Here is a 288,358-nt window from a genome sequence, read left to right as displayed (position 1 = left end):
TGAAATTAAAAAGTCAATTTTTGACACCCGATGTAGCAAGGAAGAGGATTATCAGTTTGAATTTGTGTATATGAGTGTATGTCTGTGGTGCCGTAGCTCCTAAACGGGTGAACCGATTTTGATAGGATATTTGTTTTTGTTCGAAAGATGACTTAATGGAAAGTTTCTTTAGCTTAGGTGCGTCCTTGTGGAACTTAAATTACTGGACAAATCAAATAAAAACCAAATTAGCATATTCGAAGTTGTGGTAATGAAAACTTACTTGTACATTTGAAATGTTCACACAAATCAAAAGAACCAATATTTCCGAGCATATTGAAATTTGCGTAGGACTTCCAAAGTATGTACAATTGGAGTCATAACCTTTTTTAGGTTATTTTCAATGCAATTCTAAGAATTTAATCATGTGATTGAAAACGATTTCATTGTTGGAAGATAAGAAGATAAAACTCAAGAATTTAAAATTTTGATCTACTGTCTGTTCCTATTTCTATTTGCTAACAATTAAAATACTGACAAAATATTTTAACAAGCAAGGCTTTTAAAAGAATTTTCTTTTGGAATTCTCTCTTGCTTGCTAAAAGAAGTTACTAAACACAAACTAATTGTTAAAGCGACGTAACAATGAAGATATACAAAACATTTCACAAATGCGTTACAGCGTAATTTTTCCAATGAGATAATGAAAATACTTTACTTACAGTGCTGGCCAAATTATCAGACAGAAGAGTTTTTTTTTTTTTTTTGTTTTGTTTTTTGTACACTATTTGTACTAAAATACTATTTATTTTACTGTTAAAGTACAGTACATGCTGTACACTGATTATTACGTTATTTTAGCATAACTTAATGTTTGCAGGTAACAGCACTGTCTGCTTTGTTTATTTTTTATCTTTATCTACCTACTTGGAACATAACTTCAATCAGCTTAAACAGTTCACTAGTTCTTTTTATTAGTGTGTTCTGTTATATTTAAAGTTAGTTTTAGAAAATTAGTGAGTATGTATATGTGAGTACATATAATAGTGAGTATAAGCAATTTTTAACCTCCTTTTCTAAAGAGTTGAGAAATGGTGTAAACCTTGTGAAAAGTATGCCAAAAAGACTTAAAATGCTTATCAAGAACACGGAAATGCATACTAAATATTAGATAATTAGTTCACTGTTCGTTAATGTGTCTATAGTTATGTAATCAATAAAGAATTTGCTTTTAAAACAGTCTTAGTCTAATAATTTGGCCAGCACTGTAGTCACTGTGGCCATAGCGACTTGAAAGTGCGTCCTCATAACTTGGCCGTGATTTGCTGTACTATCAGGGTGGTTTATTTATAATGAAATCACAAATTTTCGAATCTGCATATGGAAAGCTAGTTAATAAAGTTAAAAAAATCTAATCCCCACGGGTTTTTTTAAGTCGAACTCGCTAATCATTAAGTAAACTAGGTCTTTTATCTTAATTCGTAACCTTAGGATTAAGAAAAAGGAATGAAAATTAAACGTGTAGTTGGTTAAATTATGTGATAGCATGCAGTTTACTAATGTTGTTGTGATTTTCCGCTAAAAATTATTAATTTTACGAAAATTAGTTTTCGAGGGGCTGAGGGGGTTTCTTTGGAATGAGCAATTTAAAAAATATATTTTTGATGACTTCTTTGACATACCAAATGCTTAGGAAGAACCATTAATTAAATAAAAGTCAGACGGTGAATAAAAATCTCGAATATCTTTCCCCTGAAAGAGCTTTTACAGTGAGGGGCGAACAGTGTTCTCTAAATATAAAGAGCATTGTAGGAGATACACTGTAAAAAAAATCCGAAACGTTACTGGGTATTTCTATCTTACGTTTCGGGAATTTAATGGTTTTTATCCACTTCCTATAAAAATCAAGTATCATTGTCAAAAAGTTTCCTGAATTGCTACAAGTTGCACGAATGCAGTCTTTTCACTGTTGTGAAAAATATTTTTAGTTCCCAGTTTAAATATTGACTGAGCGTATTCATAAAGTGAGTCGTCTCCAGTTCGCTTATGCTCCGTCCGTGCTAAATAAGTTCCCTAAGGGTACAAATAAGTATGGACTACGTAGCTTGGCAAGAATTGCAGATCAGTAAAATGTACCTTACTTATTTGAAATTCTGACTTAACTTTGGCCATTTTTGCAGTAATGCTCTTGGAACTTCCTTGATAAACCGGGAACATGCCAATCTATTATATTATACTTTCCTAAGGTTACTCTAATTTTCCAAACACGCGACTGGCTATTAACGGGACGATTTCTGAATTTTTCAAGAAGATTCCTGGATAATATCAGGAAGGTTACTGAATTTTAGCGGAAAACGTTCCTGGACTTTGCAAGGCATTTTACTGGCAGAAATTGGGCACATTAGCTGCCCATTATTTTCCGGGAATGTTTCTGAATCGTTTTTACAGTGTACAACTAACTCACACAAATATCTTTAACAACTAAAGAGTTTGTAAACAGCTTGTACTTAAGATCGATGTAAGATATATGCTTATATGAACTAATACTTTACCTGATAAATCTCTGTTAGAAAGAACGCGATCCAAAATTGAAACTGGAAAAGAATTTTTTCCTACTTAAAGAGATTATTGGATAATGAGTAAAAAGTAAGTCTGATATTTAAGACATAGAACAAATTTTCGAAGATCTCATTAAGATTACATTTTGGCAACAGAAATATAATGCAATGTTGTTTTCTTATGCTGTCAAAAAGTATTCGTCGCTACTTTCATGTAAAACAACATCAGAAAGTCAAGTTCTGATCGTCTTGTCACGAAATATTTTTACCAATAAGGAATAAATGGCAACAGTACACTGTAAAAACGATTCAGAAACGCTCTTGGAAAATAATAGGCAGCTGATGTGCCCAATTTCTGCCGGTAACATATCTCGCAAAAGCCAGGAACATTTTCTTCTAAAATTCAGTAATCTTCCTGAAAATTCCAGAAATCTTTCCGTTTAAAGCCAGTCGTGGCTCTGGAACTTAAGAGTAATACTAGGTAGGGATAAAATAATAGCTAGGCACCTTCCTGATTTATCAAGATAGTTCCAAAAGCAGTATTGCGACAATGGCCATAGCTAAGCCAGAATTGCAAGTAAGTATCAAACATCTCACTTGATTGCAATTATTGCAAAACTACGTAGTCCAATGACTTATTCGCTCCCATTGGGAGCTTAATCAGCATGGACGAGCCGTAATCGAACTGAAGTCAGTACACCTTATATGTAAATCTCTCAGTTAATACTTAAGCTGGGAGCTAAAAATATTTTTTGCAGAGAGAAGTCTGCAGTTGGAAAACTTGTAGCAATTCAGGAAATGTTTTGACAATGATACTTGATCTTTCCAGAAAGTGGATGAAAACCATTGAAATCCCGGAACGTTACACGGAAACACTCAGGAACGTTTCGGAATTTTTTTACAGTGTGTACAAATTTTCTATAGGGTAAACGACTAGTTATGTGCAACGAACCAGCAACGGGCAGGTTTGTCTTGTATTGTCAATACCAAGTTTGAAATCGATATTCTGGGAACAGCATCAGGGGATTCTCGAAAGATCATCTTTCCAAAGCTCCCGTACCACAATTTTTACGATTTACTACGTTAATGTTTCTTAATCAGCAATAGTGATTTTTTTTTCGTTTAAGTTTTTGAAGGGTTTCATTCTTAAGGACATAAAAAGAAGCAAATTAACCAGCTAAATAAACATATCGAGTCATATATAAACTCTAAAAGCTTCATGAAAGAGCGACGTACTGAACGTAAACACACGTTCACACTTTTGTGAACGTAATTTTCCAATTTTCTCCTAGGTAAACAAAAAAAAAAAAAGTTGCTAAGCCAAATGACGTATCTATAATGGGAAAGTGCCTTAACATCTAGCGAAAATATTTTCAACTTCATTTCAATCACAGAATAATAATCAGTTCGATTACATTAGGCATAGCAGAAATAATTTAAACTATTACAATGACAACGATTTTTTTTTTTTTTTGTGAATCGGCAATTAATGTCATAGAATGGGTTGTAAAGTTGCTTGAATTTGTTAGGTTGTATCTATTTCAATTCGAGCTGGGGTTTATCTTGATAGCCTTTGGGTCTCATATAATTTTTATTGCTTGAAAAGATTCGAAGTGACCACTCCCTTTTGTTATTTCATCACACTGGAATTGTCATCAACGCGTCATGGTTTACCGGAGAAATATGCATTTTATTCGTTATTAAAGAGTTGCTCTCTTGATGTCAATTTTTTTCATAAAGTGCATGCTTGGTTGTCTCGACAGGAAATGTTCTGACTAATAACGAGTAAGTGGCAACAGTACCAATGAGACCTAAAAACAGTCCTCGTTTAATTGGAATGATGCCTCCTACAGTGAGTGACAGCCCAGCTTGAGCTTCCACAGTGAACACTGCCATTTCTGGGGAATAGCCAATGAATTCTCCAACGTCACGTAACGCATCGCACACATCAGAATTGGCATCTGGAATTTCTGCAGCAAATGACAGCATCAGATGCAAAGTGACAGCCATGAACAGAGATAGCATAAGCGGGGACATAGAAATGTTTGTCGCGACAGAACTATCGTAGTCGAAATTAAAGAGCGATACATATACAAGAACTGAAACAAATAACACTGAAGCAAATGTCAATAAACGCACTTTTTTATCTGAAGTGATGATTAGTTTCTTTAACATATTGTAGTAATGATGATGACTCGAAAGTAGAAAAGGTTTAGACTTCAAGTGTTGTGCAAGCTGTTTGAGTTCTTCTTTCAAGCGCCAAGAAAATAGACAGTAAAATATTCCATACACGAAGAACGGTAAAATTAAATATACCGAAAAAATAAAGGTGTTAATTGAGCTAAAAAATGTTATAACCAATGATAAATATTCTTCTGAAATATCGATATTCAACAATAAGGGATAATACTTTCTTATAAAACTTCGTTTCATGTTGTCGTCCATAACTAGTTGACCAACCAAAACGCTTAATGGAGAAAGTGCTGACATAACTGTCATAAAATAAATAAGTAATTTTGCTTTTTTATATTTTAACAGACAATCTCTTGGCGAAGAGAGTGAACAGACTCCGTTAAGTACTTCTGAAATTTTGTTACTTTTGCATATCAAAAGGAAATGCATATTTATACCTGTAAGCATAACAACGGATGGTGCAATAGAGCTTAGCGAAGCTTCATAATAGAAAGCACTTGTTGAGAGCAAGAACATAGGTATTGAAAGCACTAAGGCAATTCTAGAAAAGGTCACAAATATGAGCTTGAATAATCTCCCAACGGAGTTTAAGTTTAAAAAAGTGTTAATGCCACAACAAAGCAGCAGTATTTGCACAGGCTTATAAATGGAACGTACACATGATGAATCATTCATTTTCCTTTTTAATTTCTTTTCAATCATTCGATAGGAATAAGATCATGTCATGTTCGGTTCCAACAGTCGAAATTTTTTAACGTCAAGAAATACGTAGCAAACGTCTTTTTCTTATCTCACTCATCTCGCTTTTGGAAACTTATTCCTGTGCTACTCATTTTCAGAGAGCTGATGATAAAATTATCTTTTTCGTCATTCTTGTTAAGAACCATCCAATTATTACCAGCTTTAAGGGAAGAAATTTTCACTCTGAACAATGAAGGAAACTGGACATTTTCCTGCGAACAGGCATTGTTTAAGCAGCACCTTTCATTTGTTCATTCAATGAAATTTCTGTTAATTTCTATAAACTTCTCGAAAATACATTATCGGTTGTTTTATTGAACTTTTCTTGAAGAAAACTAGAATAACATTTCTAATATTTCTTATCTGTTTGTCCATTACTCTCTTAAATTAAAAAAATGATTTTACTAATTTCCAGTTAAATTGTTTTAATTCGGTATATTATAAAACTTTCATTTATTTTGTCAACAAAAATCAATTTATTTGAAGAATTGCAATCATGACTGTTTACTCTGTGTTCTCGAGGTGTCTTTACATTATAATTTATTTTGGATTAATGGTCTTACAGTTTATTATCTTTTGTATTGTACTGTTTATACTCAAACAATTTCAAGATGATTACTTTCATGACTTGTAAACGGGGGTACATTTCGTCAAAAGACCGTTTTCTACAATCTCCGGGTTTTGCGAAGATCCGAAAAAAAAGAAAGATCCGAAACGTTACTGATTATTTTAGTGTAATGTTTCAGGATTTAAATGGTTTTCATCCACTTCCTGGGAAAATCAAGTATCATTGTCAAAAGGTTTCCTTAATTGTTTCATGTTGCATGAATGTAGACTTCTAACTGTTGTGAAAAATAATTTTAGCTCCTAGTTTGAAGATTAACTGCGCGTATATGTATTAAGTGTATCGCTATCAATTCGATTATGGCCGACTATAGCAGACAACACTGTAAAAACGATTCAGAAACATTCCTGGAAAATAATAGGCAGCTGATGTGCCCAATTTCTTCCAGGAACATATCTTGGAAAAACCAGGAACGTTTTCCCCTGGATGTCAGTAACCTTTCTGAAATTAACCTTGAAACTTTCTGCAGAAGTGCGGAATCTCCCCGGTTAAAGCTATTCATGACTGTAGAACCTTCTAGAAAAATTAAGTAGGTTTAATGTTCTTGACTAGAACCTTCCTGATTTACCACGAAGACTCCATGAAAACCAGAGCGACCACGGCCAAAGCTATGCAAGAGGGAACCAAGCATATCTCTTGCCTGCAATTCCAGTCTTACAAAGCTGTAGCTGTCCATTGACGTTTTCGCTCTCATTGAGTGCTTAGTCAATCTGAACAGGCCGTAAGCAATCTTAGGCCGATACACTTAATAAATACGTTCATTCAATCTTCAAACTGGTGGCTAAAAATATTTTCCACAACAGTGAAAAGTCTGCACGCGTGCAACTTGCAGCGATTCAGGAAACTTTTTTGTGAAGATACTTGTTTTTACGTGGAAATAGGTGAAAACGTGTGAAATCCCGAGACGTTCCACGGAAATAACCAGTAAGGTTTCGGAATTTTTTTACAGTGTAATTAAGCTTCCAAAGGGAGCGAGTAAGTCTCTGGGTTCCGCAGCTTTGCAAAAATTGTAAACAAGAGAGGTGCGTGCAATTCTATCTTAGCTTCAGCCATGTTTGCAATACTGCTCTTGAAACTTCCTTGAAAAGTCAAGAAGGTGCGAAGCTACTATATTATACATCCATAAGAAGTCTCTTAAGTCCCAGAGACACGACTGGCTTTAACCGAGGAGAGTACTGAATTCCTCAGAAAGATTACAGAATAATTTCAGGAATGTTACTGACATTTAGAGGAAAACATTCCTGTTTTTTGCAAGGTATGTTACTGGTAGAAATTTTGCACATCAGCTGTCCATAATTTTCCAGGAACGTTTCTGAATCGTTTTTACAGTGCAGGACCTGCCCGAACGAACCGCCACAAACAAATTTAGACTAATATCTCGCAATAGATGTACACTTGACAAACAATAAATAACATTCATCAGGTAATAAAATAAATAAGACGAGAACAATCCTAAATTACTGAGTCATTAATAATTCAGGGTTTCTGAATCAAAAACATGTACTTGCAATATTTATCAGGATTTGTTTTTTTTTAGATTCTGTGTCATTTACTTTTTGTTTTTGTAAATATTTCAAGATTTTTTTTTCTAGATAGCAAATTTTGATACTTTAGTGCTTTTGCTTATGAGAAATCTAAGCGATCGGTCATCTTGATAACCAATGCTAAAACAGACCGAAAAAATGGATTACATATGGCTTAGATTGGGTTCTATTCAAATATAGAAAAATATTAGTGTACATAAAAATTTATAGCATATTACTTGTGTTCTAGTAATAAAGTCCTAACATTTTTGAAAAAGAAAACCTTTTTCTTATTTATTTTTTATGCATTTTTTCTGGTTGTAAGAAATGAAGAATTCATAATATAATTTCAAATAGCGAGATATCCGTATTCGTAACCAAGGCTACCCAAAGGAAAATAAAGATTTGTAACCTTATCCGTATGCGTTCGACGGGTCTTGAACCGATTTTTTAAAATCTTGAATTTGAAATCCTATAAACGAGTAGTGATAAATGCAATTAAATTCCATTTGAATAAGATTTTATTTCCTACTAGTTGCACCCGCACGGATTTTCCCATAGTAGAAAATTAAAAAGTCTTTTGGTTCGCCTGTATATTTACAAATTATGTATGATGAATTTCTCGCCAATTGGCTTGCCCATGTTACGGTTAAACGTTATGATAACTTTGTAATTTACTCATCCATCTTATGATAATTTTGCTCTAGAAAATATTCTTAAAATTGGAATAGAAAAAGAACAAAATCGAATTTTGGAAAAATCTCTTCGAGGTGCGCACTTCCATGCTACAAACTAATTCTGTGCCAAATTTCATGAAAATCGGAAAAACGGTCTAGGAGCTAAGCGCGTCACAGAGATCCTGTCAGACAGACTTTCAGCTTTATTATTAGTAATATAATAATAAAGATAAAAATTATAAGGGTACATAAATAAAATCAGCAGTTAAATATTGAATTTTTTTTATTAGGTGTTTGCGTTATTTCTCATTTTAACTTTTCAGAGTATTCTTCTAAGGGGAAAAAAATTATCTGTTTATCGTTTGTAAAATTGTTTCCAATTAAGTAATTTTTTCGGTAGAAACGAGTTAGGAGAAATGGGTCAGCGCTGCATTTATGCCGAACTAAAATTCGAAAACTTATTTCTAGCTTGCGCAGTACATAAACTTTCTTTGATTTTTTTTCTGTTGCCATTTTACATTTCTGCTAATAAATGGCATTTTAACACTTGTTTCAGTTAGAGTCGCTATATAGGGGCCTTAGTTTCAGTGGGAGAGACGTAATCAAAACAAGCAACCGGGTTCCGGGTTATAGATAGGCCAACACATCATCTTAAGTTTAGCCATTTTGGATCGGATTTTTCATTGTTGCACGACTGCTAGGGTTACCACAGCAAAGTTAAGGATTTTGCCAAATTTGCCGAAAATACTATTTTAAGTAATAAACAATTCACGTGCTGCTAATAATTGCTCACAGTGAGCAATCACCAAACACGATAACTCGCCAGAAAAAAAAAAAAAAACACTCAAACACGTGCTCCGATCCAAAATGGCTAATCTTAAGCTGATGCGTCAACTAGTATATATAGGGGCCTTAAATCGGGTTAATCGGGTGCCCTATTTGGACATAACCTTTATTTATCGTCTGCCTTTTTTTTTAATTTTTTACAGCCAACATTCTTAACTCTTTTCAGTACATGAAAAATATTTCTTTAATTATATTTATTTGTTGTAGTGTACGTTTATCATTACCAGCCTCGTAGTTCGGTAAGTTTAAGATGCGCGACTAATTATGTTTATTTTGTTGAACTTTTCCCTTCACATGGGTGAGTTTTCCTTCCTATTCAGTTAAAAGAACACGTTAAATTATGATTGTTTTGATTTCTTTAATGGAAACAGAGTTCAACAAAGAAATTACTTTTATTGATTTTAACTAAAGCTTGATTGGAATCTGATGATTTGGTATTAAAATAATGCTTATGGCATTTATTAAGTCATAATGCTTTAGTTTCACGTGATCAATGTTAACGCGTTTGAAACTGGTGTCAGAGTACTACAAAAACATCAACTACTAGACATCTCTTTCATTTTTTAGGTAGCCCGGGCGAAGGCGGGCACGCATCTAGTTAATACGTATTTTTCGTGCGTTATTTTCCTGTAAGCTATTCAATTGCTTTAGAGATATGTTTGGATTTTAAGTTTTTATAATTATAATGCTGATTTATAGTCAGATTCATACAAATCCTAAACCCATCATCAGCCTGCAGCCTCAGGCATAGGCGAATTTAGTGCATTTTTATTCGTTGTAAAAGCTTTTTTAATACTTGTGTAACAGGTATTTAGGGAGGATGTCAGTGAAAAATAATTCTTCTAAAACGTATCCTAAAAACTACCAAAATGTTTGTCAAAAAATGTTCAGTAAAAATGTTTAAAAACGTTTCTTTAACGCTATCCTATGAATGTTTTAAAGGGAGGGAAATAGTGCTAAACTAAACATAGGTTCCAAACGAAGGCTTTAGAATTGTTTTGAAAACTGTTCCAAAAAGTGTTCTAAATCAGGGACAAAAGTCCGGGTTCAAAATCGTTTCGAAAATTACTCTCACAAGGGTTCTAATAACTTCTCCAAAGACAGTGTTCTCAAAAAGGGGACAAGTGTCCGTGTGCAAAAAGTGTTTGTGATTATTTGCAGTGCATTTATTGATTCTTGATTCAACAAAGAACATTGATTCGAAAAGAATCAATTTTTTATTGCATTGAAATAAAATCCTTTTCAGACATCAGCAAAATAATTTTTTTTTAATCAGAAAGTAATGTGGAAGATCAGAAATTACAATAATTGTTTTCACTATTTTATAAGAAGAGTTTTTTCAATAAAAAAAGTCGATCAGGTAATCTATTTAAGTTTATGAAACAAATAGAAATTTCATCGTGATGACAAAGAAATGGTGCTGCGTAAACGATGTACCTTTTGGAAGACAACTTGCAGTTTGTCATACCATTATTCAGAACTAAAACATCTTCCTTTGAGCTAAGAAAAAAATGCATTAGCGAACCAGAACGACGAACGAGGTATTTTCAGTACTAACTCGATTTTCAAATTTATCATTGGAATGAGATTCTGAAAGCGTGCAACTAAATTTAGAAAAAGATGTGATTTGTCTAGTTCGGGATGTTAAAGCATTTGAGCTGTTTCGATTCAAAATACAGTCTAACCCCGGTTTAACGATTGTCAAGACTGTAAAAAGTTATCGTTAAATGAAGGAAATCGTTAAATCGTCAACTCCGGACAAATGAAATGTTTCATTAGATTGAGGAAATCGTTAAATCGGGTATCGTCAAAATGAAATTATACTGTAATATTATTTCAGTTCCACCGAATGATATAGAGAAAGAAAAAAACTAAAATGAAGGAAGTTTCTTGCATACGCTCCATTTATAAGCCGGTGCAAGTACTGTTGTTTTTTTGTGGTATTAATACTTTTTCAAATTTAAATTCCATCGGAAAATTAATGAAATTCATATGCGTCAGTTTTTGTAAAATTGCTTTTGTATTCGAAATATCTATGCTCTTGCTCTCAACAAGTGCTTTTTACAACAAAGCTTCGCTGAACACTATTGCACCATCAGTTGTTATGCTCACAGCTATATACATACATTTACTTTTAATTATGAACAGTAATAACATTTCTGAAATACTTATTGGAGTCAATTCACTTTCTTTACTGAGAACAAATAAGAGAATATGTAAAAAAACAAAATTATTAATTTATTTCTTGACTATCCTATTACTGCTATTTCCTATAAACCTTTTAGTTGGTCAGCTAGATATAAATGATTGCATGCAGGAAGCTTTTATAAAAAAGTATTATCCTGTGCTGTTCAGTATTGATAGCTCAGGAAAATATAGATCATTAATTATCACACTTTTCACATCAATTCACAACGGTATATTTTCGGTATATTTAATATTTCCGTACTTTGTATATGAAACGTTTTTCTGCCTATTTTCTTGGCATTTGAAAGAAGAACTCAAAATGTTTACTCAATATTTGAAATCGAAACCCCTTCAACTTTCGAGTCACCATGGGTACTATAACAGTTTAAAGAAACTAATCATTACTGCTGACAAAAAATTACGTTCACTGACTTTTGCTTCAGTGATATTTGTTTCAATTCTAATGTATGTATCGCTTTTTAATTTCGTCTCTGATGGTTCGACAGAGATAAATCTATCTGCGTCACCTCTTATACTATCATTGTTTTTGGCTCTCAGTCTGTATCTAATGCTGTCATTTGCTGCAGAAATTCCAGATGCCAATTCAGATGTGTGCGATGCGTTACGTGACGTTGGAGAATTTATCGGCTATTCCACAGAAATGGCAGTGTTCACCATGGAAGCTCAAGCTGAGCTATCGCTCACTGTAGGAGGCATCATTCCAATTAAACGAGGACTGTTTTTAGGTCTCATTGGTACTGTTGCCACTTACTCGTTATTAGTCAGAACATTTCCTGTCCAGATAATACGAAATTGATATTATGTTTTCATTGCACATCCAGGAACTAATATTTTTTGAGTACAAATAAAATTGAAATATTTTCTGTCGTCAAATCAGCATTGTCAAAATCAGTCGTCGACGACAATCATCATCTGATGAAACAGCAAAGGGGAGTTGGCACTTCGAATGTTTTCACACATAAAATAGTTTGTACAGGATCGTCATTTAAATTTCTCACGGGGGGGGGGAGTAATAACCACATCCACGTGCGTGTACATTATAATTAATTTTTTAAGGCATGGTTGGCGCAAACGGACCTCAGTTGACCCCCTGAATTGACGTGTTCGATTATGAAACTATAGTTTTATAATTCTTGAGAAACTATTATAAGATCTAACTGTCTAACTCATGTTTCAGTACTTTCTCAAATTTTTCAATGCATTACAAAATATGTAGTTTTCTTTCCTCTTTCAAATCATTACTGGTCCAGGAAACGCCAAGAAAAATAATAAGTTAATATGCTTTAACTGAAAGTCACAACAACCTGAGTGAATTGCATACCAATTGCATTTGCCAACTCCCAACATACATAGATAACAGGTTTGGGTCACTTCAACTCAGAAAAAAAGTGTTCTAGTTGTCTACATAAGTACAAAAGTGTGTTCCAAATATTACTGTTATTATTGTTATTGTTGTTATTCTTGCAAATATTATCATTATTATTATTATTATTTTCACTTTTTTTGAAACGTTCTTTAATCATCCGACATTGATCCATATATTAAACAGTTGCAATGAAAGATGATTTCGTTTTCTTCGTTTTGCGTCTGAAGTAAACATCATAAAATAGTGCAGCTACCTTATGGAGCACTTTTGGCAAAACACATTTTGGACTGGTCACGTATGGTTGAACATTCAATAACGAAGCGCATGTGAAAATGTAGAAAATGAATACAGAAAACTACAGAAATTGAACTGAAGGAAATACAAGAGATTACTCTACAATGGTATCGTTTCCGAAACTTTAAATGTTCTTTTTTTTTTTTCAGAAAGAGCATGCTTAAAAACATAGGATCTGACAATTTTTTAAATAATTTGACTAAGTTTAATGTTTAAAAAAAATTACTTATTCAGTGCGCTTTCAATGTTTATGCTTCAGCCGATGACATCACAAATGATGAACTGCCATGCACTATAATGCCATTTGCAGAGTGCAATATTTAATTCTCTTCTTTAATTACATGTGTAGGCAACGATATGGGTGAAAGCAAGCATAGAGCGCAATATTTAATTCGCTTCTTGATTATAATAGCGTGGAAACGCGGTAGACAGATGCGCCACAGTACATCATTTATGACGTCATAAGGACCACGCCTTTTTTTTTTCAAAATCAAATCGAACATTAAAAAAAAATAATTAAAAATTAAACGTGAGGAAGATGACAGTTTTTCTCGCTCCTTGTTACTTGCTTTGCTTATTCTATCAATTTCAGTGACTAAAAGTAGTTCTTTTGACTGAAGGAAAATTACCCACTATAACAGTGATAAAACCGTCTAGTCTCGTGTATACATGAGATAAAATATACACGAGATCCATACACTGTACAAACAAATCGGAAACGTTCCTGAAAAATAATGCGCCGCTGATGTGCCCAATTTCTGCCAGTAACATATCTTGTAAAAATTAAGAACGTTTTCCGCAAAATGTCAACAATCTTTCTGAAATGATCCTTGACTTTCTGGAGAATTTGGAAATCTTCCATGTTAAAGCCAGTAATTTCTCTGGAACCAGCAGGAAAATTTACATAGGTTTAATTGGATTGATTAGAACTTTAATGATTTACCAAAAAACACAAGAAGCATTAATGCAGCCGTGGTCAAAGCTAGAACAGAATTACAAGTACGCAATTTTTTTATAGGTATGCAAAATTTTTTATTTCATTTTCAAAAAAGGAATTTCCCGCGCCCCGCTTTCAGCATCCGTATCATTATTCGGAACTAAAATATCGTCTTTTGAAATTGATAATTAATGGATATGCATAAACCGAAAAGATAAACAAGATACTACTTGTTTTTATTTCTTGCCAATTTTAGTTCCCTGCAATTGACAATCATGGGGATGAGCCATGAGATTCAAAAAGCGTGCTACTAGGTTTTAAAAAAAGGCTTGCCTCGCCTCTTTCTAAAGGTTGATAATTCTCAACCACTAAAATTCTTTACAAGGTAACGTTTATTCCTCGCAAACGATTGTAAAGAGAAAAAAAATTTCGAAACGGATGTATTTTCGCGCACGTCTTTTTTTTTTTTTGGTGGTGTTATTACATTTTGTAAAACAACTTCTATCGGGAAAATAATGAAATTATCCAGTCAGATTTTCTAGAATTGCCTTACTACTCGAAATGCCGTTGTTCTTACTTTCAATAAGTAAATTTATTACGAAGCTTCGCTAAGCACTGTTGCACCATCAGTTGTTAGGTTCACAGCGCTGTGCATACACACTGTAAAAACAATTCAGAAATGTTCCTGGGAAATAATGGGCAGCTGATATGCTCAATTTCTACCAGTAACATATCTTACAAAAATCAGGAACGTCTTCCGATAAAAGTGAGTAACCTTCCTGAAGTACTGAGAAGTCTCTCCTGTTAAAGCAGGTAATAAACCTTTTTCAAAAATTGAACAGGTTAATGTATTTGATTAGAACCTTCCTGATTTACCAAGAAAGCTCCAGAAGCATTAGTTCAACCATGACCAAAGCTACGCGAATAATTGCAAGCAAGAACCAAACATATTCCTTGCCGGCCATTCCTGCGTCGCAAAGCTGCAGCTATCCAGTGACTTATTTGTTCCCATTGGGAGTTTCGTCAATCTGAACGGGCTACAACCAAACTGAAGCCGATACACTTAATAAACACGCTCAGTCAACCTTTAAACTGGTAGCAAAAAACATTTTTCACACCAGTGAAAAGTCTGCATTCGAGCATCTTTTAGCAATTCAGGAAACTTTATTGCGAAGATACTTGATTTTTCGGGAAAATAGGTGAAAACCTCTGCCGCGGTGAAACGCTCCACGGAAATGACTAGTAACGTTTCGGAATTTTTTTTACAGTGCAGCTTATTTCGATCTAACAGTAACATTATTTCAAAAATACTTAATGAAATCTATTGAATATGTTTAACAAAACGGGAGACAAATTTTTGTTTTGTTCAAACTGTAATGTATGTTTTATTCAATTCCCTTTATTGAGGGTAATTGATAATGGGCTTTGAAGGACAGCTGTCGTCATTCTGATGGGGAAATTTTATGCTGCACTGAATAATCTTGCATATTAGGTTAAAAGGTGTGTGCATTTTAGTCAAAAAAAAGGGGGATTTTTTTAAGGATATTTTTATTAACTTAAGGGACTTCGTTGCGCAGACATCCGCCTGCGGATACAACAAGTTTCTTATGAAACAGAAGTTTGATAAAGAAGGCATTATAGGCACCTATTCAATAAACAATTGCAATGAATAATCTTCTTTTTTTTAAAAAAGTTTCTTTTAAACGCAAAAACACTCCGGTGGATGAATTGTTGAAAGTAGTGCAAGAGGAAATTGCAGCAACCTCAATGAAAATTTTACCAAATGGAAATCAAGCTGCAGAAAGAAAGGTAAAGCTCCAAATACTTCTGTCTTTTTTCTTCTTAAGTATTTAATAAATGGATACAAAAAACCTTCTAAACATTTTTCAACACCTTTCATCTTCTACTGTAGATGACTTTTCAATATTCCAATATATGCCTTTCCAGTTCAGGCAGGAATTATTAGCCTGAAGTTGAACTAAAACGACTTTTAAATATACGACCATTTCTTTGCATTAACTGAACTTCAAACTAACAAAAATGTATCTTTAACTGAGCGTCAAATAGCTTTGCTGCTATAAATTTGTGTAAAGAAATTTGTTTCACTTTGAAATGCAGTAGCAGTAATGCCTTTCAGAAGGCTAATTGTTACATTATCAAGCTCTAACAGAGAAATTTCAAATAAGCGAAGGTATTGAATAATAGGTTTTAACAATTTTGAGTTTTTTTAACTAAGAATATTTTTTGAGGTATGCTTTTATTTCGACCAAAAGCATTTATAAGAAAAAAAAAAAAAAACTCGTGGTAGAATAAGCCCCGGAACTTTTAATGTCATTTTGAGACATAGAGACTCAGAGCAACATCATTTTTTTATGTTGCAGAGAACAGACATTCGTAAGTTACTGCTACCTGTGTAGTGTGACGTTGAGGAACCGTCACGTGACAGAGAACTTAGTGTGACTTTTACTTCAGTTGTCTCGTTCTTGACACTGCAAAGTTAGGGACGTAAACAATGCGTGTCGGCGTAGGTAATTAGAAATTTTGAAAAAATTAAACATTGATTTTTTGCTTTATTCAACACACATTCAATAACTATTCTAATGAACACAATTTGAAAGAAAATAAATCAATCCATTTCACTTAGTTAAATTTGGATCAATATTGTGAGACAAAGGGGAAAATGAAACGAGAATTTTAAAAAATATTTACGTTCATTATGGATTGCATGATTTCAACAAAAATATTTGGCAGGATACTTACATGATTAATTTATTTTCTTAGGTTAACTCCTTGCGCACTATTTTTGAACCATCTAGAAATGAAATGATGATGAATAATGTTTCTAATAAATAAATTTAATGACAAAGTCTTTGATTTTGGTAATGTCGCTTCAATCATTCTTTTGACAGTATCCCCATGAAACCACTTAGTAAATGAGAAAAATAACTTGTTGGTTGTTATTACTCGTTCTGCATTGTCAATCGATACTTACCGAAGGCACTATCGAAAATGCAGTATCTACAAGATTAGGGATAAATTACGAATTTGAAGGAACATTTTGGAAGAAACTGTTAAGCTATGGAGTCTCTTGTAACCGAGAAGTAGCCTCCTTGTCGTGCATTTAAGTGCATTTTAGAGATAGAAATGAAGTTGCAAAACCGGGTAAGAAAATGATTGAAAATATGTGGTGCGTTCTAAAATTGACGTTTCTCAGCTCTGTTTCAAATAAAAAATAAATACTAATTCAAATTTAGTAATTCTAAATTACATCATTTGGCAAAGAACGTTGAATTTTCAATTTCGAAGATAAATATCAGTAACAAGAAATTAATGATTAGTAAAGATGAGTACGGATGATATCCATGGATGAGTAAATTCCAATATCCATGCTTTGTTTTAAATAATTATCAACCAGAATACAGAATATTAGAGTAGATCTCTAATGTGTATCTTATGCTTGGTAGATCAAGACGCGGTGTACTTAACAACATGTCAAAGTTCTACATTTAACTGTCTGATGCTAATACGTGAAACAGACGGGAAGCACAGATTAAGATTTCAGGCATGCACTATGTCCGCTACATGTGGTGAATGATGCAGACATGCAAAGCCAAAATCAGACAGCAACTCAGCTTTTCAATTCCTAATCAATACATGAATCATAAAACTACATCTCATACTTAAATAGTGTTTTTAATTTTGAAAAACTGGATGTAGAGAACCAATTGCTCGTCGCATATGTCAGTGGTATTTAATGAATATTGTGCATGATGTGAAGTAAAACGAAAAGTTCAGTTTTTTGATTATGTACTAGATTATAATCTTGTGATAGATGACAGTGTGAAATAGTAATGAAAATGTAAACATTTCACAATTATAAATCGTGAAAAGCAGGCATAATTTATGATTTCAAAAATAAAAAGTGCTGCACTAAATTACCTTTCGAACGTTTATGCTACAATAATTATATGTTAACCTGTAGTTCGTAAAGAACTAAATATTGCTCTGCAGTTATGTTTTGTAATTATTTAACAGACTCAAAACTAGAGACAATTTTGTTTTCTAAGCGCACGTTAGTTGAAAACTGCCTTCAAATACATAATTTTTTCTTGCAATGGAAATTGTTCTTGATTTCACATTTTATAAAACAATGGCAGATTCTAAGGTTTTATTTATAGATGAAAAATAATTTATTGAAACTAAATACGGCCTCCGTTCTGGAAGCAAACATGAAAAAAGAAAAGTATAATTTTTCTGACATCCGTTCCTTTTATAAACCGATACAAATACTGCTCTTTTGCAGTGGTATTGATACCTTTGAAAATCTAACCCCAGTTGCGAAAGTTTTTCGCTTCGTCTTTTACATTTTTTGGAAAATTTCATTGCTTCATACAATATTTGTATTATTAGTTACAATAAGTTTCATCAAGCAAGGGGTGACTCAAAAGAATCTAGGACAAACCAGTTACGCGCTCATTGCAATTTATGTAAATATTCTTTTAAGCTACAAACGAAAGGATATTGTTGAAGTGCTTCATACTGTTTCTTCTTTACCCTTACACATAGAGAGTGGGTTGAGACATAAAAAGGTAAAAAGTAATATTCGTCTCATTTTTCTTTTCGCAACCATATTATGCTTCAGTTTGTTCTCAGTTCAGTTAATATCCATTAATGCGAAAGCTAAGAAACAGTATGATTCTTTGCTATCTCACCTTGTCAAGTCAGAAGAGAACAGAATTTTGATCATTGGAATTTTTGTATCAATAACTTCTTTCGTCTTATCGATTTATTTTCTCATACCTTTTAATGCTTATGGGGCATTCTATTGTATAATGTCCTGGCACATAAAAAGTGTTCTCAAAGACTTTTCACAGCGTTTAAAAGCACAACCATTGCAGTACTTTAAACATCATCAGTATTACGATACCTTAACGAAAGTGGTACTTGAGGTAGATAAAAAGTTGCATTCACTGACTCTTGCCTCAGTGATTTATGCCTCGATTTTTGTGTACATGTCAATGTTTAGTTTCGTTGATAGTAAATCGCTTTATACTTTTGCTCGGTTCGCTCCAGTAATATCGGCAGTGTACAATGCCTGTCTCTTGTATGGAATGCTTGCGTTTGCAGCCGAAATTTCAGTTGCGAATTCCGAGGTTTACAATGAGTTACTTGACAATGGAGATTGTTTAGGTCATTCCTTAGAAATGCTTGTATTCATGACAAAAGTTCAATCTGGATTGGCACTAACTATAGGAGGATTCATTCCAATAAGAAAAGGACTGTTTTTGTGCCTCGTAGGTACTGTTGCTACGTACTCGCTGCTGGTTAGAACTTTTCCTGCTGAATAATAATCAATAAGCCTGCCCAAATTGCTTTTATTTAACACCCTGAAATTTCTCGAATCACTACTCTTGTATTTCCATTTCTAGTAGTACCCAAAAATTATCATTCTCTCGATACCTGATGCTTGAACCATGCTCGCCATTGAAACTTAGTTTTTTAACTCTGAAGTCCCTAAAATCAAACCACTTACCATTTTGACCCCTATAGAGTTCAATGCCAAACTTCAATGAATATCAAGGCCAAACAAAATGTTTGACCTTGATTTTTCAAGACTAATTATTCGGTGAGTAGCAGTTAATAGCCAAATAGTTCACATTACCAAAATTTGAATGCTATTTAGCAAGCCTAAACTAGGAAGAGTTGTTTGCAAACAGTTTGTACTAGACTAGGTAACTAGAACAATTCATAAACAAAGAATTGGCCTTTTTAGGTTTCTCAATAAATATTCGGTGACTTTCTAAAGAAGCAAATTAAATGAAGGGTGCATAGACTCCCCAATGCTGGCAGGTTCGGTTTTAAATATATATAAGTGCTCTGAGGAGAAGGAGAAAAAAGTATTATTGTACAGTCCTGATTTAACGAGAACCCGGATTTAATGTGAAAACAGAATGCTTGGTTCGTGCAGTGTTACGTCTATGAGAGCATACTCGCTTTCAAAGAAAAAACTCGTTCATAGCGAGCAATATCTTTGCGATTCATAGAATTGCTGCTCATTCCCACGTTTCTAGTTCAGTTAATCTTTTCTTTGAAGATCTCCATTCACATCCCGAAGTCAACAAGTTAATGATGAGTCATAAATCCTGGCAACAAGTGAAGACGGCCTTAACTTTACTTTGTAAAGTGGGCAAACCTTTGAATGTTATACATCCGAATCCATACTCCTAAGGATACTTACTGTAGCTGAAATTCTAGCTAGATCAGATGAAAAAAGTGATGATAACGACGATGATTACGACGAATGTAAAGAATTTTTAAGTTGAACCACCCACAGCATAATCAATGGTTTTTCCGGGCGCAGATTTTTTTTTTCGATAACAGACCACAGGTACAAATGATGTTTTTAAAGCCATGTGTAGTCATTGAAAATCAATAACGCGAAAATAGAAGAAGACAATTAAAAAAAAAGTATACGTACATATATTCATTCATACAGGTGAAGCAAATAAAGGCATGTTTAAAAGGTCGCTTTATTTCAAATTAATCTGAACTCTATGTGGAAAAAAAAACAAATAAAGTAATAATTTAGGGATTTTTGTGGTTTTTTCTTGAACCCTTTTGTAATGAATACTGAGATATAATAAGAAAATATAGTGGTCCTTTTGCGCTCGTTATAAACGAGATCGACAGTAACACTTTAATTCAAGTCTAATTTTTTCGCCATTGAGAGTGTTGCAGATATTGGACAACTTCCTTTGAATCTGTCTCTGTGAAGTTAACAATAAAACATCCGGGTGATCTATTTTTCGCGTTTTAATGTCCCTCAAAATATAGCAGAGCTCAGAGGCGCTTCCTAGGAAACCGAGAATGTAGCATTTGAAAACTCATTATTTTATTGATTGTTGCATTTCGCCCGATTTGGAATACATTATATTGATCGACAGAGCAATCGTTGCAGCATTAGTGCTGTACTTAAGAGTGACTTTGAAAGAACTGCTCGGATGGAACTGTCCGATTACGAAAATCCTGTCCCTAAATGCAGTCTTGCAATTGACAATCTATGTTGCATTTCAAAGCTATATGCTGATTAAAAAAATTACGCTCATTTTGTGTACTACTTTTCTCAGTTATGTAATGCTACAAAAATTTAATGTAGAGAACTCTACTACACAGCTGACCAAATGGCGGGTTAGAGATTTGAGTAACATTTCTAAGAAACGTTAGTAAACTTTTAAGTAATCTAAATATGAATGAAAGTCTGTAATACAGTTATATTACAAATATGTTTAATGCTATGTAACTCACTGTGCTGGGTATGTAGAACACTGAATTACTTTTAGCAGCAACATATTGGAAAAAGAAAATTAATAGTTGGTAGAATATGAATCGTAAGTTACATCACTCACGTTGAACAAGATCAAGGAAGAACACGGACAACATTACATCACGCAGCTGTATGTTCTATTTAAGAGACATGACTGTCTACAGTGCAGTGGAATACATATCACTGTTTAACATGGAATTTTGAAAAAATAACGTGCAATCGAGATTTAAATCACAAGATGCCTTTGATATTTGTTTGCTATATGAAGACCACTCCACCTTTCGGCATTTTGCAAAAGCTTTCCGCATTTTAACCATATGTTTCACCTTTTCGCATGTAAAATGAAATCTTCTATTCTTTCCTCTCCCACTTTATAACCAACGTGTTACCTAAGCACAGCAGTATACTTTCATCATCCAGCGGTATTGGAGAAAAGATTGTGCAAGATCAAGACTTATTCAGTACAAGCGTCCTTCGTATAACACAATACTTCTCCAACTTGGTTTCGATATTACACGGTACCAAATTTGCGATTATTGTAACACGGTTTCGATATTACACGGTACGAAACTTAAATTTAATACTTCGTGGTTTCGATATAGCTCGAATCTTATATTTTAAAAAGATGTTATTCAATTTTTGTTTAATACATTTTGTTAATAGGCCAGTGCCAGTAGCTTTGAAAATAGCAAAAAGTCGAAAAAAATTTAGAGCGGGATAAAACCAGTTAGAAAAATAAGAAAATCTAATAAAATTAATGGGAAAAATAAATTACGGGCGAGCTGAGTTCGGGAAGGGGGGTGTAAGGAGGTTAAAGGAGGGGGGACGGTTTATCATGATTTCAAGAAAAACTAAGGGTCCTATCCAAAAAAACTAAATTACAAAGTTGTTGTTAAGAAAAAGATCTACAACTTTTGTATTTTCACTTTTTTCTATAACCTCAAAATATATGCGAAAAATTCAAAAAACCGACTTTTTAGTTTTTTATTTTTATCTCCCACAAAAAAAAAAATTTTTTTTTCACTAAATTTAATGAAAAGTTACCTTATTGTGTCCCAAATACACTGTAATTTTTTGGATTTAAAATATTAATTTTTTCTCCTTATTTTGATTCAGTAGTAAAAAAGCATCAGAATTTTCAATCAAAAAATCTCACGTCAAAATATCTGAATTTTTTTAAAAAATTGGAGCAAGTTTTTTTCGTTGAAATCTCTACTTTTTGATGGTAAGATTGTAACTCAAGGGACTTCGTTGCGCAGACATCCCCGTGCAGAGAACAAGTTTCTTATGAAACAGAAGTTTGATAAAGAAGGCATTAGGCACCTTTTCAATAAACAATGTCAAGGAATTCTCAAAATGAAAGCTTCGCTTCCGAGGTATTTTGCCAGTGGTTTTTTTTTTTTTTTTTTTTCAGAAAGTTTCTTTTAAACGGAAAAACACTCCGGTAGATGAATTGTTGAAAGTAGTGCAAGAGGAAATTACATCAACGTCAATGAAAATTTTACCAAATGGAAATCAAGCTGCAGAAAGAAATGTAAAGCTCCGAACATTACTGTCTTATTTCTTCTTAAGTATTTATTAAATGGATACAAAAAAGCATTCTAAACATTTGTCAATACATTTCATCCTCTACTGTAGATGTCTTTTCAATATTCCAATATATGTCTTTCCAGTTCAGGCAGGAATTATTAGCCTGAAGTTGAACTAAAACGACTTTTAAATATACGACCATTTCTTTGCATTAACTGAACTTCAAACTAACAAAAATGTATCTTTAACTGAGCGTCAAATAGCATTGCTGCAATAAATTTGTGTATAGAAATTTGCTTCACTTTGAAATGCAGTAGCAGTAATGCCTTTCAGAAGGCTAATTGTTACATTATCAAGCTCTAACAGAGAAATTTCAAATAAACGAAGGTATTGAATAATAGGTTTTAACAATTTTGAGTTTTTTTAACTAAGAATATTTTTTGAGGTATGCTTTTATTTCGATCTAAAACATTTATAAGAAAAAATAAAAAAACTCGTGGTAGAATAAGCCCCGGAACTTTTAATGTCATTTTGAGACATAGAGACTCAGAGCAACATCATTTTGTTATGTTGCAGAGAACAGACATTCGTAAGTTACTACTACCTGTGTAGTGTGACGTTGAGAAACCGTCACGTGACAGGGAGCTTAGTGTGACTTTTACTTCAGTTTTCCCGTTCTTGACACTGCGCATTTAGGGACGCAAACAATGCGTGTCGGCATAGGTAATTAGAAATTTTTAAAAAATTAAACATTGATTTTTCGCTTTATTCAATACACATTCAATAACTGTTCTAATGAACACAATTTGAAAGAAAATGCTCAATCCCTTTCACTTAGTTAAATTTGGATCAATATTATAAGAAAAAGGGGAAATTGAAAGAGAATTTTGAAGAGTATTTACGTTCATTATGGATTGCATGACTTCAACAAAAATATTTAACAGTACACTAACATGATTAATATATTTTCCTAGGTTATTTCCTTGCGCCTTTTTTTTGAAGAATCTCGAAATGAAATAATGATGAATAATGTTTCTAATAAATGAATTTAATCACAAAGTCTTTGATTTTGGTAACGTCGCTTCAATCATTCTTTTGACAGTGTCCCCATGAAACCACTTAGTAAATGAATAAAATAACTTGTTGGTTGTTATTACTCGTTCTGCATTGTCAATTATACTTATCGAAGGCACTATCGAAAATGCAGTATCTACAAGATTAGTGATAAATTACGAATTCGAAGGAACATTTTGGAAGAGACTGTTAAGCTATGGAGTCTCCTGTAACCGAGAAGTAGCTTCCTTGTCGTGCATTTAAGTGCATTTTAGAGATAGAAATGAAGTTGCGAAACCGGGTAAGAAAATCATTGAAAATATGTGGTGCGTTCTAAAATTGACATTTCTCAGCTCTGCTTCAAAGAAAAATTGGATACTAATTTAAATTTAAGAATTTCAAATTACATCATTTGGCAAAAGACGTTGAATTTTCAATTTCGAAGATAAATATCAGTAAGAAGAAATTAATGATTAGTAAAAATGAGTACGGATGATATCCATGGATGGGTAAATTCCAATATCCATGCTTTGTTTTAAATAATTATCAACCAGAATACAGAACATCAGAGTGGATCTCTAGTGCGTATCTTATGCTTGGTACACCAAGACGCGGGGTACTGAACAACATGTCAAAGTTCTACATTTTATTTCCTGATGCTAATACGTGAAAGAAACGGGAAGCAAAGATTAATATTTCAGACATGCACTATGTCCACTACATTTTGTGAATGATGCAGACATGCAAAGCCAAAATCAGACTGCAACTCAGCTTTTCAATTCCTGATCAATACATGAAACATAAAACTACACCTCATACTTAAGTAGTGTTTTTAATTTTGAAAAACTGGACGTAGAGCACCAATTGCGCGTCGCATATGTCAGTGGTATTTAATGAATATTATGCATGATGTGAACGTAAAACGAAAAATTCAGTTTTGTGATTATGTACTAGATTATAATCTTGTGATAGTCGACAATGTGAAATAGTAATGACAGTGTAAACATGTCACAGTTATAAATCGTGAAAAGCAGGCATAATTTATGATTTCAAAAGTACAAAGTTTAGCACAAAATTTTTTTCGAACGTTTATGCTACAATAATTAAATGTTAACCTGTAGATCATAAAGCACTAAATATTGCTCTGCAGTTATGTTTTGTAATTATTTAACAGACTCAAAGTTGAAGACAATTTTGTTTTGTTAACGCTCGTTAATTGCAAACTGCCTTCAAATATATAATTTTTTCTTGCAATGGAAATCGTTCTTGATTTCACATTTTATGAAGCAATGGCAGATTACAAGTTTTTTTTTAACAGATAAAAAATAATTTATTGAAACTAAATACAGACTCCGTTCTGGAAGCAAACATGAAAAAAGAAATGTATAATTTTTCAGATATCCGTTCCTTTTATAAATCGATACAAATACTGCTCTTTTGCAGTGGTATTAATACCTTTGAAAATCTAACCCCAGTTGCGAAAGTTTTTCGATTCGTCCTTTACATTTTTTGGAAAATCGCATTGTTTCATACAATAGGTGTATTATTTGTTACAAGAAATTTCATCAAGCACGGGGTGACTCAAAAGAATCTAGGACAAACCAGTTACACGTTCATTGCAATTTATATAAATATTCTTTTAAGCTACAAACGAAAGGATATTGTTGAAGTGCTTCATACTGTTTCTTCTTTACCCTTACACATAGAGAGTGGGTTGAGATATAAAAAGGTAAAGAGTAATATTCGTCTCATTTTTCTTTTCGCAACCATCTTATGCTTCAGTTTGTTCTCAATTCAGTTAATATCCATTAATGCGTATGCTAAGAAACAGTATGATTCTTTGCTATCTCACCTTGTCAAGTCAGAAGAGAACAGAATTTGGATCATTGGAATTTTTGTATCAATAACTTCTTTCGTCTTATCGATTTATTTTCTCATACCTTTTACTGCTTATGGAGCATTCTATTGTATAATGTCCTGGCACATAAAAAGTGTTCTCAAAGACTTTTCACAGCGTTTAAAAGCACAACCATTGCAGTTCTTTAAACATCATCAGTATTACGATACCTTGACGAAAGTGGTACTTGAGGTAGATAAAAAGTTGCATTCTCTGACTCTTGCCTCAGTGATTTATGCCTCGATTTCTGTGTATATGTCAATGTTTAGTTTCTTTGATAGTAAATCGCTTGATATTTTTGTTCGGTTCGGTCCAGTAATATCGGCAGTGTACAATGCCTGTCTCTTGTATGGAATGCTAGCGTTTGCAACCGAAATTTCAGTTGCGAATTCCGAGGTTTACAATGAGTTACGTGACGCTGGAAGTTGTGTGGGACATTACTTAGAAGTGCTTGTATTCATGACAAAAGTTCAATCTGGATTGTCACTAACTATAGGAGGATTCATTCCAATAAGAAAAGGACTGTTTTTGTGCCTCGTAGGTACTGTTGCTACGTACTCGCTGTTGGTTAGAACCTTTCCTGTTGAATAATAATCAATAAGCCTGCCCAAATTGCTTTTATTTAACACCCTGAAATTTCTTGAATCACTACTCTTGTATTTCCCTTTCTAGTAGTACCCAAAAATTATCATTCTCTCGAAACCTGATACTTGAACCATGCCCGCCATTCAAACTTAGTTTTTTGACTCGGAAGCCCCTAAAATCAAACCACTAACCATTTTAACCCCTATATAGTTCAATGCCAAACTGAAATGAATATCAAGGCCAAACAAAATATTTTGCTTTGATTTTTCAAGACTAATAATTCGGTGAGTAGCAGTTAATAGCCAAATAGTTCACATTACCAAAATTTGAATGCTATTTAGCAAGCCTAAACTAGGAAGAGTTGTTTGCAAACAGTTCATACTAGACTAGGTACGTAGAACAGTTCATAAACCAAGAATTGACCTTTTACGTTTCGCAATAAATATTCGGTGACTTTCTAAAGAAGCAAATTAAATAAAGGGTGCATAGACTCCCCAATTCTGGCAGGTTCGGTTTTAAATATATATAAGTGCTATGAGTAGAAGGAGAAAAATTCTTATTGTACAGTCCTGATTTAACGAGAACCCGGATTTAATGAGCAAATCAGAATGCTTGATTCGTGCAATGTTATGTCTTTGGGAGCATACTCGCTTTCAAAGAGAAATCCCATTCATAGCGAGCAATATCTTTGCGATTCATAGAATTTCTGTTCATTCCCACCTTTCTAGTTCAGTTAATCTTTTCTTTGAAGATCTCCATTGACATCCCGAAGTCAACAAGTTAAGGATGAGTCATAAATCCTGGCAACAAGTGAAGACTGCTTAACTTTACTTTGTGAAGTGGACAAACCTTTGATATACATATGAATCCATACTCCTAAGGATACTGTAGCTGAAATTCTAGCTAGATCAGATGAAAAAAGTGATGATAACGACGATGATTACGACGAATGTAAAGAATGTTTTAGTTGAACCACCCACAGCATACTCAATGGTTTTTCCGAGCGCAGATTTTTTTTTTCGATAACAGACCACAGGTGCAAATGATGTTTTTAAAGCCATGCGTAGTCATTGAAAAGCAATAACGCGAAAATAGAAGAAGACAGTATACGTACATGTATTCATTCATGAAGCTAATAAAGGCATGTTTAAAAGGTCGATTTATTTCAAATTCATCTGAACTCTATGTGGAAAAAAAACAAATAAAGCATTAATGTGGGGATTTTTGTGGTTTTCTCTTGAACCCTTTTGTAATGAATACTGAGATATAACGAGAAAATATAGTGGTCCTTCTGCGCTCGTTATAAACGAGATCGACAGTAACACTTTAATTCAAGTCTAAGTTTTTCGCCATTGAGAGTGTTGCAGATATTGGACAACTTCCTTTGAATCTGTCTCCGTGAAGTTAGCAATAAAACATCCGGATGATGGATTTTTCGCGTTTTAATGTCCCTCAAAATATAGCAGAGCTCAGAGGCGCTTCCTAGGAAACCGAGAATGTAGCATTTGAAAACTCATTATTTTATTGATTGTTGCAATTCGCCCGATTTGGAATACACTATATTGATCGACAGGGCAATCGTTGCAGCATTAGTGCTACACTTAAGAGTGACTTTAAAAGAACTGCTCGGATGGAACTGTCCGATTAAGAAAATCCTGTCCCTAAACTGCAGTCTTGCAATTACGAATCTATGTTGCATTTCAAAGCTATATGCTGGTTAAAAAAATTACACTCATTTTGTGTACTACTTTCCTCAGTTATGTAATGCTACAAATGAAGAAATCCAAAAAAAAATTTAATGTAGAGTACTCTACTACACAGCTGACCAAATGGCGGGTTAGAGATTTGAGTCACATTTCTAAGAAACGTTAATAAACTTTAAGTAATCTAAATATGAATGCAAGTGTGTACTACAGTTAGGTAACAAATATGTTGACTACTATGTCCGTCACTGTGCTGGGTATGTAGAACACCGAATTACTTTTAGCAGCAACATATTGGAAAAAGAAAATTGATAGTTGGTAGAATATGAATCGTAAGTTACATCACTCAGTCAAGTATTGCTTTAGATAAAAATTTAAAGGATGTACGTTGAACAAGATCAACGATGAACAAGGACTACATTACATCACGCAGCTGTATGTTCTATTTAAGAGACATGACGGTCTACAGTGCAGTGGAATACATATCACTGTTTAATATGGAATTTTGAAAAAATAATGTGCAATCGAGATTTAAATCACAAGATGCCTTTTATATTTGTATACTATATAAAGACTAGTCCACCTTTCGGCATTTTGCAAAAGCTTTCCGCATTTTAACCATATGTTCCACCTTTCCGCATGTAAAATGAAATCTTCTATTCTTTCCTCTCCCACTTTATAACCTACGTGTTACCTAAGCGCAGCAGTATACTTTCATCATCCAGCGGTACTGGAGAAAAGATTGTGTAAGATCAAGACTTATTGAGTACAGGCGTCCTTCGTATAACACGGTACTTCTCCAACTCGGTTTCGATAGTACACGGAGTAACACGGTTTCGGTATTACACGGTACGAAACTTAAATTTAATACTTCATGGTTTCGATATAACTCGAATCTTATATTTTAAAAAGATGTAATTTCATTTTTGTTTAATACATTCTGTTAACGGTTGATAACTCTAAGAATATTTTACTTTGTTTTTATGAGACTTGGTTTCGATTTAAAACGGTACACGGTTTCGATACAACACGGTACATCTTATATATAACCTGCTTTTTCTCATGCACATACATAATTAGTATTAAAAATAAGTAAAAATGTTATTTTTAAAAAAAGTCTCGTATAACACGGAATCGATACTACACGGAACGAATTAACCGTGTTATACGAGGGACACCTGTATTAAAGTTGCGTTTTTAAGATGGTGTTACGTTATGAAGAGCACTTTTAATTTAATTTTTATTTATTTAATTTTGTTATTAAAAATAATTTCACTTAAAATATTCGACATGTCGATCAATTTCTTCTGCATTTTTTTCTGCAAACCTACTGCATTTTTGACGACAGAGGTTGGTAGTTTCACATATAATGCTGGTATTTCAAAAAATCTTGGTAAAGGAAGAAATGCAACACTAAAACGGCAGCGTTTGAAATGTATTATAATAAGATACTAGTCGACCCGTGCGGAACTCCGCACTGTACTTCGAATCGTCTCATAAGGCATTTCGCTCTTTAAAAATTTCAAAGAAAGAGTATTATGAAGAAAAACCGAAAAAAGTAAGCGCAAAAGAGAAGGCATGTAATTTGAAGACATCAGTAACAAAACCTAGTTAAATACAACGTTGTGATAATTTGATCATCGCTCCCCTTTTGGTTGTACGTATTTTCAATGCAAATATAAATATCATTAAAAGTGTGGCTGAGTGACACGTGAAAAATCAGTAATTTTGCATGTGAAAAAACAGGTTGTGGCAAATACAGTCCTGCCCATGTGAGCATCTGACGGAAATAAAAGAAACATTAAAGAGATATTTAGTAGCACGGATTCGAACTGGCGCCATTCTGATGAACAGTACGACGCTCCAACAAACCTAGCAACTGTGCCTTCCTTTTCGAATGCTATTCATTGAAGTAATGCGTAATAAAACACAGTAAAAAAGTTTTTCGCCGAAAAAAATAATAAGATTATGCGTCTATGTTTTGTCATTAGCCAGCATGATACGATTTAAAATTATTCCTAAAACATGGAATTTGATTAAAGTATGAAGATCTCACGTAGCGATTGAAAAAAACATTCTAGAGAAGTAATAATTTCGGTTGAAAAAATAAGTGTTTTTATTTTTGAATATTCAACATTCTCCCATAGCAGGTTTCTTTTACCTGTACGGCTTAAAAGCCGGCACTTGTTTTTCTTTTAATCGAACACTTAAAATTCAAAACCAAAACCAGTTGAACTGAGTCCGTTTTTTAAGTGTAATTTTTCGAACGTAGACAAAATGTTTTTTTTTTTTTTCAGCCGAAAGCAGAGGAGTAGAAAATGATGTCTTACTAATGAAGTTGATAATAATTTTAATGTTTTATATCGTATTAGAATAAATAATTAAAGATTTACTGGTTGAAACTCGTAGTTTTAATTTGGCATAGTACTTTTTCATTTGTACAAAAGTTCGAACACTGCTATTAGAAAAATCTACATTTCAGCATACAATGAAAATGTTTTTCTGCACAAAAAGGATTCCCTTGAGGTATATCTAATTCTTTTTTTATGCTTACATTATGCTCAGTGGTCTGGACGGAGTCAAAGCTTAAAGAAATAAAGGGAAGAACACCCTTCGATTAGCAGTCAACTTATCTGAATGATAACTGTAGCCTGCATAAAGGAGTCGAAACACCAAAAAGCATTCCCATATTGCAATTTATTTTATTACATGTGTTATCTGTTGTATGTTATGAGTACATGTTATGCGTAATATTACTGTAAATCTGCTATTATGTCGGACAGTCCGAACTGGTCCGAAGCTCATACAGTTTATAGCCGAACGCTCTACCGAAAAAAAAAAAATAACCACAGGTAATTTTAAATTTTTTTCCTTAGCGAAAAGTGTTTTTATTTATTTTTTTTTTTTTACAATTTGTTATCGCAGGCTGTTTGAACCGTTATGACTTAGATGGCAGCACGTGTTCATCATTTAACAGCACGGTTAAAATACAAAATAATTTGAACTAAGTTCTTTTTTAAGCGTAGCTTTTCAAATGTAGTAAAAATGTGATACGCTATTTGATTTTTTTTTTTTTTTTGCAAAAAGAAGAAAAATATATATATTACCCTTGAAATTGAGGTAGTATTTTTTTTATTTGTACAAAGAGTCAAAAACTCATTAGAAGAATCTATATTTCAACAATTTATTATATTTTACTGAACAAAAAACAATTCCAATGTAGTCTGAAATCTTAAACCTGATACTTATATTTTCTCTTACATTATGCTTTAATTTCCTTCCCGGAGCCGAAGCTTAAAAAAAAAAAAAAAAAAAAAAACCTCACAATTGAGTATTAATTTAGCTACGTGTGGCATCAAGTTTTCATAACAGCTAGGAGCGTTTCTACCTCATGTGTTCCCTCATATTTATTATTCATGTAATGCGCGATATTTTTCTAATTTTTTGATGCAGATTGTCCGGACGTGGGCCCGAACACGCATTCTCCTGGTTACGAAGAGAACGCTCTGCCGATCAAGCTATTCAGCTCTGTCGGTCATAGCGCAAATTAAAGTTATAAGTTTAACTGAAAACCTCATTCTGGTTCTTTAAAACAGGTTTTTCGGCTGAAAAACACAATTTTTAGACCGTGGGTCTATTTTTCGTCAGTAGTCAGCACCATAAGCTTTAAAATAAGGCGTAAATCAAAGAAATCGATCAAGAATTGAGGAAAATCTGGCGTAGAAACCAAAAACAGACTACAGAAATAATATATAAGGATATACGATTTATTATTTTTTTTCTGATTAAAAAACAATTCTATTGTAGTCTGAAATCTTAAACCTGTTACTTATATGTTCGCTTACATTATGCTTTAATTTTCTTTCCAGAGTCAAAGCTTCAAAAAAAAAAAAAAAAAAACACGTGCAATTTCGAAGTAATTTAGCACAGAATCACTTAATGTTTTCATATCAGCAAGGAGCATTTCCTTCTCATTTATTCTATTCCCTCATAGTTGTTATTCATTTAATTCAGTGTTCATGTAATGCGCGATATTTCTCTAATTTTTTTGTTGCAGATTGTCCGGGCGTGGGCCCGAACACGTAATCTCCTGGTTACGAAGAGAACGCTCTGCCGATCAAACTACTCAGCTCTGTCGGTCATAGCGCAAATTAAAGTTATAAGTTTGACCGAAAACCTTATTCTGGTTCTTTAAAACAGGTTTTTCGGCTAAAAAAACAATTTTTAGACCTTGGGTCTATTTTTCGTCAGTAGCCAGCACCATAAGCTATAAAATTAGCCGTAAATCAAAGAAATCGATCAAGAATTGAGGGAAATTTGGCGTAGAAACCAAAAACAGGCTACAGAAATAATATATAAGGATACAATAAAACCTGTGAAGTGGACCATTCTTGTAAGTTGACCACCTGTCTAAGTTGTCCGCTTTTTTCAAGCACGGAATTAGCCCTTATCATATAAATCAACCTTTGTAAGTTGACCTCTTCTTTAAGTCGATCACTAAGACCACCGCAAGTGGTCAACTTACACAGGTTTCACTGTAATAGCTTTAAATTACATCTTAGTGTGATAATTAACTTTTGGTAAGCATCACTAATGATAACTTACAGCAATAAGTTTCATTTCGTAGATAAAAATTCTGTGATTACAAGATAAGATGATGGAGGAGAACTGCAGCACTAAATTACATATTCTCCTTCTCATTCCCACTCCCTCGGTCTCTCTCTCTCTGATTACATGTACTCTTCATGTAGTATTTTGGAAAAATATGAGAACAAATGAGAAAACTCAGCACTAAATTATATCTCGCACATTTATCTTATAATAATTAAGCACGAAAATTACTCATAAGAACCTTGCAAATTCTTGTGGCAAAGTTGATAAATACTGTTTAAAAAAGTTGATAAAATGATGACGGCAAGGATTGTCTTTAAAAAATCACATTAAAAGCAAAAGAACTCATAAAAAATGAAATGAAGTCATCATTATGAAAGAAAATGTGCAAAGAAAAAAAAAACAAATAAATAAATGATGAATAATTTTCCAGGTATCCGCTGTTCTTATAAACCAATACAAATATTGCTTTTTTGCAGTGGTATTGATACCTTCAAAAACCTGACTTTTATTTTTAAAATTATTAAGGTCATACATACCATTTTTTGGAGAATCGTATCGCTTATTATATTTGCTGCATTTGCATTTACCACAAGTTTTGTCCAGCAAGGGGTGACTCAAAAAAATCTTGGACAAACCAGTTTCACCTTTTTTGTAATTTATCTGGATGTTCTCATGAGCTATCAAAGAAAAGAAGTAGCTGAAGTGCTTCATACTGTTTCTTCTTTACCCATAAAGAGCGGGGTGAGATATAAAAAGGTAAAAGTAAATTATCGTCATATTATTATTTTCTCTACCTTATTACGCTTTAGTTTGTTCTCAGTTCAATTAATATCCATTTATGAGAAGGCTCAGCAACAGTATTGCCCTTTGCCATTTCACTGTCAGGTCAGAAAAATACATCAGAGTTTCATCAAGCACGGGGTGACTCAAAAGAATCTAGGACAAACCAGTTACGCGTTCATTGCAATTTATATAAATATTCTTTTAAGCTACAAACAAAAGGATATTGTTGAAGTGCTTCATACTGTTTCTTCTTTACCCTTACACATAGAGAGTGGGTTGAGATATAAAAAGGTAAAAAGTAATATTCGTCTCATTTTTCTTTTCGCAACCAACTTATAATTCAGTTTGTTCTCAGTTCAGTTAATATCCATTAATGCGAATGCTAAGAAACAGTATCATTCTTTGCTATCTCACCTTGTCAGGTCAGAGGAGAACAGAATTTGGATCATTGGAATTTTTGCATCAATAACTTCGTTCTTCGTATCAATTTATTTTTTCATACTTTTTAATGTTTACGGAGCATTCTATTGTATAATTTCCTGGAATTTGAAAGGTGTTCTTAAAGATTTTTCACACCGTTTAAAATTACTACCATTGCAGCACTTTAACTGACTCTTGCTTCAGAAATGTATGCAACGGTTTTTGTGTACATGTTTAGTTTTTTTTTTTTTTTTTTTTTTGACTTCAAAGCCTTTCGTATTTTTGTTCATTTTGTCCCAGTAATATCGGTTGCGTATAATGCCTGTCTCTTTTATGTAGACTTGCCAGATTTCTGAAATGTTCAACCGGGAAACCAGACTACCCCCCCCCCCCCCGTCGCGAGTATTCAAAAGAGTACCAGTGGTGATAGTAAACTCAAGTAAAATTTATGAAAACAGTGTATAATTTTCAAAAACTACACAGAACTCGACTCCCCCCCCCCCCGTAAAACATTTTGCAATATGAAAATAAAAATGATTGAAAAGAAACATTTTAAAAGTTTCTTTAAAACATTTTTTCAGCTTTATAATGTGTTGTCAGCCCAAAATATTTGGAAATTTCAAATAACAAAACCCCTGAAGGTAACACACCCCTGGCTGGTTTTTAGCGTGTTTTAGATGGTAGTTCATTCTCAATGCTATGAATAAATACTAATTATGAGCGTAAACCAGGGGTAATAATAAATGACAGAAGCAGATAAATTTAAACACTTTATTTCTTACATATTAATATTTATTAGCTACTTTAGTAAGAAGAAATACTTTAAATGAGGAATAAAAACTTGAACAATATTTACATGTTCAGTAAGTTACCGCCTCTCTTGGAAAATCTCTTAAGGAAACCACATCCAGCTCAGTCACTTATATGCCGGGCTGATGAGTGCTAATAAGCACGAAACTGCAGTCCTCGGCTCGAATTGACTGAGCAGGCGGTGTATTTCATGTATTTCTGCTTTAGCCCGGGCTATAGGGTGGTAAGTTACTGAATATACCTGCCTTGCCTTCAATATTTGAGTTTTATCGAACCATTGCTTCCGTCACTTGTCTGATCAGTGCTAATTCTGTATTAGCTACCAGTTTGTTTGGCACTCTTGGCTTCCTTAAGAGGTTTTCCACCTCCAGCACAGTCACTCCTATGCCGGGCTGATGAGTGCTAATAAGCATGAAACTGCAGTTCTCGACTGGAATCGACTGAGCTGGCGGTGTATTTTAAATATTTACATGTATTTTTCATTCGCTAGAACTTTTTTTAGAAAGTCCTTTTTGGTTTAAATGTTGTTGTAAAAATCCTCACTAGCTGATTTGAAATTAACTTTGCAAGTCTATGTTTCAAATGACAAAGTAATTATCCAGAATAATCCTTCACAAATAATTATTTTTCGACTTTTTTGGTCATCTAATCAAATTTATCTTTTTCCGGGACCTGAAGTAAACCGGCCGGGACACCGGGATTTTGCTTGAAAACCGGGACGTCTGGCAAGCCTACTTTTGTGGTATGCTTCCGTTTGCGGCCGAAATTCCAGATGCGAATAACGAAGTGTACAATGTGCAACGTGATGTTGGAAATTGTGTGGGTCATTCCTTAGAAATGGTTGTGTTCATGACAAAAGTTCAAACAAGATTGTCACTAACTATAGGAGGATTCGTTCCTACAAAAAGAGGACTGTTTCTAGATCTCGTAGGTACCATTGCTACGTACTCTCTGTTGGTCAAAACATTTCCTGCTGAATAATCAACTATACGAATATATTTAGAAGAAAAATAAAATCAAAACTGAGTTATTCAAAAAAAAAAGAAAGTATATTAAAAACTAAAGTTCAAGATGACCTATCCTTTATAACAAAAAGAATGGTTCCTAAATTACAGATATTTTACAGGCTTAGAGTTAACTTTTAAATTATACTGGCTAATCAACTTCATTTACAGATTTTGTACAATAAGGTCTTTTTGTAAATTTACTGTTTTGGTAACCATTTGTAAAGTTCTATGAACTACATTCTCTCGCCAGAACATTATTTGGCAGTTTTCATTGATATTTGTTGTGGTTTTTCTCGTGAAATACTAAAGATCATTACATGTCAAGTTATCCAAAATCTGAGCAATTTTGTCCCTCACATTTTTGTATTTCTTTGAAATTTGGCTCATCAATTGCACCTTTCGAGGTAATCAAATGTCCAAATTTTTATATTGTTATTTCTTTTATTTTTTTTATTAGTGAGACTTTGATAGAAGAAACTAGAAAAACTCTCTTTTTTTTCATGGATGCTTGGACATGAAATGGACCATAACTCAGAACCAAATATAGATATAAAATTGGTAAAAAGTATTTTATAGTATAATAGTTGGTGTTTAAGATGACATACATCATGACTAATTTTATAAAAATTTTCGTTTTTTAAAAGGGAAATTTAAATTTAAAACTTAGGTTTTTCGGAAAACATATAATGAATTTTTTTCGAAAAGTTCTCAAAAATTTTAGTGTATTTTGTCTTCGCTTGTACAAAATTTCAAGTTTGGCTTACCGATCTACAAGTTCATGTCTGCTCATTTCACGCATAGTCATATGTACTCTCTTCTTTCCAGACCATCACCAGGAGGAAATCTTCATATTTAAATAAATGCACTGCTCGATAGTGAAAATGTAACACCAAGAAGAAGTGGTCAGAAAGTGATGAAATGTGGAAAAAAGACAGATACAGCAAGGAGTAATAAGTGATCTTAATTTCAAAATGATAGACGGAATATAGAGCGAGAACGGCGTCGGCTCAGTAGGATGTAGGACCACCGCGGACAGCGATACACGAAGAAACACGTCTAGCCATAGAGTCAAAAAGGGTGCGGATGGTGTCCAGAGGGATGGCTCTCCATTCCCTTTCAACCATTTGCCACACTTCGTCTTCTGAACGAGGCAGGGACAGACTCTGCATACGGCGTCCAAACACATCCCACACATGTTCGATTGGTGACAGGTCAGGAGAGTATGGTGGCCAGGGAAATATCTGTGTACCTTGGAGAGCATGTTAGCAGTGCGAGCACTGTGTGGTCGGGCGTTATCCTGCTGAAAACTGCATGAGGTAGCCCTTGAAGGTATGGGATCGCCACCGGCCTCAGCTCATTAACCAAGTATCGATGGCCGGCATAGTGAACTGAATACGAACTAAGGGTGATATGGAATCGTACGCATTTGCGCCCCAAACCATTATGCCACGTTGTCGTGCGGTGGGACGTTCCACAGTTCCTGCCGGATTAGATTTGTCTCCACGTCGACGCCACACATGTATGCGGCAACTATCACTGGATAAACAGAAGCGGGATTCATCTGAGAACACGACATTTCGCCATTCTGTTATCCACGTCGCTCTAGTCCAGCACCATACTAAACGTTGCTGTCCATGCTGTGGGGTCAATGGCAGTCTTCTTAGCGGATGCCGTGATTGCAGACCACGTGCGACCAAACGACGGGAAAGGATTCTGGTTGACACGGGAACATTCAGGGTATCTTGCACCTGCTGCAGAATCGAGGAACAAGTGACTTGTGGGTCTGCTACAGCTTGTCTGTGGATGCGTCGATCCACGCGTTCTGACGTCACTCTGGCTGCCCCTGCACCCCTCAATCTTCCCACATTTCGTTGTTCCAACCATCTTCGGCACAGCCGATGCACCGTGCTCGCTTCCATGTAGGTAGCAGCTGCGATTTGACGTACGGACCAACCTCCCCTTCTCAGTCCGATCACCATACCCCTCGTAAAATCGTCTATCTGCTGGAAGCGCCTTCGTTGACGGAGGTCTGACATTCTCTCGTGTTACACGTATCCTCCAAGACAAAAACAAAATTTCTTCGATAATTCTCCAGTCAGAAATAACGACACGATTATTGCCCATTCTGCAAGTTCCTTCCCTTATATCTTACTTCATGTGCGTCGGAGAGCTGCGCATTTCACATCATTTACACAACTCAGTGATGTACGTCTACTCTAAAATTTGCATACATTTCTGAACACTCCTTCTTGGTGTTTTCCTAAGTCAAATTTTATTCCAAAATTCATAAAAATATGATTCTATTGAGATCCCAACTTGAAATGTTTCAAAAATAAAGGTAAAATACACTCAAATGTTTGAGAATTTTTTGAAAAAAAATTTATTATATGTTTTCCAAAAAAATTAAACTTTAAATTGCAATTTAAATTTTAGAAAATGAAATTTTTTATAAAATTAGTTATGTTGTATATCATATTAAAGAGCAACTAATGTACTTTAAAATGCTTTTCACCAAATTTTCGCATCTCTAGTTGGTGCTGACTTATGGTCCATTTTATGTTCAAGCATCCATGACAAAAAGAAGGTTGTTCTAAAAATCAAAGTCTCATAAGTAAAAAAATGAAAGAGATAAAAATCTTAAAATGTGGACTTTTAATTACCTCGAAGGGTACAATTCATGAGCCAAATTTCAAAAAAATACAAAAATGTGAGGGAAAAAACTTAGGATCATTTGACTTGGAATGACCCAGTGCTTATTTGACATTTTGTTTTACATTGAAATAAATTTGTTTGTGCAATAAAAGTGCTGATTTCTGCTAAATAACAAATAGTCTTTATGAAGTTTTGCGCTGATAAAGAAAATAGACTTTTAAAAAAATACATAAAATTTGCACATAATTATGAATCTTCATTTTGATCTTTATCGCATAAAGTTTTTTCTCCTAGGTACAGTAGTACCAGTCACTTTGGTAAACAAAGTGATATTGGTAAGTCTAATAACAGAAACTACAAATGGAGTCCATGGAAGTAAAAAATTGGGCGTTCTATTACTTGTGGTAGTTTGTCGAAAAGAAAGTGTTTTCACTCAATCCCCCTGTATTGACTAGTGGTCGGAAAAACTACTTTTTTGTAGCAAACTACAACTACTTTATTACAAATGTAGTTACTACAACTACGACTACTTTTTGGGTTACTACTTGGGGAACTTCTCAAAATTCCCCAAACAAACTACTGCCGATTCAGTTTATCAACAAATCTTTCATGAGAGCAAAAGCAAATATTCTGGTTATAAAGACATTTTCACTGACGGATCAAAAGCAAACGATCACGTCCGCTTTACCACAATAATTAATAGTCAGGTTACTGCAGAAAACCTAAACCCATCTTGTTCAGTATTTTCCTCTGAAATAAAAGCTATATTTACATCTCTTCAATCACTGTAAAAACGATTCAGAAACGTTCCTGGAAAATAATAGGCAGCTGATGTGCCCAATCTATGCCAGTAACATGCCTTGCAAAACCCAGGAACGTTTTCCGTTAAAACTCAGTAACTTTCCTGAAAAATCCAGAAATCTTCCCGTTTAAAGCCAGTCGTACCATTGGAACTTCAGAGTCATCTTAAGTAGGGATAATATAAAAGCTTGGAACCTTCTTGATTTATCAAGACATGGCCAAAGCTAAGCCAGAATTGCTTATAAGAATCAAGCATCTCACCTGATGGCAATTCTTGCAAAGCAACGTAGTCCATACTTATTAGCTCCCTTTGGGAGTTTAGTCAGCATGGACGAGCCGTATTCGGACAGAAGCCGGGACACCTTATAAATACTCTCAGTGATTCTTTAAACTGGGAGCTTAAAATATTTTTTACAACAGAGAAAAGTCTGCATTCGGACAATTTGTAGCAATTCAGAAAACTTTTTGACAATGATACTCGATATTTCCAGGAAGTGGGTAAAAACCGTTGAAATCCCGAAACGTTACATGGAAATAGTCAGTAACGTCTCGGAATTTTTTTACAGTGATCAATAGCTCAATCCAACCAAAAAATGGGTGATATACACTGACTCAAAAAGTTCAGTGGAAACCTACACTCGCTGCAATAATAATAGCCATCCTTTAGTCATTCAGTCATATCATTTGTACAAAAATCTCATGCAGAATAATTTTCATGTTCTCTTTTGCTGGATCCCTGGTCATGTGGGCATAACAGGCAATGAAGCAGCCGATTCAAGCATCATGGTTGATGACTGTTCCTTTTGATGACATCAAAAACGCAATTTCTGAATGTCTTAACACACATTGGCAGCGAACCTGGGATCTTGAAACACTAAATAAATTGCATTCGATCCAACCGTCGGCTAAAGGTTTCAAATCCTTACAACTTACCAGGAGAGAACAAGTTTTATTAACTCGTCTTCGCATCGGTCATAGCAAGGGTCACCCATAAATACCTCTTATGCTGCGAACTAGCTCCAACTTGTATTAAATGTAACGTCAACCAGACAGTGTTGCATATTTTATGCAACGGTTTAAATTTTAATTAAATACGTTTTAAATATTTTAATGATTTTAATCCGTCTTTAAAAGACTTGCTGGGGGACCCACCCCATCGCAATTTGTATCCCTTCCTCCAGGAGATTGGATTCTCCTTCTTAATTAGTGTTTTTCTCACCATTATGTGATTTCGTCCTTTCCTTATTTTTCTAGATATTGTTTCATCCATTTTTTCCTTATATGTTTTAAATGCTCTCCTTTTTTTTAATACCAGTACTTCTAGGTTTATGCTTTTTATTTCATAATATACTTGTTTTTACTTTTTTGACCTTATTCTGAAATGAAAAGTAAACAGTATATAATAAAAAACCGTTTGGCGCAGTATAGCCCTCAAGGGCTCTTGCGCCATAGAAATCAAAGAAACCAAACCAACTTTTTCAAAATGTAACAACTGCAAACTACTTTTGAAATGTAGTCGCTACTTTGATACTTTTTAAAAAAATAAATAATTAAAAAGCATACACATACACACCGTTTGAGGATCGAACAAAAAAACTCATAAAGGGGTTTAGATTAATAAATTGGCTCATTTGAACATGGAATATTACTAATAATTATTTATTCTTTTTTCCTTTACTAAGCCAATTAGTCATTCGAAACCCATTTTTTTAACGATTTTTACGAATATCCGCTGCAAGAAAGAATTTATAAGTTCAAAGAATTCAGACCTCAAATTTTTAATTCTTTCCTGAGAGAGAATATTTCATTTAAGAAGCGCAGCTCGGCTACTTGAAAATGTAAATAAATAATCATAATTTGATTTAAATTTCACATACACATACATAAAACTGATTTAGATGATGAAAAACGTCTTCTAAACTAAAGAGAAAAAGTTTAATTTTCCTCATAGGAGTTAATTTTATAGGAACTTATATTTTGCACGAACTAATTAATTGATTTCGAGCTTCAAGCTAGAGGTCCGGACCAGGACCTCATCTCCATTCTTACGACACTGATAAAATTTTTAAAAAAAGTTTTTCGATTTTACCGAATAACCTTAAAAACTTAAAATATTTAATAATTGAGTTTTATTATGTTAATATATCAACATTCAATCCGTAAAAAAAGAAAAACATAAAGAAATTGGGAAAATATTCCAAACAGTACGAGTATTTATAATCAAACATTAATAAATATCCGAAATATGAAACAGTCAATCGTCATAACTACACTGTAAAAAATTTCAGACACGTTACTGAGTATTTCCGTGTAACATTTCGGGAATTTAATGGTTTTCATCCACTTCCTGGAAATATCAAGTATCACTGTCAAAAAGTTTCCTGAATGGCTACAAGTTGCAGGAATGCAGACTTCTCTCTGTTGTAAAAAATATTTATAGCTTCCAGTTTAAAGATTAACTGAGAGTATTTATAAGGTGTATCGACTTTAATTCAGTTGCGGCTGCTCGTCCTGACTGATTAAGCTCCCTGAGGGAGCGAATAAGTCTTTGGACTACTGAGCTTTGCAAGAAGTGCAATCATGACTTGCAATTCTTGCTTAATACTGCTTCTGGAGCTGTAATTTATTCCTATCTCAAATTCCTTTTAATTCTAGAGGTACAACTGGCTCTAAACGTGAAGGTTTCAGGATAATTTTAAGAAGGTTACTGAGTTTAAGGAGAAAACTTTCCTGGTTTTTGCGAGATGTGTTACTGTCTGAAAATGGGCACATCAGCTGCCTATTATTTTCCAGGAACGTTTCTGAATCGTTTTTACAGTGTAAGAATGCTTGCTTTACTTCAATGCGCAATTTTAATCTACAGTGCACACGCGCTACAACGCGAAATGGCATATAGCGAGGTTTGCCCGAGTAACGAATTTTGGAGCTAACGCGAATTCCTCACCCGCAGGAGGAGAGAGATTTTTACATTAATTTATGGTCAAATTAACGTTACTTTATCATTTACTGGTCTTCAAACACAAAATAATATGTAACCTGAAGGATAATGTCACTAAAAATACAGAGGTTCATTACAAAAGAGTTCAATTTGCATGAAAGCTCAACTCCAGCACTTCTCTTCAGTTTTGAGTAAACTTTTACGTTTTTGCCGTAATTCAAGCTATTTACACGTGAAAATAAGTTCTGAAGGCAAAACTGCCGAGCTAAGCGCGAAAGTCGTGTCTGCATCTAAGTTCAAAGTGAGACATTGTCGTTTAAAGTTGTGTGCCTCCATACAGATGCTACTTTTTCAGATTTTTTTTTAAAGTCTTTCCCATTCACAAATGACCATTGAAGATTGTATTTAGGCAAAATATGTAACAAAGAATCACTTGGTGACCGCAACTCAATTTTGATAAAAAGTGCAGATACGACTTCTGTGCTTAGAAAAGCAGCATACGGCTCCTGCATTTCTCTTCAAATAAATTAAGTTCTGAATTATAACTTTAAAAAGTAAAGTAATTAATTTAAAAAGCTCAAAAGGAGAAATCTTCAAATTAACTGCTTGCTAGAAAGCCCCCCCCCCCCTTAATTTATTTTAACTTGATTTCTTCAACTATAATGTAACTGTTTTCAGTTTTACTTTTATTAATATGCATCTAAATTTCCAAGAAATAACTATTAGTAAAATTGTCTCGAAACCCATCAACTTTCATGTGCCAAAATAAAATTGAAAATAATTACATAATCGTGAAATATTTTTTAACTACTTAAGTTCAAAAGAAATATATTATATGGATTTCAATTCCATTTAAATGTTGAATGTTTTCGAGAAATTAAGCGACAGTGAATTTTTTCAAGAATTTTGCTTAAAAGGTGATTTTAACCTTTCAAGCAAATGGATTTTAACGGATTAATGCATTGGTGCAAAAGTTCGAGATTGGTTTTGTATGAAACAAAATTTTGACCTTGATTTTTCAAGGTCAATTATTCGATGAGTAGCAGTTAATAGCCAAATAGTTCACATTGCCAAAATTTGAATGCTATTTAGAAGGCTTAAAATAGAAAGAAGAGTTTGCGAGCAGCTCATATCAGACTAGGTAAATAAAACCTTTCTTAAACCAAGGATTGACCTTTTTATGATTTTCAACAAATATTCTGTGAATGTTTCTAAAGAATGCAAATTAAATAAAAGGACTCAACGAATTATACTGAGTTGAATTGTGATCAATATCATAAAATAAAAAACGAGATGATGTGTGTGCATCACATGACTTCCTATAACGCTAATTTAATTATAATAGTGCCTTGGACTTGGAGTAAAGCAAAGAAACACTTTACATATTTTCACCCCAAGTTTGTTGCGAACCGAAGCAAAAAAAAAAGATTCATTCAGATTAATTTTTCTAATATTGGCAATTTTAATGTGATTTAATAGTTAACTCTCTAAATATCACCAATAGTGAAGAATTGAAACCAGATTTAAAAAAAAAAAACACAAAATTTGTCGCCAAGTTGGCGACAAAACATGGCGACCAAAAGCTTGCCAATATATCGCCAAGTGTTTGCTAAATTATAACACCATTTGAGTTTGCATTGAAATCAACAATGATTTCCCTCCAAAAAGGTGTAAAAGACCCCCCCCCCCCCTTTGGAACATTCGAATGAAACCAAAAAGGGAGGTGCACAACTAGATTCCACAAGGAGTCTACGTACCGAATTTCAACTTTCTAGGACATACCGTTCTTGAGTTATGCGACATACATACGCACATACGTACATACAGACGTCACGAGAAAACTCATTGTGATTAACTCGCGAATCGTCAAAATGGATATTTCGCGTGTCTATACGTTCTTAGGCACTTATCCAAGTGTGGTCGAGTCGAAAAAAAAACCTCAACATTCATTCGGGGGTGAGCAAGATGGAAATTAAGGCCGATTTTTGAGTGAAAATTTTTTCGCAAATACAATACTTCCTTTTTTGTAAAAGGAAGTAAAAATCGGCATTTCACTGTAAAAACGATTCAGAAACGATCCTGGAAAATAATGGGCAGCTGATGTGCTCAATTTCTGCCAGGAACACACCTTGCAAAATCCAGGAACGTTTTCCGCTAAAATTCAGTAACCTTCCTGAAAGTGTCCCGGAAGCCTCCTGAAAAATTGAGAAATATTCCCGCTTGTCACCTTCCTGATTTATGAAGAAAGTTTCATAAGTAGTATTGCAAACATGGCCAAAACAATACCAGAATTGCAAGTAAGTGACGAGAATTTTACTCACCTGCAATTCTTGCAAAGCAACGTAGTCCAAACTTATTCGCTCCTTTTGGGAGCTTAACCAGCACGGACGAACCGTGATCGAATTGAAGTCGATACACTTTAGAAATAAGTTCAGTCAATCTTTAAACTGAGAGTTAAAAATACTTTTCGTAACAGTGAGAAGTCTGCATTCGTGTAACTTGTAGCAATTCCGGAAACTTTTTGACAATGATATTTGATTTTTCCAGGAAGTGGATCAAAAACCATTAAAATCCCTTAATGTTACACTGAAATACTCAGTAACGTTTCGGAATATTTTTACAGTTTTTGACGGGAAAAAATATTTGTTTTCATTATAACGGCGGGATGTTAACAAAAAACAATAAATCAATATCGAATGAAACTTCATAAAATTGATGTATTTTTTAAGATTAATATCTTTTTCAGTATTGAAACATCCGGCTTAAAAGTCGATGAACAAGTTTCACAAAAGTAATTCAATCCAAACACAAAGCTTTTGTCATTTACAATGTCACGGAATATTTAAGTTTTTTATATGTCACCATGAAACCACTCAGCAAATTAGAAAAATCTCCTATTTATTGCTTTAAATCATCTAGCGTTGTTGATTGATACTTATGGGCAATCCAGTATTTGCAAGTTTACTACAGCGCTTTAGAAGAAGATGGACTGGAAATACTGGGAAGAAAATGGCGAATTTCGGAACTCTTTATCATCGAGCGTTAAGTTATTCTCATATCTATGTACGGGGTTTTAGAAAATAGAACAAGAAAATCAATGAAAACTAATAACTTTTTTCCAGTTATGAACTGCTTTGAACCAAAACATTAACACTAATTTGAAAGTAAACTGCCGAACTACGTCTCTAACAGTGGCGGCTCGTGCCTTAATTTAGTGGGAGGGCCAGCAGTTATGTTTATGAGTCATTCTTCAAAAAGGAACTTTTCTGTCACAGGGCTTTTACAGTAAAAACTTTAGGGAACAATTCATTTAACAATGGTTTTTAATTTCATCAAAAATATATCTATTTAAATCTGCTAACAATTTTTTAATAATATTTTTTATTTTAGAAAATTTTTGGTTCACAACATGTGAATTCTCACCTCCATGGCATGTCACACAACTTGTGTGACTGTTTTTGTTGCTTAATAACGTGTTTAATTAAAAGTATATACTTATTTATTTATTGTTCCTTTCACAAGTTTCTCAAATACTGATTGTTTAAGTATATTTAATTTTTTAATATTGATTTTTAGTTCGTTTTAGTAGGACAAGGGGTCATAGTAAATTCTCACCTCTGTTACTTAAACACAAAATGCCATCCCTCATTAACACGTGGAAGTAATGAAATCAAATTTTATTTTCCATGATACAAGGGAGTCCCCTTGTTTATTTTCAGCCATAGTTGAAGTTGTGAGATTTTTGTCGAAAAACAAAAAGATAGATTTTGCTTCAAAAACTTGGTATGTTTATTGTGACTTCTCACCTCCGTGAACTTGAATTTCAGGGATGTAAATTTATGTAAAAAAAGAAGTGAACTTGTTTTCATATGCTTAACATGGGCAGATTGTAGCAACGAAGAAAAAATAATTTCCCATGAAAAATGTATCAATTAGGTTTATATTAATGGAAAGATCCCCACCTCCGTGACAGACCATATCAATGTCATTATTTCTGAGGTGAAAATAACTGATGGGGGGGGGGGAATACATCAATAATAGGCATTCTACCAAAATTATAAATTGCCAGTATATCCTCAAATCTACTAAATACTGTTTTTTAACATACATTTGAAACTACTAATTAAGCCGTACTTTAATTAAGAGAGCTTAATATTATATTCCCACTAATCATTAAAACAGCTGATTATTTGCACAACTAACAAAATTATTACTTTGATATTAAATTGACCTCAATTTTTTAATATTAAAAGTTTTTTCTTTTTTATTTCCTTGAACAAGGCATTTTTTATTTTTTTTTTATTTATGAGTAAAATAATTGAAACTTAGCTGGGCCATTGTTTCTGGTTACTTCTAGAAGATAACACTTTCATGTAAGAATGAAAAAAAAAAAAAGAAAACAAAAGGCTTCGAAATTGAAAAATATTTGCGTTCCTTACCACTAAAAACACCCCCGCAAAAAACGGAATTGCTAGGTGAATTAAATTATTTTCAGGACAGGCATAAAAAGGTATGCAACAATATTTACAAAAATACTTTAATTACAATATAAGCATCTGGACTTAACAATTCAAGCAACCTTAAAACTAAAACATGGATAACTGACAAATCGCGTCTAAACTGTCTGAACAACAACAAAAATAATATAAAAGAAATGAACAGAATATTTCTATTGCTGCATTTTTTACTTATCAACTTTCAAATTTAACTTTTGTTTTATCATCATCATTAAATAGTTTTGAGTAAGAGTGGCTGAAAAATTAATTACGGTCACACATGTACCCTTAACAAAATATTTAATCGACTAGTTATGGACACAATAACTTGAAAGGATCTTAAATATTTTAACTAATGGCAAAATTATACCTATATGATAGAAAAAAAGTTAAGGTACACGTACCAATAGAACTGCGATCAGCTGAAAAACAGCAATATTATTTCTACAGCGTCTCTCGATTTTTTTTTTTTTTTTTTTTGGACATTCGGACCTGCAAAAGCTTTAAAAAAAGAAAAAAAATTCACGCGGACCTGTGCTGTTTTTTTTTTTTTTAACTTGTAAAAAAAAAAAATGTTCGCGAACCGTTAAAAACTAGTAAAAAAATTTACGAACGGCTGAAGTCCCCCCCCCCCCTCCTTTTTAAAAAGTAATAATAATAATAAATGAATAAGTAAATACAGAAATAAAACTCTATTAAATAACTGTTATACAAATATTTAAATGTTACGACAAGAAGTAACTATGGTAAAAAAAAATGGACATAAGTAAAAAAAAAGTTGCTGAGAAATCATAGAAAATTATGAAAATTAATCTCAAAACTGACGTAAAAGATTTAGTGTTCGATAATATTATCATTAGGTATTATAAAGTTTTCTTTTTTTTCTTTTTCTTTTTTTTTTTTTTTTTTTTTTGCGTGGGCGACCACCAAAAAATCTGAGGACCAGTCATTTTTTTTTTTTTTTTGGCCGGTGCGGTCAGACTACCGGACTGCTCTACTATTCGAAAGTCCTTACACAGAAATTGAGAATAAGCATCTCCAACCCCAAAAACAAACAAATAGTTATGTATGCGTTGTAACACAAATGCACTGAATCTCGTGAAACCGGCAATTTCCATGCTATATATAGTAATAGCTGTTGAAGAGGAAAAAAATTAAGACTAAAAAAAAAAAAAAACAGAAGCGGAACGGTATGATAAAAGGTTTTCCCTGAAACATGGGCAGGGGGCAGCTGATTCTCTGCCCTTTTACATGTTACTCTATTGAGCGAAGTTGCTACTCTTCCTCGCTGACCTCTACTCTTCCCTCCAAACCACTACGATTTCGTTCGGGCTCGGCGAATTTTGCCCACCCTTGAGTTGCAATGAATTCCTTCGGGTGTTGTCACCCGCCGTTTTTCGCTTTCTGATTCAGTCCTTGCGATTGGCTAAGGGCAGAGGCGTGGTTCTTTGTTTCGGGGGCAGCTTCGAGCGAGCCCACAGTTCTCAAAGCTGTGCACAGCGCTAAAATTAATGGGATTTAAAAACTTTCTGGTTATGTTTATAGATATTCGGGGAGGGGGGGGGGGGCTAGATGTTGGAAATCTCTTGTTCGCCATACTTTTTGCTTTTTTAAACTGGAACACAAAACCATATTTTTGTTAATAATGTATTTTATTAATTACAATTTTTTTGGGTGGGCCGGGCCCACCCTGCCCATAATGACGAGCCGCCCCTGGTCTCTAAGCAAAGGATGTAGAACTCAGATTTAATTTTCATTGTTACATGTCTTCGGAATGGAAAATTAGTATTGTTGTGTGGTCCCTCTAAAGTCCCTCAACTATATAATATATCAAATCGGTATCAGTAAAAATGTGAGAATGCTAAATTATGTCATAGAGCAATTAAGGTAGAAAACCGAATCGCATCTCGTTAAATGTTGGAAATAGAAAATTAATGGTTGGTATAGTTGAGTTCTAGGATTATATGTCTTATATATGCAATGTTCTATATGAGTGTTAACTATTAGATTACGTTTCGAAGCTAAATGCTACATTTAATAGGCGTGAAGACGAGGTATACTAATTAAAAAGTTAAGTTTTTATTCTAAATTGGGTAAAGATAACGTATGTTCATGGTGTGAAGCTAATTTAAATGTCCCTTAGGTCCTGTATTCTACATTCATGGTTATACTGAAGAGTGCATACATCAAAAAGTGACTTAAAGCAATTAAGAGTTTTAATGTGTGGTCAGGACTTTAGAACAAAAATACATCTTATACTAAAGTTCTGCGTTGGATAAAAATGAGAAAGTGTGGACAGACGGCATCAAGTTTTAATCTAAGACAGCAGTAATACTTCATAAATTTTACGACTGGTGTGAACGCAGAACGCAATATTAGCTGCTGTGACTTTATTTCTAATTGAATCTTATGATTAATGACAACGCGAAACAGAAATGGTGATGTGAATATATCTCAGTCTTAAATCATAAATGGCAGGTGCAATGACTAAACTGAAACTCAATGGTTAACACTATAGCAAAGTTTATGAACGAAATGTTTCGTAAAATCACACAAAACAACGCATTGGAAACTAAGTTCCGATTTGATTGTGGGAGGAAAAAGGAAATGAATACTTTTTCCAGCATCCGCTCTTTTTATAAACCAATACAAATATTACTTTTTTGCAGTGGTATTGATACCTTTAAAAGTCTAACACCAGTCGTGAAAATTTTGAGATCAGTGATTAGCATTTTTTGGAGATTGGCAGCGCTTCTTACCACGTTTGTGCTATTTAGTTCGACTGGTTTGGTCCAGCATGGAATGACTCAAAAGCATTTTGGACAAACCAGTTACACGTTTATTGCAATTTATCTGAATATCCTTTTAATCTACAAACACAAAGATCTTGTTGAAGTATTTCATACTGTTTCTTGTTTACCTTTACCTGCAGACTGCGGAACGAGATATAAAAAAATAAAAGTTATTATTCGTCTTGTTGTTGTTTTCGCAGCTTTCTTGTGCTTTAGTTTATGTGCAGTTCAGTTAATAACCATTCATGAGAAAAAGTACAATACTAAAAAAGAATATTTTCCTATGCTTTTTAACTTTGTCAAATCAGAAAAACACAGAGTTTTGATTATTAGAACTTTTATATCAATAACTTCCTTCTTTTTTTCAATTTTTTTTTATCATACCCTTTAATGCTTATGGAGCATTCTATTGTGTCATTTCCTGGCACTTGAAAGAAGTTCTTAAAGATTTCTCACAGCGTTTAAAAGTACAACCTGAGCAGCATTTGAAACATCATCAGTATTACGACGAGTTGACGAAAGCGGTACTCGTGGTAGATGAACATTTGCAATCACTCACTCTTGCTTCAGTGATGTACGCATCGGTTTTTGTGTACATGTCGATGTTCAATTTTTTTGACTATAAACCGCTACATCCTCTTTTACGTTTAGCTCCAGTAATACCTGCAATGTACATGGCCAGTCTCTTGTACGGAATGCTGTCAATTGCAGCCGAAATTCCAAGAGCGAATACCGAAGTTTACAATGTGTTACGTGATGCTGGAAATTGTGCTGGTCATTCCTTAGAAATGTTTGTATTCATGACGAAAGTTCAATCTGGATTGTCACTAACTATAGGAGGATTCGTTCCTATAAGAAGAGGACTGTTTTTACGTCTCATAGGTACTTTTGCTACGTATTCACTGCTGGTCAGAACATTTCCCGCTGAATGATATACTGCATTGAGAATTACGTACAGGGTATCCTGAAATCGACTGACGTTTTCAAAAAGCTACAACAGGAAAACGGTTAATGATTTTAAAAAAAAAGTCTTGCAGAAAATTCATGTGGTGAGCCAGAATTGTTTTCCCCTTGTGTTCTAAATTTCAGTTCAAAAATTTTCCAGTAGATGGCGCTGCAGATAGTAAGTCCGTTAATCAAAGAAAAGCAGAAAATTACATCATATTTTTTCGAAAAATGTTTTTAATGAACGAAATTACACAACAGTACTTTCAAAATATCTACTGTCGGCTGCAATCACATGTCACAATCGGAGGAAAAATCGGTGAATTTCAATTGTTCTTCTTTGACTTACAGGCTTACTATCTGCAGTGCCATCTATTGAAAAATATTCGAACTAAAATTTGGAACTCTAGGAAGACAATATTTACAGCCTACCACACGAATTTGCTGCAAAAATATGTTTTTTATCATTAAACGTTATCCTGTTATAAATTTTTGAAAACAGTCAGACTACCCTGTAGAAGTTTTATTGTTTGTTTATAACAAGAAGATCGTTTTATCCCAATTCACACAATCTGTTATAATTTAGGCACTGACTGAATCATTCTCAGTACTGCAGTGCTAAACACAAAAGTGGTGTCTACTACTGTTCAGCTTAGACTGAGAAATTGCTTTGAAATTTTCCGTCTCCATAAATTTGCTTCAGGTGCCACTTTCTGGGAAATTTTTAACGAATATTTTCCAATTTTAAATGAATATAGAACTTTGTATTTAGGTAAAATACGTAATCGAGAACCACCTGATGACAATAACTCAATTTTGATTTTAAAAAAAGATCAGATACGACTTGTATGCTTAGCACGGCAGAATAAATATTAGCATGAATGCTGCAAGTGGAATCTGGACCATCATTCAGAGCAGAGGCATGGTTCCCTAATAATGGAGTTTTATGACCTCACAGGTAATGCTGCAACTCTTACTCGTTATTCGAAACATTTCCAGGAAAGCACTTTACTGTACGAAGATTTTTTGTAGCTTAACGAGATAGAAGCTACTCCTTGCGTTTAATTCATAAAACAAGGTCTTTCATTATTTACCGGTGTATTTGGAGAAAAACAAATTTCGCTTTCAAAGCGGACTGGGTGGCAGCACAAACAAATATCCATGAATAAACATTGCATTTAACATCATGGAATTGCTTGTTTCTGATGTCGTTTCAAGTTAAATTCTCTGAAGAGAAGGTGAAAAAAGTCTTATAGTACAGTCTTTATTTAACGAGAACCCGAATTTAACGGGGAAATCAGAATTGCTTGGATGATACGGTGCTAAGCTAATGGGAGTATAACTCGCTTTTAACGAGAAAAATTGGGTATATCGAGCAAGATCTTTGTGATTCATAGAAGTTCTATTAATTTACAAATTTCTAGCTCAGTTAACCTTCTCTTTGAAAAACTCCATTAACAATCTGTAGCAAACGGAAAATTAATGATGAGTCACAAATCCTGAGAACAAGTGATGGCGACCCTAACTTAACTCTGTAGAGTAGAGAAACCTTTGAATGTTATGTATCCGTATCCGTACTCCTAAGGATTCTGTAGCTAAAATTCTAGCTAAATCAGACGAAGAAAATAATGGAAATGATGATGATTACGACAAACGTGTAAGAATGTTTAAGTTGAACCAACCCCAAGATATTCAATGGTTATTCAGGGGGTTATTCAGGATTTTTTTTTCTTTCGATAATAGACCAGGGTTACAAATGACGTTTATTTTCCATCCGAGGGTAGTCACTGAAAATTAATGACACAAAAAAAGGCAGCAAGACAGTTCAAAACAAATTATGTATAAAAAGAATTTCAAGCGAATACAAAATGTTGGTCGCTGCAACGAGAGTTTCGTTGTAAACAAATTCTAAAATAGCACAGGACTGAAAATGTATTTCGTTGAAAGGGATATTTCGTTGTAAGGGTATTCGTTGTAACGAGATTTCAATGTATTACATGTATTCATGCAGGTGAAATAAATAGAAACGTACTTAAATAACCGATGAATTTCAAAACTATCTCTTCTGAACTCTATAGGGGAGAAAACAAATAAAGTTACTATGTGAATTTTAATGATTTTTCTCGAACCCGTTTGTTATGAATACTGTTATATAACAAGCAAATATATAGTGGTCCCTTCGCGCTCGTTATAAGCTAGTTCGACTACAACACTACAGTTGAATTAAGTTTTTTTTTTTTTTTTTTTTTTTTTTTTTTTTTTTGCCATTGCAAGTGTTGTCAATACTAGAGAAGTTTCTTTGACTTTGTCTCTGTGAAGCTAACAATAAAAGCATCGGGCGACGGATTTTTCGTTCTGTGATGTCCTTCGTAATATAAACGAGCTCACAAGCGCTTCCTAGGAAACCGAAGCTGTAACATTTGAAAACTATCATTGTTTTATTGATTGTTGTAATTCGTCCCATTTGGAATATATTATATTGATAGATAGTGTAATCATAGCAGCATTAGTTCTGAACTTAAGAGCGACTTTGAAAGAACTGCTCGGATGGAACTGTCCAATTATGAAAATTTTATCGCTAAACTGCAGCCTTGCAATTTAACACTACGTTGCATTTCAAAAATATATGCGGGATTGAAAAATTAACCCTACTTTTGTGTACTACTTTTCTTATTTTTGTACTGCTACAAATGAAGCAATAAATACAAATTTGAATATAGGGAGCACTGTTGCAGAGCTGAGCTAATGGCGGGTTAGAGATTTGAACCACATTTCGAAATCTCATATTGCCTTCCGAAATCTGATGATGAGTTAATGCCTGTACCACAATAAGTTAACAAATACATAGGATACGATGTCAGTCACTGTACTGAGTATATAGAACACTGAATTCCATTTAGCAGCATCATATTGGAAATAGAAAGTTACTAATTGGTAGGGATATGAATTGTAAGTTGCATCACTCAGACAAGCGATGCTTTAGGTAAAAATTCAAAGGAAGTAGGTTGAAAAAGTTAAGGAATGAACAAAGACTACATAATATCACGCAGATGTGTGTTATATTTGGTAGGCAGGATGGCCTAGTGCAGTGGAATGCATACCGTGGTACAACATGGAATACTGTAAAAGTTATGCTTGGTCAAGATTCTAAACACAATGCTTCACATTTGTATCTATACGCCGACCGGTCAACCTTTCTGCATTTTGCAGAAGCTTTCCGCATTTTAACCATATTTTCCATCTTTTCGCATGTAAAATAAAATCATCTGCAATAGCTCCTCCCACTTTGGAACCAATGTGTTATCTAAACACAGCAATATAATTTCATTATCTAGTGGTAATTATTTCAGGTACTGGAAAAAATATCGCGTTTCTTGTTGCACAGTTGAAGAAAGGATTACAGTAAGTGTTTTCTTCAAAAAAATTATTTAATGAAAAAATCCTCATATAGAAAATGAAGTGAAGGTCTAATGAGGGAAGCGAAAAGTTTAGATTGTAACCCTCATCAAAGAGAACTGTGCAATAAGCTTGAAGAAGAAGAAGAAGGCATCGTTGTGAAAGAAAATGTGCAAACACTCAAATAAATAATGAATAATTATTCAAGTATCCGCTATTTTTATAAAACAATACAAATACTACTCTTTTGCAGTGGCATTGATACCTTCAAAAATTTGACTCTCAGTTTTAAAATCATTAAAGTCATACTTACCAATTTTTGGAGAATTGCATCGCTTCTTATGTTCGCTGTATTTTTAGTTACCACAAGTTTTGTCCATCAAGGGGTGACTCAGAAAAATCTCGGACAAACCAGTTTCACCTTCATTGCAATTTATCTGAACGTTCTTATGTGCCGTAAAAGAAAAGACATTGTTGAAGTACTTCATGCTGTCTCCTTTTTACCATTACCTTTATACAGTGGTCTGAGATATGAAAAGATAAAAGTTTTTATTCGCTTTGGTATTATTTTCACAGTTCTACTCTGCTTGTGTTTATGTGCATCTGGAACAATTTCCATTGCTGGGGAAATGTATAATGTTAGAAAACAGTATTTACCATTGCTCTTTGACATTTTAAAGTCAGAAAAATACGAATATTTTATCACAATAGCACTTGTATCAATGATCTCTCTCTTCCTATCAATATATTTCCTCATACCTTATACCGTCTATGGAGCATTCTATTGTATAGTTTCATGGCACATGAAAGAAGTTTTGAAAGAGTTCTCACAGCGTTTAAAATCACAACCTTTGCAACACATTAAACATCATCAATATTACGATACCTTGACGAAAGTGGTACTAGAGGCAGATAAAAAGTTGCATTCACTGACTCTTGCTTCAGTTATGTACGCATCGATGTCTGTGTATATGTCAATGTTTAGTTTCTTTGACCATAAATCTTTTCATCCTTTCGCTCATTTTGCTTCATTAATAGCGGCAGTGTATAATGCCTGTCTCTTGTTCGGAATGCTGTCAACTGCGGCTGGAATTCAAAATGCGAATACCGATATTTACAACTCGCTACGTGATGTTGGAAATTATGTGGGACATTCCTTAGATATGGTTGTGTTCATGACTAAAGTTCAAAGTGGATTGTCACTAACTGTAGGAGGATTCGTCCCTATAAGAAAAGGACTGTTTCTAGGTCTCGTAGGTACTGTTGCTACATACTCGTTGCTGGTCAGAACATTTCCTGCTAAGTAATCTACTGTAGGATAGTCCGGGCACGTTTACGAGGATTTTTTTTCAATGAATTTTCTAAATTTTATGCTTTAACTTAGGAAATTGTAGCCATTGCGATTTTATGAAGAAGTTAATGGAGTCAAAATTGGTACATTCAGTTGTTGCTCAGTTTGTGTTTTTAACCGTTGAAAAAATATTTTTTAGTCCAAGTCGGTTTTGTAAGTTGCACTTTTACGCATATTTATTTTGACACCTAACGTGATTCTGTTAGTGTTTTGAATATAATGTCTTACCATCGTTAAAATAAAGCAATTTTTTTACATTCTGAATAGTGTATAAAGTAAAAGCTTAATGGGCATGAAGACAGCACTACATGATTATAAGCTATTAGATACGAACTTGTAATTCAATTAAAAATTAAATGTTGATTTTTCAAAACTTAATTTACAGAAAATACTAAAAAAATTTGAAACAGCAACGGAGCAAAAAATAAACGTCAGGGCACGTTTAGAAGTAAGACGCGGTAAGAACGTGCGTAAAGGTGCTGAGACCTACCCGTCGCCAAGTTTGGATAAAATTTAACGTGCAAAAGAAATTAATAACATTTCAGTTCATACAAATAAAATTCTCATAAAAGGATAAAATTCTGCGAATTTTTATACATTTGTTCTTTCTAAGCTAAGTATTATTTATTCACAATAAGCTTCAAAACGTTCAACTCAAAATTTACTCGACTTGGTAAAAAACAGATTATTCTTTCTGCATGATAGACGAAAGCTCGACTGATGCTCAAAAACTAGTGAGGATATTTTCTAGAGAGCAGCATCAATATGTTATGATTGTTGGCTCTCCAGTTTTATTCGTTTTGAAAAAGAAGGAATGCGTAAAACGTGCCCCGGGCTACCCAACATCACACAGTACTTTGACGATGAAAAAAACTCAAGATTATCTGAGTTATTTTAAAGAAATGTAAGTACTATGCTCACGATGAAAATTCAAGACGACTTATTCTTTGAAGTATGAAAAATGGTTCTTATTTGACAGAATTTTATAAGTCGTTGATGAGTTAAAAATTTAAATTATGCTAGCCGATCAACGTCATTTGAAAAAAAACTGGATAACAAGTATTTTTATGTAACGTTCTGTTCTGGCAACTCTCTGTAAAATTTTTACGTGCTACATTCTTGCAGAAACATCAGCTGACATTTTGTGTTGATACTTGTAGCGTCGTTTTTACGGAAAATTATAAAGATGCATAATTGAAATTTTATTGTTATTGAGATACATTCTTGCAGGAAGATCAGCTGACATTTTGTGTTGATACTTGTAGCGTCGTTTCTACAGAAAATGATTAAGATACATAATTGAAATTTTATTGTTAATGAGCTACATTCTTGCAGGAACATCAGCTGACATTTTGTGTTGATACCTGTAGCGTCGTTTCTACGGAAAATAATTAAGATACATAATTGAAATTTTATTGTTAGTGAGCTACATTCTTGCAGGAACATCAGCTGACATTTTGTGTTGACATTTGTAGCGAAGTTTCTACGCAAAATGATTAAGATACATAGTTGACATATCATTGATAATGAGCTACATTCTTGCAGGAACATCAGCTGACATTTTGTGTTGACATTTGGAGCGTCGTTTCTACGCAAAATGATTAAGATACATAATTGAAATTTTATTGTTAATGAGCTACATTCTTGCAGGAACATCAGCTGGCACTTTGTGTTGATATTTGTAGCTTCGTTTCTACGGAAAATAATTAAGATACATAATTGGAATTTTATTGTTAATGAGATACATTCTTGCAGGAACCAACTTACATTTTGTGTTGACATTTGTCGCGTCGTTTCTACGCAAAATGATTAAGATACATAATTGAAATTTTATGATTAGACGAAATAAAGTTGTTTCGTATGAGAAAATTCCTGACTTCTGCTGAATAATACTGAGGGTTTATAAAGTGCTGCACTCGTAGAGAAAATTTAACTTAAAAGAAAAATATTTCAGGTTTATACATAACTCTTTTTTTATTTTGATGCTTATCTCTGAAAGGTCTTTCCAAGTTAAGGGAAATATAAACACTGAACTAAAAGGTTCTTTGCTTCCAGCAAACTTTTTAAAAAAATTACTGGATTTAGAGTTTTGAAATGTTTTTGCTTTTATAGTTACATGATTATATTTGATTCATTTGAATTTTATTATTACATGAAAGTGTTTCGGATTTTATTATTTAAAATAAGATTTGAACAATTCCAAAAGTTTTAACTTTAACGCTTACAGACGAAATTCAAAGCACCTTATTTCAAACATCATTTAGATTAAAACCTACTTTTTAGCGTTGAAATATCGGGGGAAAATGAAGATAAAGAGGAACAATTGTTCAGTGATTTTTGTCACAAAAAAAAAAAAAAAAATGTTTCAGCTGATATTTTTTGATCAACATTAAATCCACATTCATTTAAAGGAAGGGCCAACTACAAAGTAAGAAAAGTAAATAAGTTTTTCTATCAACCTTCATCTTCGCGGACCGTAGGTTGGATACCACTGACTTAGCCTAAAAATTATATCTTAGAGAATATATTATATTATATCGGTAAAATATTTAATGCAGTCGGACCCTGATTTAACAAATTTCGCGGTTTAACGAATTTTTCTTTTTCCCCGACTAAAATGAAGACAAAAACTCCTATTTATCGAATAATCAAACTCGAAGTAACGAACTATTTCAACATCCGAAAAAAAAAAAATTCTGTCACTTTGAGATAGGAAAGATTGGATTGTTTTCCAAATGACATATCCAATGCTGTCCGAAGCAGAAGAAACTTTTCTTGGAATCGGCAATTCTTAACGGGCGAAGGAGCAACTAATGAGTAGCGATTCTGATGCAGAAAGCAATAATGAAACTCCCATTAAAATTTACTTTTTCAAATGCTTCAAACGATCTGGAAACTGTGAAAATATAATTATGTCATGCAGAAGGCAGTAAATGACACAGTATTTTCTTCTCTGTATAAAATCAATAGAGAATTTTTTCGTGTAACTATCAAGGACGTTGTAGAACATCTAATTACGCAGTACTTAAAAATTTCAAATTAAGTAGTGCATAAAAAGTCGCGGAATGCTCATTAAAAAGAGTACACTTTTTAATTATGGATATTTTTGATTAGTTGCTTATCACGGCTTTTATATAAGGTAAGTTCAAATTCTTAAAGTCTTTTTTCACTCTCCGATATTACGAATAACCCCGATTTAACGTATAAAAGTTTCGGTCTCGATGAGTTCGTTTAATCGGGGTCCGACTGTACTTGTTTGGTTTTCGCAATAAAGCCCAAAAGTCAAGAATTTGAAGAAAACTCCCAAGGACTAAAGTTCTGGAGGGAAGGGGGGACCCAATCATTGGTGGCCTTGATCAGTTGATGCTCTGCCAAACGAACCTGAACTGTAAAAACAATTCAGAAACGTTCCTGGAAAATAATGGGCAGCTGATGCGCTCACTTTTAGCAAGTAACATGTCCTGCAAAAAATCATAAATGTTTTCCGCTAAAATTCAGTAACCTTCCTGAAATTATACTGGAATCCTTCTGATGAATTCAGTAATCTCCCCTGTTAAGAGAAGGCCAGTTGTGTCTCTGAAACCTTCAGGAAAAGCTCAGGTTGGTTTAATTTAATAGTTTCGCACCTTCCTGCTTAGCTAAGAAAGTGCTAAGAATACTATCGCAATCACTGCTGAAGTCAAACCAGAATTACAAGCAAATACCTTGAATCTAGCTCTCCCGCATCCCGCAGTTCTTGCATAGCTACGTCCAGATTTGTTAGAGAAGCCTAATCAATCAGGGCGGCCTGTAATCGAGCTAAAGCCAATACATTTATTAAATACGCAAAGTTAATCTTTATACTGGTAGCTAAAAATATTTTTCAAAGCAGTGAGAAGTCTGCATTCGTGCAACTTGTAGAAATTCAGGAAACTTTTTTACAAAAATACATGATTTTCTCAGAGAGTGGATAAAAACCTGTGAAATCCCGAAGAGCTCCGCGGAGATAATCATTTCAGAATCTTTTTAGTACGCGAAACAGAATACCACTATTTTATTTTATGTGTGCCCTAGCGTTATACAAATGTTTACATTTGCAATGTTATTTTTGCGATGTATACTTACGACAGCACGATTTTTATCGTACTATTTTCCATTATTGCTCAAAATATTTATGGTCGCTGGAAACTGGGGTTTCTTCTTAACGTCGGAGCAGCATAAAAATAGAATGGCCGTTAAATGCTTGTGAAGTGAAGTTTTGCAAGTGGAGGATAAACAGATGAAACTCTTTTTGAGCATAGTTAGCTACCTAAAGAAAGCAAATCTAGAGCAAAGGATCAAGATTGGAAAAAAAAAATCTGTTTGCCAATACTGAGTTTTAACAAATTTCTTAGAAGTCACTCTTTTTTTTCTAGTCGCCGCTCTTTTGCAAACCAAAAATAGTAACCAAACAATAAATTTTCTTTTAAATTGCTGCTAAAACATAATTTTTTTTCAGTTTAAATAAAGGATGAAGCTTTTTTGCTACCATCTACTACCTGATGGGATCTTTTCAATTGCTAAATTTGCCGTGTCTTTTAGTTTTCGACGACTCATAATCCTGTAGTGCTTATACTGTGAGAGTGAAGATATGCATATTGTTGCCTCGATGGGAAGTCACGGGAGGTCACTGTGACCTCCAAAAAATTTCCGGTTTTCAGAACAGTTTAGCTGACGATTCGGAAAATTCGTAGAGAGTATTTCAATTTTGCTTTTCTTTTTCATTTATTATTTAATTTTCTCATTAGACGTAAGTATGTACGGTATTCCTATTCTATTATTTGGTAAATTTCGAAGTTTCATTCGGTAAATTGAGTACTGCCCTCTCCCAATAGGGGCGTCCCAGGATAGAAAATACTAGTGATTAAAAAGTTGGGGTTGGAGAGAATGACTTTAATATGGCTAATAATTTTAGTCGCCACTGTTTTTAGTGACCACCGATCTGGAGCTTTATCGAGAGTCAGAATTTCTCAACCTTTCTTGAATTTGGGACCGGTAAAAGATGTAAAAACTCGCAAACCGCGTTTATTTATTTATTTATTAAGTTTTTTTTTTATTTATTTAATATATGCAAGCAATTGTTTTTAGGTATTGAAAAAAATATTAAGCAAGTTTTTTACTTTGCCAAAGTAGTTGAATAGTTGTAGTTATCAGCTCAGAAGTTACTCAAGACAATATCATTTATGCAGAATGCAAATACAAACAAATTATTGTACTTATTAGAAGTAAATTGACCTTTTTAAAAACCAGAGTTTAATAAAAACAAAAGCGAAATCCAGCTGTGTCTAGGAAAAGAAGACGAAAAAAAGAGATGAAACAAATTAAAAAGTGAGCACCGTACATTGTTTCTGGTTTTCCACAGACAAAACTATGGAATGTTATTAAGATTACGATATTGCTATGAGAAGATATTGTACGAAATTTTATCATTTTTTACTATTATTATTATTTATTTTAACGCGTACAGGTAAATCCTTGGGGACTGCTCAAAGTCTTTCGCCGGCCGGTGCCAAGTTCCCTTGTCTTAGCTTTGTTTAGTGTTGTGATGAATATGCAGGGTGTTTTGAAATTGACTGACTGTGTTCAAAAATTTGTAACAGGAAAACAGTGAATGATAAAAAATAAATTCTTGTGGAAAATTCATGTGGTGGGCCGTAAATGTTTCCCTACAGAATTCCAAATTTTAGTTCAAAAATTTTTAAATAGATGGCGCTGCAGATAGTAAACCTGTAAGTCAAAAACGAACAATTGAAATTCACCGATTTTTTCTTCAATCGCGACATGTGAGTGCTGCCGACAACAGTCGACAATTTAAAAAAAATATTGGTGATTTTGTTCATTAAAAACATTCTTTGAAAAGTGTGATGTTGTGTTAAATCTTTCTTTGATTCGCGGATTTACTATCTGCAGTGCTATTTAAATTTTTGAACTTAAATTTGCTGCTTTGGAAAGGAAAAAGTTACGGCTCGCCACATGAATTTTCTGCATGAACTTTTTATCATTAACCGTTTTCATGTAATAAAACAGTCAGTCTTTTTAAGGACACTCTGTGTTACACAAGTGAAAATAAAATTAAGGTTTAATCAGGCAAAACTGGACGTTTTTAAAGCAAATTTAGGCCTTTTTCTAGATATATTAAAATAAGTTCGATTTAGACTTTTTCGAAAAATTTTCAGCAATGAAAAAAAAAACCGTTGTTTTTCCCAATACCTATGCATAAATTATGTGCAAAAATATCTTTTTGGAACAGACATTAGTAAAAAGTCAAAATTCTTAAAACGTATTCTACATTCTGCGGCGACATTTTTTTTTTCTTATGAATTATGGAACACTGCAATAAAAAAATTGTATTTCATTATTTTAATAAGAGAAATAATTCTTTCTTACAACACGAAAACATGGCGAAGAGTCAATATGCAGACCCAAAGAAAAAAAATAATAATGCGAGAGCACTTTTCGAAGAGCGATTATTTTAAGATTTTTAAAAAGCAAAAACGAAAAAAAAAAAAAGATTTCCGTTTCTGTCGTCTTATTTTGTATCGTCCGTGAACCATTCGAGGCAACATAAGTTCAAAATGATCTCCAAATAGTTCGCAGACAAGCGACGCGTCTTTAATAGCTTGTAATTGTTTATTGCTTGAATCATTGTCAAGAAGCGGAGGCAGACAAAACAAGTCATCTGTGAAGAAACGCAGGAAAGTTGGGAAAACGGGTTGCCATCAGCCGCAGCTTGACACCGCCAAGAGAAATCGCCAACGATATCGAAACCTAAAATGCAGCTCCATGCGCGCTTTTGCGCTTTATGTTCGGAAAGGAAAAAAAAAATAATAAATGAAGCAAAAAAATTATTTTCTTTCTGAAAACTCAAGTTTTTGCGATCAAAGATTGCAACCAGGTAATTATTCTGTGTTTCAAAAATTTACTTTTTAAATTCAGTTCCTTTTTTTCAGAAGTTTTTTATTCATACTGATTATAATACAGAAAGAACACTAAGGAATAGTAACATTCGAAATGTTATACTATAACACACGAAGTAAAAACCAAAAAATAAATTATTTATGCAGTAAGAATCGTGCACAATTTTCAAATCCTCACATAAAAATATCGAGTGATCAAGTAACGCTCCTTACGTCATCACCAATGAAACTCACGCCACGGCATGATAATTTGATAATATTTTTCGGTAATGTTTGACATGCAGGGAAAGGCTTAGTTGTGAAAAGGCTAAACTGGATCCGGTCACTTAACTGTGTTACTGGTAAGACTCATTTCAAGGGAATGAAGAAACGAAAAGTGGTCAACTATTGACGCTATCTACTGCTGTTTAGGGTTTTCATATTTCACACATTACCTAGGATTCTATAGAATTCCGAATGAGAAATGGACAAAGTATATGAAATGCATCTCCAATTCGTTTCGAACATCACGTGATAAGGCAGACACGTTACTTTTAACACGAGCCACTGTTTAAGCATTTGTCCCACTGAGAAAAAAGAAGTTTTTGAAAATGAGTACATTCATATGCTTTCAAATTTTCTTGAAACCTTTTGTTTCAAATATGAGTACCCATGTTTTCAAATAGTGCGCTGAATTATTTCATACTCAAAAATGAGTACATAACTCGGTTAATTTTCAAGTTTGAAATTATTACACATGCCACATAGTTGGAGCCATTTTAACCATGCGATATGTTCAAATTTGAGTCCTTTTTCGTCATTTTGAAATTGCTGTTTTTAGAAAGTAGTAACACCTAACGGTGTGTTCGGGAGTGTCAAAATACGCAGTTTCTTCAAAAAAAAAAGTTGTTTAATAGGCGGCGGAAAATAAAGGCTTATGAAAGGGTGTTGTAAGCTTTTATCAACTAGCAAGCTCAGTGTTGGAGCGTGGTTAGGCTCTATAGACATAAAACAACAATTCGACAATGATCCGTCCAAAATTCGAGTTGGTGCTGCCAAAATTAGTCCTTTCTTAACCGAAACTGCCAGATCAGAAGTTAATAAATGATTTTGAAAAAAACCTAAATGACTACTAAGAAAGCACCCAAGGACTATTGGTTGCCGAATCTATCTGATGGTTGGGAAAGGCAAAGATATATACTGCGGAAATGAAAGTTAAGGAATGCGCGTCATTTATATAATAGCCTTATCAGGAACTTTTTTCATACTTTTACTACACAACACTTGTCATTCTATAGAATGTAATGATCTTTTATACAATGACTATGTGATCGTTCTCAAAAAGTTATTTTTAGGTTGAAAAATTAGTTTTATGTTATAAAGCTAAAAGGGGGGGGGGGGACTTTTTTTAGAAACTAATTTCAATGAAAAAAACTTTTTAAAAGTATTTCTTCATTAATTTTCAAAACTTATTTCTTCACTACTTTTTAGTAAAGCTATTGTTAGCTGTTTTTAGTTACCTAACTGCTGTCTCATTCATTTATATATATTATTATTTTTTTGTATAGAAATCTGCAATTTCATTTTGTAAAGCTGGAAAGAAAAACTTACTTTTAGAAACGAATTTTAATGAAAAAACTATTTTTTTTTACCGAGTTACTTATTTAATCATTTTTTTAAAAAGTTTTTGTGATTTTTCACCATGATGACGAGACTAAGTCTAGCTCGTTGTTTTTTAATATATAGTTAGTCTCATTTTCGTCACCATAGTTACAAACTGTCTGCGTTCATTCAAATCTTATTTGGAGTAGATTTTTCATTATAAACAGAGTCAAGAAGCACGTTTTTTCAGGAAAAACACCTATATATGATGAACTTAGTAACAAAACTTTATCTAAATACAAAACCTCTTGATTACTAATTCACATCATTTAAGATTGATGAGAAATAAAAATACTATAAGGCATAACCTGTTAATGTATTCTTTATGATAAATGTTCGGGTGCAAATTGACCATAATAACAATATTTTCATTACCATTTCCTAATTATCATTTTTTTTATGGATATGCCTCGTATTACCCTATGTAGAAAATCACCAGCCAAGATAAACGACGGGACGGGCGTGAATTTCTTCTCCAATTTCATTCCATTCCATGTGAGAAAAATATAAGTTGAATTCAAGCGTCAAAATTCCAATGAATACAAATGGAATGCCGGATGTTTTTTTTTTTTTTTTAAATTAATTTTCAATACCTATTTCTTCACAACTTTCAAGTAAAGTTACTGCTTCTATCACTGTTTCCTTTGCTTTTGGTGTCAATGATGCTACTCTCCTGTCCGTATAATTTCATTAAAGGATTTTTTTGTTTACTAGTGGTACCCGCACGGCATTTCCCGTAGTAGAAAAATTAAAAGATAATTTGGTTCGTCTGTATATTTACAAATAATGGATGATGAATTTCTCGCCAATTGGCTACGTTCATTTGCTCTCCCATTCCACGTCATGATAATTTCGTAATTTACTCGTCCATCTTATGATAAATTTGCTCAGGAAAATGTTCTTAAAATTGAAATAGAAAAAGAACAAAATCGAATTTTCTAAAAATCGCTTCGAGGTGCACACCCCCATGCTACAAACTAACTTTGTGCCAGATTTCATGAAAATCGGCCAAACCGTCTAGGCGCTATGCGCGTCACAGACATCCAGACATCCAGACAGAAACTTTCAGCTTTATTATTAGTAAAGATTTATTATTGAGTGGAGAACGTATAAATAAATTTCTGTGCCTCATTTGGAGACCAAAAACATCTGATTTATTTTCAATTACCTTCTCAACAAATGCTGAATAATACATCAGCATACATTTTTGATTTATCTTCGTCAATTTAATTCGTTACTCTAGATTTATAATGTCACTAGTGGTACCCGCACGGCTTTGCCCGTAATAGAAAAATTAAAAGGTTTTTTGATTCGCATGTATATTTACAAATAATGAATGGTGAATTTTCTCACCAATTGGCTTGTACCCATGTTACAGTTTCACGTTATGATAAGTTCGTATCTCACCAATTGGCTTGTGCCCATGTAACGGTTCCACATTATGATAATTTCGTAATTTAATCGTCGATCTTATGATAATTTTGTTCTTAAATTTGGAATAGAAAAAGAGAAAAATCGAATTTTCGAAAAATCGCTTCGAGGTGCACACCCCATGCTACAAAGTAACTTTGTGCCAAATTTCGTGAAAATCAGCCGAACGGTCTAGGCGCTATGCGCGTCACAGACATCCAGACATCCAGACAGCCTCCGGACAGAGAGACTTCCAGCTTTATTATTAGTAAAGATGAGTAATTCTCAGGCATATTTTCATGCCACCACATACGAACATACCATATTCGGAATGTAAAAACATTCTGAAACATTACTGATTATTTCCACGTAACGTTTCGGGATTTCACAGGTTTTTATCCACTTCCTCCACGTAACGTTTCGGGATTTCACAGGTTTTTATCCACTTCCTGAGAATATGAAGTAGGGGACAGTGTTGTACCTTGGGCCGTTTGAACTTTGGGACACTGCTAATTTCTAAGAATCTACTTTTAGTAGCCATGTTTTTGTAATCTCTAATAGTAGCCTTCACCGGTAAATGGTGCCATAGTAAAAATCAGCATCAAATGAGTAAGATTGACGATTTTGTGAGGGAAAGAAAATTTCATGACCCCAAAGTAAATATTTTTTTTCGTTTTCATTTCATTTTCTGTCTTAGTATTTGTAAATTTAATCAACTGAATTTTATTTTGTTATAAAAGAAAAGTACTTTAAATAATTCGCTTATGATAAAATAATGATAGTGCGTCTAGATTGACCATCATTTTGGTTTTTCTTAAATCACTTGGCTCGTGGCGATTGTACCTTGGAACAGTCAAACATTTTCTATCTTATACCCGTTCCAAGGTACAATATATGAACGGTTCTTAATAATTAAGATATATTTAGAAGCATGGAATATTTTTCTAATCTTATGTAGTCTTTTAGACAAATTTAATGTTAGATAATAATTCATAATTCATAATTAATTATTCATGATTTTATTCATTACCATGAAAAAAATATTTTGTTTGGTTTCTGGTGAAAAATCGGTTCAAGTATATGGCTGTTTCCTGAATTATGACGACTTTCCCATATTACAACAGGATGTGTCCCAAGGTACGATAGGATGTTGTACCTAGGGACAGCTTAGAACTATTGCTTTAAATGGCTGGCAATATTTTATTTTCAAACCGTCTGAATTTTAAAAAAATATATCGCATAAATGTATGTTGGGGAATTTTAATGTGATTTTTAGAATTTAAATTTGATTCAAATAATTGGCGTTAAAAATTTAAACATAAAAACTGTCCCGTGGTACAACACTCTCCCCTATCATTGCAAAAGGTTGTAATATAAAGGTTAGCAGTAATAGAAAATATTATGGTAAAAATGCATTTGCTGTTGTAAGTATACATCGCAAACATACAGTTGCAGATGTAAACATTTGTATAACGCTAGGGCACACATAAACTAAAATAGATAGCGGTATTCTGTTTCGTACACTAAAAAAATTTCGAAACGTTACGGATTATCTCCGTGGAACGCTTCGGGATTTCACAGGTTTTTATCCACTCTCTGAGAAAATCAAGTATCATTGTCAAAAGCGTTCCTAAATTTCTACAAGCTGCCACAGCAGTGAATGCAAGATTCTCACTGCTGTGAAAAATATTTTTAGGTCCCAGTTTAAAGATTAAATGAGCGTATTTTCTAAGTGCACAGAATTCATTTCGATCGCAACCCGCCCAGAGTGATTAAGTTTCCGAAGGAAACAAATAATTCTCAGAATATTGTTGCTTTGTAAGGATTGCAGGTAAGTTAAATTCTTGATACTTACTTGGAATTATGCCTTAAATTGGACAATGTTTGCAGTTCTTCTTTTGTAACTTTCTTGATACAAAATCAGGAAAGCGCCAAGCTATTTTATTATACCTTCCTAAGTTTACTCTGAAAGTTTCAGAGACACGACTAGTTTTAAACGAGAAGAACTCTGAATTCTCGAGGATGCTTCCAGGATAATTTCAGGAAGGTTACTGATATTTAGCCGAAAATCTTCCTGTTTTTTCAAGGTATGTTACTGGCAGAAATTGGGCACATTAGCTGCGCATTATTTTCCAGGAACGTTTCTAAATTGTTTTTGCAGTGAATGAACTTAACCATGCACTAATTACATTTCTTTCTTCCTTTATTTCTCCAAACATTTTTTTCATTTTTTGATGTAAAAACAAGTGAACTATTTCAAATTCTTGAGCGTTGTGTCATCATTGCGAATTTCCTGCAGCTTGAGCCAGAGAAAGTGATACTGCGCCAGATGTGGCGCGCTTGTGATTTTTGAAGTGTGAAGGAGCAGGCAGTGTGACGAAGTGAGTAAGTTTAGATGAGTTGAATGAAAAACATCGGGATGCCTTAAGGGTGTAGTGGAACATGTGCTTCTGAAAGTTAACAATGCAGTCTCTATATATTTGTGCCTTGTTTTTGACAATTGGTATTACTGGAGTATTTTCCCAAGGTAGGTTCAAATTTAATTATTGAACTAGAAAATGACAAAAAAAAGAGTTATAATAATAACAACAAAGATATTATTAACACCTATAAAAATGCATTTTCCTCATTGAAAATCGTTAATACGCCTCAAAAGTTTAGACAACCGTATTTTCAAGCTTTGTATTTGAAAAAGAAGTTCAGACAAACTTTATAATTTAAATAAAAATTTAGAAAAGCGTATTTTCACGCTTTGCATTTTAAATAGATATTTAGACAAGCGTAGTTTCACGCTTTGTATTTTAAATAGAAATTCAAACAAGCGTATTTTCACGCTTTGTCTTTTAAATACAAATTTACTCAAGCGCATTTTAACGCTTTGAGTTTTAAAGAGAAATAAATATAGACAAGCGTATTTTGACGCTTTGAGTTTTAAAGAGAAATATAGACAAGCGTATTTTGACGCTTTGAGTTTTAAATGGAAACTTAACACCGTGAAAAGATGGGAACAAAACGCAGTTTTTTTTTTAATTTTTTTTCAATATTTCATTTGAATGTTTAGTTATTTTTTTAAATACAATCGTCAAAATTCTAAATTGAAACACTAAAATAGTTCACACATCTCTTCTTTTCCTACCATCTTCTATTTCAATCTTAAGAACTTAGTTTTTTCATGGACTTGATCATTACTACGATCTTTCACTTTCTCGAAATGAATTTTAATCTTCAAAAAAATGTCAAGAAGTATTTTAAAGCCTTGAAAAAAAAAATGTGCGTCGTAAAGACACACGATAGAAGTGAAACTTTTATCTTTCTCTTTTTTTTCGTTCTCTTCTTTTTTCTTTTTCTTTTTCTTTTTTTTTTTTTTTTTTTTTCATTTTGGAATGTCATTTCACCCGCACGATTTCTCCCCCCCCACGCTCTTGTTATTTCTCTGCGTAACTTATTCATATTATAACAACAAAACTGTATATTCTACTGAAGAAAATATATTATAAACAACAAGAAAACTTTTTATTTGCCAAAAACAATGTAAAATCTGAAATTAATAGTTACTGTAAACTTAATTTTGTCTACACAAGTTAACAAACTAATTTTCAGGTTGAAGATTGCGCTTTTAAACTGATCGCTTGGCTTGAATCAAAAACATCTTCAAAAACCTGCATTATTTGCAAAGTTTAAAATGCTAAGAATCCATAAACGTATGATTTCCAGCCCTGAAATTAATTTGTTAATTTTATTAACAAAACTAACTTTATAATTATTGTAATTTTTCATTGTTTTCGGAAACAACTAGAAAACAGAAGTATTTAAACTTAAAACTGTTATTATTTTTCATTGTTTTTGAGAACAATTAAAAAGAGGAAGCATTTAAACTTAAAATTACTATTATTTTTCATTGTTTTTGGCAACAATTAAAAAGCAGAATTATTAATTTCTGGTACGTATCGAGAATCTCAGCTATTTTCTCGTAAAAATATATACAAAATTCAATAAACATTCTCAATTGTTAAGTATGACTCATGTTTATAAACAGCTTCATTGCTGGTGACGTCAGAGTGTTACTCGAGCAGTGATTTTGGCTATTATATATAACAGGATAGAACAACTAATAAGCTGCTTAAATTAACATTTCGAATTTACCAACTCTGAATTATTGTATAACAGTCTTGGAATTTTTTTCATTTGTTACGTATGCCTGTTAGTCACTTTCAAATGTCGAAATGTACACGCGCGGGGGGGGGGGATCTTCTTTGCATTGTTTGAATATCTAACTTTACTGCATTGACTTTCGTGATGAAGTAAGTAATTGAACACTTACTTCGTTGCAGATATAAGAAAAAGACTACGACCGTTTTAAGATGGAAAAACAGTACGACAATTTCTATTCCTTAAATGAAATTTTTATTTGGTATTGATACTACATTTGCTCTTGCTTTATTTGACATTTTAAGTAGCGTCATTTTGTAAATGTTACAGTTTTAAAAGTCAAATTTAATTTCTGTTCTTTAGCAATCAAATAATACTGGGTTGAAAAAAATATCATTTTCTAAGCTTTAAATGAAACTTTTATTTATAAAGGTACTAACTATATTTTCTGTTGCTAATTGTTATATTTTACTTAGCGTTAATTTGTTAATGTTAAAAATTAATGTTAATGTTTTTAAAAGTAATTATTAATTACTGTTGTTTAATAATCAAATAATGCTGGGATGGGAAAAAATATCATTTTTCATACTTTAAGTGAAATTTTTATTTGGTAGTGATACTCTATTTCCTATTTCGTTCTGATATATTTTACTTAGCGTCAACTTGTTAATATTACATTTTTAAAAGTCAAATTTTTTTTCACTGTTAATTTTGGATTTATTACTGTCATCTAACGATTACAATACTCAAACATAAATTCAATTCCAGAATTCCGTGTTTTTTTTTTTTTTTGGAGGCGGGGGCAGGGGGATAATGTGATACTGAAATGCTAGCATAAATGCAACTATTAGAAAATTTTCAAAAAGAAACAAAAGGTACTTGTTAGCATATTGCATAATTTCATACAAGAAGTGCTTTATCAAAATGTAATTAATTTAACTATGAACAAGTAAAGTATAAAATAAAGGCATGATGCTACGATCAAATATTAATAAATATGAACAGTATAATAATAATTTATGACATTTGGGAACAATAAATAAAGATAAAAAAGAACCATTATAGACTTGTACTGCCGTGGGAAGGTAAAAGGCACTAACTGCAAAATTTTCGGTTTATTTTTATTTATTTTTATTTATTTATTTATTTTGCATTTTTGCCATTTATTGTACTCTAGCTCTGCTGTGAAAATTTGCTTTTTGTAAAAGAACTTGTTTTCACGAGCCGTGATTTTCATGAAAATAAAGGTTTACATTTGCGAGTTAAAAATTTCGTGAATTTCATACAAACAGAACCTACAGTTCAAAAATTTGCACGAAATTGCCTGCACTCGATCCCTCCATACATTGAGTCAGCTTTTCCTTTCTTTCTTTTTAACCTACCAGTAAGTTTTGAAGCACTATACGTAATAGTCCAGTCAATAGATACATTTTACCTTGCAAAAAATGGGGTCAAAGATTTTATTTTTTTAATTTGTACATATTGGTGCCGACATGGAAAAACCAAGTTATCCAACACGAAAGACCCCGGGAGAACTTTTGGGGGCCGAATAACCACAAAAATTTATGACTTTTTTTGTTTTTTACAAAATATCTCCGAAATGGTTCAACTTAGAAAAAAGTTTTAAATGTAAAGTTTAAAGAACATAAAATTTCCTACAACTTTTGCACTTACAACTTTTTTGTAGCACAAATAACAAGCTTGCTATAGCTCTTTGAAAATAGGCAGTTTTCCTCCACTCCGAAAAAAAAAAGCTTTCACACCGAAAGCAAGGCGTCATAACTATTAGAACTTGAATAGAAAATTTAGTTTCAGAGAGTTTATTGACAGTTAGAGTAGTTTGAGTTTTTTGCTCCCCCCCCCCCGGCTGGACACAGAGTAGCAATTCTGGCTGACAGATTAGTTCCCACTAGACTCCAAAAACAAACGATGTATTACGAAACTGAAATACATATATACACATTCATTTAAAGCACATACGACGATGCAATAATAATAATAATAATAATAAAACCTTCCCTACTGCTCACGAACTAACTTTTCTGATCTGACAGAGGTAGTCTTCATCAGACTCCAATAATAGATGATATATTGCTGTTTGTAACTGGATTACACAATATATACATTCATTTGAGCGATATAATTCGTACATTCTAGTCTAATTATTGCAAACAGAGATGCGATTTTTAATTATTAATGTGAAGGAATGAATATTAGGCAGCTAATAAGCAAACAATCAACACAGTCATGCATCCTATGCTCAGATACAATAATAATAATAAACCCTCCCCCACCGCTCACGAACTAATATTTCTAATCTGACAGAGGTAGTCTTTAGGCAGACTCCAATAACATATGATTTATACTGCAGTTTGTAATTGAATTACATAATCTTCTCATTCATTTAAAGCACATAATTCGTATCATCTATTACAAACGAAAATGCAATATTCGAATATAAATGTGAATGAATAAATATTAGGGTGATAATAAGCAAACAATAGACATAATAATGCGTAAATAAAGGTACAATAGTAATACGTAATGAACACTTTCAAAAAATTCTGCAGAAACTGACTTTTTGAGGCATGAAAAACCTAAAAGAATTACCTTTCAAAATGAAAATCAAACTGTAGAAGCTTAATATAGATTAATTACAGACAGAATAATACAGGTTTAAATTACAGAGAGATTCATTCGACCTTAAAGCAAATAGAGAAAGGACAACAGAATACGCTGTGTATCTTCTTCGAAGCCGTTTTGAAGGTCCAGGTTCTCCCGGTTCAGAATCTGTAGGGGGTAGAAAGAAGCTGTGGTCCTTTAATTGTTCATCTCCTTGTTGCGGTAATTCCAAAAGCTCCTGGAACAAATCTTCTTCAGCAGTCTCATCCAAAGATGAAATTTCTGCAACATTTTCACAATTTGTGCCACTGTAGTGTTTGCACGTGCTGGAGCATTTTAAACCTGCCTTGTGACAAGAACAGGCTCCAGTACAATTTTCTTGCAGGTACAAGGCACAATCTTCAAAAGATTCTGAGTAACTGAATCTCTTTTCGTGTCAACATGCATTAGACCTTGCTTTCTGCGTGTTCCCAACCCCATTTCTCTGGTTCAATTATGTTGCCCAACCAACTTTGAATTTGGTGGTAGAACCGATATGAGTGATAACGTCCAGCATCCTCCCCCCCTCTCCCCGCACGTTGGAGGTAGCCCTGCAAGATTTATCTTAGCCCTGTATACTAGTTTCATAAAAAGATTAAATTGCAAAGTATTCAAAGATAGGTTCAAATATTTTGCGTCACCTGTGCATAATATTTGCAAAATGTTTTCTCCAGCTGCAGCTAAGGCATCATGATGAAAGATTGGGTCCATAAATACTTCACTAGGTTCCTTAATTTCAGGAGTTTTTTTTTGACTATTTTGTACAACTTAATTTTGCCTTGGCCAAAGATTGCCGAAATCGTATCACACCCACTAAACGCATGGATGAAAAGAATATTGCTGGGGTCAAACTTAAAAGATATAGTGGGGAAAAAAACAAATCACAAGTATTCCCTCTTCCAGGTTTTAAAAAGAACAAGTTGCTGAAAGGCTGTCCTAAAGCTGTCATTAGCACCAACAGATCTATATCCTCTCGCCCACTATAACAACCTTTTCAATTTCTTTTGCCTTTGAAAGAGCAGTAAGTAAGTCGGCATCATCTTGAGTCTGTCTAACTTCAATGCCACTGTTCGAAATATGCCTCAAGAAGTTGAATAAGACAATTCTTGTTGTTATAATTTGCCAGCAATCTTTCTTGAGGAATTTAGTTAACATGTTAGGTTCAACCATTACTTCAAGGGAAGAGATTGATTGCTCATTGATATAGCATTTGTGACAGGCAGTGTGAATTGTCACTTCTTTCAAGAACTTCAAAAAACGCTGATGTTCTTCATTTTGCCGTTTTGCGCTGCATCTTTGAAGATTTTCTATTCCCTTCTCCTTCACAATCTTTATTTCGCATTCATGCAAACTGATTTCGCAAATAATAATAATAATAATTTTAAAAAAAAAACAGGTCAGTCGTAATCATTTCTAAGGAAAAAAATTATAATACAGAACACACAAATTGATAAAACATACTCTCGCTCAAACCCTGAAGTGACCAACATGAGTAGCTATTGAGTCGATTCACCTCATTTGGAGAAAAAAAAAAGGGGGGGAGATGGAATGGGGGTGTTTTGTTTAAGTTAAAGGGAACAGAGGCATTTACCCTCAACTGTGAAAGACAAATGATTTCCAAGGTCAGACTACCGGCGTTTCTCCTTTTTTTCCTCCGTTATCCGATGCGCTTTCACGCACTTCGCTGGGGGGTTCAGAAAAAGTGTGACTTTCAAGAAGCTGTAACTCGCTTGCTTTTCATGTTACAAAAATGTTGTAGTGACAAAAGTTGAAGGAAATTTAATCCCCTTTAACATTTGCATTGGAAGTTTTTTTGTAATTTTAATCATTTTTGAGATATTTTGAAAATACTACAAAAAGTCACAAATTTTTGGGGTTTTTCGGCCCCCAAAACTTCTCCCGAGGTCTTTCATGTTGGATAACTTGGTTTTTTCATATTGGCACTAGTATACACAAATTTAAAAAATAAAATCTTTGACCCCATTTTTTGTAAGGCAAGCCCGTTTTTTTTCTACCTATTGACTGGACTATAAGTGCAGTTTTTAAAAGTAGACATCGATTTTATTGATGTAAATGAAAAAGTGTAGTGTTGTTTTGTCATGTTTTTATTTGCAGCTACGTATAGTCTAAAATTGTTGTTATTATTATTATTGTTATTTATCATTATTTTTTTTATTATTTATTATTATTATTAATATTTATTATTGTTATTATATTATTCTTTATTATTGTTATTTTGTATATTATTATGACTATGATTATGATTATGAATATTATTATTATTATCATTATTATTATTATTATTATTATTATTACTATGATTATGATGATTATTATTATTATTATTATTATATTTATTATTATTATACATACATGAATTGTATAATTTATGTTATTTCGTCTGCTTATGTCAGGGCAACGATGAGTTCAGGTAATAAATTAAAAAAATTGTTCAACTATTAAAGTCAGGTTTTTTATGTTTTTTCTAGAAAGGGAATACTCAGTGGCAAAATATGGCTACTTCTTAGTAAAATTATAACATTTTGCTGTTTATAATTAAGATAAAAATTAGTTTGTTGAATAAGAAACTAGAAAAGGGGAATTATTAAAAATTTATGCCAAAGATGTTTACCTGAATTCATTTAGAATATGTTTTTCATTTCTATTTTGTCTACTTAAAAAGGGTTTCTTTTCTTACTACTACAGTTTTTTAACAGCATGTTTTGGTTAATGTTATTGTCTTGTACATTTTGTGCGGTGTAGACAACTAATTTTTTTAATGTTTGCTTTGTGCATTATGGTATGTCTTTCAAAATGATTCAAATTCTTAATGTTTTTTTAATAAGATTAATTAATGTGGTCTGAAATACATGCGAAACTACAACTTTTTTCACTGGTAAGCGGCAAAGGGTATATGTGCTAATAGCAAAACCCACTCCCACTGATATGTAAATACAATAGCTTCCCTAAGTTTGGAGGTCAGTTGTCCCCTCCAGATCCCAATAAATGACGGGACTGACTTTTGAAAACATGGAATAATCAACCATACAACGTAAAAATTCGAAAAAAGAAAAAGTTAATTCAAGATATTAAAAAGTGTAAAATCCTGGTTGCAATAAATAGCGAAATTTCTTTTTTCTGAAAAAAATCCTCACGGTTTTTTTTTTCGTGCTACTTTTTTTTCGTGCTACTGGCGTTATATAAGCTCATCGCTAAAATATATAAATTTGTTAAAATATTGTCACTCTAAATTTGTTTAATTAGCAACAGATGAATGGTGAAGTAAATATGCATATGAAATAACAATAACATTTCGTTCAGAAAAAAAATTATAATAAATAAAACAAATAATAATGATAATATAATAATAACTCCTTCATTATAGTTCAGGAACTCTTAACAGATTGGCCAGCGGATCGGCAACAGGCAGAGAAAAAATTTGTCCTGACCACCGAGATTTTTACCTGACGCTTTATTCTTAATTCAAAGAAATAATTATAATGCTATTTTATAGGATACTCTTTGCGTTTATTTTTTTATTATTTTTCATTATTTTTTAAAATTTTATTTACATAAGTATAATAAGTTACAATTATTACGTAATGTTACATTTTAAAATAATATTATAAGCAAAATATAATAATTCTGAATCTTTAAATATTTTAGATATTATAGCTCTATAATTTACATGTGACTCTGGATAAATCTTATGTCTTTGCATTTGCGGGAAATTTATTAAAGAAAAAAAATTATAAATGCACAAATTGAAGTGGAATTCCATTTGAATGTCTAACTGTTTTAACAATTTTCGTACATTTGTTCAAACAAAATGTATTTGAACTATTTAAAGGAATAAATTCTTTAACTAGTTAACGCGCAGAGATATTACAAACTTAAACACTTTATTCGTTAAATAAATTAATTTCATCTTCTTAATTTTCAAGTTTATAATAATTTACTGAAGACGCAAAACTTGTGATGTTATAGGTCTCTCATAATTAAATCTTTCAAAAGGGTTGGGACAAATACTTCTTCAATTAAATATTCTATCAATAAATTTTATACCAATAATACATGTAAAAAGAATAGATCTTTCGATAAAAATTTTGTTCAAAGCTATGATGAAAATGAGAAATCACTCCATAGTAGTATTCTTTCATTTTCGGAAAAAAAATATTCAAAATGACTGAAGCATTAAGTTTTTTTAATTTAATGTTATTTTATTCCATTTTTATTTTCATTCTTAATTATTACTTTTTTTATTTGTTATACTTTTTGTAATGTCATTTTTATTTAATTTTTATTTTCATTTTTACTTATTGCATTTTTTTTACTATTGTTTTTATATTGATAATTTTTATTTTATTTTATCTTTATTTTCATTCTTAATTACTACATTTTTTAAAATTTATTATTACTTTTGTAATGTTATTTTTATTTCATTTCATTTTATTTATTTATTTATTTTTGTATTTGTTTATTTTTTTAAAATAAATCTCAAACCAATTTCAGTTTTGCTCGTATTTCATTTCGCGTTTAAGAAATTCCTCAGTTCAGAATAACTACTCACTGACGCTCATGATGAAAGAGTTTTCATACTTGCCCATACTCTTAGAGTGATTGTCTCGCTGAAAATAGTTCAGAAAATATTATTCAAATTATTGGGAAAAAGTTCATACTTAATTGATACGAACAGGCCAGACAAATACCGAGCGACGAAAAAAGAAAAAAAATCTTGGCCACTAGTAAAGAGAAAAAAATTCATTACGAGTATGATTTTTTATCTAGTTCATTTTGCTTTTTTTCGTCCTCAAAATTTTAAGTAAAAGGAAATTTTACAAGCAAAATAATATTTACACTTTTAAAAATGTAGCCGTTTAAATTTATCACCGTTTCCTAATTCTATTACCTGCACTGTAAAAACGCTTCAGAAACGCTCCTGGAAAATAATGAGCAGCTGACGTGCCCAATATCTTCCAGTAACATATCTTACAAAAACCGGGAACGTTTTCCGGTACAATTCAGTAACTGTACTGAAATTATCCTGGAAGCTTCCTGAAAAATTCAGAACTCTTTCCGTTTAAAGCCAGTCGTATCTCTGGAATCTTTAAAAAAACTTAGGTGAGTATACTATTACAGCTTCGCTTCTATTGCGTTTCGAGGAGAGCTTCAAAAGCATTATTGCAACCTGGACCAAAGCTAAGATAGAATTGCTAGTAAGTATCTAGAATTTTACTCGCCTGCAATTCTTGTCGAGCTACGTAGTACATAGACTAATTTGCTCCAATTGGGCGCCTTATCAGCCTGGACTAATTTGCACCCTCTGGACGATTTCTCAGTCTGGACGGGCCGCAATTGAAGTGGATACACTTTATAAACACGCTCAGTTAATCTTTAAACTGGGAGCTAAAAAAATTTTACAATATTTTTTTGACAAGGATACTTGATTTTTCCGAGGAGTGGATAAAAACCATAAAAATCCCAAAACGTTACACGGAAGTACTCAATAACGTTTCGGAATTTTTTTACAGTGTGTCATTAACCTCCAATGCAAGTATAAACTAATGTAAAAATGTTCAATAAGTTAGTATTTTGAAATTTAATTTAGAGTTGAAGAATCTAGCTATTTTGCCACCGTTTTAAGTTCATAAAGTTGTCGATTTCCAAGAAAGCAGAATCATGACCATCTGTATTCAGATGTAGTATATATCACACTGTAAAAAAAATCCGAAATGTTACTATTAATTTAGTGTAACGTTTCGAGATTTCAGTGGTTTTATCCACTTCCTGAGAAAATCAAGTATCATTGTCAAAAAATTTCCGCACTTGCTACAACTTGGTACTTGCGATTCTGTCTTAGCGTTGACCCTAGTTGCAATGATGCTTTTGTATCTTTCTTGGCAAATCAGAATGGCCCCAAATTGCTGCTTAAAACTTATAGAAGTTTTCTCTAGAAGTTCCAGAAAAATGACTCGCTTTAACCGGAGATATTTCTGTATAATTTGGGATTTAAGGCTGATTTTAGGAAGGTTACTGACTTTTAGAGGAAAGCATTCTTGTTCTTTGCGAGATATATTACTGCCAGAAATTGGGCACGAAATGAATTTCTTTCAAAGCATTTTGAATGACACAAGAAAAATTTCTTTGAAGTTTTAGTCCTTTTTATTATAGTTATTGTTATCTGAGGTTTGAGAAGAAATGTATCTTTCAAATATAGCATTACTTTTTCTGCTTTAGTTTTTCTCATTATATTTTTTTGTCTTTTTACGATTACGATTGCTTATTGTTTTCACTTGACCGTAGTTTTGGTTTTACATTCCTATGCTAAATGCAAATTCCTCTTTTCCAACGACCTCCGCTAAAATAGCCCTTCTTCTGCCGACCATATCCCTCGGAATGGACTTTATCGATGCCCTCCAAAAAAAAATCTGCTACCAAAGATTTTCAAATTTTCGTCAGACTCTATGCTCTATGGATTTGCATTAGTTTTTCACTTTAGGACGTCTTTCCTAGCTAGCTTCTTTTAAATCACACTAGTCAAAAATAGTAAAGAAAAAATATTCTAGCCTCACTAATCTACCGTCAATTCATTTTTTAACTCAGTAATTCGCTGATGCCATCTTCATCAAAAAAGAAAGATAATTATTTCCTGCAACTACTTCCTTTCTCCAACGGATCTGGCAATAACCGACAACTACCACAGACACATTGCGCATGCTCTAACGATAAATAGAGATCGTTAAACCCGGACGGGTACATTTGGTGATCAAGAACATTTATTAGTGATTTACAAAAGTGTGGGATCATAAGATTAAACTTAGGGAAATAATTGATGTTTCAATAAATATATCATGATATCATTTCAAGCGTGATTGTTCACTACATCAGATTACGTTTGAGAAATGGTGCATTGTATTTAGCCTAACTAACTACAGCGCTCTCGGAAATATCATATAGTGTAAAATATTTTTACCTTCGCTACATATTTAATGCGTTTTATCCATGGTTTTAAATTGAAACTGATTTTTAAAAAAGTTTGAAATATGAATGTTATTCAAAACTCATTTTCACACACTAATTTAGTCAAACAAGTTAGTTTCAAAGAACAAAAACGAAAGAAAGCCCTAGTTTATTTCTCCACTTCCAAAACTATTTTAATGTATTGATCAAAAAAAGTTAAGTCTCGGAAAATTTCAAATTTGTTCAGTTTCTTCGAAAAAATGATGAAAAAAAAAAGAAACATAAAACGTTCTTACGAAGTGCTAACTACTGAAGAATTACAAAACTATCAAGTATTTTTCTTTTTTTTACAGTGATATTTAAGCTGCCCTAAATGATTGTACCCTAAATAATTATTCGATACCTACTTTTTCTACCAACAACAACATTCGTCAAAACTAAACCTTCGCCTAACGCAACTTACGCTGATTGCTTATGTGCCAATGATCGAGTCGCCAACTTGCTCTGTTCGTTTTAAAAACTTTAAGCTAAAGATTTCTGGTGAGATTTTATAATCTCAATTTTAATTTGGAAATAATTTTGGTTTTGACGAAAGAGGTTGACGGAAGGAACTGTGTACTAAATATTTTGTACCTATAAAAAATATCAAGCAACTTACATGACAGTTTAACAACTCACTGTGAAAACGATTCAGAAACGTTCCTGGAAAATAATGAGCAGCTGATGAGCCCAATTTCTGCAAGTAATATATCTTGCAAAAACCAGGAACGTTTTCCTCTAAAAATCAGTGACCTTCCTAAAATTATCCTGGAAGCCTTCTCCTGAAAATTTCCGAAATCTTCCCTTTTAATGTCAGTCGTGTCTCTGGAACTTTAGAGTAAACATAGGCACGCGCAATATAATAGCGTGGCACCTTCCTGATTTATCAAGAGAGTTCCAACAGCAGTTACGCAAACATGGTCAAAGCTAAGACAGAATTGCAAGCAAGTATCAAGGATTTCACTCGCCTGCAGTTCTTCCAAAGCTATGCAGTCCATAGACTTACTTGCTCCCTTTGGAAGCTTAATCAGTCAGGACGGGCCGTATTCGAACCGAAGCCGATAGACTATATAAGTCTGCATTCGTGCGACTTGTAGCAATTCAGGAAACTTTTTGACAGTCATACTTGATTTTTCCAGGAAGTGTATAAAAAAAAAATAAAATCCTGAAACGTTGCACGGAAATACTCAGTAACGTTTCGGAATTATTTCAGTGTTTACTCATTATAACGGGACTGCGTGAAAGCAGTCCTTCCACGATATTTTTGCATGGGAGATCCTTCCAATGCTAATGATCCTATATTAAATTTTCATTGAATACCAATCAGTTTACAGGGCAGTTTAATAATTCGATCGTTATAACGGGACTGCATAAAAGCAGTCCTTCCATGATATTTTTGCATGTAAGATCCTTCCAATGCTCCCTATATAAACTGTTCATCAAATGCCAAGCAACTTATAGGACAGTTTAATAACTCACTCGTTATAACGGGACTGCATAAAAGCATTCCTTTCATGTGTGAAATACTTTCGATGCTCAGGATCCTGTATTAAATGTCCATTAAATACCAAACAACTTATAGGACAGTTTAAGAATTCACTTGTTATAATGGGACTACATAAAAGCACTTTCCTTCCGATCCTTCCAATGCTAAGGATCCTATATTAAATGTCCATTAGATACCGCAACTTATAGGACAGTTTCATAATTCACTCGTTATAACGTAACTGCACAAAAGCATTCCTTCCATCACTGTAAAAATAATTCAGGACCGTTCCTGCAAAATAATGGGCAGCTGATGTGCCCAATTTCTTCCAATAATATAAATTGTAAAAACCAGGAACGTTTTCCGCTAAAACTCAGTAACCTGCCTGAAATTATCCTATGAGCTTCCTGAAATATTCAGAAATCTTCCCGTTTAAAGCCAGTCGTGTCTCTGGAATTTTAGAGTAAACTTAGGTGTAAAGTAACAGCTTTTGACCTTCCTGCGTTCCCAGAAAAGCTCCAAAAGCAGTATTACAAAACATGGCCAGAGCCAAGACGGAATTGCAAGTAAATATCGAATATTTCACTCGCCTGCAATTCTTGCAAAGCTTCGTAGTTCAAGACTAATTTGCTCCCTTGTTGGGCCGTATCAGTCCGTACAGGACGCTAACGAGTTACAGCTGAAACACTTTATAAATACACTCAGTTAATCTTTAAACTGGGAGCTAAAAATATTTTTCACAACAATGATAAGTTTGCATTCGTGCGACTTGTAGCAATTCAGGAAACTTTTTGATAGTGATACTTGCATTTTCCAAGAAGTGGATAAACCCATTGAAATCCCGCAACGTTGCATGGAAATACTCAGTAACGTTTCGGAATTTTTTTTACAGTGACCTAGCCTTGCATGTGGGATCCTTCCGATGCTAAGTTATTTCAGTATTCAACACGTTTCTTTCCCTCTAATCTTATCACACTCCAAATCCTCCCTTCTTTGTCGAATTATCACGAGAACCACCAAAAAACCCACAGCGTCCCCCATCCAGCATGGAACCTTTCACCACCTTCGCCACTGCTTCAGTAAAACTGACAGAAACCTTATGCCGTTAGGCATTATCTTCCAGTTAAAGCAAATAAAAGGGCCCCTATTTTTTTTTCTTCCTCACACGGAAAACAAACTCCGGGATGAAGGCGCGAAAAATGCGGGGTGGAGGCGTGACCTTTGCCTGTTCTATTCCTTTTGCTCCATCCTCCCCCAAGTTTATGTCAAAATCCCCCATCCCTCCGCATTTCGTCGTCTTGTTTGTTCAGGCGCCTGTCAATCACACAATGGGTAATTCAAGTCATCAACTATTGTGCGCTCGTGCACAAAAAGTGGAAGCATCTTAAAAGAAAAATGCTGTGAATGCGCGGGAATGATTTAGAGCGGGAAAAGTTGTGTGAGCAAGAGCATTAATGGGTACTTTTGGAGGTGATGCGGTGATATTTTTTTATTCCGTTTTGTCACTTTTCGAGTTCTTCTTTCTAAAGCTTTTGAATACCACTCAGTTAAATGCGTAAAATTGTTATAATTTTCCGAAGCATGTTGGCATAAAATCCATTCAGGTTTAAACGTGAACAGCTTTCATAAACCAAAAATCAATATTTTGCAATCAAAATATTTTTACCAGATGTCAGCACTATTATTTGTCTATTTCATCAACGAGAAAACATGCAATTAACACAAAGCTTTACAATACAAAGTTTGGCAACACATGCCGAAAAAAAATAGCTGCTAAAGAGCCTCAATGTCTTTATTTCAAATTTTGCCAAACTTACTAGTTTGTAATGGAAAAAATGCTTATTCAATGTGTTCAAATGAGCCTTAAGAACCCTTTTCGCCGGTTCCAAATGGCACCAATCTTACTTTTTAATTGTATGCAAATAGAGCAAAATACTCAATTATTCAATGTTTTCAAATGAGCCTTTATAATCATCCTCACAATTTATTTTTTAAGTACGCATTAATGCCAATTTACTAAATCATTGCGATGCAATTTTAAAAGTAAGGCCAAATAAAAGTACACTTCTTTAAAAAGTTTCTTTCCATCACACGTATGAATGTATTCTGATGTTTCTATATTTAAGATCACTTCCTTTTCTATTTTTTTTTCTTTTCTTTCCTAGTCTTTGAGTACTTGAAAATATTTGAAGTTAGTTTAATTGCTGTCAAGCTTTAGCTGCTCGAAGTTTCACTCATTATTCAAATACTTTTGAATTTGAATTCCTGGTGAATCAAATACTTTTTTTTTTATTTATCACATTTTCTCAGCCTATTTGGTCAATTGAATAATCTATTTTCGAAAGGAGTGATCCATCTGTCTCTTTTGTAATAATGTTTGTATAAAGAAAAAAGTGTTGGTGTGAAAAAAATTGCATTGTAATCACTTAAACTTTTGTTTTTCATTTAAAATGCCATTCCGTCACACGCCTATTACAATTATGCATCGGCATTAGCTCATTAGTTTTGCTTTTTTAACGATACAAACTAAATATTAACTTCTATTAAAATTCTTTAAAATATTAAATTTATAATTGTTAACTAGAAAATGCGTATACTTTCAATGAATGTTTTTCAAAATATCTTTTTCAATAAAATCTTTTTAATAACACTCTGATCTTCAATGGGTAAATCATTTAAATTACTAAAAAGAAGTTTATTATTTAATGTTGCAAAAATTAAGAATTTTATTTAAAAAATTCTTACCTACAATTTATGCATCGGTATTAGCTCACCAGTTTTGCTTTTTTAACGATATAAACTAAATATTAACTTCTTTTAAAATTGTTAAAAGTATTAAATTCATTATTGATAACTTGAAAATGCGCACAATTTCAATGAATGTTTTTCAAAATATCTTTTTCAATAAAATCTTTTTAATAACATAATGATCTTCAATGGGTAAATGCTTTTAAATTTCTTTAAAACAAAACAAAAAAAAAAGTATATTATTTCATGTTGCAAAAGATTAAGTATTTTATAAAAATAATTCTAAACTACAATTTCTGCATCGGTATTAGCTCATCAGTTTTGTTTTTTCAACGATATAAACTAAATATTAACTTCTTTTGAAATTCCTAAAAGTATTAAATTTATTTTTGTTAACTGGAAAATACGTATACTTTCAATACTGTTTTTCAAAATATCTTTTTCAATAAAATCTTTTTAATAACATTCTGATCTTTAATGGGTAAATGCATTTAAACTCCTAAAAAAAACAAAAACAAAAAATTATTTTTTCATGTTGCGAAGATTAAGTATTTTATTTTAAAAATTCTAAACTACAATTTATGCACCGGTATTAGCTCATCAGTTTCGTTTTTTTAACGATACAAACTTAATATTAACTTCTTTTGAAATTCCTAAAAGTACTAAATTTATTGTTAACTAGAAAATACGTATACTTTCAATGAATGTTTTTCAAAATATCTCTTTCAATAAAATCTTTTAAATAATATTCTGATCTTCAAGGGTAAATGCATTTAAATTTCTTTAAAAAAAGTTTATTATTTCATGTTGCTAAGATAAGTATTTTATAAAGAAATTCTAAAGTACAATTTATACATCGGTGTTAGCACATCAGTTTTGCTTTTTTACCGATATAAACTAAACATTAACTTCTTTTAAAATTGCTAAAAGTATTAAATTTATTATTGTTAACTTGGAATTGCGTACACTTTCAATGAATGTTTTTCAAAATATCTTTTTCAATAAAATCTTTTTAATAACATAATGATCTTCAATGGGTAAATGCATCTAAACTCCTAAAAAAACAAAAAGAGTTTATTATTTCATGTTGCGAAGATAAAGTATTTTATTTTAAAAATTCTAAACTACAATTTATGCACCGGTATTAGCTCCTCAGTTTTGTTTTTTTAACGATATAAACTAAATACTAATTTGTTTTAAAATTCCTAAAAGTATTAAATTTATTGTTGTTTACTAGAAAATACGTATACTTTCAATGAATGCTTTTCAAAATATCTTTTTCAATAAAATCTTTTTTAATAACTTTCTGATTTTCAATGGGTAAATGCATTTAAATTTCTTAAAAAAAAGTTTATTATTTCATGTTGCTAAGATTAAGTATTATAAAGAAATTCTAAAGTACAATTTATACATCGTTATTAGCACATCAGTTTTGCTTTTTTAACGATATAAACTAAACATTAACTTCTTTTAAAATTGCGAAAAGTATTAAATTTATTATTGTTAACTTGGAATTGCGTACACTTTTAATGAATGTTTTTCAAATTATCTTTTTCAATAAACTCGTTTTAATAACATTCTGATCTTTAATGGGTAAATAAATGCCTTTAAATTCCTTTAAAAAAAAAAAAAAGTTTATTATTTCATGTTGCAAAAGATTAAGTATTTTATAAAAATACTTCTAAACTACAATTTATGCATCGGTATTAGCTCATAAGTTTTGTTTTTTTAACGATACAAGCTAAATATTAACTTCTTTTCAAATTCCTAAAAGTATTAAATTTATGATTGTTAACTGGAAAATACGTATTACGTATACTTTCAATGAATGTTTTTCAAAATATCTTTTTCAATAAAAACTTGTTAATAACATCCTGATCTTCAATGACTAAATGCATTTAAAGTAACAAACAAAAGTTTATTATTTCATGTTGCAAAGATTAAATATTTTATTTAAAAAAAAAATTGTTTTTATTATTTTTCTTTTTAGGTCAGATGATATTAACGTCTAGTTGCTGCACTCTCACTACTGGATCATGTCGGTCTGCCTGCGAAGAGGTACATTTGCATTTGTTTATTTATTTATTCATTTTAGGAAAAATCAGGTTCATGTTTATAGTTTACGCATTGGTTAGTGCAGTAGTGTCATTACACATTGCCTCCTGCTCAGCTATGTAAATTATCGCGTTTAAAATATTCTTGCAATCCTCTGCATTTTGCGACGTTATGTAAGACCGTGTTCTTTTATCCAATGAACTATTCCAAATTCGATGAAGATTTCTTTTTCAACACAACTTCGACAAACTTTACCTTTTCTTCTTTGTTGATATAAGCTAAAAAATTCCCTACATTGTTGATGGATTGCGGCTGAGCATAACAAAGTTTGACGTAAAAACACAGTTTAAATTTCATTGATAATAAAATTAATTTACTAATTATTACTTGAACTTTTTACGTAATAATGTGGTTATGCTCAGATGTATAATTCGTATCATACCTTTATTAAGGTACCCTTGGTATTCTTTTAGAAAGTTTTTCATTAAAACATAAACTAAGACTTATGTCATGTACACGAATTATATGCACTGTAAATTATATGCGGATTAATTGAAGGGGCGAAATTGAAGCCAAAATTTAAGACGATTTTAAATGGGTTTGGCGAGAGAGGGAGAGACGCTCTTCCGAAGATTTGTGAAGTTGTCGCTTTAAAAACGCAGATTTAGTCGATCTTTAGTAGGGTAGATCGGAGCACGTTTACGCAGTGCCCTTTTTCAAAACGAATTAAAACTGGAGAGCCAACAATCATAACATATTGATGCTGCTCCCTAGCAAATATCCTCACAAGTTTTCGAGCATCAGTCGAGCTTCCGTCCAGCATGCAGAAAGAATAATCTGTTTTCTACCAAGTCGAATAAATTTTAAGTTGAACGTTTTGAAGCTTATTGTGAATAAATAATACTTAGTTAAGAAAGAACAAATATATAAAAAATAGCAGAATTTTACTCTTTTTTGAGAATTGTATTTGTATAAACAGAAATGTTATTCATTTTTTTTGCACGTTAAAGATAAATCCAAACTTGCCGACGGGGCAAGTTTACGCGTTGACGTCTGAGCAGCTTTACACTAGTTCTTAGTTTGTCTTACTTCTTTACGTGCCCTGGTGCTTTTTTCGCTCCGAACTGTCTCAAAACGTTTTAGTATTTTCATGCTATTTAGCTTTGAAAATCACCATTTAATTTTTAATTTAGTTACAAATTCGTATCTTATAGCTTACAATTATGAAGTGCTGTCTTCATGCCCGTTCAGCTTTTACTTTATACGTTACTCAGTCTGTAATAATTTTGCTGTATTTTAACGATAGTAAGACATTATGTTCAAAACACTAACATAACCACGTTAGGTGTCAAAATAAATATGCGTAAACGTGCCCCGTTTCCGATGCAAGTTTACGCAACCGACTTGGACTCAAAAATAATTTTTTTATCGGTTGAAAGGACGAACTGAGCAACAACTGAATATACTAATTCTGACTCCATTAAATGTTTCATAAAACCACAATGTCTAAAATTTCCTAAGTTAAAACATAAAATTTAGAAAATTCTTATTGAAACAAATTCGCGTAAACGTGCGCCGGTCTACACTATCATCTGAGTACAGTCGTTCTCCAAAACCACTAAAAACACATTAGAGCTGAAATTCCTCAAATATGAAAAACGGTTACTTTTCCGTAGCCCCTGTTGTTATTTATGGTCTGAAAACAATGTAAGGATGACGTGTGCGTTTTGAATCGTGACTCCTGGACGGTACAGGTACTCACTTGCACCCTCGGCGGGAATATGTATTCATTTATTCGATTGTTGCCCCTACCTGCTGAGTTGTTTATTCCAATACGCGATCCGCCCTGTAATCAGTGGAAGAGCTACCGCGAAAAAGGTGACGAAATCGCTCCGACAAACGACATTTTGTTCCTCCCACGAAAATTCTTCCACAGCTGTTTCCAGGGTTAGTGGGTGAAACGGAATAAATAGGAAAGTTTTTAAATTTTTGTTTATGTTTCTGAACGACTGCTTGTTGCATTATTAAAAACGCACATCCTCATATAAATAATAGCCGATGATCGAGTAACCTACGTGTTTCAACAATAAAACTCGGGGCACGACATGATAATTTGATAATGTGTTTCGGTAATGTTTAACATGCAGGGAAAGGCTTTATATTGAAAAGGCTAAACTCGATCCGGTAACTTTACTGTTTTACTGGTAAGAATTGTGTCATTTCAAGGAAATGAAGAAACGAAAATAACTAACGCTATTTAGGGTGAATCCACTGGTGTTAGGGTTAAAATTTCAAGCATCAAAATATCACCAAACAGGCAATTGCTTCGTTCAAATGTAGAAACAATTTTCGCCCGATTTTCTAGTAAACGTATAAAAGTATAGTCAGATATAGTAAAAGTATAGTTCAGAATTTTAAATACTATCACTGTTCTGCTTTTTCTTTCATTAGAAGCATAGTATAGCAATGCGTATGACTTCTAGTTCATTTGAATGTCGATGCAGTTGTTTATTCTATTTTTTAAGAGTTATATTTTTGCATAATTTTGGAATATTATCTTCTTTAGCTTAGTAAGCTAAAGAAGGCTTATTAACGGCTGTTTCCAACTAAAAGTACGGCTCTTAATATCTAACGAAAAGAAAACATCAATTAATCGATCACATTATAAATTAAAAAATACTGCATAATGCACACATAGTAAACCTTCGTTAGAAATGAATTTATGCCGAACAAATTTACGATTAAAAAAAGAAAAAGAAACATTTACTTTTAAACAGGACTGAATGAAATTGCTACATCTTCTAATCTAAATGCATCAACTAAAAGTCTTCTGTACAAATAATATTTAAAAGAGATATGATTGGAAAAAATAGTTATTTATAGTTACCTTAAATAAACGAATAACGTTAAATAATGATCAAAAAATCAGTAGCCAAGAATAATGAATTTTAAAAGAACCTTGTAATGCTCTAGCAAACCGGAACGATTCTAAAATTAAATAAATAAATGCGTTTTCCTTGCCTAAACGAAGATAATATCATCGGAAGAGTACACACGATTTAAATTCATAATGCGATTTCTTGCTCTTCAGTTCTTATTTTTATCAAGGGTGGCGTTCGGGCAGCAACACTAAAAAGTAGCTCCAGAGCAGGAATTAATTAGCGCGGGAGCTCACAGAAGCTCAGTTTCCACACTTCTTTTCCAATTTTAGGCGAACTCTTACATAGTTGACGGGGAATTCAGACTATTTACCTACGAAAATTAGATCTGAAGACTGTAGGGTTCCTGCTTTATATATTTATTTTATTTATTTTTGTCAGAAATTAAAGCCCTGCCTAAGAGATTACTTTCTGCTCTGTAACTACTCTGTGTTTAACATTGCACCTGACAGGCAATGCATTGAAATGCAGATGTTTACTCCTTTCATACTGAAATTTTTATTTGTAATAATTTTGTTTACTTACTATAGTTTTATTTCAACTATAGTGTTGCTCTGACAAGTTGAGGTTTGACCTTGACAATGTTGACTTCGTTTGGAATAAAATGGTAGGGTAATTGGCGCTGACATGAGTTGATTGGCTTTTGTAGAAGTTTTGCGAAAGCATTCGAACTCAAAGCCTTGCCGATAACACATCCCATTTCCCTTAAAATAAGTAATCGTTGTAAAGTTCAATTCACACAACTTACAAACAGTCACACTATAAAACTAAAATTTCTGTTTTCAGTAGTTTTATTGTTTACTTTAAGTAAGTAAAATCCACCTTCTGCTTTGTTCATTGTAGTTTTTTTTTCTTCTTCTTCTTTTTTTCTTTGTGATGAAAATAAAACATGCTTTCATAGAAGAGGACGAAAAAGTCAATTATGTTTCTTGAATACTATAATATCTAATTCATTATATAATTAAATTGGGAAGATTGTCTTCACAAAAATTGTGTAGTATTATAAGAAGAAAAGTGAATGTAAGAAACGAAGAAAAGTTTAAAAATGTATGTACAGTAAAAACTTGTGAAGTTGACCACCTTTGTAAGTTGGCCACCTGTCCAAGTTGAACCGCTTTTTTCAGGCACGGAATTAGCCCTTGTCATATAAATCAACCTTTGGAAGTTGACCACCTGTTTAAGTTGGCCACTAAAGTAGTGCACCGCGAGTGATCAACTTACACAGGTTTCATTGTATACTAAGTCATTAAGTTTTTATGAGCACACACGCATATACGAGGCATCGATACATACGAGACATTTAGCTTTTATTTGTTTTTACTGCTTTATCTAAGTTTTTCTTAAATAATTGTACGTACTATTAACATTATAACTTAGTAATTTTTTATTCTTTGTTCATTTCGTTTTTTTTACAATGTTTTTCTTTTATTTTTTCTGGATAACTAATTTCAAACGAGAACTAACATTTTCGCTCCATGGCAATGAAGAAAAAAGTATTCACATTTATTTAATAACCAGAAAATTGCCCGTCAAGGCATGGGCGGATTTATGGGGGGCAGAGGGGGGCAATGCCCCCCCAGTTCTGGGAGGACTTTATGTAGTAACAACACATTTTCAAATTTTTTTTTTTTAAATCATTTTTTTTTCTTTGACTAGTTCAGAAGGGCATGGGTGGATTTATAGAAGGGGGGGCATAGGGGGCAATGCCCACCAGTTTTGGGAGAACTTAAAATAGTAACAACACATCTTTCAAAATCTTAAAACAAAAAAATCATTATTTTTTTCTTTTTTTGAATAGTTCAATGAAAAGGAAGAGAATAGGAGGGAGAAAAGAAAAAAAAAACATTAAATACAAATAGTAAAGCTTTCACTGGGGTGCTGAAAATATGCCTATATTCACTATTTTGAACTGAAAACCATTTAAGCAAGTATATAAATGAAAATGTAGGCTAAACGAGCTATGCATTCAGCTGCAACACTTATAATAATTGATGATTATTTTTAAATTAGAACCTAAAACAAAGGGAACCCCCCTCCCCATTTGCGCTAATAGAATGATCTACTTGTTATGATTTGTTTTCTTTATTTTCAGAATGTTTATTTTCAATTTGCGTGATTTCAAAAATTAGATATTTTGTGTTGTTACATACGAAAGATTTTGAAGAACCTTTTGGAATTCACACGTTCTTATTGGTAAAATTGTAAAAATATTTTAACCGTAAAAACTGACGAATGTTCGTAAAAATTACAAAAATCTGCAGGTAAGAGTTAAGAGTGAATTACATATAGGGCCGGATTTGCCTATAAGATAAACAAGCTATAGCTTCGGGCTACTGCTTTGAAGTGGGTTCGTAACTCGCAAAAAAATTGCATGATTTGTTCCTTGAAAAATGGTAAGTGCTTGGAAAAAACTAATTTTATTTTCAAGTGCTTGAAAACCTTGGAATATTTGAAAACGTGTGGCTACAAACCTCAAATTTTAAAATTTCTAACAAATGCTAGGCGGATGAATGCCAAAATATGTCAAATTCAGCTCCTTGCTACATCCTGCATCAAAAGTGTAAAAATCATGGTTCTTTCGTTTGTAACATATTACTTGAAATAAATTTTTGTGAGTCACATGTTTCATATCTTGCTATTTATTTAATCCCAAATGCAGTATTTTGGAAATTCTTCTGTATTGATTGCTCTTATCTTGCTTCTAATGCATATTGTTAATCTGTTTAGCCCAGAAAAATGATACACTACTTCTATTTCTTTTCGTTTTCTGCACTGCTTATAATTTAAAAAAAGGTTGTTGTAATGAGAGAATTCTTTTGTTTATTTTTTTCTTTTAAACTTAAAGTTTGAATAATACTGTACAACTGTATAATCTAGTACTCGATTTCAGAGACTGGAAAGTGCAAATGAGGTGCCTTAAATTATTAAATCTTCTAAAATTCTTGAAAAGAATTGGCGAAGTATAGCCTACTAGGGCTCTTGTGCCAAAACACCCAATCTAACCAACCAAACCTTGAAAATAATTAGACAAGTCTTTGAAACTCCTAAGCAAAGTGTGCTTCTATTTTATTTCTTATCAAGTGTGTAAATTATGAATTGTTCTAATAAGTAGTATGTTAATCTCATGTTACATATTTTCTAAATCTGTACAGTATTTCTTTTAAAGTATTAACTTACATCACAAAGCACATTTAAACCATGAAACTTTAAAAAAAAAAAATTATTTGTCTATTTTTTCCCCGAGATTTTTGTCTGTCCAATTAACCCTTCTAAGGCTTCAAAATGCAGAATTTTGTATCCATTTTACAAAATTTCCTCCGGGGGAGAAACCCCCGGACCCCCTAAAATTGAACATATTCTATATTCCACTTAAATGGGAGCCCTGCGTCGCTCTCTTGATACCAGTCACCTCTCTTAAGGTCAATTAAAAAAGGACAGCTTGAAAACACACCATTAATGAAAAACACACACGAAAAAGGTAAAGCATGGCCTTATGCATCACCGGAGACAAACTAAAACATGGAGGAGGGGGGCAAATTAAAATGCTGCTCACAAAAAGGAAAAAAAAAAAATCCTGCCCCCCCCAAGAACTCAGTCCTAAATCCGCCTATGCGTCAAGGTATGACGCGTGAAAGTTGCTTCTACATTTGAACGAAGCCATTGCCTGCAGTAGACGTTAAATCCCGGTTATCACAAATTTGCCATTTCAACTGCGCTTGCGCGCGGATTTAGCTTTTTGGACTTTCTGTTTTAAGGTTTTGTGTTGCTTGTTTATATTTAAGCTGAGCTAGATTCCTAACAAATTAATGAATGCGATTAGAATATTTTCACAGCGAATTCGTGATATATTATATGAAACTACGGATATGAATACTTGATGAATACTTGATGATATGATTTATGATGTAAAGGGAAAAATGACACTTCAATATTTATTGGTTTGAAAAAAATTTTCTTAACATAAACGTAAAACCCGTTGGGTACTTCAAAAATGATTGGAATATGAGTACAGATATCCGTCTTTTGCGGATATTTTACGTTACGCGTAAATAGCAGTATTATACATTTTTATTTAGGTTGATGGTTCGGCTTTGTATTAGAAGTGATGCTGCAATTCTAGTACGCTCTTCTGAGGTTGAAAATTTGGCCCTGAAAAGTGCCATTGATAGAAAAATCAAACTCCGAATCCATTAATAATTAAGACTCAAAACTCAATTTTCCCCGAGGCCTAAAAACTAAACCAGAGTTAGCTTTGTGATTTCTAATTTTTATCTGTTGTTATCTCATATTTATTAACAAATTTAAAATGTTTGTAATTAATATTAGCAAGATTTTTGAAATCAGCTAAGTTCGTGCGCAAGCGCAGTTGAAATGGTAAATTTGTGATAACCGGGATTTAACGTCGAGTATTGCCTGCTTGGTGATACAGTAAAACCCGTGAAGTTGACCACCCTTGTAAGTCGACCATCTGTCTAAGTTAACCGCTTTTTTCAATCACGGATTTAGCCCTTATCATATAAAATCAACTTTTGTAAGTTGACCACCTGTTTAAGTTGACCACTAAAATAGTGCACCGCAAGTGGTCAACTTACACAGGTTTCACTGTATTTTGATAGTTGAAATTGTAACCCTAACACCTGTGGATGAATCCTAAACTTAAGTAGGTAACGTTCATTGTTGACCATTTTTTCGTTTCTTCATTCCCCTGAAATGACACAATCTTACCAGTAAAACAGTTAACTTACCGGATCAAATTTAGCCTTCTCACAATAAAGCCTTTTCCTGCATCTTAAATATTACTAAACATATTATCAAATTATCATGACGTGGCGCGAGTTTCATTGTTGAAACACGCGCGTTACTCGATCATCGGCTATTATATGCAGTGAATTCGCGATAACTCGAAGACCGATAACACGGACATTACTAGAACTCGAAGTTTTTATCAAGTTCCGGCCCCTTTGTTTTTAATACTATACTAATTATTCTCACTATCTCTAAGTTAACTTCCTTTAACTCGAAGTTTTTTCAAAGATGACTCAAAATTTATTTCGAAAGAACGAAAAAAGAGAAAGAAACAAGTGACTATAAGAAAAAAAATTAATCCACCTTCACTTGCAATTCCTGCACAATAGACCTCTAAAGCAAGAAGAGCACCTGTTGAGTCAATGAGAGATAAAGGAGTTACACGTGCGGACATGAGTTAACTTGTTTTATTTTGCTTTACTATGCTGTTTTCACTTTGACACGTTGCTGGACTACGAATTAAGATGTGCACCTTTCCTGAAGTAGAATCAGCTCTATTCAAGTGGTTCCAGCAGTATCAAAATCAAAACCATGCTTTGGATTTTTTTTCTCTCAATATTTTTGATTAAGCTGTGCATATTGTGCTTAAAAGCTTCCAAGTTCTGTGATTTTATCTGTTATATGCTTACATATTAACCAAAACTAGCGTAAGTCAAACTTCCGATAACGCGAAGTTTTTCGTCGGTCCCTTTAGATTCGAGTTATCGCGACTGTATTTGAGGATTTTTGTCCTTTAAATGACTATTCTCTCACCTTTTCAGCTGGAGACAATTCGTTTCGATCAAATGACATATTGCAAAATTTTGAGTCTCATAACTGAGTAAATTTCAATTTTATCGTAGTCACAGAAAGGAAAATATGTTTACGTAACAAAGGAATTCTTCCATTTAAAGGTTAATGTTATTCGCAATTCTCGAACCAGAATAGGTTTCTTTTCTTTTTTTTTTTTTTTTTTCGAACTTGATTTGTTTGTATTTTATGTCAAAGAGAACAGTAGCCACGCAAAATATGACCGATAACCTAGTCCAAAAGCCATTTTTCGCCAAAAATTGCCATATCCAGTGTGAATTTGAGCATTAACTGTTCATTGTAAGTCACGATGGCAACAGTAATGTGAATCAGAAGAGTTAAGGCATCGGTAATTACCATTCAAAACTGCCTTAATCCAGCATGCGTTGCTTGACCACTGAAGCATGGAAGAAGAAGCAGGAAAGCTATAATGGACAATTTTATTGCTTCTAGCGATGCAGCGTATGCAAATGGCGCTCATAAGCGAGGCTCACATTTTGTCATCTAAGGTAGGCAAATGGCTGCAGCAGTTGCTGTTAGAGTTAGCCATTAAAAGAAGACAGAAGTCTTCCACCATTGTGTGGGTCTTGGTTGATAGCTGCTTCGATTGTCTTTCTTTGGACGTGATCTGCAGTGTTTATGAGTCGAAATTGGTCAGCTATTCTTGAGAAGTAAAGTTTTATTTGAACGCCCGAATTGGAAAGTGATGGCCTCACGCAAAAAGTTGCTTCCAAGCGTAAAAGAACAAACACGAATTTATCATCCGCGCCATTTTCGATCCGCTCTAACGGATGTAGTTCAGATTCCATCTCACACATCGCTTACTATTAGAATTTCGCTCTGGTGACCATTTTCTGGAAAAATATAGAAAATCTACGCCGTCTACTCCCCCCCCCCCCCCATTGATTGCTTGCAAAATGCCAAAGTGCCGTAGGAATGTCAGACCAACTTCATTGTCTTTGACACGTGTAAGTCATAAACGGCAGTTTGCAGCTATTATCTAATCAAAACAACTGCAATTTGAGAGATTTCGGTATTTTGGGGGGGAGGAATTCTAAGATATCTACCAGATTATTTATAACAAGCGTAAATCTTATCGACTGAAGACTCAAACCGTCAAAGGAATGCTATTATATTTTGCTAAGAATTTGGGGGTGTTCACAATAAAAATATAGCACATCTGTTATCTTGGGGTGTTAGTTGGGCTACATTGGTGTTGCAGCTACATTTCTGTCCCGACGAAAACGGATCACAAGGAATAAGCAGACTTCAAACTAACTTTAATGAGACTATCATAAAAGCTTCGAGGCTGCTTTTTACAAATGATGAGGGGACAATTTCTGCTCGCTGAATTTGAGAAATATGATGCATATATACCGTACAATGCTTAGTTTGTTGTTTTCTAATGTTATACCTACTGATTACTGTACAGTTAGCCCTACCCCTCCCCCCTAGAAAATTTAAAAAAAAAAACGGAACTGGTGGGTTTAACAATTCGAAATAAGTATTAACCACAACTCGGTGCTGCCACCGCGTACCAAGTGAAGTGTTCAAAGGTGAATTGTGTTAACAATCTCCTCGTATTTCATATTTTTATAACATGTTTCAGATATTGTGTACAATCACCACTAAATGACTAAGTACCTCAACATTAAATGATTTAAAACTTAAACATCTTAATGAGTTTCATGACTCACACTACATGTCCTTAACGAAGTAATTTTTTCTACATGAATATTTTTGAGTATAACTTAAATACTTTCAGAAATTATTATCAGGCTCTCAAACGATCGGCAGCACCGAGTTATCACTAGTACATCAGCCGCAATAACAAGACTGAAAGAGAGCAAATAAGTAAAAAAAATTATTTTAATGAAAATTCTGCTGCACTTATCTTATAATTTGGTGAAACAGGATGAATTCTATATATTCCTTAAATAACTATTATATCTTCTAGAAACATGTCTCAAAACTATTTTTCTGGTACAGGCAATATCCTTTTTGAAATTCTAGGTGCCTCTTCTACCAGTATGTTCTTTTCCCTTCCGTTTGGAAATAAAATCATTGCAATCGATATGACTTCAACTCTTTGTTTGAAACTATTTCTCCAAAGCAAGAAGATTTTTTTTTCCTTCTCTAGAAGGCCAAGGCTCGTTCACAGTTTCGCTCTAACACCCTTCATTACTCGATGACAACAACAATGGTGCCTCTATCAGAGACAAGGTTCAGTGTTCTATGTGATAACTTAATCATCGCGGGAAGATGAACACGAACGACACCATATCATACCCTGCTCCCTGATGACGTGCACAGCTCAGCTTCCTCAGTTTAGGCGCTTGTCACAACCAATTCATTTCTTAACTAGCGACTGTCCGTTTATTTCCAGCTCTTTATTAAATACGCAATTGCATTACACGCAAAGCATGCATGGATTCACTCACGTGCAGTCAAAGCATGCAAACATGAGCTTGCCGCATACATTAACCTCTTGTGTGTAATTTCTGTTATTCAGTAATTTTGGAACATTTAGGTACTTTATGGTAAATTGATAAATTATTAGTTTGTTTTCATGCAAGCATAAGTTAGCCGCATACGTTAACCTCTTGTGTGCAATTTCTGTTATTGAGCAATTTAGGAGCATCTAGGTACTTGATGGTAAATTGATAAATAATTAGGTAATATTTGCATGCAAGCATACACTAAAAAAATTCCGAAATGCTGTTGAGTATTTCCGTGTGACGTTTCGTGATTTCAATGTTTTTTTGTCTACCTAATTTAAAAATCAAGTATCATTGTCAAAAAATTTTCTGAATTGCTACAAGTTGCACGAATGCAGCCTTTTCACTGTTGTAAAAAATATTTTTAGCTCCCATTTTAAAGATCATCTGAGCGTATTTATAAAATGTATCGGCTTCAACTCGATTAGACCCGTCCAGACTTATTAAGCTCCCAAAGGGAGCGAATAAGTCCATGGAATACGAAGCTTTGCAAGAGGTGCAGGTGAGTAAAATACTTGGGACTTACTTGCAGTTCTGTCTTAGCTTTGGGCACGTTTGCAACACTGCTTTTGGAAATTTCTTAATAAACCAGGAAGGTGCCAAGCTGTTATTTATACCTAAGGCCACTGTATAGGGCAGGGCTGTCCAACTGCAAAAAGCCCACGTTCCAGAATCCCGGTCACTGATCACCTGGCGGGCCGCAGTTTGAAAAAGTTGAACTATAACCTCTTACCTCTTATACAATAGCAGTTAATAGTTGAAATATTAATCATAAAACAATGAAACAGAAGGATTACAAAACCATTTGCTTACATTTTAATGCGAAAACTGAGGCCGATCCGCCTTCGTTACAAAGAGAAGAAGTCTTCTTAAGAAGTCGGTGGGCCACATGCGGCCCGCCAGTTGGACAGCCCTGATATAGGGGAAGCTGACTCATCCGCAATTTGGGTTCCAAACTTTTCACGGGACAAAATTAGTATTTGTGCAAAAGCCTCGTTGCAAAAAACTGGTGACTAAGCTTTAGATGTGTTGCCTTATTGATGTTTGATTAATTTATTCTGTAAATTAAGAAGATTTAATTAAAATAAATTGAAAACAAATAAGGTGTGAAAATGGGGTTCATTACTGTAAGCATTCCTTGATACAAATTTGTTGAATTTGTAAACTAAGTTAAATTTCTAGATTTACCTTAAGAGACATTTTACTCAACTTATTTTCCATTGTTTTACGACATAGCAACCAGCAAATATTATAACGTATTTATAAGTACTATAAATAAGTTTGGATCCATAGTTGTCTCAAGAACCAAAATGTAGGATAAAGCGGCATGTCCTTATCGAGGTGTTCTGATGTTCCAGAGACACCTCTGGCTTTAAAAGGGAGGATTTCTGAATTTTTTAGGAGGCTTCCAGGATAATTTCAAGAAGGTTACTTCGTTTTAGCAGAAAACCTTCCTGGTTTTTGCAAAATATGTTACTATCAGAAATTGGGCATATCAGTTACCCATTATTTTCCAGGAACGTTTCTGTATCGTTTTTACAGTGTAAGTTAGCCGCATACATTAACCTCTTATTTGTAATTTCTTTTTGGATACTTTATGGTAAACTGATGAATAATTAGTTCATGTTGAAGTATTTAACCCTTTTTCTTTGTTTTTTGAGAAAGTATTTACTTGTATATTAGTTAACACGTAGTGAAAAATTGGCCTATCTTGAAAACCCCCTAAATAATAAAAACACAATTAAAAACATAAAAGCTATGTCTCTTGTAACTGCGGGAGATCTCAACTGGAAGCTACAGGATCCATCTCTTAAGAACTATAGAAATCTAGAAATAGAGAGATAAAGAGCTTTTTGATACGTGGATAAACGTCATATTTGCCAGTTACTTTGAAATCACCAAAAATCAAACCATTTATTTCTGTTAGCAATTTCAATTTTAACTTCAAGCCTTGTAAACTACGAATGACTCACCTGATAAACTTTTAATATTACTACTTTTCCCACAGCAGTCCAAATTCGACCACAATCATAACTGAAAGTTTGAGGAACACATAGATAAACTTTTATGTTTTTAACATTTTTATTTCTACTCTTATATGCATGCGCTCATTGCACATCTGGGATTATACAATTTTATACGCACTTACAATACAAAACAGAAATAGTTTAAATCAATTTTGTTTTGTATGTTATTCTCAAAATAATTGAATGGAATGGAAAGCAAAAATCAGTTTTTCTCAAAATCTTTTCTATTAACAATATTCTTTGTAAGTAGTCTACTGTTATTGAGTAAGTGTCCTTGATTAGAAATATAAAATAAAAGAAATTAAATATTAAAAACGAAAACATTATCAAAAGGGAAATGTTTCAAATATCCGTGTTACCTAAAAAGTCTCAATAATAAAAACGAATGTTTTTTTTTTTTTTGCTTTGTTTTGTTTCTTAGCACTCAGCAAAGATATAAAAATATATAATATTATTCATCAATTGCTTCACCCTAACTATCTCGCGCAAAGGATCGAATGAAAATGAATTTTCAGTTACCATCAATTACAATCATCAGATAAATCAGAAATTGCTCCTAGCTCTTTTTCTAGTCAATTTAGGAGCTTCTGAACACAAGCGGAGAAAATGTAGCAGGGAATTTTTTTTACTGGATTTCCAACCATACCAAGCTAGAAAACACTACAAGGAATTTCGAGTTTCATGCCATGTATTTTTAATGATAAAACATTATTTTTTAGGAAAATGATGGAGGAGAATACAATTGGAATTTTGAAAATTATTCACTTTTTGAGTTGATTTTTGAATGAGTTGCTATCTTCTTTAGGACAGAATGTTAAGCATTCAAAAAGTTAAAAATCTAACAAGTACACACACCTTAATCATTCATCCTGAGTTGAAGAGTAAAAGTATCAACTTTTGGAAACACAGTTGTTCTTAATAGCTAAATATTTGATGTTAAAAAAATCCTTGTGCTATCGCAAAGCCAATGAATGATTCTTAAGAGTTAAAAATAAATAAATAACTGTTTTGTCCATTTTGAAACAAGCATTCTGAAAGTTAATGTAAACAATCTTATTACAGTGTGTTCGTATAGTCATAATAGTTTTTTTGTCGCATTGCAAAGGGAAAAATAAATCCATCAGAAAAAAACATACATAATTATAACTGAGCACAAATTTAATTTGCTGATTTCTACGAACTTCAGTTATGGTAATAAATTCCATAAGAAAACAAAAATTATGCTTCCTTCTCAGAAATACCATATTTAAGACCTCCACGAAAGGTTTCCTCTTAATTTCTAATTAAATTCAAGGCCAGACAGAAAATTGAGACCGAAGCAGCGTTCCTTCTTTTTTATTCTTTTTGCACCCCCTGCTCCCAAAATGCCTCAACATGTCATTGTGGCAATTGAGTTCACTTATGAGACGAGGTTGGAAAAAATTGAGAAGTCATCTTGTTCGTTGAAACTGACAAGTGGATATTTGGAACACAAAAACAGTCATATCATTTATGTAATGAAACAAAACAAAGTTGCTGTTCATCTGCAATAAATTGCTGCGGAAATCGTTATTTTTCCTTCTTTTTCTCTCCTCATTGTTGTCAATAATTGAACCAAAATGGCTCATTTGTGAGAGATGTCAAGTCAAAACAAAACAGTTGAAACAGTAATTAAACATTTTATTTATTTATTTATTTTATTATGGACTTCAGAACCAAATGAATAATTTCCCAGTATAATAGAATGTTGGGCCATCAAAGTAAAACAGTTAAGCTAACTTACTTTTTTTTTCAAAACGAAAGAAATTGGAAATTTGTTTGGAAAATTGCGGTATACAAAGAAAGAAGAGTGTATTTCAATATAACTTTCATTATCTTTAATGTTTTGGCAACAAATTTGTACCTTCAAAATAAAGTAGAAATTTTTCACCATTTTTTTTTCCATGGGGTAAGGTGAAAAATATTTTAAATAATAGGAAGAAATATTTTCTAATTGGTAACTAAAACTATTTTTTCTCAAATGAATGAGTAAATAAAGTAATGAATGGAAAAATTAATAGATAAGCGAATAACATAGGAAACGAATAAGAAAAAAGTGAATGAATGAGTAGGTAAGTGAATTATTAAATGCAGGAACTTAAATGAATTAATTCATGTAGAAATGCTTCGGTGGTCTAATAATAGATTGAATAAGTAAACGAGGATGAACTATATTTCACCTTGCCCCGCATGCACTTGACTATTTGTACAAAATATTTGAAACAAAAAAAAAAAAAAAACTCTATATAACGGAAATAAATAATGCACCGAACATTGGTAGATCACAATTAATATTTAAAATATTTAAAACAATAACTTTACCATTGTAAAATAACAAAATTTGTTTTGACCTTAAGTACAGATCAAAATATATTAGCTGCATTGCTTAAAAGTGGCCAAAGCTTTGTTAGTTCGTGCATTTATTTTTATGTACATATTTCATCAGATGAGCGAGGCATATTAAATTTCTAGAAATGAATTTAAAGTGTTAAAAATCTATGTTTGACGAAATTAGCAGTCAAATTTAGAGAATATTGATTAGATACTAGAAAGGCGATGCTGGTATACAGGAAAGTAGGCTCGTTTAGTTCTGGACAGAACTTCTTGTTTTATATATATTCTCCTACATTCCTGCTATAACGAAAATGCTGATGGGGGGGGGGGCTATCGCCTAGCTAGTGTGAAACATATTCACGTAGTTGCAAATTTCATTTTCTCTTCATTCACACAGCTTCTAGTGTACTTTATTCATAGAGTAAAGAAATTTACATAGAGAGGTCCCGTCAATGGTAAAAAGGAGATGAAATTGAAGTCGGAATTATGGGATATAGCGGTGCAATTATGGGCGGGGTTATGATAACCGGATAAATTATCTGGCGGATTGGTTTACATTTTAATTCATGTTGTAATGCAATTTCTAAAACGTGCTTCCTAAACTTGCAATAATATCTAAGTCTAAATTAACAACCAATTGAGATTCAGTTAAGGAATGTTTTGAATCAAAATGTATCTCAAGATATTTAGCAAAAAACAACGGATCTTGGGATACAGCGGTGCAACTTCCGGCTTCAATTTCTAAGTGAAGCGGGGCCACTCTATGTAATTTCTTTACTCTATGATTTTATTTCATTCTGTATTTTTATAACGGTTGAGAATAAAGCCATTCCTCAGAGATAACAAGTTAATTAATCACTTGAGCTAAGCACAGAAGAAGAAGAGTTAACTATACTTTCCGCTCTTTTCATAATATTAATTAAGTCGTCTCAACCGGAGATGACTGTTCATTTTATATTCACCACTTTATGCATCATACTTTGCGAAAAAGCTGACACGTGACCATAAGCAGGAAACACAACTCGAAACCACCTGAAATTCTCTCGGGAAAGAATCTCACACTTGTTACACCTCATCTTAATGACTACAACTTGCACTCTCGGTATTTTGTTTATGCTACAAGAGCGCCTCTACCGAGAAAAAAACGCATCTGATTGTCACTGCTAGAGTATATTGGCTCCCTAAGCGTAACGAGGAAATGCGTGACCGCACTGCAAACGGCCTCATTGTGTGATCAAACCTCATTAATAACAGATCGCACTACAGTCGCCTGTTTAATGGGAAAATTAGAAACAAGCGATATCGTACTCATTCATGGATTGTGATGGACGAGGACGGGGAAAAAAGTCTTAGAGGCGTGAAGACGTGACGGGAATGTACTTTTATATTGGGTTTAATAACATTTTTGTCACAGTTAAATTGCATTTTTGCTGTGCAAAAATTGTACCCATGTATAAAAAATACCATTTTAATCTTCTGCCCAAAAACTGATCGGAGTTTTTTCATTCATTTGTACTAGTCATCCCTGAACTCCCTCGTTGATTCTGGGGGTTTCATTTTGTTTTGTTTTTTTATTTCTTCCGTTGTATTGTTTTCTCAGAGCGAATTAATGGGTGATAACTACAGTCGACTCTCGATACCTCGAAGCCTTTTATAACTTGAATATGCTTTTGTTTCGAATTTTTCATTCGGTCCCAAAATAATTTAGTGTTTTCAATATAAAGTTGTCTCCATATCTCGAATGTACTCCTTTAAAGTTGAAGTTTTTACGAGAGTTTCATTTCCATTTTATACACAACAGTGCTCCTTGATGCGCACAGTGTTGCAATACTATGCGAGAAGTAGTCGATTGGACAACTTTTTTCCGTGGCCGACGACCTAAAATTTTATTGCTGACTAATCTTTAAGAGACTAAAATTTAGCAAAAGTTGAAAAAATAGCCTTTTATTCTGGAAAACTTTAACAATCTACTTTTAGGACTAAAAAGCGTTAAAAGCAATGAAAATTGAAATCAGAAGAAAATAAATTGTACCTAAAGACATACACACTTAATGACGTTTTAAGGTGCGATAAAAACTGTAAGCAGTTAAAAATAATTTACTTTTTCAAGGTATCTGAATAAAACTGATTCTCCGTAAAGATATTTTTGCGCAGTACTTATAATTAATTTTATACAAACTATAAGTGTTATAGTCTATTTATTATGCACTATTCCAGAACAATAATATGAAAATTATTCTTCAGAAGGCTGGGAAAGAACTCGAATTACCGATTACTCGAAGGTTTTATTCAGTCCCTTGGGATTTCGAGTTATTGAGAGTTGACTGTAGCTGTTTTGTGCTGTATTAAGTGAATTTCAACACCTTCTAATCCGATTTTTCTAAAAAAAAAAATCGCATGATATAATTCTAAATTAATGCTTAAAAGCATTTACTGAAGAATCTTTTTTTTTTCTTTCAATTTTTCCCGGTACAGATCCTCCGCTCATGGTTCTTGATCAGAAACTAAAATTAACACTGACAACAGGTAACATATTAAAGAGAGCATAATTTATTTTCTAGTTAAAAGACTTTCGCCAAGAGCAAGCTCTTATTTTTAGGAATGAATATACATGTGCTTGATAGCGGAATTGTCTAAAAATAGTTGTTTTAAACAATCACTTTCTTCTTAGTTCAATTTGCATTTTCTTGGAGTTGATGTAGTGAGACAACTATTGAAGCTATGCTTCAGATGAGACGTTAGTAATAAATAAAATGATAGGTAAAAATATGGTTATGGTAATAAATAACACAAAAATGTCTTTCAAATGTATAAAACAGTAAAATTATCAACACTAAAACAATAAAAATACAACGATAGAAGGAGAAAAAATGCTTATAGGTACATGATGAGCGATCATTTTCAGTAAAATTGACCCTTTTCAATTTTTCAATTATTTGTTTAGTGCAAAATTTTAAGAGCATATAATAACGAAAAGATCTCCAATTAGTCTGCATTTATGTCCAACTTTAGTATTGTATTCTTAAAAAACTGATTTTTCCATTAGTTTAAATACTGCAATTCTAAAAAATGTCTTTGCAACAATAAATATAGTGAATAACACATTATGTAGCATATTCTATTGGAGCATATCATTTTATATTTTTTTAACCGTATAATACCTTTTTCCTTTTTTTTTCATCAACCTTACCAGTTTTTGGTATGACGTGTTGGTAGATATTTTAGTTATAATATTATGAGCTTGGGGGGAGCGGTCGTTTTTTAATTGTAGTTCTGAATTTCAGCTGCACATTTTACCCAGATAAGATTTTGTAAAATTTACTAGATTTATGTTTTTATTTTTTGAGCGGTTGCATATACTTTATAGAGCCTGCTAGGTTTCCGGGATTAATTAACTTTGCTGCTGATATTACTTTTCCCTCCAAAAGTTCCTCTCTTTATGTTTTCAAGTTCAAAGAAGCAAAACATGACTTTTTTTCAAAAATAATTTTCGTCTGGGCTTTAAACAAAGTTTTACGCAACAGCTTCTTCAATACATTTCTGTTAAAGTTGAAGAAATGTTTACTAGAATCGCTTTCTGCTTTTATAGAAATTCAGAACAGGGGTAGAAACTTAGATCAAGGGGGCAGAGAGAGGGGGAGTTTGGCTACCAACCTTGGGATTTTACTTGGTAGATATCCGCCCGCTGTTATCAATTCTAATATAGTCGCTTAAATAAAGGTTAAGACTATCATGACCCCCTCCTACTGGAAGATAAATTCTGAATGTGATAGTGATTCAAAACACCTTAATTTGCAGCACAAAAGAACGTTAGTTATTTGCTTCATTGCCGAAAACAAGATTTCACTAAAATTACAGATTTCAAACAGAAAAAAACTTGACTCTAAATCCAGAAACTACTTCGGATGTTTTGATAAAAAACTTTTTTCTCAACTATGTACAATTGTACTTCGCGTGTGTGGACAATATTACCTATTACCACACAATTGAAGGCTTTGCAGAAACAAAGAGTTAACTCCATTTTTTATTGTTGAGAAATCTCCTGGAGTTAGCTCCATGTTGCCTCAAGCGAATGAAGCAGCTAGCTCATTCTAACGAATAACTTGAGAACTATCAACCGGAGATAACTCCTTGTTGAACCAAACGAACAAGGAATTCAAATCCAGGGAAAAAATATTCTGATCTACATCTTGGATGCACAAACTAGACAGTCAAGTCCAGAAACCGGTCGCAGTATTCGGACACAATATCCATTGTTTGGTGGGACATTACCAACTAATCTCTATTCAGTGTCACTTTTTTCAGGCATAAGTCAAAACTTATCTGCATACGTCTGACCTTGCTTTATTAGCCAAGCATAATGGTGTTGCCATGTAAAATCTTCCTTCTCGACAACTTAAAAATTAATTTGAATGAGAAATGACAAACAGTTAGTGTTGTCCTTTGTTTTGACAACAAGTGAATTTGGAGGAAAATGAAGCCATGTTTATGCTTCGATAGCGTTAAAGATATTAATCAGAATTAATCTTATGTTAACAGTGTATCGTACGAGTAATATACATATGAATAAATTTGCATCAATATGTCCTTTGTTCCATGGGGAGTCTCAACTGCTTTATACTTTGTTTGTTTCTTTTCTACAGCATCATTTGTTTCAAGTAATGATGGGTTACAACGTCTGACAAAGTGGTTCCTTTCGGTTGTCTTTTAAAATGCAATGGGAGAGACCCGAACTCTGTTCAAAACTATTTAGAATGCATCAACTATGAAGGAACAACACTTTTTAAAAATTTAGCAGATGACAAAAAATCATATTTGATAAAGCGAAATGCTTTTTAGCTCATTTTCTTATTCGTGCGAGTATCTTTCGGCTCCCTCTTGCAAAGCTAAGAATATACATCCACCTATTGCATTGTTAAAAACATTTTTTGCTGTAATGGTCCGTTTGTCAGAAATGAAAAACAGATTGAATCAATCATTTTTCTTTCGAATGTTAGCCTATTGCTTTCTTTGCTTTCGATAAATTATCCTTGCGTTAATTTTTAAAAAAATGCCAGCTTAAATTTACGTGACTTTTTACTCATTCAATTTCGAATTTTCATTATCATCATCCACAATCATCATTGATTCCCCTCAGATGAAAATCGTTTATCTTTCCATAAGACATCATCTGCTAGTCTTGAACTTGAGTAATTTCTATCTGGATTATTTAATTCCTCAGATGTATTTAAAGTCAGCATAAAATCTAAAGCCTACTAAAGATTTCAAATTAGCTATGGCGTATGGGAAGATACTTACTGGAAATTAGAGGAAACAATGAAAGGGTTTAACTCTGATCAGAAACAAAACTAATAGATGTAGTAGAACTGAACTACTAACTGATGCAGAAGAAAGTATCAAATCCTTAAAATGATCTGTTAAGCAATTCATTCATGTCAAAGAACTAATATCAGGAGGATTTTTACTAAATTGAACTGAAGAGAGACTCGACAACAAAGGACGCTTTACCAATCTGAACTGCTGGCCAGTTAGACCTTAGAGCAGGAATTAAAATGGAGGGAGCAGGTCCAACCATTGGCTTATAAAGAGCTGACCCAAAGACGCCAATTCACGTGACTAAACAACGACGAATGGTTGGCACGTTTTGCGTGAAACAAGCGAAAGAATAATGATTTCTTCCAATGCTTTGCTTTAAAATCCATCACGTGACTTGGAATGTTGGTTTCATGAATGAAAGTCTTCACTCCCTCCATTTTGTCTCTTCTCAATGAGTTAGACCTTTGACGAAGTACACTGACGAAGTCCACTACCCCTTGACAGGGTTTCTGATGCCTAGTGGTAAAATTTAAGGAGTGATAAACCAAGAACGAAAAACTTGAAATTGATTTGAAAAAAACGTACGAAACACATATTTAGAAAATTTGTCCAAAATCAACTTTTCGTATTGCGGCTTTTTTCTTTAGAAAGCAGTACCGTCGGTCATGTTGAAGAAAACTTAAACATCTTGCTGTGTTTAAAATGAGGCTGCTAATTCCCAGTGCATATTGGAAGCCCGTTTCGATTTTTTTAATTCAGATAAAGTGTTCCAGTTGTCTGAATGTGCACTTCAATGTGTTTCGAATGTGTTCGTTTAAATCAAAGTGTAGGGGAGAGTGTTGTACTTTGGGATGCTTGTACCTTGGAATACTGCTAATTTCTAAGAATTTATTTTTAGCAGCCATGTTTTTTGTAATCTCTGATCGTAACCTTCACCACTAAATGGTGCCATAGTAACAATCAGTTTCAAAAGAATGAAATTTATGATTTTGTGAGAGAAAGAAAATTTCATGACTAAAAAGTAAATATCTTCTTTATTTTATTTCATTTTCTGTCTTTGTATTAGTAAAGCCAATCAACTGCATTTTACTTTGTTACAAAAAAGAAGCACTTTAAATATTTTGGTTATGAGAAAAAAAGATAGTGCATCTAGATTGACCAACATTTTGGTTTTTCTTAAACAACGTGGTGATTGTTTTTTGGGACAGTCAAACATATTGTATCTTAGGGACACGTCGCAATTGCATTGTTCTTAAAAATTAAGATATGTTGGGAGCATGAAAAAATGTTCTAATCTGTTGTAGTCTTTTAAACATATTCAATGCTTGATAATAATTCATTAATTCATTATTTATGATTCATTGTTCATAAATTAATTCATTACCACGAAAACAATATTTTTTGTTGTTGTTGTTGTTTTTTGGTGCAAAATTGGTTCACGTATATTGCTGTTTCCTGAATCATGAAGAGTGCTCCATGGTATAGCAAGATGTGTCCCGAGATACAATAGGATGTTGTACCTTGGGACAGTTTGGAACTCTTACTTTAAATGGCTGGCAATCTTTTATTTTCAAACTGTCTGAATTAAAAAAAATATCTTGCACAGAAATGTGTTGGGGTATTATAATGTGACTTTTGGATTTTAAATTTGATTTAAATAATTGACATTAAAAAATAAAATGTGAAAAGTGTTCCAATGTACAACACTCTCCCCTGCTGAAATATACTCCAAAGTTGTTCCAAATTTGTCCCGTTCAAGAGATTTTTTTTAGTTTAAGCCTTGGAACAAATTGGAGGCACATATGTGAAGAGAGTGGGAACATATTGTGACACACTTGCGAAGTCATCGAATTCTTTGGTGCAAAAATAATTTCAAAATCTCTCTTTAACTACCAGTCAATAGAATCTGTCATTATGACACTACTAGGCATTTTTTGCGAGGAATCGCGATCGGTCAGTGCAACGCAAATGTCGTCAAAAAATGTGGCCCTTTCTGGTCGATGGCCATTGCCTGGCGACGGTTGACAGCTGCCCAAGGAAGTTGGTGAAAAATTAACAGCAAATACTACAAGTAAGATCAACAGAGTGTTTCATACTTGATGTAAAAAGTGGGTTATGAATTGTTCTAAAATAGGGACATGTGTCAGTGTTCAACAAATTTCCTCAAATGCTCTCCCATAAGTTGTAAAATGCTCTGAACTAAATTAGAATATCTATGTCTGAAAAGTTTTTTCAGAAATGTTTTGAAAATTTTCAAAAAGTGCCTCAGAGTGTTCTAAAAAAGGGAACAAGTGTCTGCGCTCAAAAAGTGTCAGATGGTATACAGTGCACATTATGACTTAAAACTAATTGTTAAAATGCGTCTCCAAATAATTTTCAAGCATGTTTCAGTATTTAACATAGTATGCGTTATAGAACATAATCAATAATTGAATTCTTTCTCATCTTTCTAGATTTCCCTAGTCGATTTGGCAACTAGCAGTGAAGATAGGTGGAAATATATTACGAAGCTAAGCTCTTTTTGCTCAAATATGTTGGTAAGATCTTTTGTTTTAAGTTCTATCAAACAATTTCAATTTTTCACCATTCTTGTGCTCTGGTTGACTAAGCAAAACTATTTTTCGCAACGATGTTCAAATAATTTGACTTTGATTAAAGATTCAGTACAAACTTGTTTAACCGGAATTGGCACAAAAGAGATCTGAAGAATCAAAAATCCGGATAATGCAGATAATATGGGCAATAATCGAAACAAAACTTTAAAGGGCATACCGTTTTTTTAACAATAAAAAAAAATTTTTTTTTGCAATAAATAAATACAGAATTTCCTTTTTCAAGCTATTGAAATATGCGCAAAATTATTTTTTACACCATTTTGTGCATTAGATTGCCACGATGTATTGTGCTATCTGTCCAGAAGGTGTACATTTAATCAAAATGAAAAACAAATGTAATTTCTTATTTATACAACCCGTTCATATTGACCAAAAAGTGGATTTATTGCAAGTACTTGAAACTTTTAAGCTATCCGAACAAGTTGAAATGACTTTTTTTGACAAAATTTTACAAATTCAATTTATGAATTTATAGTATCAATCATTTCCTTAGCTTTACAAAGCTGGTCAATTTTTACCACCACGTTCATTAAAAGCAAAGATATAGGCCTGTATATGTGCGTAAAATATGGTATATATATTGAAAGTTGAAACTTCAAATGCATTTTTCTTGAAATTAGTTTTTGCGTTAAATTTGCTCACTTCAAAAATCATAAGTCAATATATTTTCATGAAACTTAGCAGACTTTATCTAGATATTCTGCTAGCTAGAGAATATGCCAAAATGTAAATCATAATTGCAATAATTCATTAATTATGGAATGTTTTTAAAATATAAATGTAGTAAAAATTTGCCGAAAATTCTCCAAGAAAAGGCTTCGGTTTGCTCTGGAAATTTTTATTTCTATAATATCCTCAAAAGTTTTGTTATATGCCCAAGAGGAAAGTCAATTAGTTATTTTGATGGTATTTTTATTTTAATAAGTTTTAAAACAAATTTTATAGCATTTTTGGAATTTTTAAAAAATTTTATAAAAATTTGACAAGTATTATTTTTTATCAAAATTTTTAAAAGAATTTAAAAAAAGAGAATGCTAGTTAATTATGTAATTTGACTAAAACTACGTCATAAAGTGCAATTGCAGTGTTTCTGAACATAAGTTTTTTAAAACAAAGGCTCCAAACGTGCTCGGATACCTAAAGACATGCATTTTTCTCCCAGCCAACCGACACAGTAGTTCAACAATTAGCTGAAGAAGAATTTTTTAAAAAAATGGTGACTTCAAACGAAGCTACCGAGTCACCGTGCCTCAAAGGATAAAAACTGCGATGAGAAAATTTCTAAAAGAAGGAAAACACATGGGTTATTTTAGGTTGAATTATACAGGACGTTCCGTTTTAACCTGCAAGACCTCTATTTTCGCAAATGTTAGTCCTACATGCATACTCCCAGCTGCAAAACTGTTCAAAATCAGATGAAGACTTAAGATGTTGACAGTTTGAAGCAAAAATAAAAATCAGTGAAAAAATGCAAAATGTAACTTTTTATACGGGCCCTAGGTCCCTTGACTTACCTTTAAGGAAATAATCTCCATTGAAAACTATTACTGACACAAAAAGTTTGGCATTAGTACGACCAATATTCACCGAGATATGAAACGCAGCGTTTTATGACTTTCACCACTTTTCACTCGCCGTCAATAACACCTTTTGGGGGAAAATATAGCGGTTAACAAGTGCTTAAAATAAAATGTGTGCATACAGTGTGGTTTTTCAAATTGTTTGAGGTTTTGTGGTGTGTTTTTGCGTATCACGGCATAACATTTGCATTTATTTTTGAATAACAATGAAAAATATAAATACTTTGTTTTTCTTACTTTGATGACCTGTCATTCTTCTGAAAGGGCATTAAGTTCAAATCTCATCCTCTGTATGGTCCCTTAAAACTTTGAACTCAAATATCTCCATGAGTTTTGGTTGAACAAATTTTGAGTTTTTTGTGTTAGTAATAGTTTTCAATTGAGATATTTCCCTAATCATAAGCTAGGGGACCAAGCGCCCGAATAAGAAGTTAAATCATGTATTTTGTGACTTATTTTTATTTTTGCTTCCAACTTTCAAAATCTTAACTCTGCATCTAGGACTAACGCTATGCCTCAAGGACTAATGGTTGCAAAAATAGATGTCTTGCAGGTTAAGAGCCATTGTCTGTAAGAATCAGGCAGGTTGTGATTGTTAGAATTTTTAATTTTCTTTATTTTCACATATGTTGTTCCTTATCATGAATGTAATGTAAGTCCGAAATTTGAGCTTTGTCTGACATACCGTTTTTGAGAAAATATTTTTTTTAGTTTACGGGGCGTGGCACATTTTTGCTGGTTTTTCAAATTTGCAGATTTTTATGTGCTTGTTGCCTGAAGCGCCCTTATGATGACATGGATTTTTTAATTCCATATTGTTATATGGTCTTGTTAGATACTGTTACAGCTGTCAAATCGATGACACTACGAGGGCGACGCACACACACTCCGTTTAAAAATGACCGAAAATGAAATTGTTTTCTATATTCAAGGCCAATTTTCTCAAAGCGCTTTCATGATGACACCAGCGTTTTTACATCATTTTCTAGCCACACTTACATACATCAAAAATATGTAATAAAATTGGTGTCCCTATAAGGGCGCCAGAAGATATTGGAATTTTTATTTGATAAATTTCACAAAAACACAAATATTTGAAATCTAACTACAACTGTCGCCCTCATAGCAGAGATCTGATACTAAATCAGGTTCATAACCAACATGTTTGTCTAACATTTGCACAAAAATTCGGTGTCACTCCTATTATTTTTATAAATATAATCATCCGAAGTTAGTACGTTATGGCGGTTTTTTTTTATATTTATTTATTTAATCTTTTCACACCCAGATAGTTTTTTGAATATATTTATTTTTAATTTAATACCAAGGAGTGTACCTTTTAACATAAACAGCTTTGGACAGTAAGAGCGTCTTTTTCTTAAATAGAAAATGACTGTTTTGATATAGGTAAAGGCGGATCTATTGTGCATAATATGTTTAGATTATCATACCAATGCTCGTCTTGTTTTTTCGGCCAAACAAATTTACTTATTCGAATTGTTCTTGACATATATTTGACCTTAACTTGCAAATGGATTGTGTACGAAAAATGTGCAGTGAGAAGCTCTTACAAACATCTTATATAAATGCTCCAAATTGTTCAACTCTAATACATACCCCTTTATGCCACAAGTTCAATTTAATGAAATTGGACGGGTCCTATCTTTACGAGCTCAATTCAAGTTCACTTCAAAGCAGAAACAGTATGTATAAGAACAATTTATGATAATTGAATATACTGGGAAAAAACAACATCCAAGTCAAGTTGCACACTTAATGAGAAATGCAGTTCGTAACGGGAAAATCTGTTCGCTACTTCAGAGTATTGTACTATGAACCAAATACCATCCCTTTTTTCTCGACGGAAGAAACAGAAAAACGAAGGCATTCTCAAATACATCAAATGAGAATATTGAAGAAAGCGAACATTCATAATCTGAAATAGAACTTGAGGATAACATAGACCAAAACGAAGAAAACATTAACAGTCAAATCAACCAGTTACAGAAAGACAGTCATCTCTTATTGAAAACTGGTAATTTTGTAGTACTAAAGCATGGGAAAACATGGTATCCCGGAAAAATAGTAGAAGTTGACCATTTGCAAGTTAAGGTCAAATATGTGTCAAGAACAATTCGAATAAGTAAATTTGTTTGGCCGAAAAAACAAGACGAGCATTGGTATGATAATCTAGACATATTATGCACAATAGATCCGCATTTACCTATATCAAAACAGTCATTTTCTATTTAAGAAAAAGACGCTCTTACTGCCCAAAGCTGTTTATGTTAAAAGGTACACTTCTTTGTATTAAATTAAAAATAAATATATTCAAAAAACTATCTGGGCGTGAAAAGATTAAATAAATGAATATAAAAAAAAAACGCCATAACGTACTAACTTCGGATATTTCCATAAATAATAGGAGTGACACCGATTTTTTTTGTGCAAATGTTAGACAAACATGTTGGTTACGAACCTGATTTAGTATCAGATCTCTGCTATGAGGGCGACAGTTGTAGTTAGATTTTAAATATTTGTGTTTTTGTGAAATTTATCAAATAAAAGTTCCAATATCTTCTGGCGCCCTTATAGTGACACCGATTTTATTACATATTTTTGATGTATGTAAGTGTGGCTAGAAAATGATCTAAAAACGTTGGTGCCATCATGAAGGCGCTTTGAGAAAATTGGCCTTGAATATAGAAAAAAATTTCATTTTCGGTCATTTTTAAACGGAGTTTGTGCGCGTTGCCTTCGTAATGTCATCGATTTGACAGCTGTAACAGTATCTAACAAGACCATATAACAATATGGAATTGAAAAATCCATGTCACTATAAGGGCGCTTCAGGCAACAAGCACATAAAAATCTGCAAATTTGAAAAACCAGCAAAAATGTGCCACGCCCCCTAAACTAAAAAAAAATATTTTCCCAAAAACGGTAAGTCAGACAAAGCTCAAATTTCGGATTTACATTACATTCATGATAAGGAACAACATATATGAAAATACAGAAAATTAAAAATGTCAACAATCACAAATGCCTTAAACTGCCTGATTCTTACAGACAGTGGCTCTTAAATCGGAACACTCTGTATCAATCCTCCTTACCAGTGTCAAAGCGGGGTAGTTTAGAGACGTTATTGGTCAACTGCAGCTTCCTAAGTAAATCAAAAATCATATTTTGATTTATTTAATGATTTACGAAGGTATAAATACCTTCTTCCTATCATAATTTTAAGTTATTACTCATGTAGAAAAGTCTTTAAAGGTTGTAAATTTTATCCGAATTATCAAGAGCTCCGAATAAACGAGGGCTAGATAACAAGGTTCTGATGCACTCCCAAAATAAACAGTTATTTGTGGAATAAAAAATAATAAATAAATAACAAAGTCTCCTATTTCTAAAAAGAAAAAAAAAATCATCACCATCATGCTCAATTGGGCAGAGGTGCTTCTTGAAAAAACGCGCTATTAATTTCCATAGCAGAATGGAGAATTCGCATATCATTCAAATCCCATTGAAAACAAAAGTATCGCACAAGCGCCTATTAAACCGATTTTAAACCTGATAGGGATGCGTGCGCAACCATGTGTGACTCTTTTAGGGCACCTTGATTGGTATGCAAGCCTCACTGATCTCGAATATTTTTTAAGATGAAAGTTCGATTATTTCTGACTAAGTATATCTGGAAATATATAGTTTCCATTTTTTCATTCAACTGGGGCATTGCTTTGCATGTATCTAATCATGATTTTTTTTTTTTTTTTTTTGAAATCATCATGAAAACTCGCTAAATGAATGCTTCTAAATATAACTTCTTTTGTGCTAGCCGAATTGATCTGCCATAAAAAAAGGTTATGCATCATAAAAAATAAGAACTCCGTTCTAGTAGATAAAAAGTCCGTAAAAATCTGTAAAACAGCTCTTTGATTGTAGTAAGTTTGCATTTTTAAGCACATTTAAATTCAGCTAAAAATTTTTATTTGTAAGTGAAATTATGTACCACTGTGTAAAACTTAGAAAACATGCGTTTTGAACCTTCTTTTTGAGGGTTGGTCTTTTAATTATTTGAAACGTTTATTATATACAAAAAGCGGCAAAGTTATTGCTTAATCTCAGATCAAGCAAGGCCCAAGATTCGTTTAAAAAAATAATAAATAAATCTTTAATTGGAGTTAAAGGACACACGAAATGTTTTTTGTATTTTCCAGTTACTGCCACTACACTGTAAAAACGATTCAGAAACGATCCTGGAAAACAATGGGCAGCTGATGTGCCCAATTTCTTCCAGTAACACATCTTGGAAAAACCAGGAACGTTTTCCGCTAAAAGTCAGTAACCTTTCTGAAATTAACCTTGAAACTATATGAAGACGTGCGAAAACTGCCCTGTTAGAGCCAGTCATGTCTCTAGAACATTCTAGAAAAATTAAGTAGGTTTAGTGTAATTGCTTAGAACCTAACTAATTTACCAAAAAGTCTCCAAATAAATCAGAGCGACCAGGCCAAAGCTATGCAAGAAGGAACCAAGCACATCTCTTGCCGGCTATTCCTGCCTTGCAAAGCTGTAGCTGTCCATTGACATTTTCGCTCTCATTGAGAGTTTGGTCAATCTGGACAGGCTGTAGCAATCTTAGACCGAAACACTTAACAAAAACGCTCATTCAATCTTTAAACTGGTTGCTAAAAATATTTTCCACAACAGTGAAAAGTCTGCACGCGTGCAACTTCACTGTAAAAAAATTCCGAAACGTTACTGGGTGTTTCCGTGTCACGTTTCGGGATTTTAATGTTTTTTATCCACTTCCTGGTAAAATTGAGTATTCTTGACAAAAAGTTTCCTAAATTGCTGCAAGTCGCAAGAATGCAGACTTTTCACTGTTGCGAAAAATATTTTTATCTCCCAGTTTAAAGATTCATTGAGCGCATTTATAAAGTGTATCGCCTTTACTGTAATTACGGCCCGTCCATGCTAATTAAACTCCCAACGGGAGAGAAAAAGCGTGGGCTGCGTTGCTTTGCAAGATTTGCAGGCAAGCAAAATTCTCGTTACTTACTGCAATTCCGGCATAGCTTTCGCCATTTTTGCAATAATGCTCTTTTAACTTCGTTGATAAATCAGAATGATGCCAAGATATTATTTCCGCGGACACGACTGGTTTTAAACGGGAAGATTTCTGAATTTTTTAGGAGACTTCCAGGATAATATCAGGAAGGTTACTGAATTTTAGCGGAAAAAGTTCCCGGAATTTGCAAGATATATTACTGGCAAATATTGGGCACATCAGCTGCCCATTATTTTCCAGGAACGTTTCTGGATCGTTTTTACAGTGTTGTAGCTATCAGGAAACTTTTTTGTGATGATACTTGTTTTTACGGGGAAATAGGTTAAAACGTGTGAAATTTCGAGACGTTCCGCGGGAATAACCAGTAACGTGTCGGAATTTTTTTTACAGTGTAAGAATTCAGAATAAGATTAGACAATTTCAGAAAATTAGCTATCTACTTATGTTTAAATGGAACATTGTTTATAAAATGTACTCAATCTATTCAATTACCTTAATCATCCTATTCGACTAAGTATACTTTTTCGGCACTATTATTGGAAGTACAACCAACTTTATTAAATAAAATAACCATGTTTTGCCTGTGATTTCCCCTCCCCCCCCCAGTTTAAGATTTTTTTCCCTTTGAGTGTATTTTTATTTTCATTGAACAGAGATGGTCGGCTAAATTGCATACTAAGATTTTATTTCAAGTCTAAGCATACATTTTTTTTTAATTTTATCTGAAAAAAAAAAAGTTTCGAAAATTACGGTTTTTAGAGAGAGGTTACTCAAAAACCAACCTTTAACAATATGAAGAGACGATATTTGAAACTCTTTCCTTTATTTCAAGAAAAATTGGAAAAGCATAAAATAGCATAAAATGAACTATCTATTTACACTGTAAAAAAATTCCGAAACGTCACTGGGTATTTTCGTGTCACGTTTTGGGATTTTAATGGTTTTTATCCACTTCCTGGAAAAATTAAGTATTCTTGACAAAAAGTTTCCTGAATTGCTACAAGTCGCAAGAATGCAGACTTTTCACTGTTGTGAAAAATATTTTTAGCTCCCAGTTTAAAGATTAACTGAGCGTATTTATAAAGTGTATCGGCTTTACTTCAAGTACGGCCCGTCCATGCTAATTAAGCTCCCAAAGGGAGCGAAAAAGTGTGGACTGCATTGCTTTGCAAGATTTGCAGACAAGTAAAATTCTCGTTACTTACTTGCAATTCTGGCATAGCTTTGGCCATGTTTGCAATAATGCTCTTTTTACTTCCTTGATAAATCAGAATGATGCTAAGATATTACTTCCACAGACACGACTGGTTTTAAACGGGAAGGTTTCTGAATTTTTCACGTGGCTTCCAGGATAATATCAGGAAGGTTACTGAATTTTAGCGGAAAAAGTTCCTGGACTTTGCAAGATATGTTACTGGCAGAAATTGGGACCATCAGTTGCCCATTATTTTCCAGGAACGTTTCCGAATCGTTTTTACAGTGTACTATAGCTAATTCTTAAGGAAACAAATGTTACACCGTATTAAAAAGGAATTTCAAAATTTGGAATTTTTAGGAAATAATTATATTATATTTAATTGCTCACTAGTGATTACAACGCTTTTTACTGAAAGATATATACTTAAACGCATGCCTTTTTCAGATTGAAAATTTGTAATCCTTGTGCAATTATTTTAATTCTAGAAAGTCGCCCGTCAAGCTATGACGGGTGAAAATTGCTTCTACTCTTCTACATTTTAACGAAGCAATTGCCTGCTGGGTGATATTTTTAATAGTTGAAGTTTCAACCCTAACTCCATTGGATTAACCCTAAAATCCAGTATAAAGTACCCTAAAACCCAGTCCGTTAATAGTTGACCACTTTTTCGTTTCTTCACTCTTCTATAATGACAGTCTTGCTAGTAAAACAGTTAAGTGACCGGATCCAGTTCTGCCTTTTCAAAATAAAGCATTTCCCTGCATGTCAAACATTGCCAAAAAAATATTATCGAATTATCATGCCGTGGCGTGAATTTAATTGCTTATTACGTCAGGAGCGTTACTCGATCATTCGCTATTATATATATAAGGATGGTGAAGAAAATACTTTTTCGAAATTTTCAAGCTTGCCGCTTGAGCGGTTTCTGAAATAAGCCGTTCAATTTTACATGCAAAAGTATTTTGTTAAATTCTTAAATAATAACAATATCCGAACTTAAAATTCCATCATCGAAACGTGGCAGAATACATCGGGCGGTAATATCTATTCTTAAAAACTGTAAAATATTTTTACTCCTAAACTAAAAACAAGGCAGGACATCCTAGCTAAAGGTAAACTGGTGATGTGAAGTGAAGAGTAATCTAAACATCAATTAATCATGTAAAAAGCATAAAAAGTCGTTGTATGAAAAAAATAAAGAGAAACAATTTTGCATGCAAATAATAATTTTTAAATCCAAACATAAAATTCCATTACTGAAACATAACAGACGGGTGGTGGTATCTTTTTTTAAAAAAATGTCAGACTATTTTTACTTCTAAATTAAAAACTAATCAGAACATCCAAGCCAGAGGTAACCTGGTGATGTGAAGTGAAGAGTAATCTAAACGGCAATTAATCATATAAAAAGCAAATAAAAATTTGTTGTACGAAAATAAGAAGGTGAAACAATTTTATATGCAAATATTTTTTGTTTATTTAATTCTTAAATAATAATAATATCTGAACTTAAAATTCCATAAGTGAAACGTAGCAGACGGGTGGTAGCAGCTTTTTTTTTTTTTTTAAATGTCAGAATGTTTTTACTTCTAATTTAAAAACAAAGCAGGAAATCCTAGCCAAAAGTAAACTGGTGATGTGAAGTGGAGGGTAATCTAAACATCAATTAATCACATAAAAAGCATAAAAAGTCGTTGTATGAAAAAAAGAAAGTGAAGCGATGGCTTCCCAAGTAGCTTGAGCTGTGGAGCGCATCCCCGTTTCGAGACGAAATTCGCGTTTAACCTTGACCGTCACTGCGACAGACTGCAACAATTGCAGCAGCCACCTTTGCGAGCGTGTTTCCCACAATGTACCATTGTCACAACGACAATTCTTATGGCTTCTTCCGTACGCAGAGATAAGCATCCCTCGCACGACACCAGCATACAAATAAACGCAAACGATGCGCAAATGAGGGGAGGAGGAGACGAGTTCGATGATCACTCTTCGAACGATGTCGTTCCAAATTGGAAAAGTGGTCATCTTTTGTCTACTGAGGTTCCTCGTAGTGGAAACACAGAGCTTAAAGCTTTGGTCAAGTTACATTGCTATTATATGAACAGAATAGGACTTAATTCGTTGCAGACTATATGATAAAATGGAATATTTAAGGCCTTTTGTAAAATTATGAGAGCTGATTATCCCATATTCAGTTTTTTTTAATACTATAGACCAAAAAATATCATATTTTTTATAACAATTTTCGATACACTATATATATACTGGAAAATTTCCCACCAAGGTACGACGGGTGAAAATTGCTTCTACATTTGAACGAAGCCATTGCCTGTTGTATAATATTTAAATAGTTGAAATTTTAACCCTAACACCAGAGGATTAACCCTAAACTCCAGTAGATAGCGTTCATTGTTGACCACTTTTTCGTTTCTTCATTCTCCTAAAATGACGGTTTAACCTGTAAGACAGTTAACATACTGGATCCAGTTCAGCCTTGTCATAATAAAGCCTTTCCCCGCATGTCAAACAATACCGAAACATACTATCAATTTATCTCGCCGTGGAGCGAGTTTCATTGTTGATGACGTTAGGAGCAGAACTCGATCATTCGCTATTATACACGGCTAGACATTGAAAATGCAACACCTAGAAAGAGTGGTCAGAAAGTGATGCAATTTGAAAAAAAGACAGAGACAGCAAGGAATAATAAATGATCTTAATTTCAAAATGATAGGCAGAATATAGAGCGAGAACGGCGTTGGCTCAGTAGGATGTAAAACCACCGCGGACAGTGATACACGACGAAACACGTCTAGGCACAGAGTCGATAAGGGTGCGGATGGTGTCCAGAGGGATGACTCTCCATTCCCTTTCAACCATTTGCCACAGTTCGTCTCCTGAACGAGGCAGGGACAGAGTCTGCAAACGGCGCCCAATCACATCCAACACATGTTCGATTGGTGACAGGGCGGTCATTCCAAGCTCGTCAGCTTGCGAGAACGAGATTCTCGCTCATGTGATCGGTTGTAACGTAGAAATGTCGCAAAGTAGTATTCTAATCTACTCGAACCTAGCCGCAAGTTAAGTTTGAGTAGATTAGAATGCTACTTTACGACATTTCTAAGTCACAACCGATCGCGTGAGCGAGAATCTCGATTTCGCAAGCTGACGAGCTTGGAATAACCGCCCAGGTCAGGAGAGTATGGTGGCCAGGGAAGCATCTGTGTGCCTTGGAGAGCATGTTGGCAGTGTGAGCACAGTGTGGTCGGGCGTTATCCTGCTGAAAAATTGCATTAGGTAGCCCTTGAAGGTAAGGGATTGCCACCGGCCGCAGCACATTATCCAAGTATCGTTGGGCTGTCATAGTGCCCTGAATACGAACTGGAGGTGACATGGAGTCGTACACAATTGCCCCCAAACCATTATGCCACGTTATCGTGCGGTGGGACGTTCCACAGTTACTGCCGGATTAGATCTGTCTCCACGTCGACGCCACACACGTATGCGGCGACTATCACTGGATAAAAAGAAGCGGGATTCATCTGAGACCATGACATTTTGCCATTCTGTCATCCACGTCACTCTAGTCCGGCACCATACTAAATGTTGCTGTCTATGTTGTGGGGTCAATGGCATTCTTCTTAGCGGACGCCGTGATTGCAGATCACGTGCGACCAAACGACGGGAAATGGTTCTGGTTGACACTGGAACACACATTTAGGGTATCTTGCACCTGCTACAGAATCGAGGAACAAGTGACTTGTGGATCTGCTACAGCTTGTCGGTGGATGCGTCGATAAACGCGTTCTGACGTCACTCTGGCTGCCCCTGCACACCTCAATCTTGCCACATTTCGTTGTCCAACCATCTTCGGCACAGCCGATGCACCGTGCTCGCATAAATGTGGGTATCAACTGCGATTTGACGTACGGACCAACCTCACCTTTTCATTCCGATCACCATATCCCTCGTAAAATCGTCTATCTGCTGGAAGTGCCTTCGTTGACGTCGGCCTGGCATTCTCTCGTGTTACACGTATCCTCTAAGACAAAAACAAAATTTCTTCGATAATTCTCCAGTCAGAAATAATGACACGAATATTGCCCATTCTGCAAGTTCCTTCCCTTATATCTTACTTCACATAAGACGGAGAGGTACGCATTTCACATCATTTGCATAACTCAGTGATGTACGTCTACTCTAAAATTTGCATAAATTTCTGAACACTCCTTCTTGGTGTTGCATTTTCAGTGTCGAGCAGTGTATATTATGAGGATGAGAATTGGACTTTATTCGTTGTAGACTATATGATAAAATGGAATATTTGAGGCTTTTTGTAAAAATATGAGAACAGATTAACCCCTTCCCAGTTTCATTTTTTTTTAAACATGGTCCAAAAAATGTCCTCTTTTTTACTTTTATTTTCACTCTACTTTATGTCGACTAGAAAATCTCCCGTCAAGGTAAAGGTCCCTATACTAAGGGAACTGACTCATCCGACATATTGGCTCCTAAATTGTGGGCGGACAAAATTAGTATTTGTACAAAAGCCTCGTTGCAGAAAACTGGTGCCCAAGCTTCAGATGTGTTGCCTGGTTGATGTTTGATTCTTTTATTCTGTTAATGAAAAAGATTTAATTCATACGAATAAAAAACAAATAAGGTGTGAAAAAGAGATTCCTTGCAGTAAACATTCCCCGACACATTTTTGGTGAATGTGTGAACTAAGTTATCTTTCTAGATTTAAATAAAGTTACAACTTTTACGCATCTTATCATCAATTGTTTTACGACATAGCAACCAGCGAACATTATAACGTATTTCTAAATATTAGAAACAAGGTTGGATCCACAGCTGCGTTGGAACCAAAATGTCGCATATGTATGCCTGTACTTTGCAAGGGGTAAAACGAATAAGGTGTGAAAAAGAGGTTCATTACAGTAAACATTCCCCGATACATGTTTGGTGAATGTGTGAACTAAGTTATCTTTCTAGATTTAAATAAAGATACAACTTTTACGCATCTTAGCATCGACGAGCATAGTTTTACGACACAGCAACCAGCGAACATAATAACGTATTTCTAAATACTAGAAACAAGATTGGATTCATAGCTGCGTTGGAACCAAAATGTCGCATAAGTCGGGCAGTACTTTTCAAGGGGTTCTAGTCAAGGTATGACGGGTGAAAATTGCTTCTACATTTGAACAAAGCAATTGCCTCTTTGGTGATATTTTGATAGTTGAAATTTTAACCCTAACTACAATGGATTAACCCTTTACTCCCGTTGTTTATTGTTGACCACTTTTTTGTTTCTTCATTGTCCTAAAATGACTCTTACCAGTAACACAGTTAAGTTATCGGATCCAGTTCAAGATTGTCAAAGTAAAGTAATCCCCAAACATGTCAACAAATACCAAAAAATATTATCAAATTATCATGCTCTAGCGCAAGTTTCATTAATGATGACGTCAAAAGCGTTACTCGATCAGTGAATTGGCTATGATATAGATGAGAATAACTGCTTTGCTAAAGAAATAAACTTAATAAAATCAAAATTAAAAAGTGTAGAACATTTTTCTTATTAAAAGTTAAATAGCAAAATTTTCCCTGTATGTTGGCTTTTTTTTTTTTTTTTTTTGTAAAACTTCGCCTGGATGTTGACATTTTTTGAGCAGTCAGGTTGTACAGTGATGTGAGTTTTGCAGTTGAGTTATGGAAATGACATTCAGAGAAAATTTTTTAGAGTGTATAAAACTTGTTATATCAACGGACTTAATAATAAAATAAACTAAATAACTAACTTGCATTTACTCCAAGACGCTTTGAGCATGATACATTTTGAATTAGGGAGTAAGACACATTTCAATCCCACAATCTGGTCAAAAAGAATCAGGACACCTAGAATCAACTACTACTTATTTACTACATCGAAATAATTTTCTATTTTGAAACATGTAATTAATATTTTAAAGAATTCAAATCCTCGTAGCAATGTCTACAAAAAAGCTAAATGCTTTTTACACGAAACCATTCCCAAAATAGAAATATTCGTGAAATTTTTACTACTCCCTGTCTGGACAACTGTCAACATCTTTCGGAATAATGTTAAACTAATATTAAAATCTCGGGCAAAGCAGTTAAAGCAAACAGAGAAAAAAAGTTGCCCCTACGGCGAACGGGCAAAACAAAATCGTGAGAAAAACTTTGCCCGAGTATAATCCGGATAAAACTGGGACGGGGTTGAAAAAAAAGTGGTGTCATGTTTTTCGAAACAATTAAATATTTTTGATATGTTCAATCATTTAACCATTAAAGGAAGACGTTTCGACCTAAACTTTTACCCCAGAAGATGGATTTCTATGTCCTATGGTCATTCAACGCACTAATGACTGACGTCATCAAACCAAGCGACCGGTGCAACCGGTTGCTTTATCCGAACATACCCATAGTCTGATGGTTGCTTTTTCAATAAAATTGATTGTCAAAGAAACGATTTCCATCTTTATAATATCAGTTACTTTCTGAACAGGTAACTTTATTTACTAACTATTAAATTTATTGCTTCGTAAAACGTCGATCAGATATAACTTTAAATGAAAGATTTTGTCGGCACTTTGTAGTGGCGAGATTAATATCTCATTGGAATATGAATTGGATACAACGCATTTTTCTTGATGACATAAAATGTCGTCAAAATGCTAATGGAGTAAAATAAATTTTTTTTGAGTTATTATTCATAAACATTTGGACAAAAATGTTCGCCGTAGAAGGATTTTTACTCACTCTAGCATGCAGAAAGCGAATCTTATATTAAATAGTGAGATGAATATAAATTATTCGAGTCTTTTCTTTATGCAAGGTTGAAGACATTTTTGAATGTTCATTTATGTTCGAACGATACGTGAACAAGCAGTCTGATCGTATGCTTGATTTATTACATGATCATTATAGAATTTTAAAGACGACGAAATGAGAGCCAATGGCTACAAACTATTATTGTTTTGATTGTTGGAAAGATTTGGCATCAGTGGGGATGGCGTCGCATTTTTATTTCCGTTCAAGCGCAACGAATGTTCTCAACAATTCTCTGGATTTGAATTCGACAAGTTTGTGTATGCAACAATGCTAGAAATTAGAACGGTGAAAGTATGGAGGATCCGATTGGAGTTCACTACGTGATTTCTTTGAGAAGTAACGATTTAAGGTTGTGATACAGTGCAAAAGTTGCTTTGAGGAATTTCGCTGAAAGATAAACTAGCCGTGCTCAGTTTTAATGCTTTCGCTGTTTGCTTCATTTTTTTTTTCTTTTTTCTTTTTAAAACCTTCAAGGCTGGTTAGACAGTAAGGATTGCTTACAAACTAGCTTACTTTTCTTTAATAAAATACCTACTTTTACTTTTCGTATTGGTTCGGGGGCAAAATACCTTTGACGGAGACGGAGGCGAAGACTCTAAAATTCCCGGAGTCGGAGTCGGAGCCAGAGTCTCATTTTCCCTCCGGCTTCGCAGACCTGATGGCAATAACATACGCATTTTCATTATATCAAGTTCTATAAATCGCAATCATAATCGTATTCCTTATCAGTAATCTAAATAGTGAAATAGTTTTTTTAATCCCCTTATAGCTAGGCTTCAAAAAAGAAAAAATAAATCTTCAGATAAAAAAGCATGTTGCAAAGGCAGTAATATTATCAAAGCTTCGCAAAACCATAACTTATGGTAATCTCTATTTTATGTTTGCCTTTTGTTTCAAATACTCAAGTTTTCAGCCTCCTTCAAGAAGCTGATTTTCCCACTTATAATATCACTTAAGATAAAAATAACCTCAGCTGCTAATTATCTGTTAGTAGTAAACGTCAACTCAAATCATTTGGAATTTTGCCAGTAACAATAATCTTAACGTATTGAAAGTAGCAGTAAATATTTTTCACCCAAAATAAAGATCCTTTTGTTGTAAGTCATGCATTTATTTTTGGAGTTAATTTCACCTGCACAATTATAAGCATTTGCTCTAAGTGTTTTGAAGGGAAGAAAAAGATCTTTCACTCCATAAAGAATGTTAATCTAGTTCGGAACAGATTAACGTTCTTCTTGGAGAAAGAACAGATTAACATTTTTCTTTTCTTCTTACATAGAGTAATATCCGATTAATTCTATAAATACAATTTTACTTTTCTGACATTGTTGTAAAAAAAGAAATAAATATTGTTAAGTTTGGATTTCTTCGGATGCCTTTTCATCCCTGATCTCACTTCTTTTGCATTGACAAAGGGGTTCCTTGTAACCAGGGCTGCAGAGTGGAAGGAAAATGGCCGACTCCGACCCCGACTCCTGGATTTTGAAACCTCCGACTCCAACTCCGACTCCGACTCCTAATTTTTTTTAATTGTATTTTTTCAATTCCCTCTCCTCCTTCAGGGGAAAGGGGGAAACCTCTACAGAAATTGAAATATTAATTCCTTTTTATGAAAATTTCACATTTTGTATTTTATTTTAAACCCAAGACGCATACAACATTAGAAATTCAATTTAAAAATCAAATTTTCCAATAATTACAAGTTTAAAAGTGAGATGATTTAAAAATCCCTTTAAAAAATTGAAAAGGATTACTTATAATTTGCCCCCCTTTAATGTTTAACAAATAGATATTAGTCAAATCGTGTGCTTTCAATTTTTGAAAGCGGTAACTTGAAAGAAAAAAACTTTTTTTCTAAATCTTCTTGAGGAGGGGTGGTTTCCCCGGGTGGCACCAATCTGGTAGGGGACAACCCAATTTAATTTAAGAGTTTATAAAAAAATATAAATATTTTAATTCTGAAAATTTTCCCGAATATATTTTTAATTTTATTTCATCAGTAAAATTTCAACGAAAATAGGACAGATATAAGTCAGGAGCAAATTTTACGCAAAATGCGGCGGTGTACAAATTTGTACAAATAGCTTTTAATACCTATATTTCTTCTTCACTAAATTTTTAATTTAAATTTTATTGGCTGCTTTAGAATTAACTGTGAGAACCAAGTGAGAACTTAATATGAAGGTTTTAAGATTAACTGTGAGAACCAAACTTATAGAAATAGTCTTGATAAAAAAATATATATATATTGCATTATTTTATTGGATCTGTTGGATTCGTGCTTTTCATGCCAGAACTTATTTGAATTTGCCGATCACTCTCAAAGTTCCCACCTGAGCTACGGCCTCGACTTACTAAATTGTTACTTTCCTATTTACTATTTTATAACTGAAATCGAACAAAACACTATCTTTCTGTTTTTATTTGAAAGTGATTACTTGAATATGTTAGGCAACAAAACCGTTTGCTGACAGTTGCTATTGGTCAAGTTAAAAAGCAAGCAAACTAGAAGATGGCTACAGAAAGTTCGGTAAGCACTCAAGCTAGCTGATTGCCATAGTGGCAGTTATTTTCTCATTAGTAGATTTTTATGAATTTAATTGAACCAATTGGTAATCAGTTTTTTAAAAAATACAATTAGAGTCAGTGAAAATGAAAGAAAAAAAGAAGCCCGGAATCGGAGCCGGCCTGTTTTCTAACGACTCCGACTGCACAGCCCTGCTTGTAACAACGGAACACGTGATAGCAGTTTCCTACAAATTTATGCCTAATTACGTTGTTTTATTATAATAACAATAATTTTTTTTTGTTTACGTTATCCATATCCTACATTTTGGAATGTTTTTGGAACTATGTTTATTATTATGCCTAACGTTCGCACAGAGGCCGTGGCCGAGAGCTTCCGCTACTTAAGGGCCCCAAAATTGCTGAAATTACTTAACTACTTAAAGTGCTACTTAAAGTGTATGGCTAAAATTGTTTTAGTCTATGAAAAAAAAATTGTAAAGTTTCAATACAGGGAGCCCCAAAAGAGTATTTGGCCTAAGCTCCCTGATATCTTAATAGGACCTTGGTAATCATTCTGCACAATGGCTATGAATGCAACGCATTTTATATTTACAGCAACACATTTTAAAATTTCAATTAGTTTTAACCAATGATTCTGTTAATAAAATCATTTGATTTAAATGGTGTTTTTAATCAAGATTTTAAATACACCAACTTAATCGAAGACTACGAATTCTATGTCTTTTAACACATTTTCAGAACAAATGTATTAGTCACTATTTTTTAGGGTTTTCTCGTTCAAATATTTTTTTTTTTTGTGTGTGTGTGTGTGTGTGTTTGTGTGTGAAATTCATGCTAAAGTTACCAGTAACATATATCTTAGTCATATCATCAATTCACATGATATTCAAATTTAATAAATCACGCTAATTGCTTTGTTTTCTTTTGCAGGTTCCTTTTTGGTCTTGTATGAATCAAACTTTATCGGGTGAGCATAAAATTCAATATTTCCGTTTCAATTAATAATGTTATTTTTAAATTGATAACATTTAAAATGAAGCAGCTGAATGTGGGGCTTTCTTTGATATAATGCTTTTCAAGGGAACACCAACTGAGGAAATTAACCGAGTGAGGTTGCATAACTCATACAAATAGTAGGAGAAACTCATCTGTTTCGGACAAAGAGATAGTAATGTAGTAGCCCTGGTGGATTCTACTAGAAAACTTTTCAATGAAAGCTTAAAACTTTAAAAAGTCTATTTACATCACTTTGTTTCTCACTGTCTCTAAGTCTTAAAATAAAACAATTTGGCCTGTGTTCGCTACAGGTCAAACGTCAGAAAGCATTCAGATTCCAACCATCCAACTTCGACCACCACTGGAGACTGCTTATTTTAGGATGTGTAAGCCATCCTGTAAATATTTCGTCAGTTTCTGTTGGAAGTATCAAATATTTCACTGTCACTATTCCTTTGGTTGTTCTCGTAAACTCCAATCATTATCTTATGCGCATTTTCCCGAATCTAAACTGTGAGAAAGGAAAAAATTTAATTTATCTTGTATCTTGCAACCCCGTATATTTTTTATTCTACTTCACTTTTCTTTAATGTTTTCGAAAAGAAAGCTAAATCAGGGACGGATCAATGAAAAGTCACGGGAGGCCATCGTGACCTCCCAAAAATTTCCTTATTTGGCAAATATTGTCTGACTATTTGGCAAAATTATCATCATTCAGCAAAAATTGCCGTTCTATTCCGTAAAATTGTCATCATTCATTGAAATTAGGAGTTCCATTCGAGAAAATTTGGAGCTCCAAAGTTATCATCATTCAGCAAAATTTGGCGCTCTATTCGGAAAAAATATTGTCATCTTTCTGTGAAGTTTGGAGTTCCGTTCGGCCAAGTTATCATCATTCAGCAAAATTTGGCGCTCTATTCGGCAAAATATTGTTACCCTTCTGTGAAGTTTGAAGTTCCGTTCGGCCAAGCTATCATCATTCAGCAAAATTTGGCGCTCTTTTCGGAAAAATATTGTCATCTTTCGGCGAAATTTGGAGTTCGTTTCGGCAAAGGTATCATCATTCAGCAAAATTTGGCCCTCTATTCGGCAAAATATTGTCATCCTTCGATGAAATTTGGAGTTCTATTCGGAAAATTTTGAAGGTCCATTCGGCAAAATTATCATTATTCGGCAAAATTTGGAGTTCGTTTGGGCAAAGTTATCATCACTCATCAAAATTGGGCACTCTATTCGGTAAAATTATCATCATTTTGCGAAATATTTAGTTTCATTCTGCAAAATTATCATCTTGCGGCAAAATTTGGAGTTTCATTCGACGAAATGAGAATTTCCGCTCCCCCAAAAATTTGAGTTTGGGTCGCCCCCCCTGAGCTCAATTTAAAAACAATTTTGTCAGCCGCCATGAAGCATATGAATTTCAACTTCGACAATCCCTGAAGGTTATTTGTCAAACGATGTGTAATCCATCATGAAAATATTTCGTTAGCTTCCGTTGAAAAGTGTCAAATGCTTCACTTTTACTTTTTCGTTTTTGCTTTTCTGTCAGACTGCAATCATAAGTCTGCGCAAACTTCTGAATTCACTTCGTACTTATTTTATTTCCTCATTTTTTTTCACAAAGAACGCAAATGCCTTGTATCCCCCCCCCCCGTCCCCGCATCCGCGATCCTGACGCTTAACACACATACTCCAATGTTTTGACGTGCTGAACTGCAGCGTAAACACCATTCGAAACCACCGTGCACGAGACGAAAGCCAGTTCGCAGAAACAGCGCGTTCTTGGTGTTGATGATCATGTTGACTTGGATCAGATGTCGCTTGTAAAAAGAGAATAAATTAGGGCGGTATTTCCTTTCGCTGGCCGCATCAATCAAACGGCCGAAGCGGAATGCTCGTGCAGTAGCCACGATCCGCTGACGAGGCAGCTGCGCTTCCGTTTATAGAGCTTCGTTCCGGCAATTTCGTTCGTTTCTCTCCGGAGCTATGAAGTGCTACGTCATTTTCTTCGATAGGAAAAAGCCACCCACAACGAGCATTTGACTAGACCATTTTTCTCTCTCATACATAAGGTGCAGCTATAATGCAGCGGAGTAGGGGCACATCTTAGGAGCAGGGCCCGGGCACCCCCCAAAGAGGGGAAAAAATTAAATTCACTTCTCTGTTGTACAACACGAAGAAATGTTTACAGTTTTTGTAAAGATCACAAAAGACGCATATCTTATTTGAATAGGGCAGTAGCAGTCAGCTGCTTTTTGCATAGCAACGGAACCTGGCAACCGTTCCTGGTGGACAAGCAACCTGCAGTTCGCCGTATTAGCTGCATGTTATTGCGAGTGCGATGTTATTCTTTTATGCTTTTTCTTTGTATAAAATTCATTCTGAATATTGTCAAAGCCATAATAACGAAGAAAAACGATGAAAAACTGAAAAAATCAAGATAATCAACAATAAGGACCAATATTTATTGAGTAAAAATGAGCTTTCAACAAAGCCATCTGACTTGACGGACTTGAATCCTGAATTATTCGATTTATGGCTTCAGTGCCAATGCATTAGAAGAATTTAAAGCGTACTGAAGTTTAAAAGCTTATTACCTTTCCTCTTGTGGATGTATTTCGGATTTTTTATGTGTAAAATGTCGGCGATATATGTGCGGTGACTGAAACGATAAGTAAAAATCATGTTTAGCATACCGGCGTCTGTCTAAATATTTTTGCAATGACCTTGTTTTGTGCGCGTTTAATTATATAAATATAAAATTCGATTCATTTTCTAAAGGATTGATTTTTGTTCCGAATATCATATTTTCTATGAAATTGATCCCAGAATTTATGCTAAACTTGGTCTCCTAAGAAATACAAAATTTTTAGTGCAGTTTTTCAAGATCAGATTAATTGTTGAATTGTTAGAACTTCATGAGCAAAAAAAGACAACACACGAGAGACAGATTCAGTTTTCACACTTGTTAATAAAACTGAATTATTGGGGAACATTTTAAACAAATGGAAGAATGGAAGAAATTTTTGGCTCTCAAAAACTAAACATGCCTTGACATAAAAGTAGTAGAAAGCATAAATAATAAAATAATTAGTGTTTTTACTGTTTAAAATACATGCTGGATATTGAGTATGTATATTATCTGCAAAGATAAATGATTATTCTGATTTTGAAATATTGAGAAAAACTTCCTTTGCCAACTTTTCAATCCTCTGAATATTGATAAAAGTTATCCTTCTCGTACAACTCAGATTTATAACATGAATTGTGGAGTATATCTGCTAATTTGCGTAGTAAGTTTTCAGTCATGGAAGTTTTTAGACAGACCTGTCATTTAAGGGTCAACTGCCCCCCCCCCCCCTTCAGGCTTGTCATTTCGAGTTTTCCAGGGAGGAGCAAGCAATGCAAAACCCTTCTACATGTAAAAACATTAATTTTTCAATGGCCAGCTTTGTAAAATTAATGTTTTTTTCATAAAAGAGTGCAGGTTTTGTTGTTTTCCAATAAAAATTTGCATTAAATATAGCCCTTTGCCCCCTCCCCGAAAAATTCAAAACGACAGGTTTGTTTTTTGAATCTTTTCATCAGTCCTAAATAAACTTATTTATTGTGGTAAATTAATTACAATTCGTAAAGCAATATGTGATTCCATTTTGAGCGGGATTATTTTTTGTAGTTATTGTAGAAAATTCGTTTTTGATCTCTTAAATACTTGGTTTTAACAAGGCGGGTAGGTTTGTGCCAAGCCTGATCGGTGCCCTTGTGCAAGTGTCTTTTAGGCACCTTTATGCTGTGACGTTCAGGAAAATCTAGTTAACACCTGTAGTGAGGTTTTGTCGACAAATATAGCGAGGAAAAAATACAGTTAAATTTAGGTGTATGTTTTGGTTCATAGCTGCTCGAAGTTCTCTCGAGTTCAGTAGCTCATCTGAAATGCTAATGCGTTTCCGGAAAATAAAATACAGTGCACCATTTATACTTATCTTTTTTATATGTTCTTATCAATTATATGTTTTTTAAATTGGTCCGTGCAGAGTCTAATACACATTAACCTATACTTATAATACATTTTTTTTCATTTGTTTGCTTTTTTCATACAGTCCCTTCAAAAAGGTATAAACCGTGCTTTACTGTATTCTAATACTGAAGTTAACGCCACTCTAAATTTCTCTCTAATCTTTAACTGATGAATAATTAATCAAACTTTTATGACTGTCAAAACATAACAGGTGCTATACTGTATTCTAATACTGAAGTTAACGCCACTCTAAATTTCTCTCTAATCTTTAACTGATGAATAATTAATCAAATTTTTATGAATATCAAAACATAACAGGGTACTGACTATATTTCAAAATTGAAGCACAATAATATAGAGGATATTTCACCTCAAAAACTGAAATTTAATTTTTTTCCTGCAAAATAATTCTTAGGTACGGAATCGTTAAAAAGGCGTTGAATTTAATATCTAAAACAAATGCATTGTGCAAAGCTCTATTTTTTTAAATGCGATATCCAAATAGTTGAAGAAAACGGTGGGGGAGAGTGAAATCAAGGTTTTTAATTTTTGGTCAAGTGGTCACTTTATGGAACTAAAAGGTTAACCAAATTATTGTCTACAGTATTACAATATATAAATATTACACACAAGTAAATAATATGGGCAATTCCATGATAAAGTCAACCAGATGATCAAATTTTCAAAATTAAAATATGTAAACAAATGAGGTATTTTAAAGGTAAAGAGTTGTATATTTTGAAATGCCTGTCTAAAATTTGATCACTTCAGTTATAAATAAGTTACATCAGGTTAAACCAAGATCAGCATCTTGAATATTTTCAAACCATATTTGTAAACTCTCGAAGAAATTCTGTTTTTTCCAAAAAATACATGCTAATATTAAGAATTCAGATGAATAACCATTTACAGATACAGAGTGTTGCTGGTGATGTTGCAGAAATACGTTTATACTTTAGGAATCTATTTTGAAAAACTAACATGATTTTTTATTCAGTGGGATGTAGGAAGTATCTTGTAAATAAATTTGATCATTTTGGAACAGTTTATATTTGGTAAATGGAATTAAAACTGAGAAATTTTTCTTCATTTTTTACGTTCAACACCATGGAATTGCCAATATGTAATGTGCTTACCATATTTTTATGTATGATAACATGAAGCAGCCTAATTACCACAAATGATAGTTAAAAATCTGAAAAATACGTATTGCACAGATTATAATGCAACATATTCACCACAAGCAATGGCACGGCCAAAGGGGGGGGGGGGGCAGGGAGTTAGAACCCTCTCCGAAATGAGAAAGAAACTTCAAAAATGGAAAATGTCCATTTTTTACACGTAGTTTTCTTACATAGCACAAAAAAAAAAAAAAAAAACTAATTGGAGTGCGTAGAATTCCATATACAGTGAAATCCCATTACAATGAAATTTTCGAACAAAAAATACAACGAACCCATTTTAAAACGTATTAAGATGATGTATAAAACATCTCATTTTTACGAAGAAATTTTTTTCAAAAATTTGTTCCACGAAATATTTTTTTCAACGTCAGTTCGAATATTTTGTACTTAATGCTGTTTTCAGAAACTAAAAAACAACTTTCACAAGTCGCTATGTGAAAACTCCATTTGTACTTTCAAAACAGAGCCATTCAAGGTGGAAATGCACTCATACTGAAACATGGGTTTATGTGTGACAACAAAAGCTAGTGTCTATCCAAGCGCTGTCGATTTCTGCACACCAAAACGCAAGGCACCTTGCGAATTCGGAAAGGGTTCTTGTGGTCAGTATAATAACGATTATCAATTAGAATCTTTTATAATGTCTACTGGGACCAAATGTCTCGCATAAAAGAAAATAGCAACACTTTTGTGATGACGACCAGTGAATAAAAGTTCAGTGTTCAATATTTTAATTTTTTTTTCAGAATAATTAATGTGTTAATTATATTTTAGTTTTTTGTAACTGTAAAAGTTGCATATTTACGTATATTAGGGTGTAGGTTTGTAAAATTGACACTTTTATAAAAATAAAGTAAGTTTTTAGACGATTCCGTTGCAATGAAATATTTTATCAGTCCCTTGGAGTTCGTTGTAATGGGATTTCACTGCATTTCTTTTACTTATGTAATGCAAGGATCGATCGAATTTAAAAACAAACTTTTTCCTTCTCTTTTCATTAAAAAAAAAACCTAAGGATTTCACAAAACAATGATGTTACGACTAAAGACAATTATTCAATAGCGATTATGGGAGGGAAGGAATTATAGATCCGGGCCTAGGCCGGACATATAAAGGTGGGGTTGATTATTGCAAGGCCGTAGCCAGTATTTTATTTCGGGGGGGGGGAGGGGTTTATAACGAAGAAAGTTTATAGATAAAAATGCAAAGGGCAGAGGCCCGGTAGCAGATGTTAATTTATTCTGTTAAGTCCTCTCTCTCAATTGCCGGACTGTCATCAAACCCGTTAGAGTTATAAAGGTAGGGTACTCTGTTCTAAGGAGAAGAGGTGGTTTCTGTGCCAACTCATTCTTTTTACCTACCCCAACAACTGTTTGATAATTTTTAGGTTTTATGGGCTTACAACCCATAAAATTCGACATAATCATAAATTTTTCATATGAGGGGTGATTTTCACTTATAACATATACACGTCAGCAGTGCTTCAATTAAGAACAAATGTTTGAGGGGACTCATTAAAAGAAAAGGTGGTTTCAAACCAATTGACATCACATTTGCATTTATTACAGTAAAAAAACAAAACAATTATACTACAACTACAGCATTGTGTGTAAGTATAAATATGTATGTATGTAAAAAGGAGCAATAGAAATTTTGTTGGAAATAAAAGTTTTTATTTGAATGTGTTCTTTTTGTGCCTTCCATGTAAAATTATTTAATTGATTTCGATGATTTTTGAATGATAAAGTATCAAAAAAATTTTCTCCCGCAATGGGCAGTTAAATTGCAGATACAGTGGAACTCCATTCTGCTGGTCTCTGAAAAAGACTGTACTGATACGTTAAAATATTCCGGATTTACTTTACCCTTTTTCAGAAAGTCCACATGACTGTTTTTCTACAAACAGATCAAAATAATTTTTCAGCTGCAAGACTCACAGAATTTTTTTAAAGATAAATGTTTTATAGCTGTTTGAAGCCGCTCTGGCATCCTTTTGCACTGTCTAATTTTTCTTTGTCTGTGAGAAGGATTTCCTCTGACCGTCCAATATTCCTTCATGGCAGTTGAGGACTAGAGCTGCTGGTACCCTTCTTGAAATTTTTCCAGCAGTTGGTGACACGTGTCATCTCGTTAAATAACGAAGTCCTTCAAGATCAGATTAACTGAACGCCTTTGATGATAATAACGAAAATAAAGAAGATATAATCGAGAATGTCCCCACAGATGATTAAGCAATTCTAAGTACAAAAACTCTAAAGCTATTTACAATTATAAATGCCAACCAAGAAGTGAATTTGTAAAAAAATGTTAACGAATCGAATCGTGCTATAAATGAAATTGTATCAAAAAACAAGTAAAAAGGTTACACATTTCCCCCCCTACTTCATTGAATAAGAGTCGATTTTTAAACAATGTGCTCAGATTTTGAACAAGGCCCTGATTTTAAGTTTTCCCGCTTGGAACGTTTTTCATCACTGGTTCTACAGAAAGTGTAAAATCAAGTTTTCACTAAAAGATAATTTTCTATTCATTCTAAAAACTTAATACAGTTATTTCTGACTTATATGTCAGCACATGGGATCAAAATAAAAATAAGTGGCACATTCATTAACGGAATTCACATTTTAGATCAAATTAAATTTCAAACCAGTTAAAAGAGTTGACACACATAAAGCAAAATGAACTTAAATATTTTAACACGAACCATGAACTATTAAGTTTGACTTTATTTCTGTCCATGTGGTAAAAATACATTATGTGGTAATCGTATGGTCTAATTTAGCGAGAAACTTTATATTTAGAATATACTACTATGTTGTTCCGTATTTGGTAGCAGAAACGAGTCCATATTTCTGTTGTCAAATTCAACGCATCCTTATGAAGTGTAAATAGTTCTTCCAAATTTTCATACCAACAAGATCATTCGCAGGGCAGAATTTTAAAGACTAACTCTGTCTCTGAACAAATGATCCAGCTAGTGAGAATTTTCCTTGTGTTTCTGATACAACTTTTTTGGCACTTCTCATCCGTAGAGCTACAGGGGCGAAACATTTGCGAGACTGTCCCGGGATTACATTCTTTTTCGATAGAACATGTATTAAGCACATATCCTTTGCCTCTTTTGGGAATTGTCATAACTATACAAACGTTCAAGAATAATAAATTTTTAATAAAGAACATTTAAGCATAAATCCAAGGAGAAATTTTTGACAACATGGTCTGTAGAGTTGGAGGGGAAATAAAAGAGTCCGGCAATTTAGAGCCTTCGACTCTGACTCCTTTACCCCAAAATCAGTCCCACTCCGGCTCCGTAGACCTGATCAAAATTTATTGCTTAAGAAACACTATGAAAAACTTAATAGCAGCAGAAAATAACACCTACACTGCACAGCAAAAGAAATAGTATAGAAGGCAACAAATGTCAAACAAACAATTCCCAAAAACAAAGGGAGGAGGGGGAGAGAGTTCATAAAATTTGTGGAAAACTGTTTATTTTGTGACTTTGACTTATCTAATCTCAATGTGATGAGTTTTACTGAGAGGAAAAAGTGTAACGAAGTTTGTTTAGCATGAAATTGAATAGCAACACAACGCGGAGCAAGTCGGTTCAGTGATTATAAAAAAAAAAATTTAGAATCTAAACATTGCGTATTGTGGTTAAACGTAACACGAAATGTAATGACAAAATTTATGACAAGGCAAAAAAGTTATATGATGAAGGGATGGAAAAAAAAAGCAGAAATAACACCCACACTACAGGCAAACGAAGTTGTGACTTTGACTCATCGAGAATGCAAATAATTTTTGATGCAACGCAAACGTAACGTAAACATCGTGGATGGGTGAGTGAAGTAAACAAAAATTTAATCTCACTCTAAAAAAGAATCTGTACATAAAATTAACAAAATACTAGTTGTATTAGTCACTTCAACTTATCTAGTATTAAAATAAATGCTCATCAATGCCAAGAAATTAGTTGAACAGTGCCTAATTCAACAAAAATTAGATCACACGCAGCATTACGATGTAAAAACATGGAAGCGAAAGAGATGCTTTGACAGCCGAGCGAACAGCACGTTTAGTTGTCAGCAGCACTTGGAGTTTGTTTGTCCACCAGGATGACGTCGTCTGCTACTGCCCTATAAAAGCATTTGTGTTAGCAAAAGAAGTAATACTGGGGTCAGAGACTAGAGCGGTAATTTAACTTACTGGTTTCGAACTCAAGAAAAGGAACCTAATACCGCCATTCGCTTATTAATTTTTCTTTAATGGAATCAGTAATTGACATTTTTTTTAAAAATGTGTGAAAATGTGCGTAGAAAAGTCATTTTAATCCAGGAAGCTATTTGCGAATAATGGATTTATTTTTTTCAGCTTTTAAAAAAATGCAAATGCAGTAAAGCACATGATAGCTTGTTGGCAAAATCATAATATTAATTAAAACGGCATATTGTGTTTGAATTTTTAAAAACAAATCAGCAACGACTTTGAAATTTGCAAAAAAGTAACTTCTGAATTCTTTAATAAAACCTGAATATTATAAAGCTATAATTTTCTTATTTGTATAATCTATTATAGTTAAAATATAAAGTCATTTAAAGAACTCAAATGAGGTATGGGTTTTTTAATAACCATGTCCTCGTGTCATAATCATTATGAAAATGTTCGCAATTAAAACCTCTCATTTTTCCGCATCTCGGTGATATTTTATAGCGTTTAGTGTATAATTGGCTTGAAATGTTCAAAATATTTTACTTCCACATTCAAAGTAGAAAAGTGCATTATTTATGTATTTAAAAGCATATTAATTGGTCTTAAGAGACACTGAAAAAAAGTTGAAAAAAAAAAAAAACACACACACACATTTGGAAATAAAGTCATAAGAACTTCGCTATGAAAGATTGAAATGGGGAGGGGGAGCTTTTTAATTTCTTAGGCCCCCTCCAGAAATTATTTCTGTATCCGCCCCTAGCAGAGGCGGACGGGGTCCCGCAAGAGGGCGCCAACCTTGGCCTCCAAAGGACGCAAAAAAAAAAAAAAAAAAAAAAAGTGCCAAAAGTAGAAAAAAAAGTGCAAAAAAAAAGTGCCAAAAGAAAAAAAAAGAGGTTCAAAAGAAAAGTACGAAAAAAAATTACAATAAAAAAAAAGATGATGCACAGATTTACGGGCTTAAAGCAAAGAAGAAAAAAGCAAAGTGAAGTCGCACAGGTTTGTTAGCGCGAAAAAATAAATAAATAAATAAAAATAAAAATAAGGAAGTTGCACCAAAAAATTAAATAAGTTTTAAAAAAATAATAAATAAAATATAAAAGGTGTTCAGCCTTGAGAGCGCATTGGCCCGCGGGCTGATGAGCCGGCGGGTCAGTCCGCCCCCGCAGGGGAGCCCAGATGACAGGTCACTGGAGGTCACTGTGACCTCGCAAAAAAGTTCCTTATTTTGAAAATCTTTTCTGGCATTTATGCTAAGTTTGGAGTTCTATTCGACAAAATTTGGAATTAAATACGACAATATGCGAATTTCTGCCCTCCCAAAAATTTAAGTTCGGGGCGTCCCTGCAAGGACGTAGCCAAGGGTTGGGTCCATGGGGTCCGGACCCCCCCCCCCCCCTTCCCGAAAGACCCCTGTCCTTTTTTCTCAGTTGTTGCATCTCGCATCAACAAAATTTTTCCGAAAGAGAATGTTTTTATAACCACTTAACCATTTTCCACTTATATATTCCCAGTAATCGGCAATTTTCTCAGCGCTTGAGTCAATTCAGAACACGAGAACCTCGTGCAACAACTGCAGGTTCCCAATTTTCGTCTGCTTTTTGCTGTGTCACCTACTCCGTCCGAAACGGGGAAATGTCCCTTTCGACTTTCAAACCAGCTGGGTCCTGTGACCTTGAAGTTCAGCCCCTCTCCTTGGTCCATCAAATTGCCATTGGCAAAGTAAAAACAAGCATTTATTGCCATTTCCGCTGTATCCCACAGGCTCATTGGCGTGGTTTTCTTCATTTCTTTCTCTTTTCTTTTTGGATTTTCGTGGATTTCGTAGACGCATGCTGTACGAAAGACAGTCAGAGTGAGGTGCGTTCCTGGTGAATCAGTAATTGAATTCCGATTCTTTTCTGTTTTAACACGCAGTTTTTATCTACATCATACTTATAGGAAACATATCCTGAAGAAAAATATATGCAAAAGAAAATCAAGTTTACCCAAACTAGGTAAGTTGCAGTGCTCCCTTTTAAAGTTTTCTTAAAAATACAAGCAATTTTACGTGTTAATGTGTTTTTCCATTTAAAAACTAATTTTAGATTCTAAGCCAGCAGCGAAAAAAGAAATTCTACACATTTCATGTGCTTGAGGATGAGAAAAAAATTATTGATTTTTTTTTTTCATTTTAATTCTTTATATTTTTGACTTGGTTTATTTCAGATTCATTTTATATTTTGATAACAATTTTATTTGAACTTTTAGATTATTTTTAACATTTCTCTCCTTTCTGAGTAACAAATTACATAGATTTTTTTCTGATGTCCCCCCCCCCCCCAATGTTTAAGCATGATCATTGAACATATTAAATGCCCAAAAAGAATTCTTGTTTGAAGGTAAAATAAATAAAATAAATGAATAAATAAAACTTGAAGTTGATGTAACGAATTTTTTGCGGAACCAAAATTTTATAGAAAAATAATTGAAAATTACTTGAATATTTTTCTGTGATCAGTTTATGAAATTACAAGTTCGGCCATATTAAAGCATGTAATAAGTAATTTATTACGAATTAATACTTTTAAATCTTACTGAATTGTGATTCTACACTGTAAAAAAAATCCGGAAACGTTTCTGAGTATATCGTGCAGCTGCGGTTCATGAAATTTTCAAAAACGTTTCTGAGTATTTCGGAATTACCTTTCTGTAATGTCCAGAAACGTGTCCGAGTATTTCGGAATCCTCTTTCAATGTTTCTGAGTATTTTGGAATCCTCTTTCTGTAATTTTCAGAAACGTTTCTGAGTATTTCGGAATCCTCTTTCCGTAATTTCCAGAAATGTTTCTGAGTATTCTGTGCAGCTGTGGTTCATGAAAGTTTCGAAAACGTTTCCGAGTATTTCGGAACTCTCCAAACAATTTTCAAAAACGTTTCCGAGAATTTCAGAATCCTTTTTCCGTGATTTTTTCTAAAATATAATTTTTTACTATAGTATTGCATACCATATCAGTTTCAGTTCTTTCATATCTAACAGCAATGAAACAAACAATTTTAGAATCATTCGTGGATTTTTTTTTTCTTTTTCTGAATTTCTGATGACAAATAGCATGGTTAACAGCATAACATATGCACAGTTATAAATTTTTGAAAATTTATGAAATAATATAGTAGTTTCATTCCTATTCACAAAATCGTCAGGGGAGGGGAGGGAGGTACTTTCTCAAAAGTGGGATTGTTTGTTAAACAATCTTAAACTTCTGTTTTTCTCACAATATTTTCAAGACAAAATTATCAACATATTGTATTTTTAATGCAGAACTTAAACACATACAGTGGCTCCCAAAAGTGTTCGTACACTTTGAAATTTTTTAGTAAAACCAAAATAACTCGGAACTGAATTCGAATATGAAGTCCAATATTTTTTCACATCATTCCTATGTCATTCTAAATACAACCCATTGTTTTTTTTTTTTTTCAAAATATTGACGGATCTTCTTTTTGAAATGGGTCAGAAAACGAAGAGACAGAGAAATAACACGCCACAAAAGTCATCGTACACTCAAATATTTTCGAATAAATTCATGATTAAAATTGTCATATGCCGTTTTATTAATATTTTTGCATTGTGTTGACTCTTATAAGTCATTTGGCTTTAATTTTTTTGTTTATTTATTCCGTAATATTGTGCTTATTATTACTATAAAATGGCTGGTATACGTAAAAAACCGCAAACACCATTCAAAACTTGAATTTTTTCCGACAGTAGCGGTAAATTGGTTTGAAATATCTCTAATGTAGTTAATTTATTTGTTTGTATATGAAAGTGCTTGATAAAATGCTTCAAAGTAAGAAATCGGACCGAAAACAAGGTAAGAAAAGGTCAACCGGCAAAGTTGACAAAACGTAATCGGAGATTTAAAGTTAAAAAAATTATGAAAAATACACATTTGAGTGCTGTAAAAGTTTCTGCAGAGTTAAATGAAACATTTTGCATTTAATTTTCACCTAAAATTGTTCGCCAAGTTCTCTGATTAGCTGGATTAAATGGGACCTCTCCCCGCAGAAATTTTCTTGATCGTGCGAAAAACAGAAAACTTATGCTTTTCGTCGCAAAATCAATGATAAATAAGCTCAAAACGTTTTAGATTTACGTCTTACTTACAGATAAAAATTAATTCAACATTTTTGGTTAAATTGTTATATAATTGTAAGTATAAGAAAAAATTATGAACTTAATCTTAAGAACTTAAATGGATCAGTTAATCAGGAGGGTGGAGGTGTTTTAGTGGAGGGTGCATATCAGCATCAGGACTTGGTAGTTAGGAATTTTTTGATGAAATAATGAATCATAATGTTCCTATAAATATTTTAAAAACCGATTTTGAACTCTTAGCCAAAAATTTGGTTATTGGAACCAACTTTGTTTTCTATCAAAATAACGATAAGAAGCACACGGTTTTCAACGTTTGCGTCTAGTGCCTCGAAAATTGACCTAAAATTTAGAAAATACCCCCTCAATCTCCAGATTTTAACTTAATGTAACGTATTTATAGATATCTGGGGGCTAGATTACGAAACTAGTGCTTTAAAACGAAAATAGAGCCAGGAATAGTAAGACTCGAAGTGTGGTTGAACACTTACTCAGAAATTACGCAAAAAAAAGAAAGAAAAATAATGAAAATTATTCCCAGACGTTTAAAAGGTGGTATAAATGCTGTATGATATTCTACTAATTAATAACTTAATCAAAAGTTAGATTATTCAATGATATATAGACATTTTATAAAGTGTACGAAGACTTTTGTGAGATAAAATTACCGGCACTTTTTGGTTTTTGGTTTTTAAAAAATTAAGTTTTAATATTTTTTTAAAAACTTTTCGCGCAGTTTCGTTAAAAATAGATCATGGATCTTATAATTAAATACCTATTCCGAAATATTAATTCTAACCAATGGATTGGGGTCTATTTCGTTGAGAGTCGAAGGTGTACGAAGACTTTTGGGAGCCATTGTATCTTGTATCAAACTTGATAGCTTTTACTTTCGGCTAAAATTTGACAGAACTTACCTTCCCTTCGCGTCAAGTCTTTTTCTCTGACGAAAAAAGTGTACCGAAAAGTGCCAACAGAGAAATTGGTGAATTTAAATATGACACCAAGTCCTCCTGTTGGAACCATTCGAGGTGATTCTTCTGTTCTTGCCCTTTTCCAGTTCATCACAAATATAAATACTTTATCAAAATAGGTTACTGATTTTATTTTTACAATGTGCGCAAAATGCATTACATATTTTATTTATTAAAACATTGAATTCTATTGCATGATTACTCCATTTCATATATACGAGATCCCCTCCCCACACCATAAGAGTGATGGTGAACCCATAAAATGCTATAAAGCGCCCCCCCCCCCTTAAAAAAAGCAATCCCTGAAAATGTCAATGGCAGTGTGCGTGGGGAACGCCCCTCGTCTTCTCCCCATATGTACATTGTATATTTAATTAATAACATAGTATTTAAAAAAGGATCACTTTTAAAACAATTACATGAAATAATTTTTCTTTTTATTTCGGCTTGTAAATGCAGCTGTTCCATTTTTGCCTCTGGCTCATTCCTCCTGACTGTCCTATATTAAACTAGTATATCCACGAAGGAAATGTTATTTACCGAACAACTAATGTCAAGAAATTTTTTATTGTCAACCACCGTTAACAAAATGAATAAGCACATGAATTAATTGCATAACTATGTAGCTTACTAATAGATAACTGGGCCATTTTCTAATGGTATAAATATTTTTAAATAAATGAATAAATTATAATTAAAAAAAAAATAATACAGGCACATTTTTTGTGAAGCATATTACAATACTAGAAAACATTTGCATTACCATATTTTTAATGAATTAAACAATTGATTTTTTTTTTGAACCAATGTATGTATATCCAAGTATTTCGAAATAACTTTTCTGTGATTGCTTTTCAAATATAAATCTTATTTCTTTTGCGTAATTAATCAGTTTCAATTGGTTACAACAAATAGTACACTGCGCTCACAGGTATGTAGGACAACTTTAAATTAATTCGATAAACCCAAAAACAGTTACAATTGGAGCCTCATCAAATGCAAATCAACAAAAATATAAATGTGTATAACAACATGTTTTAAAATATTCATTAATACTTACAAGTGAACATGAGTGAAAGAAAATCTAAGTACCTCCATTACGACTGGATAAGTAATCCAAAGGGTTTCGTTTCATTAAGTATAAAAACGGGTGTTGAAACTATTCACGCTTGAACACACAATATAAATGTAATCATGGTTGCACCGGAAATTGTAAAGAAGCAAATCGTTATTAACTAACTTAATAGCTGCGTACATCTTCTAAAAAATCAAGAGCAGCCCAAAATGCGAAGGCGTAAAATTAGTTTCGACACAATTTACTACTCTCTAGACATGAAATAACAAGCAATCCAATGCTAAACAGTTGCTGACAGCAGCAACCATAGAAAAGGAAAAAATTAAGCTCTCGTTATTTTCGACTCACTGGCGCCGAAGGATAAAATACGTTTCGAAGCATTGCGCCTCACTTCCGCTTCTAGATGTCTTGAAATAACAAAAAGCTTTCTGAATAATGAGGAGTTCGCTATTGGATGAAGGATTCTTACTATTTCGGAGACGTTTTCGATATACCTAGAAACGTTTCCGAAATTTGTTACAGTGTATGATCCCAAAAGAAAAACAGTTTTTTAATTGAAGAAAAATTATCTCTCTCTCTCATCTCTTATTCGATGTTGTCCCAAAAAGCATATTTGTATTCCAATTGTATTGAGAAGGTTTTTAATTAGCATCTAAGCATCCATCTTTAGTAAATTGTGAAGTTAGCATTAAACGTAACAAAAAACAGGCATATGCATTTAACTATAAATTGCCAGGTGAAAATTACAGCTATTTATTGCGCTACAAGCAAAGAAACAAAAAAGGTGAACACGAGATAAATTTTTTTGAGTTTTTCGTTTCTATATCGCTTTTTTTTTAAATTTTTTCGACTCTTATTTTCTTCAAGCTAAAGATATTTGCTATTTCTTGCAATAAAGTGTTTTGCTAACATCGTATTAAAGAAAAAAAATCATTGCCTGCGTTGTAAAATGTGATATGTATTGTTGTTAAAATTAACAACACGTTGTTAAAATAAAATCACACAGATGTTTAATTTAATTCATTAGGTATACATTCCATTAATCGGCATGTAAAAGATCCCTTAGGTCGTTTGAGCTCTTGACAAAATTAAATTTCTTTTGCAGTTTCGCATCGAAAAGAGCTCAGGTGTCTCCATCTGGTGGACACTGGACATCAAATTTTTATCTGACATTCACATCCGCGCCTTAATGGTGGCATATGAATGACTGGATGCCATATGGTTGGTTCTCACTTGTTCCACAAAAGGCTAAAGCCTCTAACACAGCCCCATTAAAAAAAAAATGATAAAAAACGGCAATACGCCTTTTCCAATATTTAAAATTTTTTCGAACAGCTTTTACCCTTTGAGGAATAGTGACTTCACTTGAGAACCCCATTTATTTCTTGCTTCTCTTTTTTTATTTCAGCTAACTGGAATCATTGTGTCAGTTGGCTAAAGAAAAAAATTTATATATATAAAAAAATGGTTGCATCAAAGGAAGCCTCCGTCTCTCAAAGAGTTAATAGTTTGTTCAAGCTTTTAATTGATGAAAAGGAATGATAATTATAAAACGGATAAGATTGGAAATATCATTCTATTTCGCATTATCAAGAGAATATTATAAATGTAAATCAATAAAAACTAATTCAAGCTTTTTAAATGAAACCTTGTTAATATTTTCGTTGAGAGAGTTGTGGGATTTTGCCTGAAATGTTGTTCAAATCGGACAGGGTTACGTTATATAACATTCATATAGTTATACATTCGACTCCATAGATATAGATATATTTATCCTCATATAAATAATGCCGATGATCGAGTAACCCGCGTGTTTCAACAATGAATTCGCGCCACGGCATGATATGTAATTTGATAATATGTTTTGGTAATGATTAACATTCAGAGAAAGGCTTTATTGTGACAAGGCTGAACTCGATCCGGTAACTTAACAGTTCTACTGGTAAGACTGCGTCATCTCAGAGGAATGAAGAAACGAAAACAATGAACGCTATCTACCGGAGTTTAGGGTTAATCCACTGGTGTTAGAGTTAAAATTTCAACTATCAAAATATTACCAAACAGGCAATTGCTTCGTTCAAATGTAGAAGAGTTGAAGCAATTTTCACCCGTCATACTTTGATGGGCTACTTTCTAGTTTTCAAATAAAATGGCATAAGTACAAATGTACATATTTTGTTGAAATATATTACAAAGCTTTAATATTTTATTAAATTATCGCATGCATTTTCCAAGTAATTTCTAGAACAGTTTTCGTTTTCCGTTTTTCTTTTAATGTGCCCTTTTTATTAATAGAAAATATTTCACTCATTTTCAGGAGGACAGAGGTTCACCCATGTTTGGAAACTTTGTGTGTGATAACTTTCAGTTTAATGTTAATTTACAAACTTTCAATAATTAATTTACCACTTAATATAAAATTTTTGTTAACTAATTTTAACTAATGGCTCCATTAATTTCAATTATTTAATTAATTTTAGTTAATTATCATATTTTAATAATCAGTTTTAATTGGATTTATCTTATCTTGTGTAACTATCAACTACTAATTCTGCTTTAGCATGCCTCCTCTTTTGAAGTTCGTGCAACCTTGGACCCCCCCCCCCCCCTTAACAAAGTTCTAGCTACGTGCCTGGTCCCTGCTCATATATAACGCGATCATACGTTGTGTATTGAACGGGACAGTCCCGTTTTCAGGTAGACTGTCCTGTTGTTCCAGCACATGCTGAAATGTCCCGTTTTCTGAAAGAGTGAATGGAACCCTGAATGCTTCTACCGAAAGCCGATGAGTGGAGTTGTTTTTACATTTTCATTTCAAGAAATAAAATCATGCATAATTATTGAATATATTTTATGTTTTCCCATCACTGTGCACCTGTAGATAGGGTATTTTCTTCATTGATTGATTTGTGTACTAACGAAAAATCACAGTTGCCAATCGCATTGTTAAATAAATAGTGATTGTAGATGTAAACTGTATGAAATCCTCCTAAATTCCTTTCCTTTTTAAAATCAACCCGAAATGTCCTCAATTTGCTCATTAAAACTCAAAATGTTATTATTACTTTTTTACTATTCATTTTTTATTTAAAAAAAAATTAAGTATGATTTCTTTGTTTAAGCATCTTTCTTGAAGAAAAATAGTTGGCTTCATTGGTAGAGAAAAAATATTGTTTTTTTTTTCGATGAAAACATTGTATTCATCGAAAAATATATCTTCCATGAAAAATATCAATTTTATACTTTTTATTTTATTTTTCTGTAAGAAAAATATCTTTTAAAATTAAACAGGAATGGCGATTGCAATGTCTTCCATAAAAGTTTCATACCATACTGCCTACGATGAAAAGAAATTTTCAGATTTAATTTTGAAGTTTTGAAAATTTCCAAGAAGCCCCATCAATCTCTTGAAGTGGGATTATTCAAAAACCCCATTTCAAAATCTGATAATGTACAAACTTGAAGCGTTTACAGTTCTCAATACATAGTTATTCATTAAATAGTGCATTTTTCTCAGAAAATGTTTTAAAATTTATCATGTACACTGTAAAAACGATTCAGAAACGTTCGTGGAAAATAATAGGCAGCTGATTTGCCCAGATACTGCCAGTAACATATCTCGCAAAAAGCAGGAACGTTTTCTGCTAAAATTCAGTTACCTTCCTGAAAAATCCAGAAATCTTTCCGTTTAAAGCCAGTCGTGTCTCTGGAGCTTGCGAGTAATATTAAGTAGGGATGAAACAACAGCTCCAAAAGCTGTATCGCTGCCATGGCCAAAGCTAAGCCAGAATTGCAAGTAAGTATCAAGCATCTCACTTGATTGCAATTCTTGCAAAGTTAAGTAGTCCAAAGACTTTGTCGTTCCCTTTGAGGATTTAACCAGTCTGGACGAAGTCGCTCCCTTTGAGGACTTAACCAGTCTGGACGACCCGTAATCGAAATGAAGTCGATGCACCTTATAAATACTCTCAGTTAATCTTTAAACTGGGAGCTAAAAATAATTTTTACTACAGAGAGACAGTCTGCATTAGTGCAACTTGTAGCAATTCAGGAAACTTTTTGAGTGATACTTGATATTTCCAAGAAGTGGATAAAAACCATTGAAATCCCGAAACGCTACACGGAAATACTCAGTAACGTTTCGGAATTTTTTTTACAGTGTAGCCACGATGTGTATGTTAAATAAAAAGTTAACTGTATGGATGAATTGTAAAAATGTATCTACTAGCTATAATTACAATGTATTGTATCAGTAATCGTTAAAGGCATCATTATTATTTATCTAATGTGTAACTTTTGCCTCTCAGTGCGTTTGCCTTCTTGTATAAAACTGTTTACGTATGCAAAAAAACTCGCCAATGGCGACAAGTTGACTTTCCTATTTGAATAATTCTGTTTGGTTATAGTTCCTTCGGTGCCGACCTGATTTGCCTACTTCTTTGGCTTTCTGTAATTATAGTCGCCCCCCTTCGGTGACTTATTAATTTTAATTTCTTTCGTAACTTCATTTAATTATAGCCTCGGTCAGTGAGCAATTGATTTGCTTATTTTTATAATGTCTTCAACTATACCCGTTTTTCAGTTCAAAGCTGCACTTTCAAGTAAAAAAAATCGTACATTGTTCTTGGGTTTCAGTAATAAATAGATCTCTGATTTGTGCGTTGTAAGTAATTCTAATAAGCCACTGGCTATTTCCAAAGGACCCACAAACATACAAGTTAAGCTAATAAAATCGTGTTAATTAGAATAAACTAATAACTTATCGTTAATAAATCAATTTGATTATAGAATATTGCATTGTCATCGGGTCTGAGGTTGCATTCCAAATTTTAAAAGAATCCGATCACAAAAAGTGGGCGAAAATTGAGTTGCAAGATTATAAATTGAATTTCGGTGTAGACGGGATTAGAAAACACGCCCAATGATTCTCGGAGGTGGACGTCAGCGAAGACCCGCGCCTAGGACCGCTCGGCCACGAACGCTCATAAAGTGGTAGAATGTACTAACAATAAGAAGCCACTAGCTCTTAGTCCAAGTTAGAGTTACTCACAAACATACAAGTGAAGTTAATAAAAGCGTGTTAAAAATGATAAAACACATTTGCAGTAATTCAATATGGGGTTCCTATGTTCAACCCTACATTTAAATTTTAATTTTTCAATACTTATATTTGTTTTTGACTTTTTTTTTTTTTTGCGATATTTTTTAGATGTATAAAGCTTTCTCTCGTGTTGTTTTTTTTTTTTTTTTTTTTTTTTTTTTTTTTTTTTTTTGTTCTTGGCTTTGATTTTTACTTGAAAGCAGAGGAGAAATCTTTACTAATAATATAACAGAAAGTCTGGTTCTGGATCTCTGTGGTGCGCATAGCTCCTAGACCGTTTAGCCGATTTTCATGAAATTTGGCATAAAATTAGTTTGTAGCATGGGGTGTGCACCTCGAAGCGAATTTTCAAAAATTCGATTTTGTTCTTTTTCTATTCCAATTTTAAGAACATTTTACTCAGCAAATTAACAGAACATGGACGAGCAAATTAACGTAGCAAATTGGCGAGAAATTTGTCATCCAGTATTTGTAAATATACAGGCGAAACAAATGACCTTTTAATTTTCTACTACGGGCAAAGCCGTGAGCGTACCACTAGTAATGTAATAAAGGCTCTTTGTTTCTCTTTAGTCGTGAGTCTTAAACTTTACAACAAAAATGGTATGAAACTTTCGAAAAACGACTTCACATTTTATGCCTAATTTTTAAGGAATCATAAAATCAGTAATGACCCGCGGAATTAAATTTTCTTCTTTATTAATAACACCAACTACATTTTCAAGAATGCTCAAATAAAATATTGTTCTTCACTTATTTATTTCTAAAATAATAGTTGGTTAATGCCTTTGAAATTATCCATTTAAAAATAAGTGTTCTCCTGACTTTCTGAAAATGCCCAATTTTATGCTGAACTTTAAGAGGCTGCAACTGGGAAACCAATTATCAATTATTTAAATAATAAAAATCTTTGAACTTATTTTTGATATTAAAACTGCGCACAACAACTTTAAAAAATCACATGCTTGCAAAAAAAAAAAAAATGCAGAGATGTGTTGTGGGGTTACAAGCAGGGCTGCGGAGTCGGAGTTGAAGAGTCGGAGTCGGACTGATTTGGAGGTAAAGGACTCGGAGTCGGAGTCGGGAGTTGAATATTCAAAGTTCTAAAAGTCGGAATTGGAGTCAGAGTCAGCCATTTTTCCTCGAAGTCTGAAACTTTGCCAGTGCTTGCGGAGTCGGAGTCGGAGTTGGAGAGATTTTGGAATAAAGGAGTCAGAGTCTGAGTCGGAGTCGATGGTTCTAAGATTTCTGGAGTCGGAGCCGGAGTCGTTCATATTTCCTCCAACTCCGCAGCCCTGGTTACAAATACAAGAAATCCCTATAGCCATTAACTGATAAGCTGACATATTTTTTGCGTTGTAAAGGGAGTTCCTCCTAATCACAAAACAGGTGTCTGTAAATTTGTGTATGGGTGGGTGGGAGTGTGTTTTATGTTTTTGTGCATATTTTATGTTTTCGCCTAAAAGTATTAATATGTTGGCTTTCGTGATTATTTATAATTCCTTTAACTGTAAATAATGTAACTTGAAGAAGATTGGGATGGTCATATTTGTGATGCTTTAAGAAGCGACTACGCATAATTCGGTTGGAATTATTAGAAATGGAGACTAATTAATTTGGAAAAAAGTTTCCAATGCTTAGAAATAAGTAAATAATCTTGAAGTCTAATCAGCATTATACTAAAATAAACGAGTAGATGAATGCAAATATTGAAAAATGTTAGTTTAAAACTAAGTAGCTTTTTCATTCTTGTTCTGAGAGATGTAGAGAATATAAACGAAAAAGTGATAACTAAAAACACTCATGATATAATAAATACATAAACCAGTAGATAAATAGAAATATATGCTGCCTGGAGGATAAAGCAAAAGTTTTGTGCTTCTCTATCTAAAGCAGTGGTACTCAACCTTTTTCTAACCGAGGGCCGCTCTTCACTTAAAAATTATTCTCGCTGGCCAGATCACATTTGAAATTTCAAAATACTTAACATTTTTCAAAGAGACATGGAAAAATATTGAAAAGGAAAGAAAATTAAGTTCCAATATATTGTTGTTATCATTACTATGCTTCTTTTATTAAGTGCATCTGTTTTTCAGGAACCATTTTCTGAATATATAACTTCAAATTTGTAATATTCTTATTAGTTGTGCTTTTCAATTTGTAACATTAAACAAAACGACGGGCCACGCGGATGAGCTAAGAGGGCTGCATGTGTCTCGCGGACCGTAGGTTGGGCACCACTGATTTAGAGAGATAATCAACAACTACTAAATAGAAACATGGATATCAAAATAAAAATATAAAAAAGAATTAAAAGCATATGAATGAAAGTAAATTAAAAACACCATGCAATCGATAGAGGAGAACACAAATAAAAATCCAGCAGAGGAGAGTCTTGATTGAAAAAAGGAAAAAGAAATGTATTTTCCATTTTATATTAATTCAGCTAAATTTAAAAAGCGTAGTGATGCATCATGTAAAAACAAATATAAAAAATTTCTCTTTGCCATCAAACAATAGATAGTTTAAAAACAGCGCAAACAAAAAACATAATTCTAATTCAAATAAATAAATTAATTGAATATGGGCGGAGATGATTTCCAGTCGCCGGTTGAAAACAAAAATATTTTCACTCCCCCGAGCTAGTTTATTTCTTTCTTTTCCAGAAATTGATAAAGGTCAAGGATTCTTCGGAAGACCCTGCTGCACCTTACCACAGTCACAAGCCTGCATCATGGTGTGTCTTCAGGTAAGCACATATATCTTTCACGGTAACCGTAATCAACAGCGCGAGAAAGGAAAACAATAGAGGAAAGGTTCTAATATACGTAGAGCAGAAAAAAATTCTGACCATCTTCATATTTGAGTGATTTCGAGTGAAAAATATTTTTTTTCTTCAAAAAAAAAAGGAATTATCTTTTTTAATAGTTCCCTAATGCCTTGCGCGTTTAAGTTGTTTTTGTTTCTATGTTGTTAGTTTTGTTCATTCTGTTGGAGGGGGGAATTATTTTATTTTTATATTTTTTCATCCGTTTTAGGCAAAAGAAAGGGAAGAATTGATGACTGTCTGCAGACCGAGCGATGAAATAACATTCTACACTTGCCTCGAAAGACAGGAAGGTAGTAAATTATTTTTTATTAATGGTATATATCAGAGAGGGAAACACGCAAACCCATTTCTAAAGTTACCCCCCTCCCTACAAGAAACATAAAATCTTGACTAATCCACTAATATTTAGAATTTTTATAATTAAAATTATTTTCACTCATTTTTCAGTTATGCTTGACTTTTGTTAAAAAATTTAAAAAAATTCTTATTTCTACAAAAATATTCTTAAACGCAATAAAAAAAGCGTTTGTTCCTTTCTTTCTTTTTTTCTTCTGTGTACACCCTATCTATATTTCTGCTGAATGTCAGTATGGTTTTGAGTTCCCGCACCATATTTGATTATCATTGCTTTTATTATTTTTTAATGTAAATTCAAAAATAAATATCAAATTAAAATTCCAAAATTTTAAAATAGGGATTGCGCGTTGCAGCCTCAGACTTGAGCTTTACCGATGAAATGGAAAGAAACTTGCTGTTTATTCTAACGGATAATAAATAAAGCAAAAGATAATGAGAGAGGTGTTTTAGCAGAAATATAGCAGATGTCGCGTTTAAAAGGATACATAGATGCAGTGTTTAATAGATTAATTTTAATTTGGAATGCAACTAAAAAGACTTACTTGCACATTTTTCAAACAAATTTTAGATTGCTTCACTGCAAAATATAGAAAAATTTCTTTTCATTTTGTAGTTGGACAGCAGTGTTGCGGAAAAGCCGGAAAACCAGAATGTTCAAGTGCCTGTAAAGAACTATTTTCCAGTACTACAGAGCCATCTGTTCAGCTACGTACTTACGTCACAAATATGTGTTCACATGATAACCCTGCCGTTTCCAAGTGTGTCCAGAATTATACTCTTATCACCCAGGCTGAGGATCCAACGCGAAGTGAGTGTTTTAATTTGTAATTTCTTTAAATTGAGTAGCAACAGAGATGAAAGAAAATGTGCTAGTTAGACAATAATGGTGTTCGTATGTTGAAACAAAAGTGATTTTTTTTCTCCTTTAGCCCCAAGTTGCAAAAACAAGTCTGAACGAGCTGATGTGTGCCTCACATGACTTCCTTTTACTCCAATTTAATGTCATTTTCCCATTATTGGCAATTTCAATGTGATTCAATAGTTTGCTCTCTAAATATCACCAACAGTGGCCAAATCAAAACCAGATTTTAAAAAAAAAACGCCAATTTCGTCGGCAAGTTGGCGACAAAACTTGGCGATCAAAAGACAGGCGATATATCGCCAAGTGTCCGCCAAATTGTAACACTACTTGAGTTTACATCGAAATTAACAATGATTTCCCCACAAAAAGGGGCAAAAGACCCCCTTAAGAACACCCGAATGCAACCAAAAGGAGAGGTGCACAATTAGACCGCACTTGGAGTCTACGTACCAAATTTCAACTTTCTAGGACATACCGTTCTTGAGTTATGCGACATACATCCGCACATACGCACATACATACATACGTACATACAAAAGTCACGAGAAAACTCATTGTAACTAATTCGGGAATTGTCAAAATGGATATTTCGCCTGTCTATACGTTCTTAGGCACTTATCCACGTGTGGTCGAGTCGAAAAAAAATTTAACATTCATTCTGGGGTGAGCAAAATGGAAATTAAGGTCGATTTTTGAGTGAAAATTTTTTCGCGAGTACAATACTTCCTTTTTTGTAAAAGGAAGCAAAAATGTATTCTTTTTCATTGGTCAAACAGATTTTAACTCATCGGATGGGGCTTTCATACATCAGTCCTGAGTTTTCCTGAAGAGCGTCCTGAGCTTAAATTTGAAGGGGGGGGGGGGCGGAAATTCTCAATTTGTGGAATGAAACTAAAAATTTTGCCGAATAGAACTCCTAAGTTCTCCAAAATATTATAATTTTGTCTAGTTGTTCTCTGTCTAGTGGTTCTATGCAGCTCTTAGAACCAAAATGTCGAATGAATCAGCTCCCCTTATATACCCTAAATCATAGGTTCCCAAAGTAGGTGCACCGGCACCCTGGGGTACCGCGGAGAGAGGTAGCGAAGCTTTCGCCATCTTAGGGCTAAACTTGCTTTCTTCCTATGTCTATTATGATGAACTAGCCTGCTTTGCTTTTTGATTGCGGTGCCTCTTGATTGTAGATTAAGGTAGATTCAATAAAAAACCACTAACAAGAAGCAAAGCTCGTGACTTCATCATAGCAGACATAGGAAGAAAGCGGTGTTGAGCACCAAAATGGTGGAGTGTCGCTAAAGCTTAGAACCCCTTGAAAAAGACAGGGCGACGTCTCCAACTTTTTGGTTCCAAGGCAGCTTTGGATCCAACCTTGTTTCTGGTATACGTTATAATACTTCTAGGTTGCTATGTTGTAAAACAATGGATGATAAGTTGAGTAAAATGTTATTTAAGATAAATCTAGAAAGATAACTCAGTTCACAAATTCAACAAAAACGTATCGGAAAATTAACACTGTAATGAACCTCATTTTTACACCTTTTTTGTTTTTAATTTGTATTAATTAAATCTTCTTCATTTACAGAATAAAATAATCAAACATGAGTCAAGCACCACACTTATAGCTTGGGCACTAGTTTTCTGCAACGAGGTTTTTCTACAAATACCAATTTCGCCACCCCCCCCCCCCCGCCCCCTCCCGACGGTTTCGGAACCAAAATGTCGGATGAGTCAACTCCCCTTACATAGTGTCCTTACTTGAGCTACGATTTAGGGCTTTACCGCAAAGACCCACAGGGTCAGTATGTATGTACCGGATATAAACAAGAGTGCCCCGAGAAAATTCTAATTCTTCAAAGAGTGCCGCGAATCGGAAGAGTTTGAAAATATCTGCCTTAACTAACATCTGTCATCCTCATATATAGCGGTTATCAGTCAGTTAAATCTATTATGTGGCTTCTTCCTTTTTATTTCCTGCAGTTCTTTATTTTTTTTTAATGTTATGGTCATTAAAATAATGATTTCATCTTCCTTTCTTGTGGTTACATTTTATAAAACTTTTTTACTATTAGATGCGTCGGTGATATCAGTTATAAACAATTAGGCATCTTTGCACATGGTGATTTGAATGGGCACATTTATTTCCCTTGTAGTATCGCCAAATAAAATATAGCTATCATTTTATACATGGTACATTGTATGCTATTCAGTGTTTATTTTTAGAGAGCTCATTTGGTATTCTCCAAGCATATACGAAACGCAAACATATTGTTTGCTTTGTTCAATCTTAATTAGATTGTTGTTTTTAATGCCTTTTTTGCCGTCAATTATTCGCTTCGATTGCAGTTATATTGTTATTTGTCTCACGTACGATTGTACTCGTAGGATGCATTAAACTAAGAAAGAGAACTGCTGGCTTCCAGAAGCATCGGCCACTTTTTCTTCCTCGAGCTGAATCGATGAATGGGCGATTTTTGTTCGTTTTGTTCATTTTTGAAAAAGCTTTTGTTTGTATTTCCATCAGTTTTTTTTTTTTTTTTTTTTTTTTTTTTGTGCTCTAAAAAAAATTCTGAAACGTTACTGATATTTTCCGTAGAACGTTTCGGGATTTCAATGGTTTTTATGCATTTAATGAGAAAATCAAGTGACATTGTCGAAACGTTTCCTGAATTGCTATAAGTTGCACGAATGTAGATTTCTCACGGTTAGAGAAAATATTATTAGCTCCCCATTTAAAGATTAACTAAGCGTATTTATTAATTGTACCGGCTTCAGTTTGATTACGGCTCGTTCAGGCTGATTCAGCTCCCAAAGGGAGCGTGTAAGTCTCTGGATTCCGTAGATTAGCAAGAATGGGGTTGTTTCCTTCAGTCAAAAGTACTACTTTTAGTCACTGAAATTGATAGAATGAGTAAAAAAATAACCTGAACCAGGATAATACTTTCATTTCGCCAACAGTTATTTTTCAATTAATTTTTTTAAATGTCTGATTTTGAAAACAAGGCGTGGTCTTTATTACGTCACAAATGATGCAATTTAGCGCATTTTTCTACCACGTTTCCACGTTTTGATAATCAAGAAGCGAATTAAATATTGCGCTCAACGCTTGCTATCAACCATATCGTTGCCAATACACGTGAGTAAAGATGCGAATAAAATATTTTTCTCCGTGAATGGCAACACTGAATAGCATTTCATCATTTGTGATGTCACAAGACAGAAACGTAAACAATGAAAGGCACCGATTTAAGTATTTTTTTTTAAATACTAAACTTGAACAAATTATTTAAAAAATGGTCAGATCCTATATTTTTAAGCATGCTCTTTCAGAAAAAAATACTTTTAAAATTTTGGAAACGACCAGATTGTAGGCGTGTTACGTTCTTGACAATTACTTAAAATTCTGAACTAGCTTTGGCCATGTTTGCAATAATGCTTTTGGAACTTTCTTGATAAATCAGGAAGGTGTCAAACTATTCTATTTTAACTACCTAAGTTTACTTTGAAAGTTCCAGAGATACGACTGGCTTTAAAAGGGAAGATTTCTGAGCTCTTCAAAAAATTTCCAGGATAATTTCAGGAAGGTTACTGAATTTTAGGGGAAAACATTCCTGTTGTTTGCAAGATATGTTACCGGAAGAAATTGGGCACATTAGCTACCCATTATTTTCCAGGAACGTTCCTAAATTGTTTTTACAGTGTAGTTAATAATTGAAAGGAATAACTAGGGTACCCTAATATCCTGGTAACTGTAAAGTAAATTTGATAACCATTCCTCTTAGGTTATAACAAGTAAAATTTAGAAGGAAGGAAAAACAAAAACAAAATCTCTTTCCAAATGTAATTAAATGTGCGAAAGGAGTGAGCGTTGTATGGGGCCCGTTCTAATGTCTGGTAATGGAGCTCAGGTATTGGATGTAGTGCCCTTGTGGATGTAATGGGTACTGTTTCTAATTTCTAATACTTTAGTTGGAGTAAGGGCTTAATTTCGAATGAAAGAAGTGTGGAGCTCATTTTAATGCACTCACTTTAAAAACAGTTCAGAAACGTTCGTGGAAAATAATAGGCAGCTGATGTGCCCAATTTCTGCCGGTAACATATCTCGCAAAAGTCAAGAACATTTTCCGCTAAAATTCAGTAATCTTCCTGAAAATTCCAGAAATCTTTCCGTTTAAAGCCAGTCGTGTCTCTGGAGCTTGTGAGTAATATTAAGTAAGGATAAAATAACAGCTAGGCACCTTCCTGATTTATCAAGATAGTTCCAAAAGCAGTATTGCAACCATGACCAAAGCTAATCCAGAATTGCAAGTAAGTATCAAGCATCTCACTAGATTGCAATCCTTGCAAAGCTACGTAGTCCATACTTATTCGCTCAATTTAGGAGTCGAATCAGCATGGACAAACCGTAATCGAACTGAAGCTGATACACCTTATATGTAAAAACTCTCCGTTAATCCTTAAACTGGGAGCTAAAAATAGTTTTTACAACAGAGAGAACTCTGCATTCGGACAACTTCTAGCAATTCAGGAAACTTTTTGACAATGATACTTGATTTTCCAGGAAGTGGATAAAAACCATTGAAATCCCGAAACGTTACACGGAAATACTCAGTAACGTTTCGGATTTTTTTTTTTTTTTTTTCTTTTTACAGTGCAAATACTCTGACCGATTCTACCAAATTTCATCTAACATGTAAAAGTTCACATAAAATTGAAAACTAATGCTGGATCTAAGTTCACGTAAGCTCCCATGCAAACCTAACATACAAGCGAACATAATGGTGTCATCATGCTCTTCACAATGCTGCCATGTAAGCTTTGCCCCAACTGTAAACAGTAATAATAGAAAAATGTTTAATTTATATTATATATGTATTTCTTTACAATATCATTTGTTTCCCTCTTAGATCTTCACTGCTGTGATAAATCATCGAGCGTGGATTGTCGTTTAGCATGTCGAAATATTCTCAGGACGCAGACGATCGGACAGGAAATTGTCGACAATTTAATAGACGGCGGTTGTGGCTTACCTATGCCTCATGTGAGTGCACTCTACGCTGTTCTAAAATTAAATTACATGCATTAAGTGTATACCTAAAATATTAATGTTTGTAAGTACAGTTGAACTCCCACAATAGGACCACGGTTATAATACGTAACCACTGCTGCAGCAAATATTTCGATAGTATAGTTTGATTTGCTATTTAATTCCGTTAAAAATTTCCCGCATAATACGTACAGTCATAGAAAAAAAACGAAACACTTTTAATTATTCGGCCATTATACATGCTAGAAAGGAAAGAAAGGTGTCATCCGACTTGGTTTAAAATCTTCTTTAAAACTACGTAGGTAAAATTTTGATAAGGAACCGTATACAAAGCAAAATGAGCACTAACTCTTGATTTTCAAATGGGAACCCCTATTTTATGCTACATAATTATGTTTAGACCGCAAAATACAGCCAGGGTACGAAATTTCACTGCATTCCTTGCAGTATAACAGGAGTTATTAACGAAAAACGTTTTAGGGACCGTCACCACATTGAAAACGCTTCTTTCAAGGTCACAGCTTATCAAGTAACGAAATGTAAACAAAGAAAAGATCGAGATTATGCAGCTCAATTCATGATTTTTTGAAGTTCTCTTTTTTTCCGTAATTCGATACTTTTTGGCCGATAATGTTCCGCCAAAAAGAGATTTACGGTCGAAAACTTTTTTTTTTAAAGTTAAAATATTTACTGATTTTTGTCCGTCTGGATTAACCTAAGAAAGACGGATGGGGTTTTACTGGTCCATCGTATAGATCGTTGTTTAGTAAATCGAATAATGACAAATTAAAGTAATGAAACTTTTTGCCTTTTCTAATATGAACCTATTGGATTGCTTATATAATCATTCAGCAAATTAGCCTCATACAAATGTAAATATCCAACTTATACATAGAATCATGATGTGAATATTTTTCGATAAATGTATTGCACCTATGTTACAGGTTTATTTTCGAATGAATAGAAAGTCTTTTGATGTAAAATGGAATTGCGCGTTTTTAATTTCGCAGAATATCGGCAGAAGTTTGGGCCATCGCACACAAAAATATGAAAAATATACCGCACAACGTGGGAAGACGCAGCATTAAATAGATTGGAGACACGAGCGAAGTAAAGTCCATTTATTCCGTGAAAATTTTAATTTAGCGGAGATGGTCCAACCCGAAATTTAAAAAGAGAAATGTTATTTTAGCTTAAACTATGGTGAACCGAAATCAGACTTCTTGTCATTTCTCTGATTTTGTAACTTTGCACTTGCAAACAAAGCTTAACATTTTTTGATTTTGTTTCGCTTACTATATACCTGCAAACGGACACTTTCTATAGTATCAGACGTTAGGCTCGCGCACCTATAGCAATACTATATGCAGCATACCCGGCAGGCGGGTTAATCTATCCAGAGGCTACAATTTCGTCCTTGCTGCGAATTTCTCAGACTGGAATCGGAACTAATCATGCGGGATGCAGAAGTCACCTCATTGAAGCTGAGAGCGCGAATTAACTGGTAGGTAAAGTAAATTTATCTGCTGTATGTTTACGGCATCTCACTGGTGAGATAAATTTTCTTCATCCACCAGTTTTTAGGCACTCTCAGCTTCAATGACATGACACCTGCTTCATTGTTCGGTTAAACCTAGTTCAGGGTAGAGCTCCTTGAAAAGGACAGGCTGACTTATCCGACATTTTGGTTCCAAGACAAAATTGGATCCAACCTCGTTTCTAGTATTTATAAATACGTTATAATATTCGCTGGTTGCTATGTCGCAAAGCAATTGATGATAAGTTGAGTAAAATGTCACTTAAGGTAAATCTAGAAAGATTACTTAGTTCACAAATTCAAAAAAAAGCGTATCAAGAAATGTTTACTGTAATAAACCTCATTTTTTCACCTTATTTGTTTTTAATTTGTATAAATTAAATCCTCTTCATCTACAGAATAAAATAATCAAACATCAATCAGGCAACACATCTAAAGCTTTGACACCACTTTTCTGAAATGAGACTTATGCACAAATACTATTTTTTTCGCCCGACAATTTTGGAACCAAAATGTCGGATAGGTCAGCTCCCCTTATATAGGAGCCTTAGTTCAGGGCTGTTGTGCGTATTATTAGGACCCACTACAGCCAGAGCCGATCCTAGCAGGTGTGCAGGGTGTGCACCGCACAAGGGCGGCCAAAGCAAGGGGCGGCCGCAGGCCGCATCATATAATTCTTTTAATCAAGCAAAATTCTTCAAGACTTTCTCAAAAGATAACTTAGAATAAGTCAAATAAATATGCTGAATTTTAAATGTTCAATTATCAAAGTAAGTTTCCCGACAGCATAGCATAGTTTAAGAAAAATAGATTGTTAATTAATATCTACTCTTTACACACATGCTTCATTTGGTTGCAAAATTTGTGTCAGAACCGGTAATCAGGTATGGATACAGGAGGAGGGGATGAGGGAAATGGCCCCCTCCTGAAGCAAGAAAGGGTGCCTTCTAAAAGGAGCACTCAGGGCCCAGGGCGGCCACTTGTGTTTACCCCCCAAGCTTTTATAGACCTAAACAATGAAGATATATTTTGTATATTATATTTAAAAAAAGACATACTGATTAGATACTGTCGCAAGCATTTCAAACAAGAAATTATTTTCCAACAATCGCGGATGCGTGGAGGGACAGTGGAAAATTGCGACTCCCCTGAGAGTCAAACATATATGAATAACAAACTAAAGTTTTGTAATTTTCCCCCTTTACAGCATTTTTTTCAAATTAAGATCACGAATGAACTGCCCGGTTTCAGATCAGAGCTCTTGCCCCGGGTAGTAAATTTAAACGTAGCTCCAAAACGAAGATCCAAAAGAATGCTATGACCTAATTGACGAGACTAAAGAAGGCTTAAAATTGCGTTTTTATAGGACTTTAATTTCGGAAAATTTTACTGTTTGAACCACCGATCTTAAGAACCCAATTAAATCTCTGATTCACCCCTTCCACCTTAACTTAATCAAACATAGCCTGAAAATGTTGGCTTTAAAATCCAAAACATTTTTTCAGAGGACAACCCTTCTTAATGTCATCAAAATTTGCTTAATGACATTTTTCGTATTTCTTTTTCGAAATTTTTGCGATGGAGGGCCCCGAAATCCATTCCCAAATATTACTACCAAAGATAGTCTCAATCAGCGTCTTTAGAGAGGCCTCTAATTCCGCCCCCTCAGTTTGAAATTGACTTCAGTTTCAAAAAACAGTTCGTGAGGGCACACTGAACCCCCGCCCGCCCCATCGTTATCAAACAATGCGTAAAATACGATTTTCTAAAAAAAACTCTGGAGGAGAATTGCCTGGCTTATGTAACTTTTTACGGCGCTAGGGCATATACCCATCAATCGTCGAAGTGAGATGGACAAAAGTCTATAGTTGTGTTTTTCAGATATTAATATCGAAAAATATCCGAAAGATCCGCCGAAGCTTCCCAGTTTTGTTAACGTCACCAAAGATAGCATAAAATTGCGCTTTTAGGAATATCCACTTGGGAGCCCCGAAACCCTTCCTTCCCAAAAATAGCCTAAAATGGATTTTAGCTCCGAAAAATATTTCGGTTCGGAATATTTTCACGTTTTTCCTATCGTTTTCATATACAGCCAAAAATGGGTTTTTGAAACAATAGTGCCGAGAAATTACCGAAGGAAAGCAGCCAGATCCCCTACCGTCACCAAAGACAGCCTAAATTTGCGTTTGAAACTTCAATTTCAAAAACTTTCGATAGGAGATGATTGTATCTCCCTCCCTCTAGCAACGTCAACAAAGATAACCCAAAACTGCTTGTTTAAAACTTCAGTTTCGGAAAATTTTCGGGAAGAGCACCGATCTTTCCTAAGCAGAGATCACAAAAAATAGCTTCGAATTGATTTCAATTTTGAAAGAATTTTAGGAGAGAACTCCAGCATTACTTTTCCCCTGAAGTCTCGAAAACATTTCTAAAATTGCGATATTTGACGTCAATTTTGAAAATTTCTCTATGCACCTTGAATATACCCGACTCTTTTCTCTCCTTGTAACCAAACACAATCAAAGATTACTAAAACAATTTTTCGTACGCCAATTTCGGTAATTTTCTGGGAGTAATCCCCCCTCCCATGATTCCTCCTCCTCCGTGCTTTCTCACCGAAATGTCACCGAAGATATACTATAAAATGCGTTTTTACGACTAGTAAATTTTGGTATCTATTACTTTCTTCAAAGATATAAATTGTACCTAAGGAGTTTCTTACTATAAAACTTTTCTTCCTTTTTATAAGTTCATAATTCTGGTTTTTTTTTTCCTATTTTTTCATTTTTAAATTAAAACTTGATATAGAAATTTGAAGAAATATTTATATGGAAGTCAAAGATTAGTCAAAATATGCAAATTACTCTTGAGGGGCGGCACATTAGCTCTTTGCACAAGGGCGGCCGACACCCTAGGATCGGCCCTGACTACAGCCATTGAATGGTATAACCGGACCGCAATTATGACGCAGTGAAGACGCGGTCCACATTCAGTCATTGAAAATGGTCCATGCGGCCCGTTGTTTGCTTAAAGAATAAGATCAGAACGTAGACTTATAGTGCCAGTGTCATAAAGGTGAAGCCCAATATTCAAATATTGGATTCTGAAAAACATGCATTTAATAAGATAGGCATCTAGTAGTTGATAACGATAATTTATTATAACTCTTTTTTTTTTTTGTCGATATTTTTCCATCTTATTCAAAAAAGAAAATAATTTGAAATTTTATTTGAAATTTTATCTTTGTCTTGCGAGAATGATTTTAATGTGAAATGCACGGACAATGACCGAGGAAGTAAATAGAAAAATAAGTATTTAAATTATAATTAAGAATCGACAAAACTTAAATTAATCTAACACGCAAATTAATGTTTTGTTAAATCTTTGACGAAGTCAAAAAAAAAAAAAGTTTACAATTAGCCACAACTATACTTTCGTGCAGAATACGACTCAAAGCACGCGGCCCACTACTGCGACTGACATTTCCTCTCCTAGATCTTAACACATTGAAAATTATTCAAACACTTTACAAAAAAAAGAAATAATAATAATAATAATAATAATTTCTAAAAACCAGTAAACTTATTTAAGAGTAAATATTACCTATTGACCCATCTGAATACTGTTAAAGGCAAAACTTCACACTGTCGGCTATTTTTCGGGTGCTTTTTCCCGATTTAGACAAAGCAATAATTCTTCCTTTTAGCAAATTATCACCGGGAACAGTCATTAATTCTACACTGTCTATTTCATCATGACTAGCAAGACAATGAGGTTTTGTTGTATGTTTCTGTGAAAAAGTTGTGCATGTTAATTTTTTTTTTCTCTCAGTTATTGTTTTACAAAAGGCAATGGCTAAACGCAGAAAAAAAAAGTATTTTAAGTGTAGTTTTTAATTTAAAAAGTTCTATAAAATATTCTTCTATTAGACAATGAAGTAGTGTTTCGCATTATTTACACATTGACGTTTTAGCGATATCCACAAAAAACTGACGGTTGTAATATTGTGTTGTGTTGTTGTTGTTGTTGCATGCCCCCATGGTCAGCAGTGCTAGACCAGGTCCATGAGTTTGTTTACCTTGTCAAATCCCTCCTGGAGAGCTCTAGGCACGACAGTATATGGTCAGGTGAGGCCTGCTCAACGAAACACTTGTGTTGTTCTTCTGCAGAGACAGTGAATAAATTTATGCATTTAAAAAAATCATAGACGTAACTCTAATGTAGAAAAACCACGTTATAATTGGTCTGCTTATTTTGTTGAACAATTTTTTTCTTTTTTTTTTACGAAGAAACCAACTTTCATAATTTCTGTTTTAAAAAAGGATACGGTCCCCTAAAGTGGGAAAAAATGAGTTTTTAAGCATAGCGCAAAAACTACTGAATATTTTGAGCTCAAATTTTGGATTCCCACATAAAAGCTCTTCTAGATTGTTTTTCTGTTAAAATTTAATATGGTTTCGGATCATATTTTTTTCAAAAAATATTAAAATAATTCATAAAAAAACTAAAATTACATTTTAGGTGTTGTAAATTATGTTTTTATTATTGGGTCGTTTCATATTTTGATATAAAAAAAATCTTTGCCGTGCCTAATCCAGTTTTTTTGTTAAGAGTAAAAATATCAAAATACGTTTTAACATTACGAGAGGAATTTTTTAAAACTCGAATCTGAAGTAACGGTTGGATCGAATTAAACAAAACTTTGTATACAAAGTTAAAAAATGATCCTGATTACAAATATGTGATAAAAAAAAGGGGGTTCTCATTGAAAAATTTAAAGTTGATGCTCGTTTTAATATGAAGACGACCCCTTAACAACAATTTTTTAACTGAATTATGTAGAACTTTTTATTTCTGAAACAATAACTCCTTACACATGTCTCTAGTGTCAATAGTCTTTGAATACGATCGAGTGTTTCGTTTTTGTTTTCTATGACTGTACATTAAAGTGCGTGTTTTGTCAAAACACAAACAAAAATCTCTGATAAAATTTAATAGACCGAAAACAAATTAAACAGAACGAATTTTTTTCCAAAAAAAAGCTAAATTTTAAGAGCTAAGAAAATTATTTTTCAATGTAATTGGACGAAAAGGTGTATATTAATAATAATAAATGAGTAGAAGATATTTTTAAATACGGAAGTACCTTTCTTGGTTTTTTTTTTTTTTTTTTTTTTTTTTTTTTAACAACTAGAATAGTAAATAATGTCTAATGACAACAAATTCATAAATTTTAGTTATTTCATTTTAACTGAGTTCAACTGAATTTCAAATTGTTTTATTTATGAACTTAGCTTATTAATAAAATATGCGTACATTATAATTTAGAAAAAGAAATGGCTTGTACTTCTACAAAATACAACGACTTGTCCATCAAAAATTTTCAACCTTGCATTTGGCACTGCTAAATGCTCAAGTTAAATCAAGTTAGTTGCTTTTTAAATAATTGCATAAAAAAAGAAATGAATTTTATTTACAGGAGGATTTTATTCGTGTAAAACACAATCTCGTAACAACTTAAGATTTTTTCACCTAACAAATGTAGATAATTAATCTTTTATAGAATGAATAAGCAACACGAAAGGTGAATTTCAATACATATCTGTGAAAGTGATTCGCCAAATTGTTTTCAAGTTGTTGAAGCAACAATAATTCAAAGATATGCGACATCTAAATGGGCCATTCCGCGAAAAACGGTAATTTTGTCCCACACGTTACGCCTCATATATTTCATTTTAAAAATAATTTAAAAGGTTAATGATAAAAATTTTATTGTTTAACAAATTACAAATAAATGTGTGATGTCCTTAAACAAAAGATTTCGACATTATTTTCTAAAATAATTACTTTTTAATGAAATATATGAACCCTCACGTGCGGGACAAAGTGACTACTTTTTCGTTGAATGGCCCAATTTATATATATATATTATATATATATATACATATATATATATATTCAACGGTTAAAACTATTGTTTCACCAAAAATGAGATACGTTTCCTTTTCCCTTTACTTTGGAACCTTTGCCCTTAAACTCGGTCATTTATTTTAACATTTATACATTAACTAGCTGCGTGCCCGGCGTTGCACGGGCTACCTAAAAAATGTAAGAGCAGTCCAGTTGATGCTTTTGTAGTACACTGACACTAGTTTCTAACGCGTTAAGGAATAAATAAATGCGCGTAAAGCAAGGTTTGCAAAACACCAGTAAAACATATTTTTGCCAAAACACCTCATCAACGTTAATAATCGTTATCAATGATACAAGTTATGAGTACATTTTCAGTCAACACAAAAGGGGAAAATATATGCATTATCAACTATAATCTTTACTCACGTTAAACTGAATTACATCTGATAGACTATATCGGAAATATTTATGCACAATAACAATCCGCTTTTTACATAAAATAGTCTACTACCCGGCGTTGCCCGGGTGTTTATTAATGCAACATACCACTCAGATAAATATTTGGATGGATTCTATCCACATGGTCGTACAAGAATTACATCAATCCGTTTTCCAGGTACAAACCCTCAAAGAACTCAAATAACTTGTAAATCACTCATTTACTTTACGACGTGCACGGTCCTCCTCGAAAATGAAAGTTATGTCATGTGACGCGTATTTAACAATCAGGCTTGAACAAAAAAAAAAAAACAGCAAAATTTTGCTGCAGATTACGGCAAAATAATCGAAAAGTAAACAACTTAAACACCCTGATTACAGGAAAAGCCTTAAAACAAAAGCCTAATTTTATTTCTTTATATTCGAGAAAAAAAATTGCAACAGATGTTTCTTTTCAATGATTTTCTTCACGCTGTAAATTTTAATAAAAGCGTTCATCCGGAAAGTTGAGTTGAAGCACTGAATAATAATTTGAATGGAGGAAAGCCTTCGAAAAATATGGATTTTATTTTGAAATCTAAGAGTCATAATTAATAATTTTTAATTGATATCTCCGCTAATTATTATCGGAGGATTATGTTAAATAGCCAAACATGAAGACGGGAAGATGACGAATCCATCGATACCTGGTTTGATGGTCAGTTCACTGTCGTTCGGGAGAAGAAGCTTGGACATAGATAGATAGATAGATAGATAGATACTCAGATTTTATATGTATAAGATTGGGCAAAGAAATTTTACTAATAAATAAGCAAGTTACAAGTGCTTGACTTTTGAAGTCCCAACCGTGACTCATGCAAATAAATTAAATTTCAAATGACAAAACTGTTTAATAAAAATATAACTGTGCCAGGAGTATCTTTGTACCAAATGTAAAGATTAAAAAATGTGCTTACCCCTATTTATTTACAATATTAAGAAATATGACAAAATGTTAATGAAATTTAAGCCTCTTTTTGTCCCGCACGTGACGGTGGAATGGCCCACAAGTGCATTCTGCTCCCCCCCCTCCCCCCACTTCTTTGCTGTTGTTTATTTCATTGTGCTAACCTTTCCATTGACAGGACAAACTGTGGCAATGTTTTCTAACGAACGCAGATTCCGTAAAATCAGAACCGAAAGATGTCTCACCCGTGGACAACTTAGGAATGGATAGCGCCAAACTCCAGTGCTGTTTCCGAGCCGCCACTCTTACCTGCCAAAGGCTTTGCATACAAGTAGGTGAATTAAACTGTTGCATATTATCTGTGATTTTTTTGTAATTTCAAAATTCGGAAGATTTAACTTGAACTTTCGAACAAATTAATTTTTGTAACATCCATGCTTTATAGTCTTTGCAAATTTCTACATCCATCTGTTTTTTAAGCAAAACTATTTTAACACATAACTATGATTCGACGAATATTTGTCTGCCGGCCGGGTTGCCTACCAAGATATGGCTAGAAGCAAAGGGAACTCGTCCCGCCTTCTTGGGTTAAGTGTGTGTGTTTGTTTTTGTTTCTTTTTTATTTCTTTCTTTTTTTCTTCTTTTTTTTTTCTTTTTTTTTTTTTTTTCGTTTCATATTTCAAAAACCATTTACTTGCAAGTAAAATCATGTCTTCTCTACTAATAATAAAGCTGAAAGTCTCTCTGTCTGGATCTCTGTGACGAGCGTAGTGCCTAAAGAGTTCCTCCGATTTTCACAAAATTTGGCACAGAATTAGTTTGTAGCATAGGGGTGTGCAACTCGAGGCGATTTTTCAAAAATTCTGTTTTTTTCTTTTTCCATTCCAATTTTAAAAACATTTTAGCCTGCAAATTATCATAACGTGGAACCGTTACGTAGGCGAGCAAATGAACATAGCCATATTGTCGTGAAATTCATCATCCATTATTTGTAAAGCCGTGTGGGTATCGCTAGTTATTTTATAAATTAATTAAAGAACATAAAATTATCTTTTAAAGGCAGTTTTTGTTTTTGCTGTAGCTGCAGGAGGTATGATGTCATTTTGAAACTCGTTGAATTTGAACCAGAGTCCAAGATTTTTATTAAAAAAAGTAATTTGTAGGCCCTTTGCAGAGTCCCAAAAATGAAACAAAGAGGGAAAATAGTCATTTTTTCCAAAATTCACGAACTTTGAAAATAAATATCTCAGCACTTCTTACAGCCACAAACATATGTATATGTTGTGAAAACAAATATCCCCCCCCCCTCGACTTAAATGCGCTATTGGGTGGTTAACGCCCAAACTCACCCGGTTCCTCCACTTTATTTGCAGCGAGCGGACAGGGACGCATCGAATTAAAATATTCAGGAGGGAGAACATTCTTAATTTTCCGATTGATAAAAAATATGAACTTACACACATATCATACAAACATAACATCAAAATGAAGAGGAACATCTGGAATTATTAAAAAGTAATTTTAGAAATGAAAAAGAATATTAGTGTTGTAATATTGTCTCCAAATTTGCCAAATAAGGGATTTTTGGAAGTACACAGTGACCTCCCGTGACCTCCCATCCGAGTGCCCCTGCGGATGAAACGAGTATAGTTTGCATAGCAAACTTTGCCTCAAACAAGCAGTTTCTTTTGACCATCACATAAAACAGCATTGTGATTTCATTTTTTTAAAATGAATGCAAATTTTCATCTTGTATTGGAAGCGCAAACCGTGGACAGAAATTAATGTTTCACGTTGAAAATGACTCCCTTTTCTAAAAGCTAAAAATTGAATTCAAACTGCAGTAAGTTTTAAACTCGTAGCAAAATTAATAATACAAGAAAGATCAAAATGTCAGTGAAATGTCTCAAATTTGAAAGAAATTTGTCACAAAAATACACTGTTCTTCTTTTGTAAAGTATTTTGTTGATAATTAATGTATTTCATGTTGTTAATATTAATACAAAATGCCACGGAGGTCTAGGAAAGAAAGCAACTTTTACTGACTCCATATTTTAAATTTGAAAGTATACGTTCAGAAGCTTAGAATACTGCATAAAATGCAGCAAACTGGTACACCTAGCTAACCCTGCGCACGGAGCATCTGTCACTTTCGCAGATACAGTTTAGGATTGAAAGAAAATACCGAACAGCTCAATAACAGCATCCAGAGATTCCTGTTTCACTTTTATTTTGGACTCATCGCCAAGATGCAGCAAAAAACTCTGATGTAAGAGCTGAGTAAACCGTCATACTGGTAGCTAAAGATACTTTAGCACGTCAGCGAAATGTCAATAAGCAGGGTACAGCTTCACATTGAAATGAGGAAGAGAAAAGATACCCATCTGAGAAGCAGATGTTTCTTAAAACAGAAAATAAAAAAATAAAAAAAAAACTGCATTCCGTCCAAAAAGTTAATGTAATAATATAGTTTCTACAAATATGAAAATTATACGAGAATAATTTTTATGAAATGTTTTATTTTTAAATGTTTACTATTTAATGAATATATATTAAACAGTGACGTTTTATGCAACTAAATTTATTTGTGTTTTGTTTTATTTACAGACATATAGCAACGAATGGGAGCTAACTTGGGGTGAGTTCGATCGTCAGTGTCAGTATCAATTAGCCGAGTCGAGCATGTTAAGATGCTTAGCTGAAGGTAAATAATTCATTTGATGTGTTTCACATTTTTTTAAATGTATTCATTAATTTGTTCATTTACTTGTTTCTATTCATTTATTTGTTCATTTACTTTTTCTTTTTTTTGCTAATTTTTGTTTTATTATTTTCATTTATTTATTTTCTCCCCACCAAAAGTTTTGTGCACTTGATACATACTTCTTTTCTGTATTGAAAATAATTCGATAGTTGTAAAACTCCTGGAATGAATTTGTGATTAACATATCTTTCTTTCTATTATTGATTGAGAACTCTTGGTCAACATCTTATTTTTCGGGTGTAGAAAGAAAAACAATTTGTATTAGCTAAAATTTATTTTCATACAGTGTTTCTCTTCGAAGAAAAAGCATCGCATTATGTCTTGACTACATCAAGCTTAAACTTGAAGCTGTGAATCACCGGCTGTGGTTGAACTTGCAATCCTAAATCTTTGATTTTTTAATGAAAGTAATACGAATGTTCGAAGCTTGTCACTAAAACTGTATCATTACATTTCTCAAACAATTTTAAAAATGTATTTTAAATGTTTGAGAAAACCACATAAAGCAGTTTACCTTTTTTTTTCTTTTTTTCCGTAATCACATTCGGGGCTTTTTGTTCTGTTTTTTTTTAAAGCAATCATCGACTGTTAGAGAACTCAACTTTTTAGTTTGAAACGTACACCTACTGGCCACCTAATGTCACTTTTCCAACAAAGCCGAAAAAGGGAAGAAGAAATTTTAAAAATTAAGATCATTTGCATTTTTTAAATATGAAGGGTTTGTGGCAACAAGAATTAACTCCATTTTTTTTTGGTTGTTTGGTTTAACAAAGAATTATCTCCGGTTGACAGTTCTCAAGTTCGTTTGGTTCAACAAGGAGTTATCTCCGGTTGATAGTTCTCACGTTAATCGCTAGAAGGAGTCAGCTGCTTCATTCGCTAGAGGCAACATGGAGTTAACCCCAGGAGATTTCGCAACAATCAAAGAGTGGAGTTAACTCTCTGTTGCTGCAAACCTTTCATATTCTTCCTCGTGGAGGGTCAAAAACCCAGTATTTAAGCTACCTCGGATTAACAGGACTCGGATTAGCGAGACTATACTGTATTGATTTTCTTTTCAATTTCGACTCTTTCCAGTGGAGGAACCTTGCGAGCTGGGCTGCGAGGGCCTCAGCTATTGCACCAACTTTAACCACCGTCCGACCGAATTATTCCGAAATTGCAACGCCCGCACGGACCAGGCAGCTAGGCATGATGTTGACCTCTGGCACCAGGGCATCATCCGCATGCCCAGCGTGGACATCCCGGTCCTGGACATCGCCCAATGCTCACCGGACACATGGAAGGCCATTGCATGTGCCTTACAGATCAAGCCATGCCAAACTAGGGCACACACCAACATGATATGCAGGTAAAGGTTATCTTGATACCTACCAGGATTCCCAACGAATATTGTAATAACGAAAATAATTGAAATAAGTAGGGTCACACACACACAGAGTGGCTATTCTCCTAATGAGGGTTCAGTGTAAGTTTCGAGATTTCGTAGCTTTGCAAGAATTGAAGGTAAATAAGATGCACGGTACTTACTTGTAATTCTATCCCAGCTTTGACCATGGTTGCAATAATGCTTTAGGAAATATTATTTGATACCTACCTCATTTTTTCTTTAAAATTTCCTGGTTTGTTCCAGAGACATAACTGGCTTTTAATGGGAAGATTTCTAAGTTCTCCAGAAAGATTCAAGAATAACGTTTGGAAAGTTATTGACTTTTAGCGGGAAACGTTTCTGTTTTTCGCAAGAGGTGTGTTAATTTCAGAAAATGTACACATTAGCTACTTATTATTGTCTAGGAACGTTTCGAAACCGATTTTACAGTGTATAGAGAACCATGTTTTTTGACGCATAAATCATTTGCCCTTGTTCCCCCATTGTCGAAATATTAGATCTCAAATTCGTACAGCATTTTAAAATATGTCGCCAAATTTACAAGAAATGGCAAGTTCTGGAAACAGTGATCATAATTTCGACATATTTGAATATCAAAGAAGCTGCTGTGTCTGTCTGTTTTGAGTGTCCATTTCTAACTAAATTTGGCGACTTTTCTTAAAATTTTACTCGACCCTAAGACCGATGCGACTTTTATTTTGATAATGGGGAACGACGGAGAATGATTTATTCGTCCAAAGACATGTTTCGCTAAAAAGACTCAATTCATGTTGAGTGTTACATTAATATTATCAGTTTACGTTAATAATTTTAATGATTAAAATTTTCGCAAAACTGCTTGTTGGATTTTTATTTGAAAATAAACATAAAGTTAATTGTTATATATCATACTATCATATATTTAACAGGGCTATCTCTAATGAGTGAGTTTTCAGATTTAGATCCCTCCAAGAGCGCCCATGTAGAGGGGAAAGGGGGGCTGAGCCCCCCCCCCCCATAAAAATCAGAACTTCCTTGCTTTTAGTTCTTTTTACTTTGCAAAAAGGTATGAAATATTTTTTTCCAGCCATTAATGAATAAGTTATTAAAAATGTCAAATTTTAATGTCTCTAATATGTACTGAATTCTTCCATTGGAAAAATATTCTGTTATACCATGGGGAAAACTTTTGAGCCCCCCCCCCCCCTCCCCTTAAAATCTTGCATATCGGCGCCCTTGAATCCCTCTTACTAAAACAATAGCAAAATAAATAAAGCCAAAACTGAAATTCTAGGCTTCTTTTGAACTACTTAGAGTGTAAATAGGTAGAGGGATCATCAGCTTTTATCTTATTAAATGCATTCAATGATTTAAGTGAAATTAGATGATAGCACATAGCACATAAAAACTCAATTGCTTTTAGCTAGTTAAATTGTTCAACTGAAAAGTTACTCCTGATCTAGAAAAATGTGTAACGGAAAAGAAACAGCTATTCAATAAAATGAGTAACTCGCGTATGCTGCCATGGGAAGGTAATAAAGGTCAGAAACTGCAAATTTTTCTTTTTTTTTTCTTCTCTTATGTTATCTATTGTATACTTTATCTTTACTGAACAAGCTTGCTTAGTTGGTTTCCTCTGAAAAGAAAAGCGCGAAAATAACGTCTAATGGTGTGGTTTCCTTCAGTCAAAAGTACTACTTTTAGTCATTGAAATGGATAGAATGAGCAAAAAAAATAACGTGGACCCAGAAAATACTTTCATTTTCCCAACATTTATTTTTTAATTAATTTTTTTTAAATGTCCGATTTTTCAAACAAGGCGTGGTCTTTATGACGTCACAAATAATGCACTTTGTGCCGCATCTTTCTACTACGTTTCCACGTTATGATAATCAAGCAGCAAATTAAAATTGCGCTCTACGCTTGCTACCAACCATATCGTTGCCAATACACGTGAGTAAAGATGCGAATTAAATATTTTGCACTGTGAATGGCAACACAGAATGGCATTTCATTATTTTTGATGTCATCGGCAAGAAATGTAAACAATAAAAGAGCACCGATTTAAGTAATTTTTTAAAAATATTAAACTTAAACAAATTATTTTAAAAATGGTTAGATCCTATGTTTTTAAGCATGCTCTTTCAGAAAAAAAATACTTTTAAAATTTTGGAAACGAACCCATTCTAACATTTTCCTATTGTTAGTATTGAATCAAAAACGTGTTTCTTCAAAACTCTCGAAAACTCCTTTCTGCAGATACTTCCGTTTAGCTGCCCACGGCAGTATGGATCCGAACATCATGTATCAAGCCAGAGAAGGCGATTGGGACTGAAAAATGGGGGGAGGGGGGGCAAAAAAACTAAAAGCCACAGAATTTTTAGCGGCAGCCAAAAGGAAAAAAATAATAGTAATATCAATAATAATGAAAAAAAATTAAAAACAGAAAGAAAAAGTTCAAACTTTCGCTAAGGCTGTTTTTGAGAGCATATGAGTAGTAATTTATGCAAGTCTAACAGCTTAACTCACGTTTTTCTTTTGATAAATTATGTACACTATAACTTTTCTCAAAGAAACACATCGCCATGAATTAGACTTTCATTATTTACCTCAAAGTATTTTGAGATGTCACAAACATTTGGTAATAATTTCATTAAGCAAGTATGGCTTGTTTTAATTGAACAATTGATTCACTAATACCTAAACAATGAATACATAAAGTTAATGATATTGCTTTTGCTAAACAATGTTTCGTAAACAGATATACAAAGCAAAACAAATAATTATGATCTGAAAGTTTTGACACTTCTGCTTTTTTTGTAATTTCTAGTTTTGGTTCCTAAATTGGAAAATAAAATAAATAAATAAACCATAAAAAGTGGACAGGAAAGGTTCCCCACCCCACCCCCCGAATCACCGCCACAGTAAATCAAGCTAACACTTTTAATGATATGTATGTGCCGTTTGAAGATTTTTTTTCCTCGTGACCATTTCGGAGTAATTTATTAGATAAACACCTTTTTTTTTAAAAAAAAAAAAGCGTATAGATAATTTCAATAAAACAGTTCTGGCTTCCGGAAAGTTTTCATTACCCTATCAAGTACATTTTTAGAGAAAAAGTTCCTATTATAATTTGATGCACGTTCTAATTAATTGCTCCAATTTTCTGTAACGCTTAGGATGATGAATTGCGGACATATTCAGAATTTCCATTCACTTGGAGGATTATACACCTCGGCGATTCTTTCAATATCCCGAAGGGAAACGTGAACTTCTCAGAAGGATTTTTTCCGTTTGAAGAAGACGTCAGTTGCTTTTCGTCAAATATCAATTGATCTGCTGCTATCAACTAAAACTGTGGGTAATTCAGTCGAAAAAATCGATAGTGTCGATGAAAAACGTAAAGGAAATGGTATTTAGTCCGTTCATCTAAATGCGTAAATGAAATTTTTACTAATATAATAAAGCTGAAAGTCTGTATGTCTGGACCTCTGGATATCTGGATGTATGTTACGCGCGTAGCGCTTTGATCGTTCGGCCGATTTTCATGAAATTTGGCACAAAATGAGTTCGTAGCAAGGGGTGAGCACCTCGAAGCGATTTTTCGAAAATTCGATTTTGTTCTTTCTCTGTTCCAATTTAAAAACATTTTACCGAGCAAATTATGATAACGAGGACGATCAAATTACTATAACGTGTACGAGAAAATTATCATAACGTGGGCGAGCAAATTGCCATAACGTGGGCGAGCAAATTAACATAGCAAATTGGCGAGAAATGCATCATCCATTATTGTAAATATACAGACGAATCAAATGACCTTTTAATTTTCTACTACGGGCAAAGCTGTGTGGGTACCACTAGTAATTATATATAATGCAATGGTGCTTCATTCATTAACAAGTGTAAGATCTTTCCGATTAACATATCGTCGCCTCAGAGCAACACTAAGACATCTAATCCCAGGAATAACACTAGGATATCTTACTGTTGCTCTGAGGAAACGATATGCGCATTGCCGTCAAAGATCGCTATTGGAGAATGTTGACTTTCACCGGTGAATCACCGAACTTTCGCCGATACCTTAGGTATGTTAATGTACATATTATCTGGCTATTGTGGAGATTTACCAGATTTCGGACTTTCATATACATATCAATAAGTACTTGTATCCTTTATTACTTCTTGAGAGATAGCAATCAACCTTAACGAGAAAAAAAAATTTCGAGCCTCCCCCATAAAGAGATTGGGGCCGAAACCTAATTAGTACCCGATCCAATCAGGAACTCTTTGCAAACAAAATTCTATTAGATTTTTTTTTTTTTTTACTTATTGAGAAGTAGTAGTCATGCTAAACATGTTCATCTGCACCACAATCCCTTAGAACGATTAACCCAAAAATAACCAGCATCAGTTCTCATCTGGGACTATTAGTGTACCTAATTTCATAACATTTCTTGCATTACATTTGATTATGATCTTCCATGTAATTGTATTTACCAACCAAATACACTCACCGACACAGAGATATTTATTCAAACCTCTTTAAAACGGGTAAATTCATCGAAGTTTGAAAATAAAAAGATTTCAGAAAGCAATACCTTTTCCCTTATACTTTGAATACAGAAAAAATCAGTAGCCAGTAAAAATAAAATAATTTTGAAAGTTTTTTTTTTTTTTTTCTTTTCCAACGTGTTACTTTAGATAAATTTATCTACATGACGAAAATCAAAGTACTCAAGCATGTGTTGATTAAAAGCTGAGAAAATACTTTTGAACTAAAGTATCTGGGCAAATCTAATCTTAAAATCACGTGAGGAAGAATCCCAAGACACAAATTTCATCCAATGCAGAAAAATCCGGGCTTTCTAAAGGTATGTAAAAAAATTATTCGCAAAAGGTTTTCGATATTTGCGAGTTAAAAATTTGAATTGAAAAAAGAAAAAAATTGAGTTTTAAAAAATAGCTCCGAATTTCGCATCCTCAGCTACCAAAAACTGTTTGGGACAGATAACTATTTGTGCTGGGTTTTTCTGTTTGTTCTGTAAAAAGCAAATAGTTTCATTGATGATTTGAAGATTGTAGCTTTTGTTTGTAAAAAAAAGAAAATAATAATTTAACCAAATGCCATCGTGGGGAAATTCAAGTTTCCCTAAACGTTGCGCCGCTTTTATGGTTCAACAAAGTTCTTCAGAGAACTGTTACAAAAAATAAAGAATTTGAGAAGAAAGAAGAAACTAACCATTTTTGAAACTCCACCGAAGGATTAAACAACATGACTTTAAAAAGAAAAAAAAAGACAACTACACTGTAAAAACGATTCAAAAACGTTCCTGGAAAATAATGGGCAGCTGATATGCCCAATTTCTTCCAGTAACATATCTTACAAAAAACCAGGAACGTTTTCCGCTAAAATTCAGTAACGTTCCTGAAATTATCCTGGAAGCTTCCTGAAATATTCAGAAATGTTCCCGTTTAAAGCTAGTCCTGTCTCCGGAATTTTAGAGTAACTTTAGGTAGGTATAATGTAATAGCTTGGCACGTTCCTGCGTTTCAAGAGAGCTCCAAAAGTAATATTGCAAAACACGGCCGAAGCTAAGATAGAATTGAACACACGTAACTGTTAAGAATTTTACTCATCTCGCAAAGCTACGTAGTCCACAGACAAATTTGCGCCCTTTGGGTGCCTTATCAGTCAGGCCGGGCCACAATCGTGTTAAAACGATACACTTTATAAATACGCTCTGTTGATCTTTAAACTGGGAGCTAAAAATATTGTTCACAACAGTGAAAAGTCTGCATTCGTGCAACTTGTAGCAATTCAGAAAACATTTTGACAATGATACTTGATTTTTCCAGGAAGTGGATAAAATCCATTGAAATCCTGAAACGTTAGACGGAAATACTCAGTAACGTTTCGGAACTTTTTTACAGTGTAATAGTGCCAACCATGTGATATGAGAATTAGTGTGTGTAAAATTTATATCGTTTCATCTGCTAATAAAAAAAAGAAAACTAAGAGTGCCAATAGATTGTTTCATCTGCGAAGAAATTATATTTACGAATGATAAAAATATTTTGCTCATTACCCCCAACAATAATACAATTTTAAAACTATGTGAATAAAAAACAGAAAGCATTATCATTTTATTTATTCATTTATTTTTTTTTTCCTTTTCCAGATCGGACTGTATGAATCTTTTAAGCAACTGCGTAGACCGCAGTCGATTGTTGGAAGGACAATCACCATCCACACTTTGCGACGTTCTTTCCCCTCCAGGAATCAACTCACCCTGCATATCCCTGACACCATATCTAAGTAAGTATCTTTGATAAGCATTTTTTTGTTTTTTATTGCTTCGACAAGCAAATTTTTAACTCGCAAATATCGAAAACCTTTTGCGAATAAAATTTTTTGTACCATTAGAAAGCCATTATTTTTCTACATTGGATGAAATTTGTGACGTGTGATTTTTCCTCACGCGTCTTTAAGATTTAATTTACCTAGATATTTTAGTTCAAAAGATAATACTAATTGAGCGATTTTCACCAGGAAACCATACGATCGTGAATAATGAAAAGAAACTAAACAAGTAATTTATTTGCTTTCTTGTCACCGATATCCAAATATAAAGTCTTAAAGCCTGCCGAAATTTTAAGAAAAGTCGCCAAATGTTGCGAGTTTCGGTGAGTAATGGAAAACTTCTTTCACAAGTATTTTGCAATTTGTTATCCTGCTACGTGCAGACTGTGAAATCGTATGATACTTTCAATTTCTCGCCAAGTCTTTAAATTTGGAGACTTTCTTAAAACTTTGGCTGACATTAAGACCAACCAGGGGATGAGGGCAAATAATAGTTTTTGTGTCAAAACAATGTCACAATATTTTTTTTTTCGAATCCTATATCGTATTTTATCTCTTCATTACACTATTCACGTGGCTTCCTGGTCAGATTGATTTTACGCAAAACGGAAAAAATAATAAAATGTACAAAATAATCTGGCGTTGCCTGGCCTGGTATTTCATCATGCTACAGTTTCTGAATCATGAAGCATTTTAATCACAATGGGGGAATGCAGAGGCGTGCACAGAAATTTTGGGGCCAGTCACAAATGACTTTTATGCTCCCTCTTCCATATTTTTTACCCCAGTATGTAACCCCTCATTTTAAAAATATTGGGTCCCCTTCAGGCTCGGGACCGGGCTAACAGGTGTCCCTTCTGCCCCCCCCCCCCCGTGTATGCCCCTGGGCGGAGGGGATAATAAATGCTTAAACAATGTTTTTATCACGTATGTATGCTTTTGGGGGGAATTCAGATCCAAATGCAAGTAAAATAATGCTTCATGAAATGTATCTTTCAAATATTCATTAACCATCAAACAATTTTAATATCTTTAAATAATAAGGGTCGTTAAAATTTTCTCTCAACGTCAACTCTCTGAGAATAACACTTACACTCAAATTGACTTTTCACCAGAAGAGGTCCAACAACTTCCTTTCAAACGCTATCGTAAACTGAGGAAAAAATGAAGATAAGATTCCATGACGACTTGTTATGCATGGATAGCACTTGTGATTGGCTTATTAAACGCTTTTATTTCTGAGAAAAAAATTTGGTACGTGTTTTGGATTCTTCGCACGATGGCGTTCTGTAGTGTTTGCTTCCACAACATCCCGTAGCGTTATTTTCATTCAACATTTTTTTTCTCCCTGCTATTATTAATATTATTATTATCATTATTATTATTTTTGCTTTTTACTGTTATAATTATAACTTTTTAGTATCATATTATAAGATAAATAAATACCTTTGTGCTGAAAAGTCAAGTAAGAAATAATGAAGTCAAAAAGCACAAATTGAAGATACGTGTTTCGGCGTTAAGAGGAACGCCTTTTTTTAAGCAAAAGAAATGAGCTTGTTGATGAAAAGGCATTTTAATGATACGATTATTCATAAATTGCCCATGAAAATAATAAGTGCGTACGAAAAAATGTGTTTAACACTCAGATTCGCACATAAGAATTAAGGCACGGGAGAGTTTTCTCTCGGTACCTATGTCATAAAGTACAGCTGTAAAATCTTGGCGCTACTGTCATTACGGCAATTGCAGTGCAAAAAATCGGCCAATTCTAATAAGGTTAAATACCATGTTAAAGTTTTAAAAAAATCCGCCAAAAGAATTAAACAAAACGCTCAAATAACATTTAAAGTTCTATTACATCTCTACATAGTATAAAATAAAGTCTAAAAAAGGCGTCTATTTGTGTGAACGCGCAAAACTCGAGAACTACAAGGTCGATTTCGCTGAAAATTTCACAGTATCTATCTTTCAGCACCGGAAAGGTTTGCAGACCAGTTCAAAAAATATTCGACAAATAGTTCTTTTTTTTATTCCAATTTAAGCCCAATTTTCACATAAATTCCCAAATATGAGGGTGAAAAATTACATGCAGATTACATATAATATTACATATCGTTAAAAACAGTAATATTTTCCGCATTCTACGCAATTTGTTTCAATGCTCTAACTCAATTACCGCGGGAGTTAGTTGTGTTTTTAGCTCGAAGTTTTTTAGGTTTAGCTGAAATTTAGCTACTTCTTTCTTCATTAAGTCTACCAATAAAAAGTGAAGGAATTGTCCCACTGATTTCTTTTTGACACCATTGGAAAGAGCTGCTTTTTTTACTCTAGATCTAACTCGACCTAAGTTCGAAAGTTTAGCCGTCTATCTCAATAAGAAAAAAAGTTACAATCGAATTAAGTGAAGTTCAAAAATCTGTTCTCTATTCAAGTTGTTAACCATTTTATTTTGCGTTTCCACGGTAACGCTTTTTTAATCCATTGTTTCCTTTCCATCATTCTCATCTTAAACTTATTTTATTTGTGTTTTCATGGTTACGCTTTTTAAATCCCTCTCCACACGCATTTGTAAAGTGTGTGTTTTTAAGGAATAATGATGCTAATTAGGATTTTGTAGGACTAAGGTATACACACTAATAGTGGCTAGTGCTTAAGTAGTAGCCACTTCAAGGCTTATATTTAAAAGAATAGGCTTCCCTATGGACTCAAACTTCCTCTTGCACGTTTTATGCTCTCTTGAATCTATTGGGAGACCTAGAATCCTATTTTTTCAAATGCAAACCTTTAAGTGGCCACTACTTAAGCATTGGACATACCTTAGTGCCCTTATTTTAAAATCGACAGTGGGGAATATCGTTCTTATTTTGAAACATGTTTTATTTATGATGCTATTGGGCTTTTTCTGATCGAGATTTTTGGAACTATTCCTGACAGAGATATTCATTCAGTTGTTTTACCTTTTTTATTCACACTGTAAAAAAATTCCGAAACGTTGCTGAGTATTTCCGCGTAACGTGAAATGACAAGTATCATTGTCAAAAAGTTTCCTGCATTGCTATAATTTGCACGAATGCAGACTTCTCTCTGTTGTAAAAAACATTTTTAGCTCCCAGTTTAAAAAATAACTGAGAGTATTTATAAGATAGATCGCCTTCTTTTCAACTATGGCTCGTCCAGACTGATTAAGCTCCCGAAGGGCGCGAGTAAGTCTTTGGACCACGTAGCATTGCAAAATTTGCAAGTGATATACTTGCAATCATGGCTTACCTTTGGCCGTGTTTGCAATATCGCTTTTGGAACTGTTGTCTTGTTAAATTAGGAAATTGCCAAGCTGCTACATTATCCTAACTAAGATTATTCTGAAGTTCCAGAGACACAACTGGCTTTAAACAAGAAGATTTCTAAATTTTTTGGTCTAATTTCAGGAAGGTTACTGAATTTTAGCGGAAAAATTTCCTGGTTTTTGCGAGATATGTTACTAGCAGAAAGTAGGCACATCCGCTGCCTATTATTTTCCAGGAACGTTTCTGAATCGTTTTTACAGTGCAAGAGTGACAACTCTCATGTGCAATCTCCGTTCCTTTCTCCGGCAAGAAGCTATGCAATATTTATTTATTTATTTATTTTATGTAAGTTTTTAAACTATCATTATCTATAGTCTTTTTCTTAAATTTTGTAACATGCAAAATATTATTTTTTAAAATTCGACCGACATTTGATGGAATTGGCGAATGAATGCTTTAGCTTAATAATAAGCATTTCCTATCAAAGCTAAAAACTAAGTTTTATTCGTTGTTAGTAAACAAAATGCTCAACAGATTATAAAAAAATTCGTAATAGCATATCGTTAATTCATATGGATACAGTAATCATTCATATTAGATCGTAAATCATCTCAATGAACTCAATAAACATTCTTGATTGACTATTAATCCACGTTTAATAATAACAGTTATCGCACGCTGTACCTTTTAAGATTGCTTCCTAAGGCCGTTGCTTCATTAGTAATCCAGTAAAGCTGATTTCAGGGACAATGAACAACAGTGTTTACGATCTAGATTAAACAACGTCGGGACATTTAAGAAAGTAATTCGTCTCTACTTTTAATCGGTCAGTAATATAATCATCAGTTTAAAATTATTTAAACCATAATTAAAAAGAATAAAGGAAAATAATGACTGCAGTTTAAATGAAGACACTTAAAATCAAATCGCATGACAAGTTTAAATTGAATCTGATAATCTCCTTCACAATCCTTGTTATTGCGTAAAGAAAAATTTAATGAATGTTTTGTTATTTTTTTATGTGAAACTCTTAACTTGAGGCAAACTACAAAAAAGTTATTCTTTTTCAAATCATAGTTTTGGAAGTTTTTAAAATGATAATATTAAATTAGCTGAAGTGATTACAAGATCTTCTTTTTTACACGCAATCATGTAAATCCCCGTAATCAGCTGTTGTCAAGAAAACTGTTATTTTTAATTCCATGCATGAAGTAAACGAACTATTGTATTAACAAAAAAATGGCAACTCAATTTTCCACAATAATTGCACTATCAATGACCGCTGAACGAAGCTTGACTACTTTTTTTCGTCATGTTGTCATGTACATATTTACGTGTGAACACATGAGGAACGTAACCAGCGATTTTGACCATCTATGAGTCCATTTAATCCAGTTTAGTTGTTGTGATTATACAAGCGCGTGTAGGTGTGTGTCTCAAAAACTATCAATAGTAGAACGATGAAATTTCGTACATGTAGTGTCTAGCATATACACCCTCATTTTGATTGCAATCAAGTGTTCCAAAATTGCTCTTTGTTATTTTCCGTGGCAAACCGTGTTTTTCTTTTCTTTTTTTTTTTTTTTTTTGCATAACCGTTAATTGAAGTTATATTGTAAATAGAAAGCCACTTGACGATATACGTTCGGTTTTGTTTTTTTCTTGCCAAAAATCATAGGATCCATTTATATCCATATATAGGATCCAAATATAGGATCCATTTGGCAACATTTAGCGAGATTCCTGCGGAACCAACGTGAAACTTGATCGATTTCCGTGGAAAAGTTAAGGGCAGTATCTGCCAGTTTTTAATTTTGCTTTTTTTTCTAACCACTTTTCTTTTTTTTAATATTTATTGTACTTCAGCTTTTTCATACCTGCTGGCTTAATTGGTTTTCGCTGAAAATAAAGTACGAAAAAATGCCAAATTCCTCCATTTAAATATTCTTAGTATGAAATCCAAAAAAAATTTGTTCAAATATCTCAAAAACTCATTTTTGCAGGTAATGTCCTTTACCTCCCCACAGCAGATAAATACTATTACAGTCGACTCTCGCTACAACGCGATCCGACTTACGCGAAATGGCTATAACGCGATTTTTTTTTCACCAGTAAAGAATTTTAGACATAACGCAAATTTCTCGCCCGCAACACGAAAATTTTCGGAAGGGAATCACGGGGTGTAAGTATCGGTTTTGTTATTGGCTACTAAAAAAATTTTGTCAATGAACTTTCATCCGTTTAGCATCACTGAGAGCGGAAGTTCCCATACCGTACTAGTTTGATGCATTGCTTATACAAATAACTACTCCTCATTTTCCTTTTTTTTCTTATTGTGAATATTGTGTTTTCCAAATGTGAAAGTTGTTGAAATATAATGACGCCTTAGAGCGCTGTTTCATCTTGTGAATATAGAAAAAAAAAGAGAGAAAGTTTCTGACAATTAAAGAAAAGCTAAAGATTATGTGTTTGAACAAATGCGTCGCAGGTACCAGCATAATTACGTATGAGTGAATCTTCCATATGTGCAATTAAAAGTCAAGAAAATTAAGTCCGTAAAAGTTCACTGTGTAGTATCTAAGCAAAATGCAAAAATTATGAAAATGGAAGCTGCTCTTGTATTGTGAATTTAAGAAATCAGGAAGAATTGCCATTTATGGAAACGTTATGAAAGAACTTATGAAGCAATTATATTGAGTATTTAAAAAAAAGAATAATGCTTTGATCACGCAGCATAAATCATCATCATCTTCACTTTTTTTTTAAAGTTATAAATATCATTACTGGATCCACTGTACAGTAAAACTATAGTGCATTTGTTTTTCTTACTACATACTATACGTATCGTACTGCTTTATTTTTTGTCTTTTTTTCCCATTAATCATTGATTTTGTGCATCGTAGCAGTATTTTTGTTGAACAAAACGTTTTTTTAATTTAAAATTCAGTTTTTTATGTAAGAAACAGTACTGTATAGTTAAGAAATGGTTTTCCACAGTTTGAGGTGTGTTTAAAAGTGTCTAAAATAATTGGATATGTTTATAAAAGTTTTTACACATACCCTTTTCTACAACGCGAATTTTCGACTTACGCGAGGGGTCCTGGAGCACATCCCTCGCGTAAGTCGGGACTCGACTGTAGTTCCATCTAGTTTTTGTTATGGCAATTATTGGTAGAAATTTATATGAATAGGAAAATATCTCTAAAAGAGAAACTAAGGGTTTAATTTTAAAAAATATGCCTTTCAGGAATACAATTTCGTCCACGCGTCACGCGTGCATGAGTACACATACCCAATGACTTTTGGTACTTAAAATTATAAATAATAACTAAGAGTACAGTCTGACCACGTACTATATGAAATTGGAAAACGTCCAACAAAGACGAGTCTATCTGAATGAAGGGAAAAAGTAAAAATTTGATGCATGTTTTCCGCTCATTTGAATGTGACTCTGCTTAACATACACCTGCAAAAGCTGGCATCCCTGAAAACTAATAGATGCGCCCATTTCCTCCAGTAAACAGGAAGTTTGCCTTTCTATCTAATCGGTGGTCAGAGTCAGACTGTACAAGGAAGTCGTGCGGCGTTTGCAACATTTATGAAGTTTTGGATTCAGTACGAACGAGACATTTAATATTTCATTCCAATTCGGCTAAGTTTAAATGTAAGTAATATTTTTCTTTTAGGTGAAAGCAAGTACGAACATGACCCAGCGGATGTCACACAGCCCTGCAAAACAAACATCTGTGGCAAAAATGAGGTTTGTCTGGTTAACAAAAGCTGCAACGATGGAGATGCCTGCTTACCATCCATTTGTGTTCCTGGTGAGTTTGAGAACTTTTAGCGATATGTGTTAGCGTGCGTCTAAAACCGAAATGTTCGTCTCCAAATACCAAGTTAAAGCAACAAATGAGACAGTGAGAAGCAGAGGGATGTAAGTGGCAAAATTAAAAATTTGGAGAAAACCAGTACAAATGGTAGGTGAACCTCTACTCTGTCTTGAGGCAAGAGATAGTACTAGTAACTCTGGTAAGTGTTGCTATACAGCATGATTTAGAAAAAAAAAGTTCAATGAAACCTAGGATGCTATCTTTAAACGCGTTTTACTTAAAACTTAGAAATGTCCACTTACATCCCTTTGCTTCTCACTGCCTCAAATGTTAAAAAAAATAACTTAAAAAAAGTGCTAACCACTTATTTGTGTTAATGATGATTTTGAACTTTGAACATCTTTAGAGATGCATATTCGCGTGTTTTAATCACTGATCACGTGTTTATATAATCCTTACTCTGTAAAAAAAATCCGAAGTGTTACTGAGTATTTTCGTGTAACATTTTACGGGATTTCAATGGTTTTCATCCACATCCTGGAAAAATCAAGTATCAAGGTCAAAACGTTTTCTGACTTGCTACAAGTTGCATGATTGCAGACTTCTCACGGTTGTGAAAAATATTTTTAGCTCCCAGTTTAAAGATTAATTGAGTGTATTTATAAAGTGTATCGGTTTCAGTTCGATTATGGTTCGTCCAGACTGATTATGCTCCCGAAGGGAACGAATAATTAAGTCCACGGACTACGTAGCTTTGCAAGTGAGTAAAATTTTTGAAACTCACTAGCAATTCTGTCTTATTAGCTTTGGCCATGTTTGCGATACTGCTACTGGAGCTTCCTTGTTACTGAGTTTTAGCGGATAATGTTCCTGGTTTTAGCAAGATATGTTACTGGCAGAAATTGGGCACATCAGCTGCCCATTATTTTCCAGGAACGTTTCTGAACCGTTTTTACAGTGTATTGTTCATTGTCAAATTTCAATTTAAAGTAGCTAATGTTAAAGAAAAGAGGGAGAGAGAAAAGGGAAAAAGTAAAAGGAAGAGTGATTTGCTTCTAATTAGACATTTCCGTAGCTTAAATTTGCTGCTAGGAAGTTAGGACACCAACTTGAATCTACCGCACATGTGTAAAACGATTACAACATGCGCCTCAAATACTATTCCTCGAAATTTTAGTTTGCAATGTAATGTTGTGTTTTGATAGATAAATAGTCTCTGACCTTTTATTGTGATAGAGATTACATAGCTAAGACTCAACTCAAGTTTCACAGGAAGAAGTAAAGACGGATCGGAGAAAATCAAGTCCACTTGCTAAGCGAAGCTTAAAGAAAAATTATGTGAAATGTAATCGAGTAGATACTATAATATTATCAAACTAATAATAATAATATTTTAATAATAACAATAATACTATTGTTCAATAAGTACAGGTAAATACGACAAAGGTTATCAAAATAAAAATAATGTGCAAGAAATTCGAATAAATACGATGAATATTATTGAAGCAAAATTTTAGTTCTTCTTATTTGCTATAAATTCAATCATCTATGACGTTTTAAACTTTTCTGCGGCTTTCGACAATTGCTGTAACTGTTTTTCCATAAACTTTCTTTTAGGTTGCAGACTTGGGGCCGTATCTCAGCTGGTCGTACCTGGAGGCACGTACGCTCTTGTTCCTAGGCTGTATAGGGGCAAGCATTGCAATTCCGTGTGCCACTGCAATAAACAAGGTTTTATAGAGAATTGCGTTGGAATGCCGTGCATCAGCAAGGGTCATTGCAACGTTCTTGGAAAAGAAATTCGTAAGTAATGCACATTCTTGCGTTATTGATTAATTTAATAATTTCAATGAGAAATTACGTTTATTCCACTGATCGTCTCACTGAAAAGCCTTCTTCAACAAAAGGTCACTTAGTTGTGCATCTTTCGTTTTCTTAAGGATTATGTCTTCATTTGTATCGCTTTAACAATACAGCAAATCTATAAACACAAAATCGACTACTTTCTCGGCAAAGGCTTCTAAATTTTTACCCAAAATTTTAAAATGTAGTTTTTGAGCTCATATACATTTATGTGAGGTTAAAGAATGAGAATGAGGTGGATGGTTAAAATCTTGTGTGGATATTATTTTCAAATACATGTTCAATACTTCGAATCAATTATGGAATTATCTGATAATTCAATTTCGGCTGTTATTTGAAATAACTCGAATTATTTACAAATTAACGCAAATACAGATATGACTTTAGCACACGAAGAATAAATCAGAAAACACATTTAATTCTGCATTTTCTGCCATTTCTGTTTCTGTGTTTTTTTTTTTGGGGGGGGGGGGGGTATGGCCCTATTGCACAGTAAACGCGATGTGCTTCGTCAGCGGCACGTATCGCTATTTTTTTTTTTTTTTTTTGAATAACTTTACTCACAAGAAGAAAAATTATAATGGGAAACAAACAAAAAAAAAAGGAAACAAACTCTGTTGTCCCGCTTGCGGTAATTTCTGAAACTAGGTGGGTGAAGGCAAGGCAGCATATAGATGAGAATCTGAGAGTTCTTGTTTCCAAACGATTGTGCCGGCACCATCATTGTTTGAAGATGGCATTGTGAAAAACGTTGTTTCTTCAAGTTAAGTGATTTAACATTTTCCACTTCAGCAGGTCTACGAATGCGAAGCAACTGGCTTCAACTATAGTTGGGGCAAACCTAGTTCAGTGACGCCCCGAACTTAAATTTTTGGAAGGTCCCAATTTGCCGAAATTAATTCCAAATTTTGCCGAATGACAAAGTACAGGTATGCACACATAAGTACATCGAAAAGGCATATTTGAGTGTTTAAAAATTGCATTTATATCTTCAAATACACCGAATCGTCAAGCGAAATTTTCCGAATAAGGATTTTTTAATCAGGAAGGAGGTCACAGTGACCTCCCGTGACCTTCCATCGGGACCCTCCTGCGAAGCCTGGCAGCATTGTGCATCCTACGCAGATCGTAGTCAAAACATTATTATTCTGCCAGGTTAAGTTTGCCTCACTATAGTTTAACTTGTCATGCGAAACTTTTACTAATTCGCGCTGAAATTTCCCCAACAGAAAGCAGACACCTTTTTTAAAGTACAATATTACCAACTACCATAAATAAGGTCATTTTATTGTTAATGCTTTTATGTATACAATTTTTTTTTTTTTTTTTTGAATTTCAGCTCATGAAGGTCAATACCATGGCAACTGCACCATCTGTTTCTGTTTCGCTGGTGAATTACGGTGTGCAAGTACTTGTTCACTTAACTCAACTTCTGGTGATGAACTTGTCTCTGGTAAGGATGAGCAGATCAATTTCCAGTTTTAGTGCGTTTTTTTTTTTTTTTTCATTTAATATAGTTAACTTAATTACATGTATGTTTCAACATTTCTGAATTTATGTTTCTTTTGGTATGATGAGAGTATTTTTAAACGACAACATAAGTTAAGGACGGAATGAATACTTGATAAAAATCAATTCCGCTTTGAAGTGAGTTTAGAAATTGGATTTGTCAAAATAGATTTTTGCTTTTTTGAAGTCTGTTTTGATGCTTTAAAGTGTTATTATTTCGTCTAGTAAACCTAATGCAGGCTATGTTTTGATCGGTACGTTCCCAACAACTTTCTTCATAAGATAATTTCTTCGCAATAAATGTGTAATCAAACGAAGTATGACTAACTCTTGAGAACAGGATTTCCTTGTCAAGATTTAAACCAATTCTTCACGCTCAGTGAATCTTCTTATAACTATGGGGACTTGTTTCGCACAAATACTGTTGCTGCAGCAGGCCCGGATCTATACAGTGGACGCCGGTTAATTGAATCAGTGGTTAATTGGATTAACCGCTTTTAAGGAATCAAATCGTCAAAAACGAAACAAAACAAAACCCAGCTTTGTTGAAATAGCCGCTTTATTGAATCAACCGTTTTGTGGAATCAAAACTACCTTGAACAAACGTGAATCATATAAGATGCGTCCACTGTATAAATTTTGCCCCTCCCCCGCATAAAAATCTGTAGGGGTGTAGCCCCCCCCCCCAGGCCAGTAGATTATATTTGCAACGTTAATAAGTATTAGCGCTAGTTTTTTTTTTTTTTTTTCAATTTCTTTGTTTGTTCGACCCTTTAAGGACGTGACCCCCCCCCCCGCACCGCGGAGTTTGCGGACACTCAGATATGAGCCTGCGCTGCAGTACAATATTGATTAATGGTGAGAAATAAAAATACTGGGTAATGTCAGAAAATCAAAATTTCTCTACACTGCAAAGGGTGTTGCCAGCAACTCCAAAACATGTGTCTGGAAAAAATTTACAAATTTCCAGCATTAAAAAAGTCTTATCATTTATCAATTTGAGTTTCATTTGTTATTATTTGTTCATAAGTTGAGTAAAATGTCCCTTTAGGTAAATCTAAAATGATAACTTTGCTCACAAATTCAACAGAAATGTATTGGAAAATATTTACTGTAATGAACCTCCTTTTCACACCTTATTTGTTTTTAGTTTTTATTTCTTAAATCTTCTTCATTTACAGAATCAATAATTCAAAAATCGATCAGGCAACACATCTATAGCCTGGTCACCAGTTTTCTGCAACGAGGCTTTTATGCAAATACTAGTTTTGCTACCCGACGGTTTTGGAACAAAAATGTCAGATGAGTCAGCTCCCCTTATATAGTGGCCTTAAATCTAATCCTTTCAATCTACACCTCATTATTTTCAATCGTTCGCGTGTTATGAATTTTCCAAATTGTTCAAGCCATTTCGATCGGGTTTTCCTCTCGCTCACTTTTAAGTAAGTGGTTATCCTCATATATTTAATAGCGCATGATCGAGTAACGCTCTTGACGTCATCAACAACGCAACTCGCTCCATCGCGTGATAATTTGATAATATTTTTCGGTAATGTTTGACCGCGCAGGGAAATGCTTTATTTTGACGAGGCTGAAGTGGATCCAGTACCTTAACTTTTTTAATGGTAAGAGTAGTTATAGGAGAATGAAGAAATCAAGAAAAAGGGGGGGGGGGGGTTCAACAATGAACGTTATCTACTGGAGTTAAGGGTTAATCCACTGGAGTTAGGGTTACAATTTCAACTATCAAAATATTACCGAACAGTCAAACAGGCAATGGCTTCGTTCAACGTAGAAGAGTAGACTTAATTTTCACCCGTCATACCTTGACGGGCGATTTTTAGTAGATTTTTTCTAGTTTAAAAATAAATAAATAAAATACAAACAAATAAATGCGATACTCTGTCTTCGCTCGTTCCTGCATCATTAGCGACGAGCCAGGATGCTGCTGTAAATAACTCAACAATTCGTCGAGTTAATATTCGAGCGTCACAGAGCGTAAAACCTTCTTCCATGAACCATCTGAAACCCATTGTCCGCAGAAGGGAAATAAAAATAGCCATTTTCTCGGTAATAAGAAGCGAGTAAGCTTATTATTATGGGATTAAGAATGACATTTTGGCAACGCCTCCTTTCAATGGGCGATTCACTTTAGTTAACTTTCGGGAATTCTGTTGACTACAAATTGCAGTTGATGACTTTTTTTCCCCAATAGGTTTAATCGCCTATGACATTTCCCATCGGTTCAAGAGAATATTTATAATTTTTCATGCTACAGTGAGTGTTTCTTATTCTTTTTGCAGAGAGATCAAAATACATTTTAAAATATGTAACTGGAACGAATCGCTGTACTTTCTTTTTACAGTAGCTGCACAGAGAAGGTCATCTTTATCAATGTATATAAATTAGTTTCATTTTCTCTATACTAACATTTTGTTGCTAGTTGTTGAATCTCTCCAAGTACCAAAGCACAATAAAAAAAATTCCGAAACGTTACTGATTGTTTTAGTGTAACGTTTCGGGATTTCAATGGTTTTCATCCACTTCCTGAGAAAAACCAAGTATCATTGTCAAAAAGTTTCCTGAATTGCTTCAAGTTGCACGAATGCAAACTTCTCACTGTTGGGAAAAATATTTTTAGCTCCCAGTTTAAAGATTAACTGAGCGTATATATATCAAGTGTATCGGTTTTAAGTCGGTCGCTGCTCGTCCAGACTAATCAAGCTCTCAAAGGATGCGAATACGTCTCTGGGTTCGGCAGCTTTGCAAGAATTGCAAGTAAGAGAGGAGCTTGCAATGCATTATTATAGTTTTTCCTAGTTGCATTAATGTTTCTGGAGCTTTCTTGGCAAATCAGAAAAGCGCCAAGCTATTACATGAAACCTAAGTAAGTTATCTCTCTCTTGACTTTAACCGGGGAGATTACTGAATTCTTCAGAAAGATTCCAGGACAATTTCAGGAACTTTACTGACATTTAGAGGAAAACATTCCTGTTTTGTAAGATATGTTACTGACAGAAATTGTGCACATCAGCTGCCCATTGTTTTACAGGAACGTTTCTGAATCTTTTTTAGAGTGAGTAACACAACTTAACACATTGAACTGAAATGACGAGTCTATTTCGTCATTCCAGTTCATGGCGAGTTCAGCTCGTCGTTTCAATTCATCACGAGTTCAGATCGTCATATAAGATCCTCGCAAGTCCAGCTCATCCTTTCAGTTCAGGATGAGTCCAACTCGTCATGAAGTTTCTTCAGGAAAAATACGACGAACTGCACTCGCGAGAAACTATTGAAGATTAATGCTCTTGAGAGAGAGATGCTATGAGAGAGATATATGCAAAGTCGTACAAATATATTATAACAACAATCAGTATATACCAAATAAAATTTTTACTACTACACTGTAAAAAAATTCCGAAACGTTACTGGGTATTTCCGTGTTACGTTTCGGGATTTCAATAATTTTTTTTTATTTGTTTGTTTGTTTCCACTTCCTGGAAAAATCAAGTTTCATTGTCAAAAGTTTCCTGAATTTCTACAAGTTGCACGAATGCAGACTTTTCACTGCTGTGAAAAATATTTTTAGCTTCCAGTTCAAAGATTAACTGAGCGTATTTATAAAGTACATCGATTTCAGTTCAGTTATGGCGGGTCCATGCTAGTTAAGCTCCCAAAGGAAGCGTATAAATATGGACTAGGTAGCTTTGCAAGAATTGTAGGCGAGTAAAATTCTCGCTGCCTGCTTGCAATTCTGGCTTAGCTTTGACCTTGTTTGCAACAATGCTCTTGGAACTTCATTGATAAAGCAGAAAGAGTTACGAAGTTTTTATATTATACTTTCCTTAGTTTACTCTAATTTCCCAGAGACATGACTGGCTTTTAACGGGAACGTTTCTGAATTTTTTATAAGGCTTCCAGGATAAGATCGGGAAGGTTACTGAGTTTTAGCAGAAAACGTTCCTGGATTTTGCAAGACATGTTACTGACAGAAATTGAGCACATCAGCTGCCCATTATTTTCCAGGAAGGTTTCTAAATCGTTTTTACAGTGTAACAAGTTAATATCTGAAAATCAAACCTAAGCAATCTGCCTGAGTTTTTGCTGGCTGAAAATAAATTGCAATTCATGAAACTATATAAGCTCTAGACTTATATGAAATCTTTGGTATAACTGCATTGCGTATATCGCAAATATTTCCTATTAAAACGCTTAGAGATCAAGATTATGAGTCGCAACGCGCCTCCTGAATAAATAAGAAATGGCAAATAAAAATTTAAGCATCATTATGCACTAAGTCCTCCTCTTTCCTCAACCTCACCTATGTTATCAATTAATGTTAATGTATTCTATTAGTTATATAAACCTTTATTTAAATTGATAATATTTGCGTTTGGAGCAGAAATTAAAAAGCTAGTTTTTGTTTGTTGACCCCCCGTTTCGTCAGCTCTTAAAACTTTCTCCCCCTTCCCCTCCAAATATATCAAAAGGTGAGATTGAAACTGAAAATCAGGAAGGAAATTTCGTGTCGGCGAAATAGCGGGCCTTTTTTTTTATTTATTTGCAAAAACATGCTGACTGGAAAAAAGGGGGGGGGAGGGTGGCGACTAATAAATTGCTTCTACTCGCCAGTCGCCACTGGTAATCAGAAAAAATTTTTAATCTCTGTCTTTATTGTCTAATAGTTTTATAATCAGCAAATTTACATCTAAGGTAAAATTAGAATATGTGTTCAGATATGCGTGAAAAAAATATACAACTCTTTAAAAATTACGTTTTTCTTTTGTTTTCTCAGGACCGGTGTGCACATGTTCAACTATACCCTCTCCTGTGTGTGGAGTAAATGGCAAAACATACATTAACTCATGTGTAGCAAGGTAAGCTTTATTATTGAGTATTTTACTCAGCTTGAGCATTACTAATTTTTATTTTCAACCCTGTTATCGTTTATTTCTATTATCAACCTTATTATTAAATAAAATGAAGAACCAACGCAAATAAATCCCAAGTTTTCAAGAAAATACAGCATATAGCTATTTCAAAACTACAATGGGACTTCTTCATCAGTGCAATAAACTCACCCCACAACAAGAGAGTCGTGAGAGAACTGAACGTCACCACGTGGACACCGGTATATAAAAACCGACTATGAAAATACATATATATTTACATTGTGTAGGCATTGAAAACCCAGAGGCTTAATTGCTTCTCCTGACCCTCCTAAATGATGAGTTGCTTGGGATAACTCCATAACATCTTTACAGGTGTGCTGGTTTAAAAGAATCTCAGTTCCATCCTGGCTCTTGTTCTGATGTGGACCCTTGTCGAGACAACAGCTGTGGTCATAAGAAAAAGTAAGTTTGAATTTATCTCCATTCTCTGATGTTTGAAACTTTACGTGCATACGTATCAATAGAACGAATGATTTTTTTCAGAAAAACCAAATACGAAACTTGATGTCATGTTTAAGAACTATTGGGTTTCCTACAACTGTTTTCGTAAGAAACACAAAAATTAGATTAAAAAAATTATAGGATATCGATAGTCTAAAACCAAGTCATTATTGAGAGTGCACTATGTGGACGATTCAAGCGGTGTCACGAGTAATGAATTTTTTTAGAAAAACCAATACGAAACTTGATGTCATGTTTAAGGGGTTTCCTACTACTGTAACAAGACACACACGAAACGAATGTAACACTCTTGTTTTTGAAGAGTTTTTCAAATTTTCATTCTCATTAGAAAGGGCCTTAGATACATATAATTTCTTTGTATAAAGCTTGGTAAAACTGTAGAAGAAAGTGATCTCGTTTTTGAAGAGTTTTTTAAATTTTCATTCTCATTAGAAAGAGCCTTAGATGCATATAATTTCTTTGTGTATGTTTGTATGTGTATTGTGTTCATGTTGTGTGCGACTCTGCACTGTAAAAACAATTCAGAAACATTCCTGGAAAATAATGGGAAGATAATGGGCCCAATTTGTGCCAGTAACGTATCTTGCAAAAAACAGGAACGTTTTCCTCTAAAATTCAGTAACATTCCTGTAATCTTTCTAAAGAATTCAGAACTCTCCCCGGTTAAAGCCAATTATATTTCTGTATCGTCAGAAGAAACGTAGAGTAGATTTAAAATAATAGCTTGACACATTTCTTACTTACAAAGAAAGCTTCAAAAGGATTATTGCAATCATGGTCAGCGCTTAGATGGACTTGCAAATAAGTAGAACCCCTTAAAAAGGACAGGCCGACTTATCCGACATTTTGGTCCAATCCTGTTTCTAGTTACGTTTGTAATATTCGCTGGTTGCTTAGTCGTAAAACAATTGATGATAAGTTGAGTAAAATGTCCCTTAAGGTAAATCTAAAATGATAACTTAGTTCACAAATTCAACAAAAATGTATTGGAAAATGTTTACTGTAATGAACCTCCTTTTCACACCTTCTTTGTTTTTAATTTATATTATTGAAATCTTCTTCATTTACAAAATCAAAAATTCAATCATCCATCAGAAAACACAACTATAGATTGGGCACCAGGTTTCTGCAACGAGGCTTTTGTACAAATTCTAATTTTGCCACCTGACAATTTCGGAACCAATATGTTGGATGAGTCAGCTCTCTTTATGTAGTGGCCTTACAAATAATCATCGAGCATCCTGCACTGTAAAAAAATTCCGAAAACGTTACTGGGTATTTCCGTGTTACGTTTCGGGATTTTAATGGTTTTAAACCACTTCCTGGAAAAATCAAGTATCCTTGTCAAAAAAATTCCTGAATTGCTACAAGTCACACGAATGCAGACATTTCACTGTTGTGAAAAATATTTTTAGCTTCCAGTTTAAAGATTAAGTGAGCGTATTTATAAAGTGCATCGGCTTCAGTTCAATTACGGCCCATCCTTGCTAATTAATCTCCCAAAGAGAGCGAATAAGTGTGAACTACTTTGCTTTGCAAGAATTGCAGGCGTGTAAAATTCTCATCATTTACTTACAATTCTGGCTTAGCTTTGGCCATGTTTGCAATAATACTCTTGGAACTTCCTTGATAAATCAGGACGATGCCGAGCTATTATATTATACATTCTTAAGTTTACTCTAATTTTCCACACATACGACTGACTTTTAACGGAACGATTTCTGAATTTCTCATTGGGGGGGGGGGGGGGGCTTCCAGAATAACTTCAGGAAGGTTACTGAATTTTAGCGATAAATATTTTTGGATTTTGCAAGATATGTTACTGGCAGAAATTGGGCACATCAGCTGCCCATTATTTTCCAGAAACGTTTCTGAATCGTTTTTACAGTGTAGTTACTTGCAAAGCTACGGAATCCGGACACTAAATCGCTCTCATTGGGAGCTTAGTCAATCTCAACAGACCGCGTACAAACTGAAGCCAATATACACTTAATAAATGCGCTCAGTTAATTTTTGCACTCGTAGATAAAAATACTTCTCACAACAGTGAGAATTCTGCATTCGTGCAACTTGTAGCAATTCAGGATACTTTTTGACAAAGGTACTTGATTTTCATGGGAAGTTGACAAAAACCTGTGATATCCCGAAACGTTACACGGAAATAATCAGTGACGTTTAAGATTTTTTTTAGCGTGTATAGTGAGGATATACAGTGTGATATAATATAAATGTCCCAAAAATTTTCTTAAAGACATCATATGAGAAGGAATGGGTTGAACGAAATATTAAATCAAAATAAGGGTTAGAAACTTGTAGGTTCATCTTAAAAAATATTCGTTTAAATTTACTGTTTGTTTTTATTATAGATGTGTGCCCAAAAAACAAGTTTGTCTTAGTCTGAAAAAACCTTGTCCTCAACATATATGCGGTGAGTACTGAGAATCTTTTTCTAACGTTTTACTGCCTCATCTGTACTAATAATATAAAGCTAATAATATAAAGCAGTAGAGTTTGTTTGTTTGAACGCGCTAATCTCAGGAACTACTGGTTCGAATTGAAAACTCCTTTTTGGGTTGAATAGTCCATTCATTGAGGAAATATATAGGCTTATATACATCACTCTATGACTAATAGCAGTAAAGCAACAATAAAAAATATTATGAAAACTAGCAAATTTATATTATTAATATAAAATGCTTGGAACGCAAAACATGCGTAGCAACGGTGGTTCGAGCTGAAAGTACGGGCTTCGTGATTCAGTGAGTGTAGGTTCTCGAATCAGCCATGAGGCAAATCTCGAGGGTACTTTTAAGAGAACATTCTAAAAAAATGCTAAAAATGATTTGTAAAAAAGATTTATATGACGTATCATTGTCTTATTTTTCTTTTTAATTATTTAATTAGAAAATCTGAACAGTTTGTTTGAACGCGTTCATATCAGGAACTACTGCTACGAATTAAAGAATTATTTTTGTGTTGAATAGTCTATTTATTGAGGAAGGCTATAGGCTACATAGCATTAAGCTATGACTAATGACCGAAACATTTGTTATTGCAAATTAAATGCTTAATTAATTGTTTAGTTTTACGAATTCATAATAGATGGCGGGGTAAGTTTAGTTCTATGAATTCGTAATAGATGGTGAGGTAACTAATTTCGTAATAGATGGTTCGTAATGATGAATTCGTAATAGATGGTTCGAAAGGGCGCTGTCCGGCAGTAACCAGCTACGAGGAACCATGCCCATGCTACGCTGTTGTGATCAGCAAACAGATTTTTGAATGTTTTTTTTTTTTTTTCGCGATGCTCAGGTACATTTTCTATTGGGTTTTGTTTTCCTTTTTTCTTCAACATTTGTTTTTGTTCTTACAGTTTAAGATAGTTACATATCTAATTAAATAATTTGATTTGTGGTATTATTCAATTATGATTGTTCTTTATACGTTTTAATTATAGCATAGTTTATTTGGCGAAACATTTTAAATTGCAGGTGAAGAAACCGCTTCACTCGCTAAAGGGCAGGGTTACGGTAGTGTGGTTGCGTTGCTCGTTAAGCGATGAACTATGTAGTTGAAGGATTATTTTGAGTTTTAAAGCTGCTTTTAATCATTTTATGTGTTTGGCGAATAGCTTTAAATTCCAGAGAGGCTTTAATAGGTCTTTTAAAAAGGTGTGTATGCATTTTAGTTGAAGAGAACTGATCATTTTGCATCAGAAGGAGGGGGGGGGGAAGCGAGGGAGGTTTTTTTTTTTTTTTGTTCAACGGACTTCCTTTAACTTCTTAGCTCGGGCATGACCTCGCGGGTATTGCTAGTTTTTTTATATTTAACTATTTTTTACTTTAAATAAGTATATCTGTACTTTGCTCGAGAAGAAAATAATGCGACCCCTACTTTCATAAAATCTAATTAAATCATAAAAATTTGAACATGGAGAAGTGACCTCAAAATGATTTTTGTTAAACATGTTTTTAAAAAAGTATTTAAATTTATTTCAAGGCAGACAGGAGCAGAGACAACAAGTACATTATTAAAAGGGCGGCTACTGCCTTTCCCCCGCCCCAAATAAAGTAGCATTTAAAAACACAAACAGATAGTTTTTGCTTCGACTATCTTTTGGGTTGACTTTCTTAACACATTGTAAGTCGGTCAAATATAAATTAGTATTCCTTGACGAAACAAGTTCGAAAATTACAATTAAAAATAATAACGTTTAACAAGATAGCAGATTAGCAAGATAGCAGATTACTATTGACACGTGTTTCGGCATTACAAGGAACGCGTTTCTCAAAGCAAAAGAAATGAGCTTATGGATGAAAATATATCAACAAAAAGTTTTTTTCGGTTGACTTTGACCGTTCCTTAAGTTTTTACCTGCCCAAGTTGCAATAGGTTTTTAGGTTAAAATTAAAAAAAGTAATAATGATAAAAAATTTCTACGATATGTTTTACGTTAGTGCCATGATTTTAAGGTTTAGAATCTGTAAATTCTTCTCTGAAGGTTAGACATAACTGAGAGTGCTTTTATTTATTGCTTACTTATTGCGTCTACGTCTTGCAATTTTTTTTTTTTTTTTTTTTTCTGTTTCTTACTGGAGGAGATTTTGTATTTGTTTTTACTTTCTTTTACAAAAAAAAGAAGTATTGTATTCGCGAAAAAATTTTCACTCAAAAACCGACGTTAATTTCCATTTTACTCACCCCCGAATGAATATTGAGTTTTTTTTTTCGACTCGACCACACGTGGATAAGTGCCATAAGAACGTATAGACACTCGAAATATCCATAATGACAATTCCCGAGTTAATTACAACGAATTTTCTCGTGAAGTTTGTATGTACGTATGTGCGTATGTGCGGATGTATGTCGCATACCTCAAGAACGGTAAGTCCTAGAAAGTTGAAATTTGGTACATACACTCATATTGGGGTCTTGTTGTGCACCTTCCCTTTTGGTTGCATTCGGGTGTTTCTAAAGGGGTCTTTTGTCTCTTTTTGGCGGGAAATCATTGTTAATTTCGATGTAAACTCAAGTGGTGTTATAATTTGACGGACACTTAGCGATATATCGCCAGTCTTTTTGTCGCCAAGTTTTGTCGCCAACTTGGCGACAAATTCAGCTCGTTTTATAATAGTCTGCGAGTGTTTTAAAACATTTATTTACTTATGGATAAAGACTCAAACAACTGAATTTAAATGTTTTTTAAAGAAAATCATAGAAAAAAATAGCTACTAATTTATTCAGTAATTCAACAGTTAGGTAACTTTTTTCATATGTATTTTTTATTTTCATTACTTAGTTAACAATTTAATTTATTTTCATTTATTTATTTGCTTCCGATCCTTCTTGCTATAAAATCCAAGTGGTTGTTCGTTCGATTTCGCGACCGTTCTTACTTCCTGTATTTTAAAACTACGTATTCATTCAAATTTTAAACTGCCTAACCTATTTCTGACGACGCACTTGTCATTTGTTACGCGATTTACATATCTACACATACTGTACATTTCTTACTGAGTTAATTTTGTTTAACCTGCAATGTAAGGATGTAATTCAAGATCTTTTGCTTCTGTAGTGAGTAAAGAACAATGCGAGGACAAGCCATACTCGCCAGTCTGTGATACAGATAACGACGAACATCCAAATGCGTGTTTGTTGTTGCAGAAGAAGAGGAAAATCGCCTACTTCGGTAAATGCTTGGTAAGTTCAACGGTAATTTCTGTATCTCCATACTTAAAGCTTGATTACCACATTAATGCCATATATGCGGTCACTTGGCGTGACTTAAATTATGTGGGTAAACTTAGCACCATTTCGTATTTTTGGTTTATTTGAATTTGACTTTGAAAGAAACTGCAAAATGCCCAGTGCTGGGAAGGTTATGATTCAAATTGGCCACTAGAGGGCGCCTGTGATGCAGGGAGTGTTATTGCTACTAATTTGATAAGTGTTTTTTTACTATAATTTTTCATTATTACTGTCTAGTTTTAGATTTTTTTACTTCACTTTATCATGTAATTTAGTTTTATTGTGTTTTGGGGGCTCATTTTTGCTGTTATTGTATTCTTGAAGTGTTTTTGCATTTTTTGGAGCTAAGCCTAACATGTGGTGATCTCCTGGTTTTTGATCTTGTGTGCTTTATTGGGTGTAGCAACTCTTTATTTACTGCTGTTTTTAGTATTTATTCTGTGTTTTTTTTTGCATTTTTATCTTTCTGTTTTGCCTTTTGGAACATATTCACTGAGTAGAAATGGGTGTTATATGCATTATGAAAGAGGTAAAGAGTGGGAAGGGGGACAGGTGGATCTCTTGTGATTTATGTCATATGTTCTGCCTGTATAAGGGGGAAAATGAGTCTGTTTTTGAGGAGGATTATATTTGCACTAAATGTGCTGAACTCTCAGACTTAAGACTTAAGATGCTAGTTTTGGAAGCCCAGTTAGCATTAGGGTGTAAGCCAGTTGTAGAGGATATAAATGTTCCAGAGATTCAGGGGGAAGTTTCAAATGAGGAGTTAGATTGGGAAACTAAGGGTGTAATTTTGGGGGACTCTATGGTAAGGGAGGTGGGTAACACAGTTGGGAGAGTAAAGCGTAAGGTGGCTAGGTGTTGTTTACCAGGGGCTCGGGTAAAAGACGTTAATATGGTTGCTGAAAAGAAGGGAGTATTGAATAAGGAGGATATGGTTACTTTGTGGGTGGGAACAAATGATGTAGGCCACAGTAAAAATGAGGAGTTTTCTAGGGAATGGGAATCCCTGTTGGATAAAGCAACCAGCTTTTCGACGAATGTCCAAGTGGTTGGTTTGCTTCCCAGGTATGGAGTGCATAGGAGCTGGCTAAATCAACGTGCGAGGTGTATGAACTTGCTACTGAAGTCAATTTGCGAAAAGCGCAGTATCAGGTTCATTGATGTATCGAGTCATTGTAAACGGGATTGGATTGCTAGGGATGGCCTGCATCTGAGCTCTACAGGGGTCAAAATGGTTAGTGGATTAATTTTAAGGGCTTCGGAGTCAAAAAACTAAGTTGGAATGGGGGGCATGGTTCAAGCATCAGGTATCGAGAGAATGAAATTTTTTTAGGTATTGCTAGGAATGGAAATAAAGTGACGAACAAGAGTAGTAATGTTAACAATTGTAATTTAGGAAATTTCAGGGTGTTAAATAAAAGCAACTTAGGCATGCTTAAAGTTTTCTATACCAATGCTCGCAGTATTAGGAACAAGATGGATGAATTGAAAAGCATAGTTGTGGATGAGAAGTTGGATGTTATTGGAATTACAGAGACATGGGCTACCGAATCTGATGCAGAGTTATTACATATTGCTGGGTATAATTTGTTCAGACAGGATAGAGTAGGTAAAAGAGGTGGTGGGGTTTTTATTTTATGTTAGAGACAATTTTATCTGCAATGAATTGGTCATAAATGATAAGCCTACTGATATTGATATGGTTTGGCTGGAGTTGATGAGCAGTAAGGGCAAAAAGCTACGCTTTGGAAACATTTATAGGCCACCTAATTCAAACCAGGGACAAGATGAACAGATGTACCGTATTATAAGTGACATGTCCAGTAAAGGATCCGTTATCATAATGGGGGATTTCAATTTTCCGGGTATTGATTGGAATAATTTTTATCCTGGTAATGGCAAAGAAGAGGAATTTTTAAAAGTAATTGGTGACTGTTTCTTAGATCAAGTTGTAACTCAGGGAACTCGAGAGGAGGCCATTTTGGATCTAGTTTTTTGTGACATAGGTAGTTTTGTTCAAGGGTTGAGTGTAGGGGAGCATATTGGAGATAGTGATCATAACAGCATTAGGTTCCGGGTTAAATTTGAAGTGTGCAAAGATGATAATTTTAGGTTTGTGCCCAATTTCAGAAACACCGATTTTGTTGCACTTAGGCAGAGCTTGAAAGAGGTTTTTTCGTCAGGGTTGGAAAATAACGACGTAGATCAGCAGTGGACGGAATTTAAGGATAAACTTGCTAAAACTGTTGGGGACTATGTTCCATTTAGGAGAAAAGGTGTTAGTACCATAATTTGGCCCATGTGGTTCTCCAGGGAGACTAAAGAAGCTCTTAATTATAAGCAAGCCACTTTTCGTAAGTTTAAAGAAACTGGTCAGAGTGCGGAGAGGCTCCAGTATGGTAAGGCAAGGCGAAATTTTAAGTATTTGGTACGGATTCAGAAAAGGGAATTGGAGCAAAGGCTGGCAGATGACATTGATGGGAACCCTAAGAGGTTTTTTGCTTACGCTAATTCTGGGAAAGCTCGAAACAGTCAAATTGGGCCTTTGGTTGATGAGTATGGAAATTTAATCCAAAATGATAGGGATATTGCAAATGTTCTAAATAATTTTTTTTCCAGTGTGTTTAACGATAACTGTATCTCAACAGTTGACACTAACAAGACACAAGCTATTATACAGCTTGAGGATTTTGTATTTTCCAGGGAGGAGGTCTTATTTCATTTGAAAAAGATTAAAGCAACTAAAGCTCCGGGACCAGATAATATTTATCCAAAAATTTTAGTTGAATGTGCAGATGAATTAGTGGATGTTATTTTGATTATTTTCAATGCTTCTTATAACTCGGGGACGGTGCCAGAGGACTGGAAGCTGGCTAACATAACGCCACTCTTCAAGAAGGGGTCTAAAGGTATTGCTGGGAATTATAGACCTGTAAGTTTGACTTCGGTGATTTGTAAGATTTTCGAAACTTTGATCAAAATTAAGATCATGAAGTTCTTAGAGACTAATAGTCTGTTGACTAGTTTGCAGTATGGTTTCAGGAAAGGTAAATCCTGTACTACTAATTTATTGCATTTCTACGACAAGGTTACCTCAGCTTTAGATAACAAAAAATGTGTGGATGTTGTTTATATTGATTTTCAAAAAGCTTTTGACAAGGTACCGCATGTTGCTCTTCTCAGCAAGTTAGCTGACATAGGAATAGGAGGAAAAACTTTACTTTGGGTTAGAAATTGGCTCACTGGTAGGAAGCAAAGAGTAGTTGTGAGAGGAAATCATTCTAATTGGAGTGATGTTTTAAGTGGGGTTCCTCAGGGATCAGTTTTAGGGCCTCTTTTGTTTATTATATTTATGAATGACATCAATGAAAATATTTCTGGAAGCATGAATTGTTTTGCTGATGATGTAAAAGTTATGGGGATTGTCGAAAATGAAGAACAAGTAAATCAGCTTCAAGAGGATTTAAATCATATTACGAAGTGGGCAGATAAATGGGGTATGGCAGTTAATGTAGGGAAATGTCAAGTGCTACACTTAGGTCATGGAAATAAGCGTATGAGATATCATTTACAGGGTTCAGTCATAAATCAGGCAGAAAATGTTATGGATCTGGGTATCTTAATAAATCAGGACTTCAAGTTTAATCAACAGTGCAGTATTGCTAGTAACAAAGCCAACAGAATGCTTGGGTTTATCAATAGATCTATTTCAAACAAATCTAAGAAAGTTCTTCTGCCTTTATATAGGAGTTTAGTAAGACCTCATTTGGAGTACGCTGTTCAGTTTTGGTCGCCTTATCTGAAGAAAGATATTTTTGTATTGGAAAGGGTTCAAAGAAGGGTAACTAAATTAGTAAGGGGACTCTCAGATTTAGATTATGATACCAGACTTAATAGGCTTAACATGTATAGCCTGGAGCAAAGGAGAGTCAGAGGGGACATGATTCAGTTATTTAAATTTATCAAAATGAAAGATGTAAATGGATTAAATTTTTGTGGGGAAAGCAGGACAAGGGGTCATTGTTTTAAGCTATTTAAATCTCAGGCTAACTTGGAAATAAGGAAAAACTACTACTTTAGCAGGGTCGTGGGCACTTGGAATAGCTTACCGGAAGAGACGGTAATGAGCAAGGGGGTGGATAGCTTTAAGAGGGCCATTGATCTTCATTGGGGTCTAATTAATTGACTAGGACCAGCCTAGCTGGGCCCAGAGCCTGTTGCTGGTCGTCACATTTGTATTTGTATTTGTATTTGTATAATAGTACAGGATTACACTGCACACAGACAAACATCTTCGCTTATTATATGTATACATAAAACTTCCTAATATATATAATCTCTTTTTTTTTTCGTTTATAAATAACTAGCTGCGTTGCCTGGCTTTGCCCGGTGCACCTTGAAAATAAAATTTGTGTCAAGTGACATATATTCAACAATCGGGCGTCAAAAATAAATAAAAAATAAACATCATGATTTCTCTTCCAAATAATGACGACAGATATTAAAATATTTTTAAGAAATTAAATCCAGAAAGATGGATTTGAAATGCGTAACCAGGAAAACACAAAATAAAATAAGTTTAAGGAATTAAAATGAGAAAGAAAATGGTTCACAATTTGAATGGAATCGAGATGTCTTAAACTTGATTTAAAAAGGTTTGTAACTTTTTTTCCTTTCGAGATAAAATTTTATTTTTTCGACCATAGGTCGAGTTAGATCTGGAGTAAAAAATGTCGATTTTTCGAATGGCGTCAGAAAGAAAGCTGTGGGACAATTCCTTCACTTTTTATTGATTTATTTAATGAGGAAAGTAGTGCCTAAATTTCAGCTAAGCCTAAAAAAATTCGAGCTAAAAACGCAAATAACTCCCGCCGTAATAAAGTTAGAGCTGTGAAACAAATTACGTAGAACGTGGAAAATTCTACCCTTTCTAACGATATGTAATATTAATATGTGCAAGTAATTTTTCAACCCCATATTTGAGAATTTACGTGTAAATTGGACGTAAATTGGAATAAAAAAAGAACTATTCATCGAATTTTATTCGAACGGGTCTGCAAACCTTTTCAGGACTTAAAGAAACAAATTGTGAAAATTTCAGCGTAATCGGCCGGGTAGTTCTCGAGTTTTGAGAGTTCAAACACACAGACGCTTTTTGGGAACTTCATTTTATACTATGTAGAGAAGAAGAGTGCTACTTTCAAGCCGTTTTCTATTATTTTTTCTGACTTCTAAACTAATAGCATGATTTCTCGCTTTAGGAAAATTGCCAGAGGAAGGGTAAAGTGTGTGGTCACGATGGACAAGAATATGTCAGTGAATGTGCTGCCTGGGGTGTTAAAATGTCAATCGATTACAGAGGACCCTGTATTCACCTCGAGTCTGGACCTCATGGTAAGATGCTCATAATAAGTCCTAAAAGTCCTTAAAGTTGTTTCAAACTTTGTAGTTCTTTTAAATATTAGCATGTGTTTTAACCACCAGAGTTGTGTAGAATAAATCTAAATGCAGAACATAGGACGCGCTCAAATTGTTACTGTGTGCATATTCAAGGATGAGGTTTCTGATATACATTGGCATACCAAAATAGAAGACAAGGTGGTTTTCTCAATTCTACGTTACGCAAAAGCTTTCCAAATCAGAATAAATGATACCATAAGATTCACAAGAAGAAAGAATATCGAATATGTAAGCGTTACTTCCTAAAAAAGAAATCAAACGTATAAAAAGGAGTGTTTTTAGGGAATTAATAACAAGCACAATGAAAGGTCAAAGCATATGAAACGAGACAGATCTACAGCAAGACCATCCAGCTTTTACAGAGTTGCCCCCCCCCCCCTTATTCGCAAGTGCGTACCCCTCTCAATAGTGTGGAGACCACCCCCCCAAAAGCAAGAGCCCCCCCCCCCAAATGAGAAAATTACTATGTGTTGCCACACTGTAAAAACGATTCAGAAACGTTTCTGGAAAATAATAGGCAGCTGATGTGCACAATTTCAGTCAGTGTCATATCTTGCAAAAACCAGGAACGTTTTCCGCTAAAAGCCAGTAACCTTTCTGAAATATTTGGAAATCTCCCCTTTTACAGCCAGTGATGTCTCGGGAATCTTCTAGGAAATTAAGTAGATTTATTGTAATTGTTTAAAACCATCCACGCTCAAGAGCAACCATGGCCATTCCTGCCTCGCAAAGCTGCAGCTATCCAGTGATTTATTTGCTCCCATTGGGAGCCTAATCAATTCAGACGGGCAGTAATTAAGCATGAAGCCGATACCCTTAATAAACAAGCTCAGCCAAACTTTAAACTGGCAGCAAAAATTATTTTTCAGACCAGTGAATGTCTGCATTTGTGCACAGTGGCGTAGCTAGACCCGACTTTCGGGGGGGGTTACTTCTTATATATATATATATATATATATATATATATATATATATATATATATATATAAAATATATATATACATATATAATATATATATGTATAATCGCTTGGAATTTTTCCCTTTTCTTCTTTTTTTTCTTTCTCTTCTCTCTTCTTTTTCTCTTTTTTTTTTTTGAGACTAACTTTTCGGGGGGGGTTTTGTCCCCAAAACCCCCCCCTTAGCTACGCCCCTGTTTGTGCATCTTTTAACAATTCAGGAAACTTTTTGCGAAGATACTTGATTTTACGGGAAAATAGGTGAAAACCTCTGAAATCCCGAAACTTTCCACGGAAATAACCAGTAACGTTTCGGAATTTTTTTTACAGTGCAAGCGTCTTCCTGGAAAGTAACATACAGAGTCATTAAAATTTAGATTAGGAGATCTAGCTGACCAATCTATGCGCATTCATTATCCTCACTCTAAAACAATTCTTCAACAGATACTGTGCGATATGGTGGGGTGTTGTCGTCCATAAAAAGAAACAATGACTCACAGAAACTCTAAAATACTCGCCTAAGAGAACCTCATTATAATATCAAGCCCCAGTGATTGAACCTGCTTAGAAGATGAGAAGATCTGTAGTGTTACCTTGTATAATTACCGTACATAACCTTTCCAAACGAGAGACAACCTCGTGAGGCCGTCAATTGGGCGCCGAGCATTTCGGGTGGCGGGAACTTTGGGCGCAGAGCATTTTGGGCACCGGGAATATTGGGCGCCGAGAACATTAAGTGCCGAGCATATTGGGTGCCGGGAACATAGGGCCCATGTACTCAGCTCCCAAAATGCTCGGCGCTCAGTTGCCCAGTATGCCCGGCGCCCAATGTTCCCGTCGCCCGAAGTGCTCGGCGGACAATATGACCAATGTTTCCGGCGTCCAATATGCACGGCGCCCAATGTTCCCGGCACCCAATCGACGGCGCCCAATCTGCGACACCCAATTTTCCTAGACCGCAAGAGAGGCTCGTTTCCCGCTCTAGATATATGTTTACGTACAAAATCGTGAATCGCTTCTTAGACTAAATTTGCTCTCATCCGTAAAAAGCATTTGATCCCATATGGATTATCTCTCAATCTCTCCAGTTTTGGTGTTACCAGTTCCACATTAAACGCCTACTCTGATGAGCAAGTGTTGAGATCATACCGTATAAGTCATCGTGCAAACAATCCACTGCTGTGCTGCATAATATTACATCTTGCTTTAGTACGAAATTAAATGACTCATATTTTTTAAAACTTTAGCTACAGATTTAGTGTCTTGAGCCTGTGCTTGAATAAAGATAGCTTTGAAAAATAACAAAAATTATTTAAAAAATCCTTTTTTTCTCCGATAACAATTAGGTGTATTACCAAAAGATAATAGAATAATGGTCTTTGGTATTACCACAAACTCAAAAATATGTAGGAATTATTGAGCTAGCTTGAAGTTAATCACCAATAAATGATGCAGTAAAAGATAGTGTGCATTAAAATATTCATGTATTTTTAATTGATAGAGAGTTTGTTCTTTATTATTTGATAAACACAGTTTTGTAAGTTGGTCATAAAGTCACACATTCAGATCGTGATGTAATGAAATTACCGCTGTTACATATTGAGTTCGAATCTTACTATGCATAGTAAAATTAGTCTACTGTCCGACCACATTTAGTGTGGGATATTAGCTTACAGAGGGGAAAAGGAATTACAGGGTTGGGATTTTAAAGCGCATGTTACGTTCATTTTGATGCGTTCCTGCTTCGAATTCGACTAACTCGCATTCCTGCAGAGTAATAGATGTATACTTTACCGCTTATTAGCCTTATGTTCACCTATTTCCATTTCATTGGTGGTCAAGCAGTAATAATTTTCTGTCTGTTATAATATTTTCTTTTTTGTTTCAGATGACAGAAACAGATGTTCCAAAGTCGTTTGTCAACCTCTTCCGTCAGAACACTGCAATGGAATCAAGCCACCAAATTCTTGCTGCGCTTTCTGCGGTAGGTTTTTAATCTAAAAAAAGAAATCTTAAGTGCTTAAATTTATTTTCCTGATAGAGTTAATGCTTTTTAACTGTAATGATCGAAGAGGATTTATGTAAGCAAAGAATGTCTTCGATGCTCCAAGAGTAATCATTGTTTCACTAAAAATGTTCCTAAATATTGTAAAGCCCAAAATGACAACGTAATGCAACTATTTGAAAAGCAAGACAAAAACCAATCATGTAGGCTTTTTATGTTCTATAGCTACTTTAATATAATTAATCTTAATCAGGAATAAACGTTAAATAAAATTTAACCATTTTGTAATCAGCTGGAAGAACTGAAAAATACCAACATCAAACCCAATAATTAACTAGCTTGTTGCAGACTTCAAGAAACTTTCATCTACTATCTTTCATAAAATGTGTATCCTATACATATTTTTTAATAATAAAAAGGCAGAAAGGCACCAATCTGTTAGAGCAATTGACAGAAGAAACCGTTCAGCAAAATTTCAAATCTACAAGGTAGGATTCAAAAGTAATGAGCCTCACGTTATACTGACGAGTGCGCACCTTGTATTGCGCTCCGCTAGACAGCGACAGTGTTGGGGTGTGTTATCTTCACAGCTCAACGCGGGTCAGTTCCCTCCAAGCTTTCGGAGCGGTAGCATTGGCCTTAACAGTAGTCCCTCATACCGTGGTGCGTGATACGTCGATATGGAAAAATCGTTAGAGGAACGCTATGTGATCAAATTTTGCTTCCGGCCTCCTTCTGAAGCAATCGCAATGCTTCAACAGACGATTAAGACCGAGTGTTTGACCTATTCGCAAGTCAAAAAGTGGCACAAGATCTTTTGTGAGGGCCGAGAAGATGTGGATGACGAACCCTAGTATGGACGCCCATCGTCGGCCGTACTGACGTGAAAGTGCGACGAGTGAGTGACTTTTTGAACACTGACCGGTGTTTGAGACTCTACCAAGTAGCAGAAACGCTGGAATTATCGGAGACAACAGTGAAACGCATTGTTACCGAGGCATTGCGTATGCGGAAAGTCTGCGCGAAACTTGGACCGAGAGTTCTGACTGAAGAAGGTCCGAATCAACGTTCCCGTGGTGCCTCAGCCTCCCTACAGTCTGGACTTGTCACCTCCTGACTTCTTCCTTCCTGTTTCCACGACTAAAATCAGCGCTGAAAGAAAAACTTTTTAACTTCATCGAGGGCATCCAAGCAAATGTCAAAGCAGCCATTGCATAAATCTCGGAACAGGACTTCAGAGATGCCTTTGAGTCCTGAAGAAGCCGTGTACAGAAGTGCATTTATGTAGAAGGTGACTATTTTGAAAACTACTGGTCAGTTGTACCGATCACCTCAATAAATGTCTTTTTAATCGAAGGCTCATTACTTTTGAATCCTACCTTGTAGAAGCTACGAATTTGCCAACTTTTATTTGAAGTACTTTTTCAGACATACAAATCACGCTACACGAAAGTAGTGTTCGATCTTTGTTGGAAATTTAATCAGAATTCTGATTAAATTTTCCCGCTATTCTTGGGGAAAATTTGTGTACAAAAGTTCTTGTTCACCTCCACGCATTACCTCTGTAGCGGTCATGTACGTTGAGAAAATATTTTGATTGTGCAATTCCCTTAAGAAAAATTATAAGGATTCATCAGTAGGCCACTTCTCCTTTTATTCTTTGCTTAACTGCTTGAGAAATGTCACTGTAAAAAGGGTTCAGAAACATTCCTGGAAAATAATGGTCAGCTAATGTGCCTAATTTCTGCCAGTAACAAATCACAGGAACGTTTTCTGCTTAAAGTCACTAACCTTCCTTGCAAATGTACGGAATGCAGTGACTGATTCGCTCCCATTTGAAGCTCAGTCAATCTAGACAACCGTAATAGCGCTGAAACCGATAGACTTAATATATACGCTCGGTTAATCGTTAAACTAGTAGTTAAAAAATTATTTTACACAGCAGTGAGAAGTATGCATTCGTGTAACTTGAAGTATTTCAGGAAACGCTATGACAAATATACTGAATTTTCCCAGGAAAATGGTGAAAACCTGTTAAATCCCGAAACGTTAAACGAAATTCATCAGTTACGTTTCCAATTCTTTTTACTGTGCTTTAAAAAAAATTTAAGTAAAAGTTTCATTGCACAACCCTTTTAGAGCGATTGGCGTACAAAAAAAAAAAAAAAAAATCTGCATATTTTATACAATCCTTCATTCGGTATACACTTTGCTTTGAATGCTTGCGCTACATTTTTTATATAGTAGCACTCACGCTGAAAGAAAAACGGTCTATTGCGCCACTTCTTTGGAGCGATTACCAAGAGCTGGCTACTCAAAAAAAGTGATCATAAAGTACATTTAAAAAAATTGTTTGAAGAGAAAATACAAACATAGACAAGCATTTATCGCCCTGTCTGCCAGGACGGGTAAGCGACTGGGCGAGGTGGCGGGTAGACAAAGATCGCTAATTTTCTGCAGAAAAACTGCAGATTTCTACATGGAAACTGCACTTTTCTGAAAGGTAAACCCTCGAACCATAAAAATATCTGCAGAATTATTTATGGTTCCTGCAGATGTATTTCTGTAAATTTTGTGTGGAAAACGCAGCAGATTTGGCTTATCCTGTTAAAAACTAGGTGTTTTGGCGCAAAACAAAATATGGTACTGATACGATTACATTAGTTACATTGAGGTTTTTTCACACAGGTATTTTAGTTCTAATTATGTCATGAGATTACGTATATGGCTGTGTACGTACGTAGTACATGTATATGGGCGTGTTTTTTCCTGTTTTGCAAAATGACAAGTGGTGGTCCCTCAATAAATAGGAATAGAGGGTCAGGTTGCACACTGCACTTTTAAAATTTTAAAAGAAGGGAGGGATGTGATTTTAAAATATTGAGGTCGCGGCTGATTTAGCTATGGATTTTAGAAAAAAATGCTGGAATGATTTTGGAGATGGCAGGTGGATTATCCCTATTGCATGTCTCCGATTTTAGACAATTTAGGTAAGGTTTCTTCCCCATGAAAAGATATCTCCCCAAATGTTGCATAGCACCTCCTCCCCTCTTAAAAATAAAAAGAAACTCCAAAAGATGAAGACTAAAACCACGTTCATAAATAACCACAAAAATTTAAAACTGAGCATTCTGCGTTATGGACCCTCATCCCTTCAACACAGCAATTTTTAGTCATCAATGCTTTTTGGTCATTATTGTTAGAATAAATTGCTCGAATGATTTTCAAACTGGCCGATGGCTGACCTCATTTGAGCTCCTAAATAATTCGACACTCTAGCCAGGGACATTTTCCCCCAAAAAATGCGCCCCCTCCACAATGTTGCAGAGCAAAACCCCACTCTCCCTTCCTCAAAAAATAGAAAGACCCTTCGAAAGAATTCGACTAAAAGCACGTTTAAAAACCAGATTGAAAAAAAGTACAACACATTCGACGTTGTGAATCCCCCCCCCTCTTTGCCGCCATTTTTGGGCACCAATGCTGTTTAGCCTAACACTTAAGCCAAACTCTTAGGCCTAGCTTTTAGGGTTAGCTTTTAAGCCAAACTTTTAGGCCTAGCTTTTAGGCTTAACACTTAGGTTAACTCTTACGCCTAACTTTTAGGGTTAATTTTTAGGCTTAACTTTTAGTTTCAGCTTTCAGGAATAGCTTTTTAGGCTTAACTTTTAGGTCTAACGCTTAGCCTTAAGCTGAAGTAAAGTCTAAGTAAGCCATAATGAAGCCTAAAAGTAAAGCCAAAAAGTTAAGCCTAAAAGCTAGGCCTAAGAGTTAGGCTTAAAAACTAAGCCTAATAGTTATGCCTAAAGTAAAGCATAAAAGCTAGGTCTAAGAGTTAGGCCTAAGTGTTAGGCTTAAGAGTTAGGCCTAAGAATTAGTCCTAGGAGATAGGCCTAAGTGTTAGGTTTAAGTGTTAGTCTTAAGTGTTAGCCCTAAAAGTTAAGCCCAAAAGCTAAGGCTTAAAGCTTGGCCTAAAAGCTAAGCTTAAAAATTAAGACTAAAACCCTGGCCTAACAGTTAGGTCTAAAACGCTAGGCCTAAAAGCTAGCCTAAGAGTTACACATAAGCGTTAGGTCTAAGTGTTAAGCCTAAAAGCAAGGCCTAAGAGTTAGGCTAAACAGCATTGGTGCCCAAAAATGGCAGTGAAGAGGGGGAGGGGGAGATTCACGACGCAGAATGTGCTGCTTTTATTTTTCAATCTGAGTTTTAAACGAAGGGTCTTTCTACTTTATGAGGAAGGGAGAGTGTAGCTCGCTGTGTAACATTGGGGAGGGGGGAGCCATTTTTGGGTGGAAAGTATCCCTGGAGCTGAAGGGAGGGGAGGAGGGATCATGACTCAGAATGCTCAGTTTTAAATTTTTTTGGCCATTTGTGAACGTGGTTTTAGTCTCCATCTTTTGGAGTGCCTCTTTATTTTTAAGGAGAGGAGGAGGTGCTATGCAACATTTCGAGAGATATATCTTTTCGTGTGTAAAAACCTCAATGTAACTATAATGTAATTGTATCAAAACCACATTTTGTTTCGTGCCAAAATGCCAAATTTTCAACAGGATGTGCCAAATCTGCACTTTTTCATCACGAAATTTGCAGAAATACATCTGCAGGAATCATAAATAATTCTGCAGACATTTTAAAGTTTCGAGGCTTTACCTTTGAAAAAAGTGCAGTTTCCATGCAGAAATCTGCAGAAAATTAGCGAACTTCGACCACCCGCCACCCTGCCCGGTCCATTACCCGCCCTGGCAGACCAAGTGATAAATGCTTATCTACGTATGAACTTTCTCTTCATACCAAATTTTTTAGTGTACCTTATGATCACTTTTTTTGTGTAGCCAATTCTTGATCTAAAACTAATTTGCTCGAGTTCTCAAGTTCTCATTGGAGTTTATCTATTATATACCAATTTGTTGCAAACTTTGCGTTACTGATTGAGTAATATTTAATAGGAATACCAAGTACTTCAAATTAAAATGCCCATTAATCAAATGCTAAACTTTTGACTCTTGACTATTAACAAATGTACTGCAGAAATTAAAGTCCTTGTTTAAAACAGGATTAAAAGAAGAAGAAAAAAAAAAGATGAAAAATAGTCATGGGAAAAATTATTAAATATGCTCATTCTCGAGGTCAGTACGGAAGTTATTTAAGTGCTTTTCATAGAACAATGTTACTAGCAAATGGTAACCTTTTCAGGCACATTTTTGATTATACATCAAACCTGAAAAAAAAAAAAAAGGTGCTTGCTTGCATTACTTTGGCTTAGTGCTCCTTAGTGACATTTCTCCTCTCTTTTTCTTTCAGGTGCAACATTGAAGTTGGTTTACAGTCAGCGATTGCTCGACCAAGTTGTAGATGCCATTCCTACCATCGATCCCACCACAATATCCACCATCTCTCGAAAATTACAAGAACATATCAAAACTGCCGAATGCGACATAAGTACTTATCTTGACAATGACTCGTCCATTGTAGCCCTCATCTACCCAAACACTCTCCACCCATCAAAACTGCAGATTGAGGCTTGCATCAAGGAGGCCACCAAACTGCAGTTCCTGGTGGAACAAAGAAGTCCCACTCTTGTTACAGAGTTTCCTATGTCCGCCTTGATTGGTGGAGTCTTCATGGAGCCAGCATCAGTGGAGGAAAGTTCGAACTCTGTGACATTGTGTCAAGTCTGTCTTCAGATGATGTACCTTCTGCTGTTGGTTGTGCTCTTGAAGAATGACAACGTGACTTGATTTCTTTTGAGTAACTGTTATCATCTGATGGTGCAGAATCATAACGGTGAATCTGTTCTTCCTAAACGTATTACCAGAAACAGTTACTTGAACATTAGGTTTATCTGTTTCATAAACCGTAATTTAAGAACATTAGTTGACAATGTGACTTAATTCCTTGTGAGTTACTATTATCATCCGATGAAGCAGAATCATAAAGGTGAATATGTTCTTCCTAAACGTATTGCCAGAAGCAGATAATGGGACATGAGACTTAATCGAAATCTGTAAGGGGATCTTTAACAGGATTCTTACAGATTGAATCCATGCTAAGGATGTTTGACTGTTCCCTACCAACACTGTGATACTAAAGTGCAACTTTTTTATGTCATTTTCTATGTCCAACTCGGTGATCTAAATAATTTTAAAGACATTATTTCTTGTGAAACTCCTCTTACAACCTGATAATATACATTGCAATATGTCTGGGACAGATAATGTATAGTATTAATTAGGGACATATAATTCTCTCATCATTCATCAAAACTCACAGAAATGAAATATCTCATATTCATTCATACAAGTAACAGATTGAGATGACCTGAAAGAATCATTAAATACTTAAATTTATATAAATCTGAAAAAATATGAGGTACTACTTAAATTGTAATTGCTGTGAAATTTGCTATCTTTTATTCCAAAATTATTGTTTTTAATTATCTGTTTTGTTCCTATTTCCAAGGACAGTTAAATTTAAATCCTTGTGCTCATTTACTAAACATAGCATTTTTAGTATAGAGACTCTCAACAGTCAGGAGCAGTGTGATCTAATCAAGAGTTAATGGATACAATCTTCATTCAGCCAACTTATTCATCATAAGTTTCAAGGCTAATAAATGGAAATCATAAAAAAATAACCCTATTATTACTATCATCATTTTTCATTTGTTTTTAAATAGACAATGGCTATGTTTACTGCAAAAATATTTCTCAAAAATTACTCAATTTTTCTAGGATTTAATATTTTATATAGCAAAGCTTCAAGTGTTTTTATTATCATGTCAAAATATTATTATTAAAAACAATTATTAAACTGAAGATACACAAATTTAATCCAAAATACTTTAACTTTTGCAGTACAAATTGAACTTTAAAATGGTTTGTATATACAGATGACTGAAATTACTTTTTTCCACAGGATTTTCTAAAGGTATCAGTGCTGCACTTATAAAAGTTCCTATGACATATTCTTAATTGAACTGTAAATACATTTTCAAAATAGAAGGCGTAGGAAATTTAAAAAGCTAAAATGTATAAAATGTTCATTTGAACAATTGAGGATACTTAATGTTTTGATAGATAAGACAAAAAAGAAATGAATTACAAGAATGGTATACATTCAAGCTCGCTTATTGGAATACCAGATAATAGAACATCCCACTTAATGTAATAAATTTTTAATGTACCAAACCCCTGTAATTTTTCATTTTGATCTTGGGTAATGGAATATCCTGGTTATTTGAATAATTTTTCGTGGCAAATTAGCTATTCCATTAAACAGACTCCACTGTAGTAGTAAGCAAAGCTAAGAGAAAAAAATATATATATTCAACATGTTGGTGTACATACCTGCTACAATTTATAGTTAAATAATGGATGTGTTATGATTTTTGTTTTCACCCTGTATTAAACATAACATTGCATTCTTGTGAATAATTTATCAATTTTTCCTATTTGAAATGAATTAACTCCTATTTGAGGATAACCTTGTTCCTTGTATGAATACAAAATTAAAAAAGAATGTAAGAAGGTTAGTCGTAAAGTAAAGTCTGATTTCTTATAAAAAATAAACACATTTTTTTTTCCCAAAAACTTTTATTTAATTCCTTACATGTTTCTCTATTTTTCTACATAGTACCATATTTGTTTAAACTTTTGTCATAACGTTCTACAAGCTTTTGTATGCCTAAGTCATAGAAGTCTGCTGGCTTTGACGATTACCAGTCTTGAACTGTTTCTTTCACCTCCTCATCTGTGGCGAAACGCTTGCCGCTGAGAAACTCCTTTAGGTAGCGGAATAAGTGAAAATCACTCGGCAGCAAGTCAGAACTGTACTGTGGCTGGTCGATCTGTTCCCATCCAAAAGATCTGATCAGTATTTGAGTGTGAATAGCAGAATGGGGTCTGGCATTGTCATGCAGTAACAAAACCCCAGACGACAGAAGTCCACGTCACTTATTATGTTTTGTGCGTCTAAGTCAAAAACCAAATCACCGACTGTATTTCACACTTAGCAGGCCGATCAATTGTTTTAAACATTTTAAACTGACAATGTACAAAGAACACTGCATCAATACAAATGCAAATGGCGTCGTCTGAAGAACAAGGCATGCCGGGGTCAATAGGCATGTGCGTTTCAATATAGGTGCGACATTCAATTGAATACGGTAATTCGGACCTTACTTTACGGATTACACTCGTATGTATGTATGTGTGCGTGTTTGTCACTTAAGGAAACAAGTTTGGCTACATAAGGAGTCACGACATATATGAGGATCTACATGACTGAACGTTTCAATTATACAATATAATTTAATGATTAAATAAGTTATGAGAATATATTTATTACAGAAAGAAATGTAGCTGCTAATGAATAAAAAATGGATAATTGTAGGTAATCACCATCGCAATATACCAACATCCCAGTTATCCCATCTAGAGACTGCAATTTCATCCTTGTTATCCACTCATCCAGTCTGGAATAAGGAATAAATGAGTTGGAGGCAGATGTCATCTCACTTAACCTGCCTTCAGCTTGGTTATTCCCTATTCCAGACTGATGAGTTCATAACAAGGACAAAACTGCAGTCACTAGGATGGGATAGCCGGGCTATCGGTATATTACATGCAGTCCTGTCTTAGTCCTGGCTCAGGGGCAGTAACCTACTGTTCAACCATTGTTTACAAGGTTATAAATTATAGTTCATTCAATGTTAGCATATGTAAATAATTCAACCGACATTATGGAGCTTTTTACATAATATAAAATAGATCCTTTGTAAATATTTATTTGTCTACAACAAAAGAGAACTGCTAATACTGTGTGAGTGCATTTCTTTCTTGCATGTTATGCTAACAGAATTTATATTTGATTTCACATGTTAAGAACATATTTCTTGAGATCATTTATCCCATAATGTAAGGTATTTTAAATACCTCAGTTTTTCACCATTTAACATGCTAGTATTCCTACCAAAGAAAGTGCTTTATGTTTTGGAAGTGTATTTTCATAGAATTTTGTACAATGTTATGCATACTAATTTAAGACTTTTTATTGTAAAATTTTTATGTGTTTATAAAGTGTTTTCAACCATACAGAACAGTTTTATTTGTTGTCTGAGGACATTTTAGTTCACGCACATTGAATCAAATACTATGAATCATGGCTTAATATATTTTTTATCTAAGAAGTTCCTTTAAAGAAATTTAGTAAGAAAACCTCATCTTTTTCATGAAGCAAGTGGTTTATATTTAAATCTTGATTTTTCATTTGACTCCACTTTATTTTTATTTTATTTATTTATTTATTATTATTATTATTATTTTTTTCATCCCAAATGTACAAAAAGTTTCAGTATTTGTCATCAGAAAAATAACAAAGTACAACAAAGATAAACTTACGATTAAGATTTGCTTCTCTCCCTATTTAATTTACAAGAAATGATTTGATGAATCATTACTTAAAAAGCAGCAAGAACAAGAATGTAACATCAAATTGCTTTTTAAAATCTTTAATAGCAAAACAACAAATGGAAAATACATCAGCTAAATGTTCCATAGGCACTTTCTATATAGATAAATGACAAAAATTATAATTTTTCAACAATAAATCTTCAAAATATGTATATTCAAAAACTTATGGCAAAAATGGTAAAAAGAAACAACAGTATAAAAAATTAGGAATGGCAATTTGCTAATAGGATTAAAAATTAGAACTTCTAAAAGTTCTTGCTCAGCTTTTCTAAATAGTAAAAAAGTTGGAGAGAGAATGGAATATGCTTTTGAACTTGAAATCCAGCTGAGTGAATTTTTAAAGACTTAATTGAGCAGAAATGTCTAGCGATTTTGTCAAGTTGTCTTGAAAGATATCACATTTATTTGAACTGTGGATGGCACACCAGAGTTTACCTTCACTTACAGCAGACAATGAAATACTGCTGACCCCACTTTCCACCAATTTTCCTGTAAAAATAACAAAACAAACTAAGTTTTTAAAATATATATGGAATATAGTGACACCAGTAATTCAACAACTTTTTTAATGGTATTAAATATGTTTAATGGCAAGTTCAGTAAACACAGTATTCTGAATAATAGATTAGGGACATAATTGACACATTAAGGTAATCCAAATTGTTACTTTTATGGAAAAGCGTACTATCATTTTTAATATTAAATTAAATTTCCACCAGGTAAAATTTTCAAAAAAAAAAAAAAAAATCTGAAATGACAAGTTTCTGCTTGATGCAAACAGGTAAATATTTAAATAAACAAGACATAAAATACTCTTTTTTATTATTTCCATCCTTCATTAACATTTAACTCTTTTTTTTTAAATATTTTAGTTAGAAAATAATAGTAAGTAGCATTTTAACTATAAAAAAAAAGAAGCTGTGAATAGTCTTTTCAATAAAGTTGGGATATCTTCTAAAAATTTCATCCCTGAGTTTCTTGAGTAAACTGTTTTAAATCACAAATATGCTGGTTTTAATATTAAAACATACGGGCGCTATTTGGTTTGTTTAAAGGATTTTGCATCACACTACAATGACTTCAGCTTGATATATTGAATAAAAAAAACTAACAGCAAAAAAGTGACGTTAATGAATTCAAGACACTAGACTAATAGTTGACTACAGTTAGACATAAAAGTGAAGCAAACCTGTTTTTACTTTCTTACAGTCTAAAAAATAAACAAAATTTTATTCAACATCCTAATATCAAACTGATAAAAAAGAAGGGAACAATATCTTACCCAGCAGTGCTACAATTGCATTTTGAGCACCCTTGCATACAATTAGGTTGTGTGAGAGAACAGGTGGATTATTGAAACCACTTCCATCAATGGCACACAGTAATGGCTGCTCCCCTTTAAAGCAAACCAGAATGGAATGGGTTTCACTAGCCGACTTGACAGTCAAGGTAAGAGACACAGGACAGGTACTTTCAACCAGAGGAGTCTGCAACTCAACACTTGAAACCTAAGGATAAATTAAGCAATTATTACTTTTCCAGTTATCATCAATATCAGCAAGCATTTTAGGCAGTATCTTATATCAGAGTACCAAATTTTGACAGTGCAACAAATACCATTACTTTGGAATAGAATTTTAACAAATAAAAATATGAATACATATGATTTTTTTACTCCCATCATGTAGCTGATAGTTTAAAGCAGGAACTAGTACCAGGAAGCACAGCTTAATTAATGCATGGCTCACCTATGCCTTGAGGTTCAGGATACCTATGGTTTAAGGCCCGCAATTAAGGTTACATGACATACAATTGATTGAATTTGCATTTATTGGAGTTATTATAAAACTACTAAAAACAATAGCTGTTTGTTTTGCTTTCTTTAATTCATTTTATTTTTACTCTATTAGCGGTTCCAAATAAATATTCAGTCTATTGCATAACAAATTATCGAATAGTGTTACATTAAAATTATATTGCAGTTTGCATAAATTGAGTGAATATTGCATTTAAACAGGAAATTTTCTTTCCGACCACTTTTAGTAATGCTCATACCACTAATATTTACAACAATTTTCATTTTTAACATTCAAAAAAAAGTTAATAGAGAAATTTCTGTCCGAAACTAGCGGTAAACATAAAAATTAAAAGTGGAAATTTAAGAAAGAAAAGTTAGTATCAAAGTAAATGTATATTAATAGGTTCATGTAATTCATACCAAAACACATGAACTGCTTAAAATAACATGTAATGTATTATGGGGATGATGGTATATGGTGTGGAGAAAAAATTTACTTTGGGTTAGAAATTGGCTGACTGGAAGGAAACAAATAGTTGTGAGGGGAAATCATTCTAAATGGAGTGATGTTTTAAGCGCGGTTCCTCGGGGTTCAGTTTTAGAGCTTCTCTGTTTATTATTTTTATGAATGACATCAATGAAAATATTTCTGGAAGCATGAATTGTTTTGCTGATGATGTAAAAGGTATGGGGATTATGTAGAAACTGAAGAACAAGCTTCAAGAGGATTTAGATCATACTAGCTGCGTTGCCTGTCTTTTCCCGGTCTATTTTGAAAACAAAAATTGTGTCAAGTGACGTATATTCAACAATCAGGCATAAATAAAAGAAAGAAAAAAAATCATCATGCAAAATTTCCCCTCCAAACAATGACGACAGATATTAAAATACTTTTAAGAAATTAAAATAAAATGAGAAAGATGGATTTAAAAAGCGTAACCATGGAAACACAAAATAAAATAAGTTTCAGAATTGAAAATGAGAAAGATGGAAATGATGGATTCAAAAAGCGTTACTGTGGAAACGCAAAATGAAATGGTTAAAAACTTGAATAGAGAACAGATTTTTGAACTTCATTTAATTCGCTTGTAACTTTTTTCCTAATGGAGATAGAGGGTTAAACTTCCGACCATAGGTCGTGTTAGATCTGGAGTAAAAAAGGTAGCTCTTTTCAATGGTGTCAAAAAGAAAACTGTAGGACAATTCCTTCACTTTTTATTGATAAATTTAATGAAGAAAGTAGTGTCTAAATTTCAGTTAAGCCTAAACAAATTCGAGCTAAAAACGTAAATAACTTCCGCCGCAATTAAGTTAGAGCATTGGAACAAATTGCGTAGAACGCGGAAAATTCTTCCCTTTCCAACGATATGTAATATTAATATATGCAAGTAATTTTTCACCCTCATATTTGAGAATTTATGTGAAAATTGGACGTAAATTGGAATAAAAAAAGAACTATTCATCGAATTTTATTCGAACTGGTCTGCAAACCTTTTCAGGACTTAAAGGTACAAACTGAAAATTTCAGCGCAATCGACCGGGTAGTTCTCAAGTTTTGCGAGTTCAAACACACAGACGCTTTTTGGGGACTTCATTTTATACTATGTAGAGATTACTAAGAGGGTGGATAGGTGAGGTATGGCAGTTAATGTAGGGAAATGGCAAGTGCTACACTTAGGTCATGGAAATAAGCATATGAGGCATTGTTTACAGGGTTCAATCATTAGTCAGGCAGAAAATGTTATTGATCTGGGTATCTTAATAAATCATGACTTCGAGTCACGTTTATCAATAGATCTATTTCAAACACATGTAAACACACTAAGAAGGTTCTTCTGCCTTTATATAGGAGTTTAGTAAGACCCTATTTGAAGTATGCTGCGCAGTTTCGGTCGCCTGATCTGAGAAAAGATATTTCTGCATTGGAAAGGGTTCAAAGAAGGGTAACTAGACTAGTAAGGGGACTTTGAGATTCAGATTATGATACCAGACTTAATAGGTTTAATATGTAGTCTGGAGCAAAGGAGGGTCAGAGGGGACGATTCAGTTCTTTAAATTTATCAAAATTAATGTTAATGGATTAAATTTTTGCATGGAAAGCAGGACGAAGGCGCATTGTTTTAAGCTATTCAAATCTCAGGGTAACCTGGAAATTAGGAAAAACTACTACTTTAGTAGGTTTTGTGGGCACTTGGAACAGCTTACCAGAAGAGGTGGTAATGAGCAAGGGAGTGGATAGCTTTAAGAAGATCTACATTAGGGACTAATAAATTGACTAGGACCAGCTTAGCTGGGCCAAGAGCCTGTTGCTGGTCGTCACATTTGTATTTGTATGAACTTTTGGTCCAAGGTCCGACTATGGTTTGATTGGGCTCTGCTTGAAGGATCAAGTTTAATATTTCAATAAAGAAAAGCTGAGGCAAAGATCAGAAGTGAACCCAGAAATTGGTTTTGGGAGGGGCTAAGACTTTTTTTTTTTTTTTTTCACACTTTCAAACTTAATGCAATGCAACAACTGGGAACCAAAAATAGCTTGCACTATAAAGCATAGGTATTTGAAATGGTGTATCTTACATAGATGCTTTCATCGACAAAATGTGAACAGAAAAAAATATGGAAAATTAATCCGTACATGAATGTGGAAAAATGCTAGTCAAAATGGCATTTCAAATAGTGAAAGAGGCTTTCATTTAGAAAAGGGCTGAAGCCCGCCAGCTTCACCCCTAGTGGACAATATCTGAAGCTACCTAGTTACACTACAGTGTATGCTGCCATGTGCAGGTAAATGGCAGTACCATCTACAGAAATAAATTTTCGAGATATTTGAAAAAACATGTTTTGGATTCAATACTAACAATAGGGAAATGCTGGAATTAGACGTCTTTTTTGCGCCCTTTTTTCAGCCGAAACCAAATAAACAAGTTTGTACAATAAAGATAACGTACAATAGATGATAAAAATGCAAAAAAATGGAAAATGTGCAGTTACTGCCCTTTACCTGCACATGGCAGTATGGTTTGACACTTTACCAATTAAATGCTATTGCCCTTGAAACTATAGTTTGAGAATGTAGAGATATGCTCCCACTACCTTACTACCTTTTATCCCCTTACAATGGTTGAAGACATAAAATGTACAATTATATAGAAAAGTGGCGATTTAAAAAAGAGAAAATACATATTATGTATGTCTGTCTTCTGAATTAATATCAGTTTTATGTACTGAAAATTTTTCTAATGCTAAGAAATGAAATTAAATGAGTCATTCCAGTAGTACAAAATATGTTTCTCAATTGTGTTATTAATTAAATGCATTTCCTCTAAAACAGTCAGACAGGGCTTTCAGGTGAAAAAAAGTAAGATGGTGTAGGGTGATTACCAGTAATTGACCGTTCAGTGGAAATTTCTACAAGTTTTATTTAATTTCACAAGAAAAATAACTGGAAAAATTGAAAATTTTTCTATATATCCATAAAACTATCAGGAACAACAATTATTAATCATTTTTCTGTTTTACTTACTATTTTTCAAGTTATTTCAAATAGAAGATAAAAAGGGAGATTTCGCCAGTAGTTGACCACTCACTTCCAGTAGTTGACTAGCGTCTGCCAGTAGTTGACCACTTTTTAAACACTATAAAATCTGAAATCTACACTATTAAAATCGGACCAAATGCATGCCTGTATGTACTTATGTTCCCTTAAAGGTCACCCCTGATTGGCTGATGGGTGGATGACATTATCACAGATGTTACGTGACTTTGGTGATGGTTACACGACAGTAATGACTAATAGGTTGAAATGTCAGGAAAACTTCGTGACATTTGGTACAAAAACCGAGTCACCAGAAAATGGTGCCAACTTTAAATTAAATCTTCAATTTCTTGTCAAGTCTATAGACTACAAACGTATATGATATCATTGATATATGAGAGGCCGAAGGCACCTGAGGTGGAGAATCTAGCCTCCCTAGACCGCTCGTATAATGCTTAAATATTTACTAAAAGTAATGCATTGATATTATGAGTGATCAGTGTAAGTACAGTAAACTTCCAATTATCTGAAGAATAGGGTGACATGGTAACCGTGGATTGATAAATTTCGCAGATAATCCGCAAAATAAATTTAAAACGATAGCTAAAAAAATCAACACTTGCACATACTTTTAACTCTGCCTACTTTTATACTCTGCCAGCAATGATTTATTAAATTTTAAAAAAGTCGCGAGATTTGGAGACATTTAGCAAATTTTTGCTAAATTTGGCGCCAAAAATAAGTTGCCAAAAATGATGCCAACTTAGTGATTTCTCTTTAATTTCTGACCAAGTCCACAGCAGCCACTCCAAGCAGATATGACATCACCATCATGTAAGTCGCCGCAGGACCCGAACATAACCGTCGACCTGAATCTAGTCAGCATAGCTGCCAGAATAATGCCTAAATATTATAACATTACTGTTAAGTAGCCCTTACATGAAAAATGTTTAATAGTTTATATGGGGTGTCCAAAAGTAACTTTCCCTATATACGGAGTCCTAGCGGCCTATTTCTTGAACCTATCGATCCAAACTTTTATGTACGGTGAAGAAATGCATTTGAGATTGATGATTTTAAACGACGCAGTGATATCACGGCTGCGGTTAGTGATAGATTCTCAAAAATTTTAAACGACAACACCCACTTTTTCCTTGCGCATATTGATCAGTGTATTGATGAGCCAGAAATGGCGTTGGATTGATCGACATGTGACGAAAATTGTTTGTTTGAAAATTTAAGCGCCGACTGTAGAAACATGCTTTCCACTCTGAATTTGAAAGATTTTTTTCCTTAAGCTTTGCACATGGTGTTTAATGGTTGGTGCTTCTACTACTGTCTTACCCTGTGAGTTATTCAAAATGCTTCTCTTTTATACTGTCACTAAGATAAACAATTTTCATCTTTGCAGTTTTTGTCACACGCTACTCTATACAACACAATTTGAGGTTTTTCAATACACAGATCAATTTGTGCAAGAAAAATGTGGGTGTTGCAATTCGAAATTAGTTTACTATAGCAGAATCTGTTAGTGCTACGCTTTTTAAAGTTTTCGCAATTAGGAGAGCATCTGTTTAAAAAACCGTATCACAAATTTTGGTTCTATTGGTTCAGCAGACAGGCAGATAGTGAATTACTTGCAAAAATACTTTTTTTTGAACAAAAGTAGCATTATAGTTTATCTTAAGCTAAAAAATGTTTGTAATCACTTTGGTTTCGAGAAAAAAGCTTTAAAACCAACATAAGTTCATTACTTGACCGTTCTGGTCAACTACTGGCATTAATTGCATTTTAGACAACAAGTAGTTAAGTACCCCTCAATCCCAGCAAAATGATTAGTAAATTGATGCAATTTGTTGTATTCACTTAGTATAAACATGGATGATCAGCGTATATCAGTAAATGAACCTGAAGAATTAAATTTAATGTAGGATTAATACGATTAAACATTTTATATCATGACAATTCTCACCAGTAAGAAAAATGATTTTTCTGAAATTTTTATATGTCTTTATAATTCTACTGTCTTAACCTTCATTCAAAACTTTAGTTACAACTATAAATTATAAGAGAACACTTCATGAGATGCTATAAATTAGTTCCAGCAATCAGATTAAAAATATCTACTAATTTATTCTTGTTTTGTACATATTAGTGCTCGAGTGGTCAATTAATGGCAGGTGGTCAACCAATGGCGAATCACCCTAATTGTAACCTTCTGGAAATTCAACATGCTTTCTACTCAGATTAACTGTATAAGTAGGAAAGCTCTTTTCTTTGAAATGAAGTGAAAACAAAATCATTAAAATTTTATTATTGCAGAATGAAACAAATATTAAATGCAACTAATGATTTAATGACTTATGAGCAATTTATGAGAAAACGTTGATATTAATCTGCAAAAAATATATACAAAAGTAAGGAACATTTTAAACTATTTAAAGTGTAAAAGTACCTCATAACCATTTTCTTTTGCTAAGGTAGGAGCATTAACAAAATTGGCAGTAACTTGATTTCTTTGCTTCAGAATTCCTATTAATGCAGCTGCACTGAAAAGGCTTTCTTTCCTATTTAACTCTGGACCTAAAAACAAAACTTGAATTTATTTCTGACTAGAGATTACGAACTTTGCAAATAATAATAGAAAAAATAAGTTTTTGTTTTGGCGCAGAAAGCGCCAGCAAAACAGTTTGTAGCAAGTTCTTCTGCTTGGTGCAAATCAGCACAATAGGAGCGGGAGTAAGAAACCTGTCATAAAGAATCTATTTGGTTGCTCAAGAAAACAATTGAATTGCAGTTTAAAACTCAAGACAAATTTACAATAAACATTATTGATAGACAACTGAACCACTAACACTACCAAAAAGATTGAGAAGAAGATACCAATGAAAAATTTTATCTGAGAGAAAAAAATTAATTAAAAAAAAGAAAATGTACATTAGCATGGCTAAACAAAACAAAAAAAATAATGAATAGGCAATTTTTTTAATTTTGAAATAAAGACCAATTGATCAACTTATTTAAAGAGCAAAAGAAATATTCAATAAAATAAGTGCGTTTTCAAATATTTTAACATAATTTTACAAAGCTTTCAATGATTTAGAGAACTTGCTTATAACACTTCTCTTTAACCCTTTCTCAAAAAAGAGAAAAAATCTTTGGAAGTTTGACTGATGTTGCACAATTTGTTATGAAGATAAAATCTTTATAAAACAATGAGCAAGAGCAGCGTCGAAATTTATCACACTAAAAACAATGAAATTTGCAATGCATTATGAAAAATATTATTTTTTATACTTAAATGTTAAGATTTTTGGCTGATTTTTCATGCATATATGGGGCAATGAGAAGCAAAGGGATTAAGTGACAAAATGGAGATAACCAGTACAAATGGTAGGTGAACCTCTGCTCTGTCTTAGGGCAAGAGATAGCACTAGTAGTTCTGATAGGTGCTGCTACAGGGCATGAGTTAGAAAAATAATTCAATGAAAGCCTACCTAGGACCTTATCTTTAAACGCTTTTTACTCATAACTTGAAAATGTCCACTTACATCTTTTTGCTTCACACTGCCTCATATGTCCGTTATATGCTGCTTCTTAAATTCATGGTTATATCAAAAGAATTTCATCGCTCTTAAATGAATTCTGATAATTATTAATATAACAGATTGCTTAAGAGAAAAAAAATCAAATTACCATTAACTTTTATTGACAAAGAAAGTTTATCAGAAGAAGGAAATAATGCTCCAGCCAATGCACCAGCATGTTTACTCAAAATAACCCATGGTTTGTTACTATCGGCCATTGATAGACTGAAGGCAGGTGAATTAACCTAGAAATATGCAATACATATGAATAACATAGCAAGATAAGCCTTCAACAAGGTTAATTCACGAATACAAAATTTTACTATTTTTGTAATAACATATTCATCAAAACCGTGGTAAGTATTTCATTGCAATATTATTCAACCTCATAACATTTCCGATGAAATATTAAGAGCCAATCAAGCAAACGTTACATGGATTTTTAATAATAGAATTTTGTTGAACAAAACAAAAGCAAAACTTGCTAAATAACAATCTATTTTATTTCATTTTTTGCAAATGATGAGTCATAACCTGACAAAAACACCAAAATACTTTTTAAAAGTTAGAAACTGAAACATTCAGGAAAGGTGTTTTTTTTTTTCATATCAAAAGCTATATCTGTTCTATTTGTTTACATCTTTTTTCTCAATTTAACAGCACATCATGTCTTAAAACTCAATTAAACAAGATTTTCTAACTGTGTTTCACATGATTACGATAGAACTCTTACACAGCATCTCAGTAAAGCAATCTATTATACAGTAGACCCTCGTTTTAAGCGGGGGGGTTAAGTTCCACGGATATGCCCTGTAAATCAAAACAGTGTAAATTAAGGTTTAATATTAATGTAAAAATAGGGGTTAAAAAAGTTCCACTGATTCATAAAAGTACTTTAATCTAGCGATAGATAAATACATAATAAGGGTAATGAGCACTTATTACAATACATATGCACAGCGTGCCTAAAGGGGCCATGGTGGCCTGATCGGTAAGGCATCAGACTTGTGACCAGAACCCGGGTTTGATCCTTGCTGGTTGAAGATCCACCTCTTTCATTAATGGTGAATGGGAGACGTTAAATATGCACGTGGTCACAAAGTCTACCACAAGTGAAACGATACCTCTGGGGGTGCTGGACCAGGAATTGCTCGGTTTCTGGTCTGGATAAAAAAATCAGAGCTGTCTTCTGGGTCCCATCTAACTGGTTAAGCTACAAACGGCGGTAGGTACGGGGGACTCTGGAGGGAAAGGTGAAAAGTATGCCTAAAGAAAACATGAATTGAGGCAGCGAGCAGCAAAGGGATGTAAGTGGACATTTTCAAGTTTTGAGATTACGTCCTAGGTAGGCTTTCATTAATTTTTTTTCTAAATCATGCTGTACAGCAGCACCTACCAGGGCTTCTAGTTCTTTATCTTGCCCCAAAACAGAAGAGGGGTTTACTTACCATGTGTACTGGTTATCTCCAAATTTTTAATTTTGCCACTTACATCCCTTTGCTTCTCACTACCTCAATTAACCTTTTGCTTATATAAAAAAAAAAAAAGGCTGGTAATGAGTCTTTTAGCAGTCAGTTATTTTTCTCTGTAGTTCTTTGTGGGGCATTAACGCATCCATGATAATTCACGTCACTTTTATGACGGGATCTTCCATTTCTAACAGACAGGCGTGCATTATGGTGCTTTTTGTACCAACAAGATTTTTTTTCAGGGCGGGGGGGGGGGGAAGAATTTAAAATTTCTTTTATTTATTCAAATTTATTTGTTGATTCATTTTTAGCTTAAATTATTTGTTTTACTTTATTTTTATTTTATGTTAATTTCATTTTTTTAAATTTAATTATTCTGTGGGTATGTGTGTGTGTGTTGTGCATGTTATTGGTGTAGCAACGAACTTTTTTAACAAAATAATAATAATAATTTGAAATAAATAATTACAAAATCTTTTTTCTTTAAATGAATAAAACAAAAAAGAGATGAGAAAAGGGGGGGGGGGAATTTGTGCCATCAAACTTCGGGGGGGAGGGCACCCCTGCTAACAGATATGAAAGACTATTTGCCATTGAAACTCAAGGAATGGCTCAAATTTTTCGGTGTGAAAACTTTTGGTAGTGTGTCACTGATGTCAATATTCACATCGATTTCGTCACTTCTGAAAGCTCCTCTTGCAGTGAGCTCTGAATTGTGAATTTAATAACTTTACTGGAACCAATCACAAAAAATGTCTCCAGAGGTTCAAGCTTGGTTAGTAGCATGCCAAAATGTAGTTTAAGGCATGTTATCTGCAACCTTAGGAGTTTGAATTTTGAAAGAGTGGGAAATATTTTATTTGTATGCAATGCTGCATATAAAGACTGCTTGATAATTTAATAGGAAACAATTAATGACAAAGCTGTTAAATAGGTGCTTCCCAAGATACTAACTAAAAACAACCGACTTAGTTTTGCATCAGATCTTGCAACTTTTTCCAGCGGAAGCAAAACTTTTACATATTTGTACATTTTATGTTTTTGGTGGGATTTTAATTGAACAATACAATATTTAATGCTTGTAAGAAATTGAGAAAATTTAGTTATACTTTGCCACCATAATATACTCCATTCAAAATAATTCAATCTACTTACGATTCCGTGGGCTGGTTTTCCACTAATAAGGTCGACAAATTGTAATGAAATTTCGTCAGCAACTCTGCTTTGAGCTTCATGGGTACTGGCACCTAAGTGAGGAGTGCAAATCACTTTTGGATGTTGAATGAGTTTTGTATTTTTGGGTGGTTCCTAAAAAAAAGTTTACAGCAAATAATTAATACAAAATAGTGTTGAAGCAATCAACTTATCATATAATTAGTGAAGGAAGCCCAGTGGCGCAGTGGTAGTGCTTCACGCTCTCAGGCTACAGGCCCGGGTTCTATTCCCGGACTGGGCATGCTTGACTCAGCCATTCATCCCTTCAGTGGGTCTATAAAATGAGTACCAAGCGTTCTTGGGAACCAAACACTGGGGGGTTCTGTGTCAGGCTGACCACCTAACCAGAGTATCTGCCTTGCACCCCAGAGCCCCTGGTGAGGAAAATTGAGTTGGGTACAGTAGGCCTTGGCCACTGTGCCCAAGTGTTTGTTATGCCACAGGGTTTGTTATGCATTATTAGTTTCCTATTTAATTTCAGGTCATTTTTTTTAACATACCTGTCTAAAAATACAATTTAAATTTAAAAATGCAACTACAGTTGGTTCTCTGTTTAACGCCATGCTCTATTTAATGACTTTCTCTATTTAAACAACTTCACAACTTCTCCTGGCCCTCCACTGCAGGGTTAGAAAAATTCTATTTAAGGATGCATTCCACTTAAGAACTTTTTTTGTGGTCCCTTAAAAATCACAATCAACTGTACTTACTTGTAACCTTATCCCCTAAAATAAATAAATAAATAGATATATATATATATATATATATATATATATATAGAAAATAAAATAAAAAAACGGGACAGACAGATTTAAAAAATTGGTTATTTTTGCGAGGAAAAGTTAAATTTATTTTATACAGGTTATTCAAAGGGCTTCGAGAGGCTAATAGTATGTATCAAATACATAATGTTGGAAAAATGCAACAAAATATGTACTAATATGTATAAATACATAATGTTTCAAAATGCTAGAGAGCTGACAATTGCCTCCTTATTGTTCCCAAAATGAGGAGCCTAGTTATAGCAACAGTGTTAGACTTGCACAAACATCAATTTGAATTGTTTTGGTATGACAAGAAACCCCTATTCCAATAGAATGATTTTTCAAAAAATAAAATAGAAATAAGTTATTGTTTTTTTTAAATTGCCCACATTAATTTTTGAACACTCTTGAACTTCATTTAATTTAATATTTAAGCAATGCTAAGTCCTTAAAGTAAAATAAATAAAACTTATTAAAACGTCAAGACACATTGTCATGTACATTTAAATCTCATTAAAAATGAAATCGTAATAATCAGAAAAGCTAATTAAAAAATAGAAGCCTTCACTTTTGAAATTTATTTTAAATCATTGTTATAATATAATACTTTTCACCAGAATTGGTATGCTAAGCTAGATTTGCAAAACACTTTATTGCCAAGCAAGACAATATTTATAAGCCTTAAAAATTCAAAATTCAAATATTCTTTTTGTTTTGTACATTACTGCACCTTGATTTTCAAGAAAAATAACTGAAGTCTGAGAACAAAGCAAAATTTAAACACGTTACTATTTAAATCTTATTTTCAAATACTTAATGGCAATACCAGGAAAATTTACCTCCATGTATACATCTAAACCAGCACCACCACATTGACCAGCTTCCAAAGCGGTAAATAGATCATCTTCATTAACAATACCACCACGAGCACAATTTATGATTTTTACTCCTTTTGGACACTTTGAAAAGACCTCAGCGTTAATCATGTCTGAAAAAAAAAAGATAATGTATTAAACAATTTTAAATCTGAAACTTTTTTGAAGAATTAAGTTTTCAACTCTTTGCCAGTTTTCACTGAAATTTCCTTTAATAAAACATTTTATGAACAGCTAAATGATTTAATTTTAAAGAACTAAACATTGAAAAACATACTTCTAGTCTGAGGTATGAGTGGTGTATGAACTGTGATGTAGTCAGCAAGAGGCCAAATTTTCTCTAACTCCATGCTTTCCACACCAAATTTTATGCTTTCTTCTGCTGGAACTAATGGATCAAAACCAATGGTCTAAAATAATGAAACAACAAAATATTGATCAAATGCAAAGTAAAATAATATGGAGAAACATTTAAAGAAAAAAATTACATTAAGGTGAATCAAAACAAGTGCTTAAGTACCCTTAAATATCCAGAACAAAAATAACAACACAAATGGCTAAAACCCGATAAAAAAAAAAAAGTGGCTACAAGCCGTAAAATTTCTTCAATATACAATTTTTCTTTTTTTTTTTTTTTAATTGTAGTTATGTGATCATAAAATGGTAAACATAAAATCAAATTGCTGCAAAGAAAACAGCATTTTATCTTGGTAAAATTTATATTTTGTTTCAGTTTGTTTCAGGAAAAATTACTGCTTTGTCTAAGTATATCTCAGGAAAAACCAAATGACCCTTCATGAAAGCTACAATTATTTTGCCCTATTGTGCAATAATTGTGTGTCAACCATGGACCCTACAACATTTTTGTTCATACTAAAGTCTCTTTCAGGATCAGTGTCACCAGGAAAGAAAAAGCTAAACTATTATTTTTTCTTTAAGGAGAGTATGTTTTCTAACTTTTTGAAAGGCAGTCAAAAATCCCCCCCCCCCCCCCCGATTCATCAAATTTAAGTAGGGGAATGTGGGGCAAAGACAGAAATAGTTAAGATAACTTACTTTTTTTTTTAATGAATAAAAAAGTTTGGAAAATTGTTCTGAAAATTACAATATATAAAGAATGAACAATATATTTTACAAAAAAACTTTGCACTGAAACATTTTTTATTTTTGGTAGGTAGTAAATTTGTACCCCCAAAAAAAGAAGGAAACTTTTTCTTTTTTTTTTTTTCATGGAGCAATGAAAAATAAAATATTTTTCAAATGAAATATTTTCTATTCGATTATTTAAGATATTTTTGATCAAATAAATGAGTAAAAAAAGAAGGAATAAATTAATGAAAACACTATGAAACAAAAGAATAATTAAATAAATTAGTTAATACAGTCAAATCCCGACTTACGCGAGGGATGCGTTCCATGACCCTTCGTGTAAGTTGAAATTTCGCGTTGTGGAAAAGGGTATGCGTAAAAACTTATATAAACATACCCATACGATTAAAGACACTTGTAAACACCACTTCAAACTGTTAAAAACCATTTCTTAACTATACTGTTTCTTAAATAAAAAATTGAATTTTTATTCATTGTATTTAAAAAAAAAACGTTTTATTTAACAAAAAAAACTGCTACGATGCACAAAATCAATGATCAATTGAGAAAGAAAGATGTAAAATAAACCACTACGGTGAATACATTATGTATTAAGAAAAACGAATGCACTATAGTTGTACCTAAGAACATATACTGTACAGTAGATCCAGTAATGATATTTGTAACTTAAAAAATCACAGATGGTAGTGATTTATGCTGCGTGATCAAACCGTTATTCTTATATAATTTTAAATACACAATACAGTTGCTTCAATAGCTCTTTTATAACGCTTCCATCTATGGCAACTCCCCCTTCTTCCTGATTTTTTAAATTCACAATACAAGAGTAGCTTCCATTTTCACAATTTTTGCATTTTGCTAAGAAACTACTCAGTGAACTTTTACGGATTTCCTATTCTTGCTTTTTAATTGTAGATATGGAAAATTCACTCATACCTAATTGTCATGCTACCTTTCACGCATTTTATAGTTGTTCAAGCACATAATCTTTAGCTTTTCTTTAACTGTCAGAAACTTTCTCTTTTCCCTTATATCTTCACAAACTTTAAATGAAACAGCGCTCTTAGATGTTATTATATTTCATCAACTTTCCCATATAGAATGAAAAAAATAAATGGAAAATGAAGAGTAGTTATTTGTATAAGCGATGTTCAAACTAGTACGGTGTGGGAACTTCCGCTATCAGTGATGCCAAAGTGATGAAGGTCCATTCACGGAAAAAACCACGATTACTTTCTGAAAATTTTCGTGTTGCGGGTGAAGAATTCGCGTTAGGAATAAAATTCTTTACCGGGGAAAAAATCGTGTTATAGCCATTTCGTTAAGTCGGATCGCGATGTAGCGGGAGTTGACTGTATATCAATATACGAGAAACAAAATGAGTGAATAAAATAGTGAATGAATATAAAAGGGAATCATCAAATGAAGAAATGTCAATTGAACAATTAATAAATGAATATGCAAATGATTTGAAAAAGGATTGAATAGTTAATCGAAACGACCTATTTACTTTGCCCCGCATGCACTTGGCTAACTGTAAAAAGCATTTAAAATACAAACCATCTTAATATTAAACAAATAAAGGCTGCACCAAATATTAGACGATATCAATATTTAAAACGTTAATTACAAGAGCTTTATCATTTAATAATAACAAAAATAATTTTTTACTTAGAACAAAATACTACAATATTAGCATGGGCGCCCGTATGCAAAATTCTAGGGGGGGGGGGGGCTAAGAAATTTCCCAATAATTTAGCAGAACATTTTCCTTGTGGAAACTGATTTCAATACAGATTAGAGATATCAAAATTTGACATTTTTAATAACTGATTCATTGATGGATGGAAAAGAAATTTTTTACATTTTTGTAAAGAAAAAAGCATTAAAAGCAAGGAAGTTCTCATCTCAAAGAGGGGGCTTGAGCCCCCCTTGCCCCCCCCCCCATATGGGTGCCCTTGAATATTAGCGTCAATCAGGACCGTAACCAGAAAATAATTTCGAGAGGGTTTAAAAACTTTCATGCAGAGCTTTGCGCTATTTGTGCTAATGTTTAAGTCGTTGGGTTATCTATTATGAAAGCGTTTTAAAATATAAATATGAAAGATGTTTGAGTTTTGGAACAAGATTATTTGGAAATTTTTAAATTTCAAATAACATTTAAATGTCTAACCGAACTTTTCGGGGAGGGAGGGGGGCTTGAATCCTAAGAACCCCCTTGTATACGGCCCTGGTGTCAATTTTTAAAAATTGCTTTTATTATCACATTCTTAGATTTGCAGAGGTAACTTTTTCTTGACTAGAATAGACTAAACTAACTGTACTTAAAATAGATATATAAGATAAACTAATAGCTACAGTTAAAATATTACCAGATAGATGACTCTAAAAGCAGAGTAAATATTTCACCATTTCACTTTGCCCCACATTCCTCTATTTGTAGTAAACTATTTTACAATCTCCGACTACTGATACCTTTGAGGCCAAAAGAAATATTACAAATAAAAGACCAAGTTTTAAGCAAAGGAAGCTTATCTGGTAAAAGGAGACGAGGATCAAAAATTATACTAATTTAAATGGGCTAAAATGTTTTTTTCAAAATCATTCTAATCGAAAACAATAATTACAACTATGAATTTATCTACCAAAAATACATAAACATAGCCTTATGATTTCCTAAATCACATCTTAATTGTTTTGATGAAAAATATGAAGACGGGAAAGATATCTTTCCAGTAAGAAATAAATGACAAAAGCATACTGGGAAATTTTAACAAACCAGCCAAGTTCTTTTACCAAACAATATTATCTCTCTTAAAATTAACGTTTGCATTGCAAATAAATTTCATACATATATTCACTAAGTTTATCCAAAAATTAAATCCAATAATCAAACCATTCCTCTGAGGAAACAATACCTTCATTCCAAAAGACTGCATTCTGTGGGCTACTTCTCTTCCAATGCGACCAAGCCCAATAATAGCTAAAGTTTTTCCTAACAGCTCGTTGGCCATGAATTTCTTCCTGTCCCATTTTCCACTTTTCAATGATGCAGAAGCCTCCACAATATTCCTGGAAGAAAAATTTTAGATTTAATGAGACAATTACAAATAGGTCTTGAACATAGAGATATAAATATTTGTATATGTGTGAGCACAAATAGATATAGCAAGGTTTTTTTTTTTTTTTTTAATTACGACATTTTCATCTTTGACATATTTAGAGTAGTGAAATATAGATGATAACAGTAAATTCTACAATAGTGATCAATTCTACAAAAAAATATATATTTCTATGGGTGAAACTGAAAATGGATTGGAAAGGAGAGAAGTATACTACTTTGATTTTTAACATTTGAAAAGTTCAGTATTTTGTAGTTAAGAAAAAAAACATTCAATTGAGATGTTTAAAAAATTCTAATTGTGCTTCTTCCTTCCCCTTTTTTTCCTTCCCTGAGATTTGGTAGGTTTAGAAGACCCCTCATCTATGAAGAACTTTGGCAAAAAGTCCACTTATTACACCCTCCCCAGTAACGCCAAATAAAGTAACTTTTTAATATTGTTCATTAGTTTTATCATTAGTTACACTTGCAGCAATCATATTGCACTGAAATAATAGTTTTTTAGATTTTCTTTTTTTTTTTCTTACAAAATGCATTATTTATCAACTAACATTATTTTCCTGCCCCAACAGTAACATTAATGACAAAATGATGTATTTTACAATATCGGGTAATTTATAAAACACCTGTTCATATTGTTTTGGTAGGTTCAAAACCTTCCAAACTTCAATAAAATATTGAAACCGTTGACAATAATACAGTAGAAGACCGTTATAATGCACACCTTGGGACCAAAGCTTTTGCGTTATACACGTTTCTGCGTTATATAGATCATTTCACAAATTTTGAAACTAATATTCAGAATATATCTATATATTAGCATTTCAGAATGAGTTTTATCTGCAATGAGTATTAAAGCACCAATATTACAATTGGTTATTCACAAATAAATATGTTTCAAAATCCTGCACTTCTGCTAGCTTCATGGTGTACATAGCAGCTGCATTTGAAGAGCCATCTGGTATTTTCTGTTTACTATGAGTACTAATTTTCAATTTAAAAGCTTTGAAATAAGATAGAAAGATGAAAAACTTTCAAAATTTAATTTGCCAAACAATTTTTATGTTTGCAGAGCAAAACTGAGGGATTTTTTAGACTTCAAAACCTATTGCTTACTTCTGAAAAGTAGTGCAGTTTATAGAGAATTGCGTTATATAGGTCGGCGTTATAACGGTCTTCTACTGTATCCTTTCACATTGTGTTAGAACACAAATATTTCTAACACTGCATATGTATAAAATGTTAACGGTTTCAGTAGTCTCTTCCATTCATTAATTATTTTTTAAAGTAAATATTTTTAAAATTACTTCTTTTCTTTGCTTATGAAAATAATATGTAATGTTTATGCATAATAGGGGCCTTATTCAGAGGTGCCCACAGAGGGGAATTATGGCGCAAGTTTCACTATCTAATTTTTTTTTTTTGGGGGGGGGATTTTTTTAATTGTTTATTTATTTGTTTAAATTGACTTATTGATTTATTTTTATTTTAAATTATTTATTTCATTTAAGTTTATTCTGTTTATATTTTATTTCACTTTATTCTGTTTATATTTTATTTTATTTAATTTTATTCTGTTTGTATTTCATTTCCTTTATTTATTTAATTTGTGTACATGTGTGTGTATGTCATTGGCGTAGCACATAACTTTTCTGATAAAATATCAATAATAACAATAATTAAAAATAAATAAACAAATCCTTTTTTTAATTTAAAAAAAATTAAAAAATAAATAAATAAAATTAAAAAAGAGAACTGAAAATAAAATATAAAAGAGGGGGAGGGGGATATTTATTTTTAGCAGGGATTTGCACCATTAAACTTGGGGGGGGAGGGCACCTCTGGTCTTATTCCTAGCTAATTTGGTGATTTTTATAGATAACCATGTAGCTTCTGAAAATTTTCGCGCCTAAAACCGAGAGGTGAATCATGGAGTAGGGGGTGATTATTTGGCATGACCCCCCTAAAATGGTAGTCTGTATTCGCCCCTGCCCCCCTACCCTCCACTCCCTGTGTTGGACACCTCTGGTAAGACAGAATATAAAATCAAAACAGGGGTTGTAGGGACAAGAATAAATTTCGTTGTTCCATTAAATATTTGGCCTTTGACTTATAAAGCACATTCAATGTTTTGCTCACAGCTTATTTTCAACTCCTTTTAATTCAACAAAAAAAAAAAATGAAAACCTTAGCATGAACTTGATCATTGAAAATAATTAATTACCTTGAAAGGGAAACAATCATAGCACAAGTCAGCTCAGCAGCACTGAGAGTATTTCCACCAGGAGCACTGAAATGATTCATAATAAAAATATGTATTAATTTTATTCTTTATATGATCGTTAATGTTTGAAAAATATTCGTCGAATTTTTTTTCTTCTAATTTTAAGCTTTTATACAACAATATAATAGGCACCCAGAACACAACCTCACATAGGCTTCAAGCATCTCATCCCTGTAGCAATGTGCATTGACAGTGAAATAACTTTCGACAGAATGTTGAGTTTCATCAATAGGTCTCTGGCCCATTTCACAAAATACTTTCTTCTATCTTTATACAGAAGTTTGGTAAGACCTTATTTGGAGTATGCTGTTCTGTTTTGGTTTCCTTATCTTAAGAAACATATTGTTTATTTGGAAAGGATTCAGAGGAGGGCTACGAGGTTATTGAATGAGTTTTCTAATTTAGATTATGATTTCAGGTTTGAATGCTTAATCTGTGTAGTCTTGTGCAAAGGAGAGTAAGAGGGGGCATGATCCAGTTGTTTAGTTACATCCAATTTTTTAAGAAACTAAAATGGAAGTTTATGGGATAAATTTTAACACAGCTAGAAAAATCAAAGGCCTTGTTGTTTTAAGCTTATCAACTCCTAAGGTAAACGGGAAAAATTACAATTGGCATCTGGAATAGTTTGCCAAAATCAGATATTACTTGCAATAGGATGAATAGTTCTAACAGGGCTGGCTCTGAATCTTCATTGGGACTTATAAACTGACTAGGACGCATTTTTGGAAATTCCATATGTGTCGGCTAATTTTCTCTGGATTTCTCCCTTTTCAATTAATTTTAATATTTCATACTTTTTATCAATCTCAAGTTCAACTAACTTTTTTTTTTTTTGAAGCCATTTTATGTAAAACTATAACATAAAGAGCAACAAGCTGGATTCTCATAGGTCTAAAAGGCAGTTGAAAATGAAAATGTTCTATTTCTTAATCCCTTGCACCAGAAATACTGCAATGCAAGTAACATTTACTCTAGCACAATTCCAGTGTTGCCACAAAATATTACAACAGGAAAAAAATACTTTGTACTTTTGTACTGACACATGTTTTAATTGAACAAAGTACAAAAGGTAATCTCAAATAGAAGATCAAAAGAAAAACAAGTTTGGAGAATAAAAGGGTTCTTAGTAGTTTTCCAGTGTGGTTAAACTTACAAGGAGGTTTGGTTATGCTGCTATTTTATTTAGTTGGCAAAATGCTGGTCTGGCATCAAAAATATTCCTGGAAAGCTATAAAAAAATAATAATAAAATAAAATAATTTGCTAAATTAAGTTTTAAAAAATAAATCAAGTGGTCAACTTATAAAGGGTTTTTTACAATACTCCAAACCAAATTTGGGGTACATTAGTGGTCAAGATAGACAGGTGGCCAAGATATAAAGGTGGTCAAGTTACAGAGGTTTTCCTTCATTATACAAGATAGGACTAATTCCGTTCCTGACAAAAGCGGTCAACATAGACAGGTGGTCAACTTACAAAGGTGGTCAACTTTACAGGTTTTACTGTACTATGTTTAAGAATACAAAGTTTCCTCCTGTAACTTCTGTTACTGTAGATAAAGCCCCCAAAGATACAAGCAAAGCTGAATATCTTTAATAGGCAGAGTAGACAGCTGCAATGAGGGAGGTGGGAGCAAAATTTTTGAGGCAAAAGATTTTAGTCTTTTTATGTATTTTTAGTATACCCCCCCCCTCCCCTGACACCTTATTTGCTGCCACTGACTAACACGTTGAATTAAAAAAAAACTCCATGTACCGAGAAAAGTCTTAAAACAGCCCATGCATAGAAAAATTTGCTTAAAGATATGTCTTTTCTCAATGCAGGTGAAGGTTGTTTTTCAAACTTTAGGTGCATACATTTATTCAATACACAGTAACAATATACAAAAAAAATTTAATACTTACTTGATCACAAGAACTCCATGTTTTGTTGCTGCATCACAATCAATGTTGTCAACACCAACACCTGCTCGACCAACAATTTTAAGTTGTTTTCCAGCTGCTAAGATGTCGGCTGTAACCTTGGTAGCTGATCTTACAACTAAGCCATCATAATGCTGGGAAAGACAATTTTGAAACATTAATTAGATATACCTAAAAATTAAAGAAAACACATAAAACAAAAGCAAAGATTTATCTTAGAGTTTTGATAAAAACTAGTTTTTCTCTTTCCTGCTAATATTTCTATTACACTGCATAAGCTTTGATGAATAGAATCGAAGATTAAAATTGTTCTTAAATATTTACCGTACATTCCAGTTCCAGTGATAATGTACAGCTACGACCTAAATGTACATGAACAAGCCTGCCATTGAGGGATTAAGAAAGGTCTATTTTAACCTTTTGGCTTTTAAAAGTTAAAGTTTTTATATATAAGTAGGTATGGTTTCTGTTGTTTTTTTATAAAACTTACATTGAGTAATATACACCATTTGCCCCACCCTTTCCTTCGAAAAATTCCAAATGACAGGCTAACAGATGAAATTAATTTTCCGGTACATTTGCCAATGGATAATGCTTTTCCCTTAACCTTCAAGAAAAAAATTCAAACTTGTCTATAAAATTTGAACTGTTCAAAGACTTGAAACAATTTAAAATTTAAATTGAAATTGACATAATTAAAGTCCTTCAAAAAGTATACTGTTCAGATGTGAAAACAGATGATGATTGCAGTGCCAGATAAAGAGGGAGCAAGCAAATCCACCCTATCGTTTGTCTCAATTGTCCCACCCTATTTGTTTCGTTAAAATTCAGTAAAACTTCAGTATATACTTGAAAGAAAATGGGTAAGGGAGGCAGTTTCAAGATTAGTCCTGGCTTGGAAAAAGCAAAGATTTGGCACTGGGCGATTGCGTATGCTTATTGATAGCATAGATCAGAGTAACAGTGGTTTGGAAGATGAAATAGAATTTGATGATGGCAAGATCAAACACAAGTTTTTTTCCAAATGGATGCAGTAGTGGAAGTGTATCAAAGCAAGTATTCAAGGTTTTAGATCTCCCCCCTGAAATACGCTTTTGAACAATTTTAAAAGGATTCAGACCAATAAACCCACCCTCCTCGGATGATAGATCTGAATATTGCAAGGCTGATCTATTTGTCCAACATCAAGATTGATTTTATATGTTGACAAATATCTGTCAGAATTGAACACTCAAATGCTTCATCATGTTGTGAGAAGAGCTACAGGAATAAAATATTTTGCAAAATAATTGTTCAGTTTTAGAATGCTAACACATGGACCCCCACATTCATTATGGATCCCCCCTTGCAACAGACCTTTTCCATTTCTGCGGACAGCAGTGTTGGTTCTAGAGGAGCCAGAGCCCTTGCCAGAGGCGACAACTTTTAAGGGGCAGCAAATAACCCATTTCAATGCACTTTTTTCCCTGTTGAAACTCAATATAAAAACTTGAAGGTAAATAGGCAAGAGCGACAGTTTCAAGGTGTGCCCGGACTCAGAAAAACAAAGATCTTGCATTAATCAATAGGCATACAAACTAAAGTTTAAATGAAAATTTTCCATTATGAATCAATCATCAGTCTGTGCCCCACAACTATGGTACACTCTACTTTCCCCATATGGGGGCCATGCTTAAAAAATGCATTAAAAAAAAAATGACTGCACATGCATCATTGCACAAAATAGATCAATCAAAGGACTTGCAATTAGAAAGTTGTGCTAAATTTGGAGGGGAGAGGCAGGAGAGCTGGTTCCCTGAAATATTTAGTTTGTTATACGGTAAAAATTATGCAAATTTGATGTAATTATACCGAATCTATTACTTTCAAAATAAATGTGTGCTTTATTAATCAAATCCGACAAAACAATCTATATAAATTGACCTTTCGTGTCAAACAAAAGCCTTCAACAATGACATCAACCCCATAAAAAGGTGGGTCTCCCCAAACATTTTTTTTTTTTTGGCAGTGAAAAACAAAGGGATATGTAAGTGGATATTTTCAAGTTTGATTAAAACGCATTTGAATATAAGATCCTAGGTAGGTTTTCATTGAAAAGTTTTTCTAAATCATGCTGTACAGCAGCATCTATCAGGGCTACTGGTACCTACTACTAATCTTGCTCCAAGACAGAGGAAAGGTTCACCTACCATTTGAACTGGTTATCTCCAATTTTTAATTTTATTAACATCCCTTTGCTTCTCACTGCCTCATATGTGAACTTTAAGTTAAGCTTTAATTATGCATCTTTATCAAGCTGAAATTAAGAATCATATAACTTAATGAAGATCTTGGAAAAATCATCAATCTTTGAAAATTGAGTAGCAGTTGATTAAGAGAAGCAATGGGGGAATAAAAGACTGGCATCACATATCGAAATCATTGCTTTCTCACGTATGACGGATATAATCAACATTGCTGATCATCAAATAATTAACCAGGCATAAGAAAACAAGGCAAAAAAAATCTTGAAAAAGAAATCGAATATTTTCACATCGAAAAAAAACAATCAGATAGTTGCATCTTTTTAAGCATAACGTTACCGAAATGTAAAAACATACAGCAAATGCAAAAGAACTAGAATGATCACAAAACAAAGGAGATCAAAATGCACCTCATTTGTTAGTTTTATTAAAATGCATTTTTTATATAAATCTTACTTGAATCTCATTCTTAAGTTCTTCTGATGATAAACCGACTTTAGTTGTCACTTTAACTCCGTTTTCCGACAAAATTTTTGCACAACTAGGATCCACAGATTCACTAATTAACACTGTTTGAATATTTAAAGCCATTTTCGAGATGAAAATTATTTTTTAATGCAAATTTGCAGATTACTGACGAATCACCACCTCACCCAAGCTCATAGATTTAAAAGACCGTATGCGGAGCATTCAAGCAGGTTGCCGGCATCTGAAATGCGCCAAACCTGAATTTTCGCCAACTTACGCCAACCATGTGCAGAATGGACTCAAGATGATTCTTTGATTAGGATAAATCTCGAGTGCTATCTCGAATATGCATGTTCTGATATCTGTTGAGATTGTGTTATAGGCGTTTAAGAAACGACTTTTTTAAGATGATTAGTTTCATAACTAAGCATCACAGATTGATAAATGTTGTCTGATTGATATGGGTACAGATACTCAGGTCCGGCGACAGGATTCTCGGGCCCTTAACAAGTCCGGTCCCCTGATAGCCTGGACCGTCGCAAGATAAAAACTAGAATATGTAGATTGTAAAAGTTAACAGTTAAATTAAACTTCGAAAAACAACGATTCGATTTTTTTCTTCATTTGAAAAATTGTGCTACAATCTTTATGTGTTGTTTTTGTTTTACATGAATTTAATTAAAAACAGCATCGATTCGATTCGGGGAGGGGGGGAGGTAGGGGGTCAGTTTTGCTCCTGTGATTGACAAAGGAAAGGAAAATTTTTGAGTTTTCTCGAGAGGGAGATTAGATAGCTCGAAATCCCTCGATGCTTACTTGCAATGGGGTCGTTCCCAAAATTTTAATTTTTTTTTTTTTCTGAAAAAGCATGTTTAAAAACATAGGATCCGACCATTTTTTAAATAATTTGACGAAGTTTAATGTTTTTAAAAAAAAATATTTTGGGGGTGTAATTATAGAAGTTTTTTTAAATCTCATTTTGGGAGGAAGGTTTTGATTGTTTGGCCGGGGAAGCGCCATCATCCTTGAAGGGCTCTCCTACACCTTCGATTGAAAACATCATTAGAATGTATGGGCAACTAGACATTGACCCCTGAGCTAAAGGCCTGTTTTGTGTAATCGCCTGGGCCGTTTTTCGCCTGGACCAGTCCTCTGTACATGGGACAAGGGATGGAAAAGGGCAGGGGTAGCCACATGGGGGGGGGGGGGTCATGGCGAAGACTGCGCCATTGAATTTTTGAGGGAGGTGTTTTGAGGGGTAATTTTCACTTTTTAATTTTTTGTGGAGGCTCTTACTTCTGGGGGGGGGGGGTCGTGATATTTAGTGGGTCTGCCCTTGCTCTTGGGGGTGCACTCCTAGGAAGGGGTACTAAGGTGAAGCGTGACACATTTGTGACAAGGGTGGGGGGATCAAGTACGTTGAAGAAAAGGGACATCATTTGTTTACAGCTCCTGAACGATTCAAAAACGTTCCTGGAAATGGAAAATAATGGCAGATGTTCCCAATTTGTGCCGGTAACATATCTTGCAAAAAACAGAATGTTTTCCGTTAAAAGTCAGTAATTTGCCTGAAACCACCCTTGTGAATCTTTCTAAATATTTCAGAAATATATTCGGTTAAAGCCAGTCACGTTTCAGGAAACTTCAGAGAAAACTTATAGTCTTTCAATCAGTAGCCTGGCACCTTCCTGATAAGCAGGTCTAAAAGCATTATTGCAACTATGTCTCACCCTAACACAGAATTGCAAGTATCAAGCATCTCACTTGGCTTGCAATTCTTGCGAAGCTGCGGAATCCAGAGACTTATTGTTCGCTCTCGTTGGAAGCTTTGTAACCCGGTTGGGCCGTAGTCTCGCTAAAGGCCAATACACTCAACAAATGCGTTCTGTTAATCATTAAACTGGTAGCTAAAAATAATTTTTACAACAGTGAAAAGTTAGCATTCGTGCAACACCAAAGTCCCCCGTTACTACAACCGCGCGTGCTTTAACCAGTTGGATGGGGCCTTGAAGAGAACTGTTTTTTTTTTTTTTAAATCCAAACTGGAGACCGAGCAACCTCCTGAACTTGGAGGACTCAGTGACCACGAACATCTTTAATGTGTCCCAGTCACCATTAATGAACAAGCAGGATCTTCGACCGACTGGCATCGAACTCAGGACCCACCAGTTAAGAGTCCGACGCCTTACCAATCAGGCCACCATGGCCAATGTGCTAAACAAAATTCATATTGAGCAAATTGAGCCCAAAATGGAAATGAGTCCGTTTACATGGACCAAAGAGCCGGGGTCAATGAAGTTCCGTAGGAAAATTCCATAGTAAACTGGAAAAACCTGATTATTGCAAGTAGAATTTTCTACTTCGAGAGAGTTCAAATTTGGTATGGGTCAATTGCAAATTGCAATGTTAATGTGTGCTATCCCTATTCCCACTTTTAAGCCGGTTCATTGCACTTTCTTTGCAAATGCACCAAATATGAACAAATTCAAAATGGAAGTTTAATCCTTAATTTTTATCTTAAACTCGACTCAAAAAATCTTTTTTCAATATAGTTTCTAACTATATGAAAATTTAAATATGCAACAGATACATTCTTTCTATTGATACAGGGTTATATACCAGGCACTAGCGCAGCCAGAGGTATCTTCTGGAGGGGATTTTTTGATCAAAAATACCTTCTGGAAGGAGTTTTTTTGATGAAAATACCTTCCGAAAGGGATTTTTTGATCAAAAATTCCTTCTGAAGAGGTTGTATGATCGAAACAGCCACTTCATACACATAAACTTTTTTATTAGCATTTGCATTTATGTTAAAACCTATGGCTCTGAGGGGTGTTTTCGCCCCCCCCCCCCAACCCCACCCCCTTCGCTGAGCCACTGTTACCAGGGCTTATCACTAAACACTATGTACAGGATGTTTGAACATAAAAAAATTCGATACGCAGCGTTGGGCAGCAGCATTTTAATTGGGTCAGTTTTTCCGGCAGAATGATCTGAAAGGATATTTTATTCCGTTTCATTGCAGAGAAAAAGGAAGTTATAAATCAAACCAGATAAAGATAGAATGACGCAGAATCTAATATATTATGACGATAATGAATATTTATACTGAATGATATCCCAGTGGAATCAGAGATAAAAAGAGCGTATTAATCTCGTTTTCTCATGCGCCATATTTATAAAATTCGTTTGGCTTTTCGTTCTTAGTAGAGAATAATTTGAATCTACCGCGAAGGTCAGAACTTCTGATTTTTTATTATAAGTTTTTCTTCTCCCACTCCCCCTATTTCTTCTTATTTATTTTTAATCATGTTAAAAAATATAATAATTATCATTTTTCATTGCTATTATAATTCAGAAATTAAGTTGATTTTTCCAAGTGATTTTTTGAAAATTAAATGATTAACCCATTTCAAGTGAATTTCGTCTCTTTTGTTCTAACAATTTTTCCAACCGATTTTTTGAAAATTTATTGATTCGCCCATTTCAAATGAATTTAGTCGTTTTTCCTATCCCAATGACATTAAACGTGACGTCACTATGATATCTCCACGTTGTCTAACTACAAGAATCCACTTTCTAAATTCTAGGAGAGCTTCAAGAAGACCCCATTCTTTTCCTTTCCTTCCACAAATTCCAGAATTCACTTTTTTCAGCACGTGTATTTCAGTTCGTCTAGAAACGTCGTCTATTTTTAACCCCCGACGCAAAAAGAGGGGTGTTGAATGATTAGCCTATCTGTGTGTTTTGTCTGTGGCATCGTAGCTTTCCCTAAACGGACGAACAGATTTTGAGTTTTGTTAAAGTTAAATAAATACCTTTGTTCTGAAAAGTAAAATAAGAGATGACTATGTTAAATGGCACAAATTGCAGATTATTGCAGACATGCGGCCCGACGAGAAGCCATCAGCCTAGTCGGAAACTATAGACCTGGACTTTAAGGGAGGGGGGAAGCGACACTGACGCAAAAAAAAAAAGAAAGAAAGAAAGAAAGAGAGAGAGAGAAAAGAAATAAAAATAGAAAGGAAGAAAAAAATGGAGATAGCAAACAAGAAAAAAAAAAAAAAAAACAACTGAAGAAGCGAAAACGTAAAGAATAAAAATTTTTTTTAGCCCGAGGGTGAAAGTGTGTGGTGAAATAAACGTCGATTGTTACGTGCATGCAACCTTTTGTTGAAAATATGCATGCTAGTTTGCCCTCCCCCCCCCCCTCTCGCCGAAAAAGAACGATTATGAGAAATCATGAGAGGGTGTTGAATTGAGAATTGCGAATAGTATTACATGTTTATACTCTTGGGGGCTCGTCTCAATGTATTTTCGCTCTTCCTCCAGTCTATCACTTTAAAATGAACTGCAATATTTTTAATAATCAACTTTTCATAACTTTGATCAAGAAAATAGGATCGAAGATTCATCAAAGGATTGTCTTCAGACATTAGACACACCATTGTAAAAAATACATTCCATTTTAACGCTTAGTTTTTCATCCTACATGATAAACGAAGATTAATTATTTTTAAAATGCTATCTGTTCATCAAACACTCTTATTTTAATATTGATTTTCAAATAGCGCTCCTAAAGTACATTGCAACGGGCAACTAGACTCGAACACAGGAAAACAAGCTTTCAGGAAACTTGAACTTCGATGAAGTTGTAAATCATTTAGCAAATCAACAAAGTAAGGAAATTTGAAATAAGTTTAATATTGTGAATGGGAATACTTTCAATGTATGAAAATTTGGTTTTAATGTGTGAATTTCTGTGTTGTCTTTTTTTCTTTTTGAATTAATTAGTAAACAGTATTCCTGAATCAAAATTATGATTGTTTGTAAAATTTATTCCTTTAGCATTTACGTTTACTACGGCACTTAAAATAGTGTTGTTTTACAAGCAGTTTTGATTTTTTTCCCTTTCTCTCTTCTTTTTTTCTTCCTACTTTTTTTTGGGGAAGGGGGAGGGGAGCGAAGGCCCGGGGACAAGTTGACTAAGGGCCCGCCTTGGCTCCTTGCGGCCCTGTTGACACGTGTTTCGGCGTTATAAGGAACGCCTTTTTCAATGCAGAAGAAATGAGCTTATGGACGGAAAGACATCCGACAAAAGTTGGATGTGTCTTTCGTCGAATGTCTTTTCATACATAAGCTGATTTCTTTTGCACTGAGAAAGGCGTTTCTTGTAATACCGAAACACGTGTCTGCAGTAATCTGCAATGCGTGATTTTGACGTTGTTATTTCTTATTTTAGATTTTTATTTGTTTTTCTTGTTAGTAAGATATGGTTTGGTCAAGAGTGTTCGCAAGAGTTTTCCGATGGGAGGTCACGGAAGCTCACAGTGACTTCCCATCGGGATCGGCCAAAAATTTCCGTATTCCGCAAATTTTGATTCGTCAAAAATATCATCATTCGGCAAAAATTGTCATCATTAAGCGAAATTTGGAGTTTCATTCGGCAAAATTATCGTCATTCGGCGAAATTGGGAGTTCTATTCGGTAAAATTTTCGTCATTTGAAATCAGTTGGAGTTCCATTCGGCAGGTTGAGACTTTCCGCCACTCCAAAAATTAAAGGCAGGTTTGCCCCTGAGTGCTCCCAGCTACGTTTTAATGATATTGATAATCAGCAAAGATCTCATAAGTTTGTTTTTTTCTTTTTTTTCTGATAGGGGTCTTTTTTTTTAATTTAAATTTTGGTTTTGTATTGTTATATATTTCAAATAAAATTACAAAATTTATGATGTTGAAAAAATGAAGTAATATTTTTCTTTCGTTGAATTTAGGGATTTTATGAAACATATTTGAGGATTGGTTTCAACATTATTAATAATCCTAATACAGTAGTTTAAACAAATGCAAGGACGGTTTTGATCAAAAAAAAAAAAACTTTCCAGAAGGTAATTTTGGCTCACTGATGGTGCAGCCGTTTTTGATGTTCGAAAGTTTATAAAATTGTTTCCAATTTGGCCAGTTCCTCAAAATCCTGATTGTAATTTTAAAAAACTATAATAATTTATAATAAAAATAATAAGAAACTAAAGGGGTTTGAAAGAAAATTGCAAACTCAATTAATTTAAAGTTTTTACGAGTAGGAAAAGTTATATCTGGAAGAAAAAAATTCAGCAGCAATTGATCAATACGTAGAGTGGCAAAAAAAAAGGTTTTTTAATTCTAAAGACTATTTCTATATGCTTGGTTCGTACGAAAAAGTATGAAACTCAATAAGTATATGATCTCTCGATTACAACACTCAAAATCTGCGGTAATCTTAATATCTTTATGCTTAGTTTAAATCTAAACTAGCCAATCGAATTTTATTTAAAATTGCAGAAAAAGAAAATAGAGAAATGAAAGAGGAGTTTTAGGAGAGAGAGAAAGAGGAAAGCGAGTTAAAAATTAAGGTCACACAATACACATGCCACTTATTTTGCAGCTGATGAAATAGTAAAGAGCTTAAGCATATCAGCTGGTCTATCAGCGCTCTGAACCGGGCTGCCAATATTTGGCGAAAAATCCCGATTTCAGAAAGCGATAGCAAAAATTAAAAAACAAAACAAAAAGGAGTCAATTATGTACTGCAGAACAGAGGAGTAGCAAGAAATTCCTAAAAGCAGCACAGTCATAACCAGGGCTCCGGAGTCGGAGGAAAAAGGACCGACTCCGAGAACTTTAGAGTTTTCGACTCCGACTCTGACTTTTTTACCCCAAAATCCGTCCGACTCTGACTCCGGTTCCGACCCCACACGAGCACTGCCAAAGTTGCGAATTTTGAGGGAAAATGACTGATTTTGACTCCGAGTCCAACTTTTGAAATTTTAAACCTTCGACTCCCGACTCCAACTCCCTTAGTTCAAAATCAGTCCGACTCCGACTCCGCAGTCCTGGGTCATACAGTCACACATGAGTGAAATTGATTAGATGATGAAAAATATCTTTGAAACCGAAGAGAAATAATTTAATTTTCATAACAGAAATTTTACTTTCAGCTTCAAGGAAGGATCCCGTGGGTCCAGTAGCGTAACAAGGGATTGGCAGGAGTGGCTCTCGCCAGGGGCACAGCAGTTAGGGGGCGGCATTTCGACTGATTAAATATATATATATATATATATATATATATATATATTTATATTTATATTTTTTTTTTTAAATATGTATCATATGAGTAGAAAAATGCTTTTATAAATAAAAATGAAAATATAAAAAAAAGGTCTCGCAAGAAAAAGAGATAGAGGGGAAAATACATTGCTACAAACCAGAGGTTCCCAAACTTAAGGCCTCCGTGGACCCCCTCTTGAAAAACTACGTACTTCGCGGACCCAAAACACACACTAACCTCTGTCGCGCGCGCGGAAAGGAAAAAAAAAAAAAGAAGAAGAAAGAAAGAAAAAAAAGAAAAGAAAAATGAGTTGACATAGTTAAATCTATTTCTTTATAATATATTTTTACGCTTTTTTTCAGTTTAAAATTAATTTATTCATTGTTTTGTATATTTTTCAAAGCTTTTGTCTGGTGTTCATTTCTTACATTATTATTTTGAGTTATGCAAGTAAATTTCTATCTTAAATTCAAATAGAGATAAAAATCTTAGCACCAAATTTCTACAACAAGTTCACAAATGAAAATGAACTTTTGAAGTTAGTAAACAAAACACTGTTATCTTAGTTTTAGTGCGTTATTTTTTTTTTTTTTTAAGAATTGTATTTTTATGACGCATTAGGATTTTAATTATTAACTATGGTTCGGGCAAATCTCAATTATATTTAACGTTTTAGCTGGACAGCACGGTCGATCCTCTGGCATGAACTCGGGGATCCCCGGGGTACGCAGACCACAGTTTGGGAAACTCTGCTATAAACGGAACTGAAAAATGTTTATTTTCATTTGGTTCAAGAACGTACATTATTTATATTTAATAACGAATTGCAAATATTATTGGTTTTATTGCATTCTTGTGAAATGGAGGGAGGAGAACTAAAATTTTTGGGAACGGTAGAATTCTGAATATGCCGAATGAAATCCCAATTTTACCGAGTGATAAAATTCACGTATGCACACGTATACATACTGCAACATCTACCTAATGCGAAGGAAAATTGTTCGTCATTGTCTTCTATTTGTCGAAATAATCAGTCAAATTTTCCCCACAAAATTTTTTTGGAGATCACAGTGACCATCCGGGATTTCCCATCGGCACGACGCTGGGGGAAGAAGGGAAAATTTTCTTTAGTTCGCCAGAGGAGCCAGACCACCAAGGTACGCTACTTCGTGGGTCCACCCTCTTCGCACGCCACTAAGACGAAATGCTTTGAATTTGAAAAATTAATTTATCACAGCGAACAAAAACCATCGATATTTCTTTATTTAATTTTTTAATGTAATAATTTTAGTACGCAAGAGACACATCCGAAGTCTTTGTGTCAGTTCTTTGAATTCAATCAAATTAATTATTCCAATGTGAAAGATGTGAAGGATGGCCACCGTTAAAAGAGGCCAGAAATCATACTGTATTACCCCGCATTATCCGGCATGCCGCAAAATTCGGAGGTCACCAGATTTTCAATAACACTTGCCTGGTCCTTTCCGGTATGTCGGAAAAGTCGAGGTTAAGAAAAAAAAACTAACACTATAAAAAATATATGTTCAGCTTCAAAATGAATGTAAATTCTATACATATCTTATTAATATTAATAAACAGTTTAATTTTGTAAAAACATTTACTAACAATGTCATTTATTATTTTAACGAGAAAAATATTTTTTAATGACGAATAATTTTATAAAAATTAAATTAAAACTAAGCAAGCAAACATTTAAGCAGTAAATTACCACCCCTAAACCAGTGCTGAAAAATTTACCAAAAATATTCGAAAAATAAAAATTAAACTTACCTCTGTAAATGGAACCTAAAATAATTTATTTAAAAAAAAAATGTGAACAAATCGCAATAACGATAATTGCTTCTGAATTGATTACTTTATTGGCATATAATTGAATTCATTAATAATGAACTACAGTGAAACCTGTAAAGTTGACCACCTTTGTAAGTTGACCACCTGTCTAAGTTGACCGCTTTTATCAGGAACGGAATTAATCCTACCTTATATAATGAAGGAAAACCTCTGCAACTTGATCACCTCTCTATCTTGACCACCTGTCTATCTTGACCACTAATATACACCAGCTTTGGTTTGGAGTATTGAAAAAATCCCTTTGTAAGTTGACCACTTGGCAAAAGCATTAGATTGTACTAAAAGTTTAATCAGTTATGCATCAAATAAGCAACCAGGCATTTTGAAAAAAAAAAAAAAACAATGAATATTTATGTTTCTATCGAAAAACATTGGGCTTATGTTAAGTCCTAAGAAAATGCGCCCAACTTCATTAGGAGTTATTTTGTTGAAAAGTAGATTACCATTGTTACAACTGTACAAGAAAAAAATCAAATGAAGAATTTAAGTCACTTTTGACTTGTTATGAATTTTTAGGAATTGTTAATGTCAACTAAATAGTTTTTCATAAGCAATGAGACATTTTTTTTCTTTGATCGATTTAAAAATATTTTAAATTTGTATGATAATTTACGCGTCATTCTGGTAAATAATCTCTAAAAATATTTAAAAAACATTTTTACTTACTGTTTTAAAGTAATGTTAAACAATGAATGTGAGTTTAAAGTATTCCAATTAGTTAAAAAATGAATGCATTGGGCAAGAAATGACAAAAAAAAAAAAAAAAAAAAAAAACAGTTTTCGTTACTACCCTCTATAAGTTGACCACCTGTCTAAGTTGACCACCAAAGTACTGCACCGCAAGTGGTCAACTTACACAGGTTTCACTGTACTATAAACAACAAGCACATATTACATGCAATACACATTTTTTTTTTTTTTTGAAAGAAGGTTACTTTCGGGATTTATTTATTTTTCTTCCTTTAGTGGTTTACTTTCTGATTGGAACTGAATGGGGAAATTTTCATTTGTTTTGTTGCAAAATAAACCTCGAATTATCCGGCATGCCGGAACATTCGAACTTCCCGGCATGCTGGTCAAACTCGCATTTTTCGGCATGCCGGATAATGCGGGGTAATACGGTAAGTGGCCCGTTTATCGGGGTCGTTTTTACTGTGGCCACACGTACAAGGGTTTCAAAATCCCTAGGGAGTAATCGGGACAAACGGGCTAGTCAGGGAAAAGCAGAGGTTCTCAACCTGGGAGTTGAGATGATGATTTTCAAGAGAGGCGTGAAGGTTTAAAAAATGAAAAGTGAAACAAACAACAAACTATCTGCTATTATTTGAACAATCACGAATTGCGTCCTCACTTGACCTAAGTTAATGTTGCTCATATTTTTCAAATTACCATGCCGACGGTTGTTTTTGATTTTTCTTAAGAGAGAGAAATTTTCTTAGTCATTGTCACAAATCGTCTGCGGTTTGATTTTATTCATATTTTTTTCAGGACTGAACTCAAGCAGATTTTGCATTAAAAAAAGATTTTTTTGTGTAAACCATATTTATGAAGAAAAAGAAACGTTCACTGAAAAAAATAAATGCAATTTGTATTCACATGTAATTTCATACGTTTTTACTTCATGAATGCTTTTGAGAAAAACTTAGCACTGAATTGAAGGTTGCGAATTTTTCAAACTTCAGACTAAATATCTGCAATGTTCTGTAAATAGGTTGCGTAAAGAGTAATAGAAAGTGAAGGTAAGGAAAAAATGAAATACGTATTCGCATTTGTGTTTGAAATTGAGTTAATAAAAAGCATTCTGATAAAAAATGTTTCTAGTTTTTAAGTGTTGTTCTACTACTTCTTTCTAGTGTTGTTCTAAGTTTCTATAAATTTAAATAGGTACCAATTGTAAGTTAATAAACTAGTTTTTGGAATAAAAAAGAATATTCAAGCTATCAGAAATTCTTATGTATCATTCAAATGAGATATTTCCCCCTTTAATGTCCCCTCCTCCCCTCTTGTTATTTATTCAATCCCTCATATCCTCGGATCTTGTTATCAATCCTTCTTGTTATTTAATAAATATTTATGATTTAATTATGTTTAGACTGCAGAAAATTAAAGAACTATGTTTATTTCCTATTATTTTCAAAAGATGGCGACACTGTTAAAGCGCATAATTTGTGTGTGTGTGTGTGTGTGTGTGTGTGTGTGTGTGCGTGTGTATGTATCAGGCTTTCGATTTAAAAAAATTAAATTTTTTAAAAATATCTTCCTTTGATACTATTGAAACTTTTGTTATGAACATTTAGCGGAAATAGGGATCCACAAAAGACGAAATATTTTTTGGGGTGGAGCCAAAGGGTCGCTAGTAAAATAGAACCTCACTATTCGAAAGGATTATTAAAAGAAAAGCTCACGCAAATCGGGGTACAGAATTATTATATTAGGGCATTATAATTTGATGGGATATAGTGGAAAATTAATCCCTCTCCCTTCGATTTCTCAAATTCCTCTTAGCGCATTTTCATGCTATCTTTGGTCTATTAAATGGGGGATGAATCCCCGTCCCATCTATGCAGAATTATCTTTGTAATTTTCTCACTTTATTTCCACTTTATTTAATTGTAAAAACATTACAATGCTTTTTCTTTTTGTGTGTGTGTGTGTCTACGTTAATCTTTATACGTTTTAGTGAAGCCGTTCACCAGGGGTACCCACCTAGAGGGGTCATGGCGCAGACTCTGCGCCATTGAAATTTGAGGGGTGGGGAGGGGTTGTTTTGAGGGGTATTTTTCTTTCTTTTAGGGGGGCTATTGCTTTGGGGGTCTTTGCGATTTTCAGGGGGGTACGCCTTGCTCGAAGGGAGTGGGCACCCCTGCATTCACACTAACCAAAATGTCAGCTCATTGCACAAAGGCATTTTCACATGGCGATAAGACGAAATCGCATTCAGGGAAATGTTCGACCTACTTAGCTAGCAGGTATTTTTTATCCCTATTCTTGGTTTTAAGTTGGATTTATTTCGTAAAGGTGTTAACTATGAAATGCACGTTTTGCAGCAAAATACAAAAGGCTCCGCTTAGTACAACTTGATTATTTGCATCCAAGTCCTAGGTGAGCAGATTAATGCCTAATTATGATTTGTTGCTGAGAAAACTAGTTATTCAGTGTGAGAAATATCACAATCATAGCAGGACTTACTTTTTTAACCGACTACAAAAAAGGAGGTTATGATTTCGTATTGCGGCTTTTTATGTATGTTTTCGATTTATTCCAAGACTACTGGACCGATTTGAAAAATTCTTTTTTTGTTTGGAAAGGTATATTTCCCAGATGGTCCCATGGTAATTTGGTCTGGATCTGATAAGGGGTCCCGGAGAAATCCAAGAAACTTTAAATTTCACACGTTGTGGCTACGTACTACAGCTTACGTCAACGGCCGGAATACGTCACAGGTCACGCGGTTTTGCTGTGATCAGTGTGTTTTCACACCTAAGGTTTTAGTTTCCTCTTAAACGATATATCATTCTCGCGGATTCATTTTCGCAACGCTGCGCCGCCTGGTAATTTTTTTAATTATAGGTGCTACTAATGTATTTTATTACTACGTAGCAAAAGAGTAAATTAAATATATTTTGCTATTGTATACCTTAATGTTTTATTTACTAATAAATAACTTTATTTAGGCACTAAATTATAAATTTCTTTATTTAACATTCCAGTTTTAAATATATTTAGTGTTCAATTCAGGAGGAATTGAATACAGACTGCCCCTCTCCCCACGATTCTCTAGGGAAGAGTTTGATGATCATAGGAAGAGTTTGATGAAAGTCACCGTCAAATACAAAGGTGACACCTCTCATAATTTGTCTGAACCTTCCTATCATTTTAGGGTTCTATCTACGCCTTCTATAAGCAAACGGTGGCTCATCAAATATTCGTCCTACATTAAGAGAGACTATATTCAAGAAGGTCTCCCAATTGCAAGTTTTTTCTTGTGGAACATATACGGAGTCTTTCTGGAGGAGATATTCAAAGTAGTTTAAATGTGAGATATTCAGTTTTTGAACCACTAAGTAATGTCCCGGCAGTCCCATAAAAAACCATCGCAAAAGCCAGTCTGCCTGTTGATCGATTATCTGTTGATGATGAATTTATAAAGTTTTCCAGTTCTACTGGCTATGCCGAAAAATATTAATTTGCGTTTCTGGTTTTCATGGAATGATCTTGTTTTTATAGAATTGTTTTCTTTGATTATCTGCGACGGTGACAAACTAAAGTCCCCTGCTGAGTTTCCGCTTCATTGACAAATTTTGCTTATTTAAGATATATACAGGGGCGGACTGGCCAGGTAGGCTAGTCGGGGATCCCCGACTGGGCCAACCGCTGAGTGGGCCACTTTAAGCAATTTTTTATTGAACTTAATGCATTTAATTCACATCTAACATTTCTTAAAGCGTAATAATAGAAGAAAAAATGAAATTTGTTCACTCTATGGGAAAAAAGTGTTTGGAAGCAGGTTTATTTTTCTCCCATCCTTAGCTCCCCAGAGGCCAAAGTAAATACCCAAAGTCCACAGGTGCGAATGCTTTCCTCTCTTTGTCAACTTTGTCTCTAGTTTTTAGAGCTCTGGGGTCCATGACTCCCACATTGAGGAAACGGAAGGGAGCCAGAGAAATTAGGGTCCGACGCGTGGCATGAAAAAGGGCCAGGGACGAAAATAGAGTTATCAAAATCTTATATTAGTACGTCTATTAACAACAATTCACCTGCACCACTAGACAAAGAGGCCACGGCCCTGCTATAAATGTGTGGGTCATGCTTTGGGGTGTTGATACATGAGCAGCGGCATGCACAAAGGTTGGGGGGGGGGGGGGAGGAACATCTGTTGGCCCGGTTCCGAGCCAGAAGGAGGCCCGAGATTTTTTAAATGAGGGGTGAAAGATACAGCAGGGACGTAGTGGTAAACAAAATGGAGGGGCGCCCGTAAAAGTCATTTGTGACGGGCCTCAAACATTTCTGTACACGTGCTTGGCCTGGTATTCACTGGTTGCGGCAGATTCAACTAAATGCTGTCAGTTGGCAATCGATTTCATTAGTCTAATGTAATTTATCGCTATACGAGTATTTTCATCTGAGAATTGCATCGGGAAAGCAAGTCTGGACTACGATAAACTGAATCTGAAACAGGACAAAATTTCAACTTAGAAGGGCGAGTTCCTGAACATAGGCGGATTTAGGCCTGAGTTCCAAGGGAGGCAAGGGGGGAGGGGGCAAGATTTTTTCTTTATTTCTTTCTTTGTTTCTTTTTTTTTCTTCTTTCTTTCTTTCTTTTTTTTTTCTTTTTTTTTTTTTTTTTTTGAGCAACATTAGTTGTAATCAGAGACAGACTTAGACTTAACGGGGTCCAGGGTTGCCAATCTTGGAGAAACAATTTGAGGAGCATCTGTGCTGATTTTGAGGAGCAATTTAAAATTTTGCTGAACAGTTCGGAATTTGGTATAAAAATCCATAAAATTAACTAAAACCACTTATGTGATTTTTTTTCTAACTTTAATAATTATTTTAAGCACTAGTATGAAAATAATTATTTCTAAATTAATAAAACAGCTTTATACACAAATTCAATCTTTGAGTATAGGCATCTTCCCATATTTACATGTTTGTTATGATGAAATAACAAAATTTAAGCTGGAAAACTTCGGCAGGGAAATGCAGAGCAAAAGAACTTCTTTGCGGAGTCGCGAAGTTTCACCATTTTTGCGCAGCAACTCCGCAAAATGCGGAGCAGTTGGCAACCCTGGGTCCCTATGGTATTTCAGGTATGAGGTCCCTTTGTAGTCCTGAGGTCAGGATAGTATTAAGTCTGCAATTGAGGACTTTGATGCAGGAACGAGTTAAGTCCAAACTTTACCTTTTTTAAAAAAATCATTTTTGCGTGTGGAGAATTGGTTGTTCCGATTGGTGCAACAACGGGTCACAAATGTAAGATTAGACCTCTGCTTTGTAGTAAATAATGTAGGAAAGATATTAGCCTTTCGATGGGACACTAATGTTATTTATTGGTCTTACCAAAAATGAGTGAGTCTGGACTTACCTGGTTCTTGGTTTTCGCATCCAGGTCCAAGAAGGAAATTGTGTATTATAGATTTAAGGTGGCCCGGGACACATTTTGAAAAAAAAAATGGCATTAAACAATTTAGAGTTTTGAAATTTTTTGCACTGATTCACTATCAGTTTGATTCGAAAAATCATAACAAATATTTAAAAAAAATATTTAAATTTAGTTATTGTAAAATGTTTACTGTGATGAATTTCCTTTTCTCAACTTAGTTGTTTTCAATTTATGTTATTTAAATCTTCTTCATTTTACAGAATCAAAAATTCAAACAACCGTCAAGCAACACATCTATAGATTGGGCATCAGTATTCTACAACGAGGCTTTTGTATAAATACTAATCTTGCCACCTGACAATTTTGAAACCAAAATGTCGGATAAGTTAGCTCCCCCTATAGAGTAGCCTTACCGTGTACGAATGAGGATCTCTACGCTGCAAAAGCTATTCAGAAACACCGGATTCAATTAGCATCCTGGCGCCATACCGCATTGCAAGTACTAAGCATCTCACTCGCATGCCGTACTTGCTTAGCTTTGCCAAACTGGATGGACAATTAGCACTCTTAAGTCGACACCTTAATAAATGTATTCAGTTAATCTTTAAACTGGTAGTTACAAATATTTTTCCAACAGTGAGAAATCTGCATTTGTGCAACATGAAGTAACTCAGGAAACTTTTTGACGAAGTTACTTAACTTTCAGAGGAAATTGGTGAACACCTGTGAAATCCCAAAACGTTCCAGTTACCAGTTACCAATTACCAGTTACGTTCCGGAATTTTTTTACAGTGTACGCTGGGAGCGACTGCGGTGAAAATGAATTCACTGGTATGTTTTTTTAAACTTTTAACTACGGGCAACGTCGTGGCGGGGAAAGCTAGTACGGAATAAATATTATGTAGTGCTCATTTTTGTTATATGTCATGTTACTTGATCTGCAAGGTGAACTCCTACACAAAATATTGGGTTTAAGATCCTTTTGTATTCACGATGCGAAGTTTTTCAGCAAAAAAATATACAAGCAATTTTATCAACATGGAAACATCTTACGTTTTATGCATCAATTACTAGATTTATTATGCATAAAAATGCCTCGCTTCTAAACTATTGATGATTCCGTGGTTATTTCGTCATTTGTTCGTGCATTTGAGATTCTGTTTATAATATTTAACTATAATCATTACTAAAAACACAATATGTGATCTTCCTGCAGTGTTCTATATTTGATTGAATGTTCTTACCCCATGTAACTGGGTTACTTGACATTTTAATTCAGATTAACTGTCCCCTTCTCTGCCGAAGACGTCGGCGACTAAATCCATCAATTACAAACACATAAAATATTCATTATATATCCAATAAAATTGAATTTAACAACCAAAAATGACATTTTTGTTTAAATGAATTACTAAAATTGCATCATATTACATTCATTCTCCTCCACGTGCAATAAAAATAAATTGCTCGCCTTCATACATCTAATAATCAGCATAAGACAGGATATTTATCGTTGGATGTAATGAAACAAATGATCTTGTCTTGCAACAATCAGTTAAAGTGTTTACTCTTTACCTTCCCTCCCCTTTTCTGCCTGTGTGAGGGAACATGACGGAGGATGTAGAGCCCCTTGAAAAGGACTGGCTGATTAATCCGACATTTTGGCTCCAAGACAAAGTTGGATCCAACCTTTTTACGTATTTATAATTACGTTATAATATTCGCTGGTTGCTATGTCGTAAAACAATGGATTTTAAGTTGAGTAAAATGTCACTTAAGGTGAATCTAGAAAGATAACTTAGTTCAAAAATTCAACAATAATGTATCAGAAAATGTTTATTGTAATAAACCTCATTTGCACACCTTATTTTTTGAGCAATCACGATTGCTTATTGCTTTCATTTGACTGTTTTGATGTCCTACGATTTTATTTTCCCACCAGCATCCTCTGCAGCACCACCTTCGACCGGCTGCCTCACAATGCTGCTCTTCTAGCGAAAACCATCTCCAGGTTGCGTCAATATCCTACACTTACACGCATACATACACGCACGTACACACACACACACACAAACACATACACACATACATACACCTACACACATACACAAACACATACACACACACGGCATACATACAGACACCTACACATACACACACACCTACCCACACACTCATGCCTGCACACAGACTCAAACATATATGCATACACACACTTACACATCCCTCATACGCACAAACACTCATACACACAACCACTCACACACTCATACCTGCACGCAGACACAAACACACATGCCTACACACATACACAACACATACCCCCTACACACAAACACACATGACACATACCTCCCCCCCCACACACATAAACACACACGCCTACACACACACACACACACACACACACACACACACATACTCGTGATTGCGAAAAACTTAATTTGAATTCAAAGTGTCAAAATAATTTTTATTTTTTTTTAAATTTGTATTAATTAAATCGTCTTCATCTACAGAATAAAATAATCCAACATCAATCAGGCAACACATCTAAAGCTTGGACACCAGTTTTCTACAATGAGGCTTTTGTATAAATACTATTTTTTTCGCCCGACAGTTTTGGAACCAAAATGTCAGATAAGTCAGCTTCCTTTATATAGGAGCCTTAGGAGGGAGTATTTTCGATCCCCATTTTTTCTTCCTCTATTTATTCGTGGGTCGTGCTAATTTAAGGTGAAAGACTTTATTAAATTACTTTTCGAATTGTTTAACCAGGGCAGCGGAGTCGGACTGATTTTGAGACAAAGGAGTCGGACTCGATCATATTTCCTACAAGTCTGAAGTTCTGTGGATAGTGCTGTTGGTGAATAACCAACTAAGGCCACTATATAGGGGAGCTGATTTATTCGACATTTTGATTCCAAAATTGCAGAGGCAGAAAATTAGTATTTATAAAAAAAAGCCTCGTTGCAAAAAACGGGTGCCCAAGCTTTAGCTCAGATGGGCATCCCTGCTTAAGAGAAGCGTTTTTACGCAGGAGATATAACGCTGGCCATTGAAACTTGACCCCCCTTACAAATATTTCTGGATCCGCTCCTGTGTGTGTGTATGGGTATAAGTGTGTGCGTGTGTGTATGGGTGTGAGTGTGTAAGTGTGTGCGTGTGTGTAGGTGTGTGTATGCGTGTGTAAGTGTGTGCGTGTGTGTAAAAGGAGTGCTGGTAGCATCTACGCTTGTGGACCTTTCTAAAGATGTAATTCCTGCGCGAGTCGTCAACGTGAGTGAAAGGCCAAGAAATATCCGGAAAGGTGAAGTGTTGGCAACTTGTACTCCAGTAAACTGCATTCTTAGAAGAATCAATTTCCCCGAGATTGTGTCTTCTGAGTCCTTGACATCGAAGTTAATTGGGAGTGAGCCTTTATCGAAAGATCTAAGAACTGCTGCGGAACAATTGGTGGACGACTTCAAGCATCTGTTTTCATCTACATCGGAGGATGTGGGCCGGACGAATTTAACGCAGCATAGGATCTACACTGGAGAACCCCCCCCCCCTATTAAACAGCATCCAAGACGTCTACCGTTCGCCAAGAAGGAAGAGGTTGAAACCCTCCTGAAAGAGATGAAGGAGAATGATGTAATCGAACCTTCATCCAGTCCTCGGGCCTCTCCCATCGTCTTGGTCCGAAAGAAAGATGGCTCCACCAGATTTTGTGTCGATTACGACGTCTGAATGAAATTACCAAGAAAGACAGTTACCCTCTTCCACGGATAGACGACACCTTGGACACTCTTTCCGGACACAAGTGGTTTTCGACCCTGGACTTGAAGAGCGGCTACTGGCAGGTTGAGATACACCCTGATGACCGAGAGAAGACAGCGTTTACAACTGGACAAGGCTTCTGGCAGTTTAAAGTGATGCCCTTCAGCCTCTGCAATGCACCAGCTACGTTCGAGCGTCTTATGGAGTGTTAAGAGGACTTTCCTACGAATCCTGTCTGGTCTACTTAGACGATATCATCCTCGTGGGACGCAGCTTCGATGAATATCTGGCTAATCTTAGTAAAGTGCTGCAAAAGCTTAAGGAAGCCAATCTGAAGTTAAGCCCGTCCAAATGTAATTTGTTCCGCCGGGAAGTGAACTACCTTGGTCACATCATCTCTTCTGAGGGTGTACAAACCGACCCAGAAAAGATATCTGCGGTCAAGAGTTGGAGTCGTCCCGAAAACATCCATCAGCTGCGAAGTTTCCTGGGGCTCTGCACGTACTACAGGAAGTTTGTGAAGTGTTTTTCCAACATTGCACGATCTTTGCATAAGCTGACGGAGAGCAAGCAAAAGTTTGAATGGTCCAAAGAATTTCGAAGATGCATTTCTACGACTGAAGGAGGCTTTAACATTAACGCCTATTCTCTCATATCCTCAGCCTGGAAAATCCTTCATCCTAGACACTGCGCGTGTGTGTAGTGGTGTGTATGCGTGTGTGTGTGTATGCGTGTGTAAGTGTGTGCGTGTGTGTAGGTGTATGTATGCGTGTGTGTAGGTGTGTGTATGCGTGTGTGTGTGTGTATGCGTGTGTAAGTGTGTGCGTGTGTGTAGGTGTATGTATGCGTGTGTGTAGGTGTGTGTATGCGTGTGTGTGTGTGTAGGATACGGACGCAACCTGGTGACGGTTTTCGCTAGAGGAGCAGATCGGGAGGGACCGGTCGACGGTGGTGCAGCAAGAGGAAGGCGGGGGGAGAATAAAATCATAGGACGCCAAAAAACAGTCAAATGAGAATAATAAGCAATGCGATAACTCAAAAAAAAAAAAAAAAAGAACATAAACTTTCCTGGAAAATAATGGACAGGTAGTGTGCCTAATTTCTTGCAGTATTATAGCAAGCAAAAACAGGAAATGTTCCCGCTAAAAGTCGGTAACGTTCCTGAAATTAGCAAGAAATTACCCTGAAGAATTCAGAATACTTCTCAATGAAAGTCAGTCTAGTTTCAGAACTTTATCAGGTGCATTCCAAAAAACATCGGTGCAATAGTTCCGCACGTTCCTTCTCCGAGGTAACTCCTATCATCAAATATGGACTGAGCTAAGTCAGAATGGCAAGCAAATAGTGGAACAGCTTATTCGCCTACGATTATTTGCAAAACTACAATATCCATTGTCATTTGGGGCTCGGTTAAGATGACAAAACGTCTAATAAAGAAGCTGAGTATATTTCTATGGTGTTTTGAAATGTTTTGCACGACAGTAAGAAATCTGCTTTCGTGAAACTAGTAGTGAGTCAGAAAATTTTCTGAAAATTTTCTTGACTTTCATTGAAAACTGGTGGAAACCCATGATGCCTCAGAACGTTGGCCAGAAATAATCTGTCACTTTTTGGAATTTTCGTACAGTGAGGACACGAGCCCAGGGTACCTACATTTTAGCGGCATCAAAAATTTAAATATTTATTTCATCAAGTCAGTAGAAGGGAGAATTAAATTGAGTTTTCCCCAATACCCCATTTTATAATGGGGTCTTTTCCGAAATTTTAAAAGTATTTTTTTTTCTGAAAGAGCATGCTTAAAAACATGGGATATGACCATTTTTTAAATAATTCGTTTAGGTTCAATATTTGAAAAAAAATTACTTAAATCGGTGCGCTTTCATTGTTTATGTTTCTGCGCGATGACATCACAAATGATGATATGCCATTCAGTGTTGCCATTCACAGATCAAAATATTTAATTTGCATTTTTACTTACGTGTATTGGCAACGATAGGGTTGGTAACAAGCGTAGAGCGCAATTTTAATTCGATTGTTGATTATCATAACGTGGAACCGTGGTAGAAAGATGCGCCAAAATGCATCATTTGTGACGTCATTAAGACCACGGCTTGTTTGAAAAATCGGACATTTTAAAAAATTAATTTAAAAACAACTGTTGGGAAAATAAAAATATTTTCTGGGTCTATGTTACGTTTTTTTTTTTTTTTGCTTATTCTATCAATTTCAGTGACTAAAAATAGGACTTTGGACTGAAGGAAACAACCCCATTCTCTCGCGGGGCATTAATTGCAATAAATGAAGTGAAGACCAGGATATTAAATGAGTGGAAAAAATGGGAGGAAGGCGGGAAAGTGTTTGATTATGTGATCAATTTTTCTGAAACACTTGCGTTTTCATGCACTACGAAAACGATTCAGAAACTTTCCTGGAAAATAATGGGCAGCTGATGTGCCCAATTTCTGCCAGTAACATATCTTGCAAAACCAGGAATGGTTTCCGCTAAAAGACAGTAACCTTCCTGAAATTATCCTTCAATCTTTTTAAAAAATTTAGAAGTCTCCCCGGTGAAAGCCAGCCTAAAACGTTCAAAGGAAATTAGGTACGATACATGGAATTGATTATAATCTTCCTGATTTACTAATAAATCTCCGAAAGTATTAATTTAGAGCCCCCCTAAAATACCAAACCGATTTATCCACCATATTGATTCCAAGACAGCTCTGGATCCAAACTTGTTTCTAATATTTATAAATATGTTATAATATTTGCTGGTTGCTATGTCGTAAAACACTTGACCATAAGTTGAGTAAAATGTCCTTAAGGTAAATCTAGAAAGAAAACTTATTTCACAAGTTCAATAAAAATACATCGGGAAATGTTTACTGTAATGAACGTTATTTTCACACCTAATTTGTTTTTAATTTGTATGTTTAATTTGTCTTTTTCATTTGCAGAATAAAACAATCAAACATAGTCAGGCGACTCATCTGAAGCTTAAGCACTAGTTTTCTACAACAAGGCTTTTTACAAAAACTAATTTTGTGCCCCTGCTATTTTGGAATATGCTGGATAAGTCAGCTCCCTTGTTATAGTGACCTTACATCAATGCAGCCAATGCCACGGCCAAAAGTTAATGCTGAATTGCAAGTAAAACCCTAGCAGCTCCGTTGGCTGCAATTCCTGCTTTGCAAAGCTTCAGCTTTCCACAGACGTTTTCGCTCTCATTAGGAACTTAGTCAATCTGGACGGACCGTAATCGAATTAAAGCCGATATACTGATTGAACACGCTCAGTCAATCTTTAAACCGGCAGCTAAAAATATTTTTCGAAAGAGTGAAAAGTTTGCATTCGTTCAACTTGTAGCAATTCAGGAAACTTTTTTGCAAAGGTACTTGTATTTACGAAGAAATAGATGAAAACCTGTGAAATCTCGAAACGTTACACGAAAATAATCAGTGACATTTCCTAATTTTTTTAGTGTACATTACATGACATGACATGACACCCCGAAGTCCCCCGCACCTACCCATTTTGAAGATTAGTGTACACTACAATAGTGTTCAACCTGTTTTTACCCGAGGGCCGCACTGCATATTGAAATCTTTCTTGTGAGCCAGAAAAATTATAAAATTTTTAAAATATTTAACATTTTTGAAATGATGTGGGAAAACATAGAAAAGGAAGGAAAATTACAAACCCAGAACTGTTATTTTCATTACTTAATGTTTTTTTAATTAACTTCATCTATTTTCCAGAAACCAAATTCTGAATATTGAACTCCAAATTTGGAACTATTCGTAGTTTTAGTTTTGCACATGAAACAGAATAACGTTCCACATGGGTCAATTTCCCGGACCATATGTGGCTCGCGGGTCGTAGGTTCGGCACCGCTGATGCAGGGGAATGTGGGGTAAAGTGAAATGACGGAGAAAAGTGAAATTGTAAAATATTTTCAGTTTAAAGCGCCACCTATCTCGCAATATTTGAACTACGTTCCTAAACCTGTAGTTGATTCCAGTTAAAAAATAAATAGCTCTAAAGGTCTAGGCATGTAATAATACAAGTCGTTTTCAACATTTCATACATCTATTGTAGTATTTCGTGATTTAGTAAAAATAATTTTTGCTATTATAAAACGATGAAGTTTCCGTAACTCACATTTTAATTAAGATCTACTTTTCCCAGTGCAGTACTTCTTAAGTGAATATCAGGCATGTTTTGATTTTAAATGCTTCATTCCATCTGTCAAGTGCGCGCGGGGTAAAGTGAAAGTAAAATAGTTCATTTCGCTTTCACAATCATTCATTTATTAAATCACCTAAGTATTCTTTAATTTATTCATTTAATTACATTCCATTAATACATTTATTTATTTATCCTTCGCGTATTTTCTTATTCATTTGCTATACTATTCACTCATTTATTTCCTCTTACATATTTATTTAATTATTTATTCGTTTATTGCTTCATTATTTATTCATTTGTTGTATGATTATTTATTCATTCAATCGTTTATTTATTCATTCATTATATAAAACATATTTTTATCAGTCGATTGAAAATTCTTAACCTGCCCTGTATGGGTCAAGCGAAAATTTTTCACTTTTTTTTTTTTTGAAGGTTTAAATTTTACTGCTAAAAATGAAAAACAAGATTTCAATGAACATTTTACAATGAAATACAATCGATCTTTGTTTGCACTGTATTTTTTCAAACAAAATTTCCAATTTGTTCATTTTGAAAAGGGTCAGTTTTTTTAACTACCGTAGACCTTCGTTTTCCTCGGGAATTACGTTCCCCGAAAATGCCGGGTAAATCAAGATAGCGTAAATTAAGATTTAATAGTAGTGTTAAAATAGAACGAAGGTTCCATAGATTAAAAAAAAATAAATTTTATTCTTGTGATAGATAAATGTATAATCAGTTTAATGTGTAACTATTTTGATACTACATGTCCTTCACATCATACTTAATAAATATGCAAAATGATTTTTGAGCAATCACATTGCTTATTGTTCTCATTTGACTGTTTTGAATTCCTATGATTTTATTCCCCCCCCCCGCCTTCCTCTGCAGCACCACCGTCGACTGGCCCCTACCGATGCTGCTCCTATAGCGAAAACCCTCTCCAGGTTGCGTCCATATTCATCATCACACATCAATGCCTACGCACTGTTGCATACATATATATACACACACACATGCACACACACAAATACACGCACCCATACACACACACATACCCACACAATCATGCCTGCACGCAAACACAAACACACACATACACACACCTACACACACACACCTCACACACATACACACACACACCTCACACACATACACACACACACATACCCACACAATCATGCCTGCACGCAAACACAAACACACACATACACACACCTACACACACACACACACCTCACACACATACACACACACACCTCACACACATACACACACACAATCATGCCTGCACACAGGCACAAACACACACATACACACACACACCTACAAACACATACGCCTACACACACACACACACGTGATTGCGAAAAACGTAATTTGAATTCAAGATGTCAAGATTCGAATTTTTTTTCTTATTACCCTTGTAGGCAATCCCAAAAAAACATTTAATGTCATTAAAAAATAAATTGATGATGACGAAATAGATAATTTATGTTATTCAAAACAACTTGAGAAAGAAATATATTTCACTACGTTGTAAGCGATTAGATATTTAATGAAGAATTATAATGATATTAATTACGGAACATTCAATGGAGTGAGAGAAGTACAAAAGTATACCATCTCACTAAATAATGCAATGACTTCTTTTATAATTATTTCTGCAACTGTAGAAAAGAGTTTTAAAAAAATCTAAAAACCCATTTCAGTTTTCCTAAGTAATTAGCTAAAAACGATAGTTAATGGAATATGAAAAAAGATCTTTGTCTGCTAGTGAAACAGGTGCTTGAAAACCTTTTATGAATTCTAAAAAAATGATGAGTGAAATATAGTTTTATTGTTTTTTTGTCTTCAAACTTTCTTTAATTCTTAATTAAGGTTAATCTTATTAATTTTTTACTAAAATATTACGGAACGCTTTTGATGAAAGCTTTTTGAAGTAAGATTATTTATAATAAGCTTCTATAATCTGATCCTTTTTAATTTAGAATATGAAGTAGCTTATTAACTTGTTACTTTTTAGACGTGAAAATATTATTTAAGTTTTTAGCATCGATTTTTTTAAATCTAGAGAAATATATTATTTAACAAAGTATTTTATTTTGATGCTAACATTCTTTTAGCTGATTACGATTTATTATTTTTCACGATTAATTGAGTTTTAATTCTTTTGACTAGTCTGCTTCCATAAATAAGTCCTTGTTATAAATGAACACTTGTCTTTTAACGTGAGAATTATACTACCTCCCTCCGTCCTAAACTAGCTAATATTACACTTTAATACTTTTGTGCTGATTGTTAACTCAGTAAACTCTCGTTAATCCGAAGCCTATTAAACCGGACTTTGCTTATTCTGGACAACTATTTAGAGACACACATTGTATAAATAAAAAGCGAATCTGCGCGATAATGTATTTTTGTCCGCCGTATTTTGTATTTTTGTAATGTATTTTCGGTAATTATATCGTTTTCAGTTTTATATTTCTTTTTTTTTTAATTCAAAATACAGTTTTTTTAGTATACAAAAGTACTTAAAGAGCTAGCACACAGAATTTAATTCCAATGGATCCCTACCCACTGCGAAGTTAAGGGCAATGAAAAAGCTGATACACTGACGGAGAATGGTGCTTTGAAAGAACAACATATGAATCGTTCACTATCCTTTCATAAGACTAAATTATTGGTTAACCTGATCTTCAGGAAAATTCTCAAACAAGATATGATCCAACGTTCTCTTAACAAGGAATGGAGGACTCTGGGGGAAAGCAGAACGATTTTCAGTTACTCAAGAGATAGTCATGGATTCCGCCAGAATGTTCTTAATGGACTCTAAACAACAAATGACATTTGAACATTTAGAAAGTTGTATTGTGCTATAGCAATATGAAAACACTATTAAAAAGTACCGGAGAACTCGTGAACGCTTAGGCCTTAATATTCAGCATTTGTAAAACGAAACAATATTGCTTAAAATAGTTTGTGTAGATACTTTGGCCCTTCGATCAATTTATATGTTACTAGCTGACCCAGCCACGCGTTGCTGTGGCTCAGAATTAGTGATGTAAAATACCCGGGTATTTATTTTTAGGGGTAAATACTCAGGGTATATACCCGGGTACAGAGGCGTAGCTAGACCCGACTTTCGGGGGGGGGGTTTCTTCTTTTATATATATATATATATATATATATATATATATATATATATATATATATATATATATATATGTAAATATATATGTAAATATATACATATATATATACATATATATATACATATATATATATATATATATATATATATATATATATATATATATATATATATATATATATATATATATATATATATATATATATATATATATATATACTAGCTGACCCAGCCACGCGTTGCTGTGGCAAAGAAGTTGGATTAAAATAAACTTTTACTCATTATTTGATAGAATCAAACAAATATTTTTAATAAAGCTTTAAATAGTATAGCCGATTTTAAGACATATGAGATTGATAATGGACGTGATTCAATGTAAAAACGATTCCTAAATGTTCCTAAAAATTATGGGCAGCTGATGTGGCCAATTTCTGCCAGTACCATGTCATGCCAAAACCCGGAAAATTTTCCGATAAAAGTTAATAACCTTCCTGAAATCATCTCGGAAGCATCTTGAAAAATTCGAAGATCTTCCCGTTTGAAGTTAGTCGTGTTTCTGGAACTTTAGTGTAAACTTAGGAAGGGATACGAAAAAAAGGTTAGCAACTTTCTGATTTATTTAGGAACATGCATAAGCAGTAATGCAAACATAGCCAAATCTTAGCCAGAACTGCAGGCAAGTATCGAAAATTTTTACTCAGTAACGTTTCGGATTTTTTTTTTTTTTTTACAATGCAGGCTGAAGAAAGTACTTATTGAATTCAGTAAGTACTAACTAAATTTTCTATGGAAAAAGCACTATACTTACGATAAGTAAATTTTGTAAGTATGACTTCCGCAAAAAAAAAAAAAAAAAAAAAAAAAAAAAAAAAACTTGAAAGTGATAGTAAATATCGAAACTGGTTGTAAAATAACCGAATGTAGAAACTAAGTGTAAACCAATATAAACTTTTAGATTCTACACTACATTTTATTCACCTCAGCTTTCTCTATAGTTTGTAATCAATAACTTCTTTACAAAATACACTAACTAAATTAAAAACATATAAAAATTTAAATTTTTTCAATGAAGTAGATAACATTGACTTCGAACTATTGTTTCTATTATTTGAAAAATGTATAAGCACTAAGTTGTGCACAATGTTCTTGCTTAATCAGTCTTTTGCTAATACGAAAAGTATGAAAATTTTTCACGTGTGAGTAGGCGATATATGGTTGCCAATAACAGAAATATTTATCTTTCAAGTCCAAACCGAAAGAAGACATTGTTTGTTCTTGAAATCTATTAATGGTCTTTGCAAAAGCTAAACGAATCAAAAATTGATGCCTTTCAAATGTGTTTGAAAATTATGACGCTATTAATGGATTACGTGGGAACACAAACATTTCTCCTTTAAACTTTCCTGTCAAAATTGTTGACTTTTGATGAAGAAACGTGTACCGTTGCGTAATTAAGGTGGGTTCAAATCGCGAAAAAGAATAAATTGTTGAGCCAATTTTCAACTGGAAATCGTGTAGTCGCATTCCTGGTGTATCCAGGGAATTTAAAAATTCAGTTGGAATGTTTATTGCTTTGTTTTCATCGACAACTGTATAGGCTTGTTCAGCATCAATGGGGAACTTTTATTTCCAGCCGTCAGTAATGGCTCATTATTCGCAATAATTGTAGCTAAGACAGCGTCATTGCTCTGTTGTTGTACGTTGCAAATCAGTGCAAACTAAGTCGGTGGCCCAACTATCAAGTGACGGCATATCATAATAACTAAGTGGCAAATTTGAAATTGAAACGCAAAAACCTTCAGTTAAAACTAAAGCTTCATATTCATCTCTGGTGTAAAATCTGGATTTGGACATTTGTGTGTTTCTTAAACTTTATGAAATACGTCTTCAAACGTGAAACTTATATAGTTTCTTCTTAAAAAATAATGATTGTGTTGGGTAGTATGCCGTCAAAATTGTTTTAAACAGTTGACGAATACAGTTTCTCCTTATGTCAAACCTGCATTAGAAAGCGTGAACTCCCAATGTCTTTGTGCGACCAATAAATACAATTTGCGACATGCATCAGGATATGTATTTGACAATCGACAATTGACGATCCACAAATATTCCTGTCTGTTCGGGAATGTTTACAGAAAACAAAACTGCAACAAAACCAGCGCGATCACAGAGGCAATTATGATTTTTAAAAAAATTAAATTTTTTGTTGTACTGTATATTTTGATACAGTTCAATTACACCGTTTCCAATACTCAGCAATTGCTTAGAAAATACTTGTGCGATAAGATTATTTTGCGTTTATACTCGCATGTTCATGGCCAATCGCATTATCTCGACATTACGCTATAAAAACGATTGTTTTAAACATGCGTTGATTTCATCGGAATAATTGGTAATGTCTGCCGGAAGTCCCCAGACAGTATTCAGATGATTTCGCCTAAAAGTTTATCGTTGCCGTTCAAATCTTGCACAATCCTAGGATGTGCTTCGAATGAATGCTTTTACTCATGAGCCATAGTACACTTATTCCAAATTATAATTTCATTCTCTTGCAACACTACAGCCATACCACGTTTTTTTTTTCTTTAATGTTACACATTGCGTTTTGTTTGTTATGAATATCTGATAGGCAACTTTAAAGCTGAATATGCTGTTCGTCTACCATCTAAAAAAAGTAGCAGCAATGCCTGACGATGCAATTGTCACTGCACTTTTCTGTTGCGAACGTATGTTTGCAAGAATTAATGATATTAAAAATCTCTTGGGGAACAAAATAAAGAAAATAATTGTTTTCCGCTTAAATTCATTAACCTTCCTGAAATTATCCTGGAATATTTTTGAAGAATTCAGTAGTCTTCTTGGTTAAAGGCAGTTATGATTCTAGCACCTTCAGAGAAGCCTAACGCAGGTTTAATATAACAGCCTGGAACCTTCCTGCTTTTCTAAGAAAGCATTAATACACGCATTGCCAACGCGAAGATAGACTCTCAAGCAAGTAGCTCGAATGTAACTCCTCTGCATCTCTTGCAAAGCTTCGTGATCCAGATATCTTTTCGCACTCATAGGGTATTGAGTCAATCTGGACGAACCGTAATCGCTCCGAAACCGATACACCTATTAAATACGTTTAGTTAATCTTGATACTGGTGGAGAAAAATACTTTTCACAACGGTGTGAAATCTGCAATTTGTAGCAATTCAAGGAAACCTTTTGAAAAATATAGTTGATTTTCTCAGGAAGTAAATAATAACCTGTAATATCCCGAAACGTTATATGGAAATTCTAAACAGCATTTCTGAGTTTTTTTATCATGGTGTTTTTAGCAGTAAGTCATAAGATGTTAGAGTTATATCGATTAATTAACTTACAACGCCATCTATTAAGAATTTTAGAACTAAATAATTAATTCACACTATTATTGCATAATTAATATGAAATTTGCAATAAAAAATTATAAAAACTATCCTATCTTTTAAGTTGGACCAAATGACACATAGATATGAAATTTGAGAAAAATCGGTTGAGTAGTTTTGGAGTTTACCCCGAACAAACATCGTGACACGAGATTTTTATATATATAAGATATATATATATATATATATATATATATATATATATATATATATATATATATATATATATATATATATATATATATATTTATATATATATATATATATATATAGATAGATATGTAAATTTTTTTTTGTATTAAAAAAAATAAGAGGGAGGTGAGTCTTATATACTTTGGAATGGGGTGCCCCAATACCGATACTTGTGTCAAACAAAACAAAAGCAAAGTATTTTTTATTTTTTTAATGTTATGGAAAATTCAACTTTTTTTTCTTTTTCCTCCATTTAATTTAAAGTGAAATTTTCTAGCAACGTCATGTCAAAACCAATCTATCCAAATCAGGGGGAAATCAAACATCTGATGAGCGTGTTCCGTTCATGAAATTGCTTTTCATATCGTTATATTTATATGTTGCTTTTTATGTATTTACATTTATGCTAATTCTAAAGCGGTTAATAAAATTTGAATTTAAAAAGTTAGGGAAGAAATATATGCGGTAGAAAGTTATTCGCTCAAATGCATACCATTTGTTCTCCTCTCAAGTCTTTATTTTTAATTTTATTAGCTGCTTTAGAATTTACATAAATATCTATTTGAGAGAGCAACAGTAATTTTCGGGTATTATAAACAGAAGTCTTTTTTATTTTCTACTTTTTAATCCGAACCAAGCTAATAGAAATAATCTAGATCTATCTCTCGATTTTTTTCTTTAATGTGAAATTCGAAATATACAGATTCGACTGTATGCAATATTCCCACTGCGCGGCTCATAAAATTAAACATATTTAACAATTTGCGGAATCTATGACAAAGAAAGGCTGCATATACGTGGATTTAACAAATCAATCTCATTTCTAAAGCAAAGTGTCAAATTTCACTCAATTATCAAAAAAATGTCTCAGCATAGGGAGGCATCTTCATGTTTGAGGGAGCATTTTTTCAATGGCATTGGGGGGGAGGGGGAGCGAAGTGAATTTTTGACCTTTGTTACTCAAAAAAAAAAGTCGTTTTGATGGTTTTTTCTTTTTTTTCCTTTTTCTTCCCTCTTTTTTTTGTGACTGGGGGGGGGGGTTGTCCCCAACCCCCCCCCCCCTTAGCTACGCCCCTGCCCGGGTAAATACTCAAAATGGGTAAATACCCGGGTATTTATTTCAAAAATTTATATTCAACTAAAATACTTTTCTGTATACAACCAACAATATATAAAGCAATAAATTTTTGCCCAAAAATTGTATTTTGATCACATATTTAAAGAATTATTGTGTGAAACAGCTTAGCAATCCAATATGATATTCACATTAAATGTGTTGGATATGCCTGATCAATGTCGATAGCCAAATTTCAGATATAAAAAGCCATTCTACAAAAAGTAAAAAGATTAACTGGTTACAAAAAAAGCAAACATCAATTTTTTAAGGTCCTAGTCTTTTATAACGTAGTAATATGTCCCTGCATGACATCAAAATGTAACGAAATGTCGCTCAATTTATTATTACTATTTATTTACCTATATCTTATGCAGAAATTTCCTCCAAACTTAGTTCAATTGTTCAGGTGTATTCTGTATCACACACACACATATATATATATACACACACACACACATAATATACATAAACATTTAAAATTTTTAATCTTTTATCTTAGGATTTATGTTTAAAAAAGAAAATAGTCACCTTTTAATACCACCTAAAATTTTTTTGCAAAATGCGCAATTATTAGGGGATTTACCCTGCCTTCAGAAAAATACCCAAAAAAATATTTACCTTCCCACCCTACAGGGGAGCAAATGCAAATGAGCAAGGCAACAGAAAAGAATATTTGGCTTTTTTTTGCTTATTAATGTGAAAACTGTTTCTATATTTTCCATGTTATCACTTAAATATCAATAAAATAAATAACACGATAGTCTTAATAACTTCTCAGTTTATTCTTCCAAACATCCCTCATGCTTCCTTTTTTTTTCATTTTGGATATGACTAACCTAGATTGTGATTTTGAAATCCTGAAGTTCATAATGAATTGCTTATACTTCTCCAATTATGACATTGAAAAGAAAGATTCTTTGGTTCACCATATGTTTCTTTCATGATTTCATCAAGTCTTTCAATAAAAAAAATATTATAAACTGTGTAATACATATATGTATCTATCAGTTTTACCAATTATTTCACATTTAGATTTTTAAAAAAAATCCCATTCACTTTTTTGCAATTTTTGTAAAATACCCAGTTTTTGGGTATTTACCCAGGCCTTGGGTAAATACCCGGGTAAATACCCAAAAAATATTTACCTACCCGCTGGGTATTTACCCGATCCACATCACTACTCAGAATAGAAATAATTTTTTACTCATAATTTTTATACGATCAAATTAATATTTTTAACAAAGCTGGGAAAAGTTCAATCGATCTTAAATCACGGGGAATTGAGAGTGGTCGTGTTTGGCCGAAGTGGGAACTTATTAAATTTTGTAAGTACTAACTACATTTTCTATAATAAAAGCATTACTTACTATAGTCACGTTTAGTAAATTTAGTAAGTATTTACTTCGGCCAAACGTGCAAAATAACTTGAAAGTGATAGGTAAAGTTCCGGAATGTTGAAATTAAGCATTAACCAACATACAATGTATGTACATTTTACTCATCTAAGCTTTAGCTATGGTTTTTAATCAATGACTTCTCACAAAATATACAGTGAAACCTCCCTTAACGGACACTCCCGAATAACGGACACCTCTAATTAACGGACATTTTTGCAAGTCCCAGTCCCTCAATATAGGCCATTCCATGTAATTCCCTCTGAATAACGGACACTCCGAATAACGGACAATTATTTCACAAAAAATTTCCCTTGCAATCGTAGCACTTCCGGTTTTTTTTTCTTTTCACAGAATATCTTAGTAACTGCTTGCCTTACAAAGCTTTTCATCCTCCACAACTGATATTCCACCTCCCCCCCCCCCACCGTCATTTCCTTATCACTGCTTCTTGGAATTAAAAGAGTGGTATTGGGCAGAGGCAGCGATTGGGGATTAAAAGTTGGGGGCAGAAAAAAAAAGAACTAAAAGGCATGGTACTTTTTGCGGGCAGCAAAAAATGAAAAGGAAAAGAAAAAGTCATAATTTTGTTATGGCTAGTTTTGAGAGTATTGAAGCAGATAAATGAAAACTGATGTCAGTCTAACAATTAATGTACGTTTTTCTTAAGATTTTAATGAATTTTGTACACAATAACTATTCAAAAGTTAAAATAAAAAAGAGGAAACTGGGCGCTTTTTCTAACTGGGGCTCTCGGGAGATGCAACTGAGCAGATCGGCGCCGGTAGTAGTCGGCTTTATGGCGCCCTGATTTCGTTGGGTTGTTTAATTTTTAGATATGAAAAAGATTTGCCCATATTCAAGGTCATATTGCCAACTGTCAATCATGCAATAGTGATACTTGAGATAAAATAAATAAATTAACCATAAAAAGTGTGTGTGGGGGGGGGGGGAGGAGATGGGTTGCTCCGCCGAATCGCCGCCGTTGGTAATGCAAAAAAGAGATGTCAAACTGTTTTAACTGATTACTTTAATTGATTAAATGCTTTTTAAGACAAGTGTGCGCTGTCAGTATACCTTTATAAAGAAAAAACAGATTAATTACACTTGACGTAAAATGTAGTAAACCTTTCGCAATTGTTTTGATTGTGTTCTACAAAGGGAAAAACAGCCCGTTTTGAAAAAGGTAAATTAAGTAGTTCCTCTTAATAGCTGACACCTCCCAATAACGGACAAAACTTCTAGTCCCTTGACTGTCCGCTATTCGGAGGTTTCACTGTACTAAATACAGAGGTGTGAAATTTATTAGACTCAAGAAGAGAAGAACCGGAAAATTGAATACTCTGGTTTAAAAATAGCCTCTAGATCCTTTCTAAAAGCTTAATTATGTTTTCCGAGAGTAGTCGAAGTACTATGTACATTATTTCCCTGCAAAATTTCCCGTTTTCCTCGAGTTTCCCCTCCTTATCAGCACTGAGTCTTATCTGATAGCAGTCGCCATTATGTTCTGTTGTTGTTTCCAAACCTTTTTCTGCAGCTGTGAATGGCGTGAATTATTTTTTCGTGGATTTTTGCGCAAGGACCACCAAACTGACTGGGGGGGGAAAGGGGGCTAGTGTGGACAAGGGGTTAGTGGGAACATCTGGAATAATTTTTTTTATTTGGTTTTCACAATTTCTCTGTTAATTTATGCATAATGACAATACCAACATGCACTTCCATGTGTAGTTTCATGACAACACACTTGATACTTCAGTAGCAAATAACAAAAATAAGTTTTCATAGTGGAAATGTAAATTTTGGATTTTTTTTAGTTAATAGATTACACTTTTTAAATATATTATTTCAAGTAAAAGGAGATAAAATATATATTTAATACATTATCATAGATAAATGTATTAAATATATATTTTGATATTCAGTTTTACTGTGTTTAGTTTTAATTAATAATTAAAAGGCTTAAAAGAAAACAATGCCCCACGGGGTTAGCGTGGACACACGGTGATGGAGCTACTGTGGACGCACGGTAAGGATGCCTCTGTGGATTCATACACATTAATCCCGTGCTGCTTTGAGTGAGAAAAAAAATAAGGAGTTAAATAAAATATATTTTATGTTATTTGCCTGATTTGATTAATTTTGACAAGTATGCATTCAATTACAAAGGATTTCATGTCGTTTTTTCAAATTTTAGGTTTAATTTACAAAATAAGATAGATTCTTGTAAAGTGATGAGTTCTTTTAAAAATGATTTTATTTATTTATTCATTATATTAAATTTTTGGATTTTATTCTTTAGCAATTGTTTCATGAAATGATTTTTTGAAGAGGACAAAATGATGACATTTAGAAAGGATTCTGTGCGTTTTTTGACATTTTTAAGCCTTTTTCTTACTAAATGAGTTTGCTTATTGAAAGGTGATAAATCAATTTACCAAGGAATTCTATCATTTTCACACATTTAAAAAAAAAAAAAAATTATAACTCAAATTACAAATGACATAAGCCTTAATGACTTTGTGTTGGTTTAGTTTCTGGAAATAATCAGCCTTTTGCACTATGTTGGACGAGTGGAAGAATTTGAAAACGTCCTCGGTTAAAGCCAGTCATGTCTCGGAAACCTTCAAGAAAATTAAGTGGGTTTAATGTAATTGATTAAGACCTACTTAAACTGCCAAGCCAGCTCCAGAAGCATTAAAGCAACCAAGGCTGACGCTAAGACAAACTTACCAGGAACCAGCTATCCAGTAACCCAAACGCTCTCATTGCCAACTTTGTCAATCTTGCCGGTCCGTGATTGAACTAATGCCGATACACTAAATAAACGCGCTCAGTCAATATTTAAACTGGTAGCTAAAAATATTTTTCACAGCAGGAAAAAGTCTGATTTCGTGCAACTTAAGCAATTCCGAAAACTTTTATGCAGATAAAATTGATTTTACGGAAAAAATAGTCGAAAAAGTTTTGCAATCCCAAAACTAGAAACCCTTGAAGAGACAGTCCGACCTATCCGACATTTTGGATCCGAAGCGATTTTGCATCCAACCCTGTTTATAGTATTTATAAATACGTTATAATATTTGTTGGTTGCTATGTCGCAAAACAATTGATGTTAATTTGAGTAAAATGCCATTTAAGGTAAATCTAGAAAGATAACTTAATTCACAATTTGAACAAAAATGTTTCGGGAAATGCTTATACTGTAATAAACGTCATTTCCACTCCTAATTTGTTTTAACTTGTATTAATTAAATCTTTTTCATTTACAGAATAAAATAATCAAACATCAATCAGGCAACTCAGCTAAAGCTTTGGCACTAGTTTTCTGCAACGAGACTTACAGAAAAAAAAAATTGTGCCTCTGCAACTTTGGAACCAAAATGTCGGATAAGTCATCGCCCCTTACACAGGGGCCTTACCCAAAACGTTCCACGGACATTATCAGTGACGTTTCAGAATTTTTATATAGTACAAATTTGTTAATAGGAAAGAACACCTTGAAGGTCGCGAACTGTTCGCGTTCGCGTTAACTAGCTGACTAGTGGCGGATTTACTAGGGGGCGATGGAGACTCTGCCCCCTCCGTAACCTTCATTTTTGGAACCAATATTATGGAATTAAAAAAATTACTAGCAATCGCTAATATTTTTAATCAAGTAAATTCCACAAATTTTCTTTTTAATTTTAGGCAGTTAGTGTAGTCGAGGATGGAGAGCGATACCCAGTTTTTATTTTGAACCTAAGCTCGCCTCCTTCCCCTTTCTTTAAACCTTAATGATTTTTATGTTTATATGTGTGTCTTTCCAAGTTTTTCCTCTATGACTACGCTGCTAAATAGATTTGCACTCTATATTGACTCCCTTGACCTTGTACGAGCTCATTTATATCTGGGCTGAAAGCGAAAAAAATATTTTTATTGGCACTACGCAAATAACGGGTATTGGCAAAGCAACTCAGTTTTCTCGCCCCTGTTTTAACAAATGAATTCGTTTATTCCCTCACACACCAGAAGTCATCTTTTCAAAGATAGATTGTTAACAGCTAGTGCAATCCTGCATTAACACTTAACAAAAAACTCACTTCATACTAATTTTGTGCTGATGCACCAATTGCAGCAAATAACTCTAAACATGTATTGAATAGGCCTACTTTGAAGCGCAGTATAACACTGGCATGGCGAACGGTGAAGCTACACTTTTTTTTCGAAACACGATGTAAACTACTTTTATTTTCTTTTTAAATAAGGAAAAGGGTAAAAAATAATACATAATTTCAGTCATCAAAAACATTCTGAGAAAGAATGTAAAGCTTTTTGTTTTGATGACTTCTAGATAATTTCTTAACGTTTTACCTTTTGATTTCGGTTTGCTTATTTTAAGTTTTATAAATCATTTTTAAATGTTTAAAATTTATTGAAAGTTTTTCCGCCGACTTTAAATACTGTTGGTGAGTATTTATATTTTTATCACAGAAAAAAAACCCCACAGACAGACAAACCAAGTAGTATATTGGCCCGTAATCTGGAATTCATCCAGTGGGTGCTCATTGCCAATTTTATCGGAAAACAACAAAAACCATGCTCACTCACATGTACAAACATAAACTTTTCAAAGCCAGGGGGAGGAGGAATTGACTCCATGATCCTCCTACATGACGGGTCTGGCGGGGGGGGGGGGGAGCTTTTACGGCTTTCAACCGCCACCCCCTTGAATAGACAATAAATTAACCCCTGTAGCTGACTGGTATTAGGAGAGAACTAGTCGACCCGTGCGGAACTCCGCACTGTGCTTCGAATCGTTTCATAAGGTATTTCGCTTTTAAGAATTTCAAAGGAGGAACATTATGAAGAAGAACCGAAAAAAAAAAGTAAGCGCAGAAGAGAAGGCATGTAATTTAAAGACATCAGTAACAAAACCTCGTTAAATACAACGTTGTGATAATTTGATCATCGCTCACCTTTCGGTCGTACATATTTTCAATTCAAACATAAATATCATTAAAAGTGTGGCTGAGTAGTGACTCGTGAAAAAGCAATAATTGTGCACGTAAAAAAACAGGTTGTGGCAAATACAGTTCTGCCCATGTGAGCATCTGACGGGAAAAAAAGAAACATTAAAGAGATATTTATTAGCACGGATTCGAATTGGCGCCATTCTGATTAACAGCCCGACACTTCAACAAACCTAGCAATTGCGCCTTCCTTTTCAAAAGCTATTCATTGAAGGAATGCGTAGTAAAAAAACAGCAAAAAAAGCTTTTTGCCGAAAAAAAAAATATAATAATTATAAGATCATGCTTCTATGTTTTGTCATTAACCAGCATGATACGATTTAAAATTATTCGAAAAGCATGGAATTTGATTAAAGAAAGACGAAGATCTCACGTAGTGATTAAAACAAACATTCTAGAGAAGTAATAAATTAGATTGAAATTAAGTGTTTTTATCTTTGAATATTGAACTATTTCACATAGAAAAGGTTGCTTTAACAGTCACGGCTTAAATGCCCGCACATGTTTTTCTTTTAATCGAACACTTAAAATTCAAAACCAAAACCAGTTGAACTGAGTCCGTTTTTTAAGTGTAATTTTTCGAACGTAGACAAAATGTTTTTTTTTTCAGCAGAAAGCAGAGGAGTAGAAAATGATTTCTTGCTAATGAAGTTGATAATAATTTTAATGCTTTATATCGTATTCGCGCGAATAAAAAATTAAAGGTTTACTGGGTGAAACTCGTAGTTTAAATTTGGTGTAGTATTTTTTCATTTGTACAAAAGGTCGAACACTGCTATTAGAAACATCTACATTTCAGCATACAATGAAAATGTTTTTCTGCCCAAAAAGGATTTCCTTTAGCTAAATCTAATACTTTTTTATGCTTACATTATGCTGAGTGATCTGGATGTAGTCAAAGCTTTAAAAAAAAAAATGAAGAACACCCTTCGATTAACAGTCAACTTATCCGAATGATAACTGTAGCCTGCATAAAGGAGTCGAAACACCGAGTAGCATTCCCACTGCATTTATTTTATTACGTTTGTATGTTATGAGTACATGTAATGCGTAATACTAATATATATTTTATATTATATCGGACAGCCCAAACTTGCCCGAAGTTCAGATAGTTTATAACCGAACGCTCTACCGAAAAAAACTTATCAATTTAACCGAACAACTCAGTGCTTCCAAGCTTTATTAAAATATGAACACAAAAACAGGCTATTTTTTTTTTTTTTTTTTTTTTTTGCCGAAAGCGACGTAAAAATGAAAATCTGCATTAGAACTTTGCTTTTAAAAAATGCATAAGAACTACAGACAGTATCAAGATTTTGAAACAGCAGGGGGCGTGTTCTAAAACGTGATTTTTCGACCGTAAGTCTATTTTTCTTCATTAGCCAGCCTGATAAGTTTTAAAATGAGAAGGGAATAATATATAAGATAAGATATTGAAGAAACATTTTTTTATTCTTAAAAATTTTTACAATTTGTTACCGCAGGCTGCTTGAACCGTTATAACTTAGATGGCAGCACGTGTTCATCATTTAACAGCATGGTTAAAATACAAAATAAATTGAACTATGCTCTTTTTTAAGCGTAGCTTTTTGAATGTAGTAAAAATGTGATAAGCTATTTGTTTTTTTGCAAAAAGAAGAAAAATTATATATTTTACCCTTCAAATTGAGGTAGTAATTTTTTTATTTGTACAAAGAGTCAAAAACTCATTAGAAGAATATATATTTCAATACACGATTTATTATTTTTTTCTGAACAAAAAACAATTCCATTGTAGTCTGAAATCTTAAACCTGTTACTTATATTTTCGCTTACATTATGCTTTAATTTTCTTACCAGAGCCAAAGCTTAAAAAGAAAAAAAAAACCGTACAATTCAGAAATAATTTAGCACAATGTCACTTTAAGTTTTCATATCAGCAAGGAGCGTTTCCGTCTCATTTATTCTATTTCTTCATAGTTGTTATACACTTAACTAAGTGTTCATGTAATGCGCGATATTTCTCTAATTTTCTGTTGCAGATTGTCTGGACGTGGGCCCGAACACGCATTCTCCTGGTTACGAAGAGAACGCTCTGCCGATCAAGCTGTTCAGCTCTGTCGGTCATAGAGCAAATTAAAGTTATAAGTTTAACCGAAAACCTGATTCTAGTTCTTTAAAACAGGTTTTTCGGCTGAAAAAAAAAACAATTCTTAGACCGTGGGTCTATTTTTCGTCAGTAGCCAGCACCATAAGCTTTAAAATAAGGCGTAAATCAAAGAAATTGATCAAGAATTGAAGAAAATCTGGCGTAGAAACCAAAAACATGCTACAGAAATAATATATAAGGATAAGATATTGAAGAAAACTGTTTTATTTTTGAAAATTTTTACAATTTGTTACCGCAGGCTGCTTGAATAGTTATGACTTAGATGGCAGCACGTGTTCATCATTTAACAGCACGGTTAAAATACAAAATAAATTGAACTATGCTCTTTTTTAAGCGTAGCTTTTCGAATGTAGTAAAAATGCCATAAGCTATTTGTTTTTTTGCAAAAAGAAGAAAAAAATATATATTTTAAACTTCAAATTGAGGTAGTAATTTTTTTATTTGAACAAAGAGTCAAAAACTCATTAGAAGAATATATATTTCAATAAACGATTTATTATTTTTTTCTGAACAAAAAATAATTCTATTGTAGTCTGAAACCTTAAACCTGTTACTTATATTTTCACTTACTTTATGCTTTAATTTTCTTACCAAAACCAAAGCTTAAAAAAAAAAAAGAAAAAAAAAAAACGTAGAATCCAGAAGTAATTTAGCACAAAGTCGCATCAAGTTTTCATAACAGCAAGGAGGGTTTCCTTCTGATTTATTCTACTCCCTCATATTCGCTATTCACTTAATTAAGTGTTCATATAATGCGCGATATTTCTCTGTTTTTTTTGATGCAGATTGTTCGGACGTGGGCCCGAACACCCATTCTCTTGATTACGAGGAGAACGCTCTACCAATCAAGCTATTCAGCTCTGCCGGTCATAGTGCAAATTAAAGTTATAAGTTTAACCCAAAACCTCATTCTGGTTATTTAAAACAGGTTTTTCCGCTGAAAAAAATTAATTTTTAGACCGTGGGTCTATTTTTCGTCAGTAGCCAGCGCCATAAGCTTTAAAATAAGGTGTAAATCAAAGGAATCGATCAAGAATTGAGGAAAATCTGGCGTAGAAACCAAAAACAGGCTACAGAAATAATATATAAGGATGGTAGATAACTGGCGATATAACACTATGGAATAATAATTCTATGAGTGGATTAACATTAAATTTTGGGACGCATACTCATTAGGGATTCAACTACCACATAATTATGCAATTTGAAAAACAGTCAGTACACAATGTAAAAAGATTCAGAAACGTTCCTGGAAAATAATGAGCAGCTAATATGCCCAATTTCTGCCATTAACATACCTTGCAAAACACAGGAACGTTTTACGCTAAAATTCAGAAAGCTTCCTGAAATCCTCCCGGAAGCCTCCTGAAAAATTTAGAAATCTTTCCGTTTAAAGCCAGTTGTGTCTGCGGAACTAGAATAAACTAAGGTAGGTATAATACAGGGTGTTCGAGAAATGACTGATACATTTGAAAAATCAATAAAAACTAGACGGGCAACGACAGAAATATACTGTCTGTTGCATTATGATTGGGACAACAGTAAATTTTCAGACAGACAATCTTCCAAAATTAGTTAGAATGTTCCTCAACAGATGGCGCTGCAGGTATTTAAAAAGGTGTAAAAGAAACAGCAGTCTGTAAGATCGCTAAAATGACCGGTACATATGAAAAATCAAGGCTTACCGTTTAGTTTTTATTGATCTTTCAAATATACCGACCATTTTGGCGATATTACCGACGAAGTTTTATTTCACTCCTTTTAAAATACCGCCAGCAACATCTGTCGAGGAACATTGTATCTTATTTTTACGGTTAGTCTGCCTGAAAAGTTACTCTTGTCCCAAACAAAATGCAACAAACAGTATATTTCTATCGCAGCCCGTGAAACGTTTATCGATTTTCAAATGCATCAGTCATTTTTGGAACATCCTTTATAATAGCTTGGCACCTTCCTGATTTATCAACATAGTTCCAAAAACAGTATTGCAAACATGGCCAAAGCAAAGACAGAATTGCAAACAAGTATCAAGAATTTTACACGTCTGCATTCTTCCAACGCTACGGAGTCCATAGAATTATGTGCTTCCTTTGGGGGCTTAATCAGTCTGAACGGTCCTTTATCGAACTAAAGCAAATACACTTAATAAATACGCTCAGTTAATCCTTAAACAGGGAGCTAAAAATATTTTTCGCAACAGTGAGAAGTCTGCATTCGTGCAACTTGTAGCAATTCAGGAAACGTTTTTACGATAATACTTGATTTTTCCAGAAAGTGGATAAAAACCATTCAAATCCCGAAACGTTACATGGATACACTCAATAAAGTTTCGGATTTTTTTACAGTGTAAAACGAATTAAAAACTGCCACTGAGGGATAAAACACATATCTTTATTTTAACAAACAAGAAACTTGTCCTAAAGTAAATGAGCTAACATTCCTGTATACTAACATCGATGCTAACATTAGTTCCCTTTTTCTCTCATTTTATTCAAGCTCCAAATTAAGTTAATGTTTCTCAAGATAAAAAGAATTCTCTAAAATGAAATTAATCTTTTTAAATGACAGAAAAACATTGTCTTTTATAAAAGAAGTCAAAATGATTCTCTGAAAATGTTTGCTGTTAATTCCAGCAATTTCAAAAGATAACTAATTTATATAGCAGACATTTTACGTAAAGTACATGTTTTCAATATGTTAGCACTCAAACATAGGAAAAATGAATTGCAAAGCTAAATTACAAGACTTCATCTCAATGTGTAAATTTTGATATTATGAGAAGTAAAAATATATGCAATTGTAAGAAACTTAATTTTATAAAATAACTAGGAAAGACTCATAATTTTTTGAAAATTGTATTGAAGTTGGAAAAAAAAGGTTTAATTCATGAGAAGCAAAATTTTTCATTTTTCAATCATTGTTAAACAATTCAGGGCAAAATTATTATTCTAAAATTTAAGAATTTAATAAAATATTAATAACTCTATAATTATTTCCACTCAGAATAAAATCGTTTACAGCTCTTAATTTTGCGTGGAAGATAATACACTTGACAGCTTCAAAACTTGAGTTGAATCAGACCGTTCAATCTGTCCAAGGCCTTCATAAATGCTCAATCTACCATTTTTATTTATTTATTTATTTATTTATTTTTTTCTATTTTGGCTATACAATGTTTCTAATTCTGGAGCGGAAGAAGGAGGAAACCAAAAGTTTATTCAAAATTCACTACTGTGAATGTGGTCACAATTATAATAATATTTTACCCTCATATGGCGGATTTTACAAAGGGTTACAGTTTCAAAAAAAATCAAATGCGGCCTCCTTTTCTCCTCAACTGCGGCTCCTATGGCTTTCCTATTTTCATATTTTTTCTTGTGGCTCCTAATTTTTTTCTGTGGCTCCCTAGGGGGCCACATGGTTCCTGTTAAGAAATTCCGGTTTAAACAACCAAATAAGAGCTATGTACAACCTAAGACATTTACTCTGCCAACAATATTCCATGAATGAAAAGTGATCAATTATTCAATTATAAAAGTAGTAGAAACTTTTCGAAAATATTAGCTTCAATAAAATTTTAGCTTAAATAGTTTTCAATTTTGTAAAAAAATTTTCTTTTTCATCGTAGTTTCAGCAATCAAAACTCGCCAAACTCTCACATACTTTCTTGAAGCGAGGAAATAAAAATTAAAAAATGTTTGAATTATTAACATGCTTTTTTCAAACAATAGTTGATTATTTTCTTCATACAATTATTTATTTTTATTTCAGTGTTTGAAAAATGTACCAGTGTCGACATTCGCATAAGCGAAAACCCGTATATTTCCGGTAAATCACCCTTGAATGTTGACATTCTCCAATATTTCGGTCCTTCTCAGTAACATACATACTGCAGAAGGGAATTGCGGTTGTTTTCTCTGCATTGAAACAACGCTGGCCAAGAAACAACTTTTACAAAATTCATACGTTTTTATTGAAAATTTATATACAGACATGGAGATTTATCTCCACCTTAGCCCACCACTTACGTCTTAGGTTTTACCACACGAGGACGCGTAGACTTGGAGACTACTTTGGTTCAGGCTGTTTTCCGTCAGTTATGAAGGGGAGGTGCATGAAAGCGAAAGAGTTCAGGCAAATCAGATATCCTAATTTCGCTATAATTAAATTCGATTTTTTCAATTCACTTCACTCCGAGAGAATCAGTTCACGTGGGAACAAAAACGGTAATCTCCGTTCATTGGCTGAAATCTCAAAACGTGTAAAGTGAATGGACTGACTAATGCGATAATGACGGAAAATTTTACTGATGTTTTCTTTTATTTAAGCATGATAGTTGAACGTGCGACATTTGACGCAACTTTTATTTTCGAGGTAGACCGTGCAACGCCAGACAATGCAGCTAGTCTTTAAATCAAGTTAAAATCACATGTTTTGTCATTCTGTAAAAAAAAAAAAAAAAAAGCGAAATATTCAGAAACATCTAGAAAAGCTTATTCATTAAAATATTTCTATCTCTTTAATGAAATTTTTCGACCCAAGCAGAACAACTTAGCATTGTTTGAAATTCAACTAATTCAATGTTCGTTAATTTTAAATCAAGTGATTTTTTCAAAAAAAAAAATCATTGATTCGAATCAAGTGATTTTTTTTAGACAAAACCATTGATTAAAATATGTTGATTTTATTTTTATAATTTAATTTTGCATTTTTAGAATTTGTTGCACTAAATTTAACTATACTGCATTACACAATTTTAACTTCAATGGGAAAAACTTCGTAAATCCCTCTTTCTGTGTGTAACAATTTTTCAGACTCTTGCATGCTTTTACTCCAAAATTAAAGTTCAGAACAAGATAAAAATTTGCAGTTTTTCTGTACGCCATGACTAATATAGTTAAGAAAAGTAATCGTTCATCATATTAGTTTACACTAAGAACGTAAATGATGATTGAAATTTTATCTTTAAGTAAAGCATAAAACAAAATCACATCTCATCTAAACATTACAACGTATTTATAAATCCTTAAAAATTATTGAATATTTAGAGAACTTATTCAAATTTTAAGAGTAATCTGAACGGATTCATCTAGTGTATGAAATATATTATGTTTATAAATGTAAAGTAATTAATGTTTCCCAAATTTTTTAGCATTAAAAAAAATAAAAAAAATCTAATTTAAATAAATGAAATCGATATTTTTTTATTTTTTTAATCAAAAGAATCACAAACCCTGCAACTATTATAAGAATACCTTTAATATAAAGAAATAAAAATTTTTGTTATTCTGTAAAAAAAAAACCATAATATTAAAAAACATTTATACAATAATTATTAGATAATTTCGATCTCCTAATTGAAATATGGTGAGTTGAGCACTAACTGCAAATCCATTTTCAGCACTCCTCCACAATCATAATAAAATGTCGCGTTCTTGCCGGCGAAAATATTCAAAAACCACCTGTTTGTAGAAGCGATAATTTTATCAGCCAGCACCGAACTCATTAGCTCCGGAAAATTCCCCATATCTTTGAAAACGAGATTCATTTGTGCAATTGAAAGGAATTAAATCACCTGTTCCTGGGAATAAAAGGATTTCCGTCCATGCCTGAAACTTCTCCCATGCCGGGCACTTCTGGGTAATTGCCTCTTTAACCGGAAGCTTTCTCCACAAATGGCAGTGAAAAGGGGTTTAAAAACGTTTCCCGGTGCTCCTCATTTCTGGAAACTCCAAAGTCATTTGCTAATGGAAAAATTGGTTAATGCAAAGTTTTGGGATTCGTTTAACTGTAACTTAAACTGCAGGCTACCGCAAGTATACACATTCCGGCGGCATTTCTGGTTCTGCAACTGTGTTATTAATCATAAGTAAAGAAATATCACATCCGTACTTAACGTAGGATTCATATTTTCCGCCTGCTATGTGTGAAAAAGCATACACAAACAGTATACTCTCGATCACAAGCGCAGCCACAAATGCCTTTTGGAGGGGTTTTCTTGATCAAAAAACCTTCTGGAAGTTTTTTAAAAATCAAAAATACCTTCGGGAGGTTTTTTTTTTTAAATCAAAAATACCTTCTGAAGGGGGGTATTTGATAAAAACCAGCCCTTTCATATGCATAAATTTATGTTATGTTTGATGTTGCATTTATGTTAGCGAGGGGGTGAGTCCTCCTCTGAGGGAGGCTCACCCCCCCCCCCCCCCACACGCTGCGCCACTGCTCCCGATCATCCGCTGGCAGTTTATCCGCGGTCTTTCAAAAAGGAAAAAAAAATCTTGGGATGATTGACTAAAGGTAGCAAAATGTGCTCATTTTGAATTACCAAACAAAAAATCTATTTTTAGACATTCATATTTCTTCTTTCTCTCTCTCTCTCTTCCAGTGGCGTTAACCTTACAAAATCTCCGATACTTGATTTCCTGCTTATAAGTTCTTCCTTACTTACTGCTTTAGATCCACACATCTAGTTGAAACCTAATTTTAGATCTGCGCTACTTACTGCATCAGATCTATTCTACTTACTGATTTTTAGAACTTGCTCGCGTAAACGAGCACTGTAAAAACAACTCAGAAACGTTCCTGGAAAATAATGGGCAACTGATGAGCTCCATCTCTGCAAGTAACCTATCTTGGGAAGAAACAGAAACGTTTTCCGCTAAAATACAGTAACTTTCCTGAAATTATCCTGGAATCTTTCTGAAAATTTCAGTAATCTCCCCGGTTTAAGCCCGTCATGTCTCTGGAACCTTCACAGAAACTTAGGTAGGTTTAAAATAATTTCGTGGAAACATCATTTTTGCAAAGAAAGCTCTTAAAGCATGATTACAGTCATAGTCAGCACCAAGATAAAATTGCAAGTAAGTGCCATCAAGTGTAGTAATGTAATAAGTATTAAAAAAATCCGCCTATTTATCTAAACTACCGATTATTCGCGGAATAGGAAGACACGGAACCCACGGGCAAGCGAATTTCGCAGCAAATCCGCGAAATAAGTAAAAAAAGACTCTAGAATATGCAATAGCTTGAAAAAAATCAGTAACAGTGCATGTAAAAGCTAAAAAATGATTGTTCATTACATGAAACGGATTACTCACATACGCAAGAAAATCGTGCAAAGAGATTAACTGAAACAGATCAAGCTAGGTTACACCGAAAGTGTATAGGGGAAAAGAAATTTTTCGAACAAAGATGGTCTGATCCTTCACTGTAAAAAATTCCGAAACGTTACTGATTATTTCCGTGAAATGTTTTGGGATTTCACAGGTTTTTATCCACTCTCTGAAAAAAATCAAGTATCTTTGTCTAAAAATTTCCTGACTTGCTACCAGTTGCAGGAATGTAGACTTCTCACTGTTGTGAAAAACATTTTTAGCAACCAGTATAAAGATTAAATGAGTGCATTTAATAAGAGTATCTGCTTTCGCTCGCTGGAGGGCCGTTCAGTGCGATTAAGCTTCCAGTGAGAGCGTATAAGGCTCTGGACTCCGTAGCTTTGGCAGAATTGCAGACGAGTTAGCTTCATGGCACTTACTTGCAATTTTATCTTGGTGCTGACTATGACTGTAATCATGCTTTAGGAGCTTTCTTTGCAAAAATGATGTTTCCACGAAATTATTTTAAACCTACCTAAGTTTCTGTGAAGGTTCCAGAGACATGACGGAAGCATGATTACAGTCATGGTCAGCACCAAGATAAAATTGCAAGTAAGTGCCATGAAACTAACTCGTCTGCAATTCTGCCAAAGCTACGGAGTCCAGAACCTTATACGCTCTCACTGGAAGCTTAATCGCACTGAATGGCCCTCCAACGAGCGAAAGCAGATAATCTTATTAAATGCACTCATTTAATCTTTATACTGGTTGCTAAAAATGTTTTTCACAACAGTGAGAAGTCTACATTCCAGCAACTTGTAGCAATTCAGGAAATTTTTAGACAAAGATACTTGATTTTTTTTCATAGAGTGGATAAAAACCAGTGAAATCCCAAAACATTTCACGGAAATAATCAGTAACGTTTCGGAATTTTTTTACAGTGAGGGATCAGACCATCTTTGTTCGAAAAATTTCTTTTCCCCTATACACTTTCGGTGTAACCTAGCTTGATCTGTTTCAGTTAATCTCTTTGCACGATTTTCTCGCGCATGTGCGTAATCCGTTTCATGTAATGAACAATCATTTTTTAGCTTTTACATGCACTGTTACTGATTTTTTCAAGATATTGCATACACTAGTCTTTTTTTACTTATTTCGCGGATTTGCTGCGAAATTCGCTTGCCCGTGGGTTCCGTGTCTTCCTATTCCGCGTATAATCGGGAGTTTAGATAAATAGGTGGATTTTTTTATTACTTATTACATTACTACACTTGCATTAAGCATACTTACATTGTTTGTAGAACGTTGTGGATTTCTACGTACCTTTTCAAGAATTCTTTTGCACATACAGTACACTGTAAAAAAATTCCGAAACGTTACTGGGTATTTCCGTGTTACGCTTCGGGAATTTAATGGTTTTTATCCACTTCCTGGAAAAATCAAGTATCATTGTCAAAAAGTTTCCTGAATTGCTACAAGTTTCAGAAATGCAGTCTTTTCACTGTTGTGAAAAATATTTTTAGCTCCCAGTTTAAATATTGACTGAGCGTATTCATAAAGTGAGTCGTCTTCAGTTCGTTTATGGTCCGTCCATGCTAAATAAGTTCCCTAAGGGTGCATATAAGTATGTACTACGTAGCTTCGCAAGAATTGTAGGAGAGTAAAATGTCCCTTACTTATATGCAATTTTGACTTAGCATTGGCCATTTTTGCAGTAATGCTCTTGGAACTTCCTTCATAAACCGGGAACATGCCTATCTATTATGTTATACTTTCCTAAGGTTACCCTAATTTTCCAAAGACGCGACTGGCTATGAACGGGACGATTTCTGAATTTTTCAAGAAGATTCTAAGATAATATCAGGAAGATTACAGAATTTTAGCGGAAAACGTTTCTGGACTTTGCAAGGTATTTTACTGGCAGAAATTGGGCACATCAGCAGCCCATTATTTTCCGGGAACGTTTCTGAATCGTTTTTACAGTGTACGTAGATTACCTTAGTCGCGCTTTACAGCCATTAGTCTCCAATAATCGATGTATTTATATTCTCTTCTGAACGGCAAAGCATTTCGAT

General features: G+C 33.8%; 2 protein-coding genes across 2 annotated transcripts; one reads left to right on the top strand and one right to left on the bottom strand.

Annotated features, from left to right (window-relative positions):
• Positions 1–67,438: 67,438 nt before the first annotated feature.
• On the top strand, positions 67,439–214,986 carry LOC129227509 (reversion-inducing cysteine-rich protein with Kazal motifs-like). Its single transcript, XM_054862085.1, has 22 exons — positions 67,439–67,557; positions 85,064–85,131; positions 108,309–108,392; positions 126,637–126,673; positions 150,065–150,147; positions 150,437–150,518; positions 151,199–151,393; positions 156,352–156,485; positions 165,504–165,656; positions 167,933–168,029; positions 169,167–169,440; positions 175,641–175,777; positions 182,793–182,930; positions 184,554–184,739; positions 186,139–186,252; positions 191,104–191,185; positions 191,573–191,662; positions 194,089–194,150; positions 197,298–197,422; positions 202,735–202,867; positions 205,780–205,875; positions 211,195–214,986. The coding sequence occupies exons 1-22, from the start codon at positions 67,494–67,496 to the stop codon at positions 211,629–211,631; spliced, it is 2,871 nt and encodes a 956-aa protein (XP_054718060.1). The 5' UTR covers positions 67,439–67,493; the 3' UTR covers positions 211,632–214,986.
• Positions 214,987–215,385: 399 nt separating this feature from the next.
• LOC129227330 (D-3-phosphoglycerate dehydrogenase-like) lies at positions 215,386–239,953 on the bottom strand. The gene is made up of 11 exons (XM_054861875.1): positions 239,742–239,953; positions 237,025–237,176; positions 235,059–235,124; positions 232,632–232,785; positions 228,881–229,013; positions 228,568–228,716; positions 226,905–227,057; positions 224,390–224,525; positions 223,149–223,276; positions 216,646–216,871; positions 215,386–215,852 (listed from the first exon to the last, which is right to left on the bottom strand). Exons 1-11 carry the CDS (start codon positions 239,874–239,876, stop codon positions 215,701–215,703), a joined length of 1,584 nt encoding a protein of 527 aa, XP_054717850.1. The 5' UTR covers positions 239,877–239,953; the 3' UTR covers positions 215,386–215,700.
• Between the last annotated feature and the right edge of the window lie 48,405 nt (positions 239,954–288,358).

The sequence above is a fragment of the Uloborus diversus genome, chromosome 8 (genome assembly GCF_026930045.1).
Source record: "Uloborus diversus isolate 005 chromosome 8, Udiv.v.3.1, whole genome shotgun sequence".
NCBI classification, from domain to species: Eukaryota; Metazoa; Arthropoda; class Arachnida; order Araneae; family Uloboridae; genus Uloborus; species Uloborus diversus.
The sequence above is the reverse complement of the archived record's forward strand: the minus strand, read 5'-3'. Positions and strand labels throughout refer to the sequence as shown.

Excerpts from the sequence above, each read along its gene's own strand:
- LOC129227509 (XM_054862085.1), top strand. The coding sequence starts at position 67,494 with ATGCAGTCTCTATATATTTGTGCCTTGTTTTTGACAATTGGTATTACT. Across the intron at positions 67,558-85,063 it reads TACTGGAGTATTTTCCCAAG|GTCAGATGATATTAACGTCT; the intron begins GTAGGTTCAAAT and ends TTTTCTTTTTAG. Across the intron at positions 175,778-182,792 it reads ATCCCTGACACCATATCTAA|GTGAAAGCAAGTACGAACAT; the intron begins GTAAGTATCTTT and ends TTTTTCTTTTAG.
- LOC129227330 (XM_054861875.1), bottom strand. The coding sequence starts at position 239,876 with ATGGCTTTAAATATTCAAACAGTGTTAATTAGTGAATCTGTGGATCCT. Across the intron at positions 229,014-232,631 it reads TGCAGTCTTTTGGAATGAAG|ACCATTGGTTTTGATCCATT; the intron begins GTATTGTTTCCT and ends TCATTATTTTAG. Across the intron at positions 215,853-216,645 it reads TGCAATTGTAGCACTGCTGG|GAAAATTGGTGGAAAGTGGG; the intron begins GTAAGATATTGT and ends TTATTTTTACAG.